At 41.0% G+C, this 215,892-nt stretch overlaps 2 protein-coding genes, 2 long non-coding RNA genes and 1 other non-coding gene across 26 annotated transcripts; 3 read left to right on the top strand and 2 right to left on the bottom strand.

Annotated features, from left to right (window-relative positions):
- The first annotated feature begins 31,158 nt into the window (after nt 1-31,158).
- Nucleotides 31,159-101,570, top strand: TSLIG3B (tRNA splicing ligase complex subunit 3B). Of its 18 annotated transcripts, none has more exons than XR_015133709.1 (12): nt 31,173-31,678; nt 38,375-38,463; nt 68,233-68,398; nt 75,613-75,758; nt 76,861-76,995; nt 79,457-79,522; nt 82,844-83,022; nt 86,346-86,426; nt 88,038-88,154; nt 98,427-98,594; nt 100,750-100,873; nt 100,988-101,570. XR_015133709.1 is itself a non-coding variant. In XM_086318966.1 (12 exons), exons 4-12 carry the CDS (start codon nt 68,328-68,330, stop codon nt 101,125-101,127), a joined length of 1,341 nt encoding a protein of 446 aa, XP_086175092.1. In that variant the 5' UTR covers nt 31,654-31,678; nt 38,375-38,463; nt 67,792-67,844; nt 68,237-68,327; the 3' UTR covers nt 101,128-101,570. The 18 variants fall into 18 exon arrangements, 15 of the variants coding, with proteins under 15 accessions (XP_086175097.1, XP_086175100.1, XP_086175085.1 ...); XM_086318966.1 differs by adding an exon at nt 67,792-67,844 and having other exon boundaries at nt 31,654-31,678; nt 68,237-68,398; nt 100,750-101,570; XM_086318961.1 differs by lacking the exon at nt 68,233-68,398 and having other exon boundaries at nt 31,166-31,678.
- LOC147364786 (U6 spliceosomal RNA) lies at nt 59,042-59,148 on the bottom strand. Its single transcript, XR_015135650.1, has one exon. It is a non-coding gene; the product is annotated as a U6 spliceosomal RNA (small nuclear RNA).
- Nucleotides 100,969-187,990, bottom strand: RASGRP1 (RAS guanyl releasing protein 1). 5 transcript variants are annotated; one of them, XM_086318957.1, is made up of 18 exons: nt 187,511-187,805; nt 184,719-184,889; nt 183,083-183,267; nt 145,179-145,284; nt 136,005-136,067; nt 135,515-135,646; nt 133,516-133,669; nt 132,012-132,185; nt 130,865-130,981; nt 126,390-126,665; nt 124,888-124,968; nt 121,641-121,745; nt 120,539-120,648; nt 119,600-119,744; nt 118,893-118,929; nt 118,026-118,178; nt 116,845-117,230; nt 100,969-109,189 (listed from the first exon to the last, which is right to left on the bottom strand). In XM_086318957.1, the coding sequence occupies exons 3-18, from the start codon at nt 183,156-183,158 to the stop codon at nt 109,055-109,057; spliced, it is 2,250 nt and encodes a 749-aa protein (XP_086175083.1). In that variant the 5' UTR covers nt 183,159-183,267; nt 184,719-184,889; nt 187,511-187,805; the 3' UTR covers nt 100,969-109,054. The 5 variants fall into 5 exon arrangements, with proteins under 5 accessions (XP_086175083.1, XP_086175082.1, XP_086175080.1 ...); XM_086318956.1 differs by lacking the exons at nt 184,719-184,889; nt 187,511-187,805 and adding an exon at nt 187,869-187,990; XM_086318954.1 differs by lacking the exon at nt 184,719-184,889 and having other exon boundaries at nt 187,511-187,804.
- On the top strand, nt 157,640-159,571 carry LOC147364784 (uncharacterized). Its single transcript, XR_015133712.1, has 2 exons — nt 157,640-158,803; nt 159,081-159,571. It is a non-coding gene; the product is annotated as an uncharacterized LOC147364784 (long non-coding RNA).
- On the top strand, nt 176,841-181,551 carry LOC147364783 (uncharacterized). The gene is made up of 2 exons (XR_015133713.1): nt 176,841-176,971; nt 181,097-181,551. It is a non-coding gene; the product is annotated as an uncharacterized LOC147364783 (long non-coding RNA).
- Nucleotides 187,991-215,892: the final 27,902 nt, after the last annotated feature.

Here is a 215,892-nt window from a genome sequence, read left to right as displayed (position 1 = left end):
TAATGAAATAAAGTGATTTTGTATTGTTTTAAAAAATGTTATTTTGAAATATTGTTATTTTATCCTTTCAAAATATGCCATTTAGAATGCACACGATATATAAATATTGCAATATATATAGCTTATAAGTAAACATACATATATTAGGAGCAATGCTCAATACTATTCACTGATGGGTTTGTGAACAAAAAGTTTGGATGCTACTGCTCTAGAGAATATATCAGAGGCTGTGCACATACTAAAAAAATTCAGTGTTTATATTTCAAAGACAAAACAAACTGTTAAAAAGGAAAACAAACAGCTGGGTTAGCATTCCTCTGAATTGCAGAGCCAGGAGGAAGTTGGAGTTTCTGCTTCAAATTACTTTTCTTCTTTGTTTTAGACAAGCAACATGGTTTCCACAGAGCTCTACTGTTGTTGGAGACATTGTCAGCCATTGCTGTGTGGTGGTTAGGAGCACAAATTTTGAGATCTGGTAAAACCACGTAAACTCAAGGAAGTTATAGAAGCTCTGCACACCTCATTTATCTAGCAGGAGCCAATAGCAGTTGTTGTTATTGTTGTTCAGTCATGAAGTCGTGTCCAACTCTTTGAGACCCCATGGACTGTAGCACAGGCTCCTGTCCTTCCACTATCTCCTGGAGTTTGCTCAGACTTATGTCCATTGAGTCAATGATATCATCCAACCATCTCATCCTCTGTCGCCTCCTTCTCCTCCCCTCAATCTTTCCCAGCATCAGAGTGTGTTCCAATGAGTCAGCTCTTCGCATCAGGTGACCAAAGTATTGGAGCTTCAGCTTCAGCATCAGTTCTTCCAATGACCATTCAGGGTTGATGTCCTTTAGGATTGACTGATTGGATCTCCTTGCAATCCAAGGGCCTCTCGAGAGTCTTCAGTGCCACAATTCGAAAGTATCAATTCTTTGGCACTCAGCCTTCTTTATGGTCCAACTCTCATATCTGAACATGACTACTGGAGAAACCATAGCTTTCACTATACTAACCTTTGTTGGCAAATTGATGTCTCTGCTTTTTAATATACTGTCTAAGTTTGTCATAGCTTTCCCTCCAAGGAGCAAGCATCTTTTAATTTTTATTTAATTATTTTTGCCACCTGACATCTGAGCACCACTTCTGTTTACAGTTGTCCCCTTGCCCATCCTGGAAATCTCTGTGGAGCCAAAGAGGCAAGTAGACATGAGTGTCTGTAGCAGAAGTGAACACCCATTGCTACCAGAAGCTGCTATAGTATCACCTTTCCAATCCTAGTTCTTTACCCTTCCTATCAATTCTGGGAGCCAATCAATAGTCTTAAAATTAAACAATTTTCTATCTTAGTTAGCTTGAGTCAATTCTGATATGTCTAAGAAACATGAGATACACTATCTCACTGTGATTTGTTGTTGTCAATTCTGTTTTTAAAATTATCATACAAAATGTGTTTTTTGTGTACAGTGTTACAAATTTTCCTTCTCCAATGCATGAAAGTGAAAAGTGAAAGTGAAGTCGCTCAGTCGTGTCCGACTCTTAGCGACCCCATGGACTGCAGCCCACCAGGCTCCTCCGTCCATGGGATTCTCCAGGCAAGAGTACTGGAGTGGGCTGCCATTGCCTTCTCCGGTTACAAATTTTAGTACCTGCATAAATTTGTGTTACGTGTGTGCATGCTAAGTTGCTTCAGTCATGTCTGACGCTTTGCAACCCTATGAACTGTACCCCGCCAGGCTCCTCTGTCCATGGAATTCTCCAGGCAAGAATGCTGGCATGGATTGCCATGCCCTCCTCTGGGGGAATCTTCCTGACCACCACCACAATCAGAATACAGAACGGTGCTACCCTGTTGAAAACGCTTGCTGTTCATTTAGAGTCAGGCCTATCCTCTCCCTGGCCTGCGCACCAACTAGTGATCTGCCTGCAAACCAGGCAGTACTCTAGTATTAGTTCAGTTCTCCAGGCCTTTGGTATGCCCGTTAGAAATCAGACCCATGTGAGCATAAGAAGGCAAACCCAGTAGTTCACAAAAACTTGATGAATTCACTTTCTGAGCTCATTCCTCTCTGCAATTTTCCAGTAATTTCTGGGCCCCTGAGCTCCCTTCTTTGGTCCTCTGGCCAGAATGCTGTGGCTTTAGTTCCCCAGCTCTGCTGTCCACTGGGTCAAGTGGTGGAAGACTGGAGAGAGAAAAAGACAGGCAGCTGGAGTCAGCCCACTCTCTCGGGATCACAGCTCCACCCACTGAACAGAAGGCTCCCTTCTCTCAAAGTCTGGCTCCCTTTGAATTGTAGCCTCTGTCATGCTGCCACAGGATTGTGGATGCAGGAAATGGAGAGAAGGGAAGCAGAGGGAGGGGGACCTCTGCATCCCCTCTGAGCTTTAGGAGTTCACTTTCAGCTACAGAGCCAGATCTAGAGGTCCCCTCCTGGAACTCTGTTCATACCAGTGTCCACTTCCACGTTCCAGACTGCCTTGAATCCAGGCCCTGGGGATATCAGAGAGGAAAACAATAGTAAACATTGTCAGTTTGGTGGTTCTTTTAATCTAATTTTCTTCCTCCACCCACCTGCTACCACTTACCTTGTGCTGTGCTGTGCCTAGTCTCTCAGTCGTGTCTGACTCTTTAAGATCCTATGGACTGTAGCCTGCCAGGCTCCTCTGTCCATGGGGATTCTCCAGGTAAGGACAATGGGTTGCCAGGCCCTCCTCCAGGGGATCTTCCCTATACAGGGATCGAACCTGGGTCTTCTGCATTGCAGGCAGATTCTTTACTGTCTGAGCCACCAGGGAAGCCCCCACTTACCTTACAGATCCCTCAAATAGCTGTTCCATACATTCTGGGAGACTGGGATTTGCCAGGATTCAACATTACATGTTGTGTCAGAATGCCTGCCAGGAAATTAAGGCTCATGAAATATTAGATATTATTATCTTTTATTGACTTTTTCTTATTTTCATCAATTCATCTACTAACCAAGATTAGTTGGAAACATCAAATTTCTTCTGAACTGTATAAAACCAAAAGACTGACTTAAAAACAATTCTGGGAATTTTTTTTTTTTTTTTTAATCCATGGGATTCCCTGGTGGCTTAGATGGTAAAGAGTCTGCCTGCAATGTGGAGCCCCAGGTTTGATACCTGACTCTGGAAGATTCCCTGGAGAAGGAAATGGCAACCCACTCCAGTATTCTTGCCTGGAAAATACCATGGATCGAGGAGCCTGGCAGGCTACAGTCCATAGGATGGCAAAGAGTCAGACACACTGAGCAACTACCCTTTTTTCCACGAAAGACTGACTTTATATATCCAGAGAAATTATCCATCAAGAAAAAAAAAAAATTAACGTTCAAAAAAAATAAATAAAAATAAAAAATATAAGAAACTAATGAATATACCAAAAAACAAAAACAAACAAACAAACAAAAAAAACACAAAAGGTCAAGTCTGGCCCAGTGAGCATATGCCACACACACGCCACAAAAACAAACTTCAACTCACTAGTGAACAAAGAAAAGCAAATGAAGTCAACAACCAAGGCCTTTATTCCCCATGAAATTTCTAACGGAAAAAGTGATGCTACCAGTGTCAGGAGGGCCCCCAGCCCCCTTCCGTCCACACATCTCCCCTCCCCCTTCCTCCCATAAAAAAAAATAAAAAAAGAAAACCAGTTCTGTCCAGGATCATGTGTGATAATGTCTCCTATTGAAAAGACTTTCTAAGAAACATTTTTCCTCCCTCCCCCACACCGTTTTCAACTTGATTTAGAGGTCATGTGTATTTACAGTGGGGATGAGCTATTTTAATTGTATCTATGTCACAGAACAAAGTTATCTGAAGACACCATGCCCCTGGTCATTTTTAAATTCAGATGGAGATGCGAGGAAAGGGTAGAGCGGACACTCTGGCTCATGGATGGTATGTTTCTTCCTTTTGAATCCTTGTATTTGAGCACAAGCCAATTAGTGTGGAGACTTACAGAGTTCATATTTGGGTTTTTGTTTTTTTTTTTAATCTGTAACTTAGCCCAGAGAACAGAGGACAGGATTTAGAGTCTGGAGAATTGAGTTCTTCTAGACTAGATATTGGCAAACTATAGCTTGTAAGCTGAACGAATCAGGCTGATCCACCACCTATACATACATACATATATATCTAAAGTCATAAAGAATGTAGCAAGTAAATAAAATTTTATTGTAACATAAGTATGCTCATTTTTCTCATCTTATTGAGAAATAATTGATATAGATCACTGTATAAGTTTAAGGTATATAGCATGATGGTTGGATTTGCATGTATTGTGAAATGTAGAGGTTGTCGACTAGGACAGTTTGAGCACTGCACAGTGTCAGAGACCTGGGTGCCTTCTGTTTGTTGCTCCACTGTACATGCCTTCCATTCTCAGTGGTCCTATGGCCCTTTAGTTATCATGGCTAAAACTGTAATCACTACATCTGAATTATGACCAACAGAAAGGAGGAAGAGAAGGAAAGAAGAGCACGACCCCTTTGTTTAAGGATGCACTCAAAAGTTGGGCACACCACTTCCTCTTTGCTTTAGGCAGAATTAGCCACATGACCACACCTAACTGCAACGGACAGTGGGAATGTCTTTATTCCAACCAGCCATGGGCTTAGTTGAAAATCATGGGTTTCCTTATGGAAGGAGGAAAAAAAATAGATAATAGAGCACAAGTAATATCAGTCACACTTGAACATTGTAATAGCAAACAACAAGCAATGTGACAGTCTCCCATGTGTGCTAAGTTGCTTCAGTCGTGTCTGACTCTTTGTGACCCTATAGACCGTAGCGCCCCTAGGCTTCTCTGTCCATGGGATTCTTCAAGCAAGAATACTGGAGTGATTTGCTGTGCCCTCCTCCAGAGGATCTTCCCGGGAATCAAGCTCATGCCTCATACGTCTTCTGCATTGGCAGGCACGTTCTTCACCCCTAGCGCCACCAAGGTACTTTTAAATAGTTCACTCACTAACTCTAAGCTATCATAAGTTATTTTGAATAGAACTGGCTTTGCTTCCTGACATCACACTGAACTGACTATCTCTAATCCTCCTACCAAAAAAGAGACCAATCCTTTCTGGAGCCTTTTTGATATCATTTGAAAGCCCACATTTGAGAAAAACCAAATAACTGTGGCCAGTTGTCTCTATTTCAGAGACTTCCCTTTTTAGGAGGAAAAATTCTAAAATAGTTTCATGTGTATTGTATTTTTAAAATTGGCATAAATGCATGCTCATTGAATCTACTTAGTACTTGGGTTTGTCAGCTTGGGTTTTTTGATTGGTCATGTGGGAGAGGAATTCCTTGAAATCTTTTATTTATTTTCTGCTTCATATAAAGCACACCATGTTCCCAGGCTCAAATGTTGTAAAAGAAATCCTCACTTCCAAAATAACATATTGTCTGAAGTGGTTGCCCTAACTCACTCTTCTGGTTAATGGAGGCTGACTCATTGTGTGCTGGCAAGACTTCCACCTTCCACAGTTTGAAATCTGTAGACATTAGGACAAGCTTCCTGTTCGGTCAGACAGTAGCTGAGCATCGAGTGGAAGTTGTGGTTTATCTCTCTGGTGTTCAAGATGGAACTCACTGTGGGAGACCTTAGGTGTTGTTCTGCTTGTTTGATGAGCATGGCTCCAGGAACCTCTCTTTACTCATCCTCTGAACCTCTTCCCTGGCAAAGATCGAAATTCTTATATTTCCGCCAAAAGTTCTCTCCTGATCCACTTTCAAGTCTGTCTGGTTTGTACCTGGACATTTCACACATGTCATCACAAGGTGAGTGTAACAATTCGTATGCCTGTCCCTCAGGATCTCATCTGTGATCGAAACTCTCCTACATTTTCTTGAGCCGCTCCCTTCCTCTTCAACAGATCAGTCTCTAGACCCCTGCTACATAGTCTCACACATTTTCTCCCCTAGCTTTCCTTCACCTTCTACCTCTATTTTTTAAAAAATCCTTGTTAAATGTGCTCCCTCACCCCACTCTCTGTTCCTGATACTGTAAACAGTGGCTTTTCTTTTATATTTTCTTTGATCTGGAATGTCATGATGATCTCAATCTACTCGATGTCACTCTCCATTTCTACAAGTCTTGCCTCATTCAAAATGCTATTGACTTGAATGAAGGTCAAAAGCCCAAGTCAGAGGAACTCAAGGAGTTGATGATCATTCTTTGCCATAACTCTATTTTAAAGGATACCACACGTAAGATAAAAGTACAACATATGCCAAACTCATTAATTCTGGGGTGGTTTTCTACTCCTTTTTCTCCAGTACTGTTTTAGAGTACCGTGTTGAAGGAATAAGGTAGGAGTTTAAGTCAGTTTTTGAATGTTTCTCTCTTTTTCTGGTCACCAGGTTTTTAAATTTATCTTTTTGTAGACGTGTACTTGATTTACAGTGTTGTGGTTCTTTTTGCTGTACAGCAAAGTGACTCAGTTATACACATATTCTTTTCCATTGTGGCTTATTCTGGGATATTGAATACAGTTCCCTGTGCTATACGGTAGGACCTTGTTGTCTGTCCATCCTATATTCAATAGTTTGCATCTGCTGATCCCCAGACCCCAGTCCTTCCCTCTCCAATCCCCACTCCCCCTTGGCAACCAGTGTCTGTTTTCTATGTTGTTAAGTCTGCTTCTGTTTTGTGGATAAGTTCACTTGTACCATATTTTAGGTTCCACATATAAGTGATATCATATTGTGTTTTTCTTTCTGATGTACTTCGCTTAGTATGAAAGTCTCTAGTTACATCCATGTTATTGCAAATGGCATTATTTTGTTCTTTTTAATGGCTGAATAGTATTCCATTGTATTATGTACCACATCCTCTTTATCTGTTCATATGTCAATGGACATTTAGGTTATTTCCTTATCTTGGCTATTGTGAATAGTGCTGCTGTGAGCATAGAGGGGCATGTATCTTTTTGAATTACAGTTTTGTCTGGATATATGCCCAGAAGTGGAATTGCTGGATCATGTGGCAGCTCTGTTTTTAGTTTTTTGAGGAACCTCCATATTGTTCTGTATAGCAGCTGCACCAGTTTACATTCCCACCAACAGTGTAAGAGGATTCCTTTTTTTCCCACACACTCTCCAGCATTTGTTATTTGTGGACTTTTAATGATGGCCATTTAATGATCGGCATGAGGTGGTACCTCATTGTAGTTTTGATGTGCGTTTCTCTAATAATTAGCAATGTTGAGCATCTTTTCCTGTGCCCGTTGGCCGCCTGTATGTCTTCTTTGGAGAAATGTCTGCTAAGGTCTCCTGCCCATTTTTCAATTGGGTTGTTTATTTTTGTTGTTGTTGTTATTGAGTTGTATGAGCTGTTTGTATATTTTGGAAGTTAAGCCCTTTTGGTCACTTTGCTTGCAAATATTTTCTCCCATTCCATAGGTTGTCTTTTTGTTTTGTTTATGGTTTCCTTTGCTGTGCAAAAACTTGTACATTTGATTAGGTCTCTTTTATTTTTGTTTTCATTTCTATTGCCTTGGAAGACTGACTTAAGAAAACATTGGTATGTTTTATGTCAGAGAATGTTTAACCTATGATCTCTTTCTTCTAGAAGTTTTATGGTGTCTTCTTATATTTAAGTCTTTAAGCAATTTTGAGCTTATTTTTGTGTGTGATGTGAAGGTGTCTTCTAACTCCATTGATTTACCTACAGCAGTCCAACCTCTCCAGTACCAATGATGAAGAGACTGTCTTTTTCCCATTTTATAGCCTTGACTCCCTTGTTGAAGATTAATTTATTGTAGGTGTGCTGGTTTACTTCCAGGCTCTATTCTGTTCCATTGATCCATATGTTTGTTTTTGTGCCGATACCATACTGTTTTTATTACCGTAGCTTTGAGGTATTGTCTGAAGTCTGAGAGAGTTTCACCTCCTGCTTTTTCCTCAGGATTACTTTGGCAATTCTGGGTCTTTTATGATTCCATATACATTTTTTGGATTATTTGTTCAAGTTCTGTGGAAAATGTACTGGGTTGTTTGATAGGGACAGTGTTAAATCTGTAGATTGCTTTGAGTAGTATTGCCATTTTAACAATTTTAATTCTTTCAGTCCCAAGAGCATGGGATATATTTTCTAGTCACCACTTTTAAAGATTATGAGTTTGTGCCCCTATATTTATCACTTGATTTTTACTTATTTTGGGATCATTTTTCTTAGGTTTTGAGGGATAGAATTTAATATTTAGCTTCACCCCGTCACCCTATTCCAGAAGGCTTTATTATCCCTCAGGCTTTGAGCAGGGGTAGGAGGAATGAACTAGTCAACTGATTATTTCTCAGTATCTCAATAAGACCTTACCAGTTCTATATTAACATCAATGCCAAGAAGTAGTGATAATAGCAATTAAGATAAAATGAAAGATCGTGGAATCTATTAGTGTTCTTATCCAATCAAAAGTGATTTCCAAGGGCAAGGACAGAGCAAAATTAAACTTCCCAAGATGGATGCTAATTAGTTGCAAAATAGACTCGTCTGCCACGCTTCACATACTCAGGCTCATCCTATTCCTTTTTTTTTTTTTAAATCATGGTAAAATAGACATAACCATAAAATAAAATTTACCATCATAACCATTTAAAAGGGTATAATTCAGTGGCATTAAGTCCATTCACACTGTTCTGCAATCATCAGCACCATCCATCTCTTTCCATCTTGCAAAACTGAAACTCTGTACTCATTCAAGAATACTTACCCATTCTCCTTCACCTCTAGCCTCTGGAAACCTATTCTACCTTCTGTTTGTATGAATTTTTCTACTCTAGGTACCTCATGTGAATGAAATTAGACAGTAATTGTCCTTTTTGTGGATGGTTTATTTCACCTAGCATAATGTCCTCAAGTTCATCAATGTTACAGCGTATGTCAGGGTTCCCCTCCTTTTAAGGTGTATGTATACCATATTTTGTTTATTCATCTGTCAGTGGACACTTGGGGCTGCTTCCACCATCTGGCTTTTGTGAATAATGCAGCTATAAACATTGACATACAAATATCTTTTCAAGATTCTGTTTATAATTTTTTTATGTATATCCAGAAATAGAATGGCTAGATCACATGGTAATTTCTAGTTTTAATTTCTTAAGGAATTAGCATACTATTTTAATCAGTTTATTCCTCTCAACTTAAGATGAAATCTCGAGACTTTCCTGGTGGTCCAGTGGATAAGATTTTGCACTTTGATGGTCGGGGGCAAAGGTTCGATTGCTGGTCAGAGAACTAAGATCCTACAGACTGTGTGCATGGCCACAAAAGAAGAAGAAGAAGAAAAGAAAAAAAGAAATCTCATGCCAAGGAGCAGTCCACCCTGAACTGAAGTTTACCTTTGAAGGACTGTCGAAAACAAAGTCTAGAAGCTGGTAATTTAATGGTAGCTCCAAGTTGGAAAAACTGTATTGTAGTTGCAACCAATTTGGCAAAGCAAAAGGGAAATAGAGAATATGAAACAAATAATGACAATGGATCTGGATATAATTACTCTTTCCCTATTTGGAACTGTGCTGTGGATAAAGCTCACTGTTTTCTATTGCAGGTGTCCCTGAAGAGGTTCTGGGTGATTAGCACTTGGCAGAGGCTAGTATGCTCTTTTCAGAGAAATACTGCCACAGGAGTGAGATGAAAACAGTTTAGAGTCTGTTCATCATGGTTTGGTATCCTGTGGATTTCACGGGAATGAATCACTAAATTGGGCTTCCAGAATGCTACCCTGAGAAAAGTGGGCCAAGCTCCCTTTAAATTAAAAGCAAGGGTCTGGAATACATCTTGTGTTTCTGCCAGGCAGAGGGCTGTCTGTGGAGTGGTTGAATCTGCAAGATGGTGGGCTTTCTTCCCACAGCTGCTAGGGGACTTTTCTGGGAAATGAGAGAACATATTTGTTTCTTTTCATAGGCAAGGTTAGGCCTGAGATTGCTTGTTTTCAGGTTCTAGACTTAGTTTTTACTGATAAAATTTAACTTCCAGCTTTAGAAATTGGGGCTAGGGGTGGGGAAGAATGCTATTAGAGGTTTATATTTTAAAAAAGAAAGAAGGAGAAGGCACATCAAGCATCTTAGACATCAAATGGCTCTTATAAAACTATATTCTGATGGGTTAGCTATAAATGATCCCAAAACATGTGGATTAAATTTTCCAAGAACCACATACAGATTTAAAAATCAGAAGGGAAGAGATCTTGGCAATTTTAGTTTGGGACCTTCCCAGACTCCCAGTGCTTTCCTGTTCTTGGTGCCTGGTGGGTTTCTAGAATCACACTCATTTTGGGTTTTTTTTTGTTTTTGTTTTTGTTTTTTTTGTGATAGTGACTCACAGGATGGTTGACTGAATAGTTGTCTGAGAAATGAGGCATTGCCAGGGGCTAAATTGAGCAATTCAGACTGAAAACTGTCCTCGAACTCTGAGCATTCAAGTTGTCTCTCTGTATCCCCAGATTCACCAATGACTCAGCCATTCCCATCCTCTTTACCACTTGGCACATCAATGTAAAGAACACCAGTCATTCTGCCACTTATCCTCACCTCCCCACTCAAAATTAGCACCTTTGTAGGAGCACACTCACCTACCTCCTGCTTCACTCAGGTGAAATGGTAAAGGATATGATTGTTGTTGTTCAGTTGCTAAGTCATGTCCGACTTTTTGCAACTCTGTGGATGGTAACCCACCAGGCTTCTCTGTCCATGGACTTCTCCAGGCAAGAATACTGGAGTGGAGAGCCATTTCCTTCTCCAGGGGATCTTCCTGACCCGGGGATCAAACCCCTGTTTCTTACATTGGCAGGCAGATTCTTTACCACTGAGCCACCAGGGAAGCTGAAGGATATCACACAGAAAAGAAAAAGGACACAGCCACTGGGTTCAGATCTCAGTGCCACCACTGCCTTGATCTTCTTCCTCAACTCTGCAGCCTCATTCATACCGTAATGTTGTGAGGATAAAAAGAAGGGATGTAGGTGAAGTGTCTTAAAGCGTGCTGGGCACATAGGAGGTGACTAGTAAATGGTATTAGGTTCTGGGAGACAGTGCATGATTCCATTTGATTTATTTTTTCTTTTTTGTCATGCCATGCCCTGCTTCCAGAGGCTTTCTTAACAACTTTTTCCCCTAGTGGTCTTGAGTTATGCTCCATTCCCCAGACCAGAGTTAGAAAATACAAGAGTACATAAAAATTGCCACGGGTGCTTTTAAAAGTGCAGGTCCCTGGTCCTGTGTCCAGGAGCTCCAGATTCTTTAGAACTGGAGTGGGAATCCATATCTCAAACAAGTTATCTCTGGTGATGCTGGAGCAGCCTCTAGACCATCCCCTCTGTAACCATGGGACACGTGTCTTGTGAGCCACACATGTGGTCATATACAATAATGGCTTAAATTCAGGGTCTCTCTGGTAATGCATTAGCCCTCAATTAATCAATAGGATGTCGATTTGAAAGCACGGTCTATGTGGAAAAGGGGCTAGCTGGCAACCCTAGAAGAGGGAATTCCTGAGCAGGTCCTGCCATAACAGTGACTACTCCCATTCATCGGGCTCTGCTCTTCATTAAATATGCTTGAATGGAGGGATTTACTCTGTGACTTTGATATAATCAATGAGAGCATTGGTTCCTAAATACTGGTCTCAGACCATCAGAATCGGCAACACTAAGAAACTTGTTAAAATGCAAATTCTTGGGCCCTTCCTCAGAACTTACTGAGTCAGAAACTGCGAGTAGCACTCACCAATCTATGTTTTAATAAACTTGGCAAGTGATTCTGATACATGTTAAAGTTTGAAAATCACTGATGTAGAAGGACATAATCATTATTCTTACAAGCAAGTGTCTAACAATAACAATGAGAACACATATATCATTTTTGGAATTGTCTGTTCCAAAATGTGTTAAAATAATATGTATTATATGTAGTGCATACATGCACATGCTGGTCCGTGCAGAAAAGTATTCTGGAAACGTACATGGAACTTACTATAGGGCTTCTGGGAAGATAAACTGGAAATGGGAGTGAAGAGAGAGAGAACTGAACTTTTCATATGACACCTTTCTGAATTGTTTGATACATTTTCTTTAAATATGTGCATATATTATTTTTAAAACTTTAACAACCACAAAAGAAGTTGAAAAAAATAACATAAATATGTGTCTGATTTTGAGAGGGAAAAATAATCACAAAGAAAGAAAAGATAGATTTACATAACAATATAAAATTGTTATAAATCGATATACTACCAATACCAACACACACATGTAAAAGCAAAGTGTTGCAGAAAATGGATAGTCTCCTGGCAAGGCTAATCAAAGGAAAAAGAGATATCACAAGTTACTAACAGTAGGAATGAAAAAGAACATAATACATATAAATTAAAAAGGCAAAAGAGGATATTATAAGTCTTTTTTCTGACAAATAATTTGGAATTTTAGTTGAAGTGCACAAACTGCTAGAAAAACATGATTTAACAAAACTTATTTAAAAAGAATGAGAAGGTCTAAAAACTTATGTCTATTGAAGAAACTGAATTCATAATTATAAACATTCCCAGAGAAAAAACTACAGGCCAATATAACATCGGTGGATTATACCAAACATTTAATAAAGAAATATCTATTACTGATAAAGGATTAAAATGCTTATTAAATAAAGTTCTTTTAATGAAAAAAAGTGCTTTATTAAAAAACTAAGAAGACACAAATAGGTAACTCTTAGGAAAAAAGGAAAACACTTAAATTACCAGTAAACTTACTAAAGTATTCTTTCTCACAAATAATTGCCTCAAAAAAGTTATTTTTGTGCTCTTGAAGATGGTACAAATTGCCAAATGCTGTGAACTTTACAGATGGGCTTCCCTGGTGGCATCTTTACTGGGAGAATCTGCCTGTAATGTAAGAAACCTGAGTTCAATCCCTGGGTCGAGAAGTTCCCCTGGAAAAGGGAATGGCTACCCACTTCAGAAATCTTGCCTAGGGAGTCCCATGGGCAGAGGAGCCTGGCGGGATACAGTCCATAGGCCACAAAAAGTTGGACATGACTAAGCAACTAACATTTTCACTTTCCCTTTTACGGAAGGCAATTTGGCAATATGTAACAAATACATTTGATTTAACACTTCTAGGAATTTATTTAAGAAAATGAACATAGGTAAAGAGGAACTTTTTATTTATTAAAATGTCCATCTCTGTGCTGCTAGTAATAATTTTCAGAATTTTAAATGTCCAATGATAGATCAAATAAAATAAATTTTGACATATTTGTACAGTGGCATTTTACACAGCCATTGGAAAGTAATGTCAAAGAATAGTTAGTATCTTGAAGAATGTTTGTGAAAAACAAAGAAAAATTAGGTTAGAAAATAGTATTACCTTGCTTTTCTTCCACATCTCTGCCCACCACACACTCATAAGAAAAAAATGGAAAAAGCATATAAAATATCCAAGTAGCTCTTCTGAATGGTAGGAGTCTAGGTGATTTTTTTCTTTTTGCTTGATAATAGTTTCCAGGTTTATAAAATGAATACTCACTAATTATATAATAAAAATAAAAATTATTTGATAATACCCATGAGGTTAAAAAAGAAAACTTAATGAAAACCTATTGTATAGCACGGGGTGGGGGGCATAAAGGAAGATGGAATCTGCTTGTAGGACATATACTAAGTTAATCTTAAAAATGCATTCCAGTATGCATTGCTGCTGCTGCTGCTAAGTCACTTCAGTCGTGTCTGACTCTGTGTGACCCCATAGACGGCAACCCACCAGGCTCCCCCGTCCCTGGGATTCTCCAGGCAAGAACACTGGAGTGGGTTGCCATTTCCCTCTCGAATGCATGAAAGTGAAAAGTGAAAGTGAAGTCGCTCAGTCATGTCCAACTCTTAGTGACCCCATGGACTGCAGCCCACCAGGCTCCTCCATCCATGGGATTTTCCAGGCAAGAGTACTGGAGTGGGGTGCCATTGCCTTCTCCGCCAGTATGCATTAGGTACAGTCAAATGCTGTTTGATTCCACTTATATGAGGTATTAATACTTCAGTTCAATTCAGTCGCTCAGTCAGTTCAGTTCACTCACTCAGTTGTGTCCGACTCTTTGCAACCCCATGAATCCCAGCACACCAGGCCTCCCTGTCCATCACCAGCTCCCGGAGTTCACTGAGACTCACGTCCATCAAGTCAGTGATGCCATCCAGCCATCTCATCCTCTGTTGTCCCCCTCTCCTCCTGCCCCCAATCCCTCCCAGCATCAGAGTCTTTTCCAATGAGTCAACTCTTTGCATAAGGTGGCCAGAGTACTGGAGTTTCAGCTTCAGCATCATTCCTTCCAAAGAAATCCCAGGGCTGATCTCCTTCAGAATGGACTGGTTGGATCTCCTTGCAGTCCAAGGGACTCTCAAGAGTCTTCTCCAACACCACAGTTCAAAAGCATCAATTCTTTGGCACTCAGCCTTCTTCACAGTCCAACTCTCACATCCATACATGACCACTGGAAAAACCATAGCCTTGACTAGACGGACCTTTGTTGGCAAAGTAATGTCTCTGCTTTTGAATATGCTATCTAGGTTGGTCATAACTTTCCTCCAAGGAGTAAGTGTCTTTTAATTTCATGGCTGCAGTCACCATCTGCAGTGATTTTGGAGCCCCCAAAAATAAAGTCTGATACTGTTTCCACTGTTTCCTCATCTATTTCCCATGAAGTGATGGGACCAGATGCCATGATCTTCGTTTTCTGAATGTTGAGCTTTAAGCCAACTTTTTCACTCTCTTCTTTCACTTTCATCAAGAGGCTTTTTAGTTCCTCTTCACTTTCTCCCATAAGGGTGGTGTCATCTGCATATCTGAGGTTACTGATAGTTCTCCCGGTAATCTTGATTCCAGCTTGTGCTTCTTCCAGCCCAGCGTTTCTCATGATATACTCTGCAAAGAAGTTAAATAAGCAGGGTGACAATATACAGCCTTGACGTACTCCTTTTCCTATTTGGAACCAGTCTGTTGTTCCATGTCCAGTTCTAACTGTTGCTTCCTGACCTGCATATAGGTTTCTCAAGAGGCAGGTCAGGTGGTCTGGTATTCTCATCTCCTTCAGAATTTTCCACAGTTTGTGGTGATCCACATAGTCAAAGGCTTTGGCATAGTCAATAAAGCAGAAATAGATGTTTTTCTGGAACTCTTTTGCTTTTTCCATGATCCAGCAGATGTTGGCAATTTGATCTCTAGTTCCTCTGCCTTTTCTAAAAGCAGCTTGAACATCGGGAAGTTCACGGTTCACGTATTGCTGAAGCCTGGCTTGGAGAATTTTGAGCATTACTTTACTAGCGTGTGAGATGAGTGCAATTGTGCGGTAGTTTGAGCATTCTTTGGCATTGCCTTTCTTTGGGATTGGGATGAAAACTGACCTTTTCCAGTCCTGTGGCCACTGCTGAGTTTTCCAAATCTGCTGGTATATTGAGTGCAGCACTTTCACAGCATCATATTTCAGGATTTGAAATAGCTCAACTGGAATTCCATCACCTCCACTAGCTTTGTTCATAGTGATGCTTTCTAAGGCCCACTTGACTTCACATTCCAGGATATCTGGCTCTAGGTGAATGATCACACCATTGTGATTATCTGGGTCGTGAAGATCTTTTTTGTACAGTTTTTCTGTGTATTCTTGCCACTTCTTCTTAATATCTTCTGCTTCTGTTAGGTCCATACCATTTTTGTCCTTTATTGAGCCCATCTTTGCATGAAATGTTCCTTTGGTATCTCTAATCTTCTTGAAGAGATCTCTAGTCTTTCCCATTCTGTTGTTTTCCTCTATTTCTTTGCATTGATTGCTGAGGAAGGCTTTCTTATCTCTTCTTGCTATTCTTTGGAAAACTGCATTCAAATGGGAATATCTTTCCTTTTCTCCTTTGCTTTTCACTTCTCTTCTTTTCACAGCTATTTGTAAGGCAGAATAGTCAAATTCCTAGAATCAGAAAGTACATTGGTAAATGCCAGGGGAGTGGGAGGAGTGAATAGGTGAATGGGGAGTTAGTGTTTGATGAAGAAAGAGTTTCAGTTTAGGAAGGTAAAAAATTTGGGAGATGCCAGTCAAAAAATGGGCCAAAGAACTAAACAGACATTTCTCCAAAGAAGACATACAGATGGCTAACAAACACATGAAAAGATGCTCAACATCACTCATTATCAGAGAAATGCAAATCAAAACCACAATGACACACCGGTCAGAATGGCTGCTATCAAAAACTCTACAGACAATAAATATTGGAGAGGATGTAGAGAAAAGAAACCCTCTTACACTGTTGGTAGGAATGCAAACTAGTACAGCCACTATGGAGAACAGTGTGGAGATTCCTTTAAAAACTGGAAATAGAACTGCCATATAACCCAGCAATCCCACTGCTGGGCATACACACCAAGGAAACCAGAATTGAAAGAGATACGTATACCCCAGTGTTCATCGCAGCACTGTTTATAATAGCCAGGACATGGAAGCAACCTAGATGTCCATCAGCAGATGAATGGATAAGAAAGCTGTGGGACATATACACAATGGAGTATTACTCAGCTCTTAAAAAGAATGCATTTGAATCAGTTCTAATGACATGGATAAAACTGGATCCTATTATATAGAGTAAAGTAAGCCAGAAAGAAAAACACCAATACGGTATATTAACACATGTATATGGAATTTAGAAAGATGTTAACAATGACCCTATATGCGAGACAGCAAAAGAAACACAGATGTAAAGAACAGACTTTTGGACTCTGTGGGAGAAGATGAGGGTGGGACGATTTGAGAGAATAGCACTGAAACATGTATATTATCATATGTGAAATAGATTGCAAGTACAGGTTCGATGCATAATACAGGGTGCTCGGGGCTGGTGCACTGGGATGATCCTGAGGGATGGTATGGGGAGGGAGGTGGGAGCGGGGTTCAGGATGGGGAACACATGTACACCCATGGGCTGATTCGTGTGAATGTATGGCAAAAACCACCACAATATTGTGAAGTAATTAGCCTCCAATTAAAATAAATTTAAAAAAATTCGGGGGATGGTGAGAGTTGCAGAACAATGTGAACGTACTTGGCAGTACTGAACTATAGTTAAATACGGTTCAAATAGTATGTTTTATATTATGTGACTTTTACCACAATAAAAAAACCTTGAAAAATGAAAACTTAAAATAGCAATAAAAATATAACTTTACTAGGAGTATCTTCATTTGCTTGATGACAAATGCTTAACCCAATTATTTCAGACAACATATGGATAAAGTACATACTATATCATCCTCATTTTACAGATGAGAAAGCCAGGCTTGGAGACACAAATTAACTTTCCAAAGGTCAAAGAGCTGGTGAGTAGAAGAACTGGGGGCAGAAGGAAGCCTTTCGGAGTCTAGAAGTCTACGTTTGAAAACCATCCCCAAATGCTGGTTGGCCACTAGTTAACCCAGGGCCAGAATCTGAAAACTTTTTATAACAACTGTAAAGTCCAAGAAGCTGATTTGGAAAAAATGATTGGTGATCTATTCTGTGCGGTGCCAACCAGAACAAAGATGGGTTGACTCACCTTTTTGTCTGTCATTCAGAAATCAGAAGATCTGAACCAAATGAAAAAAACAATGTCAGTCTTTCCTGAGTTGGCACTTTCCCTAGAAGCAGCCAGTGTTGTCCTGGTTTCCCATCTGTAGCTCTTTTTTCTCTATTCAGCAGAATAAAACACTTTCAGGAAACAACTGGGCAGGAAGTAAGAGAGGACTGAATTTCATCCTGGGAGGTTTGATTCCCACAAATGAAGTGCTGCGGTGGGAGCAGTCGGGAAGCATTGTCAGGGCATGGGGACCGTTGTGCTTTATGAACTCCATCTGTTTAGAGCATCTGCGAGTCACGCAATGGGGCAAGGAAAGAGTCTATTTCATCCCAGCTTATCCCTATTAGTTGAAAGCCTGCTAGAAATTGAGAACTAGCTGAAAATTATGTGCATCAACTCCTCACGCAAGGACATCAGATCTGAGAAGGTGACTCAAACCATCTCACGTGAAGTGGGGCTAAAAGTGGAAAACGTGTTCTGTGTATGTATTAGCCAATGCAAGAATGAATGGAGCTCACCTCACTTGGTGATAAGAAGAGAAAGGGAAATATGGGGCTCATGGGGAAAAGTATTGGGCTTCCCTGGTGGCTCACACATTAAAGATTCTGCCTGCAGTGCAGGAGACCAGGGTTCAATCCCTGGGTCGGGAAGATGCTCTGGAGAAGGAAATGGCAACCCACTCCAGTATTTTTGCCTGTAAAATCCCATGACTGGAGGAGCCTGGCAAGCTACAATTCATGGGGTCACAAACAGTCAGACACCTCTGAGCAACTTCACTTGCTTTCACTTGGAGATGAGTAGAGAAAGTGAAATGGGGGCTCATGGGGAAAAGTATTGTCGAGTAGAGGAAGAAATCATTCTCGAGACTCAGAGAAAGGACAAACTTCTGAAAAATGGTTTACATTAAGAACCAGGAGAAAACCATTTGGTGTGCCCCTAGACGACAGAAAGGCATGACACTATGAAATGGGAACAAAAAAACTGGGAAGAGGATATAGCTGACATGAAAAAAAATGGCATAAATGAAAAGGGACATAAAAGGAGAAAAGAGAACAAACAAAAACTAAAACTCCCATAGTAATCATGCATTTATTATTTATACAGGAAACTTTTAATGTTCACATATGTGCAAAGCACAGAAATAGAAGCTATAAAAAGCAGAGTCAACATGGTAAAAATTACATCAGAGACATGAAAAACAAACTGGAGAAGACACTCAAAAATGCAGGGAGCACAAAGAGGTGAAAATCAGATGACTGACATCGAGGACAGGAGTGGAGATCTATTTCAGCAGTAGCAGATGCTTCTGGTCACAAAACAAAAATAAACACAAAAGACAAGATGATTGGAGTACAAATTTGATCAAAGACAAATTTTCCTAAGCTTAAAAAAATTACAAAAATTTTAAAAATTACATGGTGTGACATGTAAATGCAACTAGTTTACCACACTCCAGGAAAAATTGATGAAAAAAAATAATTATTTTCAGGCATAACATGAAAATTTTTAAAAAACAAGCAATGATTTTTTTTAAATGATTTTAAAAATATTCATACAAGGGGAAATAATCTATAGAGAAATAGTACTCAGACTGCCCCAGACCTTTGATTTGTAAAACAAAATGCCAGATGAAATGTATCAAAATTGCCAAAATTTTTAAGCTAACTGGTTGTAAATGAGTAAGTTTATATACAGCACAACTGTATATAAAAATGCAAAGATAGTTTAAAATATGTTAGAGTTCAGAAGATATAATGAAAATTCCTGTAGCTTCTAAATTATTGAGTTGTTGTTGTTGTGCTCAGTCATGTCCAGCTCTTTGCAACCCCATGAACTATAGCCTGCTAAGCTCCTCTGTTTGTGGGATTTCCCAGGCAAGAATCCTGGAGTGGGTTGCCATTTCCTCCTCCAGGGGATCTTTCCGACGTAGGGACTGAAACTGAATCTTCCATGTCTCCTGCATTGAGCCACCTGGGAAGCCCTAAATTATTGAGGGTTTGAGGTAAATATCACACATCTTATCTCCCTAAGTTCTGAACTGATTTAGAAATAATCAGAAGTTGGGGAGATGGGCAAAAATATACCTTTATGTTGTTAATAAAGCTCATATTGGAGAATATACCTTATTTCTGTGGACTACTGGCTTTCCTAACTGAACCCTAGAACTAAGCTGTAACCACAAATTTCTCCCCTATGGGGGTGTCTGCCCTGGAAATACTCAACGTGGAGGGGCTGAAAAGAATAGATGCCGAAGCCAGGCTTGGTTCAGAAAGGATGGGGCAATGCCAAACATGACTGGTTTTTAGGCCCAACTTGCTGGACAGGTAAGTCACTGCTCCCCTCACCCAGCAGAGACGAAAGGAACCAGGGATATTCTACCCATGACATGGTGAGTAGGGAAGAGGCATCTCCTCTCCCCATTGCATCAGTCCATATCTCTTCTTCCTGCACCCTCCCCAAATGCAGCTGTCTGAGAAATAAAACAAGAAAACTGAATATTGGGGAAGTTGTGATATAAATGGACTGACATATATGCTCCCTACTGGAATCTATAATAAGGGGAAAAAAAGATAAAATTTGGTTATTCATTACAGCATTGTGTACTGTTTAAAACTAGCTCTGTACTATTTATAATAGTAAAATACTGTAAACAACTTAAATGGTTATCTTTAGTAAATGGAGAAGTTATTCTGCTTTAAAAGCGATGTTTCAAAAAGGTTTTTAACCATCTGGGGAAATGCAGCAGTCATGAGAATAAATAGCACAGAAATTGCATATAGGTTTAGGTTGTGTGTCAACTAGAATCCATTGTGAGTGACTTTTTTTTCCAGACAGATTTTGAGGCCACATCTGGGCTCAGTGGGAAAGAATGGTGTGAACAAAAGTGGACGTGCGATGTTGTTGTTTGGGGTGGGATGAGGGTCAGGGTAGAGAATGGTGTGCTACCCTGCCAAATATTTACCATCCATCTTAGGATATAATTTCAACTAAAATGCAATTATAAAAGAAAAAATGATGAGAGGAAGATAGACCAAAATGTAAGTAGGTGCGGCCTTGGGGAATGATGATTACAAGTGGCATTTTTCCTGCTTCCTCCAAGTGTTGCTGTTGTAGGTCTAGAGCTGGCTTCCCTGGGTTTGAAGCCTGGCTCTGCTAGCATATGTCAGCCTCTCTGTGCCTTGGGTTCCTTTTCCAAAGAAATGATGATAATAAGTACACCTACTTCATAAGGTCAGGACTCAGGCAGATGGGCTAGAATGCAATGCATTGAAATATATAAAGTGTATAGAACATTTTCTGGCTTACAGTCACATACATGGTTTAACCATTATTAATGGTGGTAGTAGTACAGTGAGCAAATGTTATTTTTACAATGAGATAAGAAAAAAACAAGAAAGATTGCATAAGTATGAGAAAAATGTTTGACTTTAAAAACCGTTTCCTTTTATGTCTGCATAAAGTAATTTAAAAAGCAGAGACATTACTTTGCCAACAAAGGTCCGTCTAGTCAAGGCTATGGTTTTTCCAGTGGTCATGTATGGATGTGAGAGTTGGACTATAAAGAAAGCTGAGCACTGAAGAATTGATGCTTTTGAACTGTGGTGTTGGAGAAGACTCTTGAGAGTCCCTTGGATTGCAAGGAGATCCAACCAGTCCATTCTAAAGGAAATCAGTCCTGGGTGTTCATTGGAAGGACTGATGTTGTAGCTGAAACTCCAATACTTTGGCCACCTGATGGAAAGAGCTGACTCATTTGAAAAGACCCTGATGCTGGGAAAGATTGAAGGCAGGAGGAGAAAGGGATGACAGAGGATGAGACGGTTGGATGGCATCACTGACTCAGTGGACATGAGTTTGAGTAAACTCCGGCAGTTGGTGATGGACAGGAAGGCCTGGCGTGCTGTAGTCCGCAGGGTTGCAAAGAGTTGGACATGATTGAGTGACTGAACTGAACTGAACTGAAAGTAATTTAGATATATTGTGTGTGATTAACATACACCCCCCCCCCATAACAAGCAAATGTCTTCATTTGCAGTAGATGCCTATAATTGTGTTTGCTCTGCATCTCTCTGCCCCTGTTCTGAAAAGAACAGCTCCCTTTTGCTGGCATCATCCTTCTTAGCAGGGGTTTGTGCATAAGCTCTTACAGCTGATCGACTCAAGAGAGGGGACTAGACCCAAGCTGAGCCAATTAGAATCCTTCCTTGGAGAATTTGCAAATGAGATTATGAATCCACCTCTCTTTTTGGTACTGAGAGCCATAATTTGAGAGCATTGTCAGTCATGTTGCCCACCAAGGGGAGCTGGTTGGAAAAGGTACTACTGCACAGAGAGGGAAGAAGAGATGAATGGGAGTTTTAATATACATGTATATGTACATATACCATGCTGGTGGCTCAGATGGTAAAGAATCTGCCTGCAATGCAACATATATTTGTTTGTGTGTACATGTACATTCTATCTATCAAGGGTATCCTGATAACAATTAGGTCTTTGGTCCCAGTTATTCCACTGATCCTGCCTTTTCTGTAGTTTCCTTGTTTAACCCTTATTCTGTTTATGAAGAAATCCCAGTACCATACCAATAAATTCCTTTTTTGCCTGAGGGAATATTGAATTGGTTGCAACCAAGAACGATGACTAATTTATATAACAGCTTTACTAGTAATAGAAAAAATAAAATCTTAACAATATAAGGGGATGGTTAAGTAAATTATTCCACAGCCATATTATGAGAAACTATGCAGTCATTAAAATAAAACCTTCAAAGAATATTTGAGAACTCATTTGGGATGTTATTAAATGAAAACAGGAGAGCACCTAACATTGACAGAGGGGTGGAGCCTGAGAGCAGTCCAGGAGGAAGAAGCAGCATGTGCAGAGACCTTGAGGGTTGATGAACTTGGCTTGTGAAGGTAACAACAGGAGGCTAATGTACCTGGAACAGAGAAAGCAAGTAGGGATATGGAATGAGGCAAAGATGGAAGGATTGGTGCTATGGGTCATTGAGAGACGTTGACATTTTATTTCGGAGCAATGAAGAGTCACTGAAGGATTTTTTAAAAGAGGGATAACAGGAACAATTTATATTTTTAGCTTCTGGGAAGAGAACATATTAGAGATGGGCAAGATTGGATGCAGGGGAAATGGTGAGCAAACCCTGGAGAATTACTGGAGAAGCCATATAATTTAGAATCTGGAGAATTTTGAGAGCGAAAGGGAGACTTATTATCATTGTAGCAGGGCCATAGGTTCAAGCCAGGACTTCTCTGGTCAAACCAAGACAGGTGGTTGCCAAGCTATTATATAGTCCAGGCAGCAGACCACGCTGACTTGAGCTGGGGTGGGGAGACTGACGGGGGTTCTGGCCACGTGTACTTAGTTGCTCAGTTGTGTCCGACTTTTTGCAACACCATGCCTGCCAGGTTCCTCTGTCCATGGGGATTCTCCAGGCAAGAATACTGGAATGGGTTGCCATGCCCTCCTCCAGGAGGAGGAGTTCTGGCCATGAAGGGGAACTGAAGGTTGAATATGCCTGCATTTGGCATAATCCTCTTGTGGTATTCCTTGCTTTGTCTTACTGTGTCCGGTAGCTTTTCCCGGTGATTTCAGTGCCTCCAGATCGATAGTTCTCAAAATTTAGTGTGCGTCAGAACATGGTAGACTTTCTAAAGCACAGATTCTTGGCCTTCACTCCTGGAACTTGTGATTCAGTAGGTCTGAGGTGGTGCCTGGGAATTTGCATTTGCAACAAGCTCCTGGGTACTGCAGGTGCTGCTGGGCTGGGTACCATACTGGAGAACCATTGCTTTAGATATACGCTGATTGAGAAGCTGACTCAGGTTCTCTCTGCACTGGCTCTGCCTAGTTTCCATTAGGTTTCTTGTTTTTGTTTTTTAAATCTCTAATGTATCTTTTATTGCTTGCATACAATTATGAATTGCTGTATCCAACTGAATGAGGTATTTCTGTAATCTAGTCAGGAAAGCTGTAGTTATTCTTTTTACTTCTTATACTTGGTTCTGTAATATCACACTGGGCTTAGTGTTTCTTTGATGGTGGTGGTCTTAGAGTTTCTCACCTCTAAATGATTCCTTTTGTGTGTCTTTTTTTTTTTCAGAATGCTGCAGTTTCCCTGTACAGGTCAGTTGGTGACTAAGTTCACATTCTGCTCTTTGCAACTACTCCTTGAAGCTGTTCTTTTTCTTCAACCACATTTCTTGAGGTCATCAGCCCTCTCACATCTCAGGAACCTCATCCTTACCTTCCTGACTGCAAACTCAGCAACCTCTCTGGTCTTGCAGATCCCTGTGGATCACAGGACTGCACTGACCACAGGCAGCTCCCGCTGCAGCACAGTCTGTCGCATCTCTCTGGCCTGGCGTGACTCTCCGCTTTGTCTCAAGTCTCTTCTGGTCTCTGCTTACTTAGGGTCTTATGAATCCTCTGGATTCATCACTCATGAATCCTGATAAGTCCACGTAGGGAGGCATAGCTTCTGAGAACAGTGTTGCCAGGGAGACTTCAGCCTAGAAATAGCAGCCACTTTTCTCAATAGTCTTCCTGTTCCCGCTTTCAAAATCATTCCCCTTTTTCACAGCTTCAGGGGTAGAGACAAAACAGCTGTGCTTTATGTTTGAAAACTGCAACTCACATTCAAAATGCTACAATCCCTGCAGAAAGCCTGTTTTCAGCACTTTTTCTTGCAGGGGGCGGGGGGAGAAGTAGGCACAGTTTATTCTTTTAATATAAATTTGTGTGTATTTTAATTACACAAGTAATACTTTTTCATTGTTGAAAATTTGGAAGATGCAGAAAGCAAAAATAGGAAAATAACCACTAATGGTCTTAAAAAAAAAAAATCCGCCAGATATAACCCTTCAGCACTTTTTAATCCTCTTATCCATGTTTTTTACCCACAAAAACTTTCCTTCAAATACAGTCATATTCAGAAGCCCATTAAGTAAACATATGAGGCTGCTTGGATTGGAAGGGAGGCAGGAGACTTGAGGCCCCACTGCTCAATTTGAGCTTCAATGCCCACGGACAGACCAGCGGGCCCATCTCCTGAACCCTCAGCCTTCCACAGGCCTGGGTGAAGATGCTGTTCTAGGTCGTTCTTATGCAAAGCTTGGACCCTACAGATTGACTGCCAAAGGCATTCTCCGCTTGGCACCCTGGCTGCCTGGGGGCACGAGGAACAGATGCTGTCTGGGGGTTGATGCGCCCTTCAGCTTCCACATGTTTTATCGTTTCTTAGAGTCCATGTCACCTCCAGTCTAAAGCAGAGATTGTTAGCCTGGGGCTCAAACATTCCATGCAAAGTATATATCCATAGCTTTAATTAGTGTAGGGTTTGTGCAAATCCTTTTTTCCTTCATAAGTGATAGTTTTACAGATCTCAACAATTTCCAGTTCAGCAATACAATTGAAATCTTTGCATTTGAACAACTAAATGGTTGAAGTACTAAATATTTAGAAACAAAGGAGAAAACAGTTTGAATAGAAAAAAATTTTTTCCATTGCTTTTAAGCTTGGAAACGTATGATGATGGACAATCCATCATATTTTTTAAGCAACTGATTGGCATTCTTCTTCCTAAATTTAAATTGTCTTACATCTCATATTTGAATATCACAATTATAAGATAATTACATAGTAACTTTAGAATAAAAATGAATGGTAATGGCACTGATTTCTTATGAAGATTATAAGATTAATCTCATAAAGATGATGCTTTTTTTCTGTTACTAGTATAGTTCAGTATGCTGTAAGCTATGTGAAAAGGCATGCTTCTAAAATTTTTGTAATTTTACCTATTTAAAATGCACTGAAGTAGATTTCTTTTAAATGAAATCCCACAACAAGGGCATCGTTTTAAAAGGTGATAGCTGAAGCTCCAATACTTTGGCCACCTGATGTGAAGAGTAGACTCACTGGAAAAGACCCTGATGCTAGGAAAGATTGAGGACAAGAGGAGAAGGGGTCAACAGAAGTTGAGATGGTTGGATGGCATCCCTGACTCAATGGACATGAGTTTGAGCAAACTCTGGGAGATACTGAAGGGCAGGGAAGCCTAGCATGCTGCAGTTTATGGGGTCGCAAAAAGTCAGACACGACTTGGTGACTGAACAGCAACAGCAACGGTGCTTTTGGAATGTTAGCACTTTGGTGATGTGTCTAAAGGTCTGTATTTTGTTGTTTCATAGGTTCCGTCTGATCTCACATTTATTTTGAATTTTCTAAAAGTTAGGTCCATTGTGTATTGGGTGTCCTCAGCTAAGCACTTACCCACACAGGAAGGTAGGTCTCATTCTTGGACTGATGGAGATGCAGCTGATAGAAACCCTTCTCAGCTCTAAACATTCCCTTGGCCAGGCTGAGCACTCTGCTGCACTTAAGGCTTCTGCTCGTGGTGAAACAAGGCTCAGTGACGACTCTGCTTCCACCAGGATCGCGTCACCCTGCCTGAGCGTTTTCACCCCCTCACAACATGCAGAGTAGTCTGTGCCCCATTTATCTCTTACTTCGTGCTCATGACAAAATTATGACAATTAAAAGAACAGATTGAAATGAGACCCTAAACTTCCTTCCCCTTCACGGTGACCTCAGTTTGTTTCTTCTGTTGCTGTTCACTCATTCAGTCATGCCGGACTCTTTGCAACCCCATGGACTGCAGCATGCCAGGCTTCACTGCTCTTCACTGTTCCCTGGAGTTTGCACAAACTCACATCCATTGTGTCGGTGATGCCATCCAACCGTCTCATCCTTTGTCATCCCCTTCTCCTGCCTTCAGTCTTTCCCAGCATCAGGGTCTTTTCCAATGAGTTGGCTCTTTGCATGTCTGAGGTTACTGATATTTCATTTCTTTTAATGTGTTTTTATTTTCAATGATTGTTTCTAGTGTATTCAATGTAAGTGCAGCATTTGGCTCTCTCCTGTTAGTGGATGTGCGAGAAAAGAGAAATCCACGGTTAAGAATTGTAAAGGACAAAATTAAGGAGAGAGGTGGCATTGCTGTGACTTCCTCCAGTGTGCAAGAATGTCCCTCTGCTCCTGGGAGCTGCAGACCCTGCTAGCCACTCCATGGCGATTTCTGCTCCTGGTTCAGCTGGGTTTCACTGCCTGCAAGCTGGTGGCTCCTGAGTGAATTAGAGAATCACAGTCAGTCAGTTCTGCATCTTTTTGAAATCAGTAGCATTCAGGACTTTTTGTTTCATGTTGTATGGCTTTACATGAAAAAAGGTCCTTGAAACATGGAAACAATAGTTAATTGACATTCTTCATTTCCTTTTCTTGTTAGTTGCCTGCTCTCTTTAAGATGAAACCTTTCCATGTTCTGCTCAAGAGAACACAAGTGAGGCCAAATGGACCGAGCCTTTGAAGCTGTGGGTTCAGGGCACATGGTCCATGCCAGTGGTCCACTCCTGAGGGTCCCAGCTCTTTCTGAGCACACCTCTGCTGATCTGTGCTTCAAAGCCCTCATGCTACAAGAACATAAGCAGTTCTTTTCACCTCTTGAAGCAATTTGGACATATCTTAGAGGCCCTGGGGCCCTAGAAATTTCTTTTGTGTTGTAGACTAGCCCATACGTACTAGACTTCTTTGTGCATAAAGTCTTGCACACTATTAGATGCTTAAAACGTGTTGATTGAATAAAATAACAAATAGGTACTTCTGTGTATGACACCCTACTGGTTTCACAGAAAAAATACATTATTTCCCTTGGCATACTCTCCCTTCAGAATCATTCAGTACTTGAAAATCATTCCTGAAGATATAAACACTGTGTCTAATAACAAAGTATTTCTGTTTCACCCCTTCTTTGGGGACAAACTGAAAATCTGCAGGTATAACCACGCCTCTTCCTAGAATGTAACACTGTTTGCCTGTTTCAGTCTAGGGGCAGAGCTGTGATTAGTAGTGATGTGGAGGCATTGAGTCTATCCATTTGGAGCCTTACAGAGAGGCTCCAGCCTGACAATTTGAACTAACAGTGAAAATGTGCTGTTATTTGAGGAATTGGCATCCATGGAGGGGGCATGGAAGCATACGCCAGGGATGGTGTAAAGAAATGTTTAACTCAAGGAGTTAGTGGAGAATAAACAAAGAATAAGTTTCCTGCTATAGGAGTCTATGATTCTTACTCTAAATTTTAAAATACTCTGGTCTTATAAGCCAATCATCTTAGTTTGTGTTTAAAAAAAAACTAAATGTAGGACAATGAATCCGTGCAACTAAGCTGTAGTATCTGGCTCAATCTCCTTCTTGAGCTAGAATATCTCACTCCCGCTCCTACTAATCCACCATCCTCCTACCACCCCTTGGGTTTCTTTCCTCTTCTAGTCCATCTATGGCTCTCAGGTCACTGCCAGGCACTGCTTTTCCTAGACAAGATGTGCCACCGCCCCCCCACCCCCCCAGGTTGGCACAGTTCACCAAGTACCGCCTTCCTGTACCTGCCATCTCTTGCCCTACATTGTCCTGATCTGCTCCACTCTGACTGCTACCTTGCCAAAGTGGGAAGAGAATGGTAAAATAGAAACCAGATCGTTACTACCTAGTAAACGCTTTCACCAGATCATAACACAGCAGCCCCTGTGTCTGTCTTCTGATACAGTTCTTTCATTTGGCCAGATAATGCAGTCAGTTATATGCTTAGTCACTCAGTTGTGTTCGACTCTTTGCAACCCCATGGACTGTAGGCCGCCAGGCTCCTGTGTCCATCGGATTCTCTAGGCCAGAATACTGGAGTGAGTAGCCATTCCCTTCTCTAGGGGATCTTTCCAACCCAGGGATCGGACCCAGGTCTCCCATATTGCAGGCAAATTCTTTACTGTTTGAGCCACCAGGGAAGCCCAATGTAGTCTATTCTTGCTCCTCAAAAACTGGGAAGCAGTCTGAACCAGAAAGCAAAGCCCCAAGAAATAAGGTGGAACAATTGACATAAGGAGATCAGGGTCTCCTGGGGTAGAAGGAACTGATACCATAAATCCTATACACTGAAAGGGTCAAAGTTAGGGAGTCCTGTTGAGAGGAACCTTAAGGGTCCTTTGAAATGAAGTTGCCCTAAAGCAGCAGGGAGATGGAATTACTGGACAAATCTAATGCTAGCTTAGGAATGACATGATGTGGGGCTTTGACATGATCCCAGCTCTCCTGGGAGTGGCTAAGTTGTGATCTGAAAGGATTGGTTTCAGAGAGGCCTATGAGAGTCTGAGCTTGGAGACTCTATGGAGCAGAATGCTGGGAGGATTACCCTTTTTCAAAGAACTCATAAAGTAATCGGGACTGTGGCATGTACTACTGTAGCCAGAGTTTCTGCAGCCTAGCATGTGACTGAGCTAGGATTAAAACAGAGGTCCTTTCCATCAAGCCAAGTTCCTAAATCACTATGAATCCTAGAGCTGAGTGGCATATATGTTAATGACTGACACAGGATGTCTGGTGGGATTCTAGAAAGTAACAGAAGGGTGAGAATGATGTGGGGGGACTAGAATCATGGGGTCTGCCTGGTGCTTCCAAAATCTACATGAGTAGTCAGAAATTTAGGATTCTCTGCTTGTGAAAATTTGAACTTGACAGAGTTTGTATGTAACAAGACTGAAAAATTTTCCCAAAGTTCTTCTGTGATCTCATATCCACGTCCTTACAATGTTTCACCATCTTATTTCTGATTCCAGTTTTGCAGCATACAGCAGCATATGACTTCATAACTCTAAGTAATAGGGCTTACATCTATTTCATCATTTCAAGAAAATATAATCCTTGAAAATATTTCACAAATTGTACAAAAAGAATGGACTAAGGTGATACCTGTGACACACTTAGCTTTTGCTCATTTTAGGTATAAATATACTAATTCCATTGTGAAAGTGCTAAATCTTATCTAATACAATTTTTTTAGCAAGCACTTTAGAATGACATGAAAATTACTTGGTTCTTAAAAAATAGCTTTACATAATAATTTATTAGAGCAAGGAATAATTTGATACTATTTCTTGGAGGAAATAAAAAAAGTATATTTTAAAGATAACACATACAGACTCGAGATAAAATTAAGCTTTCAGAAATCTTTATTATGTTCCTTTCTAGTTTAATGATCATTAGATTTATCTTGCAATCAATTTGAAATAAACCATGAAACAATAGTGAATAGAATTGGCTATAACTTAAGATAAACCTGGCATCCCAAGTTAATAATAATAAGATTTATGATAATGAAAAATGAGTCCTGCTGTCGGCAGTATGATTTACATAAAGCTTGGGCTATAGGGTATTGAAAGTTACAGGTAGGAGCGATAGGACTCATGATAAAGGCATTCTTTCCTTAGAGAAGAGAGTGGCAGTATATGAGATGGATGGCCTCACCAACTCAATGGACATGAGTTTAAACAAACTCCGGGAAATAGTGAAGGACAGGGAAGCCTGTAGTTCATGGGCTCACAAAGAGTCGGACACAACTTAGTGACTGAATGACAGCAAATACTATTCTGTAACATATACTCCTAAATTTAATGTTGATTCTATTATAAATCTAAGTTTCAGATAAATATTTATGGAGTGATTTTCCACTTGTTTTGGTTGGTTGCAAGCAGCAGAAACTAACTTAAACTAAAAATGGATTATTAGAAAATTGGGGTAGCCCCTGGAATTGAAGGAAGAGCTGACATACTATGCTGGAGTTTTGAGAGTTGTGTAACACCCCTTGCTTTCTCTTCAGAGTGTGGGAACAGGTGAGAGATGTATATTTGTTGTTTAGTCGCTAGGTCGTGTCCTTCTGCAACTCCACGAGCTGTAGCCACCAGGTTCCTCTGTCCATGGGATTTTCCAGGCAAGTGTACTAGAGTGGATTGCCATTTCCTTCTCCAGGAGAGGTATATATATATAGGATTTAATAAAAGGAAGACTGAAAAATTACCTTTACTACCTAATAAAGCCAGTTGTGGTTTTAAATCTGTGGCTAATCAAGACCTACTGTTAGTTACACTTTAATCTGATTCATGTGTTAGTTCTAGAGTTTGATTAGTATGCATCTTTATAATTTACTCTAAATTCTATCAGACCTTTCCCATGACTAACACAAGTTCCAAATATCTTCTATCTAGCATGAAACTTTTAAAAAATCCTTACACTTTTCTTCTCTTCCTGAATTCAATGGCTGTTTCAGTTGAGGGAATCAAATTGTATATTTGTTGCTACAATCAGTCTTTCCTTCTGCATCTCACTAACTGGAAGAGAAATGTTTGTTTAGACACCTCAAGCTTCTAAGAACACAAAAATCCCTTTAGTGGTGTCTTTCCAATCCGAAGTTTCACTTTGCTCTAAAAAGTGTCAAAAATTTCTCCTCCCAAAAGGTGTTTTCAGAAGTTACTGCTAGCTCAGCAGAATTTACATTGATCCACGATAGCATTTGCTTGTTTTGTTTTTAAGCAATACTTTGAACTCAGACACTGCCACCTTTACAAAATTTCCAGTTCCAATCCAATCAGATTAGAACTAGCCAATGAAATCTAAGCAAAGTGCTTTAATCAATTTAAATTAAGTTCACATGATTCCTAACTCATGGCAGGGCACCTCACAACTCAAATCCTCTCTCCTAGCAAACTAGCCAGTTCGAAGGTGTTATCACTTCTTTTATGCATGGGGAATAGATTTTAACTGATGCATTTATTCAGGGTTTAGATGTTTGCAGGGCTTCACTGATATCAGCGTGAAGAAATGTGTCTCAGATTATAAGACATTTTGTCTCATTTTTTTTTCAGTCTTCCAAAGGATTAAGATTTATTTTCTTTAATGTCATTTGCCTGGAAGGACACAACACTGTTTAGAAAAGTGAGGTAGGCTGTTGAAAATAGCAGTTCCCAATCTGGCTGATGAGCTGCATTACCTGAGTAGCCTATAAAAGCCGGCCTCCAGTAGGTGGAGTCACTGGCTTGGGGAGCAAGGATGAAGCTTGATGTTGTCTTTGCTGGAACAGTGGCTCTGACTGTAGGAAAACAGAAGAGACTAAAGATTAGAGGTGTGACACACACCTGTGAATGGTGGCTTACAGGAACAGTGTATCTTAGAAGTTCATGGGATGGCCAACTGGTAAGAAGAATTTATATGTGCACATTTTGAGGAGAAATGAAAAACAACTTAAGTAGTAACTTCTGAAAATACCGTTTGGGAGGTATTTTCAGAAGTTACTACTCCTTGTCAGAATTTACAAGGTTACCTCGTTCAATCTCCTTACCTTCCCCCTCCTCCCCTCACACTTTTGAGATATATTTAAAATTTTTATTAATATTTTTAGAAGTACAACTGCATGGGGGAAGTTAGCTGGCTTATACAATTCTTTAAATTCAAAATGCATGTAAATATTTAGTACCAGAGTGGTTTCCAAACCTTTTCACTAGAGTCATCTGAAAAGCTTGAATATGGAGAGATTTCTGGGTCCCATCTCTCTTACTGGGTCAGAATCTCCAAGTCTGAAGTCTGGATATGTCTTTGGAGAGCAAGCCCTGTATGGTGTGGGGTTCTGAGTGGTAGGCATCCCTGCTTCGGGGCCAGCACAGTTGAATTCATTCAAATAATCAGTGTTTTCATCCTTTTAATCAAAGAATACAAAAAAGCTGGGAACCAAAATGCAGCTGAAATGATGCTTCACAGTAGTAGTTTTCAAAAAAATGTTTAAATTAGAATTCTTTGTTTGAAGAAATGTTAGCTTGGTCTTTAAGCTGTGAGAACAAGATAAGCTGGAATTCCTCCAGCTGCAGGTGGTGTGGGAGGAAGAGGTAACTGAGATTAGCTGCATTCTGGGACTGGGAGGAACTCCGCGGCTCTTATGGGAGCATTTACAAATCTGTGTTTCGCTGGGTTCTTTGCGTCTGCCTTGCTCACTGGACATTTCCCAGTAAGTTTTGGCTGTGCCGCGTCTTCCTTGAAGTACACAGGCTTCTCCCTGGTTGCGGTGCCCGGGCTCCAGAGGACGTGGGCTCAGCAGTTGCAGCATGAGGCCTTAGTGGCGCCCCCCCACCTCAACCATAAGCACCTGGGATTTTTAGCTCTCAAACCAAGGACTGAACTCTCAGCCACTGGACCACTAGGGGGAGTTCCCCAGTTTCTGTTAATATTCTCATCATTCTTGCTGTCAGGAATTAGAAGCCCAGAAATCAGGAGGCTGCTTCTTAGGGACCCCTACAGCTTCTACCTTCTCTCCTTCTTTGTTCCTTGGGATATAAAGAAACTCTATACATGTCTGTGACACTCTATACATGGTCTTTATTTCCAGGCAGCATGCCACAGCTTGGAGTTTTACCTGTTGATCTTTCTCTGTGAAAGAAACTGGATAAGCTAGAAAGCAAGTTGATGGTTCAAACTAAGCAGTAGCCCCTAGATCCCTCTCTGTGGGCATCTCCCTCCCCAAATGAGCTTCTGAATGTCTTTTCTTCAAGCAAACTCTCAGAGGGCCCAATCCTACCAGTTCTCAGATATTTATAGTCCCTTCACTTCTCCCATTAAAAAGCTCCACTCCCTAACACCTTGATGATTTTATTTTAGAGACTGGGATGAGTGGTTTGACAGAACTTCGTGCATCCTCCCCTCCTCCCTGGGCTATTATTTTATCTACTTTATCAGCAATCATTATCCACACTGCTCTGCTCTGGGGTCATCTTGGTGTTCTCCATCACTGTCCTATGGAAGTCCTTACTGATCACCCAGAGGAGGTGGGAGCGAGGAGGAGGAGGTGTGAGCAAGGAGGAGGGGCTTGGATTTTATGGCAGCTGCTCAGCTCTGATAGTGACCAAAGTCACATGTCAGACTAGACAAGTCACTCAACTGCTCTGGGACTGAGAATTCATCTGTAAAATGGGTCTAATTAGGTCATGCCTAGGGCTCCTTTAAGAAAATCTTAAGACTTGATCTATGATTCTTTTTTTCTTTTCTTAATATTTTATCAGTGGTAAGAGCATCTTTTTCCCCCTTTCAGTCAGTACACTAGCTGTCCCTGCCCTTCACTCCTCCTGCCCTAAGACTCATTCACAGTTTTATCACCTTATATTAGACAACAGTAAGAGCATCCAGTGTTCCCCATTCCCTCCCCCACAGAGACAAAATGTCTTCCCTTTAAAAGCCTATTCCTTTACCATGAAGTTCAAGGTATCCATCTGTTTATCAAACCAACTCGGCAGCTTAAAATACTTCATCATCCTTGTGGATTTTATGGATCAAGTATTTGGAAAGAATACAGGGGGATAGTTTATCTCTAAATCTGGGGCCTCAGCTTAAGACAACTCAGAAGCTAGAAGCAGTGGTCCTGGGAGCTGATGTTGGCTGCTTGCTGGGACATGTCCTGAGACTTGCATCCCCATAAGGGCTTCTTCAGTTGGACTATGCTCTCTCACAGCAGAGTGGCTTCCCACTTTTTATGTTGCAGACCAGAGCACCAAAGGCCACTTAAAATAGTTGTGCATTGTGTAGCCTTTGACACTCTAGCCTGAATTATAGCATTGCTTCCACTGTGCCCTACTGGTCTGTCCGTCACATGCTCTTCCACATCCCATGGAAAGGTACAGACTCCACCTCTCAGTGGAAGTGGCGTCAACGAATTTGTGGACAAGTTGGTTTTTTCAGGCAAGGTTTTACTGGGGCCTCTGCTGCAAGCAGAGGGGAGCAAGTTTGTTTGCTTGTTTGCTCCCAGAGGAGGGGCGGAGCTTGTTCCCAACGTGGGTTGAGGGTAGAGGTATGTCAAGGGGTTGGGCTGGAGGGGTGGCCTGGGTGGTTTGCCCACCCCTTAGGTTGTGGTGTGTGCAGGGTGCGTGCCCAGTACCCTGCTTTTGCTCCAGGCTCTTCAAAAGTGGCATTTTGGATTTTTGGTCTCTTTGTATCCTTTGTCCAGAATTGGCCCCAACTGCACATAACATGCATTTATTTTAGCCCCATACAGTTTCTTTGTATTTTGTTGCTTAAAGAGAGGTGTGTCCAGGTGCAAGCATTGCAGCCCTTTGGCAAAGGGTTCCAGGTCCCAGTCTGTCTCATTCCCCTGAGAGACTCTACACCATTATTCTTTTTTTTTATAATCTATACAATGCATTATTAGGAAAATTTAGAGAATTTAACACGTAATAAAACAGCATCCCAAATCAGTAAGAATAGACTTCAACAAATAGTTTTTGGACTTTTGAATAAAAGTAGCTCTGTACCTTTCACTCCTCACAGAAATTAACTCCAGATGGAGATCTGGATGCATACATAATCAACTTAGAAGAAAATACAGAATATGCTCTATCTATATTTTGAAATAAGTCATAAAAATATTTATCAATTTAACTATATATAAATATAAAAAAGTGTCTGTTTAAAAAAAGACACCAAAAGTAAACTAAAGACAAGTGACCAACTGGGAGAAGATACTGAAATGGATGTAAAAGACTGATATCTATCCAAACTATATGAAAAACTCCTCCAACTAATCCATGAGATAAAAAGACAAATCATTCACAGAAAAATGAGCAGTGTTGGCAAAAGGCAATTCACATGTCTAAAGTAAATACATGAAAAGATGTCCATCTTTACTAGCGTCAAGTTTTTCCTAAATATAAACAATAAAGATGACAATTTTCACATATTAGATTAATTTTAAAATTTAATCAAAAATCAAATGTCCTTAATTATATGGAGAGCAGATACTCATTCACTGCTGAGAAGGAGAAACTTTAAACTGCCAACAGCCATTTTGGAAGTCAAATGAAGTAATCTCTTTAAAGCTGCCTAACTCTGGCCCAGCAAGTTAAAGCTTAAGCGTGCAATAGAGAAATCGTTATATGCATACAGTCATACAGGATGACACTCTTTTACAATTGTTTGAAAACAAAACAAAAAAAAAAGAAACTACCGTAGTATCCATTATAGGCTAAATAGATTGTGGAACACTATACAAAAGTCAATAGTCTACACCCTTATTTGTAAGGGGTAAGGGGCCAAAGGTCTCTTCTTCTGAAACTTCTTCCTGCTGGACAGGGGGCTCAGACCCTAGCCTATCCTAGAGGTGTAGAAGTCCCTTGCTGACTGTTCCAAGGACCTGTAGGGACCTGGGCCACTTTCTGCTGAAGGGGCTCAATTCCTTGAGCCATCACGAGCCTTACTTCAAACTATTGGAGCCAAACAAGGACTAAAAAGGAGAAGAACAAGGGCCATTAAAGGGCCTAGAAAGGGAAAGAACAAGGTTAAATTTGGGCTTCCCTAACTGTTGACCAGACCAGGAAAGCAGTATTGCCCCTGCCCAAATTATGAAGCCACTCTGTCTTGTTCTGCCTAGAAGTCAATCAAGGGCCAGAAGATTGTCAAGAACCACATCAGCCAAGGCAATGAGAGGTCCCAAGTTCCAGTAAGGCTTCAAATATGAACCAACCCACTACATCATTTTCCTTATCTGTTGATGGTGCTTTTTTTTTTTTTTTAAATCAGCCAAGACTTTTCTGGGGCCCCTGCTGCAGCAGGGGGGAGTGAGAACAAACAAGAGTTTCCCTCCAGTGCTTGTCTTTTGAATAGGTATATCAGATCTTCCACTGGCTCACAGGTATATAATGTTCTTCTATAGCAACCTGTGGGGTTTCTGGAGATAAAATCTTTATCTGGACAAATGTACCCAACTGGATATCCCTTGGAGTTTGACAGCAGTCAGATCAGATCAGCCGCTCAGTTGTGTTCGACTCTTTGGGACCCCATGAATCACAGCATGCCAGGCCTTCCTGTCCATCACCAACTCCCGGAGTTCACTCAGACTCACGTCCATCAAGTCAGTGATGCCATCCAGCCATCTCATCCTCTGTCGTCCCCTTCTCCTCCTGCCCCCAATCCCTCCTAGCATCAGAGTCTTTTCCAATGAGTCAACTCTTCGCATGAGGTGGCCAAAGTACTGGAGTTTCAGCTTTAGCATCAGTCCTTCCAAAGAAATCCCAGGGCTGATCTTCAGAATGGACTGGTTGGATCTCCTTGCAGTCCAAGGGACTCTCAAGAGTCTTCTCCAACACCACAGTTCAAAAGTATCAATTCTTCGGTGCTCAGCCTTCTTCACAGTCCAACTCTCACATCCATACATGACCACAGGAAAAACCATAGCCTTGACTAGATGGACCTTTGTTGGCAAAGTAATGTCTCTGCTTTTGAATATGCTATCTAGGTTGGTAATAACTTTCCTTCCAAGGAGTAAGCGCCTTTTAATTTCATGGCTGCATTCACCATCTGTAGTGATTTTGGAGCCCAGAAAAATAAAGTCTTACACTGTTTCCACTGTTTCCCCAATCTATTTCCCATGAAGTGATGCAGTAGGGAAGTGGTTAAAATTACTTTATACATATCCTTCCATTTTGGTAATAGTTGGTCTTTGGAGGATCCTCTTTCCAGGTTTTAAGAAGAACTTGATCCCAGGGCTTTATCTATGCAGGAACTTCTCCTTCCTCTGTAGTTCTAGTGGGAGCCAGCAGTGAATATGTCCTAGATTAATAATATATCTCAGGGCCTGGTTCATGTCCTTATCCAGTAGAATGTCACTAGTAAGTAAAGGCCTCCCATAGGTCATTTCAAATGGAATGGGCTAAGTCTTAGATCACTCTTGGGGGCTGCATGGACCCTGAAAAGTACAATAGGAAGCACGTTGGTCCAGGGTTCATAAGTTTCTTGGCAGAACTTTGCTAAGGTTTTCTTTAAAGAATGGTTCATCTTCTCTACCTTCCCTAAAGACTGGGGGTGTGTAGCTTGTAGGCTATCCCTAGGGGCATTATGAGCCCCTCTGTGATTTGGGGTATAAAAGAGGACCTATTATCACTCTAGAAGAACCTTGGAAGTCAAGACCGAGGAATTTTTTCTTTTAAAAGGGATTTACAGATGTCCATAGCCTTTTCATATCAGGTGGGGAAGGCTTCAACCCATCCTGTGAAAGTATCAGCAAACACTTAAAGATACTACTATCTTGATCATGGGGACATTCGGGTGAAATCTAACTGCCAGTCCTCGCCTGGATATGTCCCTCAGTATTGGATTGGCCTGAGGAGCAAAGGGTGAATTGAATGGGTCTGTGGGTTATTGTGGGCACATAGGTTGCAGGCAGGCATTACATTTTTTTTTTTTTTTAGCTGTTTTAAGCTTCCTCCCATAGTGCGTTCCTCTCATAGTGGGTGGCATCCTGTAAGCTCTTAGTGAGTTTCCATTGTTGGGCCTCCAGGATTTTTTTTAATACCAGCCTGTGCTTCCTTCTCATAGCCCCATTTCAGATCATTCTCTTGCTCATGTGGGGACTACTAGGGGAGGCACGGAGGCTGGGGTAGGGTGGGGCGATCACTGGAGCCATAACTTGTTCAGGTTCCTGCAGTCGAGCTGCGCTTTTGGCAGTTTGATCAGCTTTGCTCTTCCCTTTCCTCACAAAGATTCCTCCCTCTGATGGCCCCAACAGTGGATTACTGCTACCTGGGTTGGAAGCTGCACTGCTTCTAAAAGAGCCAGAATCAAATCTTTATGTTTTATGGGGGAATTCTTAGCAGTTTAAATTCCCCCATTTTTCGTCTTTCCAAAAGGCAGCATGAGTATGTAGCACATGGAATTCATATTTAGGGATTTTATTCACTGACTGATTTTATTCCCTGACTTATATTTAGAGTCAGTGAAAATGTTTAATTTCTTATATTTCCCTAAGTGTGAAGCTCTCATTAATGCAACTAGTTCAGCTTTCTGGCTGATGTCTGGAGTGGCAGGGCCTTGGATTCTATGACTTCATTTGGCCTAACTATGGCATACCCTGACTTTCAGGTTCCCATTTCTACAAAACTGTTCCCATCAGTAAAACAGTTGACTCCAGGACTGTCAAGAGGCTCAGCTAGAAGATCAGACCTACTGGAGTAAGTTTATTCTATGGTCTGTATACACTGATGAACCAAGTCTCCACTCTCGATTGCTAGAACCAGAGTTGCCGGGTTCAGGGTTTGGCATACCTTTAATGTCAGAGATGTCCATTAAGAGGGACTGGTATCTTGTTGTTGTTTTAATGTTTATTATTTTTGATTGTGCTGCGTCTTTTTGCTTCTCGCTGGTTTCTGTGGTTGCGGCCGGCAGGGACTACTCTTCGTTGCGGCGCGCAGGCTTCTCCTCGTGGTGGCTTCTCTCTTTGCAGAGCGTGGGTTCTGGGCTGTGTGGGCTCAGTAGTTGCGGTGCGTGGACTTAGTTGCCCTGCAGTATGTGGAATCTTCCCAGACCAAGGATCAAATCTGTGTTCCCAGCATTGGCAGGCAGATTCTTAACCACTGGATCTCAAGCGAAGTCTGGGCCTGATATCTTGTTAACCTTCCTCCAGTCAACCAATGATGTCCTTTGACTTCCAGCACACATCGTACCTGATGAGGTGTTAACATATCTAATTGTTGTCCCAGGGTGAGCTTGGAAACCTCATTAACCGACAGGGCTATGACTGCTGCTGCCTGCAGACAGCTTGGCCATCCCAGGGCCACTGAGTGCAGTTGTTTTGAAAAGTAAACCACTGGTCTCTGATACAGTCCCAGCTTTGGGGTCAGGACTCCTAGTACTATCCCTGAGCTCTTGTGAACATGTAGGGTAAAGGGCTTGTCCAAAGTTGGAAGTCCCAGTGCTCTGCTCAACTCAGTGTTTAGAGTATGAAAGTCCTGCTGGTGGTCCTTATTACATTCAAGGAGTTCCCTTTCTCCTCCCTTAAGAGTCTCATAGAGGGGTTTGCTCTAAGGCTATAATTTGAAATCCAGATATGACAGAACTCGGGTTTCACTGGTGGCTCAGTAGTAAAGAATCTGCCTGCCAATGCAGGAGATGAGAGTTTGATCCCTAGAAGATCCCCTGGAGAAGGAAATGGCAACCCACTCCAGTATTCTTGCCTGGAAAACATGGACAGAGGAGCCTGGCGGGCTACAGTCCGTGGGGTCACAAAAGAAGCCACAGGACTTAGCGACTAAACAACAACAACAAAACAGAACCCAACCTTCCTGAGAAAGCCTTAGAGTTGTCTCTCTATGGTTGGAGATGATAATGCACTAGTTGCTATTTTCCTATCTATGGCCAGGGGTCATGCCCCTGGGCTCAAAACAAATCCTAAATATTGAAGCTGTCACTGTGAGATCCGAGCCCTAGTTATATCTCCTTTTTGCCAGAAAATTTAAGACCCTAATAATGTTTTGATCAGAATCTTGTTTGGTGTCATTTCTTACAATAGACCATCAACAGATTGTAGCAGAGTTCCCTTCTCAAGGCCCAGTCCCCTCAGTTCCCTTGCCAAGAAGTTCCCTTGCCTTTCCAAGAAGATGGGAAGTCCTAAAAACCCTGTGGAAACGCTGCCTATGTAGGTTGGGTAGCCTTGAGGGTATCGGGGTCCCTCCATTCAAAGGCAAAAGGATACTGAGAGTCTGGATTTAGGGGAATAAAGAAAAATGCATCTTGGAGGTCCAAAACCGAGAAATACTAAGGATTCCCTGGCACTTGAGTGAGGCTGGTTAATGGGTTTGAAACCAATGGGTGAAAAGGGATGCCTTCCTCATGCATGGCTTGCATTATACAGGCCTATACGCCCCGCTAGGCTCTTGATGAGGCAGGATCTGGGTGTTCCAAGGGGATTGGCGGGGCCTGATGAGTCTGTGTTTTAGGACTTTGTTGAGCAGCAGTTGGATTCTCCTCAGGGCCTCAGGCTTTAAAGGACATTATCTCTTCCAGGATTATTTTCCCCAGGCCTTAACCTTTTTCATTGGTGGCACACACACATTTTTTCCCTTCCGGGCAGCAAGGTATCCCAAACTTCAGGATCTACCTGTTTTCTAATTTCTTGGGGAATGACTTGGGAATATTTTGATGCCCAGCAGATGGGTCATCTGGCATTACTTGTAGATGCATTCTCTGTTTGGGTTCTTTATCTCCTTGGACTTCACTCTGTCCTTAGACTATAGTAGCTTCTGATTTATTTAGTATAACTCTTCCAAGAAGAGGAAAGGACATTCTGGCATATACAAAAAGGAGTAAGTAACAATAATGGACCCGACTCTGCAGGCAACTGCTGCTGCTGATAAGTCGCTTCAGTCATGTCCGACTCTGTGCAACCCCATAGATGGCAGCCCACCAGGCTCCCTCATCCCTGGGATTCTCCAGGCAAGAACACTGGAGTGGGTTACCATTTCCTTCTCCAATGCATGAAAGTGAAAAGTGAAAGTGAAGTTGCTCAGTTGTGTCTGACTCTTCGCGACCATGGACTGAAGCCTACCAGGCTCCTCTGTCCATGGGATTTTCCAGGCAAGAGTACTGGAGTGGGGTGCCATTGCCTTCTCCCTCTGCAGGCAAGGAGAGACGTAAATCTCCTTTCTTTTGGTTGTCTATCAACTCCTGTCTCAGTACAGTCACGGTTGGAGAGGGGGCTGGCTGGCCAAGTCAGAACAGAGCAGGTGGTTCCAGTGTCTACAGAAAATTCAATTCTCCTCTCTGCCACGTTGAGGGTGACTCGATGGAGTAATGAGGATGGGTCGAGTGGGATCTGGAAGTGGGCAGAGAATTGACCCCATCAGTCAGTGCAAGGGAATCTCTCATTTGAGAGAGATTTGCAAGTAATGAGGGCTGGTTGGGGTTGCCCCTCCAGCATCCCACAGAAGGGGCATTCAAGACATTCCCCCTGCCATTGCCCTCCTTTCTGACAAAAGACACACTGATTGGGCCTGGGTGGCTTCTTGGTGGTCTCTCCAGCCTTCATCTTTTTCCTGTGTAACCTCTCAGACCTTATCATAATTTACAGACTTGGGCATACACCTTTTCATTTCTTTTGATAGCCAAGTAATATTTCATCCTAGCCTGGCTTGCATGATCTTTCATAGTCCCAGTGTGGGTCATGTCTTGGAATTGCATCCCCACCCCCCTGATAAATTTAATGGGGTGTGGTTTGGGAGCCAGTATTCTTGCCTGGGAAATCCCATGGACAGAGGAGCCTGGCAGGCCACAGTCCATGGGATCACAAAGAGTTGGACATGATTGAGCATGCACGCAAAACTTACTATACCAAGAAAATATTCTGTCAAAGAGTTGTGTTTAATTTATGTTAATACTAGTTTAACTGGGGATTGACAAAGTTGTGTCCTATAGAGCAGTTTGAGTAATGGCATTGGTTTCTGTTGTGAGAAGGAAAAGGAAAATCTGTCTGTGCTGTTAGGAAAGTACTAATTGAAGAGAAAAAGCTCTTATCTGTCAGTAACTCTGTATATTTGAATCTCTATACCACGGGAGAAGATTATTCAGAGATGGCTTTTGGGCTCTGATCACACAAGAAATAAAACAATAGTAACTAGATTCTGGCACTGATAAATCACGTTAATTCTAATAGTTAAGTATATTTATAATATCAGTAGAATTTCTTTTAAAAAAGAAGCATACAGTGAGCCTACCAGCAAGTTTTCTTCAGGGAGAATCTTCTTTAATGTCAGGAATTTTTATTGGTTTTCATCCAGAACCTTTGAAAGTAAGCAAGGCTTTTGAGTCCTTAACATAAGGCTAAGCAGTTTGATGGAGGAAAAAATGACAGACTTCTGTTTTCACAAAGACAACCAAATCATTTCCTTCTGGGAAAACAGACTTTATCAGATATAATATTTCTGAATTTGTTTTCCTTTCTAATTGTTTGTTAGTGTTTCTCACAAGATACACATCATGATTCCCGAAGTCCCTAAGAGGTATGGCAATCTCATAACACTGTCTATGAAGATTTTCTACAGTTGAACCAACACAGAATAGAATACTAGCCTTCGTAAAGGCAGCATTGAGATTCGGAACTCAAAAAGTTTATGTGCAGCGAGGTAAAAAATATGCTGAAAATGCTTTATATTTCACCATCATGATCAAAATCTTTATCATCATAAATTCTTGAAACTGAAAAAATGAAGTCAAAGCTCAGTTAGCATTTTATAGCTGTAGAACATCATTTCTACCATTTAAAATAAGACTGCATTCCTAGCATTAGGTATGGATCAGGAAAAGAGTGTAGGTTGAACTGGATAAAAATGATTGCCAGTTAATAACTTCCTACTGTGTGGAATAAAACAGGGGAAAGTCTGCTTCTAACTTCATGATGATTTTTTTGTAATACCATTTTTAAAAATATTTACTTCTTTTATTTTTGGCTGCCCTGGGTTTCTGCTGCTGCGCATGAGCTTTGTGTAGTCAAGGAGAGCAGGGGCTGCACTCTTAACTGCAGTGCGCGGGCTTTTTGTTGCGGTGGCTTCTCTCTGTTGTAGAGCGAGGGCTGTAGGTTGCATGGGCTCAGTAGTTGTGGCTCACGGCTTCAGAGTGCAGGCTGAGTAGTTATGGCATGTGGGCTTCGTTGCCCCGCCGCATGTGGGATCTTCCCAGACCAAGGATCAAACTAGTGTCCCCTGCATTGCAACGTGGCTTCTCAACCACTGGACCACCAGGCAAGCCCTGTAATACCATTTTTTATACTTCACGAAATTCAACATAATGTTATTAACAATTGTCTATATTTTCTCTGAAAACTATAAGACATTGATGAAAGAAACTGAACAACATATTGAAATGCATGGAAAGATAGTCTGTACTCATGAATTAGAAGAATTAATATTGTGAGAATGTCCATACCACCTGAAACAATGTACAGATTCAATGCAATATGTATCAAAATACCAATGGCATCTTTTTTTTACAGAAATAGAACAATCCTAAAATTTGTGTGGAACAAAAGACCCCAAGTAGCCAAAGTAATAATGAGGGAAAAAAAAGCAAAGATGGAGGCATCAGGCAGGAAATTCCTGATTTTAAACTTTGCTACAAAGTTATAGTAATAAAAACAGTATTGTTGTTGTTTTTTAGTCACCGAGTTGTGTCCAACTCTGCAACCCCATAGACTGCAGTGCACCAGGCCTCCCTACCAAAAGCCCTATGGTATTGGCATAAAAACAGACACACAGATCAGTAAACTAGAGTAGAAACCTAAGAAATAAACTCATGCATGTATATCAATTAATTATGATAAAATGAATATTGTATATATGTGTTTACATATATAATGGATAATTGCATCTTTATCCATTGATGGACACTTAGGTTGTTTCCATGTGTTGACTATCGTAAATATGCTGGGATGAACATGGCAGTGCAGATATGTTTCAGAGTTAGTGTTTTTCTTTACTTCGGATATATTCCCAGAAGTAGAATTGCTGGATTATGTGGTAGTTCTATTTTTAATATTTTTGAGGAAACTCCATACTGTTTTCTGTAGTGACTGTATGAATTTAAAATTCTACCACTAGTACAGAAAGTGTTCCTTTTTCTCCACATTCATACCAGCATTTGTTATTGCTTATCTTTTTGATGCCTGCCATTTTAAAAGGTATGAGGTGATATCTCATTGTGGTTTTGATTTGCATTTCTTTAGTGATTAGTGATGTTGAACACTTTTTCATGCACCAGTTGACCTTTTGTAAATCCTGTTTGGAAAAATGTCTTTTCAGGCCTGTGGCCTATTTTTGGATTCAGTCCAGTTCAGTTGCTCAGTTGTGTCCGACTCTTTGCGACCCCATGAATCACAGCACACAAGGCCTCCCTATCCATCACCAACTCCCGGAGTTCACCCAGACTCACGTCCATCAAGTCAGTGATGCCATCCAGCCATCTCATCCTCTGTCGTCCCCTTCTCCTCCTGCCCCCAATTCCTCCCAGCATCAGAGTCTTTTCCAATGAGTCAACTCTTCGCATGAGGTGGCCAAAGTACTGGAGTTTCAGCTTCAGCATCATTCCTTCCAAAGAAATCCCAGGGCTGATCTCCTTCAGAATGGACTGGTTGGATCTCCTTGCAGTCCAAGGGACTCTCAAGAGTCTTCTCCAACACCATAGTTCAAAAGCATCAATTCTTTGGCACTCAGCTTTCTTCACAGTCCAACTCTCACATCCATACATGACCACTGGAAAAACCATAGCCTTGACTAAATGGACCTTTGTTGGCAAAGTAGTATCTCTGCTTTTGAATATGCTATCTAGGTTGGTCATAACTTTCCTTCCAAGGAGTAAGCGTCTTTTGATTTCATGGCTGCAATTACTATCTGCAGTGATTTTGGAGCCCCCAGAAATAAAGTCTGACACTGTTTCCACTGTTTCCCCATCTATTTGCCATGAAGTGATGGGACCAAATGCCATTAGTTTTCTGAATGTTGAGCTTTAAGCCAACTTTTTCACTCTCCTTTTTCACTTTCATCAAGAGGCTTTTTAGTTCCTCTTAACTTTCTGCCATAATTTCCTTACAGGTATTTGTTTTTTTTATATTTCTGTGTTGTTTTTTTTTGGATTCGGTTTTGCTGAATTTTTCTAGGTTGTTCAGTTTGTTGGTATACAGTTGTTCATAATAACTTTGAATGTTTCTTGTTTATCTGTATGACTTTTCTCCTCTTTCATTATAATTTTTTTTTCATTATAATTTTATTGATTTAGATCCTCTTTTTTCCTTGACTAGTCTAGCTGAAGATTGGTCTTTTCAAAGAACTCTTTAGTTTTTGTTCATCTTTTCTATTTTCTTGTTCTTCATTTTATTTATTTCTGCTCTAATCTTTGTTTCCTTTCTTATGCTAACTTTTGGCTTGGTTTGTTGTTATTTTTCTAGTTCTTTGAGACACAGAATTGTGTTATTTGGCATATTTCTTGTATCCTAATGTAGAAGTTATTGCTATGAACTCCCCTCTTCTGCTGTATCCCATGAGTTTTAGTATGTTATTTTTCCATTTTCATTTGCCTCAAGACTCTCTCTCCTCAAAGGCTTTTTTAAAAAATTGAAGTATAGTTGATTTATAATGATCTGTTAGTTTCAGGGATTCAGCTATACATATCATACATATATGTATGTGTATGTGTGTGTATATATATATATATATGTATGTATATATATTCTTTTCAGGTTCTTTTCCCTGATAGATTATTATAATATATTGAATATAGTTTACTGTGCTATACAGTAGAACCTTGTCCCCACAGACTCTTAAAGGTATTGCTTTGTTGTCTTAACCTTCAACATTGCTGTAGATATTTAATTCCAAATCATTTGACTGTGACCTTTTTATTTTTAAATTAACTTTTATTGGAGTTATAGTTGATTTACAATATTGTATTTCTGCTGTACAGCAAAGTGAATAAGTTATATGTGAATATACATATATATATACACACACATATATCCACTCTTTTTTTTAGCTTCTTTTCCCATATAAGTCATTATAGAGTATTCACTAGAGTTCCCTGTCTACATAGAGCGTTCTTACTAGTTATCTATTTTATATATAGCAGTATGTATATGTCAGTGCCAATCTCCTGATTTATCCTTTGCCTGGCTTGGTAATCATAAGTTTGTTTTCTCTTTGCACCCGTGACTCTATTTCTGTTTTGTAAATAGGTTCATTTGTACCATTTTTTAAGATCCCACATAAGTTGTATCATGATGTCTGTCTTTGTATTACTTTATTCGGTTTGACAGTCTCTAGGTCCATCCACATTGCTTCAAATGGCATTATTTCGTTCTTTTTATGGCTAAGCAGAATTTCATTGTATATATGTACCACATCTTATTTATCCATTCCTCTGTTGATGAACATTTAGGTTGCTTCTATGTCTTGGCTAATGTAAATACTGCTACAGTGAACTTGGGGTACATGTGTCTTTTCAGATTTCAGTTTCATTCGGATATGTGCCCAGGAGTTGGATTGCTGGATCATATAGTAGCTCTATTTTTAGTTTTTTAAAGGAGCAATCCCCAGCCTTTTTGGCACCAGGGACTGGTTTCCTGGAAAACAGTTTTTCCACAGATCAAGGTGAGGATGTTTTCAGGATGATTCAAATACATTACATTCACATTTATTACATTTACTGAAACATTCCACTTATTACATGCCCTTTATTTCTATCATAATTACATTGTGATATATAATGAAATAATTTTACAACTCACCACAGCTCAGAATCAGTGGGAGCCCTGAACTTGTTTTCCTGAAACTAGATGGTCTTATCTGGAGGTGATGGGAGACAATGACACCCAAAGTATGTTGCTTATATCCAGTCTACTCCTTCATCTCATTTTGGTTGCTATCACTGCAGAGAACCCTGCTTCACAAAGGTATTTTGCTGGAAATGGAAGCAAGATTTTCAGTGATTTGTGTCAATCTCAGGATATTCTGCCTTGACTTTAATCCAGAATGTATGAAGATTTGAAGTTGATAGCTCAGTTGATAAAGAATCTTTCTGCAATGCAGGAGACTCCAGTTCGAATCCTGGGTTGGGAAGAGCCCCTGGAGAAGGGATAGGCTACCCACTCCAGTATACTTGGTCTTCCCTTGTGGCTCAGCTCGTAAAGAATCCGCCTGCAATTTGGGAGACCTGGGTTCGATCACTGGGTTGGGAAGATCTCCTGGAAAAGGGAAAGGCTACCTACTCCTGTGTTGTGGCCTGGAGAATTCCATGCACAGTCCATGGGATCACAGAGAGTCAGACACAACTGAGCGACTTTCACTTTCAAACTTACTTTTAAGGCCGCCGTCATTTGTAGTCTCAAACAGTTGCTCTTCTAGAACAAAGTCAGTTCACCTGGCTTATTCACAAATGGATCTTGGATATATTCCTCCTAGTTTGGAGGTCTTGTGTGGTTGGGAAGTAATGTTCAAACACTCTTGAAATCTGACATAGGTGATCAGGTACCAGCTGGGAGAAAGAAGGCCCTGGCTCACTCTCTTTCAAAATCTGTTAATATTTGAAACATATCAAAAATCCTAATGTTCACTTGTCACCCCCATAATCCCAGTTTGGCTTTAAATGTAGTCACTTTATCTGCCAACTTATACACAGTTGTTATTCTCCCCTAAAGTGACAGATTGAGTTCATTGAGCAGGTTAAATATGCCACACAAGTAAGCAAGTTTTGTGACCTATTCTGTGCCACTGAATTATGCTGCCAGTGGTAACTGTTTTCCTAAAAGAACTCTCTGGAGTTCTCTCATAACTCAAAGACTCTGGCCAGAGATCCACCTTTCGAAAGCCATCTCCCTCTGTGTGCTCTGTGTCCATCGCCTCATAGAGCTGCATGAACAGATGTGAGTTAAGGGCATATACTTTAATGTGGTTGATAATTTTAAATGCATCCTGCAAAATGTTAAGTTCAGGTGACATTTTCAGCTAGCCAACATTTCTCTATGGATGACAAAAAGAATGAACAGACAGAGCCAAAACAAAAACAACACCCAGTTGTGGGTGTGACTGGTGAGGCAAGCAAGGTCTGATGCTGTAAAGAGCAATATTGCATAGGAACCTGGAATGTTAGGTCCATGAATCAAGGCAAATTGGAAGTGGTCAAACAGGAGATGGCAAGAGTGAATGTCAATGTTTTAGGAATCAGTGAACTAAAATGGACTGGGATGGGTGAATTTAACCTAGATGACCATTATATCTACTATTGTGGGCAAGAATCCCTTAGAAGAAATGGAGTAGCCATCATGGTCAACAAAAGAGTCCAAAATGCAGTACCTGGATGCAATCTCAAAAATGACAGAATGATCTCTGTTCGTTTCCAAGCAAACCATTCAATATCACAGTAATCCAAGTCTATGCCCCGACCAGTAATGCTGAAGAAGCTGAAGTTGAATGGTTCTATGAAGACCGACAAGACCTTTTAGAACTAACATCCAAAAAAGATGTCCTTTTCATTATAGGGGACTGGAATGCAAAAGTAGGAAGTCAAAAAACACCTGGAGTAACAGGCAAAGTTTGGCCTTGGAGTACAGAATGAAGCAGGGCAAAGGCTGATAGTTTTGCCAAGAGAACGCACTGGTCACAGCAAGCACTATCTTCCAACAATACAAGAGGAGACTCTACACATGGACATCACCAGATGGTCAATATCAAAATCAGATTGATTATATTCTTTGCAGCCAAAGATGAAGAAACTCTATACAGTCAACAAAAACAAGACTGGGAGCTGACTGTGGCTCAGATCATGAACTCCTTACTGCCAAATTCAGACTTAAATTTAATAAAGTAGAGAAAACCACTAGACCATTCAGATATGACCTAAATGAAATCCCTTACGATTATACAGTGGAAGTGAGAAGTAGATTTAAGGGACTAGATCTGATAGAGTGCCTGATGAGCTATGGATGAAGGTTCATGACATTGTACAGGAGACAGGGATCAAGACCTTCCCAAGAAAAAGAAATGCAAAACAGCAAAATGGCTGTCTGAAGAGGCTTTACAAATAGCTGTGAAAAGAAGAGAAGTAAAAGGCAAAGGAGAAAAGGAAAGATATACCCATTTGAATGTGGAGTTTCAGAGAATAGCAAGGAGAGATAAGAAAGCCTTCCTCAGTGATCAATGCAAAGAAATAGAGGAAAACAATAGAATGGGAAAGACTAGAGATCTCCTCAAGAAAATTAGAGATCCCAAGGGAACATTTCCTGCACTATGGGCACAGTAAAGGACAGAAATGGTATGGACCTAACAAGCAGAAGATACTAAGAAGAGGTGGCAAGAATACACAGAAGAAATGTACAAAAAAGATCTTCACGACCAAGATAATCATGATGGTATGCTCACTCACCTAGAGCCAGACATCCTGGAATGTGAAGTCAAGTGACTGTAGGAAGCATCACTATGAACAAAGCTAGTGGAGGTGATGGAATTCCAGTTGATCTATTTCAAATCCTGAAAGATGATGCTGTGAAAGTGCTGCACTCAATATGCCAGCAAATTTGAAAATCTCAGCAGTGGCCACAGAACTGGAATCAGTTTTCATTCCAGTCCCAAAGAAAGGCAATGCCAAAGAATGTTCAAACTACTGCACAGTTGCACTCATCTCACACGCTAGCAAAGTCAAGCTCAAAATTCTCCAAGCCAGAATTCAACAACATGTGAACCGTGAGTTTCCAGATGTTCAAGCTGGTTTTAGAAAAGGCAGAGGAACCAGAAATCAAATTGCCAACATCTGCTGGATGATCACAAAGGCAAGAGAGTTCCAGAAAAATATCTATTTCTGCTTTATTGACTATGCCAAAGCCTTTGACTGTGTGGATCACAATAAAATGTGGGAAATTCTGAAAGTAATGGGAATACCAGACCACCTGACCTGCCTCTTGAGAAACCTGTATTCAGGTTAGGAAGCAACAGTTAGAGCTAGACATGGAACAACAGACTGGTTCCAAATAGGAAAAGGAGTACGTCAAGGCTGTATATTGTCACCCTGCTTATTTAACTTATATGCAGAGTACATCATGAGAAACACTGGACTGGAAGAAGCACAAGCTGGAATCAAGATTGTCAGGAGAAATATCAATAACCTCAGATATGCAGATGACATCACCCTTATGGCAGAAAGTGAAGAAGAACTAAGGAGTCTCTTGATGAAAGTGAAAGAGGAGAGTGAAAAAGTTGGCTTAAAGCTCAACATTCAGAAAACTAAGATCATGGCATCCAGTCCTATCACATCATGGCAAATGATGGAGAAGCAGTGGGAACAGTGTCAGACTTTATTTTTTGGGGCTCCAAAATCACTGCAGATGGTGATTGCAGCCATGAAATTAAAAGACGCTTAGTCCTTGGAAGGAAAATTATGACCAACCTAGACAGCATATTAAAAAGCAGAGACATTACTTTGCCAACAAAGGTCCATCTAGTCAAGGCTATGGTTTTTCCAGTGGTCATGTATGGATGTGAGAGTTGGACTGTGAAGAAAGCTGAGTGCCAAAGAATTGATGCTTTTGAACTGTGGTGTTGGAGAAGACTCTTGAGAGTCCCTTGGACTGCAAGGAGACCAAACCAGTCCATTCTGAAGGAGATCAGTCCTGGGATTTCTTTGGAAAGAATGATGCTAAAGCTGAAACTCCAGTACTTTGGCCACCTCATGCGAAGAGTTGACTCATTGGAAAAGACTCTGATGCTGGGAGGGATTGGGGGCAGGAGGAGAAGGGGACGACAGAGGATGAGATGGCTGGATGGCATCACTGACTTGATGGACGTGAGTCTGAGTGAACTCCAGGAGTTGGTGATGGACAAGGAGGCCTGGTGTGCTGCGATTCATGGGATCACAAAGAGTCGGACACGACTGAGTGACTGAAGTGAACAGTTGTTGATGTTTTTTTGTAATGTCATTAGGGTTTTCTATATACATTATCAGGTCGTCTGTAAACAGAGACAGTTTTACTTCCTTGTTTCTGATTTGGATGCCATTTATGTCTTTTTCTTGACTAAGTGATCTGACTATGACTTCTAATAGTTTGTTCAAAAAAAAAAAAAATTAGCGGGCAATCTCATCTTCTTCCTGATCTTAGAGAAAAAGCTTTCAGCTTTTCATTATTGAGTATGATGTTAGCTGTGGGTTTGTCTTATACAGCTTTTATTATGTTGAAGTATATTCCAGCTGTACCCACTTTGTTGAGTTTTTTTTATCATAAATAGATGTTGAATTATTATGTCAAATGTTTTCTATGCATCTATTGAAGTGATTATGATTTGTATCCTTCATTTTGTTAATGTGGTGTATCGCACTGATTTGTAGATATAAAACAAGGCCTTGCATTCCTGCAATAAATCCCACTAGATTTGGGTGGATGATCCTTTTAAAGTATTGGTGATTCAGGTTTGCTAATATCTTGTTGAGGATTTTTGCATTTCTGTTCATCAGGAATGTTGGCCTGTTTGCTCTTTCCAGAGTGTCCTTGTCTACTTTTGGTATCAGGGTAATGCTGACCTCATAAAAGTAGTATGGAAGTGTTCTTTTCTCTTCGATATTTTGAAAGAGTTCGGGAAGGATTGGTATTAATTCTTCTTCAAATATTTGGTTAAGTTCACCATTGAAGCCAACTGATCCTGCACTTTTGTTAGTTGGGAAGTTTCTTTTTTTTAAATAGGAAAAAAAAGATATTTGGCCACATCGGGTCTTAGTTGCAGCACACGGGGTCTTCTTTTTGTCATGCGGGGTCTTTTGTGGCAGCACATAGATTCTAGTTATGGCACATGGGCTTCGGTAGTTACAACAGACAGGTTCTCTAGTTGTGGCACATGGGCTTCGGTAGTTACAACAGACAGGTTCTCTAGTTGTGGCACATGGGCTTCGGTAGTTACAACAGACAGGTTCTCTAGTTGTGGCACATGGGCTCCAGAGCGTAGGACTCAGTAGTTGCAGTGCACAGGCTTAGTTGCTCCACAGCATAGGGGATCTTAGTTCCCTGACCAGGGATTGAACCTGTGTCTCCTGCATTGCAAGGTGGATTCTTAATGACTGGACCATCAGAGAAGTCCCTGTTGGGAAGTTTTTGATTGCTGGTGAAGTTTCATTACTAGTAATCAGTATATTCAGATTTTCTGTTTCTTCATAACTCTGTCTTGGTAGCTTGTTTATTTCTAACAGTTTATCCATTTCTTCTAAGTTGTCCAATTTGTTGGCATATAAATGTCCATAGTAGTCTTGCAATCCTTTGTATTTCTGTAGCATCAGTTGCAGTTTCTCTTTCATTTCTGATTCTGAATCCTTTCTATTTTTCTCTTGGTGAGTCACCTAAATATTTGTCAGTTTTTTTATCTTTAAAAAAATACAGCTTTTAGTTTCCTTGATTTTTTTCTGTTGTCTTCTAGTCTCTATTTCATTATCTGATCTACATTATTTCCTTCCTTCTACTGACTTTGAGCTTCATTTGTTCATTTTTAGCTTCTTGAGGTGTCAAATTAAGTTGTTTATTGAGACCTATTTTATTTTTTCATTTAGGCACTTATCACTATGAATTTCCTCTTAGAACTGCTTTTACTGCATCCATTAAATTTTGGTATGTTGCACTTCTGTTTTTATTTCTTTCAAGGTTTTATTTTTCTTTTTGTTCTTTTACCCATTTGTTGTTTGGTAGCATGTTTTATCTCTGCATATTTGTGATTTTTTTAGTTTCCTTCTTATAAGTGATATTTAGCTGCATACCATTGTGATTGAAAAAGATGCTTGATATGATTTCAGTCTTCTAAATTTAATAAGATTTGTTTTAGAGCCTACATTACTTTGCCAACAAATGTCTGTCTGGTCAAAGCTATGGTTTTTCCAATCATCATGTATGGATGTGAGAGTTGGACTATAAATAAAGCTGAGAGCTGAAGAGTTGATGCTTTTGAACTGTGGTGTTGAAGAAAACTCTTGAGAGTCCCTTGGACTGCAAGGAGATCCAACCAGTCAATCCTAAAGGAAATCAGTCCTGAATATTCATTGGAAGGACTGATGCTGAAGCTAAAACTCCAATACTTCGGCCACCTAATGTGAAGAACTGACTCATTGGAAAAGATCCTGATGCTGGGAAGATTGAAGGCAGGAGGAGAAGGGGACGACAGAGGATGAGATGGTTGGATGGCATTACCAACTCAGTGGACATGAATTTGAGCAAGCTCCAGAAGTTGGTGATGGACAGGGAAACCTGGCCTGCTGCCATGGGGTTGCAAAGAGTTGGACAGAACTGAGGGACTGAACTGACTGACTACCTCAGGTGGTTTTGTTGCTGCTTCTCCTTTGATTAGCAACTGTTCTGCCCTTTGGAACTCAGAGAAAGTCATGGAGTCCAGAGTCCTGCTACAAGGAATAGGGAATCGAAGGCCTCCATGCCCAGGAGTCCCACAGGGCCCTGCTCAGCATCAAACCTACATGGCAGGGACTAAAACCCAGCCAAAACCCGGTTTGGAACTTGAACCCACATAGCTGGGACTCAAACCCAGCCCAAAGGCACAGTTTTCTAGCTGAGATCACAGACCTGGTTTCAGGACCAAATGAAGCTGAGGTTCTTGATGTCTCATTGCAGAAAGAATTCAGTAAAAGACAAAGTGATAGGTAAAAATGTGAATTTATTCAGAGAGAAACATACTCCACATACAGAGAGTGGGCCATCACAGAGAGCAAGTGTAGTCTCAAAATGTGGTGTGGTTAGCTTTTAAGGGCTGGGTAATTTCATAGGCTAATGCGTGAGAGGATTATTCTAACTATTTTGGGGGAAGAGATGGAGATTTTCAGGTCTAGTCAGTTGATTTGTCTTGGACCCATTTGATTCTAATCAGTTTGTGTTGTGTCCTCGGGCTGTCTCATTCTTTCAAAGATTGTGCCCTGCCCCCTTACCCTTGTTTCAGTATTTGTCTTTCTCTTTCTGATGTTCATCATTTAGTATAATAATCTCTAGTTGTATCTATATCACTGCAAATGGCATCAAATGGTTTTTTTTTTTTTTTTTTTAATGGCTGAATATTCTTCCCTGGTGGCTCAGAGGGTAAAGCATCTGCTTGTGATGCAGAAGACCCAGGTTTGATCCCAGGGTCGGGAAGATCCCCTGGAGAAGGAAATGGCAACCCACTCCAGTATTCTTGCCTGGAGAATCCCATGGACAGAGGAGCCTGATGGGCTACAGTCCATGGGGTCACAAAGAGTAGGACACAACTGAGCGACTACACTTCCACTTAGTATTCCATTGTATATATGTACAGGAAAGCCTGGTATGCTGCAGGCCATGGGGTTGCAAAGAGTCAGACATGACTGAGTAACTGAACAATGATATGTACCACATCTTCTTCATCCATTCACCTGTTGATGAACATTTAGGTTCTTTCCATGTCTTGGCTTTTGCAAATAGTGCTTCTGTGAACATAAGGATGCATGTGTTTTTTGAATTATGGTTTTCTCTGGATGAATGTCCGGGAGTGGGATTGCTGGATGGTATGGTAGCTCCAATTTGCCTTGATTCATGGACCTGACATTCCAGGTTCCTATGCAATATTGCTCTTAACAGCATCGGACCTTGCTTCTATAACCAGTCACACCCACAGCTGGGTATTCTTTTTGCTTTGGCTCCATCCCTTCATTTTTTCTGGAGTTATTTTTCCACTGATCTCCAGTAGCATATTGGGTACCTACTGACCTGGGGAGTTTCTCTTTCAGTATCCTATCATTTTGCCTTTTCATACTGTTCATGGGGTTCTCAAGGCAAGAATACTGAAGTGGTTTGCCATTCCCTTCTCCAGTGGACCACATTCTGTCAGATCTCTCCACCATGAACCACCCATCTTGGGTTGCCCCACGGGCATGGCTTAGTTTCATTGAGTTAGACAAGGCTGTGGTCCTGGTGTGATTAGATTGATTACTTTTCTATGAGTATGGTTTCAGTGTGTTTGCCCTCTGATGCCCTCTTGCAATACCTACCGTCTTACTCGGGTTTCTCTTACCTTGGGCGTGGGGTATCTCTTCACGGCTGCTCCAGCAAAGTGCAGCCATTGCTCCTTACCTTGGATGAGGGGTATCTCCTCACCACCGCCCTTCCTGACCTTCAACATGGGATAGCTCCTCTACACCCATGGTGACTGCAGCCTTGAAATTAAAAGACACTTACTCCTTGGAAGGAAAGTTATTACCAACCTAGGTAGCATATTCAAAAGCAGAGACATTACTTTGCCAACAAAGGTTCGTCTAGTCAAGGCTATGGTTTTTCCTGTGGTCATGTATGGATGTGAGAGTTGGACTGTGAAGAAGGCTGAGTGCCAAAGAATTGATGCTTTTGAACTGTGGTGTTGGAGAAGACTCTTGAGAGTCCCTTGGACTGCAAGGAGATCCAACCAGTCCATTCTGAAAGAGATCAGCCCTGGGATTTCTTTGGAAGGACTGATGCTAAAGCTGAAACTCCAGTACTTTGGCCACCTCATGCGAAGAGTTGACTCATTGGAAAAGATTCTGATGCTGGGAGGGATTGGGGGCAGGAGGAGAAGGGGACGACAGAGGATAAGATGGCTGGATGGCAGCACTGACTCGATGGATGTGAGTCTGAGTGAACTCCAGGAGTTGGTGATGGACAGGGAGGCCTGGCATGCTGCGATTCATGGGGTTGCAAAGAGTCGGACATGACTGAGCGACTGATCTGATCTGATCGTATGGTAGCTCCATTTTAGTTTTCTGAGGGGCCTCCGTAGTGGCTGCACCTATTTACATCGCTATCCACAGTGTAAGAGGGTTCCCTTTTCGCCACACTCTCTCCAGCATTTGTTATTTGTAAAGTATTTAATGATGGGCATTCTGACTGTCATGAAGTGGTTCTCATTGTAGTTTTGATTTGCAATTTTAAATAATTAGTGATGTTGAGCATCTTTTCATGTGCCTGTTGACCATCTGTATGTCTTCTTTGGAGAAATGTCTATTGGTCTTCTGCCCATTTTTTGATTAAGCTGTTTCTTTTGTTGTTGTTGTATGAAAAATATTTTCTCCTATTCTGTAGACTGTCTTTTTGTTTTGTTTATGGTTTCCTTTGCTGTGCAAAAGCTTGTAAATTTGATTAGGTCCAATTAGTTTATTTATTTATTTATTAGTCCAGCCTTGGGAGACTGACCTAAGAAACCATTGGTATGGTTTATCTTAGAGAATATTTTGCCTATGCTCTCTTCTAAACTTTTATGGTGTCATGTCTTATGTTTAAGTCTTTAAGCGGTTTTGAGTTTATTTTTATGTATGGTGTGAGTGTATGTTCTAACCTCATCGATTACATGCAGCTATCCAACTTTCCCAGAACCTCTTGCTGAAGAGCCTTTTTCCCATTTTATATTCTTGCCTCCTTTGTCAAAGATTAACTTACTGTAGATGTGTGGGGTTATTTCTGGGCTCTTTGTCTTCATGCTATTACCGCACTCTATTGTCTGAAATTTGGGAGAGTTATGTTTTTTTCCCTCAGCATTGCTTTGGCAATTCTGGATCTTTTAGGGTTCCATGTAAAATTTCGGATTATTTGTTCTAGTTCCGTGAAAAACATTATGGGTAATCAATAGGGATTGCATTAAATCTGTTGATTGCTTTGCGTAGCATTGCCATTTTAACAATATGAATTATTCCAAGGGCATGAGATATCTTTCCATTTCTTTGAATCCTCTTTAATTTCCTTTTTTAATGTTTTATAGTTCTCAGCATATATTTTTCACTGCTTTGGTCAGATTTAATCCTAGGGGTCTTCTTGTTTGCTTGCTTGTGACTTTATTTTTGCTTATGGCCGTGTCTGGTCCTCATCGCTGTGCGTGGGCTTTCTATGCACGGGCTTGTCATTGCAGTGGCTTCTCTTGTTGCGGAGCATGGGCTCTAGGGTTCCCAGGCTTCAGTAGTTGTGGTGTGTGGGCTCCATAGTTGCTACTCGAGGACTTTAGAACATGGGCTCAGTAGCTGTGGCTTTGTTGCCCTGTGACACGTGGGATCTTCCTGGACCAGAGGTCACACCCATGTCCCCTGCATTGGCAGGTAGATTCTTAACCACTGGACCACCAGGGAAGTCCAAGATGACACTTAATTTTAAAAGAGAAAACTGAAGTGTAGTTTGTACAGCAGCAATGACAATGACCTGATAATGATGTGGAGCAAGGCCCTGTGGGCCTCCTGGACACGGAGGCCTTTTTGTCCCCCATTTCTTATAAGCAAGACTCCAGCCTCCAAGACCTTCTTGTGAATTCGATTCAAACAGTTGCTAATCAAGGGAGGAGTAGCCACAAAACTGCCAGAGGCAAGATTAAAGGGATCAGAGAAACTCAGAGACCCCCACCACCTAAAACCCTAGTGAAGTGAAGTCACTCAGTCGTGTCTGACTCTTTGCAACCCCATGGACTGTAGCCTACCAGGCTCCTCTGTCCATGGGATTTTCCAGGCAAGAGTACTGGAGTGGGTTGCCATTTCCTTCTCCAAAACCTAAAACCCTACACACACCCTAATCTTGTTAGCAAACCCACCCACCCTATTGAAATTTTGCAGAAGAAAGAAGAATGCAAGACTGTTACTTCTTTGATCCTTATGACATACCCCTGCCTAACTATATGTTAACTGTCGTTCAGTTGGACTCTTTGCAACCCCAAGGGCCACAGCACACCAGGCCTCCCTGTCCCTCACCATCTCTTGGGAGTTTGCCAAGTTCATGTCCATTGCATTGATGCCTTGTTGTGGCGAAGGGGCTTGCATAACTCAATGAAGCTCTGAGCCATGCTGTGCAGGCCCGCCCAAGACAAACGGGTCATAGCAGAGAGTTCTGACAAAACCTGATCCTCTGGAGGAGGGAATGTCAAACCACCCCAGTACACTTGCCATAAGATCCTCATGACCTGTATAAAATGCCTGACTATATAGCCTCTCTCTATTCCAGGGATTGGAAGTGGGGGTTGCACAGTTCTTGAGTTGCTAGCTACTTTGTTCTTCCTTTTCCTGGCAAAGAAAAAAAGCCACTCTTTCCTTCTTCATAACTCTGTCACCGTATTTCTGTACATAGAGAGCCAAGATTTTGGCAGCAATGACATCTCCAGAGATTTTTGTCTGCATCTACTGGGGCAGAGAGGTTGGCGGCAGCAGTAGGTACAGGTGCCATTTTAAAAGGGGCTATTTGTTGACATTCCCCTTCTAATATTTCTTTAGTTGGCGTGCTGCTGCTGCTACTGCTGCTAAGTTGCTTCAGTCGTGTCTGACTCTGTTCGACCCCATATATGGCAGCCTACCAGGCTCCCCCATCCCTGGGATTCTCCAGGCAAGAGTACTGGAGTGGGGTGCCATTGCCTTCTCCACCTTGGTGTAAAGAAATGCAACCAAAAAAAAAAAAAGAAATGCAACCAATTTCTGAATGTTGCTGAATTAATTTATTAGATCTAGTAGTTTGTATGTGGAGTCCTTATGATTTTCTATATATAGTATCATGTCATCTGCCTATAGTGACAGTTTTACTTCTTCTCTTCCAATTTGGATACATTTTATTTCTTTTTTTAATTTATTTTTTTTATTGAAGGATAATTGCTTTATAGAATTTTGTTGTTTTCTGTCAGACCTCAACATGAATCAGCCATAGGTATACATATACCCCCTCTCTTTTGAATCTCCCTCCCCAGCCCACCCCTCTAGGTTGATACAGAGCACCTATTTGAGTTTCCTGAAAGTGAAAGTGAAGTCGCTCAGTTGTGTCTGACTCTTTGCGCCCCCATGGACTGTAGTCTACCACACTCCTCCGTTCATGGGATTTTCCAGGCAAGGGTACTGGAGTGGGTTGCCATTTCCTTCTCCAGAGCATCTTCCAGACCCAGGGATCGAACCCAGGTCTCCCATATTGTAGGCAGACACTTTACCATCTGAGCCACCAGGGAAGTTGAGACATACAGCAAATTCCCGTTGGCTATCTATTTTACATACAGTAATGTAAGTTTCCATGTTTCTCTCTCCATACATCTCATCCTCTCCTCCCCTCTCCCCATGGCTATAAGTCTGTTCTCTATGTTTGTTTCTCCATTGCTGCCCTGTAAATAAATTCTTGAGAACCATTTTTCTAGATTCCGTATATGTGCGTTAGAATACTATATTTATCTTTCTCTTTCTGACTCACTTCACTCTGTATAATAGGTTCTAAGTTCATCCACCTCATCAGAACTGACTCAAATGTGTTCCTTTTTAAAAAATATGGAACGCTTCATGAATTTGCATGTCATTCTTGCACAGGGGCCATACTAATCTTCTCTGTATTGTTCCAATTTTAGTATATGTGCTGCCGAAGCAAGCACCATTTTATTTCTTTTTTATGTCTGATTGCCTTACTATTTTGAATAGAAGTGGTAATAGTGCACATCCTTTGTCCCAGATTTTAGTGGGAAGACTTTTAGCATTGAATATTATATTGGATGTGGGTTTGTCATAAATGGCTTTCATATGTTGAGATATATTCCTTCTATACCCACTTTGGTAGGAGTCTTTATCATGACTGGATGTCGAATTTTGTCGAATGCTTTTTCTGCATCTCCTAAGATGATCATGTGTTTTTGACTTTTATTGCTGTGGTGTGTTACATTGACTGATTTGCCTATGTTGAGCCTTCCTCGTGAACTCGAGATGAATCTTACTTGGTCATGGTGTATGATTTTTTTTATGTGTTGTTGGATTTGGTTTACTAATATTTTGTTGAGAGTTTTTGCATCTATATTCATCAAAAATATAGGCCTATACTGTTTTTACTTGGCAATATCTTTGTCTGGTTTTGGTATCAGGGTGTTGGTGGCTTCATAGAATGTCTTTGGGAGTATTCTCTCTTCTCTAATCTTTTGGACGAGTTTGAGAAGGATCAGTATAGGTTCCTCTTTGTATGTTTGGTAAAATTCACCATGAAGCTATCTGGGTCTGGACTTCTGTTTGTAGGGAGTTTTTCTTTTAAGTTATAGGTTTCATTTTTAGTTATTAGTCTATTCAAATTATCTATTTCTTCTTGTTTTAATTTTGGTGGTTTGTATGATTTTAGAAAGTTGTCTATTTCTTCTATTTTATCAAATCTGTTGTCATGTTTTGGCATACTGTCAGTTGAGATTTATCCTTTTTCATATTTTATTTTATTTATTTGATTTCTGTTTCCTTCTTGCTGAGCCTGGCCAGAGGTTTGTCAATTTTGCTTACCCTTTCAAAGAGCCAGCTCTTAGTTTTATTGATTTTTGTTTTCTATTGTTTTTTAATTTCTATTTCTTTATCTCCTCCCTGATCTTTATTAATTTTTATTTCCTTTTTCTGACTTTAGTTTTGTTTGTTCTTTTTTCTAATTCTTTTAGGTTGTATGTTAAGTTTTTTATTTTTTCTTACTTTCTGAGGAAGGCCTATATTACTATGAACTCCTAAGCTTTAATTCTAAGAACTTCTTTTGATACATCCCATAGATTTTCTATGGTTGTGTTTTCATTGTCATTTGTCTCCAGGTATTTTTTGATTTCTTTTTGATGTCCTTGTTGACCCATTGGTCTTTTAGTAGCATTTTGTTTAGGACCTATGTAATTGGGTTTTTTTCTCATTTCTTTTCCTGTGATTGATTTCTAGTTTCATGCCATTGTGGCCAGAGAAAATGTTTGAAATAATTTCTATCCTCTTACATTTTTTGAGGTTAGTTTTGTGCCCTAGTATGGGGTCAATGGCACCCCACTCCAGTACTCTTGCCTGGAAAATCCCATGGATGGAGGAGCCTGGTAGGCTGCAGTCCATGGGGTCGCGAAGAGTTGGACATGACTAAGCGACTTCACTTTCACTTGTCACTTTCATGCATTGGAGAAGGAAATGGCAACCCACTCCAGTGTTCTTGCCTGGAGAATCCCAGGGACAGGGGAGCCTGGTGGGCTGCCATCTATGAGGTCACATAGAGTCGGACATGACTGAAGTGCCTTAGCAGCAGCAGCATGGGGTCAATCCTAGGGAATATTCCATGTACACTTGAAAGAATGTGTATTATGGGGTTTTTTTTTCGGGGCAGGGGGTGTAGTATCCTGAAAATGTCAACTAAATCAAACTGTTCTATTGTATCATTTAGGATCTGTATTGCCATATTGATTTTCTTTCTAGAAGATCTATCCAGTGGTGTGTTAAAGTCTCCTGCTATATTCCCATCAGTTTCTCCCTTTGTGTATTTAATATTTATTTTTATAAGTTTGCATTCTCCCATATTAGGTACATATATGTTGATGCCAAAGAAACTTTTAAAAAAATGTATTTTCTACTTGGTATACCTTTCACAATATCCAGTGATTATAGCTTCCACTTCACCAGGCAAATCATGAAAGCTTTAACAAAAATCTTGCAAACTTCTTGAAATTATAACTGTTCCTATCACCTTCAATCATCAGACAAGGCCAGTGGAACTAATAAAAAAACTGCACTCAAGCAGAAGAATTAATTACATGAGATGGAATGAATTGATAAATATGGTTATAATTTTTTATGATTTGGTCTAAAATATTACTAATTTTTAATCCTTTTTTTCCCAGATACAAGGAAAATTTTTTTTAAAACTTAAAACAATTTAGTAAATTAAAACCTTGTAAGCAGAATTGAAACATTTTTCTTTTTCTCCCTGATTTCTCCAAAATTCAGAACTCTCAAACTAAGCCCTTTTCCTGAAGCTAAATAACTTGATACAAACTTCAGAGAACTTGCCACAGCTCATATTTAAACAGTCCTTATGAGCCACTTCAGAAAGTTTACTTGAACACCTGATGACATCATTAGCGGCATTTCAAACTGCAAAGGAAGCTTTCACTCTGACATCTAGAAATCTTAATTGACTGTCTCTTGGACCCAGAAACTGGTTTATAAGTTGCTCCAATTATGAACCTTTGTTTTTCTTTTATTTCCAGGAAAGTGCCGCTTGTTAAATACCTGACTGTTTGCACCATGGGCCTAGTTTTGGGAGCCCAGTTATTCATCACCTCCTACAGTGAGATGTAGTCCTTAGTTGTTCAGTCATGTCAGACTTTTTTACAACTCTCTGGACCACCAGGCTCCTCTGTCAGTGAGATTTTCCAGGCAAGAATACTGCAGTGTGGGAGTGTGTTGCCATTTCCTCCTCTAGAAAATGAGAGGTAACTATTTAACTAAACTGACCTATTCTAAGAACTAAAAACTGGTTCAGACAAATGGAGGGCTCTTCTAAACCATTGTTTCTTCACAGTTACCAGCTCAGCTTTTAATATGTCAAACTTTTAGAAATGTTTTAGAAGATGGCGCTATTGTGGACCTAAGTGAAAGTGAAAGTCGCTCAGTTCAGTTCAGTTGCTCAGTTGTGTCTGACTCTTTGTGACCCCATGAACCGTAGAACGCCAGGCCTCCCTGTCCATCACCAACTCCCAGAGTCCACCCAAACCCATGTCCATCGAGTCAATGATGCCATCTAACCATCTCATCCTCTGTTGTCGCCTTCTCCTCCTGCCTTCAATCTTTCCCAGCATCAGGGTCTTTTCCAATGAGTCAGCTCTTTGCATCAGGTGGCAGAAGTATTGGAGTTTCAGCTTCATCAGTCCTTCCAATGAACATCCAGGACTGATTTCCTTTAGGATGGACTGGTTGGATCTCCTTGCACTCCAAGGGACTCTCAAGAGTCTTCTCCAACACCACAGTTCAAAAGCATCAATTCTTCGGCGCTCAGCCTTCTTCACAGTCCAACTCTCACATCCATACATGACCACTGGAAAAACCATAGCCTTGACTAGACGGACCTTTGTTGACAAAGTAATGTCTCTGCTTTTTAATATGCTGTCTAGGTTGGTCATAACTTTCCTTCCAAGGAGTAAGCGTCTTTTAATTTCATGGCTGCAATCACCATCTGCAGTGATTTTGGAGCCCCCAAAAAGAAAGTCAGCCACTGTTTCCCATCCATTTCCCATGAAGTGATGGGACCAGATGCCATGATCTTTGTTTTCTGAGTGTTGAGCTTTAAGCCAACTTTTTCACTCTCCTTTTTCACTTTCATCAAGAGGCTCTTTAGTTCTTTTTCACTTTCTGCCATAAGGGTGGTGTCATCTGCATATCTGAGGTTACTGATATTTCCCCCGGCAATCTTGATTCCAGCTTGTGCTTCTTTCAGCCCAGCGTTTCTCATGATGTACTCTGCATACAAGTTAAATAAGCAGGGTGACAATATAGAGCCTTGACGTACTCCTTTTCCTATTTGGAACCAGTCTGTTGTTCCATGTCCAGTTCTAACTGTTGCTTCCTGACCTGCATATAGGTTTCTCAAGAGGCAGGTCAGGTGGTCTGGTATTCCCATCTCTTTCAGAATTTTCCACAGTTTATTGTGATCCACACAGTCAAAGGCTTTGGCATAGTCAATAAAACAGAAGTAGATGTTTTTCTGGAACTCTCTTGCCTTTGTGATCATCCAGCAGATGTTGGCAATTTGATCTCTGGTTCCTCTGCCTTTTCTAAAACCAGCTTGAACATCTGGAAGTTCATGGTTCATGTATTGTTGAAGCCTGGCTTGGAGAATTTTAAGCATCACTTTACTAGCGTGTGAGAGTTGTGTCCAGCTCTTTGTGATCCCATAGATTGTCCATGGAATTTTCCAGGGCAGAATACTGGAGTGGGTAGCCTTTCCCTTCTCCAGGGGATCTTCCAAACCCAGGGATCAAACCCAGGTCTCTCCCACATTGTAGGTAGATTCTTTACCAGCTGAGCCACAAGGGAAGCCCATAAGTAGGCTACCCCAAAATATGCCTCAATGGCATATTGATTATTTTGAATTAAAATTACTTAACAAACAGCCAATGCAAGAGGGCCACTCTCATCCTCCTTTCTGTCTCCCTGAAAGCAGGAAATAAATCTGCCACGTGAAAGGTACACCCCACATCTGGAAGTAGAAGGACACTCCTATTTCCAGAGAGAGAAAATTCAGGCCGAGAAGCCTATATAAACAAATATTATATCTTTAAATTACTTTCCCAAGCCCAAACTCTGTTAAATGTGATCAGTTGTAATTTTGGTTACTGTAACCAAGTTTCTTTATTGATTATTTTGTAACCAGATGTTTAACCATGCCTTTTAAGCCTTGTAATTTATGGACAGTTATATTGTATTCTGATGCTGTTGCAAAAGTGCTTCATCTTCAAAACAATTCATAGGAAGACTATAGAAGCAGTTACAATAGTTCTGCATAAAAAGGATGTTTATGCAAGGATTCCAGCCCATACAGACTTAACACAAGGAGCTGTTCTGCTCTTGGGGCCTGTAAAGCAGGTATCCAGAGGTTTTTACTCCCTGATAGGTAGGGTAAATGCCCCTGCTTAGCCTTGAAGCAGCTATAGGAGACACCGTCTGTCACCTCTCTGTTTCCCATACAATTATGGGAGTAAAATCTCTGAAGAGGGAACGAGACAAGGGAACAGGGTAGGGCAAAACCATTAAGAGAATGACACAACTATTGAGAATATGACAAAAACTGGTTAAAACCAATTAGGTCCAAGATGGCAGAAGAATCGCCTTCTGTAGACCTTGAGTCTCATCATACACTCACTGTAATATGTTAGCTAAATGACACACCACAGGCACCATGACAGTTCTGAGGCTGACCACGAAAGACCAAGAGGTGAGTGGTGGCCAAATTCCTGGAAATTTCCACCCCTTCCTTCAAATAGTTGGAATAATCCTCCCTCTTATCAGCCTATGAAATTACTCACCCCATAAAAACTAACCACCCTCCACATCCTGGGGCTCCTTGCTTTCTGAGGTGGCCCACACTTACAGAGTGTGGTGTCTCCTAGGGCCGCTCTCACCTTTTGAAAGAGACTTCGCTCTGTCTATGGAATGTGTCTCTCTCTAAATATGCCTGGTTTACCACTTAGAGCAGCCTTGCCTGCCCACTGGTATCCTTCACAAGTGTCCTGTATTAATAAGTCTACTCTTTGTCTAGAACTTTGGCTCTCACAGAATTCCTTCTGTGTTGTAACACAAAAACCCTGAGCTTTATTAAGTCCTGAGACCAGGTGTGTGATTTCAGCTGAGATTGTGGGTTCAAGTCATCTGAAGTGTGACTGTGTTCAAGTCCCAAAATGAGGTGTGTGGTTTCAATTACATCCCCAAGGGATCATCTAACTTTGATGGTAATCAAAACATAACCTGCTTGAGACCATATCCCTGAGATCTGTGTGCTCAAATGGGACCCCAGCCTGGAATGTACTCTTTTTGTCCCTCTTCCTTGCAATGCAAATTTCCTGGACCAAATCCATCCCAGCCCTGAGGAACTCAATGGATCTGGAGCAGGTTATTAGCTATTTTGGCAATGAAAGGACCTAACAAGAATAAAATGGATCATCAGTGCTTCTAAAGGAAAGAATTCAATGACAACATATTTAAGATCAATTAAAAATTAAATGGGGTAACTGGGGTTTTGTCATCCAAAATGGAGCTTGATGGCCATTGTGGATGTGTTTTCAAACATGTTCCTGCATTACTGAGAACTTGAATTTTCTGATCTGTGTCACAGTCAAGGATACCACCAGCCATTTTCAAAGCAGTATCTGCCAGCAGCTGCCAGCTGCAACCTTCTGGTCTCAAAATCTTTCCCTGAAACTGTGCAGCTATTTTGGATACCAACTAACCTTGCTTAACAAGCATTCTTCTTGCCAACTCCAATCCTACTTCCTGAAAAACGACTTCTATAACTTGGTGGTCTTTGCCTATATAAGCCTCCCCTTTTTTGTGGTAGTCAGGTGTGAACACAATTCAAGTGCTTCTTGCATCTGTGTCTCCCAGGCTATGGTCCTCTGCTTGGCTTGAATAAAATGCTCTTCCATTCCTTAAAATAGATCGTTTCTTGATTTTTGTGTTGATGATAGCATGAGGTAGAGGCCATGATTCGGATATCCCATTGGTCCAGCACCATGTATTGAAGAGGCCTGAACTACAGCGGTGGCTTTGTCACACTCAAGTGGCTGTGTAAGTGCAGCCATCTTTTCATGAGAGGAACTGGTCTATAAATTCTTTTTAATAATGTTCGTATTGATTTTTTTAAAGATAATGTTGTCCTCAGAAAAAGCATTGCAAAATACTCCATGTTTTTCTAGTCTCTGGAAAAATTTATATAAGATTGGTGTTATTTCTTTTTTAAGTATTTGGAAAAATCAGGAAAACGCTTTGGGCTTGGAGCATTTTTTGTTGGTGGTTTTTAATTTGTCATTCTTTAACAGATATAAACTATTCATTTAAAAAAATTCCCTTGTATCATTTTTGTTAAACAGTGTTTCTCAAGGAATTTATCAACTTTAAATGTTCAAATTTATTGGCATGAAATTATTCATAACATCCTTTAACTATCTCATAACTGATGATGAAGTACCTGTGTCCTCTTTTTCATTCCTAATAATGGTTGTTTGCTTCTTCTTTTGTATTTATTTATTTTTTCCTGATCAGCTTGGCTAAAGGTTTGTCAATACCTTTAGTCTGCAAAAAGACGCAAATTTATCTTCATTTCTTTATTGTATTTTCTCTCACTTCTGTTTCTTTGGATATAATTGTTTTGCTTTTCACCTTGCAATTGATGCTTAGATAATTAATTTTCAATCTTTTGAAATTGAAAAATCTTCTAATATGTGCATTTAACGTTATATATTTTCTTTTAAGTATGGGTCTATCTGCATCCTTCACATGGTATTTTTATGGTTATTCAGTTCAAAAATATTTTCTCATATCCATTTTTTTCTAGTTTAATTCCTAGTTTAATCTGATTATTCAGAAGTAGTGCATTGTTTAAATTCTGAGCATTAAATGTTGGGGATTTTTAAAAATTTTCTTTTTTTTATTGATTCACTGTTTAATTCTAATGTAAGAGAACATACTTTTTATGATTTCGGTCTTTTATTAAAAAAAGTATTTATGACTGCATCTGGTCTCGATTGACTTCCCTAGTGGCTCAGCAGTAAAGAATCCTCCTGTGATGCAGGAGATGTGAGTTCGATTCTTGGGTCAGGAAGATCACCTGCAGAAGGAAATGGCAGCCCACTCCAGTATTCTTGCCTGGAAAATTCCATGGACAGAGGAGCCTGGTGGGCTACAGTCCATAGGGTTGCAAAGAGTCGGATGCTACTGAGCACGCATGGTGGTCTTGGTTGTGGCACAAGGTCTCTCTCTAGGTGCCAAGGCTCAGTAGTTGTGTGGACTTAGTTACTGGGTGGCATGTGGGATCTTAGTTCCTGACCAGGGATCAAACTGCTTCCCCTGCATTGGAAGGCAGATTCTTAACCACTAACCTGCAAATAATTTTATACTTAAAACTGGGTATATGGTAGAGGAGTCATTATTTTTTAAAATTTATTTTTAATTGAAGGGTAATTATAATACTGTGTTGGTTTCTGCCATACATCAACATGGATCAACCATAGGTACACATATATCCCCTCCCTACTGAGCCTTCCTCCCACCTTCCACCCCATCCCACCCCTTCAGGTTGTCACAGAAGAAGAGTCATTATTATGGGTAAACTTCTCTCTGGGTTTTACAAATTTATTGCCAAGCTCTTTATTAGTAACAATGATTAGGTAGGTGAGAACATAACTGACTTCAGTGGACTAGGGCCAAGGATGTTATACCATTCTGTAAGGCTTGGGATAGTCCTTTAAAAGGATAAATTGTTGTGTGTTTATTTGGATATTTATTTGGGAGATACAGCTGTTAATGATTTTATGCTCTATGCTGACTCTCTCTTATGAGCCTTAAAATATTTTTGTATCCTTTAGATAGACACTGAATTCTCCATAAATAGTATACAGAGGGAATACTGTTTGTTTTTTAGTTGTGACCTATGGGCTCTAGTTCCCTGACCAGGGATTGAACCCGGGCTCCCTGCATTAAGGGCAGGGAGTCTTAGTCACTGGACCACCAGGGAAGTCTCACACTCACCTATATTTTTTCAGCTGTGCAACACATAGTCTGCATGTGTTGAAGAGGATTCTACAGATAGATGCAAGTATCTGATCATTTCTTTGATCTATGTTACATAATGAAACAACATTTTGTCATATATCTCCTTGTTTTTATTTCTTCTTTAAAGTTGGAGCTTTATTGTGTATTTGAATTAAAAATTATTTGTGTAGGCACATGATATTCCGTACAATTTTAGCTCAAGGTAATATTTTATTTCAGAATTTTTTATAAAAAGAGGGCAGGAATCTGATCCGTCAAAAACAACTTGGGTAGAATAACGATGTTTGATAAGACACAACTCAAGCCTTTTTATTACTACTATTTGTTGTTGATATCATTTTAAAAAGCTATTATAGTATGTGTATATAAAGTCGTTTTAGGCAGAACAGCCAACTGTCTGCAGGTCAGGAACGGTTGTATACCCTTCCTAGGCAGTTCAGGTTGAGATCCGGCCGGAACCTTGGGACCGCGGCACCGGTTTCCGGCGGGCTCCTTAGAGTGTGGAACAGCCTCGGGCCGAAGGACCATGAGAGGGCCGGATCCGGGTCCCGAACCTACGATGGAGGGGGACGTGCTGGACACACTAGAGGCGCTGGGGTGAGTAGTCCTGGGATCGCCTTTCCCTGGAAAACGTAAGCTGTCTCTCCCCGTGGACGCCGCAGTCTCCCCTATGTGGGCCTCCCGATGGGCTCCTGAGGCTTTGTGCAGGCCTCCTTCCCTGCCTCACTGCCTCCGGCGCCGACGGAGTTAAGAGGGAGGCGGGAGAGAAATCCGTTTGGGGGGTGGAGCAGGCCTGAAAAGCTAGGGCGCGTGGCCCCCTTTCCCGAACTCCTTGTTTCGAAACTCAGCAACGGGGACCCACGGCGAAGGCGCGGAGGGGCCTGGCTGGCAGCATCCCTTTGGGAGAAAGTGTCGCTGCCCCGCGGGGGGTATTTTTGAGAGGCTCTGGAAGTCTAGAGTGCAGCTGTTGTCTCCTGCCTCGTACAACATGTGGCTTAATTAGGGCCCCGGGGCAAATCACTCCTGCTTCCTTGACCAGAGAAAGAGTTTTAATTCAGTGTGAATCCATCCATCCAACCGTTTCTTCCATTCATTAACAACATATTAATTAATTTGATGTTAACCTGTATTCACTAATGTGTATTTTACGTGCTGGGCCAAGGAAAAAGAGTTTTCTGAAACTCCTAGTAGCTTAACTAGTCGTGGAGTGTATAGTCTACTGGTGTTTGCAATTCAGAGTGGTGAGTGCTGTGAAAGCTCCTGGAATGATGTTAATACTTAAAGGCATGAGAATAAATGCATGCAAGATAGATTCTTCCTCGGCCATAATCCTGTTTTTCTTCACAGCCTTTATCCCTATTCCAGATTATCTTTTCCTGCACATTTGTTATTGTCTCTTGAACATCCACCCTCTCCACCCGCTAATACACAAAAATCAGCTCCAGGAGAACAGGTGCTTTACCTGTTTTGTTCCTCAGACCATCTTACAGTCAGGTCTGGTTCAATAAATAGTGGTTGAATGGATGGGTGAATGAATGAAGAAAGGTTCAAAGCACAGAGTGCACAGAGGTAGGCATAGGGCCAGGCAGTTGAGAGTCAAAAAAGGGAACTTGAAGTAGGCTGATACTGCTGGAGGGCAGAGAGCAAGGACCAGTGTTGAAGACTGGATTGATGAGATTTAGATGAGGAACAGGGCTTGCAGCACCTTTTAGGCCATGTTGTGGATTTTGTTCTTTGTCATAACAGAAGTGCAACATGATTAATAAACTTAAAAAGGGGAGTGTTTAGATGTCTAGTTTAAAAAGTTCTGTCAGCATGGTAGAGAATAGATTGGAGAATTTTTTAGTAGTCTAGTCAAGAAGTGATGGTTACTTAGTGGCAGTAGATATAGAAAGAAGTACATTACTGGTCTTGGGCTCCCCAGGTGGCACCGTGGTAAAGAATCTGCCTGAATGCTGGAAACACAGGTTTGATCCCTGGGTCAGGAAAAAGTAGGAAATGGCAACGCATTCCAGTATTCTTGCCTGGAAAGTTTCATGGACAGAGGAGCCAGACAGGCTACAATCCATGGGGTCTCAAAGAGTCTGTACGCCTGTACACATTACTGGTCTTAGTGATTAATTGGATTAGATACTAGAGCTGAAGGAGATGATGATATTGATGATTCACTGATAAGTATTTATTGAGCAATAAAATAAAATGATACACTTTGGAATCTCAGTTGGACAAGGAAGAAAGTGAAGACAGCCAGGAGCTAGTAAATACAGAGAATACAGAGGAACCATAGAAACAGAAGTAGAGATGGTATCAAGTGTGGTCAAAAGAGCAAGTTGGAAGGTAGAATAAGTAGGCTGTGGTCAGGGAGTGACTTGTTCAGATTAGTGATTTTGGATGTGATTTAGTTCCAAGTGATTGTGTAGTGGCAAAGGTTGGAAAAGAGGCTGAGAACTCAGGGTATTAGAAAGGATATACATATGGATTTTGAAGAAACTCAGTATCACTGAAAAACAATAGGAATGGAGAGGAAACTGAGCACAGGGAATGTTGACGAGTGTCCAAGAGATTGATCAATGAAAACCGTGAGAGAAGAGTGTGGCACGTCTGATGGGCCTGAGCCCAGTGGAGAGAGCAGGAGATATGAGAAAATGGAGTCAATCAGAAAACAGGCAGAAGATCTAAGTAGACATTTCTCCAGAGAAGACATACACATGACCAAAAAGTACGTGAAAAAATGCTCAATGTTGTTAATTATTGGAGAAATGTAAAAGCTACAATGAAGTGTCACCTCACACTGGTCAGAATGGCCATCTTCAAAAAGTCTACAAGTAATAAATGCTGGGGAGGATGTGGAGAAAAGGGAACCCTCATACACTGTTGGTGGGGATGTAAATTGTTAAAGCCATTATGGAGAACAGTATGGAGGTTCCTTAAAAAATAGAACTTCCATATGATCCTGCATTCCCACTCCTGGGCACACATCTGGAGAAAACCATAATTGAAAAGATATATGAATTGCAGTGTTCATTGCAGCACTATTTATAATAGCCACGATAGGGAAGCAACCTAAATGTACATTGACAGAGGAAAGGGATAAAGATGTGGTGTATTTATACAGTGGAATATTACTCTGTATATTCTCTCTGTATATATACTCTGTATGTAAAAGAGTGAAATAATGCCATTTACACAACATGGATGAACCTAGAAATTAAGTGAAATAAGCCAGTCAATGATAAATACCATACAGTATTGCTTATATGTGCAATGATATAAGTGATACAAAAATGAACTTACATACAAAACAGACCCACAGGATATAGAAAACAAACGTATGGTTGCCAAAGGGGAAAGATGTTGGGGGTAGGGATAAATTAGGAATTATATCTATAAACTAAACAGGGACCTACTGTATGGCACAGGGAACTATACTCAATATTTTATAAAAATTTATATGGGAAAAGAATCTGAATAGAAAGATATGTTTGTACATATAGCTGAATCACTTTGTTGTACGTCTAAAACTAACACAACATTGTAAAACAACTTTTCAATTTAAAAAAAGATGATAGGGAGCAGTGAGTGATATGGATGCTGTATTGGGAAGCAAGGAGCACAAAAACCCCACTGTTTGACGTTTGGGCACTTACGAGAGAAATACCCAAAGCTCGGAGTAGTGGTTATAAATCTTTCTGAGAAGACATTGACAGAATAGGAGAGTTGTTCTTTATGGATGGAACATAGCAGAAGAGTTTGGAAAATAGGAAGAAGTGGAGAGCTGAATCAGAGACAAGCCAGGAGGGTGAGTAAATGACGAGGGGAAAAAGGGGTCTCGTATTTTATATGTTGGCTTATGAAAATAGAAAAAAAAGTAATTTAGACCTTGACTCTGTCCTTTTGAAGATCTGCCAGTGGCCCTATTGGACTGAATTTGGTTCACCCAGCTTTAAGTAGTGTCAGATCAGCAACTATGGTTCCACTGTGTATGGCCCTGGGGGAGTCTAGGCATAGGGGAGTTGTCTCCAGTGTTTGGAATTAGAGTGGTACTTTCCTAATTGAACAATTGATAGAACAAACTGGGCATGATAATACGTCTCTTATAGGATATTATTATAATTGTGTTAATATACATACAGCATGTAGCACTGGCCTAAGATTAGTTTATAAATGTTAGTTGCTATTATGAGTATGATAGTTATTAACTATTCATGTTAAATGCATTTATTTTTCTTTTTTACTTTTGCCTGTTTTAATGAGCTGAGGCATTAAGGATTGTGTATTCAAGATTTAGTATTTTGGGTGATTTAGTAAATTTTTGTTGAATTTTACAATTGGCATTTCAGTAAAAGTAACATCACCAATAATTAGTTAATTTTTTTTGAGAGCTCATGATTGTTGCTTTATTGCAGAAATGAAAGCAAGTAGGGAGAAACAAGATGTTTACTATGAAATCTGAATGAGAGGCTCTGTAAGTCATGGTAGAAAGGTAACACCAGGGGAACCGGTCTTGGTTAGAGGAACAGAGAGGTGGTCTAGTGCTAGCCGACTGCACTGCCTGGCCAGGTGATTTACTTTGTTTCCCTATTAGTGTGGACAGAAGTTCGAGTTCACATGGAGCATTTTGGGTCAAATCTGGTTTTAAAACAATGTCATCACTTATCTTCTGATATTACCTTCTGTAGTATAGTGTTAGTTGCTCAGTTGTGTCTGACTTTGTGATCTGATGGATTGTAGCCCACCAGGCTCTTCTGTCCATGGGGATCCTACAGGCAAGAATATTGAAGTGGGTTGCCATTTCCTTCTCCAGAGGATCTTTCCAACCCAGGGAGTGAACCCACGTCTCTTGTTCTGCTTCCTTGGCAGGCAGGTTCTTTACTACTAGAGCCACCTGGGAAGCCAGAATTAAGATAACATTAACTAAAAGCATTACTGTAAAGAGTGGATGATTGTAATATTCTTCTGGCCTGCTGCATAAGGCAGGTATCCTAACTTCATTTAGCCCTAATTTCTTATCTGCAAAATGGGGACTTGAAAAAACCCTTCCTAAGATATGACCAGAGAATTCAGAGAAAAAGAAATGCAAATGGCCTTTAAACGTATGAAAAGAGTACAGTCTTGCCATAAGAGAAATGTAAATTAAAACTATATTGAGATAACCATATGGTCAACTATCCAAATGTTTGGCAACTTGGGTGAGTTATGGGTAATGGATATTCTTGTATTTTAATTGTATAATCTTTGTATAGGAAAACTTTATAGTATCCAGCAAAGTTACATACCCATTTACCCTTTGATCCAACAATTGCACCTCTAGGAATCTATCCCAGATACACAGTGACAAAAATTTGCCCGATTTTTTTTTCTTTGCCTGATTTTTGATAATAGCAGAGCACTACAAAAAAACAAACTATCCTTCAGTGGGGGGATAGCAAATAAAATATGGTACATCCAGACAGTGGAGTACTATACAACCATAAATATGATTGAAGAGTATCTCTGATTTCTAATATATATATAGATATATGTGTACATGTATATATGTTAAAAAAAGGAATCAAGCAGATAGTAGGCTGCCTTTTATCTAAACAAATACATATTTGTGTGGGTGCATGCATGTATGGACTCCCAGGTGGTACAGTGGTAAAGAATCCGCCTGCCAGTGCAGGAGCTGCAGGAGATGTGGGTTTGATCCCTGAGTCAGGAAAATCCCCTGGAGAAGGAAATGGTCACCTTCTTCAGTATTCTTGTCTGGAAATCCCATGGACAGAAGAGCCTGGTGGGCTACAGCCCATGGGGTAGCAAAGAGTCAGATGCAACTGAGTGACTAAGCACTCAGTGTGTGTGTGTGTGTGTGTGTGTGTGTGTGTATATATATATATATATATATATTTTAAAACATGGTTTGACACCCCAAATTAATACATGTGATTTCCTGTGAGGAAGGGAGGAAACAGAGCAGAGGGAAGAGCATTAAGTTTACAAGCTGGATTTGTCTGAACACACCAGGTGTAGTTTTTGACATTGAAGCCATATAAACATTTTACATAATGATAAAGCAAACCTAGGATGAAATCAAAACATAAGACAAATCTCTTTTAAAAAAAGCAAAATGGAAAAAATCTGTCAATATATTGTGTAGGATTTAATCACATGGAAAGAAATTGTTTTTCTATACACCGAAGAATTCTGTGGTGTTGGAGAAGACTCTGGAGAGTCCCTTGGACTGCAAGGAGATCCAACCAGTCCATCCTAAAGGAGATCAGTCCTGGGTGTTCATTGGAAGGACTGATGGTGAAGCTGAAACTCCAATACTTTGGCTACCTCATGCGAAGAGCTGACTCATTTGAAAAGACCCTGATGCTGGGAAAGATTGAGGGCAGGAGGAGAAGGGGATGAGAGAGGATGAGATGGTTGGATGGCATCACTGACTCGATGGACATGAGTTTGGGTAAACTCTGGGAGTTGGTGATGGACAGGGAGGCCTGGAGTGCTCTGGTTCATGGGGTTGCAAAGAGTCAGACACGACTGAGCGACTGAACTGAACTGGAATGGATTCTAGAAATAAAAATATAAATTGTTTTCAGTAATTTTATTAGTAATAATGCTGTTTTTTCTATTCTGAAACTATGTAATTTATATTTATTTTTACATTTGTTGTTGTTTAGTCACTGAGTTGTGTCCGACTCTTTGCAACCCTCATGAACTGTAGTCCACCAGCTCCTTTGTCCATAGCATTTTTCAGGCAACAATGCTGGAGTGAATTGCTATACTAAGATTCTATAAATGTCATAAGAAACCAGAATTTTCATTGTAAGAGAAAAATAGATTAAAATGTAAAGCAAAATAAGTAAAAACCCTGTAATTCTAAATCTGAATTGAAAATAGCAGTGTGAACTCCTGATGTAATTTCTCTTAAAAAGGTACAGTTGCTGTGACTAACCTTTACTGCCAGATTATGTACTCTAAGTAAATACCATTGAAGAGAATCAGGGCTTCTTGGAGAAATGGCTGGTTGCAGGTAAAAGGCAAGAACATATTATCATAGAAATCAAGAAAAATATTCAAAGAATTCTGGGAACTAGTCAGAGAACTCATTGACTAACATGAATGGGCTCCCACTAATCAGAGATAGGACAATTTGATTATCAAATGAGAAATAACTGCAGTGGGTTAAAACCCAGCAGATGTGCTAAAACTTAAAAAGTTTGTAACATGGGAAAAAAAGCTCAGGTACACTAAGAACAATAAAAGAAAACTGATATCAAACTCAATGAAGATAATATGTAAAAGTGCTTTGAAAATTTAAGGTTCTATTCAAATACACTTTGTAGCAATGTTTAAAAGTATAAACTTATAAAAAATGGTTAAGAGTAAAATAATCTCATACGTCCTCTTTGGCTTTAAGTTTTTAAATTTAAAATTTGCATCCGTTCTCCTTTAATGGTTACTTTTTTCTTATTCCTGTAACTAATATAGTTATTACTCTGTTTGACTTTGTTATATGTAATATTTATCTTAAAATAGGTTGATAATTTTACTAAAAAACTTTAAAACAAAAAAATCAAATGTTAATTATGTAGAGCAGAAACAAGCAAACTATTTTTATAACAAACCAGATAGTAAAACTTTTAGGTTTTGCTGGTCATGCTTTCTCTGTCACAAATACAGGGAAACAGTCAGATACATGGATACATTTATTGTCTGTGTTCCAAGAATATTTTATTCACAAAGACAGGCAACAGACTTTGATTAAAAAGTATTACATGTATTAGGGTTTTGCTTATTGTTTTAATCTTTTATATTTTCTTTTTTAGGTATAAGGGACCACTGTTAGAAGAGCAAGCGCTTACAAAGGCAGCAGAGAGTGGACTGTCTTCACCTGAATTTTCAGAGCTCTGTGTTTGGTTAAGCTCTCAAATAAAATCACTGTGCAACTTGGAAGAAAGTATCACTTCAGCTGGTATTGCCATTTAGTTTTGTTTTTCTGTTTACTAGTAAAATTATATGATAGGTTATGATTTACAGTTTTATCTATAATGTGCTCACTGTACACAGAAAAGTCATTAATACAAAGAACTTCAGTATGTGATTTAAATATCTTTGTTTAATTTCATATTGATTAACCCAAAATTATTTCTTAAATTTATACAAAATTATAAATAATTATTGTTTATCTGCTGTCTTGAACTTAGTATTGAATTTGGTTATTATAAAGTTTAGCTTTTGAATACTTCTTTTTTGGAATTAAGATTTTTTTTTTTCCGCGTAAAGTATATGTAATCCCTAATTTAAGTTATATTACCAAACCTATAACTCAGGACATGGATTCACATAGGCATACATTTATAAAAAATTCCTCTGCTAGTTTACAAGTTTTGTTTAATTCATTACTATTGGTAGCTGGAATTCTTGTGGGTCTTTGATAGAAAATAAAAATGTGTTGGGCATTTGCTAGAAGATAAAAGTAGCATTCCCTTCTGATGCTATTCTTACTTTTCAAATTATTTTGTTTTTCCTTGCCAAATCTAATAGAATTCACCTGAAGTAAAGTAAAATAAGCTGCATTCAGAGCTTATGACATAAGTTCCCACGTAATTCGATTATGAAAGAAGGACAAGTGCTGAGGTTTAATTAGATGATTGCATTTATTATCTGAATCCATAGAAATACAATAGAAATGAATCATTTGCTCTGAAGCCAAAAATAATTATAGCCATAATAATGCTATAATATTTCGGTTACTATATAAAATATTTCCATATTATCTGCTTTTATGGAAAGCCCTTTGGAAGATACTTATCAGAGATTTAAATATAAAAAGATTTATAATTTCATGATTAGATACTTATGTTCTTGAATTTAAGTGTCACTTTCTATGTGTAGAAATATGTTTTGATTACTTTAAAGCTTAACTAATGTTATTTTTGGTCACACATTTAAGGATTTAATGTTGAAGTGAAAATTTAGAATTGATATAAAATTAAAATCAACTAGTAGATTTGATAGTATCAGATTATATGGTAAATATTTAGTAAATGTTTTATGCCTCCTCTTTTTTAAAGGGAGAGATGATCTAGAAAGCTTCCAGCTTGAAATAAGTGGCTTTTTAAAAGAAATGGCATGTCCATATTCTGTACTCATATCTGGAGATATTAAAGACCGCTTAAAAAAGAAGGATGATTGTTTGAAACTACTGTGTAAGTTATATTTCTTTGAACAGTTTAAATGCCTGTGTTTGATCTGGTTTGTGTTATTTTCCAGTCAAGATTTATGAACTATAATTAATGAAGCATAGACATTTTGTGTATTAGAAAGGTTTTAATATTTGGCTTAAAATGTGAAACTGACTCAGATATTTGTATAAATGTAGGGTAAATTCTACTGATGTACTCTCTAAGATTTCCATAACACTTAAAATTTATTTGGCCAGTATAGATTACCCTGTGTTTATGACTCGTACTTTAGCAGTTTTTCCTTCACCTAATTCATCCCTTGACATATATGACTAGTTGGCTAAAGTGGTGATCTCCAAAGTCCTGTTTAATGTTAAAACTCTCAGAAATTAGGCTGCTAAGCAAATTATTAGATGATAGGCACTTAGTGATAGTTCAGAAAATTTATTGATCACTTTTTATTGTATTAGAAACTGCTCTAAGCGTTAGGGATATATCAGTTTAAAAGAAAATTGTGCCCTTGTGCCACTTGAATTCTAGTGCATGTGGCCTGTTTTTCATCAGGGATGAATTTGGAGTACAGATTACCTATATCTAAACAATTACTATAAATAACAGATGCATTTGTTTATATTGAGTCCCTTAGATTTTTTTGAAATTTAGTTAGTTTAATTTCATGCTATTTTGAAAGTTCTACTAACAGTGATCTCTTGAAAGAATTTTTCTAACATCTTCTATTATTGAAGATTTCTATTATTTTAGGTTGTACCATTTATAAAAAGATGCACATGATCTATTCCTTTATGCTCTAGTGTTAAGATGTTAGTTTCATTAGAGCAGAAATCATGTTTATAAATTTAGTGGTGATGATCAAAATCTCGACAGTTGAATTATCTTGTGCATTGGGGAGAATAAAAATTGCTGCTGCTGCTAAGTTGCTTCAGTCATGTCTGACTCTGTGCAACCCCATAGATGGCAGCCCACCAGGCTCCCCCGTCCCCGGGATTCTCCAGACAAAAACACTGGAGTGTGTTGCCATTTCCTTCTCCAATGCATGAAAGTGAAAAGTGAAAGTGAAGTCGCTCAGTCGTGTCCGACTCTTAGCGACCCCATGGACTGCAGCCTACCAGGCTCCTCCGTCCATGGGATTTTCCAGGCAAGAATACTGGAGTGGGGTGCCATCGCCTTCTCTGATTATGTGCCCCCATTTCTTAACACTCTTTCCTTGTCTTCCTCCCATTCAGTCTGAGTCACTGATTTAATGAACCATTATTAATGGGAGGGCACAATAACCCATAAGTGTACTGGGACAAAAGGAAGCTAAGAAGCACTGGCCATGAGGAACTTGCATACTCTTTATAATAGTCAATGAGAAATATGTAAATCATGTTTCCCTTTTTGCCTTTGCTTCTAAGAAGCTCAGCAATAATAGTACTGTAAGTTTCTGATCCAAGTAAAGTATAGAGGAACTATAAGAGAGGTTGGTATAGTTTTTTTTTTTTTCTGATTTATAAAAATACATGCTTGAGAGGTAGGGTGAAATGGAGAATTAGTGTAGGGAGAATTAGTGTAAATTAGTACAGAGTTTCAGTTAAGGAAAATGAGAAAGTTCTGGAGATGGATGGTGGTGATGGTTATACAGCTATGTGAATGTACTTAATGCCACTGTATACTTAGAATAGTAAATTTCATGTTACTTGTTGGAAAGTTACATTCTCATCATAGGAATCTTACAAAGTAGATAAATATGTAAAAAAAAAAAAATTATTGTTTCACTCCCCAGAGAGAGTCATGAATAACTTTTCAGTGTATTTCCATTTCCTTCTTTTTCCTTTGTACACACGTTTAAGATTGAGATTTGTTACATGTGTAATTCTTGCTCTTCCTCTTTTTCATTTAACGTATCTATTTTCCAATCACTTAGTATTTTTTGAAGAAATAATTTATGTTGGCTACATAGCTTTCTATACTATGGACATTTTTATTTAATAGATTTCAAATTTAGAGGTTTTTGGATTTTTATATTTTAATTACTTTGTTCATATTTTTGGTTGCTTTTACTTAGACAAAGGTTATGAACATTAAAAAAAAATTATATAGCCATATTTTGTTCCAGAAAGATTATAACCTTTTAGCAATCTTACCAGCATCTATTTCATCTTTTAGTTTTAATACCTTTAAAACATGCTGCTTTAATAAGTGGCATGTTCTTAGAATTGTTGGCATTGTGTGTACCACTAAAAGGGCGAAATTCCTTACTATGTGAAGAGCTTTTATAAAGATAAAAATTCACTGGGAAAATATGTAAAGTACATAAGGCATGAAATGGCATCCTATAGAAAAAAGTTTTTAAAAAATTGCTTCTAAACATTTAAAGATGCACAAAGTTAGAGTTGCAAAAAAAAGAAAACATTTTTCACTTACTAGGCTAGCAAATACCAGGAAAAAAAAGTCGTAAGTAAGCATTCTCATATGCTACTTACAGGTATTGAAGTGTGTTGGGAGAATAATTGGGACCATCTTTTGGAAAGGCAAATTTTCAGTAACACAGGTAAAATTCACCTGTTTTTTAAATTGGCAGTTCAGAGACTACTAGTTCATACTGAGTGTACCAAGATATATGAAAAGAATGTTCATTATGGCATTGTTTATAGTTGTTAAATAGAAATAATACATCTTCGAGTGATACCATGATCAGTTCAGTTCAGTAGCTCAGTCGTGTTCGACTCTGCAACTCCATGGACTGCAGTACACCAGGCTTCCCTGTCTGTCACCAACTCCCAGAGTTTACTCAAACTCATGTCTATCGAGTCAGTGATGCCATCCAACCAACTCATCCTCTGTCATCCCCTTCTCCTCCCGCCTTCAGTCTTTCCCAGCATCAGGGTCTTTTCAAATGAGTCAGCTCTTCGCATCACGTGGCCAAAGTATTGGAGTTTCAGCTTTACCATCAGTCCTTCCAATGAACACCCAGGACTGATTTCCTTTAGGATGGACTGGTTGGATCTCCTTGCAGTCCAAGGGACTCTCAAGAGTCTTCTCCAACACCACAGTTCAAAAGCATCGATTCTGTGGCGCTCAGCTTTCTTTACTGTCCAACTTTCACATCCATACATGACTATTGGATAAACCATAGCCTTGACTAGATGGACCTTTGTTGGCAAAGTAATGTCTCTGCTTTTTAATATACTCAATGGCACCCCACTCCAGTGCTCTTGCCTGGAAAATCCCATGGACGGAGGAGCCTGGTAGGCTGCAGTCCATGGGGTCGCTAAGAGTCAGACACGACTGAGCGACTTCACTTTCACTTTTCACTTTCATGCACTGGAGAAGGAAATGGCAACCCACTCCAGTGTTCTTGTCTGGAGAATCCCAGGGACAGCAGAGCCTGGTGGGCTGCCGTCTATGGGGTCGCACAGAATCGGACATGACTGAAGCAACTTAGGAGGAGGAGGAGGTTGGTCATTACTTTCCTTCCAAGGAGTAAGTGTCTTTTTTTATTTCATGGGTGCAGTCACCATCTAGAGTGATTTTGGAGCCCCCCAAAGTAAAGTCTGCCACTGTTTCCCCATCTATTTCCCATGAAGTGATGGGAGCAGATGCCATAATCTTAGTTTTCTGAATGTTGAGCTTTAAGCCAACTTTTGCACTTTCCTCTTTCACTTTCATCAGGAGGCCCTTTAGTTCTTTTTCACTTTCTGCCATAAGGGTGGTGTCATGCCACCCTGATACCATAATAGAGCCTTTAGAATGAGAGTAGATAAAATGTGTAAATATGGAATGATCTCTAGAATATATTGGTAAAGAAATACACAGAAGATGTATACTCTTGTTTCTGTAATAGAAATAAAAGTGTATAGATGGTAGAAACATATACTAAATATACATATATGCCTAAAAAGATACCCAGAAACTAACATTGGTGATTGCTTTGGGGTGGGGAGTCTGAGAATCTGTATGGGAAGAAGAGTTATCACAGTATTATTGTCCATCTGTGTGGATTAGCACTTTAAATACTAGACTAAACTCTTGTTTGTACTCTTATGTACAACATGTTTCTGTAGAACAAAGACAGACTTCATCTGTGGTTCCAAAATATAAATTTTTGAAGAACGGTGATCTGTTTTAATGAAGTTTTAAAATCAGAGGGACCTTGGCATAGTCGTCATAAGCAAAGTTTGATATGCATTGGTCTTAACTTTTTGTGGATTCCTTAGACTATTATGTGTAGATTACATGGAAAAACCTTAAATTAGTGGCTCTCAGTCCTGTCCGTGAGAATCACCTTGGGTCTAAAACCACAGATTCCCAAATTGTACTTCAGATGTTCTGGTTCAGAATCTCTAAGGGTGGAATCCTTGTACTTGTACTTTTAAACAGTTTCTCAGGTATCTTTTCCTGCTCAACTGAAGTTGAAACTATTGTATTAAATTGTGTGTGTATAAATTTAACTGAAATGAAAACAAATGAACCCCCAATATCTGCCTTTACTGTTCTGAAAGTTAATTTAAAAAAGACTAATGATTTAATTTTTTGCTTTCCAAAATGATGTGGTTTTTTTTTTTTAATTGAAATATAGTTCATATAAATATTATGTTAGTTTCAGGTGTACCACATAGTGATTTGACCTTTGCATATGTTGTGAAATGGTCACTGTGGTAAGTCTAGTAACCATCTGTTTTCCATAAAAAGTTATTACAATATTATTGACTGTATGCTTTATATTTTATATTACATCCCTGAGGCTTATTTCTTTTCTAACTGGAGGTTTGTGCCTTTACCTGTTACACCCCCACCTCCACATGCTGCTCTCTGGCCATTTCTTTTTACTTCTCAGTATGTGAGAGTCTGTTAGCATTTTGTTTTATTTTTTCCATCTAAGATTTTTGAGTAATTTTTAGAAAGATGACTGTTGAAAAGATGAAATGGTGACTGAAAGGACTTGTGAACAGTCTGGAGTGGTCTATCCTAAAGGCAGTTTTACAGATTGCTCTATCTGCTTATAGATCACTTAAAGCTATACATTCTCCCTTGGCTTGAGCTCTGCGTATCAGAGAGAGACTAATTTTTCAGCTTTATACATGCTTGAAGATTTTAATGTTCTTTTACTGATGGGGCCCTCATACTAGACTTTAGATTCTGTGAGTAGGCACTATTTTTTAAATTTCCTTCTGCCCTCTTTATTATTTCTTTGTGATAAGAATACTCAATGTAGGATTTACTGTCTTGGCAAATCTTTAAGTATACAACACAGTATTGTTAACTAAACTGTTACAATGAAACTGTTAACTGAATATAATACAGTATTATTATGCTGTAAAGTAGATCTTTAGGACTTACTCATCTTATGTAACTAATATGTGTCAAACTTTGCTTATGAGGACTGTGCCAAGATCCCTCTGATTTTGAAACTTCAGTAAAATGGATTGCCCGTTGTTCAGAAATTTGTATTTAACAAATATCCTGTTTCTTCCCTAGATTGGTGACCACCATTCTACTTTCTGTGTTAGGAGTTTTAGATTCCCCATAAAGATGGAATCATTAGTATTTGTCTTTCTGCATCTGGCTTGTCTCACTTTGCATTTTCCAGGTTCATCCATGTTGTCACAAATGACTGGGTTCCTTTCTTTTTAAAGCTGGGTAATATTCCTTTGTATACACATTCCACATTGTCTTCATCCATTCAGCTGTTGAAGGACACTTAGGCTGTTTCCATATCTTGGCTATTATGAACAGTGCAGCAGTGAGTGTGGTAGTGAAGACCTCTTTGAGATCCTCACTTCAGCTCCTTTGCATGTGTACCCACAAGTGGGATTTTTAAAGCATTCTTGTGCATTTTAACATTATTTGTTTTTCCCTTTTTTTATTGTAGTATTTTTAAGTACAGAGCTTCAAGCTTTACAGATACTACAGAACAAGAAGTGTAAAAATTCTCAATTAGATAAAAATAGTGAAATTTATCAGGAAGTTCAAGCTATCTGCGATACCCTTGGGATTCCCAAGTCAACAACTTCTGACATTCCGCTTATGCTAAACCAAGTGGAATCAAAGGTATTGTATTTGTTTTATTTTTTATTTCCCCCAAATTCAATTAAATGCTAACATGTAAACTCTGGGAGATGGTGAGGGACAGGGACGCTGGCATGCTGCAGTCCATGGGGTTGCAAAGAGTCAGACATGGCTTGCCGACTGAACAACAACAGCAAATGTATTAAATTTTATTTATTTATTTTTGGCTGTGCTGGGTCTTCATTGCTGTGCAGGCTTTTCTTTGGTCTTGGAGAGCGGGGGTTATTCCCTAGTTGTGGCATGCAGCCTTATTGTGGTACACAGGCTTCTCATTGTGGTGGCCTCTTGTTGTGGAGCATGGGCTCTAGGGTGCATGGGCTCAATAGTTGCGTTGCGTGGGCTTAGTTGTTCCATGGTGTGTGGGATCTTTGTGGATCAGGGATCAAACCTGTGTCTCTTGCATTGACAGGGAAATTATTTACCTCTAAGCCACCAGGAAAGCTCCAGTACATGTATTAAGGATGGAAATACAGTTGACCCTTGAATACTGTGTGGGTTAGGGGTGCTGATCCTCTGTGGAGTCAGTAATTAACATACAACTTCACAGATGGCCTCTGTATCTTCAGTTGGTATTTGTAAATTCAACCACCTATAGATCGGATGGTACTGTAATTGTATTTAGTGAAAAAAATTCATGTAGAGGCAGACCAGCATAATTCAAACCCATGTTGTTCAAGAATCAACTGTATTTCCTTTAAGTACAAGATATACATTCTAATTAGAGAGACAGTTATCTTTGTGTAAAGCTAAATTTTTCACATAAAACGAGATAGTATGCTTTTCGAAATAGTATGACTTTATTTGCCTATTACTAGTATTCATAAGGGAGAAGGCAGTGGCACCCTACTCCAGTACTCTTGCCTGGAAAATCCCGTGGATGAAGGACCCTGGTGGGCTGCAGTCCATGGGTTCTCCAAGAGTCAGACACGACTGAGTGACTTCACTTTCACTTTTCACTTTTCTGCATTGGAGAAGGAAATGGCAACCCACTCCAGTATTCTTGCCTGGAGAATCCCAGGGATGGGGGAGCCTGGTAGTTTGCTGTCTGCGGAGTCGGAGATGACTGAAGCAACTTAGCAGCAGCAGTATTCAGGAATCAGATCTTAATGAGGAAGTGCTAGGCTTTCTGAAAGTTTGCTGTTTGCCCTGATAGAAATCTCTTTGCAAAGTTAAGGGTCTGGTTTCTAACCAAGGTTGAATTACAGTATAATGAAAGAAGTAAGAGTTTTTCTTTAAAGGCAAACTAAATTTCTTTTTAATGGATGCTGTTAATAAAATTTCAATGTGATTGTCTTTGGCAGTGAGCAAAGAAATCTGCAATATCTGATAAGTGTTTAGGAAATGTTTGTTGTATAGTTAATAAATGAATGAGTACCTTGATGGAGTAATTAAGAACAACTAAGAACAACCAATTAACTAACAAGTAATTAACAACAACAAAATGATATCTCTAGCTTTTGAATTTTTTTTTTTCAATTATAAAACTATCCTCATTCCCAGTCAAGGCGTAAATTAGAATACTGCCCCTGCAGACCAAATTCTAGCCTAATTTCTAGGTTTCATAGGAGTCCGCTAGGAGAATAATACAGGATTAATTTTTCAAGGAAAAGAAAATTTTCACCCTCAAGAATAGATACTAAAACTCTGTTTTTAGACTTGCTGTTTTAAACTATATTCTTGAATAAAGTACTCTTTTGTACTGATAATTTATGAGCTGAAAACAAGATTCGTCTTAATGAATGTAAGAGAATTTTAGTATCATTAAGATAAAAACACAGTATTAAAAAGTTTTGTTTTGTTTTTAGAACTAGCAAACCAAAAAATAAGTCTATGAATCCCAGCTCAAGAATATTGTTCTGTAGTTCATAAATTGCTCTTCAGAATTTGTCTCTCTGGATTAAGAATTATCTGGGGTTACCTAATACCTGGGGCTGTTTCAGATTGAGACAGATTTCTAGACTTTTCCTAATCTTCCAGTGCATCCACATACTGATCCAAAAGATACAATTGAAGTGCCATAAAGTATGCCTATTTAAGGTGTACAATTCAGTGGATTTTATTTACAGAGTACATCATCATCAAAATCTAATTTTAGACCATTTCCATCATTCTCAAAAGAAGCCATGTACCCAGCACTTAACAGCCACTTTGCATTACCACCACCAATTTCCAAGCTAATTTTTTGTTCATAATTTTTAATTCTTTTTGAAAAGAGATCCCCCAACATTAAGCTTCATACTCCTCAAATGTGACCTGTTCCTATTTTCTCTATTATAAACTAAGCAACTGTATATATTTCATCCTGTTTGAAAGACTTCTGATATTGCTAAAGCAAAAACAAATGTCTAAATGTTGTTCACCAAAAATAAAAATGTTTCAATTCAAATCAGTGGCTTTGTAAAAGTGATGAAATGTGCTCTATGGTGACTAATTGAGGGCTTACTCTTTCATTGTCTTGGTGAACAATGGAATGTGTACAAAATATTTAATTGAGTAAAACCAACATACTCAGGGCTTCCCTGGTGGCTCAGATGGTGAAGTATCTGCCTGCAGTGCAGGAGATCTGGGTTCGATCCATGGGTCAGGAAGATCCCCTGGAGAAGAGAACAGCAGCCCACTCCAGTATTCTTGCCTGGAGAATCCCATGGACAGAGGAGCCTAGTGGGCTGTAGGCCATGGGGTTGGAGAGAGTCAGACATAACTGAGTGACTAACACATGCAACCTACTCAGCAAAGGTTTTATTTATTTTTTGTCAGGATGTAAGAGTGTGCTGTCCTAAGAATGTGAATTTATTTCACACGAAACTTAGATTCTCATAATAAAGTCTTTTGGTAGTTACTTCAGTTGTCCATGTACGTTATTTCTTACTCTGGAAAAGGTGTGCTATGGCTTGGATTAATGTAACTTGCTTCCTTGAGGAAGATACTTTGCATTGTACTGAAAATCTTTCTTAGTATGTGAAGTGAAGTTGCTCAGTCGTGTCCAACTCTTTGCGACTCTGTGGACTGTAGCCCGCCAGGCTCCTCTGTCCATGGGATTCTCCAGGCAAGAATACTGGAGTGGGTTGCCATTTCCTCCTCCAGGGGATCTTCCCAACCCAGGGATTGAACCCGGATCTCCTGCATTGCAGGCAGACACTTTATCCTCTGAGCCACAAGGGAAGCCCTTAGTATGTGAAGGTATGTTTTAATGATTTCTTGTTAACATTTTATTAATTCTCTGGCATTCACAACATTTTAAGCATGAATAAGATTGTTTTAAATTGGGGATATACATTTTCACAATCTTCTATGTTTAATTTTAGGTGAAAGATATTCTCTCAAAAGTCCAGAAAAATCATGTGGGAAAACCACTGCTGAAAACTGATTTAAATCTGGAACAGGCGGTAAGGCATCCCCCCCTTTTTCATTAGTTTTATGTAATTAGCTATATTAATATTAGCTTAATTTTATGAATGACATCTAGATTTTTACATGCTTTTTAAAAAAATTTTATATATATGTTTTTGCTTTAAAAAAAATTCATTTATTTTCATTGGAGGCTAATTACAATATTGTGGTGGCTTTTGCGCTACATCGACATGAATCAGCCACAGGTGCACATGTGTTCTCCATCCTGAACCCCCTCCCCACTTCACTGCCCCCTCCATCCCTCTGGGTTGTCCCAGAACACCGGCTTTGAGTGCCCCGCTTCCTGCATCGAACCGGCATTGGTCATCTGTTTTACATATGGTAATACACATGTTTCAATGCTTTTCTCTCAAATCATCTTGCCCTCCCTTTCCCATATAGTCCAAAAGTCTGTTCTTTACATCTGTATCTCTTGCTGTCTTGTCAGTTCAGTTCCGTCACTCAGTCGTGTCGGACTCTTTGTGACCCCCATGGACTGCAGCACACCAGGCCTCCCTGTCCATCACCAACTCCTAGAGCCTACCCAAGCTCATGTCCATCGAGTCAGTGATGCCATCCAACCATTCTCATCCTCTGTCGTCCCCTTCTCCTGCTGCCCTCAATCTTTCCCAGCATCAGGGTCTCTTCAAATGAGTCAGCTCTTCGCATGAGGTGGCCAAAGTATTGGAGTTTCAGCTTCAACATTAGTCCTTCCAGTGAACATCCAGGACTGATCTCCCTTAGGATAAACTGGTTGGATCTCCTTGCAGTCCAAGGGACTCTCAAGAGTCTTCTCCAACACCACAGTTCAAAAGCATCAATTCTTGGCACTCAGCTTTCTTTATAGTCCAACTCTCACATCCATACATAACTACTGGAAAAACTATAGCTTTGACTAGATGGACCTTTGTTCGCAAAGTAATGTCTCTGCTTTTTAATATGCAGTCCAGGTTGGTCATAACTTTCCTTCCAAGGAATAAGCGACTTTTAATTTCATGGCTGCAGTCACCATCTAGAGTGATTTTGGAGCCCCAAAAATAAAGTCAGCCACTGTTTCTCCATCTATTTGCCGTGAAGTGATGGAGTTGGATGCCATGATCTTAGTGCCATCTTGTAGATTTTTTATACTGGAGAATTAAAATGGATTGATATTCTAGAACAGTAGGTCCTAATGTTTCTTCATTCAGATTATTAATTAAAAGAAAATTGACCAAAAGTATTTACAGTGCCCAATATGTTAACATAGTGGTAATTTGAAAAGTATAGTAGCTCAGTGTCAATAAGATGGGAAGTTATTATTTTCTATCCTTACTGGTTCAGACTACTTTGCAAATAGACCTTTCACTTAAATTAATATATTTGATTGAAGATCAGGTAAACTAACAGCTGTTGAGTTTAATTTGCATGTTTGATATCTGTTGAATATCATGAATGTTCTATCAAATATCTTTATTATTTAAACAATTTACTGTTAGGTCTTATGGGATCAAAATGACCATCAAGTACCATCTTTTTGAATTAGTAGGAAACATTGACCACAATTTTCAAAATTCTTTTCTGTGCATAATGAGTCTAAAGGTTATGATTTTTGTTTCCAATTTCTTTAGGAAAAACTGGAAAGAATCAACGATGCTCTTTCATGTGAATATGAGTGCCGCCGGCGGATGTTGATGAAGCGATTAGATGTAACAGTGCAGTCCTTTGGATGGTCTGATAGAGCAAAGGTTAGGCTGTTTTCCCACTCGTGTCCTGTAGGTGGTACTCTGTGACAGCTCTTCAGCCTCTCTCGTCTGTTATGTAATGATGCCGCATTTGCACTTTATTGCTCTATCTGAAGCTCCTGCCTAGACCAACTGCTGGTCTTAAATAATCCTGGTCTCTGTTCATAGATATGTTAATTTCTGACCGTATCTTTCACATTTATTTAAAACTCAGTTGTTATGATTTATGCAAGGATACGAGGAAGTCTGGTGTGCTGTAGTCCATGGGATTGCAAAGAATTGGACACGACTGAGCCACTGAATTGAATTGAACTGATACATAAAAGAAGGCATCATATGTGGTAGTGAGATAGGTATAATGAGCAACTGGTCAATTAGGCAGCACTGATGTCTGAACAAATCTTAAAGGTGTCTTAAGGCTGTGAACTGTGTGCCAATTGAAAAGGGTTGCAGGGTGGGAGCATTCCCAAGTGTGAATCTCTTCAGATAGTTTTCTGGAGAGCTATCGTCCATCATTCCGTTTTTATGCCTTTAATCTGTACCCAGGCTTTATCTGGGATCATCCACCCCACCCTGCATTACAGTCTGGAATCACTCCAGACAGTAAGCTGGGACAAATAGAGGAAAACATTTGCTTCTCCTGTTAGAGGGATCATTGTCCTATGCTTCTGGATATCCAGTGTCTGAAAACCACTGGTTCATGTGGATTGTCCAGTTTTATAGTTGTTTCAAGTGATAGGGTAAATCTGTGCCTGTTATTTTGATACTATTATTATATTCTTTGGGTAAGTGGGTGGTTCTTCTGCCCCGTATTGTATCAGCTGAGGTCACTTATGCAGCTTCATTCAGTGGGTACCTGGGCTGGGGTGGGTTGAAACATCTAAGATGGTTGTCTTGCATGTCTGGGTTCTGCTGTTAGCAAGGGGTCCCTCACTTGTCATCTGTGCTCTTAGGTGGTCTTTCTCCATGTGGTGCCCTGTATTGGTTTCCTGTGGTTGCTGTAACAAACTACCACAAATTTAGTGATTTAAACAATACACATGTATTCTCTTACAGATCTCGACATCAGAAGTCGTAAAATGAAGGTATTGGCAGGGTTGCAAGTCCTCCCAGACACTGCAGGGCAGAATCTATTTCCTTGCATTTCCTACTTTCCAGATACCACCTGTGTACCTGAGCTCTGGACCTGATTCTCCATCTTCAAAATTAATAGTGTGGGATCTTCAGTCTTTCTCTTTCTGCTTCCATTGTCATACTCCTTCTCCTGTGTCTCGCTTATCGAGATCCTTGTGATTACACTGGGCTCACCCAGATAATTGATCTCAAGATCCTAACTTAACTTGCATTTGTATCTGCAAGGCAGCATATTCACAGGTTTCAGGGAGGATGGAGACATCTCTGGGGAGCCATTCTATTTACCAGATGTTTTATCTTCCTTTTAATGGATTTTATTTTTTTCCTGCATTGTATTTCTTTACCATATGCTGCTGCTGCTTTTTTCTTCCTTTCCTTTTTTTTTTTGTTTTTAAAAATCAGGTATTCTGATGAGTCCTTTTTTTCTGTATTCTTTCATCCTAATGGCTTGTATCCTCCTATTGCAATTTGGGCCACTTGCATGCCTATCCTTGGCTACTCCACTATTTCCTAGATCCCATGGTCTTCTCTTTCATTGTTTTTTCCCTCAACCTGCTACAGTAAATGCACAAATAACTTCCTAACAAAGGACACATAGCAGTGATTTTTCTGAATCCTTACATTATGAAAATATGTTTATTCTGCTGCCACATTTGATTGATAGTTTAGGTAAATATAAAATTCTAGGTGGAAAGCATTTTCCCTAAGAATATTGAAGGCGTTACTTCATTGTTCTCTAGCATGTAGTGCTGCAGTTGAGAAACCGATGCCGTTCTCCATTCTTTTGGATGAGCTTTTATTTTTCTCTGAGAGCTTTTAGACTCTCTTCTCTATTCTTAGAGTTCTGAAATTTCACAGCATATGTCAGTCAGGGTCTTTTTAAACTCATTGTGCTAAACATTAGGTGGGCCTTTCAATTTATAAACTCAACTTTTATATTTCTTTTGTATTTTCTCTTTCTGAAACGCTTATTCCGATATTAGACTTTCTGAGTAGATCCTCATAAGTTGCTTTATTTTTTTTCTCATTTTCTCTTTTCCTTTTTGATTCACTTTCTTGGAATTTTCCTCAATTTTATTTTGTGCTTGTCATTAAATTTTTGTTTCTGCCATTTTTTCCTTTCTGGGAATTTTTTTTTCTTCTTGAGTTTTCCTTTCCTGTGTGTTTTTTTTTTTTCTTGTTTTATTTTTATGACTCTGCTATCTTCTTAAATGGGGATGAAGACAATTTTTTATAAAAGGTTTTTTGTTTTGTTTTTTCCCCTTCATTATTTCCTGTCTCTTTCAGGGCAATTTTTGATTTGTTTTTCTTGGTCTTGGTCTTATGGAGGCTTTCTTCAAATGGATTATGGTCTTTTGTTGTCCATATTTAAGAGAAGACACTGAAAAACTGTTTGGGAACTAGTCATTGATCAGGATTGTTGATGTCAGGTTTTGGATTTGGCTACTGTGAACTGGAATTCTAATGCTCACTTGTAGAAGTGTGACTGCTCATTTTTTTAAAGAAGGGAAGCCTCGTATTTTCTGTACATTATTCTCATTTGGCCAGGGGAGGAGTGGCAGCATGGCACCAATGGTTGGAAGAATAGATTATTCCACAAATAGACTGAGTTAACCCCTATTTTTGGCTCCTGATCTCATTTTCTGAGATGTTGGTTCTCTTCTTACCTGTATCCCTCTTTCTAGTCTCTTTATTGTAGTATATGTGTATTTTTTTAAATAATTTAGTATGTGTAATCTGACTCATTTACCTAGAAATACTCCCTTATATATATACATAGTTTCCTTCCAAACACCTAGCAGACAGATACAAAAAAAAATTAAAGAGTGATTAGAACAGGATAAATTTTTTTTAGCATAGTAATAGAATAGCTGTAAGGGAGAGTTGAGGACTGTCTTATGTGTATTTTCTTTCAATAAATATTTATTTAGCACCTCACATGTTGTACACATTACAATGTACCTGGTTCTGGATGAGCATCTCATTACCTTGTATGATTAGATGTAGAACACTTTTAGAATATTTCACTGTCTGTAATATCTAATTGGCTTCTCAGAAGGTTAAAACCTGTTTCTCTTCTGCATGTGTACCAGGATAAATTTTAGACATGTGTGTCCATGTGTTTGGAGTAACCATTGTATGCAAGAAACCTAGATGCTCCGAGAGGTCTGAGTTACCAAAGAAGTAGATGACATGATTGCTGACTTAAAGAAAGGAAATAGAATTTAGATGTATGAAAAGTATGAGTTTTACTGACCCCTGGAAGCTTAACAGAGGTTGTATACATATTGGGTATCCAGTTTAATCTGCTAGAATTTTAATGAGAAAAGGAATTTAGGAATATAAAGAATACTGTGAAAGGTAGTGCATTAAAAGTATCTTAACATACTAAATTGGAGGATATTTTCAGTGTTGTCCTTAAGCTTATACAAGAATCCAAAACAAATGAGTTTTGACGTGCTCTTTGAACATTCAGAGTGGCACAGACTTATGATAATGTATACTCTTGACTAGCCTTAAACTTAGAGACTTTGAGAAAATACTTTTAGGAAGTACCTTGATATTTTTATCTTGGTGTTTTTCATCATGTTTTAGGACAAGGAGATTATGTTTTCATTTTTCTTTATTCTGGAAGATTTTTTAAATGTTTTTTTCTTAGATTATGATCAAATTTTGACCTTTCATGTCATCCTTTTCAGTTGTACATACGCATTTATACCCTGAGTTTTCTTTGTTAAAATTTAATGTTAATGTTAAAATTGTTAAATTTAATGTATCTTTATATTATTCTCCCTATTTCATGTGTCTGATATTGTTGAATGATTGATCAACAGTTCTTCTATAGCATTTAAAATCTTTCCACATTTTATCATATGGATATACTCTATTGATTTTGAGGTTTCCGTTAATTTTGTCTTCTTAGAGCCTGTAATGAAGTCCTTGACAACTACATTTTTGTTCATGTACATGATATATTCCTACAAATGGAATTTCTTGATCAAAGAATATGCATTTTAAAAATGCTCTTCATACACCCTGTATAGAGTTGCCCTTCAAGAAGATTATGCACATTTATTTGTATGGTTAATCTGATTTCTCTATGTTGCTAGTATTGAAATAAAAGTATAATTTTATAGTTCGATTTTTTTTTTTTTTTTTTTTTTACTGAATATAGTATGATCATTGTCCCATATCTCTAAAAGTTCTATTTCAATATCCTTTTTATATTAATTTTTAATTGAGATATAATTCACCATCTTAAAGTATATAATTTAGTGGGTTTTAGTATACTCTCTGAATTATGTAACCATGATCTGATTCTAGAACATTTCCCTCAACCCCAACAGAAATATTCCTTTCAGTGGTCATTCACAGTACCCTCACCTTCCTTTCAGTTCAGTTCAGTTGCTCAGTTGTGTCCGACTCTTTGCGACCACATGGATCTCAGCACGCCAGGCTGCCCTGTCCATCACCAACTCCTGGAGTTCACTCAGACTCACGTCCATCAAGTCAGTGATGCCATCCAGCCATCTCATCCTCTGTCGTCCCCTTCTCCTCCTGCCCCCAATCCCTCCCAGCATCAGAGTCTTTTCCAGTGAGTCAGCTCTTCGTACGAGGTGGCCAAAGTACTGGAGTTTCAGCTTTAGCATCAGTCCTTCCAAAGAAACCTTCCTTTACTATAATCTAGTTTGTCTCTCTTTGGATTTGCCTGTTCTGTGTATGTCATATATATAAGGAATTATACAATGTGTGGCTTTTATGTCTGACTTCTTAGCATAATGCTGTCAAGTTTCATTCATGTTTCCCCACATAACTGCACAATCAACCTTTTGTGTCTGCAGATGTGAAACCTGTGGATTCCTAAATGGAAATTCACTGTGTCAAAAGTTATGACTCTTAATGCTCTTGATTCACATGGCCAAATTGTTTTTTAGAAATTTTGTATGAATTTAAACTCGTACAAATAAGGTCAATGCCATTTTGCTCTAACTTTAGCCCCTTTAATATTTAGAATATTGTCAAGTTTATGGCTAACTTGATGGTTAAAAATTACTAAATTGTTTTCGTTTATTTGTCTTGTTAGTAAAGTTGAACTTTTTTTCATAAGCTTATTAGTCATTTAAATTTCCTATTTTTTTGAAATTTCTATTTGTGTCTTATATTTTTTTCCCCTGAGGCCTTCCGGTTTTCCTTCTGATTGAGCTTTTTATATATTAAGGAAGTTAGCTAGTTGCTTTATTTGTTGACAATATTTTCCCCAGTTGTTATGTCTTTTGATGTGCAGAAATTGTAGTCTTTATAACATAGTTAAGTTTTTCAGTTTTAAAACTTTAAAAAAATGAACTCTTTTTAAAAATTTTTACTTTTTTAAATTGGAGTACAGTTGATTTACAATGTTGTGTTTCTGTTGTACAGCAAAGTAAGACCATTATACATATGCCTACATCCAGTCTTCTTTAGATTCTATTCCCATGTAGATCATTATAGAGTACTGGAGAGAGTTCCCTGTGTTATATGTAGGTTCTTACTAGTTGTCTGTTTTATGTACAGTAGTATGTGTATGTCAGTCCCAGTCTTCCAATGTATTCCTCCCTCCCTTCGTCCTTAATAACCCTGTTTGTTTTCTACATCTGTGACTCTATTTCTGTTTTGTAAATAGGTTCATTTGTATGATTTTTTTAGATTTCGCGTATAAGCAGTATCATATGATATTTGTCTTTCTCTGTCTGACTTAACCTCACTTAGTATGATAATCTTTAGGTCCATCCATGTTGCTGCAAATGATACTAGTTTGTTCTTTTCTATGGCTGGGTAATAGTCCATTGTATATATACACCATACCTTCTTTATCCATTCCTTTGTTAATATACATTTAGGTTGCTTCCATGTCCTGGCTATTGCAAATAGTGTTGCAGTGAACATTGGGGTGCATGTGTCCTTTTGAATTACAGTTTTCCAGACATATGCCCTGAAGTGGGATTGCGGGATCATGTGGTAGCTCTACTTTTAGTTTTTTTTAAGGAATCGCCATACTGTTCTCCGTAAAGAAAGTGAAAGTCACTCACTCATGTCTGACTTTTTGCTACCCCATGGCCTGTATAGTCCATGGAATTCTCTAGACCAGAATACTACCCATAGTAATGTTATATTAATTTATATTCCCACCAACATTGAAGAGGGTTCCCTTTTTTCCACACCCTCTTCAGCATTTATTGTTTGTAGACTTTCTGATGATGGCCATTCTCCCAGCGTGAGGTGATAGCTCATTGTAGTTTTGATTTGCAATTGTCTAGTAGTTAGTGATGTTGATCATCTTTTCATGTGCTTTTTAGCCATTTTTATGTCATCTTTAAAGAAATGTCTCTTTAGATCTTCTGGCCATTTTTTTTTTCACGTTGAGCTACATGAGCTGTTTGTATATTTTGGAGATTAATCACTTGTTCACATTGTTTGCAAATATTTTCTCCTATTGTGTGGGTTTTCTTTTAGTTTTGTTGATGATTTCCTTTGCTGTGCAAGCACTTTTATTTGTCATTTGTTAATTTTTATTTTCATTACACTTGCTAAGTCACTTCAGTCGTGTCCAACTCTGTGCGACCCCATAGACGGCAGCCCACCAGGCTCCTTCATCCCTGGGATTCTCCAGGCAAGAACACTGGAGTGGGTTGCCATTTCCTTCTCCAGTGCATCAAAGTGACAAGTGAAAGTGAAGTCGCTCAGTCGTGTTCGACTGTTAGCGACCCCATGGACTGCAGCCTACCAGGCTCCTCCACCCATGTGATTTTCCAGGCAAGAGTACTGGAGTGGGGTGCCATTGCCCTCATTACACTTGGTGGTGGAACAAAAAAGATCTTGCTGTGATTTATATCATAGTGCTCTGCCTGTGTTTTCCTTTAAGAGTTTTACAGTATCCAGTCTTACATTTAGGTCTTCAATTCATTTGAGTTTATTTTTGTGTATGGTGTTAAAGAATGTTTTAATTTTATTCTTGTACACATAGCAGTCCAGTTTTCCCAGCACCACTTCTTGAAGAGACTGTCTTTTCTCCATTGTATATTCTTGCCTTCTTTATCATAGATTAGATGACTATAAGTGCTTTCTATCCTTTTGATTTATATACCCTACTATTTAGCATTGTAGTATAATCTGAAGTCAGGGAGCCTGATTCCTCCAGCTCTGTTTTTCTTTCTCAAGATTGCCTTGACTTTTTGAGGTCTTTTGTGTCTCCATACAAATTGTAAGTTTTCTAATTCTGTGAAAAATGATATTAGTAATTTGTTAGGGATTGCATTGAATCTGTAGATTACTTTGGGTAGTATAGTCATTTTGAATATTGATTGTTCCGATCTGAGAACATGGTATATATCTTTCCATCTGTTTGTGTCATCTTTGATTTCTTTAATCAGTATCTTAGAGTTTTCCAAGTTCAGGTATTTTATGCTTTTTGTGCTCAGTCATGTCTGACTCTCTATGACCCATGGACTGTAGCCCACAAGGCTCTTCTGTCCATGGGATTCTCCCAGCAAGGATACTGGAGTGGGTTGCCATTTCTTCCTCTAGGGGATCTTCCCAACTCAGAGATTGAACCTGCACCTCTTATGTCTCCTGCATTGGCAGGCAGATTCTTTACCACTAGCACCACCTGGGAAGCTCTTAGGCATTTTCATGTGATGGTAAATGAGATTGTTTCCCTAATTTCTTTTTCTAGTCTTTCATTGTTAATGGATAGGAATGCAAGAGATTTCTGTGTTTTAATTGTATATTCTGCAGTTTTGCCAAATTCTTTAAGCTCTAGTAGTTTTCTGGTTGCAGCTTTAGGATTTTCTATGTATAGTATTATGTCATCTTCAAACGTGACAGTTTTACTTCTTTTCCAATTTGGATTTCTTTTATTTCTTTTTCTTCTCTAATTGCCATGAGTAGGACTTCCAAAACTATGTTGAATAAAAGTGGTGAGAGTGAACATCCTTGTCTTGTTCCTGATCTTAGAGGAAATGCTTACGATTTTTCACCATTGAGAATGGTTTTGCTGTGGGTTTGTCATGTATGGCCTTTATTAAGTTGAGGTATGTTCCCTCTGTGTCCACATTCTGGAGAGTTTTATCTGAAATTGGTGTTGAATTTTGTCAAAAGCTTTTTCTGCATCTGTTAAGATAATCATATGGTTTTATTCTTCAGTTTGTTAACGTGATATATCAAATTGATTGATTTTACCTATGTTGAAGAGTCCTTGCATCCCTGGGATAAATCCCACTCAATCATGGTGTCTGATTGTTTTAATGTGTTGTTGGATTTGGTTTGCTAGTATTTTTTTGAGGATTTTTGCATCCATGTTCATCAGTGATATTATCCTGTAATTTTCTTTTTTTATATCTTTGGTTTTGGCATCAAGGTGTGGCCTCATAGAATGAACTTGGGAGTGTTCCTTCCTCTGCCAAGTTTTTGAAATAGTTTGAGAAGGATAGGTGTTAACTCTTCACTACATGCTTGATAGAATTCACCAGTGAAGCTGTCTGGTCCTGGACTTTTGTTAGACGTTTTTATATTACTGATTCAATTTACAAATTCTGATGACTTGTTCATATTTTCTGTTTCTTTCTGGTTCAGTTTTGGAAGGTTGTGTCTTTCTAAGAATTTGTCCTTTTCTCTAGGTTGTCCATTGTATTGGCATATAGTTGCTCTAGTTAAACAATGAACGTTTGTTATATTTGGAATCCCTTGTTATAGGTTATGCATTATTGTTATTATTTTACAAATAGACAATAGTTCATTCCAGCACCATTTAAAAAAATGTTTTCTCATTGATCCTTTTTTATGTTTTAATATTCTTTATTTTTTAGAGCAGTTTTAGGTTCATAGCAATATTGAACAGAGGGTTCTGAGATTTCCATTTGGCCCTTGCTTTCACATATACTTAGCCCCATCATCAACATCCACCACCAGTGTAGTAAATTTTTGCAGTTGATGAACCTACATTGATAAATCATTATTATCCAAAGTCTGTAGCTTACATTAGGTTTCACTCTTGGTGCTGTACATTCTGTGGGTTTGAGAAAATATGCAAAGAGGTATATCCACCATTATAGTATCATACAGAGTATTCTCACTGCCCTAAAAATCTTCTCTTCTTTGCCTATTCTTCCCTCCCTCCCCACAACCTTAGCAACCCATTGATATTTTTTTATTATCTCTCTAGTTTTGCTTTTTTCAGAATTTCATATGGTTGGAATCATACAGATTATTATTTTCAGATTAGCTTCTTTCATTTAATAATAGGCATTTAAGTTTCCTCCATGTCTTTTGTCTCACTGATCTTTGCTGCTTCGTCTTGTATTCATAAATTTTGAGGCCGGGAATCTTAACTGCCCCTTTTGTTTCATCAGTTCATTCCCTCCCCTCAACAAGTTCCATTTAATTAGAGTGAAGTAGGATAGCGTACCTGTACAACCAGTCTAAAAGGATGTTTTGAGGATTAAAGAAATGATATTACATGAAGAATATCATAGCACTTTTAACAAGTAGTCAGTGAATGTAAGTTGTTAAGGCAGTGATGAATAATTTCATATTACCTGTTAATAGATGATAAAACTCTTTCCAAAATTCTTTTAGTCATTTCATACATATTTCATTTCTGAGTTAACTGTAGATATCCCTTACCTTCCTGCTCCACTAAAAATACATCCCAAGAGGACTGCGGTAAATGTATAAATTAATTGCAAGGAAAACTGACAATACTCAATGTCCCCATTCAGAAACATGGTATTTCTCGCCATTTATTCAAGCTCTCCTTTTGTTTTTGTAGATTTACTAATGTTTTCTTCTTAAAGTTTCTGTATGTGTGTTTTCAGTAAAGCTGTTTTTTAGGTATTTTGCTCTTTGGTAATAGGAGTGGAATCTTTTTTGTGTTACTTTTAAAATGAGTTGTTATGGGTAGTTACATGGTCTTTTAGCATTTCTTGGTCTCTTTTTTTTCCCCTTCATTCTACTAACAGATTATCAGATATTTGAATGTTTTGCTGTTTTTTTCTTTGCTTGTGTTTTATCTTTTTTTTTTTTTTTTTCTCTGAAGATCATGATTGCCATTGCTCTTTCACTGAAATGTTCTTTGGTTCCTTTTTCCCCCTGACTTTTGTCATTTAGTTAAAAACAGATGACATAGCAAGAATTTACCAACCTAAGCGTTATGCTTTGTCACCCAAGACAACAATAACCTTGGCACATTTACTTGCTGCCCGTGAAGATCTGTCCAAGATCATCAGGACAAGTAGTGGATCCAGCCGGGAGAAGACAGCATGTGCCATTAATAAGGTTGGTTTTTCTTTTAAATACAGTGGAGAAAGAATTTATAATATCCTTGATTGATGTTTTTACAGATTTTAATCCATTTTTCATCCCAGTGAACTCTTAGAAAAGAGAATCAGTTTAGGCTTACTAATGTTTTCTATGTGCATGTTTATTTGAATTTCTGTATTCATAAATCACAGTTTTATCTGAATTAGAGGAATTAAGAATTATTTTTATCAGTATCATTAGCCAGAATTATTTGCCTTCTTTCCAATAATCTTACCATTTTTTGTCAGTAAAAAATCTGTAGGAGTCATTTTGTATACTCACACATACTTGTGAGATCCGTGGTTTAGAGGAAAGCGTATGTGCTTTAGAGTCATACAGGTTTGGGTTCACATCCGAGCTCTACTATTTACTTAGAGAAATCACTTCTGCAATTTAGAAATTGCAAAATCTCTTGAATGTTCCATTTCCTGATTCAGAGTATGGGTCCATTTCTCTGACAGTGGTCTTAAATCAACTCAGACTGTCTGAATTTTTTACACTACAACAGTGGCAGCAACAATAAGATAATTTAGAATGTTTATATCAGCTTGTCTAGCATATACTCTTCAGTTAGAGCACTCTATGACAAACTTTACTATAAAACAGCCGAAAGAAGTACGGGACTTGGGTAATTTTACAATATCACTTCTCAGTGCAGTGAGAAAGGTGTCCTGTATCAGGAGATGGTTGTATACAGTCAGTTTGCTAATTATCGTTAAGTTAGGCACCAGTGTTTGGGCCTTCCTGCTTCCATTTTAGATCAGCCTCCTCTATTCTGAGGAGAAGGCAATGGCAACCCACTCCAGTGTTCCTGCCTGGAGAATCCCAAGGACGGGGGAGCCTGGTGGGCTGCCGTCTATGGGGTTGCACAGAGTCGAACACGACTGAAGTGACTTAGCAGCCTCTATTCTGAAAGTGTTCTGTTTTTAAATATGTTACTTTATATCTTGCATCAAGGTCTTTCTGGATCAAGAGTTCTCTTAAGTGATATTGCCTGTCTCTTTTCTGAGTTTGTAATTGATAGTCTAATTATTTGAGGGCAGTCTTACTATCAGATCTTGGAACAGCGTCCCTGTATATCTACCGACATTGAATGTTTGGTGGAGACAGCATTGAGGACACCAACCAAGAAAAGCTGGTTTTGGATTTGGTGATTAGGACAGTATTACCAACTTTATAGTGTACTTTGAAGAATATATGTGTACTTTGAAGCTTGTCCAACAGTGAGGAATTTGTACTTTTTTGTCTTCATTTATGATACAAAGTAGTAAAACATGATTTTGATTAGAGGATCAGGAAAGTAGAACACAAATGATAGGTCATTTTGGCTGAGGCACATTTGGTTTATCTTTACTGAAAGACACTAGCAGGAAACGATTTGCTTCCTATTGGTCTCTGTTCATGGACATATAAAATAGTTCCTTTCTACAGAAGTTTGGGTACTTGAAGCAAACTCTTCCTTAGTTTATCCTGTGAAATATTATGAAGCATGGTTAAGGAAGTGTATTAAGTCTTTATTTTTTTTATAATATAGTAACTAGTATCATTGAAAGTTAGTTTCTCATAAAAAAAGGAATAGTTCATGAAAAATCCTTATAGCTCTATGCAGTTGATAACCTTCATCTCTGCCCGTATTACACCCATGTGTTATCATATGTACTTCATACTTTGTTGAAATAAAATGTGCTTAGAAATAGTCTTTTATGACATAGTCTGTTACCAAACCAGTGGCAATAGAAAGTCCAGAGTTGTGTAAGTGAATATGGATAGGAGTTAAGTTGTATAGGGTATGAAGTTTACGTACATTGTAAATGTTTTGCTAAAAAGTTTTCTTAGTGTGATGGGTACTACATTTGTTATAAAATTTACTAAAAAGGTTTAAGCAAGTTCTTAAGTTTCATAAATATTCTCCCACACTGTTTAAAATAACAGCACATTGTGAGGAATTTGTCACACATCACTTTTATATTTTCAATATTAATTCATATTGCCATGTCTGGTACTTTCATGTCCTAAAATATTTGGCTTCTGTTTCTTTATTAGAACAATAACTTCAATATTGCTTGCATCCTTTAAGTAAGTTTTAACTTTTATAATATTGGAAACTGAAAGAAAGTATTTCTTTATACAGGTGCTGATGGGAAGGGTGCCTGACAGGGGAGGACGGCCGAATGAAATTGAACCACCACCCCCTGAGATGCCGCCTTGGCAAAAGAGACAGGAAGGCAGTGGAAGGGGTGGTTGGGGTGGTGGAGGTGGCAGAGGAGGTGGTGGGAGTGGGAGAGGTGGTGGGGGAGGAGGCGGGGGATGGGGAGGGGGAGGGGGAGGAGGCGGGGGATGGGGAGGGGGAGGGGGAGGGGGTGGTAGAGGAGGTTTCCAAGGCAGGGGAGATTATGGTGGGAGGGGAGATTATGGTGGAAGAGGGGGCTATGGAGGAAGAGGAGGCTATGGTGGAAGAGGTTATGGAGATCCGTATGGAGGAGGTGGTGGTGGATATAGAAGATATTAAAAGCCACAAAATTTAGATAGCAGTGCTTACTTCTTGATAGGTACATTAGGCATAGTATTCTAAATAACTACTTGAGTGTCATCTTTGAAGTAAATACCATGTTAGATTCCCTGATGGTATCATTCTTGAATTGGCTTGATTGATATTGGCCTGACTATGTAAAAGAACATCGTTTTATACTACTGTTTGATCTCTTAGACAAAGTGATGATTTTTTCCACTCTGTGTACTCTTGAGCATGTTCTGTCTTTTTAAAAAACAAAAAAATGAGGAAAAAATATTTTTAAAAGTGTAAATATATTATTACCATCAAACTTGGAAAATGGAAAGTATTTTATTGTCATGATTGAATTTAGATTGTTACCTGTATTTTATTCAGGTCTGAGACACATAAATGATCCCACTTGTAGTGGAAAGGAATATAAACTTATTGCCTCATCTGTAGTCCTGTGGCTGTTTTGTATTTGTTAATTCTATTTTACAAAATAGGAAAAGAGACTGATAATTGTGTTCAGTAAGAAGTTCTCGTGACTTGTGTTTTTCTTGTATATGAGCAATTCCTCTGGCCAGGTTTCCGTTAAAATTCCAATAATTGAAGCCCAAATCTATTTTTTGCTGCTGCTGCTGCTAAGTTGCTTCAGTTGTGTCCGACTCTGTGCAACCCCATAGATGGCAGCCCACCAGCCTCTCCGTCCCTGGGACTCTCCAGGCAAGAACACTGGAGTGGGTTGCCATTGCCTTCTCCAATGCATGAAAGTGAAAAGTGAAAGTGAAGTCGCTCAGTCGTGTCCGACTCTTAGCGACCCCATGGACTGCAGCCTACCAGGCTTTTCCGTCCATACATATTTACTTTCCAACTGGATTTGAAATCTGTATGATTTTGTTTCACAGAGCAGAATTAAAGACTGAGGTCAGAATTACTGTAAAGGAACAAAGACATGTACCAATTTTACATGGTATTGTGAGAAAAATTTCTGCAAATTGGTTTATCATTTGTGCCATCGCTTTAGGTATCCAGATATTAAAAGGCAGGCTGCTGTGTGCTATACAGGATTAGGACACTTATATCCAGCTTTATCGATCAAAGGTAGGGCCATGGTATCCTTTGGTAATTCTGATTCACAGCTAGATTTGGGAAACACAGGGTTAGAGAAGGTTTAAATGTGATTTGTTGGTTGGAGCAGTCAAAGGCTTGGGAATCAGGAGTTGTGAATTTAAATCATGGCACTAGTGCAGGGCAGGGGCTGTAGGCTTAAATGGCCAAAGCTCTTAGAGATTAATTTGTCCTCTTTTGTCAAACGAGGAATGCGACACTTGAGCCCTCTCAGGTTGTTTTATAAAGACCTAAGTACAAGTCCAATTTGTTGAGAGTTTATAGAGGCCTGTTGTGAAAGGTATAAAAGGCGGCCCAAGTAATATATTTTTCTTATAGTATATAAAGAGGAAAAGATGTAGTCATATAAATTTTTTCAGTTCCACTTTAAAATCTGTAGACTCCTGGTACATTAACAACTTTCTGTAGTCTAACCAACTCAAAAGATAGAAAGCTGAGTATCTGTGGACAAATGGATTTGGCAGTGTTACTCTTGTTTTACAGTAAACCCCATGGTGAAATCTAAAATGTTAAAACTTTAAATATTGTGTATACCATAGTCTTGGACATGTCTTTTTCAAGCTAACCCTTCAAAGAAATTTGTTCAGGAGAGGAAAACATAAAATTATTTTGTTTATTTGTAAACTTTTAAAAAAATTTATATTTATTAAAGAGAGAATTTATTTTGTGATAGTTGAAGAAAAAGTCTTTCCATATAAGGAAATACTTTTATAAGTAGCTATGAACTCTGAAAAATAAATAACTTAAAAATATATAAGCAAAGACTGCTGCAGTAAAATATTTCAAAAAATTATTAGTTAAAATACTCATTTAAAAGCTTTAGATTTCTGCTTCATTTCTTTTCAGGAGCTTTAGTCACTGATACAGAATGAGTTTACAAGTACTTTCAGCTTTTTTTTAATCACTAATGGTAGAAAGATTAGTTTATTAATTTCTGTAGGATTTCTTGGTACCTGCATAGGCTTGCTGTTGGGTTATCTGCTTCTCACTGTAAATCTTATCCAAGTTTAGCTCTTGCTCCTGGAATCATGCTCAAGCTGGAACCACTCTTATTTACACATTCTTAAAAACTACTTGAATGAAAAGTAAAGTGGTCCAGACCCGAATATCTTTTTCTTTCCTGTGGGGTAGAGTTTTCATGATAATCTTCTCTTAGCAAAAACTTCTTTTGTAGAAAATTACTCAGTAATATCTAGAATAGCAGTAAGGTAATTTGGGGCCTTAATGTCATAGGTCATAATGTGAAAATGCTTTATAAATTGAGTGCAGTCAAATGTAGAGTATGGTGAATGGCACTTCATTGCTTCCTGAAATCTAACACTTTTTTCTGTGCTATCTCATCATCATTCTTTTTGCCTGGTTTTTAATTTTATTTTTTTTCCTGCCACCTCATTTTCCCTCCCCACTTTTTTTCTCCCTGCCTTGGTCTATTCTGTGGTACCTAATAGCACCTATAGACATATTATCGGGAGCGTCTAGATTAAAGAAGTAACGGATGTCCACCCATGCATAACTACCGCACCGTTAACACATAAGCTCTCAAAGATGGAATGAGGTGTTTCCTTTTAACCCGTTCCCTCGTTTTTTGCAGATCAAGGACATCTTGCCTCACTGAACAGAAAATGTTTTAAACCAAAACTATTTGATTACATTTTTGTGTGTCAAAAGAAGGTATGGCTAACACCCAAAATATTTGAGATGGAAAATGTTCTGAGCAGTGATGCCATCTATTCCTTGTCAGGGACACAGGGGTGGAAGGATTTGGAATGGGAATTGGAGACAGAGGAGGGGAGGTAGTTTAATCTCTCCTCTTAAGGGGCAGGTTGTTATTGTAACTTGATTATTTTCTATGAAGTGTTGAAGTATTGAATTATTTTCTATGAAGATTTGAAAAGACACAAAAGGCAAAGGAGAAAAGGAAAGATACTTTGCATTTGAATGTAGAGTTCGAAAGAATAGCAAGGAGAGATAAGAAAGCCTTCCTCAGTGATCGGTGCAAAGATATAGAGGAAAACAATAGAATGGGAAAGACTAGAGATCTCTTCAAGAAAATTAGAGATACCAAGGGAACATTTCATGCAAAGATGGGTACAGTAAAGGATAGAAATGATATGGACCTAACAGAAGCAGAAGATATTAAGACATGGTGAAAGTGAAGTGAAAGTGAAGTCACTCAGTCGTTTCTGACCCTCAGCGACCCCATGGACTGCAGCCTACCAGGCTCCTCCATCCATGGGATTTTCCAGGCAAGAGTAACTGGAATGGGGTGCCATTGCCTTCTCCCTAAGATGTGGTAATAATACACAAAAGAACTATACAAAAAAGATCTTCATGACCCAGATAACCACAATGGTGTGATCACACACCTAGAGCCAGACATCCTGGAATGTGAAGTCAAGTGGGCCTTAGAAAGCATCACTACGAACAAAGCTAGTGGAGGTGATGGAATTCCAGCTGAGCTATTTTAAATCCTAAAACATGATGCTGTGAAAATGCTGCACTCAATATGCCAGCAAATTTGGAAAACTCGGCAGTGGCCACAAGACTGGAAAAGATCAGTTTTCATTCCAATCCCAAAGAAAGGCAATGCCAAAGAATGCTCAAACTACTGCACAATTGCACTCATCCTACACACTAGCAAAGTAATGCTCAAAATTCTCCAAGCCAGGCTTCAACAACACATGAACCACGAACTTCCATATGTTCAAGGTGGATTTAGAAAAGGCAGAGGGACCAGAGGTCAAATTGACAACATCTGTTGGATCATCAAAAAAGCAAGAGAGTTCCAGAAAAACATCTATTTCTGCTTTATTGATTACACCAAAGCCTTTGACTGCATGGAGCACAACAAACTATGGAAAATTCTTCAAGAGATGGGAATACCAGACCACCTGACCTGCCTTCTGAGAAATCCATATGCAGTTCAAGAAACAACAGTTAGAACTGGACATGGAACAACAGACTGGTTCCAAATAGGAAAAGGAGTATGTCAAGACTGTATATTGTCACCCTGCTTATTTAACTTATATGCAGAGTACATCATGAGAAATGCTGGACTGGGTGAAGCACAAGCTGGAATCAAGATTGACAGGAGAAATATCAATAACCACAGATATGCAGATGACACCACCCTTATGGCAGAAAAGTGAAGAACTAAAGAGCTTCTTGATGAATGTGAAAGAGGAGAGTGAAAAAGTTGGCTTAAAGCTCAACATTCAGAAAACTAAGATCATGGCATCTGGTCCCATCACTTCATGGCAAATACATGGGGAAACAATGGAAACGGTGACAGACTTTATTTTCATGTGCTCCAAAATCACTGCAGATGGTGACTGCAGCCATGAAATTAAAAGACGCTTAGTCCTTGGAAGGAAAGTTATGACACCTAGACAGCATATTAAGAAGCAGAGACGTTACTTTGCCGACAAAGGTCCGTCTCGTCAAAGCTATGGTTTTTCCAGTGGTCATGTATGGATGTGAGAGTTGGACTATAAAGAAAGCTGAGTGCCAAAGAATTGATGCTTTTGAACTATGGTGATAGAGAAGACTCTTGAGAGTCCCTTGGACTGCAAGGAGATCCAGCCAGTCCATCCTAAAGGAGACCAGTTCTGGGTGTTCATTGGAGAGACTGATGTTGAAGCTGAAACTCCAATAATTTGGCTACCTGATGCGAAGAACTGACTAATTTGAAAAGACCCTGATGCTGGGAGATTGAAGGCCTGAGGAGAAGGGGACTACAGAAATGGACATGAGTATAAGTAAGCTCTGGGAGTTGGTGATGGACAGGGAAGCCTGGCATGCTATAGTCCATGGGGTCACAAAGAGTTGGACACGACTGAGGGACTCAACTGAACTAAACTGATTGAATGCATTCCACTATGGAATTTGACTAGAATCCATCCCCCTATTCCCCTTCATTGGTCTAGTTAAACAAAAGTTGCCTGGGGATTAAGGAAAAATCATGGCTATCTTTAATTACTCTAAATGATCACTAATCATGAGCACAAATGAATTACTCTGGGTGATCTGTACACTAGATTGAATGATCCTTTACCAATTCCATCCACAGTTTCAAAGTTTATCTTTTCTTGCTAGTTTTCTTAGATAGAACTGTGGATTTAAAGATGAAAGCCATAGAGAAATGACAGCCTCAGACTTGTCTCCTTCAGTGTTAAGTGTTTATAGACAATATTTGGGGATCACTGTCATTATGGAATAAGATGGGAAATGATTGAATATTTCTATATGTTACCACTTCATGTTACATATATAGAAAAACATATACTGAGTAATTAGTTGCTTTGCTTTTCCTTTCAGGACAACTGGTTTGGTTAATAGAATTAGGGAGTGGTCTCAGCTGTTGATAATAGTAAAAATTCAGATAAAGCATCTGCATGTTTATGAACTAGAAGAAACACAGGACATCTTTGTCGTAGGGATTCTACTGTCTTTTATCATATAAATATTACACAAAGAAAACTTACATTAGGTATCAAAAAAAAACACCTTTACAATCTGTACATGTTTTTTTTCCTTGCAGTTCTTTTACATTATACATCTTTAAACAGAAATTCACAAGTGCCCAGTAAAACAGCAAATCAATTACCAAAGAAAAGAAGTGACACTGTTGTTAATGAAACAAGATTTGGCCTTGTTTTGACGGATAAATATATGCGCAAACTTACTTCAAGTTGATACAAGATAACACAGATTTGTACTGTAGGCTTGACAAAAAAATTTGTTCCAGATTATCTCTGTAGATTCCACTAATCCTATATTGCTCAGAGCAAATAATACTGATTTATACACTATACTTCTTTGGCCCTTGCTGGACTGTAAAGACCTGCGGTGAAACTACTGCTTCCTGTCCATTTCAGTAATAAATTCTGGAAGGCCTGAGAGCTTCTAGCCATGTTAATTAGACTAAGGAGATGGTGACCTTTTGAATTCCTCTAGATTACAAATTATTTACATACACTAACCTGGGCTCTGTATTTTGGATGGCATATATAAGAAGAATGAAAAAAATTCAATTGTGTTTTATAACTCCGCATAAAGAGATTGAGCTATACTGTCTTTGGTTTGTATCAGAGGAAATGAATAAGTCATTTTAAGGATGACTGTAAACTTATTTGTTCGATATAAGGTAAGTAGCAAAGTACTTCCTATACGATTATATACCAAGTTGTGGACCTAAACAGCCCTGCCAAGGGGGTTTCTGAGTTTGGATGTAGAAAAAGGTAAATTCGTGTGTACAGTGATTTTTTAAAACACTGAACACTAAGTGAAAGCTAGTCATTTGCTTTTTCACTAAAGCTCAGTACAAGGGGGTATGCAAATGGGAACTGGTCTTTCATGAAAGGAACTTCTTAAATGGTCTGAATCCTCCCAGGAAACTATACAGCATATATAGTTTGTTTCTGACTAAGACTTGGTGTTGCCAGTTTGGAACTTTTGGTTGTTGAGATTATATTCTTGGCAGTTGGTCAGCTTGTATATGAATTTTAAGTCAGCTCGGCATTAGGCATCCAAGCATGGAAGGAAGAAAATGGCTGTGAAAGTTTTTTAGAGAGTTTGACAGAGAAGTTTGTGAACAGTTGCCCAGATAATTAGTTGAGCCCATTTATCATTAACCTTCATTAATAGAAAACTCACAGGACTCTTGTGATTTTGCCAAACAATACAATTTACATTATAAGTAATTTCTTGTAACAAACTGAACTTTGTGAATTTGTATACATGACCAAAAGTCTAAATCACTTCCACATCTGATGGAGGAAACAGAATTCCAAGCCACATGCATGTCTGATGTTGTATCTATAAATATGTACATATGTACATGCTGTCGGCTATTATAGAAACCTCTCATCCAGTTAGCTTATTTGTAAATAGTATTAATAGTGAAGACAGTACCAGCACAAATTCAGTTCAAAAAAGTTACTTCAAAAAAAATGGCACATGTAAGTTAGACTTTTTTTAAAAAAAGCTATAAATTCTTAATTCTATCCATTGTAGATTATGTAAGGGACAAAAATGTTTGTGTTATACTTATTTTAGCCAATTAGCCAGCCATGTATGAGGTGGTAATAGCCACGTTGCCAGGTGCTTAATTTGGCTATTTTATCATGACTGTGAGACTAAAATTGAGTTGACTTGTAATTGGATGATGTCATGTTTAATAGCTCCTTCCTGGCCCCCACCCCCAAATTTATGGCTACATCTCTAGAAGTTGTCTTCTAGGTAGATATCCTTCTTTGTGTAAGAATATAGTGAAGAAGGAGGGGGAAAGGCAAATTGATTAGATCTGAGGTAGTGAAGTGGGAACCAGATTCGTAAAGAATGCTGAAATACAGAGGAGGTGATTTTCCTTTTGGAATGTGGGTATTTTTCCATCATAAGCAAGTTTTGGATGGAACAATGCCTCAGAAAAAGCCAGGGAAGGAAACATGCATTTTCCAGGGATTTTAGGTCTAAGGAAGAAGCAGCTGGACAGGTCATGTAGAAGAAGCTACCTTGTCAGAAAACTATAGTCATGTTTTTACCATGCTTTTGATATTAGTCCCAAGGGGAGAAAAAGTTTGTGGAATGAATGGCAAATATTTTGCATTCTTCAGCTTTCCTCCCTTTGATTCAACTGACTAGAAGAGAAAACCTTACTGCACAGTAAGAATCTTTTAAGTAAAAAAGTAGCTCCTTTTCTTTAAAGTACCCTTTTTAAAGCCAGTCAGTCTAAGGTTCTCCGGGTCTTTGTGTTGAGGTTTAGGAAGTGAGATCTCTGATACACTCTACAGTTTGTGTTTCTTGAGTTTCTGGGCTAAGAACAGTCACCCTGCTCCATTTGAGCCAAGACATGATTGTTTCTTGCAAGTTGGAGGGTTTCTATCTTCTTCTGTGCGTATTTCAGTTGGATCTTTAGAGCATTATTATCTGCTTTCAGGGTATTTATTTCCTAAAAGAAAAGGAGAATGAGGTATGTTAATAAAGCAGGAATAAATGGCAGATTAGTAACATCAGGAGTACTACACTTGACTGGCATCTTTTCACTGTAGCTGCGAAACTGTTTTCAAGGTAGTTATTTTGCCCTGAATAAAAACTAAGTTAAATACTTATCAAATGATCATGTGTATCAGTTAGTTTTCTTATATCACATCTTTGTTATATCAAAGATGTGAGTAGCTAGCAGGCAGAATAAACCATTCATGGGCAATAGATGGATAATAAGAAAATCTTTGAATATTGTGTAGCAGACCTAAATGTGGCAGAAAAAGTCTTGGTCAGGTTTGAGGTATGAAAGCAATGACTTTGGAATATACTATGTGATATTACAGTTCACATGGGAGATTACATACATTATCCATATATTACATATTTTCTTCTCCAAATCATTGAAAACTAACAGACTTGATAAAGGTGAGAATTTTATCCCATCCCCTTAAACTGGGATTTAATTATCTAATTTGCAGTGATTTAGTTATAGAGTCAGCCATTGATTTCCAATGTTACAAATAGAAATTCAGTTTTTATATGGCTGAGTAATATTCCATTGTGCATATGGATTGATATATGTATATGCATTTACACACACATCTTTATCAATTCATCTGTTGATGGACACATAGTTTGCTTCCGTATCTTGACTGTTTAATACTGCAGACACTGGGGTGCATGTATCTTTTTGAATTAGTGTTTTCATTTTCTTAGGATATATACCCAGGGGTGGAATTACTAATCAAATGGTAGTTCTTTTTTAGTCTTTTGAGAAATCGCCATAGTGTTTTCCATAGTGGCTATACCGTTTTTCACTCCTACCAACTGTGTGCAAGGATTCCTGATTTCTGCACATCTTCACCAGCACTTGTTACCTTCTTGATCACAGTCATTCTAACAGGTATGAGATGATATCTCATTGTGGTTTTGATTTGCATTTCTCTGATTAGTGACATGGAACATCTTTTCATGTTCCTATCAGCCATTTGTATGTTTTGGGGAAAAAACCTATTTAGTTCTGGTTTTTAGATTTTGTTGTTGGTATTGAGTTGTATGAGTTATTTACATATTTTAAAGAACCCTTTATTGGATATATCATTTGCAAATACCTTCTCCCATTCAGTAGGTTACCTTTTCATTTTATTGATGGTTTCCTTACTGTGAAAAGCTTAGTTAATGTAGTCCCATTTGTTGATGTTTGCTTTTGGTGTCATGTCCAAAAATTCACTGCCAAAGACCAATGAAAAAGAGCTTCTTCCGTACTTTTTTTTCCCTAGCAGTTTCATAGTATCAGGCCTCATGTTTGTCTCTGATCCATTCTGAGTTAATTTTTATGAGAGGTGTAAGATGGGAGTCAAATTTCATTGCTCTGCATGTGCTGATCCAGTTTTCCCAACACCATTTGTGAAGAGACTATCCTTTTTGCCTTGGGTGTGCTCTGGGCTCTCTAGTATTAGTTCACTGCGTACACGGGTTTAATTCTGGGCTGCTGTCGGTTCCACTGGTCTATGTGTGTCTTTGTGCCAGTACCGTAGTGTGTTTTACTATGGTAGCTTTGTAGTATATAACTTGAAATGAGGGAGTGTGGTATCTCCAGCTTCTTTCATCAGGACTACTTAGGTTATTCATAGTCTTCTGTTGTTCCATACAAATGGTAGGACTTTTTTTCTATTTCTGTGAAGAATTCCATTGGTATTCTGATTCAATCTGTAGATTGCTTTGGGTAGTATGGGCATTTTAACAGTCCTTTAAAAAAATTATTGACTTTATTTACAATGTTTTGTTAGTTTCTGCTATAAGCAAAGTGATTCTTTTTCATATTCTTTTCCATTATGGTTTGTCACTGGATATTAAATATAATGCTCTGTGCTACACAGTAGGACCTTGTTGTTTATCTATTCTATATGTAACAGTTTACACCTGTTAATACCAAACTTCCATCCCATCCTTCCCCCACCCTCTCCCTTGGCAACCACAGGTCTGTTCTCTTACATTTGTAGGTCTTTTCTGTTTCATGGGTAAATTCATTTAGGTCATATTTTAGACGCCACTGCTGCTGCTAAGTCGCTTCAGTCGTGTCCGACTTTGTGTGACCCCATAGATGGCAGCCCACCAGGCTCCCCCGTCCCTGGGATTCTCCAGGCAAGAACACTGGAGTGGGTTGTCATTGCCTTCTCCAGTGCATAAAAGTGAAAGTGAAGTCGCTGTCATGTCTGATTCTTCGCGACCCCATGGACTGCAGCCTACCAGGCTCCTCGGCCCATGGGATTTTCCAGGCAAGAGTACTGGAATGGGTTGCCATTGCCTTCTCCATTAGATGCCACATGGAAGTGAAATTTTTTTTTTTTGTTTTTCTGACTGACTTCACTTAGCTATGATAATCTCTAGGTCCATCTAAATAGCATTATTTTGTTCTTTTTTACACACACACATATACATACATATATATGCACACATACCACTATATCTGTACCTCATCTTTATCCATTTATCTGTCAGTGGATACTTAGGTTGCTTCCATGTCTTGGCTATTATAAGTAGTGCTGCTGTAAGGTGGTACTTAATTGCAGTTTTGATTTTCATCATGAGAAACGCTGGGCTGTATGAAGCACAAGCTGGAATCAAGATTGCCGGGAGAAATATCAATAACCTCAGATATGCAGATGACACCACCCTTATAGCAGAAAGTGAAGAGGAACTAAAAAGCCTCTTGATGAAAGTGAAAGAGGAGAGTGGAAAAGTTGGCTTAAAGCTCAACATTCAGAAAACTTAGATCATGGCATCTGGTCCCATCACTTCATGGCAAATAGATGGGGGGAAACAGTGACAGACTTTATTTTTGGGGGGCTCCAAAATCACTGCAGATGGTGATTGCAGCCATGAAATTAAAAGACGCTTAATCCTTGGAAGGAAAGTTATGACCAACCTAGATAGCATATTCAAAAGCAGAGACATTACTTTGCCAACAACGGTCTGTCTAGTCAAGGCTATGGTTTTTCCAGTGGTCATGTATGGATGTAAGAGTTGGACTATGAAGAAAGCTGAGTGCCGAAGAATTGATGCTTCTGAACTGTGGTGTTGGAGAAGACTCTTGAGAGTCCCTTGGACTGCAAGGAGATCCAACCAGTCCATCCTAAAGGAGATCAGTCCTGAGTGTTCATTGGAAGGAATGATGCTAAAGCTGGAACTCCAGTAATTTGGCCACCTCATGTGAAGAGCTGACTCACTGAAAAAGACTCTGATGCTGGGAGGGATTGGGAGTAGGAGGAAAAGGGGACGACAGAGGATGAGATGGCTGGATGGCATCACCGAATCAATGGACGTGAGTCTGAGTGAACTCCGGGAGTTGATGATGGACAGGGAGCTGGAATTCATGGGGGTCGCAAAGAGTCGGACACGACTGAGCAACTGAACTGAATAATTGTCTCATGATGATGAGCATCTTTTCGTTTGCCTGTTGGGCATCTGTATGTCTTCCTTGAAAGAATTTAGGTCCTCTGCCAGACATTTCAGCAGTCTTAATTCTTCTATCCATGAACACAGCATGTCTTTCCATTTGTGTCTTAGGTTTCTTTCTGCAAAGTCTTGTAGTTTTCCTTGTATAAATCTTTCATTTCCTTGGTTAAATTTATTACTAAATATTTTGTTTCTGATGCTATTGGGAACAGGGAAGTTTTCTTTTTCAGATGTTTCATCCTTAGTGTGTAGAAACACAACTGATTTCTCTAAGCTGGTTTTGTATCCTGCAGTTTAACTGAAAATGTTAGCTGCGACAGTTTTTTTTTTGTTTGTTGATGTTTGATCTTTGGGGTTTTTCTATATATGGACTCATCATCTGCAAGTAGTGACACTCTTGCTGTTACTTTTCTGATTTGGATGCTTTTTATTTTCTTGTCTTGTCTAATTGCTTTAGCTAAGACTTTCAGTACCTGAATAAGTGGTGAGAGTGGGCATCTTCGTCTTGTTCTTAATCTTAGTGGAAAAGCTTTGGAATTTTCTCCACTGAGTATAATGTTAGCTGTCAGTTTGTTATATATGGCCCTTATTATGTTGAGGTATATTCCTTTTATTCAGTCTGAGCAGGGTTTTTATCATGAAATAATGTTGTATTCTGTCAAATGTTTTTTTGCATCTGTTGAGATGACCACATGATTTTTCTTTCATTTTACTAATGTGATATAGTACATTTATTGATTTGCATATGTTGAACTGTCTTTGCATCCTAAGAAGTAAATCCCATTTTTCATAGTTTATCGTATCTTTTTGATGTGTTCTTAAAAAAATCAGGTTGCTAATAACTTGTTGAGAATTTTTGCATGTATACTTGCCAGTAACATAGGTCTATAGTTTGTGTTTCTTGGTGTCCTTATCTGACTTTGGTATTAGGGTAAAACTACCCTGATGGTTTGAAAGTATTCTGTTTTTTAGAAAGCTTTTAAGAAGGACCAGTGTTAATTCTTTGAGTGTTGGGTAGAATTTGCCAATGAAGCCATCTGATCCTGGGTTTTCTGTGTTGGAAGGATTTTGACTACTGAGTCAATGCCTTTGCTTGTTATTGGTCTGTTTAGATTTCCTATTTTTTCTGGGTTCAGTCTTGGTCATTTCTGGAAATTTATACATTTGTTCTAGGTTATCTAATATGTTGGCATATTCATAAGTTTCTCATGGTTCTATGGATTTGTATAGTAACAGCTGTAATGTTGCCTTTTGTTTTTTTAATTTTACATATTGAGGCTTTCATTTTTTCTTAGTGTGAATAAAGGTTTGGCAGTTTCACCTTTGGTTAGTGGGCCTGAAGTTTTGGTTCATGATGGTGCAACTTTTTTTTTTTTTTAAGGCAACAGTCTTGGTTAAATGATTATTCACAGCTACCAATTTTGTTCACCTTTTTTTGTTTTTTTCTGGTCTCTATTTTTCTTCCTGATAGCAGTGAATCAGCATGGAGTAGGCTAACCAACTCCCTTGGCTTCACAGCCCTCTCTGAGGTCCTATGTAGTACTTTCTGAAGGACAGGTGGGTAGAAATCTACTGGGTGTTCTGGTATAAGATGCACAGTCACTTTTGTTTATGAATGACCAATATGGTTGTAAATAAAAGGGGAGATTTACAAAGGAGTAACACACACTACCATGATGCCAACATCCCTGGGTTTTAAGACTTTGAATCTCGTGTTCTTACCTTGCTTATACTGTACTGATTACCGCCCCCCCCCCAAAATATGTGGGTGATTTGAGATACATGAGTTACTTCTCAACGTAAATTACCTAGATAGCTGTCTATTAGCTACTGTGTAGCACTGAGTACTTGCTATGTGCCAGGTAACTGTTGTTTAGTCATGTTCGACTCTCTTGCAACCCCATGGGACTTCAGCCTGCCAGATTCTTCTTGCCTCGGAAAGCCCACAGACAGAGGAGTGGAGTGGATTGCAATTTCCTTCTCGAAGGGATCTTTCTGACCCCACAGATCAAACCTGCATCTCCTGCATTGGCAGGCAGATTTTCACTGAGCCACCAGGGAAGCCCCAGGTACTGTGTTACATGATGATAGAGGTGGGAATAGTATCAGACTGGCGATTTGAATCTAAGAGGCATTGTATTTTCTGCCGTCCTATGCTGGTTTAGAGGTGTAAACATACTTTTGGCAACCCACTCCAGTATTCTTGCCTAGAGAATCCTGTGGACAGAGGAGCCTGGTGGGCTGCTGTCCATAGGGTCACAGAGTCGGACACGACTGAAGTGACTTAGCAGCAGCAACAGCAGCATACTTACACTATTAGTATGTGCTGTACGTTATTTTAATATTACATATTATTTTAAATACTCTAAGACAAGGATAAAAATAGAGTTTACATGCTCTGGTATTACTGGGTGAGAATTAGTTCTGGACCTAACTCACTTTTCTGAAATCTTTCTACCACTCACTCTTTGCAGCAAGAAGTCGTCGTTGCCAACTACATTATTCCTTTTCATGGGCATGTAAAATGTCAGGATCTGAAGCAAGCTGTAGACAGCATGGACAATGTCTGGCTTTATGTACTTTACAGAGGACCAAACAGGTCACAGACTGTAACAGCAGCAGTAAGAAATAGTTTGGATAAGGAACCCAGATGTTTGTCATCAAGACTGAGATTCTTTCTACACTATCAAGTTCACTTTTCAAAGTTTCTTTCATTGTTCTTAAAGGTTGATTCTGGCTATTTTTACCCCTAGGGAGAGCTCTGGGTAGCCCACATTGTGCCACCATCTGTTTCTTAAAGCATGTCCTAAGTATTTCTGAGTGAGAGTACTTTTCATCTGGAAAATCTGTTATTTTATCAGGTGTGTGCTTCCTAATATTATGTTCTTTGTTCTAGGCACCAAACCGAGAGTTTCACATGCCTCATCTAACTTGTTCCTTTGATTCAGTTCCTGGGGGTCTAGCAGGGAAGGTGCAACACTTGAGGACCAGGCAGGGAGTCCTGAAACCCTATAGGGCAGTTTTACTATGTAGTGTGTAGAATTACATAAGGAATTCTAGCCAGTTGTATGTTGGTTTTGTGTTTGTACTGATAGGCCTCCAAAAACACATTGCTGACCTTGATGTTCTGGGGGTAAAAAGCAGACAGGCCTTCTTCCCCTTTAATAAGGTGAATGATAATGTTGGAGCTAATGTGTCTTTGCTCTCTCTAAAATAACTAAGTTACCTATCTTTGATAAGAAACTACCGTCCCATGACAAGAGGTCTGTCTAACCAGCTCTCACTCTGAGCTTTGTACTCTACACAAAAAGAAGTACGTTAGTGATGACCCTACAGAATTATTTGGACAATGACCTGCTGCCTCCAGTTGTCCTAGCTCCTACTTTCCTTTCTTTCTTATAACCTTGTCTTTTCTCATGCCTCCATTACGTACATTATAATTAGGACATTATGAGCCTAATAGGAAAAAAAAAACTCCTGGTACCACAACTGTTAGCAATTAATGGATTATATTGCTATATGTAATAATCAACTGTGCATTTACCAGCTACTGTTGATTTAGCTCTTCTAATGTATAAACATATAAACCAGTACATCTTAAGTTTTAGAGGAAAGCTCCCTCATTTTACATTAAGGAGGAGGCTTTCTGTGCAGTGAGCTAAATAGTCTCTTTTGATAGCATGATGTTCATCTCCCTTGTTTTAAGAAGATGCCCAGGTAACCTTCATGAAGTACTCCCCCCAGTCCCCTCCCCAAACATAACTGAATAATGTAACAAAGACTTCTAGGGAGGGAATATTTAGGCAACTTGCCTTTAAGTCTAGAAAAAGGGCGTGGTGTCACCACAGTAAAGCTGGTCAGTAGAAACTGGTTTTTCTCAAGGAGCCTGCTGTGAAAAGAGCTTTGGACCTTGGTACCAGCACTTTGAGATTGTACCTTTATGGCAACAGGGAGCCCTGTCTGTCCTGTCCTAGATATGTAATGTGAACCAGGGCCCTCACTGGTTTCTTTGAGACAAAGCAGAATCCTTTTCTTACCTCTTTTCCTTTTCTTCCCCTTTATCTTTCTAATAATCAACCTGATCAGAATCTTCAGTTTACATGTTCTTCCCTGGTTAGCCCCACTTTCTCAGAGTCTGCAAAAAAAGAAAAAGGAAGGTACCTGTTCCAGCTCTTGGTATGTTGGAAGCCTGAGGTGACGGAGCTCCTCCTTTGATTTTATGAAGGATTCTTTGTTCTCCCACTTGACGAAAGCCCGCTTCCTGACCAAGACTGGGCTGGGGCACGGAGATGTAGGGCTGGGCAGTACATACAGAGTATCCTGGGCTGTCTTCCTTGGGGATGACAGCACAAAGTGACTGGAAGGGCCCTCACTGCCAGGCCAAGACAGTGCTTCAGTCTGGGTGGCCATGTGGGCGACAGTCCTCTTCAGCCGAACAGAAATCTTCTGTGAGGATACTCCCATGAGCATGATGGTCCGATCCTTACTCTCCTCACTGTGTTCTGCAGCCTCCCCATTAGGGAATGTGAAAGGTCCTTCCTCAGGTGCTGTAGGAAGAAGACATGTTGGTACTTTAGCTTAGAAAAGCAGGCACTCGAAATTCACACATGAGTATCAAACGAGGCTTTTCTTATTGCTACAGGAGTCCACAGGCCCAAAGTAGACTTACTACTTTTAGGCAGCCAGGTTAGGGGGTGAGGCAGCTGAATTCAGAGGCCTTGCTGGGCAAGCTATGGCTGTTGGTGTCGGGCTTCATCCACCATGAGAAAAGGCCATCCTTAAAGGCTCTTTTCCTGTTGGTTGCTTTCTTTTGCTCCCCAAAAGGCAGAGTGCCTAAGATTCCATCCCAAGGTTTTTGTATGTCTAGGAATTTGCTCTAAATCACAGAAGGGGGTTTACTGGGCATCACTGTTACCTACTAACTGGTGGTCAGTTTTTTCATTACAAGCAGACCTTGCCTTATAGCACTTCTACATCAGTGTTCATTTGTTGCCCATAGTACACCCATGTTTAACCTACCCATTCTTCTTCCCGGAAGTTCTAGGAAAGCCTCACTACTGGACAAAGCTTGGGGACAGATGGTCTGCGGGTGCAGCCCCTTCCCAGGCTTCAGTCTGAGTCCCCAGACCTTCATGCTGTTCTCTGCCACCTTTCTCCTAAGAACGTCTGCATTGTGTGTGTCAGAACTGTGGTGCCCACAGGTGACAAGGAACTCTTAATAACACAAGGTGCATAATATAGTTTCCATTATGAGTAGGAAGGATAGAGGTAATCTTTGCTTCCCAAAAACTATATTCTTCTGACTTCATTTTCCAGGATGAATGTTCCCAGTGCCTGCTTACCATGGAGCAGATCTTTGGCTCCCAAGGAGCAAAGGTTGGACGTTGGCCCCACAGAGGTGCTGATCTCTGTGGGAGCTGTTGAGTTCTTGGCTCGCTTCTTGCACTCGAACACAACCAGGTCTTTGCATTGTTTGTGGCAGTTCATCCCACAGTCTGTGGACAAGACACCCTGGTCAGGAAGTCCTTCACTTTCTCCTCCAGCGTCTCAAAGCCACACCTGTGCACTGTTCTTGTCACATATGCCTTTCCTAAGTTTTGGAGCTAGGGCATCTAACATTTCTAATGAACTTAGCATTCTTCTTACTGGGTCAACCCTGGATCTCAGTCTTGTCACAGCCCTTATCATGAGTTTGAGAATCAGAAGTGGCATCCTGTTATCTTGGGAGGAAGAAGGGGTGTCTTTTTTGGTCATCCTGCACATACTGCCCACTCTAATGAGACCTCTAGAGGCTCCCAGCTCTTAGGTCTTAATCTTTCTTCCTTTCAGTTAAATGTCTTTGCTCCTTTACTCTTGAACTTTTCTAGTCACAAGGACAACCATGGTAAAAGGAAAGCTGACAAGGGCCTTTGGTAATCACTTCTCTTCTGTTTCAAAAGTGATTCTGTGCCTGTCTTTGGGGACCCATGACCACATGAGAACATGATCTAGCAGTCACCCCAATTTCCAGGGCAACCCAGGCAAAGAGAGGATCTTGTAACAGAGGCTGCATAACTTGTCACCTAGGGATTCCTCTCTTTGTGGTGGCAGTCACTCTCAGGGGTGCTCTAGGGAAGCCAGTTAGGGGATGAGGCTGTGAGTCAAACATGCCTTACAGGAGAGCCCCTAGGACCAGGGAAGACAACACGCTGGACAAAGCTGAGCCTTACCTTTACACCGATACCCTTGTTTGATCACTCCCCAGAGCTGTGAGACAAAGAGGAGATGGTTAGAATGTGCTGCATGTCCATGATCTTACCTGGTATGAACCTAGACACTGAGATCCATTCTTTTATTTTTCTGCATTCTTCTCTGCCTCAGGTGGGAGGGAAACCTCATTTATCTCTCATGTGTCTTTGTCCCTCCTGGTCTTAAACTGAAAACAGGAAAAGTTTGTGCCAATCAGAGTTAAGTGTTCAAAAAGCTTATACTACAGTGGATTTATGACTCAACGTCTACAGTGGATAGATCACAGGACAAATAGGATTCTTGAGACTCCAAACTAAAGGGCAAGAATATAGAATCCTGGGGTCAGGGATGGGGCAGCTATCCAGGTGACTTCTTTTGAAGGGGGAAGGATGTCTCATATTTCTATTTTCTAACATCTAAAAAAGTATAGCCTCAATTCAACATTTCCTCACCATTTTATTTGAGGCCGCACCTACCAGAGGGAAAAATAAGTCAGGAAGAAATGGGAAAAGATGAGTGAAAAGTAAAACCCATGCATTTAAGGACAAGGTTACCACAGGTGTTTCCTTAGACTCTAGGCTGGGACAATTTGATAAAATGTATGTGAGGGCTGTGCCTGGTTAATCTCTTAAACTATCTCATACTCCTCCCCAAGTTCAACCCTGAAGCACTCTTAAGAACAACTCACAAATCCAGCACAGTTGTCACAGAAAGTAGGTTTCAGGTAGGTGGTCTCTTGGAAGTTGTGAGGAAAACCCAGGCCCAACTTGGAGTAGATGGAGCTGGCCCTCATGAAGTAGGCCGTGATCTCGTCTCTGCTGATGAGGCCTTCCCTGCCAGCAAATGAGAGATGATGTGTGAGTGGAGTTGGGTCACAAGACTCCTTCTAGCCTTAGAAACTCACTCTCTTTGTATCCTTGAGGGGTAGAGGGGTAGTACAGTATGTATTACCTGACAGTTACTTCCAACAGCCCTCCTCTTAATAAGGATGAGTAGGTTGCATGTAATAATTAGGTAAGATGACACTACTTATCTCTGCAGTTACTCTTTGGCTAAACCAAAGAGTAGGTTTGGTTCTAACTAATTTAACCACTATCCATTAAGACTTCAAAAAGAAGTGATGGAAATGTGGGTATAGGGAGACAAATACCTTATGCTGTAGCTTCTGGCTTTAGACAGTATATCTACATAGCTGGAACCCACCAATCAAACTTTTGGTTTCACACAGAGAACCACCAACATAGAACTTACATAATCTTGAGAAAAGTAAATATGCAAAATATTAATAAATATTAGTTTCTCATGATCTGTAAGGAAAGCAAGAAGAGATTTAAACTTTTTCTTAACTTTTTTTTTTTTTTTTGAGTTGGCTGTTCCTAAACCGGCAGTTACGGAATCCTCAACTCAGGCATTTCAAAAAAGCATGCATTTTCTCCTGGTCCATTGTGGTCCAAACTGAAGCCAGACAGGCATTTGCTTCATGATGGCTCTCTTAGATCCAAAATTCATTCAGTGACCACAGTAGCATATGTAAACATATGAGTTTACAGATTCTTCCAGCAGAACCTCCATGAGGCATTCTCATCACCAGACTCATAACCACATATTCCCATGCACCAACTCTCACCTGTCTTTATCCATCACACAGAAGGAAAATGGAAAACTTGCAGCAATCTTTTCAAATTCTTCCTGGGAAATGTATCCATCCTGGTCATGATCATAGTTCTTGAAGACAGACTGTGAAAAAAGTTATTTCTTTGGTGATTACCAAGGGAGAAATCACGCATACCCAAATGACCAAGGGGCTGGAACACCTGTAAAAAGCCTCTCCTCAGTCCTAAGTGACAGGAACAAGGAAACCTGCTCCTTAAGATGCCGCAGAGACTCAGCGGGTCACATCCCAGTCTCTGCAGTCACCAGCATCTGGAGGGTGGCTGCTGCTGCTGCTAAGTCGCTTCAGTCGTGTCCTACTCTGTGCGACCCTATAGATGGCGGCCCACCAGGCTCCCCCGTCCCTGGGATTCTCCAGGCAAGAACACTGGAGTGGGTTGCCATTTCCTCCTCCAATGCATGAAAGTGAAAACTGAAAGTGAAGTTGCTCAGTCGAGGGTAGCTAGGTGCTTTCAGTTCCATTAGCATGTCCATAGGCCGCTCCCCACCCCCCCGGCTCACTGTGCCCATAGTGCCCCTCACTGAGGGACGTCCCCTCCCTCCACTCTGCCGTTCCTCCACTCCACAGCTCAGGCTGCAGTGTAGCTTCTACTAGGAGCCTAGTCCAAAGTGCTCCCGTCATTTGCTGGCTTGTACTTTTGTTACACTGGAAATAGTCCACAGGATAAATACAGAAATATGAAGGCATGTAGCACAGTGAATTGAATCAAGTAGTGCCAAACTTTTTAGATTCTCCTTATCACCTTTAACTTAAAGCTTTTCTAACCCCTCTCTGCCTGCAAATCAACTCACAGCCTTTAAGTGTATGCTGTCTTGCTAGGCTTTTAAGAGGTACACTTCCGTCCATGAGGCCCAAGTGTGTTGGCAAAATGTAACTTCTGAACTGTTTGCAGCCACAAGGTGAGAAGTGGTTCCCCGTGCTCAGGAAGGAAAGTTCAAATTTCTTACCCTTTCTGTTTCTACTGCTGTACTCCCCTAGCCAACCCCCTTTCCCCCGCCCCAAACTAAACCAGGCAGTACCTTGCTTTTTGCCTGCATGGAAACACAGCTGTACTTACATCCACCATCCTCTGGACGTGTTTGCTTATGGTCTTTGGATCAGGCTTGGGAGATACTCCAGAGGCCCAGTCCACTACTACTGGTGGCTTTGAAGGTGTTAGTGGCTAAAATGAAATATTTAGAGAAATCCCAATAACTATAATGCAGTCTTATAACCTACAGCTCTTTGTTTTCCCATTACCTGGTAGTTGCATCTATGGATAACCGTCAACTACACAGTGGCAGGGAGCAGAGGGCCCACATGTAATCGTAATCTAGAACAGTTCTCTCTCCATTAAACTTTTTGTTGAAGCTACTGACAGAGTAAAGCAGTAGTTCATTTAGATTTCCTCCCTGTAAAGCAACTAGAGAAAGAATAAAAAAATAAAATTGATAAACCTCTAACCTTTAGCCAGACTCATCAAGGAAAAAAGAAGAGAGGGCTCAAATCAATAAAGTTAGAAATGGAAAAGGAGAAGTTACAGCTAACACCATAGAAATACAAAGGATGATAAGAGACTACTACTACAAACAACTATATGTCAATTAAACTACCTAAAAGAAATAGACAAATTCTTCGATACAATCTTCCAAGACTGAACTAGGAAGAAATAGGAAATATGAGCAGACCAATCACAAGTAGTAAAACTGAAATGGTGATGTAAAAAACTTCCAACAGACAAAAGTCCAGGACCAGATGTCTTCACAGGTGAATTCTATCAAAAATTTAGAAAAGAGGTAACACCTATCCTTCTGAGGCTCTTCCCAAAAAATTATAGAGAAAGGTAGACTCCCAAGCTCAATCTATGAGGCCACCATCGCCCTGATACCAAAACCAAACAGAGATACCACACACACACATAAATATTACAGGTTCATATCGAATACAGAAGCAAAAATCCTAGATGAAATACTGAGTTGGCCAAAAAGTTCATTTCCTTAACATTTTACGGAAAAACACAAACTTTTTGGCCAACCCAATACTAGCAAACCAGATCCAACGATGTATTAAAAAGGATCATACAGCATGATCAAGTAGGATTTATAGCAGCAATACAAAGATTCTTAAGTATCCACAAATCACTCAATGTGATACATCACATTAACAAACTGAAGAATAAAAACCATATGATCATCTCAATAGATGCAGAAAAGGCTTTCAATAAAATTCAACACCCATTTCTCATAGTGGGCGTAGGGACTTACCTCAACATAATAAAGGTTATATATGACAAATGCATAGCTAACATCATTTTCACTCATAGGTGAAAAGCTGAAAGCATTCCCTCTAAGATCAGGAACAAGACAAAGATGTTCACTGTCACCACATTTATTCAACACAGTTATGGAAGTCCTTGCCATGGCAATCAGAGAAGAAAAAGAGAAAAAATCCAAATTGGAAAATCAGTAAAACTATCATTGCAGAGGACATGATACTATACATAGAACATCCTAAAGATTCTACCAGAAAACTAGAGGTTGTCAATGAATTTGGTAAAGTTTCAGACTACAAAAATCTCTTGCATTCCTATACACTAACAATGAAATATCAGAAAGAGAAATTAGGGAAACAATACCATTTACCATTGCATCAAAAAGAGTAAAATACCTAAGCATAGACCCTACCTAAGGAGACAAAAGACCTGTATGCCAAAAACTAAGATGCTGATGAAAGAAACTGAAGATGACACAAACAGATGGGAAGATATGCCATATTCTTAGATTGGAAGAATCAGTATTCTTCCAAGGACTACCCAAGGCAACCTACAGATTCAACACAATCCCTACCAAGTTACCCATGGCATTTTTCACAGAACTAGAACAAACAGCTTTAAAATTTGTATGAAAATACAAAAGATCCCAAATAGCCAAAGCAATCCTGAGAAAGAAAACCAACTGCAGGAATTGGACTCCTTGACTTTAGGCTATACCACAAAGCGACAGTAATCAAAACAGTATGGTACTGGTGCACAAACAGAACTATAGATCAGTGAAACAGAACAGAAAGCCCAGGAATAAACCCACACAAAGGAGGCAAGAATATACAATGGAGAAAAGTCTTTTCAGTATGTAGTGCTGGGAAAACTGGATAGCTACATGTAAGAGAATGAAATTAGAACATTCTCTAACACCATACACAAAAATAAACTCAAAATGGATCAAGAACCTACATGTAAGTCCAGATTCTATAGAACTCCTAGAGGGAAAACATAGGCAGAATATTAACATAAATCACAGCAATATCTTTTTTTGATCCACCTCCAACAGTAATGAAAATAAAAACAAATGAGACCTAATTAAACTTAAAAACTTCTTCACAGCAAGGAAACCACAAACAACCAAAGACAACTGAGAAAATGGAGAAAATATTTGCAAAAAAAGTGACAAGGGATTAATCTCCAAATATACAAAAAACTCATGCAGCTCTCCTTAAAACCAAACCCTATATATATATTATAAAAAAGGCAGAAGATCTAAATAGATAGTTCTCCAAAGAAGACACAGAGATAACCAAAAAGCACATGAAAAGATATTCAACATCACTTATCAGAGAAGTTCGAATCAAAAGTACTTTGAGGTATCACCTCACAATGGTCAGAATGGCCATCTTCAAAAAGTCTACCAATGATAAATGCTGAAGAAGGTGGGGAGAAAAGGATGCCCTCCTACACTGCTGGTGGGAATGTAAGTTGGTACAGACATTATAGACAATAGTACAGATACTCCTTAAAAAACTATAAAGAGAACTACTATATGATCCAGCCATCCCACTCCTGGGCATATATCTGGAGAAAATCGTACTTTGAAATGATATATGCACCCCAGTGCTGATTGCAGCACTATTTACAATAGCCAAGACATGGAGGCAACCTAAATATCCACGAACAGATGAATGGATACAGAGAAACAACTGATGTGAAGATGCTTTATAATCAACAGGAGGGCAAGGTCACTCCAGCCCACCATATCCCCTCTCTAACTAGTAAACCACTGACTGATTCTCCCACTTCTGACACTCATGGCATGTTGTTATTTACTGTTCACATAGGAGTCTTATCCCCTTGAGTACTGTGCAGGCTCTCTCTGGTCAGGAACTATTCCTCATATGTACTCAGGTCTTCCTTATTCCTAGCACAATGTTAGGCACATAATAGAAACATAATATGCTTCTTAAACTGAACTAAAGTCTATTACAAGATCAATGACCTTGATGAGCAACTTGTAAAGCACCTGTTAAATATGGGAGGCTTAGTATGAAAAACTCACTGGGGCTTTGTGATTCCTGGGTTCCCGGGCATAGGAAAGTTCGTAGATTTCATCTTCAGTGTAGTAGAGATCTAGGGATAACTGCCAAGCAAAGTAGAACAGAGTTAATTGCTAGGATGCTGTTTGCCAGTGTTTCTTTCCTGGTGTTCCCTCTTCCAGGCTGTAAGTTACTTGTTAAAAATTCACGAAGTTTTGGGGATATAACATCTACTACTGGAGTAGGGCAAGCATTAGTTCTTCAGAATGTTTCTAAATTTGGAGAAGATCCTTTTGAACTACAGTTAAATAGCTAAGCTTCTATGTAGAACCTAGACCAAAGGCCCTATCTGGTCAGACAGTCCACACCTCAGGTGTTCTCTCCCAAAGCAGACTGAAAGGACAGTTCATGGCCAGATACTATTGAAATTTGATTCCAGCAACAGAATTCCATTTAGGTGACAATTATCAAATGATATTAAGAGTTTTATGTATTTTAGAACTTTAAAATTTTAGAGGACAGCAGTCTTAGAAATAATCTTGTTCTTAACCTAATTCTATGGAAGGACTTCAGGGGTTTAAGAACTCAAAAACATGCATATTTTTTTGAGTGCGGCTTATGTATGTTTTGGGTAGAAGAATGTTTACTGCTTTCCTCACAAAATTTGTAATCCAAGAAAATTAAGTTTCGGTGCCTCTTTTCTCAGATGTTACTGTCTTAAGGATGAGACCAGCCACAGTCACCTGGCCAATTAGTAAAAAGGCTGGGATTAGATACCAGCTAAATGCAAAGCCTGAGGAACTATCAGAATAGTCCCCTGAGGTACAAAGAGGCTACAGTGATTATTCCATGCTGCAAAAAGAAAAAGCGCAGATTAAAAATTGTACAATTTTAGTACTGAAAGAGAAGTGAGAAGTCATCACAGAGATGAACCCCTCTGATTTTACAGAGAAGGAAACAGAGTTCTGTGTCCACAGTCACACAGCTGGTGAACTACAAAACCACAGTCTGGAAGGGAGTTCATTTGCTCTCATGCTGCACCCAAAGGGCACATCCTCGTCTCCCACACCACGACAAGTGCTCACCTGCCCTGGGCTTGAATGTCTCTGGAATCTAAGCCAGTGGTGGCAGGACCCAAATAATGAACCTGTTTTTGTTTTTTTTTTAACTCACTGCCATGTCCCCCCCAACCCCCACCGTTGTTTTTTTTTTTAATGAAAACCCACTGTCTCCATCTCTTACCAAGTCTCGTATCATGATTTGCTATCAGCTCCTCCCAGACAGCTTAGGACTGGCTTTTCTAGAAGTTCAAGGTGCACAGCCCTGGAGTCCCACCACCTGGGTCTAAGACCAGGCTCTGCTACTTAATAACGTGCAGCCTCTGCCAAGTGACGTATTTTTGCCTCAGAATCCCCATCCGTAAAATGGACATAATGATAGTATCTACTTCACAGAGTTTTGTGAGGCTTCACTGAGCTGATATTTGATAAGGAAGTGCTAGTAATTTGTCTTCACGGAGCCTCACCGTCAGCAGGTGCACCAGGTCCTTATTGGCCTCCAGGGGCGGGGGCACCTCCTGTAGCTGGACTAACTCATTGATGTGGTTGTACAGGGCCAGCAGCTTATGGACGTTCACCTTCCCCTCCTCCAGGTAGTCAGGCATGGCTTCGTACAGGGAGATGAGGTCCTTGAGGTGCACCCCCAGGATGGGGATCTTGAAGTCGGTGCACTCCCCATAAGCACGCCGGTAGTTGTCGTAGTTTCTACAGGAGGACAGCAGCTCAGTCATCTCACCTAGAACCTACGGAACAGAAGAGGAGAGCTGGTCACAGGCACCCTCCAGGCGGGCTCTGCTGTCTGCAGCAGCCTCCTGTTTACTCTTAGCCCCTACCGTGATCGCACCTGGTGCCTGACGAGTCAGGCGTGGGGTGATCCATCTCAAGGTGCAGCTTCTGACTCTCCAATGACAGCTCCAACTTAATGTCACATGTCACAGAGCAGACTTACCAAGTGCAAGGTGTACTCTATTTCACAGCTGGAAAATTCTAAGTAAGGTTTTAATATTTTTATGTTAAAGTTGTTCTTTTAAAAAATAAGTGATACAAGCACATGATAAATTTTTTTTAAAGGTACAAGATTATACAGCACATGGCAAGTGTGCCTCTGAACTGTGTCCGCAGTCCCCTTCCCTTGTGTCTTCCAGAGACAAAGTGAAGTGTGCTGCCCACAGCTGGCGTAGGGAAGGGTGTGTTTCCAGTGTGGCACTTCAGTCCTCTGTCGAGTGTTCATATTTCTTATGCTGGGCTCTGTGGGCCTTCACTCATCGAGTCTCAGGATGCGCCTATGTCTAGGAAGCAGGTGACAGTCCACTCACAGACTGAAACCCTGGACAGAGAGACTGAACAGGATAGACCGATTCCTGGCATAGGACCGGACAGGGATGAGGCGGAGGCCTGGGGACTCTGCATTAGAGGCTGTGCTCTGCTATGGCCTAAGGGTGCTAGGCAAGGGTGCAGCCACATCTCCTGCTCCTTCCAGCACACCTGCTTCAAGTCAGCATGCGGTTCACAGAACCCCATCCCCATGTGTGGTGACCAGCTTTCTCAGAAGCAAAGACAGGAAGAAGAGACTCCCTGCCAATCATGTCACAACACAAAACAACAATTTTAAACGCTGTGCCGGAAATTTGTAATTCATAAAATTGTGGCCTGGGAAGCACCATTTCTCCCTGATAAAGTTACTTGAGATCTGAGGGTCAGCCTCCCACAGTCACAAGGCTGCAAGAGAGCACGGTTCAATTCAGTTCTGTCGCTCAGTCGTGTCCGACTCTTTCCGACCCCATGAATCTCAGCACGCCGGGCCTCCCTGTCCATCACCAACTCCTGGAGTTCACTCAGACTCACGTCCACCAAGTCAGTGATGCCATCCAGCCATCTCATCTTCTGTCGTCCCCTTCTCCTCCTGCCCCCAATCCCTCCCAGCATCAGAGTCTTTTCCAATGAGTCAACTCTTCACATGAGGTGGCCAAAGTACTGGAGTTTCAGCTTTAGCATCATTCCTTCCAAAGTATTCCCAGGGCTGATCTCCTTCAGAATGGACTGGTTGGATCTCCTTGCAGTCCAAGGGACTCTCAAGAGTCTTCTCCAACACCACAGTTCAAAAGCATCAATTCTTCGGCACTTAGCCTTCTTCACAGTCCAACTCTCACATCCATACATGACCACAGGAAAACCCATAACCTTGACTAGACAGACCTTTGTTGGCAAAGTAATATCTCTGCTTTTCAATATGCTATCTAGGTTGGTCATAACTTTCTTTCCAAGGAGTAAGCATCTTTTAATTTCATGGCTGAAATCACCATCTGCAGTGATTTTGGAGCCCAAAAAAATAAAGTCTGACACTGTTTCCACTGTTTCTCCATCTATTTCCCATGAAGTGATGGGACCAGATGCCATGATCTTAGTTTTCTGAATGTTGAGCTTTAAGCCAACTTTTTCACTCTACACTTTCACTTTCATCAAGAGGCTTTTGAGTTCCTCTTCACTTTCTGCCATAAGGGTGGTATCATCTGCGTATCTGAGGATATTGATATTTCTCCCAGCAATTGATTCCAGCTTGTGCTTCTTCCAGTCCAGTGTTTCTCATGATGTACTCTGCATATAAGTTAAATAAGCAGGGTGGCAATATACAGCCTTGACGTACTCCTTTTCCTATTTGGAACCAGTCTATTGTTCCATGTCCAGTTCTAACTGTTACTTCCTGACCTGCATACCAATTTCTCAAGAGGGAGATCAGGTGGTCTGGGATTCCCATCTCTTTCAGAATTTTCCACAGTTCATTGTGATCCACAATCAAAGGCTTTGGCATAGTCATTAAAGCAGAAATAGATGTTTTTCTGGAACTCTCTTGCTTTTTCCATGATCCAGCGGATGTTGGCAATTTGATCTCTGGTTCCTCTGCCTTTTCTAAAACCAGCTTGAACATCTGGAAGTTCATGGTTCACGTATTGCTGAAGCCTGGCTTGGAGAATTTTGAGCATTACTTTACTAGCATGTGAGATGAATGCAATTGTGCGGTAGTTTGAGCATTCTTTGGCATTGCCTTTCTTTGGGATTGGAATGAAAACTGACCTTTTCCAGTCCTGTGGCCACTGCTGAGTTTTCCAAATTAGCTGGCATATTGAGTGTAGAACTTTCACAGCATCATCTTTCAGGATTTGAAATAGCTCAACTGGAATTCCATCACCTCCACTAGCTTTGTTCGTAGTGATGCTTTCTAAGGCCCACTTGACTTCACATTCCAGGATGTCTGGCTCTAGGTCAGTGATCACACCATCATGATTATCTGGGTTGTGAAGATCTTTTTTTCTGTGTATTCCTGCCACCTCTTCTTAATATCTTCTGCTTCTGTTAGGTCCATACCATTTCTGTCCTTTATCAAGCCCACCTTTGCATGAAATGTTCCCTTGGTATCTCTAATTTTCTTGAAAAGATCTCTAGTCTTTCCCATTCTGTTGTTTTCCTCTTATTTCTTTGCATTGATTGCTGAGGAAAGCTTATCTCTTCTTGCTATTCTTTGGAACTCTGCATTCAGATGCTTATATCTTTCCTTTTCTCCTTTGCTTTTCGCTTCTCTTCTTTTCACAGCTATTTGTAAGGTCTCCCCAGACAGCCATTTTGCTTTTTTGCATTTCTTTTCCATGGGGATGGTCTCGATCCCTGTTTCCTGTACAATGTCACAAACCTCATTCCATAGTTCATCAGGCACCCAAGAGAGCACACACCTGAGCAAATAGGGCTGGGGAGTGTGGAGTCAGGGAAAGGCTCACAAGATGAGAGATGAGCAGCAGAGACGCTAGAGAACTTTCTGTTCCCCATAGGAAGTGAAATAAACTACTGGGGGACACTAGCTTTAACCCTGGTCTTAGGAATTCACTCTGCAGACCACCCCGAAGGTCCAGCAGCTTTGCAGAGGAGCATGCTTGTCAATATGACATGAAGGCACATTCGTGTCTGTGATTCTCTCCCTGCGTCACCTCTGATTTGGAACAGTATGTGCCTCTTCAGTTGTTCTGCCTGGTCTCAGCCAGCATGATCCAAAAATTAGAAGGTTATCAGACCACTGGAAGGTAGGGGTGGGGCAGCACCCTCCAACCCCAGTGTTGTGAGAGCAGGGATGGCTAATAAGAGACTTCCTGAAAGGGTGAACATCTGGGAAAAGCAGATGGGACACTGAGGCTAAGATATCTCTTCCCTAAGAAGAGAGTCTCCTTCTGTGTCAGCTTGGAGGTGGGGGCTTGGGTTTGAGTTCAGTAAGAAAGGCCAGATGAGATGAAATACTCAGGGCAGTCATCATCAAACCTATATTATACATAGCTGCATTTATATCTGCACTATATCATAATGGTTTATATGTATAATAATAGTCCTGTATCATAAAGGATTAAAGTCTCTGTAAAATCTAATGTAGGAAAGTACATAGGACACTTAATAAATACCAATAAAATACCACCTATTACAAAATCGTACCTGAAAAGCTTATTTCCAACTATCTGGGAAAATTCAACTTTCCAGAATGGCACTCTCCAAGGTTTGTGGCTAGTTAGATTTCTAACATGTCACTATATAACCTCACTTGACATGCAAACTGAACTACGGTCACTGAGCCACCACTGTTCCTTGCTCAGCAAGGGAGTCAGTACTAAAGATGGTGGCTCTGGACACTCAGTGGCCAATGAGCATGGAAAAGAGGCACATGTTCCAAATCACCAGCGGGAATGAGGGCAGTAACACTGTGGCCAGACTGACTCAGTCACCTGCAAATCTGTGACGTCCCCACCCTGTGGGTTTACTTAAGGGGTTCTCTCCTGGGTATTCTGCCTTGTTAAAAAAGGGATGGCGTGGCTTGGAAATGCTCTCTGGGTTGCCCCTCAAGGAGGAAATGCTGACACTGGTCCTAGGAATGCTGCTGAAGGGCCCTAGAGGAGACAGGAGCACTGACCTTATTGATTTCATGCGGGACATGTGAACTTGTCTCCTTGAGCCTGGAAATAGAGCTGTGACATAACCCTCCGATCACGGCCATCAACGTATTGAAGTTCTGCAGCTGATGGAGCTTCTGTGACACAGAAAACAGATGTTAGCAGAGTCACTGTACATGTCAGTTATGTGGGAGCTTGAGTCTGTCTCTTGTCTCTGTGCTGTGAGTATTCTTAATTCTGGCCAAAGGCTAGTGATCAGGTATTGCAGTTTTCCAAACATTTCTTTTCTCAGGCTTAGTTCTAGATCAGCAGATCCCAAATCTAGCAAAGCATCCCATCTTCTTCCTTTCATTTCAGCTGGTCTGCAGACAACTCTCTACATCAGTCGTTTCTAAGAAACACCCCAAGTACTTGTTTAACACAAAGATTCTGGACCCAAGTCCTGATGTTTAGATTCCCTGGAGCTGGGGCTGAGCTTTAGGGATCTGTGATTTTAACATACCTCTAGTTAATATCAGAGCAAGTGGTCCATGTACCACACTTTAAGAAACACTGGTTTAGAACATTAAAGCTAGAAAAATATATTATTCAGTGTAATCTTTTATATACTTTACCCCAAAGTAACCAAACTGTTTTATTTTTGAGGGCAACACCATGGTTTAAACAGGACTGTAACTAACTGGGATACAGTGCTAGAATCTCTGTGAAATTTCAGATATGTGTTCATAGTATCTGCTTTTTTCTTATCAAATGCTTAAAACATACTCCTCAAACACTAAACCCAGCCATTCAACATAACTTGGGCTCACAGACCTAAATCAAGCTGGCCCAGCTATACTGAAATCTGAATTACCCTTTCCTTTGCTAAGTGGACCACATTAGGTAAAACAAAGTTGGCTGGTAAGCATCTTCTGAAACGTGTTAAAGATTTAAACAGAACTAAAGATGTACCCTGACTCTGAAGATGGACTACATGGCCCTCTCCATACTGATCTCATGTGGAATGTAGAAAAGTCATCATATCGAGATCTGAGGACAGGTGAAGGTGCACAAACCCCACCAGGAGATTCATGAGGGGAAAGCAGCTCTCAGGGACAGACTAGGCTGAGGGGAGAGGGAGTAATTTACCCGGTAGCCCAGGCCTCAAGTCTTCATCCAGTCACTCACCTGAGCCACCTGGATGAACTTGATGAAGACTTCAGCTCGGAGCTGGGGGGTGGGGCGGCTGAGAACCATCAGCTGCACCCACTGGGAGATGCCGTTGCACAGAGCAATGGACCGCTCCATGGTGGGGTTCTCCTTCACGCAGCTGTTCACGAGGTAATTCTGATAATCAGAGAACTGGGGAAAAAGAAACTCATCACGACTGCGCTCCTGCACTCCTGGAGACCCGAGGGGCATGCTGCCTCTGCTAAGCTGATGGCCAGCATCTGCTAAGGGACAGAGGAGCTCCTGGGCCTCCTCTCCTTTCCTGCCAGCAAGGACAGCAGGAAGGACATCTTTCTTATTCCACGCACAGCATGCCCCTCTACATCAGAAGTCATTAGGCATAAATGGATGTGTACATATACTGCTGCTGCTGCTGCTGCTAAGTCGCTTCAGTCGTATCCAACTCTGTGCGACCCCATAGACGGCAGCCCACCAGGCTCTCCGTCCCTGGGATTCTCCAGGCAAGAACACTGGAGTGGGTTGCCATTTCCTTCTCCAATGCATGAAAGTGAAAAGTGAAAGTGAAGTCGCTCAGTTGTGTCCGACTCCTAGCGACCCCATGGACTGCAGCCTACCAGGACCCTCTGTCCATGGGATTTTCCAGGCAAGAGTACTGGAGTGGGTTGCCATTGCCTTCTCTGTACATATACTAGTTAACCCAAATATTATGCTGAGCAGATATGGATAGGATCTTGTTTAAACTCTTAACGAGTACAGTATAAAAGAAAAATCTCAATACTAGTTCCAGCTCTGCTGCTGAAGGGGAAAAACAAAGATAATCCAAAATTTATTATGTCATTCTCTTTCTCTCTCTCCAACGAAGCTCTGTTGGCTTCAGTGGAAGCAAGTTCTCTTGCATAGAGGTGTTCTTTGGTATCACATATAGAGTTTCAAGGAGCAAGGTCTCGGTCAGCAGAGTTTATCTCTAGGATCAGGGGTGACTGTGGGGCCATGTCAGCAGCACTTCAAGAGTTTAGGTAAATTCTGAACTAGACCAGTAGCCACTGATTTATTTTGAAATTTCCCCCAGCCATCCAAAGCCTCTTCTAGAATGAATTCAAACTCTTACAGGACTTATCCTCATTTTGGGAGAGGAAAATTTTAAAGAAAATTTCTGAAAGACTGATGATTATAAGGGGAAAAATGTGTGTGTGTGTGTGTGCACGTGTGTACATGTCTTGTGTGTACACTCATGTGCACAAGGCATCGTGTGTGCATAGTACTACCACCTGAATGAGGGGTGGGGAGGGGGACCTGGGCTTGGAGGGTGGAGCGGGGAGCAGAGCAGGAGGAACACAGCCCAGCAGTGTGCCCTGACTTGCCCACCTACACACAGCCTGACGGGAAAGCCCACCAGCCCAGAGGGGTCTTCAGGGGGAGGAGGTGGGCAGCCTGTTGAATTCCTCTGCTTACTCTCAGAGCTGTCGCAGGGCAGCTTTTCTCCAGCCCCTTGGGTACATACCGATATCCTCCGGAAGGACTTGAATTCTAGGAAAGTCAGGTGCTCAGACAGTTCTTCTGGCTCCAGATGGTCAAAGAGCAGGGAGACTTTCCGCTTCTTGCTGGTGTTCGATTTTATCCTTTGGGTCAGTTTCCTGGACCAGTCACGGGCATTGCTTTTGTGAGTAAAAGTGAAAAGGGAGAAGACGGGGGAAAAGAATAAATCAAAATTGCTTTTCTAATGCAAGTAAATCCATGAACGTTTCTCACAAGAATATGCAAAGCACCATTAGCTAACTTTCCAGGGCCAAAACAATGTATTAACAGTGTCCTTTAGTCAGCTTTTCCTGTGGTGACAGCTAGGGAGCCTTGATGGTTCCCATGAGCCTTCTGAATGTGCCATGGGAACTGGGTAAAATGTGCTGATCTTAAGGAAGTGGGAACAATGCACTGGTCATGGTGCCCTGGCCTTCAAGTCCTGGCCCCCTCACATATGTTCTCTCCATGTCCACTGTGTGTTCCTTCATCTCATGAGGGTGATGGGGACTCTATCTGGTCGAAATCGCAAGGTTTGGGGGCAGTTTCCATGCCAGAAGAGCACAGAGAGGAGGTGCCATGCTGGGGAATCATGTGTAGGAACACACAGTCCCTCTGGGCAGACTTGTGACATTTTCCTCAAATGTCCCCAGGAAATGAAATGACCAAGGAAGCCTAGCTAGCTCTAGAGTTGGCCCCACACACATTTTCTTGTAATCAATCCACATATTTCTTATTCAGTTTCCTTCACTAAGGAAGCAAAGAGAAAGGTAGCAGGTTGCAGGCTGTGTTTCCCAAACGGGGATTCCTGAGAACCTTGTCTCCTGACAAAAGGGTTGTATGGTCGGACAAGTTTGGGAAATGCTACAAATTCTGCAGCCCCTTTAGCCAAAGAGCACATTATAGGCTCGGAGATGCATCGCAAAAGGGAAGTTCAGTTCACTATTTCTCAAGTGTATCTGGTCAGGCAACATCCCACTGACTAATTCCTAAAGAACATACTGTGGAAAATATTGGTAGAGGAAAGTCAGCTAGGGGTGTGTCGGGACAAGGAAGTCAGGGTACTGTCCCAGGCCCTGTGTGCTGCATTTTAAAAATGAAGATGCTGCTATTGCAAAACCTTTTATCTTTCACGTTGTTACAATTCTAAGGAAAGAAGTTCAGAGAGTCCAACCTGCGAAGGAGATTTAAGTGGGACTCTGGTACATGATTTGGAGATCATTTCTATCTGGCCATGGCACAAGGCACTAGGGGCTCTCACAGTCCAGCTTCTGCTCTGTCATTAACTCAACTAGCTCTGTATCCCCAGACGAGCCAGTCTTGCTGAGCCTCAGTTTCCCAAGATAAAAGCATCTTTAAAATACATTTCAGCACTAGAATTCTATATCCTCGGGATCTGTATTATTCTAAAATAAAGCAATCACATTATGAAAACCTTAGCAGACAATGAGTGTACTCTCCTCCCCCCAAATTAGGCATTCATTTTTTCAGACTGGGACCATCTCATAAATATGAAATCCCAAGGAACAATATGAAATATTCCTGAGTACTTTTCCACCTCTGCACAGATTGGAGTGTCTCTCGCAGATGTACCATGTATGTTATAAACCCTCTGCAGGATCCATTTTCTAGCAGTGCCTTCTGTATTTGTAAGTTCAGGGTGCCTCCAGGCATTGGCTGCTGAAGAAGCACCAATTTAGTCACTGTACTTTCAGTTTCTTAGGATTTGTATAAATTTTAATCAGCGTCTTGCTACCTGATTTCTTTTTCACTGAGACTTTTTTTTCCTGCTGTCAGATATAAGCCACATACAGCATTATCACCAGGGACTTCTCTGCTTTCCTGGTACCTGGCAGGCTTTTCTCTTTGGTAAAGCCACTGAACCTGCCTGAAGCCTTCTTGGGTCACAGCAGGACACAGAGCCTTGCTGAGCAGCCTGGGTTATATCACAGGAGGGAGGTGGTTTCGAAAGATAGGATACTCACATTTGCGTTGTGTCAATCAGGCGGCAGTGGAGCTCCTCTCCATTTGCTTTCACCAGTTCCTGAAACTCCTCCATGGTGCTTGCCAGGCTGGTATCCATCTTAAACATGATCCAGAATTCTGTTATCCAGTACCTACATGGTGGGAATCACAAAACATAAGCCAAAACTGAAGCCAAGGACTCACATTTTGGTAGGTTCTTCCCACAAGAAGGACTCAGAAAAAGACGGGCTGATTTGTCCTATATCCCTGGAAATAAAGACTGTATATTTCTCTGTACAGAATATAAGGAGCTGGAGTTGGGGTAGGGGGAAGAGAAGAAAACCACCCACTGACAATCATCTGTGGGCCCCCACACCTGCCCATATCAAATGCTATGCTATGCTAAAGTGAATCATAATCTGAGAAGCCATGACAAAAGATTTAGGCACAACATGTGGCTCTTTCATTTCACCCACCCCACAAAGTCCCAAATGTATGCAGAAATGTTACCTTACAAAATAGCAGATCTTCAGGCAAAGCCCTGGTGAATTCTTTGCCAAGGCATCCTTATAGGTAGGGCTGTGGTTAAGGGAAATGGAAGCCTCTGTTATAAAAACCAAGCAACTTCTTATCTTTGGAAGATTTGCTAAAACTGCCCTCCCCCAGCCCTCCTAAAATTTTCTTTTAATTAAAATGTTTTCTTACGTCTCTGGACCTAGGATAAAACCAACTTGATGTGTGTAGCTGTATGCTTATCATCACCTAGAAGGGCAAAGGTTGTGACTTTATCTAGCCCATGCTGAAGTGGCTTATGGAAGAATGCCACAGCATCTCCTCTACAGAAGGAGGAAGTCACCAGCACAGCAAGGCCCCAGCAAAATGATCTGTAAGAAGTGAAGAGGTGCCTCTGCCCACATCCAAGACTAGGAGTCTAGTCTGCCAGAGAAAACAAGCTAAAAAGAAGAGCCCCTTCTTTTCTTTCCAGCAACTGATTTAAAACAAAAAAGACCCTATGCAGTGAATAAGAAAAAAAAGAAGGAATAAATATTCAGATATAATGAAAATTCAAGCAATAATAGGAAAATGATAATATATGCATAGTGGGTGTCAGTAGACTGATCTTACAGGTTGTAATGGCAAGTCAGAAAAAGTTATGTGAATGACCGAAATACAGTTGGAGAGCATGTGAAGGATTAATATCACTGGGAATATTCTATGAGAATGATGCCATCCTAAGAACATGAAAGAACAGCAACAGTCCACCAAGTTCACATGTCTCTAGCGATATATGGAAAGAATATACATTTATTGCAAAGGTCAAAGAAATGCAAAATCCAGTCCAGTGATGAAGCTGTGTGGTTGTACTCTGTTCTATCAACATACTGAGGAATACTATGCAGGCTGTGTGCTATACACGCCACTGCCCTCTTTCTCTTAAAAACCACCCAGAACTCTGTGAATTCCAGCAGGTCCCTGAGAGGACTCTACTGAGCAGCCAGCAGATGTCTCAATTAACCAGGGCTGAGCAGTCTTCATTCACTGGGTATGCATGTTTTAACCCTTGGAAAACACAGATGTAGATACAGTAAAGTAAAACAGTCCAAAGCTTATTACTTTTTTTTTTTTAATTAGGAAGGAGTCTGTGTATTTTGAAATCTTACATACCTGTAGTATTTAAGAGCATATTAGAATGATAGCTGTGAAACTTCAATTTGGAATATACAATTAAGGCTTTACCCTTAAATTTTAAATTCAAACCTTACTAAGTTTATGCATAGCTTTGAAACACCTAAGATGTCAGCTTTACTGTTTATAATTTTAATCTATTGAAGTTACAAGCCTATTTAGAATTCAAAAAGGTCCTTGAAATAGTTTTAAAACTATAAAATATAAAATTCATAGTTATATAAGTATATACCTATCAATAATTACTTTAAATGTAAATGGAATAAATGTTTCAAACAAAAGACACAGAGTGGCTGAATGAATACAAAAGCAAGATCCACATATATGCTGCCTACAAGAGATGCACTTCAGAATCAGACTGAAAGTAAGGGGATGAAAAAAGGTATTCCATGCAAATGGAAATTAAAAGAAAGCCATGGCAGTGATTCTTATATCAGACTTTAAAACAAAGACTGTAACAAGATACAGGAGGACATTACAGAGTAACCAAGGGGTCAATCCAAGAAGAGGATATAACTGTAAACATATATGCACCAAACATAAGAGCACCTAAACATACACAGAAAATGTTAACAGACATAAAGCAAGAAATTGACAATAAAACAATAGTAATAGGGGATTTTAACACCCTTATTTCAATGAACATCATCCAACAAAAAAATCAGTAAGGAAACACTGGCCTTAAGTGAAACATTAGCCTAGATGTGCTAAGATATATAGAGAACATTCCATCCAAAAGCAGCAGAATACATACATTTTTCAAATGCAAACGGAACATTCTCCAGGATGCATCACAGGCTAGGCCACAAAATGAATCTCAGTAAATTTAAGAAAACTGAAATCATAACCCAGTATTTTTTCTGACCACAATACTGTAAGATTAGAAATCAGCTATAAAAAAAAGACTCAAAAATCACAAATGTGTGGAGACTAAATAATATGCTACTATACAACCAATGGATCACTGAAGAAATCAAGGAACAAATAAAAAAATACCTGGAGACAAATGGAAACAAAACCACAAAATCTATGGGATGCAGCAAAAGCAGTTCCCAGAAGGAAGTTTATAGTGACACAAGCTCATCTTAGGAAACAAACAAAAATCTCAAATAAATTACCTAACCTTAAATCTAAAGGAACAAGAGAAAAACAAACACAACCCAGTTAGTAGAAGGAAAGAAATTATAAAGATCAGCAGAAATAAATGAAATAGAGACTAAAAACAATAGGAAAGATCAATGAAACTAAGAGCTGTTTTTTTTTTTTCAAAGATAAAACTGGTAAACCTTTCTAGACTTAAAAAAAATGGAGAGGGCCCAAATCAATAAAATCGGAGATGAAAAAGAAGTTACAACAAGTACCAGTAAAATGCAAAAGATCATAAGAGATTACAACTATATGACAATAAGTTTGACAACTTAGAAGAAATGTACAAATTCCTAGAAATATACAATTTCCCAGGACAGAATCAAGAAGAAATAGAAAATATGAGCAGACCAATTACCAATAACAAAACTGAATCAGCAATTTAAAACAATACAATGAACAAAAGTTCAGAACCAGATGGCTTTACAGGTGAATTCTACCAAATATTTAGAAAAGAGTGAACACCTATCCTTCTCAAATATTCTAAAAAGTTCCAGAGGAAGGAATACTTCCTAACTCATTCTATGAGACCAGCACCACCCTGATACCAAAATCAGACAAAAAGTTGACATAAAAAGAAAATTACAGGCCAACATCACTGATAAAAATATGAACACAGATGAAAAAATCCTCAACATTAGAAAATAAAATTCAACCATATATTAAAAGAATTATATATGATGATTAATTTGAATTTATCCAGTGGGTGCAAGGACAATTCAGTCTCCACAAGTCAGTCAGTTGACAAATTGAAGAATAAAAATCATATGATCATTTCAATAGATGCAGAAAAAATATTTGAGAAAATTCAACATCCTTTTATGATAAAACTCTCCACAGTGTGAGTAATGGAGGAACATACCTCAACATATATGCCATATATGGCAAGTCCATGGCTAATATCATACTCAATGGCTTTAAAGCACTTCCTCTAAGGTCAGGAACAAGACAAAAGATGCTCACTCTCACCACTTTTATTTAACATGGTATTAGAATCCAGCCACAGCAATCAGACAGTAAGAAGAAATTAAAGAAATCCAACTTGGAAAGGAAGAATTTAAAACTGTCACTGTTTGAAGATGGCATAATACTATACATAGAAAAGCCTAAAGATGCCACCAAAAACTACTAAAGCTCATCAATAAATTTGGTAAAGGTGCAGGGTACAAAAGTATTGAAATCTGTTGAATTTCTATATACTAACAAGGAACTATCAGAAAGAGAAATTAAGAAAACTATCATTTACAATCACATCAAAAATGAATAAAATATATAGGAATAAATCTAACTATAGAGGTAAAAGACTCATATTCAGAAAACTTTAAGACACTGATGAAAAAAATTGAAGATGACAGAACAGATGGAAAGGGATACTTATGTTCACGGATTAGAAGAATGTTGTTATCATGACCATACTACCCATCAGTCTATAGATTCAATGTAATCCTTATCAAAATACAAATGGCATTTTTCACAGAATTAAAACGATTCTAAAATTTCTATGGAAACACAAAAGATCCTGAACAACCCGAACAATCTTGAGAAAGAACAGCACAGGTGGAGTTACCACGCTCCCTGACTTCAGACAAACTACAAAGCTACAGTCATCAAAACGGTGTAGTATTGGTATAAAAACAAACGTCTGGATCAATGGAACAGAAGAGAGAACCCAGAAAACAACTTTGAAACTTACAGTCAATTAATCTAAAACAAAGGAGGCAGGAATATACAATGGAGAAAAGACAGTCTCTTCAATAGATGTTACTGGGGAAACTGGACAGCTCCATGCAAAAGAATCAAACCACTATGCAGTCACACCACGCACAAAAATAAATTCAAAACTGATTAAGAACGTAAAGGCCCCAAAACGATAGAACCTATAGAGGAAAACATAGGAAGTATGCTCTTTGGATATGTCTCCTCAGGCAAGGAAAACAAAAGCAAAAATAAACAAGTGGGATTATATCAAACTAAAAAGCTTTTGCAAAATGAAGGAAACTATCAACAAAAAAGAAAAGGCCACCTACTAAATGATGGAAATATTTGCAAACAGTATGTCCAATAAAGGCTTAATACCCAAAATATACAAATAACTCATACAACATAAAAAAAAAAAAAAACTGGTTAAAAAACAGGCAGAGGATCTGAATAGACATTTTTCTAAGAAGACATACAAATGACCAACAAGCACATGAAAAGATGCTCAACATCATTAATTATCAGGAAAATGCAAATCAAAACCACAAAGAGGTCAACTCATACCTGTTAGAATGGCTATTATAAAACAGACAACAAATGACAAGTGTTGGTGAAGATGTGGAGAAAACGAAACCCTTGTGCACTGCTAGTAAGAATATAAATTGGTGCAGCCACTATGGAAAATAGTAAATAGGTTCCTTAAAAAATTAAAAATAGAACTCCTGGGTATTTATCTGAAGAGAACAAAAACATTAATGAGAAGAGATCTATGGAGCGTGATGTTCAGTGAAGCATTGTTTACAATAGCAAAGGTGTGGAAGTAAACTAAGTGTTCATCAAGAGACGAATGAATAAAGACTTGGTGTACACAAACACACAGTGGAATATTACCCAGCCATAAAAAAGAACAAAATTTTGCCATTTGCAACAACATGGATGGACCCAGAGGGTACACACTAAGTGAAAACAGTCAGAGAAAGAAAAATACTGTACTTCATTTATACATGGATCTAAAAACACTAAACAAATGAATATAATGAAAAAAGAGTTATTTGTACAGAGAACAAACGGGTGTTTGCCAGAGAGGAGGAAAAAAATAAGTGAAGGAGATTAAGAGGTACAAACTTTCGTTTGTGAAAATAAATGAGTCATGGGTATGAAATGCACTGTATGGGGAATACGGTCGATAATTATATAGTATCTTTGTATGATGACATGTCATAACTAGACTCATTGTGGTGATCATTTTGAAATGCACGTGTGTGTGTTAGTTGCATCGTATCCGACTCTTTGACTCCAGGGACTATAGCCTGCAAGGCTCCTCTGTCCATGGAATTCTCAAGGCAAGAATACTGGAGTAGGTTGCCATTCTCTTCTCCAGGGGATCTTCCTGACCCGGGAATCAAACTCGCATCTCCTGCATTGCAGGTGGGCGCTTCACCATCTGAGCCATATCAAATCACTGTTACATGACAGGAACTAACATAACGTCATAGGTCAATGATACTTCAAAAACAAATAAACAAAAAGAAATCAGATTTGTGGTTACCAGAGGTAGGCGGTGGAAAAAGAGGGGAATGTATGAAAGCACTCAAAAGATACAAACTTCCAGTTATAAGACAAATAAGTACTAGAGATGTAATGTACAACATGATAAACATAATTAACACTGCTCTATAGTATATGTGAAAGTTGCTAAGAGGATAAACTCTTAAGTTATCATCACAATAAAACTTTCATCTATTTTCAATTTTTTATCTATATAAGATGATAAATATTCACTAAACTTATGAATCATGCTTTAAACCTTAAAGTTTTATAGTGCTTTAAGTCAACTTTATCTCAAAAAAAAACCTGGAATAAAAAATAAAATCCAACTTGCAGTTTAAAACCATTGCAAGTATTTAATTAATTGGCATTATTTTAATTAAACAAACATTTTTAAAGGTCCCTTACAAGTGCTTAGAGGGACACTCTAGACCTATGGAAAGAACAAGATTTGCAAGCTAAACTTGAACCCCTAAAGAAAAACTATGACTGTGAAATTTGTACTTTTCATAAAAGGAGTTTAACTTAAAAAACCTAACTTTTGATAGACTTACTGTTTATAAAATCTATCCTTAAGGGCATGAAAACCAAACAGAAACACGAAACATAAAACCACACACACATACACACATCAACAAAGGTAATCAATATAAAAAATAAGCCCAGGTAAATTTCCTGAAGTGAATGGTTCCAATCCTTGCCTTTCTTTGGGCACAAAAGGGAGGAATGAGAAAGAGATGATTTTATATTTCTTTATGACACATGTTATCCCTTCAGTGCAAAGAGAGTCAAGCATAAGGCATATTCAAGCAAAAAATGTTCTAGAGTCTGTATTTTTATTATTTGATCTAGTAGTTGAAATTTTTAACTTCTTCCTTATGAATGAGTAAGGCACACAAAAGACCCACTTTTCTTCTAAAACAATCGGGTGGACACACAAATCAACGCAGTGCCTCTTATCGTGGAGTCTGTCTTCCTCCTGGTTGCCCCCATCCTTCTCTTCACCCGTCTGTTCCCCTGTGCTCAGTGCCGGCTACACTGCAGCAGGATCTGTGAACCCCGTCGGTCTTCATCTGAAGGCCAAGCCTGTGGGCACACAGAACATCACTCAGGAGGGCAGAGCCCCCAAGGTCACAAAGAGCGTGCCACAGTGGGGCCACCTGAGCGAGGCAGGCACTGCTTCTCACTTGAGGAGAGGAAGCAAGCAGCAGCATCTGCAGGCCAGGACTGAGGCTCAGGCGTCTGCGGGGGCAACCGTCATTGTTCGCTGGAAGCTTCAGGTGCCACATCTTCACGGGCAGTGCTGTGGCAAGAAAGTACCAGGACAGTTCCGACTGTACCTTACAGGCATCCAAACTATTCAAAGCATGTTGTTAAATTTTTCTGTCTCAACCGTGGAAAAACAGGAAACAACAGGAAATGATCCAAGCTTTCTTAACGAACAATAAAAAGGACCCACTCAAGTCTGGGGTATTGAGAAGTTTGGCATGGAAGAGAGAGGGTTTCTGAGAGAGCTGAGGACGGAGCAGGCAGGGCACACTGGGTAGGCTGAGGGTCTACCATCCCCCTCTATCTGCAGAGGCTCCGAAGCAAGATCTCATTTGCTTCCTAGGAAAGTAACTGCAGGGCTGGATGATAAAGGAGGAGGTGGCTGTGCAGATGAGCGGCCCCGCATGGGACAGAGGCCGAGGAGAGAGACTCTGGGGCCCAAAGGAAGGTGGAGGCATGGGAATGGAGAGGAGAAAAGAGCTAAGAGTCATTTCTGAAGCAGGAACCCTGGGATTGGGTGACTGGCTCCGTGGGAGGTGAAAGGCAGAGAGGATTGTGAGGGCTTTGATGTTGCTGCTTCAGGACATCAGAGGGGCAACGGCACCATGGACTGAAATTGAAAATGAAAATCCAGGTGTCAAAGCAGAACTAACGGGGTAGTAGTGGAGGTGGCGAGTTAAGTTTTGAGTATATTAAGACTGAAGTGTCATAGGACAAAGCAGTCCCAACATTTTTTTTAAAAAATGGTTTGAGTTAGTTAGAGAAATATGGACTTGAAGGTCATCAGAAGAATGGTGGTGGAAATCCTGGTGATAAATCACCCAGGGAAAGTATAGAGAGAAGAAAACCAGAATGCTATCTCATTTTGAAGAGGTTCTCAAAGAAAAGGCTGGATGGAGAGCTGGAGGCGGGTGTCCCAGGAGAAGGGAGACCCAGGAAGGTGCAGTCCAGAGCCCTGGAAGGAGTTTGGAGAGGTGGGGTGCTGTCAACAATGTCTCTACAGGGAGGTCGCTATAAACAAGGATGGAAAATAAGCTACTGGGCTTGACAACCAGGAGGTCACTGGTGACATCAGAGGAAAGTCTGAGTACAGGGGTGGAGGCCACAGTCGGGTGAAGGAGTAAGTGGGAGTTGAGAGATGGGAGATAGTGAGCGTGGACTATTTTAAGAAGTTTGTGCATCACATTTCTGACCCTAACAATGGAATGAAGGGGAGGCAGGGTTGAGAGTTTATTTTTAGGTTAGGGAGATGTGAATGAGTTTTAGACTGAGGGGCAGGTGCCACTGAAGATGCAGGGTTTAAAAGGACAGGAAAGAGGGAAGATAAAATATAGAGAAAGAATCTGCGAAAGTGGAAGGGAGAATAGCAGGGAGGAGGACTCTGGGTCCACAGAGGGGGCCACAAATTAGTCCTTGGAGAACAGTTTTTTCTTTGAGTATTTAATTACTGACACTATTGAGAACTGCTGGTACATGGAGTTCTAGTATGGTTTTAGAACGCTCTGTAGATTAGACATCCATCTATTACCTGTACCTCTCATTATATGGACTCCTTTGAAGGCCACTGAAATGCCACTGAAAACACCTTCTCTGAGAGGTTTATAAGCAGGCTTAGGGAATAGATTCAGTCCTGATGGCTTTTATGCTTTTGCTGAGTGCCATGAGATGAAAAGGGAAGGCTGGGGAGAGTGCTAAAGGATTAGAAGAGCTCTATAGCATGACTCAGTGCCCAGAACCTGGGCTTCAAGGTGCTAAACAGTCTCACCTCACCTACAGCCCACGGTGTCATCAGGCATCAGAGAGAGAGAAAGCAGTCGTTTTCCCCACCCCACTCCATTTACAGCCCAAAGAAGGTCAGAATCCAGCAGGGTTTGCTTGGCGCAGCCAGTGCCTCAGTCTAAAGCAGAAAGGCACCAGCTGCCCTGGGGTCAGGAAGCTCTCTTCAAAACCTGGGAAGGTTGAAGAATTAGACAGGAAAGCCAGAATGCAGCACCCTTGTCAATTTGCATGCGATGAATATGAATTTTGATTAATCTTCAGGAAAAGTATTTTTCACTAGCAAGAGCGAATGAAGAAGACCGTGTCTGCATGTTAATCTCTTTGACCTCTTCCCAGAAAAATCAGCATCAATAACACTGCCTTTTCCAACAGAAGACACATATACACACACAACACATATCCCCAGACACGCATGCCATTCCCTGAAAGGACGCATGAACCCATTAACCACTCAGGGTTATGCCAAAACAACCAAAATGAAAGCATCATTCACATTTCAAGATGCTTCTGAATCAATCCTATTTGTGGATTGCCGCCAGGCACTGGGCTAAAGGATATAGAGTGATAACTTTTTGGAGCAGTTCAGCAGAGGAAATGAGAATTCGGTGCATGGTCAGCATGACTTGCAACAGTTGGTTACTTCGACACAGGTTTCCGTCTGCATCTGAAAACACAAAGAGCAGCATCTGAGCAAGGCCCCAGGGAGGAATTAGTTACCTGACAGGACACCTGCCAACTCCCATCACTCATGGGGGAGACCAGAGTGCAGGCTCTGCAGCGCCTCCTCCGTGGCCTTCGGCACTGCACATCCCTCCCTTCTTGGCTTTTCTTATCCTCCTGCTGCATACTCCCCTTCCCCAAATGCCTGTTTTGATGCTCATTAATCACCCCGCCAGAAGGTGGTAGAATCGTGGGGAAGTGGTACCATTTGCATAGGTACACGTGAGTCTGCTGAAAGCAGAAGCAGATCCAGGTTTTGTGGCTCCCAAAGGGCATATGGTGGGGGGAGGGATCCCAGTGAAACGAGTTACAGTCTTAATAGATCACAGTTAAAATACCTTGCTTTTATAAGCTGCACAAAAATATATGAGCATGTGAATACATTTCTAGGGCTGGCCCATGATCTTGGAAGGGCTCATGCCAGTGAGGGGACCTAAAATGCAAGTCTCCCTAGTTTCACGGGCAACGCGTCTCTGGATGGGCATAAAGGAGGAAGACTATGGGCAAATGTGACCTTGGGAGATTATGGGTGGGTTTACAAGTACCTATGATGATTTGTATCAAAGAGCATGGTTAGCTTCTTAATTGGGTTTCCAAATCCCACTGGTACCAGATAACAAGATTTTTTCCATACACTGGCACTGGGTATAAAGATTCCCCCTAGAGTGGTTTTCAAAATCTTTAACACCTGTGGCAGGAAGTGTTAGGCGCTGGTTGTTCACAGCCATCTATTCTCTGTCCTTCACCATGGATTGCATCACCAGGTTCCCTTGCCAGTTAATTTATAGTTGGGTTCAGCCATTGGGAACCATCAGGAGGAGCCAATGGGAAGCCATTGGGAGATGGGAGGAGAGGGAAGTCAGGATATTTTTCTCCTTCCCTCTCTGCTTTGGTACCACTTTCCTGACAGCTGCTACAGGTCTCTTCGATAAATGATTATACTGTTTGGCCCCTCTTTCAGGGCTCCAGCTCTCACTGGGATCTAAAACTGTATTCTCCCTTGACTTTAGTTATAAGGATGGTAGCAACCTTTGGCTGTTGACAGTCTCTGGGTATCTGGGCACAGTATCTCAACTCTACTCTCTGTAAGTAGTGGCCCTTCATTAAAGTGTCTTCACTTAAACCATGTGAATTCTGTTTGCTCTTGGGAACTTTAATGATTCAGTGGAAAATATCAAATTAAAGAATATACATGAATTGTTTTTTTTTAATCATTTTTTGCTCTTTAAAGCACATTATACAAAAGGGGTTGACACTTTCTTTCTTTCTAAGTGTACCAAATTGTAAATGAAGGACACAGTCCATCTGGGCTCAGAATTCAGAAGTCCTGGCTCATCCTCAAATGATGATCTAAAGTCATAGTTCATTGACTACAATGACTACATAGTTCATTAACTACTTGCGAAAACGTAAGGAACCCTGACGAGATCACTCCCCTCCCCCTCACCAAATGCACCAGTTCACCTGAATTCTGTTACTCTTACTTCTTGCCTTCCTCTGTTACCATGGAAAGCACTTCAGAAGCCAATGCCTCCACTGAGCTCTGAGGATCTTTTTCTTAAGGACAGTGACACCATCTTTGTCCACTTTCTCTCCTCCAATATCAACTTTTCTCTCTCCTGGTTTACTTCCATTGGCATTTAAATATGCACCAGAACCTCCTATTTAAAACAAAATGAAATAAAGCAAAACCTGAAACCCTTGTCCTCTCTAGCTGTCTCTCAATTTTGCTCCCCCTTTCAGTAAAACTTCACTGTCATCTATTTCTCATCTCCCATCCCCTTTCAACCATTCCATTTTTGACTTCTACTTCCATTATCCCACTAAATCTTTTATTTTCAGGGTCACTGATCAGGTCTATATTGCTAGATCCAAGAGTTCATTCCTCTGTCCTCATCTTACTTTATGACTCAAGTTGCATTCAATCCAACCTAACCCAAGCTGACAACTCTGTCCTCCTTCCTGGAACACTTTCTCCTCTTGGCTTCCTCAGCATCACACTCTCTCAGCTTCTCTCTGTGGCTCTTGTTCTGTCTCCTGTTCCTTTGCTGAGCTCTTAAATGTCACCATGCTGTGGCTCAGTCCTCCCACTTCTTTTTCTTTTCTAACAATTTTTAAAGTTAAAACTTAAGTTTTAACTTAAAAAAAATTAATTTATTTCTTCTAGGCAGGGAAATTCATCTATAGTCCTTTGGGATAAAATACCACTGATATGCTTGTGACTGCCCAACAGACATCTTCAGCCTTACTTGGTGAATCCATATAGATGTCTAATTTCAGACTTAACTCATCCAAGCAAAATTCTTGACCTCTCCCTTCCCCAGTTCACTTCTCCTCCATTCTTCCTCATCTCAAGAAATGGCACCACAACCATCCTTTCACTTACCCAAACAGAAAACCGAGGGGTCACCCTTTATTTCTCATTTTCCCTCATATCCAATCCATTAGTGAGCCTTGATTCTACTTTCAAAATAGGTCTCAAACCTCTCCATGTTCCCCCATCCTTGCCACCATTCTAGTTGTAATCATCACCATAGAGACCTACTTGACCTCCCTGTTTTCACTCTTATCCACCTACCTGCCATCTGTTTTCCACGAAGCAGCCAGGAGTGAGCTCCTAAAACCCACAAATGTACTTAATATGCTTCAATGGAGCCCATTACCCTTGCAATAAAGCACCGACTCCCAACTGCAGCTCACAGAGCTCTCCCCATTCTGGTTCCTTTTAGTCTTCCATTTCATTTCACATCATATTACTCTTCTCCATACTCCTGTCTATACCTCAAACGCTCCAAGCTTATTCCTACTTTGCATGTGTTCTTTCCTTGAATGTGGCCTTTCTTCCCTTGGCCCATTCACGTCATTTATGTCTCAGTTTCAATGTCACATCCTCAGAATGGTGATCCTTAAACTACCTCTGTAGCCATGATCCTGCCTGAGTTTCTTCATAGCACTTACCAATGATCTGAAGTTATCTTTTTTATGTGTTTAATTTTCATTTTCTGAGTCTCCACTAGAATATAAGCTTCGTGAGATCTGACCTTGTCTGTTTTTTTCACAACCATATCTCTAGGGTCCAGAACAGTGCTGATACATGCAGTTACTCATTAAACATTTACAGAGTAAATGAGTGAACTATACCAAGTAGGCGGAGAAGGCAATGGCACCCCACTCCAGTACTCTTGCCTGGAAAATCCCATGGACGGAGGAGCCTGGTGGGCTGCAGTCCATGGGATCACTAAGAGTCGGACATGACTGAGCGACTTCCCTTTCACTTTTCACTTTCACGCATTGGAGAAGGAAATGGCAACCGACTCCAGTGTTCTTGCCTGGAAAATCCCAGGGACGGGGGAATCTGGTGGGCTTCCATCTATGGGGTCGCACAGAGTCGGACACGACTGAAGCGACTTAGCAGCAGCAGCATACCAAATAGAAGACCCCTTAACTTTTCATGTTTCTTTGGATATTGTGTTTGCTTGTTTCATTAGCTATTTCATTAATATTTAATTGTTGTTGTTATTCAATTGCTAAGTTGTGTTCAACTTTTTTGCAAACCAAAGGACTGTAGTCTGCTGCCAGGCTCCTCTGTCCATGGGATTTCCCAGGCAAGAATACTGGAGTGGGTTGCCATTTCCTTCTTCAGGGAATACACCAAACCCAGAGATCTAGCCTGCTTCTCCTGCTTAGCAGGCAGAATTCTTTACCACTGAGCCACCTGGGAATCCCCAATGATATATAATATACACACTTATTTTCTTCTTGGCCACAACTTATAAAGTTACAATTAACAAAGTTATAATTTGATAAATCATTTTTAAGAAGTATTTAATCTAGCCTGTTACAGTTTTGTAAATCTTTCATTACTTGTTCTAAACTTACCCTCTGGTGAGAGAGGGCTAGTACCGCTAACTCTCTGTTTTCTGGCCCACATAATTTCTGTAATATATATCTCCTGCCACAAAAATTCTGTAAAACAAAACATCCCAAAATTCAGTGACTGAAAACAGTGATCTTTTATTTTCTCAAGCGTCTGTAAGCTGGCTAGGGGCTGGCTGATATTGGCTGGGCTTCGCTGGGGCTCCTCCCCTACAGGCCCCCGGCTTCCCTGGACCAGTGGGCTAGCCATGGTGTGTTTTCATGGTGATGGCAGGGCGCTGTAGGGTAACTGGAACTGTCCAAGGCCTCTTATCCTAGCCTTGGAACGGGCATGCTGTCACTTCCCCTTTATTCTTTTGGTCAAAGAAAGTCACGGCTGAACCTCAAGGCAAAGGGCAGGAACCTCAAAGTCAGGTGGAAAAGATCACTGATATGGAGAAGGCAAAAAACTGGAGGAGGGGACAACAATCCACTCTGCCACAATTATGGGATGCAAGTTTTCAATTCGGCATCTGACAACAGAGCTGTTACAATGCACCTCTCCTCACAGAAGCAGGGGTGTTCCTATCCCCATACGTCATGGCACAGAGCGGGAGGATCTGAAATGTATTTGTAGGGCGTGTGTCAGAATGTTCACAGGAGGCACGGGCACAATCGCAGACGCACTCAGTGTGGACGGAACCTAAAACCGGTTCTCTCAACTGTTCTTTGTGGCCGCCAAGCATCTTTCCGAGGACTCTCACGTATTAGGGAAAGGGGCTTAGACGTGTCCTGAGTGAGATCAAAACCAAGTCACACATAGAAAGATTCAGGGACCCAGATAGGCTTACTATGGAGAAGATTCAGGAGCGATATTAAAATTATCTTCAAATGTTTGTAATGCTATGTGTAGGAGGAGGTTTAGACTTCTTCTGTAGGGCCACAAACCGTGGAACCAGAGAGGATGAATAGAGAAAAATGACAGGAAAGAGACCTGGGCACAACACACGGTAGAAAAAATCCTAATCCTGAAGCCCGCCCAACAGCGGAGCCATTCCCATCACAGACACGTTCAAGAGGAGGCGGGCCAGGACATTCAACCACATCATTGTATCTGGCTTAGCAGCTGCTATTTACTGAAATGAAAGTAAAAGTGTTAGTCACTCACTTGTGTCCAGCTCTTTGCGACACCATGGACTGTATGCACTGTAGCCTGCCAGGCTTCTCTGTTTATGGAATTCTCCAGACAAGAATACCGGAGTGAGTTGCTATTTCCTTCTCCAGGGGATCTTCCTGACCCAGAGATCGATCCTGGGTCTCCTGCATCACAGGCAGATACTTTACTGTTTGAGCCCTGAAGTCCTACTCAATACTGGAGACTCTGCTAAGTACTTTAACAATTTTACTTCTAATTCACACAACACTTCTAATGGTGTCGGTCCTGCTTATAATTTATAGCTGAGAAAATCAACACACAGAGAGATGAGTTCCTTTGTTCTGTCTGGGTCAAAGAGACAATGGGTGGAGGAGCTAGGATCTGGCTGCTGGTTGGTTTGATTCCAGATCCCCAGCTCTCCATGACACTGCATAGCCATTTGTCAGAAGAGGGAATTCAAGTATGAAAAAGGGGAAACGGCTAAAGTAGATAAGCTTTATGATCTCTTCCAGTCCTGAGGGCTACAAGACTAACAGATGCCACTGGCATATTGGATTGGAACCAATTAATGCACATTTGAAAGGACAGCTTTTTGCATCTGATGATTTCTGAAAAACTCTCCTATATGCCTTGGTGGATGGACTCTGATCATTCAAGTTGCCTTTAAAATAAGAAGGGTGCTGTGCCTAAGACTCACAGTCACAGTCACTCTCCACTTACCTTGCACTCCCCTCTTCCCCAGGGTTCTGTGATGCCCCCGCCCTCCACACTTTGGGCATGTTAATCCTCACATGTTCTGGGGGAGGGCGGCTGGCAAATGGTAAGGCTGGGAGGGAGTGACTCACCCAGCAAAGGGAGGCAGAGACAGAGGAGGGCAGGTGCATCTCGGCATCTCAGTCCACACCCCGCTCCTCGGTGCCCCCTTTTCCACAGGAGAACGTCCTGGTGTGTGCATTTGCCCTCGTTCCCACCACTGCCTCTCCCTGATGCGACCTTCAGCATCTGTATGACTGCATCAAGGAGGCACTCGTCTCCTGCCCTCATCTCAGAGAGCAGCGCTTCTTCCTTCTCGAGGGGAAGCGCCTCCCTCTGAAAGGCAGATCTCAAAGTGGGTGATCCAGGGGATCACCTTCCAGTCTTCTGGATTTTATTTTGATAGTTTGGTATAACTTCTGTAAGCTGATTTAAATATTTCAGCAAATAATTTAATTTTGTTTGCAGCTTTAGGCTTTTGAAAAACACAGGGTGTCATACTAAAAATTCTAATAAGTGAAATGTGCAATATGCAATGTGCATAATGTGCATATTTTCTCATTACCATCTGCTTCTCCTTCTACTTCAGTGGAAGCCTGCTTTAAAAGGTTAAAACCTCAGTGGGACATAAAATGTCAACCTTACGTACTCCATCACGTGACCTGAGGAGCAGTGTGTGCTGCTAGTCGAAGGCCCACCCGACCTGTGGTCCATCTGCTCCACAGAACAAGCAGGAAAGCCATGTGGCTTCTAGAGAGTCATCTCTCTGTGAACCAACAACGGGGTTTCCATCCCTCGATTCAGTGCTGGCAGCAGCCACGCTTCATGGGATCAAAGCATCTCAGGGTGGAAATGACTTCAGCTACCTTCCACCTCAACCTTCTAACTGATGCATGACCCCCTCCCCTAAAGGCATCACAGGTAACAGGCCCTGCCTGTGCCCTTCCAATAACAGGACACAACTCTCTAACTACTCTACTGAGCAACTTTTCACTCTATTTCAATTAAAAACATTTTATCATTAATTGACTCAGTGCAAGGTACGGTCCTAGGTACCAAAGGAGGTATGAAGAGCTACAAGAAAACCCTTGTCCCCGAGGAGCCCACAATCTAGTGGGGGATAAGACACACACTCAAGATACTTGAACATCATCTCAGGTGGTCAATGCTAGAGGTGAAACCTGTGGAGACCATGCTGAATGGTGATAAAGTTCTGGGGAAGAAGAAACCCTATCTAGTCGTGATGACTCGGGAAGCATCTCTTGATATATGAAGTGAGGTGACCCAACATTTCAAGAGGCCATCTGGTCCAGCCCTCTGCCTCTTGGTTGGCCTGCGGACGCCGTTCTTCCTTTCTGTGGTTTAATCTTAAATAAGCTGTTTGCCTCCCAGGGTGACTATCTTCTCCCTGGTGATGAGACTTCTGTGAGAACAAAAAACCTGCAAAGGGCTGCATTCTAGGCCCCACTTCTTGCTGACGAGGGGTGGGGGCGACTTTCCTTACGCGAAGGCTTATCTGGGGGGTGAGGTGGGAATGACTCATTGCAAGACGGACATAGAACGTGTCCACACCACAGAAACTCCAGAGCAGAGTCTCTTCTTCCCCTCTGTTTTGGTTACCATGGAAATCTCTTTTGAGTGTGAAAGGATTTGGTAGCTCAGTTGGTAAAAAATCTGCCTGCAATGCAGGAAACCCTGGTTCGATTCCTGGGTGGAGAAGATCCCATGGAGAAGGAATAGGCTACCCACTCTAATATTCTTGGCCTTCCCTGGTGGTTCAGTTGGTAAGAATCTGCCTGCAATGCAGGAGACCTGGGTTTCATCCCTGGGTTGGGAAAATCCCCTGGAGAAGGGAACGGCTACCCATTCCAGTATTCTGGCCTGGAGAATTCCATCAACTGAGGAACTTGGCAGGCTACAGTTCAAGGGGTCGCAGAGAGTCAGACTGAGCGACGTTCACTTTCAAAGGCAGAAAGTCAGAAATTGGTATCCTGAGGGTAAGAAAGCTGTCAACACTGGGTGGGGGCAGGGTGCTGGGCTTAGTCGCTCAGTCATATCTGACCCTTTGCGACCCCGTGGACTATATCCCGCCAGTCTCCTCTGTCCATGGAGATTCTTCAGGCAAGAATATTGGAGTGGGCTTCCATGCCCTCCTCCAGGGGATCTTCCCAACCCAGTGATCAAACCCAGGTCTCCCGCATTGCAGGTGGATTCTTTACCAGCTGAGCTACCAGGGAAGCCAACACCAGGTGTGCTGAAACCAGAGGCCAGAAGATGGTAATGGGAAAGCTTGTATCAGAAAGCTGGGGGGCAGAGTTGGATCTAGAGCTAGAGCAGGACTGCTTCTGCTAATGCAGATCAGAAAGTCTGGAAACAGAAGAGGCTGTTCCACATAGAACCTGCCAGGCACACCCAGAGTTCTGAATGGACTACAAGGCGATAAACGTTCCAAAGAAACGAACCCTACTTGACAGCAAGACTGTTATACTCATCAGATCCTGCCTGGAGAGTGTAGAGAAACTGGCAAGCTGAAAGCAGGTTTACTGGTGTGTTGTGTGCTTGGGGGATTGATGTTTTAGAGCCTACAGCTGCAGCTGGGCAGGAAGTGCACGTGAAGAAGAACGTGGTGTCACGCACATGGTTTGAGCTCAGAGCTTCTACCACCTGAGCAGCTTACGACACATATCAGTACCACCTTCATCTTTGTTTATTTCTGGTCCTCAGCCCCTCCAGATTTGGGGGAAGACTACAATTAAGAGAAAGTAAGTGATTTGCTAAGAACGGAGTCTCACTTCACAGGGCAGGTGTGCTAACCAGCGTGGCTGCTGCTGGGATGCGCTGTTTAAACAGCAGCTCTCCTTGGAGGGTGAGGGGGACTCTGATTTGCAGTGTTTGCACATTTCTGTGGTGTTAATGCTCCCACTATGGCCAATTCCAAGCCACCAGTATGAAGTCAGAGTGGGGAGCTGGGAGGAGATGCTGGCAGTTGGCTCTCAGGCCGGATGCGGCTGCTCCTAGATGCCATGGCTGCCACTCGCACCCACGGACCTGGGTTCCTTCCTACCTGGGTATCTCATTCCCAGTGCTCCCAAATTCACTGTCCCCCTCAATCCTGATCTCGTGCCCTCTGGGCTTGCCTGGTGTAACTGACCAGCTAATCTCTATCATTGCAGGCCCTGGGAGGAGAGCAAGACATACGGGAGCACCCTTTTAGATGTCTTCATTGTAACAGTGACTTCTTGGGAGTTCTTACAGCTCGCACCCAAGGATGAGCATTTTAACGTAGAGTGGGAATTTGGGACAAGGGAAGTGCCCAGCTGCCCATGCCTTGTTCTGGGTCCCTCTGGGGTAACGTGGTACATCATACCCAGACCCAGGGTGAGTACCCTGACCACATGACTGAGAAAATCTAGGTCTAGTTGGAATATTTTCTATTCCTTGGCCCAATACACTGTCCAGCAGCTCTGAAGACCTTCGTTACAAGTAGCTTTTAATTACTTATTTGCACTGGCTGGAGGACACCATGATGTAGGACAATACAAGGCCTCCATTTAACCATGACCTGCAATTTCACACTTTTGCAACAAGCCTTCAAGCAGCATCCCACCCAAGTGGGAAAGGGCCAGGCAGGCTCATGTCTTCTCAGTGGGGCTGCTGACAGTCAAAGCCAGGGATACAGAGGACAGGAAAACCTGGCTCATTGACCCTTGACTTCATCTAATCAGGCTTCTCTCAACTACTGTCCCAGACAGGCTGACCTGGAGGCATGTTGTAAAGGAAAGGGACTGTATTTGCTTCCCATGAGTTTTGGATTTATTCACTGTCCTGCTGGGTCAGGGTTGGGGAGCAGGAGGTTGAGAGGGCGTTCGAATTGCCTAGCATCTGGATATGGCGATGGCACCCCACTGCAGTACTCTTGCCTGGAGAATCCCAGGGACGGGGGAGCCTGGTGGGCTGCAGTCCATGGGGTCACCAAGAGTCGGACATGACTGAGCGACTTGACTTTCACTTTTCACTTTCATGCATTGGAGAAGGAAATGGCAACCCACTCCAGTGTTCTTGCCTGGAGAATCCCAGGGACGGGGGAGCCTGGTGGGCTGCCGTCTATGGGGTCGCACAGAGTCGGACACGACTGAAGCGACTTAGCAGCAGCAGCAGCAGCAGCAGCATCTGGATATCCACACCCATCCGTGTACAAGCACAACACACGTACATGCACAACACGTGCATACACAGCTGCCCCTGACACCCCCAGAAGCTGGAGAACTCTCCCTCAATGCAACACCTGAGAGCAAGGCTATGTTTTCACAGCACTGATGTTCAATAAACAGAATCACCTCTGCTGAGCACGTGAGCTGTACAACTCTGTGAGGAGGAGGCACCAAGGACACGATTTTAAAGATGAAGACGCAGGTATCACATGTTGGCTGTGGTCTCAGGGCTGGTGAGTGGAGGCAGACAGGATCGGCCCTCTGGCCCCCCAGCCTAGGGCTCTATCCTTGAAACCTGCCTCTCCTTGAGGGATTGTTGGAAGGTGAGCAGGGTGAAGACTGGGTATACTGCGAAGGGCTATGACGTTCAGCCATCCAAGCTACAAAGCTAAATCAGCCTCTCACTCACACCCACTTCTCTTTTTCTCCCTGAGAAGCCCTGCGTCTGCAGCCCAGCCTTGTCCTTCTCACTGCAGCCGCAGTACAGACATCTCCCTGGAGACCCCAACCCGTAAACCCACCACTTGTCCTGACAACACGAGGGCTATCATGGGCACCATCTGGCTAGGATGACCAGACCCTGGAGAGCCTGTGGCCAGTGGTCGCATGGGTGAAAATGCCCAGTCCCCTGAGAGCTCACGGCCCCCATATGGCCCACCTGTCCCTCCTCTTGCAACAGACTCTCCACTCCCTCAGCCAAACCAGTCAGCCCCAGGGACGGTCCTCCCTGGGCATGGCTCTTCTTCGAAGCATGAAGCTCTATGTAAAGGATGACCTAGATTTCTTGGATGAGCGACTGCAATCTATAAATGTCTAACCATGTGCACAAAATTGCCTGAAGTGGAAAAGAGCTTTTAGCTCTATTGCCTCGACTGAGCCAGCCAATGGCCTTCCTTGGGGACTGCAGCCTCCATCCGGACCGTCAGGTCTCAAGAATGAGGGGTCTGAGAAAAGTGAGGGAAGCTGTCCTCGTCGCTTCTGCAAACTGAACACAGTCTTGGGTGTGGGCGTGAGGAGGCTGCACCGGCACTAACAGATAAGCAGTGGAAAGATTCGCGGTGGGCGCTGGGTGGGCCCGTGATGGGACTCTGGGACGAAGCTGTGACCGCACATTCTAGAGCCACTTTGGAAGACAGTGCCAACTGAATACCCTGGGTGGGTGGCTGTTCCTCCAGGGAGCTTCCAAGTCCCTGGGGAAAATCGGATTATCTGGCTAGGTAGAGACGCTGGCATTTGAGTCCTTGGTGAGCTGCTGTCAATGCAGCCTACTTGGCTCACGGGGTGACTGTCCCCCCACAGGAATGTGCCTGGTGGGGAGTGGATGGCAGTAGGGCCCCAGCTCAGCTTCCCAAGGAGGATGCAGAGAGCTGCCCACAGATGGCTGGAGGCAGCCAGCCCGGGAGGGGATGGACCCAAGACAAAGACACGACACAGAGGAATCTGGGGCAGGGCGCACTATGCGCTCCTCTTGCTTACTGGAGCGCACTTGTGTTGCTTCAGTCTTGCCTGGGCCTTTTTGGGGGCATGCTTGTTGACAGGCTGAATAGGTATTAAGAAGCAACTTGGGAATGTTCCAAACATTGACTCAGTGAAATAACACAGGCCTGAGACTTACTGGATAGCCATGAACTCAGCCTTCTTCAGAAAGTTTTTCTCAATATTGACTTGATCCTAACAGCCACCTAGATAACCTCATTCCAGTGTACCACAACAGGGCTGACAACACAGCTCACCGCAAACTCTGCTTTCACCACAGAAACTGTCCCTGGCTCATAATTCTCTGCAGTGAACAGTCCCAGACAAAAACCATCATCGCACCACCGTGTACAGTCAAGAGAACTGAGCAAAGCCTTTTGTAATCAGATAGAAGTTATTCTGAAAGCCTCTTCGCCCCTTTGTTGTTTGTAGTTAGGATTAGATTACCTTTGATTAAATATAGAAAAATGCTTAGTAATCCATTAACCACTGTAACAGCGGTGAACTATTCTCACTTCTCTTGCTGGATTTGGAACAATATTTTGTTTTTCTCTTTGCTCCTGTTGCTGCTAAATCGCTTCAGTCGTGTCCGACTCTGTGCGACCCCATAGACAGCAGCCCACCAGGCTCCCTGTCCCTGGGATTCTCCAGGCAAGAACACTGGAGTGGGGTGCCATTTCCTTCTCCAATGCATGAAAGTGAAAAGTGAAAGTGAAGTCGCTCAGTCGTGTCTAACTCTTAGCGACCCCATGGACTGCAGCCTACCAGGCTCCTCCATCCATGGGCTTTTCCAGGCAAGAGTACTGGAGTGGGGTGCCATTGCTCCTGTTAGGCTTTGGTTATTCCAGAGTGGGACAATGATTTTTCATGAAATACTTCTTTATAACCAAACCTGAAAGAGGGATCCACAGTGGTAGGTCATACTGTCCGTGCCCGTGAGATGGGGCATGGTTTCCTCTAAGCATGGTCCCCATCCATGGCAGAGGGAGCAGGGGCATCCGAATTTCTTTTCAGTTCTAGGTTCTAAATGCAACCCATCCCTCAGGCCCTCAAGGCAGAAGGATTTCTCAGGGTTTACTGAGGTACTGGAGGGAAATCTGCATGAGGACCCAGGAATGACTTTGAAACAGAGAACTTCACAGGTGGGTAAGGAATCTCTTAGTACAACTGAAGCAAAGGAAAACAACAAACAGCCCTTCACTCAGGTGCCAAGAGCCAAAGAAGAAAACGTTTCACACATCCCCAGTCAAGAAGCAGGGCTGTGTCACCGACTTACAGACAGCAAAAACGCCAACACTGAAACTCTCAGGGCTGGTGTCAGTTGGAACACGCAAGAGCCAGGAGCAGTGTTTGGTACTGCTGGAGGAAAAACAACATCTAATGGGAACTGATGAACTACATTCTAAGTCTTACCTGACTCTCTCTCCCTTGCTCACTGTCTCTCTGTTTCTCTTTTTGTTAAACATACATGGAGTGTTTCCTGGGTACCAGGCACTGTCCCGAGTCTTCACATGCGTCAACTCTATGAGATAGGTGGTACTGTCATCTGACAGATGAAGAAACCGGGGTAAGGTAACTTGCTGGAGTTCAGCTCCTAAACAGCAGTCCTGGGATCTGCACCCAGATCCCGGCCCTGGGAGAGCTCTGTCATCTCCGAGCCTCCACGTGCTCACTTGCAGAGGAAGAGCTTGATAGCATCTTGCTTCCATCCCTCTCGGCAGAGAGATAATCAGGAGCTCCGTCGAGATAAGGAAAACGCTTTGACATCTTTTGGGGAAAACCAAGGTCCTGAACTAAGTCCAAACCACTATGATATCTGGGTGACTGGAAGGTCACAGATACCTAGGCTGCCTGACAGTCGTCACGTAGCGCCCAAGCCTTCACTGCACTGTTGAAGCCCTAACAGTGCACATTTATGAGCGCTTTCTCTCCTCACAGGTTCGCTCATCTCACACCAACTCTGCGGGATGAGTATTACCTTTATTACTTGATAGATAAAGAAACAGAGAAAGGTGAGGCGAGCTGCTGGAAGGCACACAGTGACTTCAGAAGCGGTGAGGGCCTGGCCTGAGCCCAGGTCTTCGACTCAGCCCCACCCCTGCCACTGTGTCCTCCCGTCACTCTCTCTGGGTCGTGCAGATTAAAGGCACCTCCTTTCTGTCTCAGCTCTGGAGGGTTTCTGGTGCCAGGCTGCCTGGGAAAGTAGCTGAGCCTCCCTTATGCCTGTGGGTGGGCCAGGCTACTGTGGTGTAAGCTCTGATAGTTGTTTTGTTTTTTTCTTTTTTGTAGTACAAGTGCCTGACCTAAGCTTTGATTGTCGAGGCGTCCATTTCAAAGAGGTGACCTTCAAAGATGGCTATCTTGCAAATAAACGCACTGCCAGCCATAAGACAGATAAAAGCCAGGCTGCCGACTGGCTCTCCACCCCAGGCTCCTTGGTTTTAGAGACTGCGGTTGATTTCAGTAACTGACCATTGAGCTACTTGTTTTTTTCTTTCATCATGCTTTAAACCCCAGCCCTTATGTTTAAAGTTCACCAGAACTTTATGAAGAGAAAGATCTTCATGAACTTCATAAAGACAGAGATCTGCCCCCACCCTCAGCCCCAATAAATGTAGAACCCCTGGCCTGTGTGCCCTTTCTCTTGCTCCTCTTTTTCTTTCCTTCCTTCCCTCCCTCTTCCCCTCCTCTCTCCCTCCCCCAACCTTGCTGTGTGGACTGCCTCTGGTATGCTGTGTAATTTCCAGGTCTTGTAAGCAATAAACTTTTATTTTTTCAAAGTTTCCTGATGGCTATTACTGAACGGTATCTTGTAATCATCATAAGAACCACAAAGGCTGGTCCAACCACAACACTGGTAACTGACAGGCTGAGACATGCACAAAACAGCTGTGACACAAGCATTCTAATTTTCGCCACACTCACGCTGCTCTGCTTCACACGTGAAAGAAACAGACTCAAGGAAGGTAAAAATAATCCATCGGTGGTCTCACAGTTAGGAAGTGGCAGGAAGGGGCTACAAATGACTGTTCTGGTTACTTTCTCCAGTAATACAATGGTACTATTATATTTATAATATAAAATATAATATTATATCAATATAAATATAGGACTCAGCCCTGTGTTCTGAGTCCAGGGCTGTAGTCTCTGGCAGACCTGCACTGCCTTCTAAATGAGGATCCTCTGAGGATAAGGACAAGGGTTTCTTGACTTCCTGTCAGTTCCCTGCAGTCTCCAGTCTCCTGCTGTGCCTAGAACTGGGCCATTTCTTTCACCCAAATCACAGGGCAGTAGTCTTACCTACATCCACGGGAGACATGTCCCAACACCCCCCAGTGGATGCCTGCAAGCAAAGATAGTACAAAACCCTAAATACACCATGTATGCTTTTTCCTATTCCAACAACTGGGTAGAGTCTACAGTGTGGATCTGCTGGATGATTCATGTCCCGGGCAGGACAAAGCAGGACAAAGTGTGAGATTTCATTACCATACTCAGAATGGCATGCAATTAAAAAACTAAAAATAGAGTTACCACATGATCCTGCAATCCCACTCGTGGGCATATATCTGGAGAAAGCTCTAATTTGAAAAGATACATGCACCTCAGTGTTCATAGCACTATTTACAACAGCCAGCACATGCAAGCAACCTAGATGTTCACTGATGGATGAATGGATAAAGAAGACGTAGTGTGTACACACACACACACACACACAATGGAATATTGCTTGGCCATAAAAAGAATGAAGTAACACCATCTACAACAACATAAATAAACCTTGAGATTATCATACTAAATGAAATTAAGTCAGAGAAAGAAAATATCCTATGATATCACTTATATATGAAACCTAAAAAATAGATATAAAATGAACTTACTTATAAAACAGAAATAGTCTCACAGATAGAAAACAAATTTATGGTTACCAAAGGTGAAACAGGAGGAGGGATAAATTAGGAATTTGGGATTAACAGATACATACCACCATACATAAAATAGATAAACAACAAGAATTTACTGTATAGCACAGGGAACTGTATTCAGTCTTTTGTAATAACCTATAAGGGAAAAGAATGTGACAAAGAATATATATATATATACATATGTAAGTAGATATATAAATAACTCACTGTGCTGTATATCTGAAACTAAAAAGATATTGTAAATCAACTATATGTAAATAAAAAATTAAAAAGCACATATAAAAAATATCACATAAAAATAAGAAAATAAAACCTACAAATTGCTTATTTCTGGAATTTTCCATTTAATATTTTCAGACTGTGGTTGACTGTGGGTAACTGAAACTTCAAAAAGCAAAGTCTTGGATAAGGGGGCACCGCTCTGTGTAAGAACAGATGTTGACTAGTAGCAGCCAATGATAAACACGAACAGTAGCTGTGCACTTACAGGAAGAGTTAAATGTCTTTGGAAGAAAGATGTAGTGAGGGTTTGTGTCCTAGAGACGTGAGAGAATGCAGGGAGGTGATGGTAAGGGAATGACCACAGTTTTTAGAAGAAAGGGTCAAAAGAAATCAAGGAACTATAAGGACAAAGCAGGACCTAAGATTCAGGCTCTTCGTTCAACCTGTGTTAATGCCACTGGAACTTAACTCCATTTACAGATCTAAACACAGCAACCCCTTGACTTGGTGACAATCAAGAGATTCCCAGGTATCTTTACGGGTTCTGAACTTTAAAGTCACTGTTCAACAGAACAAGCTTCCTCGAGTGAGAAAAGCTTAGACTACAGTTTAAAAAGGCTTCCTGGGCTTGCAATCTTGAAAAGAATTCCCAAATCATCCACTGAAAAATTGACATTTTCGGGAGTGAAATGGCAAAGTAAGATGCCTAAAGAAGCTGATATCCTAAGTGTCTGTGAGATCTAACAGGCTGATGCCAAGGTTTCTTTGGCTTGTGTCTAATCAGCAGCTTGTGGTCAGCTCTGAGGCCTGCTCTGAGCAGAGCAGAGCAGGAGGGAATGCCAAGGGCAGGGTCACCAAACCCATATGGCCCTGAAAACGCCATCAAACAGCCAAATACACCTGAACACAGCACTTCCCATCACACAATTCTTCCACATGCTCGGTCACGTCTGACCATCACATCCACTGACGTGGTAGGGACATAGCCACTTGGCAGATGAGAAAGGCGCAAAGACAGGGCTGATGCTCAGTCTGTCTCAGTGGTATCTATGCGGACAGATGGGCCTGTGCTGTACCAGTGAGTAAGCATTTTGAATATCACCTTGGATGAACAACTGGCCCATGGATAACATCACCAGCAGTGACAGGGCTGGTGCTCCAAGCTCAGATGTTCTCATCACAAGTCCAGGATCTTTGTTCTAAGAGAATTGTGCCTGGTACTGAGGCGGGTGCAGATAACCAAGGTCCTATTCTAGCAACCGTCCAGAAGCTTCCAGCTATAACATGGTACAAAACACAAGGGCCTGGAGGGAGGTATGAACGAAACATTAAGGCAGTGTGGGGGAAGGGGAAGGCTAGATCTGACTACAAGAAATGACTTAACTTTCATGGAGAGGTGGCATGTGAGGTGGGTCTTGAAGGAGGGGGTCAAACCTTGACAAACTAAGATGGAGGTAAAGACATTCTGGGTGAGGGAAGAAATGGTTTCTGCTCTTGGAGATGAGAGAGTTGAAGGTATATCCAGGAAAGGATTGTGAAGCCAGTTGGGTTGAATCAGAAAGTACCTGTAGATAGGAGGTATGGAAACATGGGTCAGGGTCAAAGTGTTGGGGACCTAATATACCAAACTGGGGAGGGGCCCTTACTCTGATCTTTAAAATTCTGCAAAATCAGATGGTCTATCCACACAAAGAAGAAGGCAGCAACCTCTCACCCAGTAATCTTTTAAAACTGCAGGTGGTCGTGTCTTACAACCTGAGCCTTAAAGGCTCGTTTCAAGGTGAATCATTTCTAAAGAGCCTAGAACCTTAGTTTCTTCTTGCATCTTTTCCCTAATTACATTGCTACCAAGGGAATGCTAGACAGTGTGTGAGTGGGTGTGTGAGTGTGTATGTGGGCATGTATGTATGCTTGCTGCTACAGTGAGGTCATATCAGAGCATGAAATAAAGGCTGGTTTTGCCTAATTTTGCTGTAATTCAGGAAGCTCAGTTACTTGAAGTTAATTTTCCTCCCACACTTAGCCAGCATGAGCATCTTAACTCTCAATTTCCTTCCTTGTCATCAACCTTCCCAGACTACTTTAGAAGCCAAGGAACCATATGGAAGGCCATCTATGATTACAAGAGAGCCATGACTCTAGGGCTTCCCAGATCTGTCACAGGGATGCTGGCTCATCCACTTTCAAACAAATTCAGGCCCCAAAATGTACAAGACATCAGCAAAGATGGGACTGAAAGTTGGCAAGGCTTTGGCTTCAGATGCTTGATTAAGAGTTTGGTCACAGCAGGGTCAATATCATTATTTCATCTTTGTTCCCTCCTAGGCACCAGCTGGCAACTGTGCCCCTGATTCGTGCTCGTGAGTGAGGTAAAATTATGATCCCATAGCCATTCTGGATAAGTCTAGAGCAGACGGATAAGCAGGAAGCACTTTAAGGCTTTCCTCACTTGGTGTGTATTTCCCCTTTACCTCCCACCTTTCCACACACCTGGTCACCTGTGGAAACCATAGGAAAGATCTGTGTTAAGGTATTGAAGACTTCAATTTTCCTTCACTCGTATTTGCATAATAATTTGTCATTCTGAGAGAGGATAACATAATGAAAAAAATCCACACCAGATCAAATTTTCGGCTTTAGTGGGTGACTTTGTCTTGTTTTTCTAGTGAGGTGGCCTTAATGTTAACAAAGAGTTTCAGGGCAAAAAAAAAAAAAAACAAAATCAAAGGTTTTCTATCCTAGGATGAGTATGTTCAGACTTATCCAGAAGCAAGTGAATATATTAAATCTGACTCACATTTCAAGTGAAAATAGCTTAAAAATAAGACAAAACAAAAAAATAAACCAAACTACCTCCCTCAAAATAAATCCCAAGGTCTTATCTCTTATCTGTTCCATCAAAATATTCAGGGATGGACATAGAATTTGTATTTTAAAAAATCTCTCCAAAGGTATGATGGTCGCTCAAGTTTGCTTAGATTGCTTTAGACCACTTAGTTTATTCCTTGCTAAGGAAAGGGCAGGTCTGCAAGCTACTAAATAACCCTTGAAAACATTTCCAATTTCAGCAGTCAATGGTGAGGTCTTCCAGGTGTTATCAGGGCTACACATGGGAAGTTCTTAACAAATAGGTGATCTGGTGCCAACATTTACAGACTCCTCAGTGAGGACTAGTTAGTTCTAATTCATAAAGCACAATCAGAGCAGATCAGAAATCAATCTGGGGGACTTCCCTGGTGAATCAGTGGTTAAGACTCTGCGCTCCCAATGCTGGGGACCTGGATTTCATCCTTAGTGAAGGAACACGCCACATGTGGGATTCCACTAAAGATTCCACATGGTGCAAAAAGATCAAAGATCCCATGTGACAGAACTAAGACTCGCCACGGCCAAATAAATAGATATATATTTTTTAATGAAAGAAATCAATCTGGGGTAAACCAGAGGACCACAAAACTGTTCTGACCCAAGGGAGTTCCTACTGTTTAGCAAACCCCTCTCTTCCTTGGGCTTGCACAACCATACTCTAAGGGGATATTTTATCTCTGAAGCCAGAGAGCAGGGCCCTGCACATACTCCAACATAAAGATGTCCATTCTCCCAGGCTCTTCACAGGCTTTGTTGATTAAGGGTCTTTGCCTATCTGGGACATCTCTCTCCCCTCCGCCCTGGAACCCTGGCAAGTGTCCACTAGGGTCTGTCACTTTTCGGGCATCAGTGTCGGGATGACCCTGCTCTTTGGTGTTGAGTCAGGGGCATTTTATCCACAGTAGGAAAACATGTTTTTTTTCTTCCTTTTCCACCATCCAATTCTTGGGCCTTTTACCACTCATAATATTTCTGCCAGAGAGAGGACCCATGAGGAATTGAACACCAGTCATTTTATACTATTTCAGCCACTCCAGTAAAACAACTGGAACAGACTCAAAAGTATGATTAAAATGAAATGTGTGGGTTCTTGGTCAGTTTCAATGAACCTCTCTTCTGCACCAGCATTGTTTCACGAATTAACTTTCAAGGAGTTTGCTATTTCACCTCTTTGGTTCTCGTGGTGCTTCATAGAGCATTTCACTAGCACCAGATCACCTGATTAAATAAGGACGTTCTTGGTAGAGTTTTATTTATCTCCCCAACCCTGCCAGTATTCATCAGAAGGGCAGGGGGTGGGGGGGCTCTGGTTTCTGAGTCACTAGACATTTCGTTCCTCAGATCTTGGCCCTCACTTATTTGATCAACACACAATCACAGAGGAACCCAAAGAATTAAACCCGAGGTGAAAGAGAAGTTAGTCATTGCTATCTGGTAGGCACTGAAAAGTCTTGGCTTTGCCTTCTAGCAAGCTCTACCACATGGGATTGGGTTGTGAAAACATTTCCTCTCACTTGAAGTCCTTACAGAAGGAACTTTTTATGCTAGCCAGTTTGTGTGTTTGTTTTTTTTTTAATAACTTTTTCTATCTTATTAAGGTACAGTGAAAGGCATATGTTTTAACATATAGTTTGATGTCTTCTGACAAATACTTACATCCTTATAACCCAAACCCCTCTCAAAAGTTAGCATGTTTCTATGACCCAGTAAGTTCCCTTATTTTCCTGGTCAGTTCCTCCTACTCACCCAACCATAAAACCATTTTTCTTTTTTTCTTTAAATCATAAGTTAGTTTTACGTATTTTAGAACTTCATATATTGGAATCATACAGTATTTATTTTTGTGTGCAATGTTTCGTTCACAAAGCAAAACATTTTTGCAATTAACCAGTGCTGACTCTTTCAGTGGTTCAAGCCTTCTTATTGATACAACAGAATACATGGCATATTGTTTCTGATGTTGCGTGATATCTGGGTTGTTTCCAATTTTGGATTTTCATGGAAAAAGCAATTAATATAACGATTTAAAATTCACAGTCTGAAACCGCAATTACTTTTTCATCAACCTAATATTATGGACATTCTTGTATAAGTCATATCATATCTTGTATAAGTTATAAGTCCATGATATGACTTATACTTTTCCTTTCTCTTGCATGAATGCCTAGGGGTGGAATTAAAGGGTCAAAGGGTAGGTGTATATTTATTAGAAATGGCTAAACAGTTCTCCAAAGTGATTATATCACTTTATAATCTCATTCATAATGTTTAAGGCTTCTAGATGCTCCACATGCTCACCAACACCTAATGCTGTCAGTCTTCTGATTTCACTGTTTCCATTTATCTATCGACTTACTCTGTTTACCTTACTTTAAATCCTTCAACATATTTATAACAGCTATTTTAAATTCCCTACTTATTAATTTCAACATTTGCATCAATTCTGAGTCTAGTTCTATTAACCCTTTTTTTTCTTTTGGTTATGGTTCACATTTCCCTGCTTTTTAAATTTTCCTGTAATTTTATATTATATGCTGGGCACTGTGGATACAGTGTTGAGAATCTGTATCATGTTAATTTATAGCCACATTTAATTTACTGGGGCTTTAAAACTGACCCTGTCAAGGCTTGGATTTAGGCTTTGTTAGGGTGGCTCACGAGTAGCACCTATCCCAGGGCTCTAGGACTCCTGGTGGTGTGATCTTTTTCATGTCTCAATTGAATGACTCAGGTGTTATCTCCTACTTTCTGGCTGGTTCCAAACTGCAATATTTCACAGACTATAAGACCTCCTTTGACTTACAGAACCCCAGTAACTATTTGGTAGTATGGAGTCTTACCACATTTGTACACAATTTAACATTTTGCAAAAGTCTAAAGGAGATCCCTTTTTTCCAGTACCCTACTCCATAAATTTCAACCACCCCAGAAGCCCTGAACATAAACTCTACTTCCTCTGCCAGGCAAGACGCTGAGTTCCAGTCTTCTGTGTAATAATTTTTAAAGTGCTTCCAGGAGAATGTCAAGATGAGTTTCGAGGTTTCTGCATATCTTTCCATTTTATCCATAATCACAAGTCTGTCCTGTTTTCTAATACCTAAAAACAGTTGTTTCACATGTTATATCCAGTTTTATAGTTGTTCACAGCAGAAAAATACTTCTAATACTCAATAATCCATTAGAGCCAGAACTGTTTTGATATTTAATACTTCTATAAATGGGAAGCTGCAGCTCTTTGGTGTAATTTTGGTTCATTGACTCTGTATCTGTTCTCCTGGAGGTAAACAACTCATACTACCTCTTCTAAGCATAACATCATCAAGACAAACACATGCTTAACACTGTTAAGATTAAGAAGAAGAAAAAACAGTAATTTGTTTTCTTTTCAGCTGCTGTCATCTTATATCCCCATAGAATTTATTTCTATATCATTCATTAACTATTTATATTCTCTGTACTCTTTCTAGCCTTCCATTCTTATCTTAAAACCCAGAGACTAAACCTAAATTTAATAATACCCTACACTCTATACTGTTTGGCCAGATCTTGCTGTAATAGACAGATACTGTTTTAATGTGCCCAGAACATCAGGAAACATGTAGCAAAAATTTCTTCCTCAAATTCAATCATGTTCTACTCTTAAATTACTCCACCCCTGTGGCCATAATTGATTGGTTTAGGTAGTAGCCATCTACCCCAATTTGAACAAATTAAAGTTCTTCACTGACAATTTTTTCACTGAACTTGAGGAAAAAAATATTAAATCTCTAATGGTTAAAGATACAGGATTTGTTAAGTGCCACATTACCTGACTTGGGAGGAAACAAATCTTCAGTGAAAGAAAATGATAAGCTGATAAGCAGAGAAGCAAGTCAGAGAAAGAAGAAAGAGACAGAAAATACATTCTGGTATCTCATGATAGTGTTCTAGTCCCTAATTCTAGAGGTTTCCAAGGCCTACAGGTATCCTCTACTCCTTTTCTTCAGTTACATCAAATACCTGTATTCCTTCAATAAATTCCATAAGAGTTCATATTGGATTTATCACTGCCCTAATATTTTGAAAAAAATGAGAAAATCACTTTTTTGGGTCTTATTGACTAAATACCTATTAATATAGCTCATATTCATGTACAATGTAAAATTATAGTCCTGCCTGCTAGGTTCACACTTATATGTTCATACTTGGATGTGTCTACTATGACAACATCTGTAAGTTTTTCTGACCCAGCCATTTTGACCAGATATCTCCATCTTGTATCTCCATGATGCGATTATGGATCCTTTGATAGTCTGCATTATTAATCTAGGAAGATGCACACTAACATTCAAGTCTATAAACTAACCCTAAACCCTAACCCCAACATTTTGCTTATCTACTATTTTTGATTATCTACTATAACAACAGTGTTAATTGCTCAGTCATGTTGGACTCTTTCCAACTCCGTGGGCTGTAGACCACCCAGCTCCTCTGTCCATGGAATTCTCCAGGCAAGAGTACTGAAGATTCCCTTCCCCAGGGGATCTTCCCAACCCAGGGATCGAACCCAGGTCTCCTGCATTGTGGGCACATTATTTACCATCTGAGCCACCAGGGGGGCCCTGTCTACTAACAGTTTCTGATAATATTTTACATAAATGATTTCTTTCTACTTAAGATATGCACTTCACAACAAAACAGAGGTTATGTATTAAATTTCATGTTAATAGAAACTGAGTCTCAGAAATGTTAAGAAACTTGCTAAGGGCAAAAATGTTCCTATGTGTGAGCATTAGGACTAGAACTCATAATTCAATCAGGGTATTAGTCCCTTAACCGGAAAAGTCTATTTCTATTAATGCAATTTCAGATTATGTTAACTTTTTGAGAAGTCACATGGCATTACTGGCTCATACTGAATTAATAATCTACTAAAATCCTTTGATATTTTTCATAAGATGACAATCTGTTTTTTTCCATCCAGAATATATACAAAGCAATATTACTAAATGTAAGTGCAAGACATTTATTCTTACTGAAGTGTCGTCCAAATTCTTTGTTCTTCCTTATTGATCTTCCTGAACTTTGCTTTTTATTTAATCCATAAATCCATCTAATCCATAGTATTTCCATCAGTGTGTCTAACAAAACCACTGATTGTGTTTAAAGTTGATGAAATGTCCAGAGCCGCTCATAAGTGTTTAGATCTGCAGAATGACATCCATCCATACCCATGTTTGTATGTACACACTTCGATTTTAATTACTAACCAGCTCTGAATCTATCTGGATCTATACGCAGCCTGTATTTGCCCATCCAACATTTACTGAGCATTTAGTTTTGACTGCAGCAGAGCCATCAGAGCCTCACCCATATACTCTTAGGCCTTCCCATTATAGTATATGCCCACCCAACTTCCACCTGCCTGAGGGCTTCCTTGGGAGGCCCCTTCCATCCTCACCTGTGTGCAAGGCAGCCCAGACATGGTGGAGAACTAACATCCCCTAGAAGCAGTGCTTAACCATGTAAGTACCCCTGTTCCTTTGCCTTAAGTAAGATAGTTCTGAAACCTCCTACCCTGACTCCAGAGTAATAACCCACTTGACAATGCACCCTTCATAAACCGCCTTCCCAGTTTTTTCCTAGAATTATCTTTGAAGTAAACTATTTGTATTCAAACTCTTGTCTCAGGATCTGCTTTTGAGAAAACCAAGCTAAGACATTTGATCTTCACCTAAACAAAAATGACCTTTAAAAGCCTTCACCATTATTATCTGTTTTGCAGATGAGAAAACTGCAGTAAAATAAGTTGCCTAAGGCTCACAATTGGTAAACAGAAGAGTTAGGAATGGATTCCAAAGATCACGATGTAGTGTGGTCTCACGTGGCCTCTTCTGTAATCTGTTCACTGCCTTCTTGGGATCAAGTTCTACCATGACCATGGCATTCCTGTGATTAAAGCTGTGTGTGTGTGTGTGTGTGTGTGTGTGTGTGTGTGTGTGTGTGTGTGTGGTGGGGTGTTGTGGGGTGGGGAGGAGAATAATACATTCTCTCAGTCACTTAAGTCCAAGTCCTGCCTCTGACAGTACGATTGAAGATTAAAGTTTGCAGTTCTGTTTTTGGTCTTTCTGGATACTAGGAAATCAGCATCTCAGTGTTGAACAGGGAATGGGCTGAGTGTAGGACATCATGTGAAGGACATGAATAAGTATTTCAGTGCTATGTAACCAAAATTGTTGTTTAGTCAAAAAGTTGTGTCTGACTCTTTGGGATCCCATGGACTGTAGCCCACCAGGCTCCTCTGTCCATGGGATTTCCCAGGCAATAATAGTTGAGTGGGTTGCCATTTCCTTCTCCAGGGAATCTTTCCAACCCAGTGATAGAACCCATGTCTCCTATACTGGCAGGTGGATTCTTTACTCTGAGCCACCAGGGAAGCCTGTGTAACCAAAGTATCTTATTCTGGACTCTCTTCTTTTCCTTCTTTAAGACAGACATAGCACTCTAATTCATCACCCAAGAAATTAGACTAGATTCCTTTGAATTTTCTGGAACTTAATCATCTGTTTTTTAAAAAAAAAAAATCACCTGTTTTTCTTAGCTCTGAGAATACTTTTCTCTTTAAGATGTCAATATGGAAAATTATAGGCATATATCACAGTAGGCAAAAACAACGTAAGGGACCTCTATGGACTTACCCAGCTTCAACGATCAGTACATGGCCCCGACTCTATACCCCGACTCACGTCTCCCTCTCGTGTTTTTCAAAAGCAAATCCCAAACACGATATGTCATTAGTAACTATTTCAGTATGTATTTTAAAAAAGAACTTCTAAGGAAAAAAAACAACAATGAATCAACCTGCCTAAAATAAAATCAATAGTAATTACTTACTATCATCAAACATCCAGTCACTAGCATATAAATTTACAAGTACATATAATTATAAAATAATTATGAATATATGTGTGTATATATTTAGAAAAATGGTTCACAGATTATGACTGGTTGACATATCCTTGAATCTCTTTTAGTCCAGAGAATCCTCCTCTGTCTTTCTTACAAGTTTCAGGGTACACTTTCTCAGTTAACTGAAGCTAAGTCTATCTCAGGCAGACTTGGTGCTTGCTGGCTAGGTAACGACTCTGGGTCATGGGGACAGAGAGGCTGGGGGAGTCATGGGCACAGTAATTGCAGGGAGGGGGTCCTTCCAGGTTTATTTAAAGCAGTACCAGTCAGGTGAACTCCAGTCACCAAGCACTTGGCTCATCCTTGGCAATAGCAGAGGACAAAGTCCAGCAGCCAGGAATGTGGGAGCTACAGCTCTCTTCTGGGAAGCAACAATTAGAAGCTAGAGTGACTCACTGTGGCCTGACACCGAGGAGTGGGGGTCAATGAGGAATCCACCAAAGCAGATTTGGATGGGGTAAATATGGAGCCCAGGATGCTAGTGAGCTAGGGAGAATGAGGGAAGGAAGCATGAAAACATCTCTATGCATCTGGCATTAAATAAGTGAATGAGGAATTAACCAAAATAATTAACTGCTCATCAGATTTAAGGATGCTCTGCAGGCTGTAACTACGTTCTAACAAGATAGACTCATAAATCATAATGCTGGGACATTTCCTGGCTTCTTAAATGTCGTGAACCCCCCCCTTAAAATGGGGCTGTTCACAAGATTACAAAAACAAGTCCTGGAGGACAGAGGTTAAGAGACATCAGTGAAGGGAAGCCAGACATAGTGACCTTTGCTCCTTCACCCAAGAAATTCCCAAGTGATTTCAGCCCAGGCTGCCTTACTGCTCTGGCTATTCCACTCTCACCTTCACTCTGCCAATCTCTGCTTCCTCTTCCCCCTGAAGAGCAGTGCCTCCGGTCCCCATTCTCTTTGTTCATGTCAATTAACCACTGTTGTCTCTACAGTGGAAGCTCCATCCTGGCAGCATCTTCTGCCTGAAGGCTTTTGATAAGAACCTCAACAGTTTCCCTAGGGCCCTGGACCACTCTCTGGAAAAACCAAAGCCGACAACATGGCCTCCCCCACACCACTGCCAACCATCTCTTCTACTCCCCAGAAGATTCACAGATGTACCAAATTGTAGCATCTTTGAGTTTCTACTAGGTATCTTTCCCAGTTGTTATTTCTTAAAAGTCAGAAAGTTAACAGGGCCCAAAGACTTTTCCTGGTTTCTGAAAGGAAAGCTTCCCTTCAGCAAAAGCGATCTGACTTTTCCTATTCATAAGAGGGAAAAAACCTCACTCACCTCAAGACTTTTAAGTTAATGGGAGCATTTGTTTCCTTCATTTATTATAAGTATAATCAGTCATAGTTATCATAACTTAATTAGCATTTAGCATTGAAAAGGAATGAGTAACTACTCTTCTTTTCTTGCAATGTCTTTAATTCCTCATTAGAATCATTTTAGTTGCCAAGCAACCTTCACTTTTATGTCTCATACATGAAGAGATTATGCCAGAATTATTTTTTAAAATCAATTTTAGGATGGAGTAGCAACTCTGTATGCTAGTACACCTCTTTATAAATATTGATTTTAAGATCATAATTGTTTACAATGTAGATTATGAAAAGCAAAGAGTTAATTATAGTCAACCTACCAGAAAAAGTTATATGCTTGCAGAACATAAATATGCATAGAATAGAATCTAGGAAGACACACCCAACTGTGTCAATAGTGTTTATCTTGCTTTTGGTGGTAGAATGGGTGAATGCAATTTTCTTCTTTTTGCAAGTCTGTTTTTTGTAAGCTTTCTATAGTGAATGCAATTTAAAAAGCTATTAAAATTTTTAAAGTAAGACATGAGAACTGAGTTACAATTAGATCTTTGTAAATACAAGAAAATAGATGTTAGCTAAACTTACTGTGGTAATGATTTCACAGTATATATCAATCAAGCCATCATGCTGTACACCTTGACCTTACACAGTGATGTATGCATATTTCTCAAAAAAGCTAGAAAAATGGAAGTATGTGAGTTGAGTTAGTCAGATCTTTGTAAATACAAGACCTTATACAGTGGCAAATTTTATGTTATGTACACTTTACCACAATAAAAGTGCCTATGCAAGTACAATACAGATTCAGTCTAATTAATAATTTAGAGAAAAATGGATTTAAATCTGGTTGGCCTTCTAATTCCTCACCCCAAGGATACTGGACTCTTCTAATAATCAGAAGTACTTTCTTTAAAAATATACAAGTTCCCAAAGGACTTTCAAGTTCACATTCAACATCATAATTGAAACCTGATTATGGCATTTTCAGTCTCAGAAATCGTTTCAGGAATATGACAACAGGGGAAACTGAGGCTCTGAGTTACAAAATGACAAGTCTAAGTGCTCTGGACTTAAAGCCAATGCCAACCTCAAAAACAAAACTCAAAGTTTCTTATTGTTTCACTGAAAACCATCAACAAACTTTTACCAAACATCCACAACAGAGAAATATGAAATTATATCATAAAAAGTGAAGTGAAGTGAAATCGCTCAGTTGTGTCCAACTCTTTGCAACCCTGTGGACTGTAGCCTACCAGGCTCCTCCGTCCATGGGATTCTCCAGGCAAGAATACTGGAGCGGATTGCCATTTCCTTCTCCAGGGGATCTTCCCGACCCAGAGATTGAACCTGGGTCTCCCTCATTGGAGGCAGACACTTTACCCTCTGACCCACCAGAAAGCCCTCATCATACAATGGATTTAATAAAACTTTGATTAAAATGACAATGGAGGGACTTCCTTGGTGGTCCAGTGGTTAAGAACCTGCTTGCAAGGCAGGGGACAGGCTTTCAACCCCAGGAGGGGAACTAAGGTCCCACATGATGCAGAGCAACTAAGCCCGTGCACCCCAACTACTAAGCCCTTGCGCCACATCCAGAGAGACCGCACGCCGCGACAAAAGGAGGATCCCGTATGCCGCAACCAAGGCCACAGCAGCCAAATAAATGAACAAATAACAAAAACGACAATGGAATAGTCACCAAATCTTTAGAACAGGGACTTTTTGTTTTTTCAAGTTTAGAGTTAATAATACAGGAAAAGATAAAAGAAAACATCAACAATTTACATAAAAATGTAAAATTTCACTTCATTAATACCCCAAAACCAACATAAAAATGGAAAGGAGTGAGGAAAACAAATGCCAGTAACAAATACCCATCAAGCAGTTAACAGGCTTACAAAATAAAATAAAAAGCTTTTGCAAACCTCTAATAAGAAAATCATTAAGCAAATGATAAATAGGCCAAGGATATAAACAGTTCACAAAATTAGAAATATAGTAAGCAGTAAACTTATGAAAACACATTCAACAAAAGCTTGCTTTTATGTATCTATAGTGCCTGTTACCACATGGAGAGATACGAAGGCAAATGATTAAACAGATGGAATCAGAAACAGAGTGACAGTGTATAATATACAAACACATGAAGAACAGAGTCACAGAACTGAGGTTTAGCTGACCAGAAATAAGGGAAAATTTAATCACAGAGAATTTTTAGAGGAGGCAAATTGAGAACAAAAACACAGAGTGATAACTTTGACTCTAGAATGAGAATCTCTCAGTATTAAAGTTCCACTGTGACACCTTTTTAATGTTATATAGGTTTCAGGTATACACACTGTAATTCAGTGTTTGTATACACTACACAGTGACCACCCCCAAAAGTCCATTTACCGCCTGTTACCATAATGTCCTTCTAGTCAAGGCTATGGTTTTTCCAGCGGTCACGTATGGATGTCAGAGTTGGACTGTGAAGAAAGCTGAGTACCGAAGAATTGATGCTTTTGAACTGTGGTGTTGGAGAAGACTCTTGAGAGTCCCTGGGACTGCAAGGAGATCCAACCAGTCCATCCTAAAGGAGATCAGTCCTGGGTGTTCATTGGAAGGACTGATGCTGAGGCTGAAACTCCAATACTTTGGCCACCTCATGCAAAGTAACTCAATGGAAAAGACCCTGATGCTGGGAGGGATTGGGGGCAGGAGGAGAAGGGGACGGCAGAGGATGAGATGGCTGGATGGCATCACCAACTCAATGGACATGAGTTTGGGTAAACTCCGGGAGTTGGTGATGGACAGGGAGGCCTGGCATGCTGTGATTCATGAGGTCGCAAAGAGTCGGACAGGACTGAGCTGAACTGAACTGAACCATACAACTGACCCCCTGCACCTCAACCCCCAGTCCCCTTCCTCTCTCGTGACCACAGAACTGTCACTTCTTTAAGAAAATTTCTCAACTTCACTGATACGTAACTCTTTATCTCTAAGGTATATTGTTCCTTTTCTTTGAAGAACACATGGAGAGTTGTTTTATAAGATACTTAGATGAAAGAAAGAAGTAAAACAAAGGCAAATAATAGTTCTCCTAACCAGGTAACACAAAGTAAGATTTCCAGTTTTCAGCTTCCTACCTTGGCCCTTTGCCATGTAAGCATCTTCTGTAGCTGGGGGAAAGTGCTAGTAAATGTTTAGCAATGTTCTCTTCAGGGGTGGGTTGAGAAGAAGCCCTGATTAGTAGTGTTGGCCCATTTCCTTGGTGTAAATACTCCCAAAGCAGGCAACATCAAGCTCCTGGCATGACTTCATGACCATGGAGCTGGGAAGAGACACAGGCGTGTCTACCCACTATATGTATTAATACATGTATGACATGTATGTGCTATTCATGAATATCATACTGCTACAAAGCATTCATGGGCTTCCCTGATGGCTCAGACAGTAAAGAATCTGCCTGCAACGCAAGAGACCTGGGTTTGATCCCTGGGTTGGGAAGATCCCCTGGAGAAGGGAACGGCTACCCACACCAGTATTCCTGCTTGGTGGACTCCATGAACTGAGGAGCCTGGCAGGCTACAGTACGTGGGTTGCAGAGTCAGACGTGACTGAGTAACAGCACAGCACACATACAGCATACAGCATTCGTACCATACAGACACAGTGAGCATCATCTCAAGATAATGGATGACAGTAAAATGTGATGACATATTAGGAAATGATGAGTTTTGAGGGTTTATTTTTAATATAATTGTAAGTTTATATAATTTAATTTTTATTGATGGTTGTGTTTAGCAACTGGCTGGTCAAACTCCTGAAGAGGTAACAACCTGCTCTCACAGAGTAAGGCTTTCAAGATTGTGACAGCATCCAATCGAGTGTGGTGCCCCGTGTATCTGCAGAGACTGTGTGAGGCTCACCTGCTTCCACTCTCGCTCTTTCCCTGCTGTCTTCCTCCTAACCACTTTAGGACAACCACATCCAGCTGGCAGCTCAAACTATCTGCAGACCAAGGCACTAAGTCCAGCAGCCGTAACCACTCCAGGAAGAAACAGGTGGGTCCTACCCTCAGGAGCTGGGCCAGAGATGAGGCCTGCACTTCAGATGACCTTCCCTGGTGGTCTCACCGTCCATCACTGCTGGTTCAGCCAACAACTGAACATAACATATTGTTTTTTTTTTTTTTTTGGCCATATTGTGTGGTATGTAGCATCTTAGTTCCCTGACCCGGGATCCAAACCCGAGCCCCCTACATTGGAAGCACAGTCTTAACCATTGGACTATCGGGAAGTCCCCTGAACACACTGCTTTTGCTTTCACATTACTTCCTAACGTGTTTCCATCATGAATTTAATAACCTTCATGTCAACAGAGGGCCTTAAAAAGCCTGCTGGAAAAGCGGCACTGCTCCAGCTCCCCCAGCTAAGCCACTACTTCCAAGTCTTGACCTGTGGGGAACAGGCCCTCCAGCACCACAGTGAACTGGGCTGAGTGTGGCTTACAGGTGGAAATGCAGGTTGGGAATGCTGCCTTCGCGGGCCAGGAACCAAACTACAGTAATGGCAGACACCCATTTCTGTTTATTCCATGGCCAAAAGACTGACAGGTGGGAGTTTTCAAGAGAGTTCCTACAGCTGAGAAGGGATAGAAATGCAGGTAAATCTGACGGAAGTGGGCACAGTGTTACACACCTCCTCAGGGGCAGGGGCCTTTCTCTTGTTAGATCTGGACGGACTGCTTCAGACATGCCCAGGAGGCTGGCTCCACCTTATGACTGTCCAGTTCACAGAGCTGAAAAGCTATTTGCTCTCTCATTTTTCAGAGGATTTGTATGCTGCAAGCTTTCCACATGTCTTTGGAAAGCCTGAGAAAATGCTCTGATGTGTCCAAGAAGCAGGTATGTGTGCTGTAGGATGGTATTTCTCAAAATCAGTTTGTGGGTCACCTCCTCAAAGCCACAGTGACTGCAGGCTTAATGAAAAATCCTGGAGTTGACCCCCAGGAATCTGAATGCTGAACACACCCCACAATGATGACTATTCCTGTTAAAGTTGGAGAACCTCCGGTAGAGTGGAGAGCACAGGAATCTGAGACCAGAGTCCAGACCTCAGCAGCTCTCCCACTCATGAGGGAGGCCACTTTCCACAGGTTAATAACGTTCCTGAGCTTCAAATGTCTGTTAATTAAAGAAGCAAAAATAATATCCACCTCACAGGGTTGTTGTGAACATGGATGAGACCAGTTCAGGTAAGGGTCCAGCGCCCTGCTGAACAGGCAGTTAAATAGGTATCCAACCACCGTCAGTCTCCTGTCTACTGTCTCTTATTTTCTCTCAGTAATCTCACTTCTCTGACTGGAGTTTCTGAACTAAAATGCTCAGCCTTCCTGAACACTGTCAACCTTATGCGTGTACACTATAAGGACCACCTCTGTTCTCTGCTGCAGATGGAGGTCTGCTCTAAACACCATCGCACAACAGAGCACAGATGTGAGTGGAGGGGACTTCCCATCTCCTCCTTTCTCAGGCCTGGCAGTCACTGTGTCTCACACCCAGGAGAGGGCAGACATGCCAGCCTGGCAAAATGCAGCAAAGAGGCTCCTTGGAGTACACAGCATCCCCATCACACAATACGAGTTCACTCCAGGGGGCTAAGAATGGTCATACCTGGGAGCTGCTCTAATGCCGAGAAGCTTCAGGACGTGGGTGCCTTAGGACCATCCTCTACAGTGAAATCTTGCAGCTATGACTCCCAGAGATGGGACTGCCACTGAGGAGGCTCCTGGTACCGCTGTGGTCTTCACAAAGGGCCTGTGCTCATGACGGCCAGCCTTCCTGACCCTACACTTGGTTTCGTGCCTTGGAGTTGCTGGTTCTTGGGTCTGAGTGCCTTTCAGTGTCATGGCCCTTGGCTTCTGGCCTTGTGCCTCTGTTGCCTCTGGACACCTGGCTTTGGTATAGACTAAAGCCGCAGAATGCAGAGGAACCCTGAATCTTGCCTCTGCCATGAAGAGAACTGTAGTCCCAACAGGAGTGTGTGTGCTTTTTTGGTTCTAACTTTAAAAACAGATGTAGTGCTTTATCTTTAATTAGCTGAGGTCTATAAAATGCTTTTAACAACCAACTGCAGGAAATATACCTGTTAGTGGTATGGGAAATAAACCTACCAGTCTTGGGGTTTTCTTCTTTGGGAGACACAATGCATACACTAATTTTAATTAACTCAGAATTTATTTGAGAGAGAATTTCAGGCAGATACCTGGTATATAGATAGGGCTCACTAACTATTTCCTGCATTGAATGGAATTTAATTTCTAATCCGGGGGACACCAAGCCTGCAGATTGTGGGCACAGAGAGCAGATGTGTTCTGTGTAGCCTGAAGGGCTCCCCTGAGTAAGGGGTGGCCTGCCCTAGGAGAAGAACTCAAGCATGGCCCAGCTCAGGTTGCAAGAGGCTTCTGGGAGGGGAGACATGAAGGAAGTTGTTTTAATTCTCATAGGTTTTATTTATTTTCTTGTTTGTCCATGGAGATAGTAATACCAGACCTATTTCATAGTTGTTTTTAGTTTAAAAGAAAATCAATACATATAGCCTTCAAACACACACACACACACACACACACACACAATAAATAAGATACCACTTTGTTTCCTCTCTCAATGTAAGACAAAGACGCTGAGGTTCCTCCCATGCCCCACCGGGGAGCAGGAGGACTGCTTGCTGAGGGTCCCTTACTGGGACGTGCCTGGAGTTTTCTTTCTGATGCTGTCACAGTTGTCTTACGTTCAGAGGGGGGCAGAATTGGGATAGCTGAAACCTTCCATTTGGCTCTCAAAGCTGGCAGCCCTCTTACAAAGTGAAAACATTATGAAGAGCTCAGATGATCTCACAGGTCTTTCCTAGTTCTGAAACAGATGGTGTGATTCACATACATTTGACATAAACGTACCAGGTTGTGATGATCTGCCTCATTATGCTCAGTGGAAGAGTGGATTCACCAGCAATAATACGGTGAGGATGTAAAAGCATGACCTCTGCTTAAAACAGAAGGTGGGAGTGGGTTGTTTCATGGTGAAAGCAACACACGATGACTCAAGGCTCTGAAGTTCTAATCACAGATCTGTAACCTTGTGTGTGACACTGGGAGGCTTACTAGTACCTTCAAGAGTACCCTTAATTTGCACGTGCTGGTCATCCACCCTCAAAGGCCTTGTAATAAGTCCTTCCTCTGAGAACAGTGTGGGAGGTAATTATTGGTTAATAATACTAAAGGGGAAGCTATCTGTATAGACTGCCAAATGCCCAGGATGCCTTAGAGTCTAGTAGCTGGAGCTGCTAGAAGAATGTAAATCCCACACTGCTTTTCCCCTTTGAGTCAACCGTCCACCCAGGCTGGCACCATTGAACAGACTTTCTGCAAAGAAGGAAATATTTTCTATTTACTCTGTCCAGTAGCAGGTGCCACTCATGACTCTTGAGCATTTGAAATATGGCTGCTGAGGCTTAGGAACTGAATTTTACATTTGATTTAATTTTAATTAAAATGTCTACATAGTCACATGTGGGTAGTGGCTACCATATTGGACTGCAAAGCTATAGCCAATTCAAAACATCTACACCAAGGTGCGGAGAAGGCAATGGCACCCCACGCCAGTACTCTTGCCTGGAAAATCCCATGGACAGAGGAGCCTGGTGGGCTGCAGTCCATGGGGTCGCTAAGAGTCAGACATGACTGAGCAACTTCACTTTCACTTTCATGCACTGGAGAAGGAAATGGCTACCCACTCCAGTGTTCTTGCCTGGAGAATCCCAGGGATGGGGGAGACTGGTGGGCTGCCATCCATTGGGTCGCACAGAGTCGGACACGACTGAAGTGACTTAGCAGCAGCAGCAACACCAAGGTGAGGTTGAGAAAGTAGTAAAAAATAAATTAACTAATAAATTAACTAATCAGTCTTTATGTTCAAAAGAGTGTTTTTTCCCTCCATCTTTTTTTCCAAGTTGGTGGGAGGAGTGGCTGAAACCTGAGTCTAAAGGGAGAGATTACAAAAAAAAAAAAAAAACGTTTCCCCACATTTCAACAGTGCTATTTCCCTCTTTTCATGGGTATTCAAATGAGAAGACTTTTAAACTCACGAAGAAAAACTAAGCCAGGCTGTTTTACTCTAAAGCAAAACTCTTCTACACTAATCAGAGAAAATAACCAGTAAGATGTCTCAAACAATTTTTTAAAAATTAACCTCGCTCATTACTATTCTCTGATCATCTCCGAGGAGACCTACAAAGGCAGAAGTGACACGGCTGGCTGCCTGTCACTGTCGTGCTTGAATCCCCAGCCCCACCCCCTCCAGCTCCACACCCCTCCTCCACTGGACAACTCAACAGATAACCAGAGTCAAAATCACAGATGAAAGTGCTGGCTCCCATTCTCTCCAGACATAGGGTGTCTTTTCTTTTCTGTCTGTTTCATGTAAATTCTGTGGCAGGAAGCCCTTCAGGACATCACGTGCAAAGCCTTGCCTTGAGATGGCACCTTGCTGCCTCCCGCAGCATTCTCACAGTCCTGCTCAGAGATGTGAACAGAGTGGCTGCTCTCCCCAATATGCGTCCTCAACCCCAGAGTGAACTTACTCCAAGTCTTCATGGTTTAACGAATTTATTCTTCCTGCATGCCTTAGCTTATCACTGCCCTGTCTTTTGCATGTTTCCCCCCCTAAATAGTGCATTTCTCAGTAATTCTAAGCTTGAATAATTGAAGAGGGGTTCGGTCACTGTAATTCTCATGGAACAGCCAGTCAGGTGCAATTAGGGGCTTAATTAGGGACTATCTATGCTTCATGATAATGGTTAAAAGACCATTAGACTCAATGGGATTTTTATACCTTTGGGATTTTAAGGTATTTTTCAGTCAATATAATCCAGGAAATAAAGTATCTTTAGCCCTCTTAGGATTCATTCATTGAGGGGAGTGGGTTAGGCTTGCTTATTCTGCAGGGGTTCAGAATCCCTCCTGTATTTTTCAGGTTGATGGCTGGACGATTTGAAGGTTAGAAAAACAGCCCTGAACCCGGAGGGCAACTTGCATGACTGGCACTGGAGGAAGAAAGATGGCAGGATTGTTGGGTCCTGTTTCCTCAACAGGGAAATGGAAAGAGGATCAAAATGCTTATTTATGAAATAGTCACAGTGCCCTGCCAAAGACCGATAAATAAGACGACCATGACTGTGTGAGAAGCTTTGCAGCGTACGAGCTGGGAACCAGGTGAAAGTCAAGTGCCTGATGAACAACGGCTCATCACCGCCATGCTTCCCCCCATCCCCCTGGCTTCTAGTTTATCTCCTTGTATGGTTATTTTCCAAAGAGGTTAAATAGAAAACCATTTATTTTGCTCCTGAATTCATTCTTAGCTGAAAGACTAAAGTATAAATAAATAACAATTCAATTAAAATTTAATGCTGAATTAGTAAAAAAAAAAAATCTGCTCATTCTTTTCCAAGTTAAAAAATCTAAAACAAAAAAGCAGTGATTCTCGAAGTGAGGTTCTTGGATCAACTGCAGCAGCATCACCTGGGAAACTGACAGAACAGTAGATTTTTGGGCCCCCCTTGGACCTTTGAGAACAGCCAGTCTGGGGGTGGGGCCCAGCAATCTGGGTTACCACAGAAACCACCACATGATTTCACAGGAATTTGAGAACCACTACTTTAAATCAATGTTGGAATCATGGAGACTATTCAATGCTTTGCTAAATCCAATTAAAGGAGAATCCCCAAAATGTCCAGTTTTCCTAAGTCTACAAATAAGGTCTGACCAAGCACCACACAGATTCAGTGAAAGTCGCTGAGTCATGTCTGACTCTTTGTGACCCAATGGACTATACAGTCCATGGAATTCTCCAGGCCAGAATACTGGAGGGGGTAGCCTTTTCCTCCTCCAGGGGATCTTCCCAACCCAGGGATCGAACCCAGGTGTCCCGCATTGCAGGTGGATTCTTTACCAGCTGAGCCACAAGGGAACACAGGTCCAGCCAGTGAATAAATCCCTCATTCTGAGTTCTAACAATCCCACAGTCACGCTACCTGGGATCCTATCAAGCACCTGGAATCTGATCAAGTCTTCCAAGGCACCTGGAAGCTGCCAGGGTGGGTGGTCTGGGGCTTCTGAGCTGAGCCACACAAGCTCATCAGCTTCCCAGTGGGAGACAGAGAGGTCCCAAAGGAGCAGAGTGGGTACCAGTGACAACGGAACTCTACGAATTTTCCATCATTCCTTTTTCAGGGAGGGGAACAAATGTTTAGTACTTTTCCATCACTATATCACATATAACAATCAAAAGAGCATGCCCACAATTTTTTTTTTTTTTAAATAGGGCATCTTTGCCGAAAACCCTTGTCAGCTGTGCTAAGCTGCTCGCCCCTCATGGTGTGTTGGGTGATGACAGAGTGCGGCATCTAGATAACTCCCTGCCAACACGTCTGGCTGCTCCTTTCACAGACCCGCAGTCTTCGATCACGCCGCTCATTTGGCACTATCTCCCAGGCCGGGCAGTTTGGCCTTGCTCAGTCCTTCCCTACTCCACCACAATCACCCCTCGAGATTGTCAGGGGAATTATTCAGACTTTGCCATCCAATGATCCAAACTGCTGTCTGGTAACAGCGTTTGCTAGTCTTTGTGTGCCCCAAGAACACAAGAACAGAAAAGCGCCAGATGCATCACTGCATTTTATGATATTTTTTCATCACGAGAAAAACCTCCATCCTGAGAAAATTGGAAACACAAACTCTCCTCAGTAACTTTTCTCGCTTTAAATCGCACCTCTCATCACGACCTATTACACCCACACAGTCATGTGCCATAGGCACTGCACACTGTCTCCAACATTTCAAAGGCTCGAAAGCTATTTTTAAACCCCAAATGCAATGTAGGTTGCTATTCTATACAGCACTTTTTAAGGAAGAACAAAGTAAAAGAGCCCCATTTATGCATGTGGGCAGTTCGCCAACTCACCAAAAGATTGAACACAGCTGTCGATGAGATCGTCCAGGCTGGCTCCTTTGGCGAAATGTCCCAGAGGCACCATCATTCGGAACTGGGTGATCTGGGCCAGGCCGGGATGGCAGGGGAGGGGGCTGCTGGCGGGCTTCGCCTCTAGTCTCGCTTTAGGGACTGCTCTGCAGCCATGAGTTGGTTTCCTAGGGAAAGAGAAGAGGCAGGGAATGAGATCAGAGCAGCCAGGGGACAGACCACACTGACAGCTCTGCACTCTGTAGGCAGACAGGGCAGAAAAGGAGATAAAACAATTAATCCCAGGAGCTGGGCTGATAAGACATACCCCTCCCACTTGGTAAAGGCACCAAGAGGACTGGTTGGCTGTTAAAGGGATATCTCTCAAGTAAATAGCAAGGTGAGATTTCAGGGTTGCAAGCAGGGCTCTTCAGCCTGAGACGGGTTGCTTTGGCCTGTTTTCTCCAGTTCTTGAAGGGGAGAGGCAGACGCAAGACCATCCTGGCAGGTTTTAGCTCCGAGCAATAAATTTTTTATTTTAGCCCAGAGACCACTGACTTGGGTCTTAAGAATTGTTTCAGTTTGGTCCCCTCTTCAGCTAAATTCATCCATCTTGAGCAATACCAGAGTTATTGTCTCAAGTCAGGTGGCCTCAAAAACATGTTTAAGGATGTGGGGAGGAGAAGACAAACATTGAGGACCTGAGGGTTATGGAGGTGGTGTTTAGATAATAAGCTAAATCTTGGTGGGTTCTAAGATTCTGTTTTTCATTATTGATGGTCATTGAGTCATTTTTATCATTAAACCTCATTCTATCAAGTCCTTACTGATTATGAGAGCTTTATTCTAGATGTGAATGCAAAAGGACAAGTCTGAATCTGGAAATGGCTTAGTAGCCCAATAGGTCAGCTTCACCCACTTTCACTTAGCTTTATCTTTGGTCATGACCTCAAGAGTAAAAGTCAAGTTGTTGCAAAATATCAGTAGGTTAACTGAGCATTTTATTTTTTCTTCCATTAAAAAAATAAACATAACATACACAGAGACATATCTATCATCTCTGTAGGTTTACGAGCGATGGGTATTGTTGCTGGTAACTCCTTTGAGCATATTCTCCCCTTCTTACTGTGCCTCTGTCTATTATGTTTATTACCAAAGAAATGCACCTCAGATCCATAACTTTAATTACACATATTTGATAAACATATGATGGCATCAATTAATCAATAAGTACTCATTCTAGGAGTAACACATGTGTGCCAGACCAGAGCAGACCCGTGAGACAGTCTGTGAAGGTACTCTGCAAACTATAAAACACACTCATTACATGTTGTTGTTGTAGTATGAAGGTCATCTGCAAGTTCCTTAATACAAAAATCTAGCTGGAGAATGAGAACCAGACCAAGAAAAGATAACTCTGCAAATCTTAAATAACTGGCCTGTGAATGTCAAGGGCAAGAAGTGTGATGTTCTCAGAGGAGGGAGAACCAGTTCCAGGTGGAATGTTGGGGAAAGCTGTAACTGACAAGATGTAATGTCACCCAGAAGGGGCTGAAGAAGTTCTTGGATCAAAATAAAATATTGACGTACATGTGGATTTGGTGAAACCACCCTGTTAAAAGACAATGGGACCACTTACTGCACAGCCAGACTTGTGGAGGGAACACCAGGCCCTTCGAATTCCTTTTCAAAGTAGCTTCAGAATGCTGGTCTGGCATTGGCTGCTGCCACCTGTTCTGACCTAGGATGGGCTCAGTGAAGTCCAATCAGAAACTGGCTCTTAGGATCTGCTAGCTCAAGGCAGTGATTTCTGAAAGATCAAATTGGTATTATAGGACTTGATCAAGTTTCTGGCCACTACTGATTTTCACCCAGGCCCTGAGATGGCCCCAAGATCAGATCAGTATCTGAAAATGAAAGGAAACGGTAATGGCCACCGGAACTAGTACCTCTGATGACAGCAGGCTCTGTGATGGAGATTTACATAGTCTTTAAAGCTTACAGCCAAGATGTTATCTCCATTTCACGATTTGAAACTGAGTCTAAAAGAGGCTAAGTGACATAGACAAGGCTGTATAACTCATATGTACTAGATCTGGGACTTGTACGTGGCACCTCTCTGGTTCTGTTTAATAAATATTTACTGTGCCTGGAACTGTGCATCTTTCAATATTTCAGAATTAGCAAAAAGCTGGATAGCCCCTCCGAGGTCATTCTCCCAGCCCTTCAACCAGGCCTGTGGAAGTCCAGGCTTGGAAAGACAGTGGGATGGGGCACCAGTGCTGAGCCAGGTGGAAGCCAGGCCTCCTCTGCCCATGTCATGCTCTCTTCCCACTGCAGAAGCAGTGACGATCCTAAACCTGGCACTGGTTATCCACTGTTGGGATCAGTCAGCTTTCAGCCTTAGCTGCTGTCTGTTCACCTTTAAGACCTCCTCCTGAGGCAGAGTTGGAAAGATGAAAAGAAAGTCCTTCTGGTTAGAAGTCTTTTTTTTTTTCTCATACGCCTTCCACATTCTCTTAAGCTTGGAGAGATGAGGCCACAGCAATGAGGCTGTCTCCATATGCAGCTCTTCCCACTAGGACTGGGAGGCGGGTGTCCACCTCTGTCTCCCGACTGGCCAATCCAAGGAAAATTCCATTTTCTCCCTCAGTTGATAGCATCAACCATTCAGGACTCCGAAGACTGCCCTGACTCTAATCCGAGTAATGTTTCCCAGTGTCACCTGAAGGGGAAACCACTTTGGTCCAGGAGGTGATTCTCAAAGGTAGATGCTTTTACCAGAACTAGGAGGGGCTGGTAACGTTTACCCAAAACAAATGGACTCGAAGGGAGTATTTAGAGAGGAGGAAGGTAAAAGGAAGGTGAGAGATGCAGTTGGCAGAGAGGCTGCTGAGACTCAGAGGGCTTGGGCAGGAGAAACCAGGGAGAAGAGAAACTGCTAAAACCCAGACAGCATTCAGAGAGGTCAGGAAGATGAGAAGTATGTGCACCATAATTAGGAAACTGGGCAATTTTGTTGTGCTGTCTCTTGATTGGCTGCTTTGCGACAGACCTTCAAATTGTTCTGTCTTTTCTGGTGAAATGGCTATACATAAGAATTCATAAACCACTTTCTTTTAGGCAGGTCTAAGGGTGTTTTTCCAATCCATAGAACCAACAGCCCCTAAGTCTGCAAATGCTTATGTCTTTTTAAAGGATGGTAGGCAAATGTTTCCTCACCAGCTTAAAAAAAAAAAAAAAAAGCCGAAGAGAAACAACTTGTAAGTTGTTCCCTGAGGCTACAGCTGGTTAAGGCCCTATCTAGTTTGCTGAAGGAGATTTTCAAAACTCTGAACTGATTCAGGTGCAATCCTCTCCAGCCTCAGGTACCTCAGTGGAGGTCAAAATTTCGGGTTGAACTTTTTATGAAATTCAGCCCAGGACAGTGAGGGGAGAAATGGACAGAGAGAACGAAGGGAAACTCCCACAGTTTTCTTTGCAGTGAAAGATGGCTTTTATCGGCTTCTAGTGAGGATTTCTTTCAGTCCTGTCCTCTCCCTCCTCCCATAATACAGGCTGAATTTAATTTACCGGACCCCCTCATCTCAATCCCATGCAGAGAACAGCGCGGGACCTTCAAGGGCAGGGCAGGGGAGGGCATAAGGGGCCAAGAGCTTTTAGTGAGGAGGTCCAGCAGGGCAACGCTTCCTGCTGGACGGGGCATGTCAGGCGCAACAGAGTCTGCGTGGATGGAGGTGGGAAGAGCCCAGCTCGCCCGGCCCTATGCTGAGCTCAGGCAGTTGTCCGGTTCTGGCCCTTTGGGGAACAAACTCAAAGTTGCCCGGCCCCTCCGGGCCTCTTTACCCTGCCAACAGATTTTTGACTCACGGTCACTTTTCCGTCATTTTCTGTCACCCCAAGTCCTTCCTGAAACATGTCCCTAGGATCACGGTGGGTGAGGGGAATGTAGATTTCCCCCCAAACGGTTGCGTGGCTCGCCGACCCCTGCGCGCTGGCGGCAAACGCAGTTGTCCTTCCAGACATCCGCGGGGCTGGACGCACCGCCAGGTGGCGCTGCCGGGGCCGCTGCAGGTGCGCGGGGCGCGGAAAGTCCACGAGTGGGAGTCCCATGGGCCCAGCGCCGAAGGACCCGGGGTCCAGTCGCTTAGCGCGATTCCGGGTCTCGCCGGATCAACTCAGGGCGCGCGGCCGCACAACCGGGCTCCCTCCCCAGCCCGTCGGGCGAGATGAGGTGGGCGACCCGGGCGCGTCCGTCCCTCCAGCCCGTCGCCCTGGACTAACCCGAGACCCCGGGAGGCCGCCGCCCTCCGCACATCGGGCCCGCAGCTTCCCATAGGAGGTGGAGCCGTGCCAGCCACCCGGCGAGGTCCAGGGGTCGTGGGCGCCGTGTCCCCCGCCCCAAGAAAGGAAACAGGCGCGCCTACTCACCGTGGAGCTTCTCTCGCTTTGCCCAGGGTGCCCATGGCCGCAGCCGCGCTCCCCGAGCCACCTCACCCAGCGCGGCGGGACTGGCTCGGCGGGGCGCGGCGCATCGCCGCCGTCACCGCCGCCGCCGCCTGCCGAGCTCCTCCGCCCCGGGTCTTCTCGTCCGGGCCGCCCACCTGCCGCTCTCCGAGCTGGGTGAGCCCGACCGCGGCGCACCGCAGCACAAACTTTGTGTGAGCGCGCCCCCTCGCCCTCCTCCCTGCGCACGCGCGCACACTCTGCCGCACCACCACCTGACAAGCGCTGATGGTTATCGCCCGAGGAAATGTGTGGCGCTCTTCAGCTCTTCCCCGAAACCTACCCTCGCTACTCCGTAGTCTCCGGAGGCCTGCGCCTCCCTCCGCTCTCGCCTTTTGCTCCCGGTGCCTACATCGGCCCGGGGCTGAAGTCGGAAGCGGAGCTGGAGGGGCGGGAAGGCTCCAGGTGCCCTGGATCCCACCCAGCCCGCGGCAGGAGTTCGGGTGGGAGCCGGAGGAAACTGGCCTCGCTCGGTGGCTCTCAGGGCAATCCCCACCTCCTTCGCCTTCCCGAATTTCAGTCCAGGCTCCCGAAGACCCCTTATCCCCTTGCCAGCCTCTCTTGTATACATCGGAGCGCAGAGTCGAGGGTGGGGTAAGAAACGAAAACAAAGTTGTGGGTCCGCGTTTGCCTGTGCTTGTGAGTATCATCTTGTTAGTAATTAGCAACTGGGCCGGAGATACTTGTTCTGCACCCCTAGGTACACTCCAGATAGGATCCATATCAGGGGAGACACAGCTGCGCGGCCTCTGTTGGGTATGGGAGTGAGGGGCGCAGAGCTGGGGAGGAGTGGGAGAACTTTCTGACGGCAGATCTGATCACGAATGGTGAAAAGACAGTGATGACAATAGCAAATGTTGACTGAGTACCTTGTGCTAAGTGCTTTCCTCATTTACACCGTCTCCCCCAAATACCAAGAGGTCACTGTTTTAAAGATGGAAAATATTAAGGTTTAGAGCATAATATGCTTCCCATCATACAAGTAGTACACACCAGAGAGAACCACGACCTGTGCTGAGATCTGGCTTGCTCCCTGTAATGGCTGCAGGACTGTCCTAATAACATACCTATTATCACCGTCACATGCCTTAACTCCAGCCACGTTAGTAAGTTCCTTCCCAGCCATGATGTTCTGGACCTTAAAGCCTTATAAGTATATGCCACCTTATCCTAAAAAGGAAATTAAAGATAGCTTACAAAGTTGCATAATTCACCAAAAGAAGTGGATGAAATGAAATGTGAAATTAAAGTACATAAAACAGAGACAGAAATGAAAGGTTGCTGGTCTTTTGTTTTTTTTTAAATGCAACCCATAGAACAAGTGGGACCAAAGATTTTTCTCCTGGATTTCGAGTAGTCATTTTCGAAAAGGAGGCCTTGTCTAAAGTTCAATTTCTGTCACATGCAAGACAAAAAAAAAAAAACAATTGCTCATGAGATCAGCTCTTCTGATACTGAGACCAGAAAGAAGTTTGAGAATGCTCATGAACATATGCAAGTTCTCAGTCACAGCTGTATACACAGCTGAAGGAATATTTGGATGTTTAATATTAAACTATGACACTCTTCCAGACTTACACTGAATATGCATATGTATATATGCCAAGATGATAAACACATACCTTTATATAAATGCATAATTATATGTAAATGTGTTTAGATAGATAGACTACTGGGTGTATACACATAATACTGAGCACAGTTTCAGGCAGTTGCATACATCTATACACCTGCAGTTCATTATGTAATAAGTACAGAAATGATTAGCTATTAGTTCACTTGAGAAACGAGTCTTGCTGAGTTTTCTAAAGAAAGAGGCCTGCATCTGCCTAGGAAGCTGCTTTTTCTTAGGCTTCCTGAGAGCTGTGCATTCCGCCTGCACCTGACTAGGTTTCTGGGCCCAGCTGAACTCTTTGAAGAGGCTTTCTGGTTGTTGCTACTTGAGCAATTTGTCTTTTCCAAACACCTTAAAAATCAGATGTTAGCTCCATCTCTTTATTCATTTTCAGCCATGTGGTTAGTCTCCCTGGTCCTGTCTGAGGCGCCTCTGACCTCAGGAACAAAGCACTCCTTCTTCACTTATGTTCTCTTATCCTTTCTTCTGCTTCTCCAAACAACCCTCTGAAGGGCAGTAGTCAGTGTCTCTGTGACAGCTGAGAAAGGCTGGGGACCACTGTCGTCTTCGCTTACCCTTTGGGTAAGGTCATTCCTTGGGATCCTCTCTCTGATATTCTTTCTTCTCTCACCAGAGGCTCTTCAGTGATATCCCTGGACCTTTTGCTCAGCTTTTTGTGAGTATCTGAGAAACCTCTGCAACTAAAAATGCCTGCTTTTGTCAGATTTTCCAAATGACCCACTACTCAAATTCGGTGTTCTTAATTTCTTCTATGACTTCAACAGGACCCAAATGACTCCTGAGTCTGGATATCCAACCTTGATATCTAACGTCCCAAAACACGCCTCCAACTGGTCTCCTCCTTGAATTGTCCCTCAGGGCTTCCTCTCCATCTCCATCCCCACATGTCTTGGCCCCAGTTATCTCTAAACCTGAACATGTGTCATAGCTTCATAAATGGCCTTCCTAGTTCTCTAATCCTTTTTTCCTGTTGTTTTCAGAATTACCTGATCATGTCATTTCTTTGTTTCCAAACTGCCGAGGAATTCTCCTGTTGTCTACAGAATAAAAAACAAAGTTCTTAACATTACTCACCTTCAGTTCAGTTCAGTTCAGTCGCTCAGTCGTGTCCGACTCTTTCCGACCCCGTGAATCGCAGCACGCCAGGCCTCCCTGTCCATCACCAACTCCCGGAGTTCACTCAGACTCACGTCCATCGAGTCAGTGATGCCATCCAGCCATCTCATCCTCTGTTGTCCCCTTCTCCTCCTGCCCCCAATCCCTCCCAGCATCAGAGTCTTTTCCAATGAGTCGACTCTTCGCATGAGGTGGCCAAAGTACTGGAGTTTCAGCTTTAGCATCATTCCTTCCAAAGTATTCCCAGGGCTGATCTCCTTCAGAATGGACTGGTTGGATCTCCTTGCAGTCCAAGGGACTCTCAAGAGTCTTCTCCAACACCACAGCTCAAAAGCATCAGTTCTTCGGTGCTCAGCTTTCTTCACAGTCCAACTCTCACATCCATACATGACCATTGGAAAAACCATAGCCTTGACTAGACGGACCCTTGTTGGGAAAGTAATGTCTCTGCTTTTGAATATGCTATCTAGGTTGGTCATAACTTTTCTTCCAAGGAGTAAGCGTCTTTTAATTTAATGGCTGCAGTCACCATCTGCAGTGATTTTGGAGCCCCAAAAAATAAAGTCTGACACTCAGCTTCACAACTAACCAAACCTGTTCTGCCTGGCCTCCAGCCATGCCCTCCAGGCACCTGACCTCTTAGGTCATGACCTGGTGACTGCTGGTAATTGCTGTGCCCTTGCAAGCCTCAATGCTTTTGCTCGTGTACTTGCTCCCACCTGTCATCTCTTTTCACCTAGATGCACAAAGGCACAGTTATACTGAACTCATGTCAAACTGGCAATTCGCCCTGTAAAACACACACAGGGCTGCTTCCCAGGGGCAGAGGGATAAAAACCCACCTTGCAGAATCTGCCTGATGACTGGTTAGGCTTGGAGAAACTATTGTCTGCCAGAGCTTCCACTACGTGGTCTAACATTTTTTTCATCCATTTGAGATATGTTCACTGGGTCCCTACTTAAGTGTCAATGCTTGGCATTGAGAATCTGAAGGAGACCAGGACAGACAAGAGCCTTGTTCACATGAGCTTACATGTCTAATAAATAGTATCCAAGTCTAAATATGCCATGATGTTACATCCTGATTTCTAGAAGCTGCCCCTGCAGTCGGGTTACCCCTGCCCTCATGGGACACCATGGGCTATTCTGGTTGAGGTACCCACTTGCATCAGTGAAGACAGAACTGCCACATTTAGGGATACATAGCACTACAGGAGAGTGAAGAGATGGAGACAGAAAAGGAGGGAGGGGATGTGGCACCGTCATTTCCTCCTTTGCTGAGTTCTGCTCCAGTTTCTGAGATGGGAGAATTGGCCTCAGTATTTTATTATTGTGACTGGCTGCCCCACAGTGAACACTGCATTCCTGTTGCTGCTCACCTTGACTAAAGCTAGAGAAACTGCCCATGTGAGAAGCCGCTTCATTTGCTATGGGCCTGTAGTTTGGCGCCTTGTGGTTGGACTCCTACATGATCCTTTGTCCTCAGCATCTTCTTGTGGATGCAGCCCACGCTTTTCTGAGAGTCTCTCCATCTGCTGGCCAGCTCTTCTGGAGAGCATGCTGTCTTCCTCAGGTATCCCCAGGATTCTCCATAGGGAGTTTGATGAATGTCATGTAAATGATATTTTAAGATAAATCACCCTATACCTAGACTCTGTGCATATGCACTTTTGTTTTCAGCTGAAGGATGCTGCTTGTCTTTGTTGAAGTCCCTTCCCAGAGGCCCAATCTCCCTTACAAGTCATATTTCTTTACATCATGGAGCCCATATTTTTCATTTGATTTCGGAATTGTTTCAGGATATTAACAAACAAATAGAGATATATGTTGTCTCATGGATTTTGCTCTTAGGGAGATGGGGGGTCCCTGGAAAACTTTGAACAGAGGAGGGAAGGGATCCAAATTGTGCTTTACTGAGTCTGGCTGCTGAATTCCAAAGTAACTCATGGGAAGTAAGGGCAGGAGGTTCTCCATGGAAGGGACCTTCATAATTTTCAGCTTCTGAGTCTGCCCAGTTGGTGGCTGTCAAACAGTTTTTAGTATTACTCCATGGTGAGAAGTGTAATATCACATTTTACACTCTGTGACTCAGATGTACATTTGTGCTATGCGTCAAACTGAAACACAAGTTGTGTGAAACACTATCCTTTCAAAAATTTTTAAAATGGTATTAAAAAACTAATGCAGATCAGGACCCCTAAAATTGATCCATCAGTTGGATGGGATCATATTATACAAAATGCAGTTCCAAGGCTTCCTCTCATGATAATAATACATCTCAATAGTTATCTCTGGGAATGGGGAACTAGGTGACTCTGAGTAGGGGGACTGTTGCTTTCCATTGTTTCCCCTTCTGTAACTTTTATTTTTGTATTGTGTGCAAGCATCTAGTCCATCAATAAATCCTATTTTGAGTCATTCTGACATAGAATTTCTTGCTTTCTGATGCTGGCCCAAATGGCTTAAAAAAAAAAAAAAAAAAACAACAGAGGCTGAGACCAGGAAAGGTAACTTGTCAGTGAAACTGATTTGTTCAAGTTCATATATAAATCAAACAGTATGTTTTCCACAAATACTTGGGAGGCAGAATAGCACAGCAGTTCAAAGTGTGAGCTTTGGAGTTAGACTGATTTTGAATTTCAGTCCTCATGCTTCCTTTGCAAGTTAACTTTTCTAGCCTCAGTTTCTGTATCTGTAAAAATGGGTACAAACAAGCCCTACTTATGCAGTTTTGCTAATGATTACGTGACGTGGTTTATGCCTGGCATGGACTGACCACTGTGGACACACTGATGTTTTTAGTGCCTGGTTACAGGGACATGAGGTGAATGTTTTGCCACATTGAAGGGATACCTGCCCTCGTCTTGGTTGATGGGGAGCTGACTTCTCAAAGGAAGTGAGGTATGGGTTAAGATATAAAGGATGAGATGAACTGTGAACCACAGAGAAGTGAGGGACGAGAAGAGGTGAGGCGAGGCCAGTGTCTCAGAGACAAGGGAGATGCAGAGGTAAGGAAAAAGCAGAGCCAAGGGCTTTGCGTTAACTAAACACGGGAACTTACTCCAATTCTCCCCCACTCCCTGCCGATACATAAATAAGGCTCTCAAGTCTGACAATCTCACTGCCTTTGCAGAAACTGAGAGGTTTCTCATCTTGAAGAATCCCCTGTGAGCTCCTTGAATCCCTTGCTCCACTTTAGATGTGATTCAATTAAGGCTACTTCCCAAGTTTGCCTTTGGGTGCTTGAGCTGAGCACCACTGCAGAGGGCTGAGTTAATTACCATTCAATACTGAGCTTCTTTTCAAATGGCTGCCCTGCAATCAGAACAGCAACAGTTGTAAAGCTAAAACTAGTTTAGTAATGCAACTGCTATTTTTAAAACCCCTATTGTGCACCCAGCACCACTCTAGCACTAATACTACTTAATCACTTAACACCTACAAAGACACAGGTAAAAGCTTGAAAAAAAAAAATACAAAAAAACCCAGTTAATAGAAAGATTCAAATGGCCTGGACCAACCAAAGGATGTGGTTTTCTGAGTACAAAAACTGTTTAATATGTATTCAAAAAAGTGCTGTGATAAGCATAGTATTGAAATGAAAACTCCCGAGTATTAATAAAGACACTTGCATGTGAGCAATGGAGAAAATAATTGTAAATTACATGCTTAGTCCTTAAGGGTCTAGAAGACTTTTTTTTTTCCCCCTTTAAAAGGGGTCATATTTAAGAAATACTAAAGTAGGCTGCTTCATACACAACTTACAAACATTTTTACCAATTGATCTGCCAGTGTTGGTTACCCCAGCACACTCCCCTATGCCAAAGCCTAGTTTTCCATCCCACATGGGGTGTTGTGTCTTTTTATTCAGTAGGATTCTCTGTTGTGGGAACAGAGAGTGAAACTCTCAAAGGCAGATAACACGCCTAGGAAAGTTATATTGGGATGGAATAGTCTGACTTGCCTGACTCTGACATTGCCTCTGGATGTAGAGGTAGAAGTGAGCCCAACTAAAGAGGAGTGTGACTTAATCTTGTAGGCAGACTTAACCCCTGTGTCCCCTGGCTAAAGAGATGGTGTTTCACAAATAATCAAGTCACACCCAAGAGCGCAACTTAAAAATTAGAAATGCATTGATTAAAAAACAAAGGTGAAGGCTTACATTTCCTCCAAGTATTGATCAAGATTGATCTGCCACCATATCTAATTGGCAACAGACTCAAACACTTTGATTGAAGTAATTTCTTGGCATTCATTCAAATGATAGCTAAAATTTACTGTAACAGAAAACTATCTTTTTATTTTGTGTTGTTTTGTTTCTGCACCTTGCATCAAACTAGAAAACTTCCCTCTAAACTGTGTGTGCAGCTGGGGGAGTCAGCCTGGTGGCTTCATAAGTATAAATAGAGACCTAACTGTCAACCAAGGCAGTCAACCAAGTGTTCAGCTTAATTGATTTTTAAATTAAATCAATCAGTGAAAAAGATTGCCATATGTTGTGATAAATGCAATCAGTGCCCATTTATGTGTGATTTTCAAGTCCCCAGAAATGAGGTTTTGCTTCCTGAGGAAGGTTACCTCATGCTGGCTCTCAATTTGGCTCATGCAGGTGCATTCCCAAGGCAGTGTTATTGCTCTGACATTGCCTGTCTTTGGATGGAAGTGTGAAGAAGTCTGGGTTAGACTTGTTATGGAAATAGACAAGTTCTATATTATCAATGTTGCAATTGTTTAAAAATTCCTCTTTTCTAAAAATCTGAAGTATAATTGATTTACAATGTTGTGTTAGTTTCAGATATACAGCACAGAGATTCAGTTACACCTATATATATATATATATATATATCTGTTTTTCAGATTCTTTTCCCTTATAGGTTATTGCAAAATAGTATAGTTCCTTGTGCTATATAATAAAACCCTATTAAAAATCTAAATTGCGGTGACTTTTGTTCTGTACCAGCCAGAGGAAGCACATGGATCATGCAGGAGGTGGGGTCCAGGTGGGTGAGTTTGCCCCAGGTTGCTCCAGCTTGGACCACTTTAAACTAAGCAGGAGTGGTAGGGCCACAGTGTGATATCTGGGGGCTCCTTCCTCCGTACAAATATATTTTAAAATAAATTTTATGATTGCATTGACATAAAGCTGAATAGACTCCAGATCAGATTCATTATTACACATACAATCTTTGGTTTTTAAAACTAATGAAAACCTTTCTGTGGGTGCCTCTGAGTATTACAATCTCTCAGCCCCGAACCTCCTGGATGAGTCGGCCCTGGGAGTGAGCCTGGTTCCTTCATGAGAGAGAGAGTGCTCTTTCCTGGCTCTGAGAGAGCAGTGGTTTCTGGCTCTAGGGAGATGTTGGTATAAAATAAGGGGAAAAGTGAGTTTCAAGGAGGAGCCCCCTCTGTCCCTTTTGAACATACAGTAGGCAGGCATATGAAAGGTGACCTGTAGGACAGTGAGGTGAGAAATGGCAAGGAAAGTGGAGGTTTGCCTGGGGCTGAGAAACAAAACTAGGGGCTTTGCAGGGCCATTCAAGGACACAGGGCCTAGCTTGGAGGAACCAAAAACATAGTATTTACTGACCAAGTGGCTGCTGGTGTAGGGGAAAATCAAATTCGACCTGGACTTGATACTAGAGTACTCAGAGACCCAGCCAGAAAGGATCTGGCAGTCCTTGGTCTATTGCAGAAAGCAGGTTAGACTACCGGGAACAATGGGTCAGCAGTGAAAACAACCAACAAAGTAAACCAAAAGGGGCCGACTTACATCTTAAGCTACGCTGAGCTGGATTCTACGATCAAACAGAATGTTTTTTTATTTTTTTCTGTTTATCCTAGATTTCTCATGCTGATTCTATGAGCTGACATATTGAGCACTTCCTACATGTCAAGCACTGAGCCAAGAAATAAGTACACATTATTTCACATCATCCTTGCAAAAAGACTTTATGATGATTTACCATGGTTGTTCTCACTTTATATAGCTGCTGGGGTCGTGGGAGGTTTCAGGCTGAAAAAGGTTAAGTGACTCACCCAAACACACAACTAGTAAAATGTGAAGCTGGATTTCAATTCAGTGTGATTTTGGAGCCCAAGCTTATCACCATTTTGTTACACCTCCCACTCATGATATATTAGATTTGGCACCCAAAACAGTTGAGTTCGTTGGCTATAACCTATTAGAAAATTCTAGGTGCAGTAAAGAGGATCAGTAACCAGAACTAACCATATTGTTCATGGCCTTAATGAAGTGTTGAGCTTTTAGCAGTCTTATCAACCACAAGTTGTAAAACAGAGCATCAAAGGATCAAAATTTTGGTCAAGTGACACTGCTCCTCTAGAGCTCAAACTAGAACTGCCTCTGAAAAGATTTGGCCATTGGTTAGGGGAGGGAAAGCCACTGAATTAAGACTTCTTCAGGCTCATGTTTTCACTTTGAGCTATATGAAAAGTGAAAGTATAACTATTGTCAATGTGCTATTAATGCATTGGTCAGGACCTTGTTACCTTATTATGTCACTTCTCAGATAACATGTACCTCATCTCTTGTGTACGTGTGTGCCTGCATCTGTGAATGTTTCCTTAGCAGACTGGGCTAAAAATGCAGTTCCTACTATGACTTCTTCCCCATGATTCCTTGTCTGGAGACTTTGGTCTTCTCTTGGGGAAAAAACAGGAAATTGTTGTATCAAGTGATTCAAGCATTATTCCTTCAGGCTTTCTTACTACAACCCGAGAGCTCTGATTTGTTTGCTTGTTTGTTCATTTGTGCAAATAGAGTTTTAGCTCATCATTATACTCCAAATAAAAATCTCATAACTGAGTTACTAATGGAACTGTACTCCAGTCTTAAAATTACCCTCAACAGGTGTGGATATCTTTCTGAGGTGCTAATATGAGTTTAGTCGTTTGGTCTAACCTGTCAGCTTGGGAGTGAAGACTGATTCTGACTTCTGGTGTTTAGATTATTCTGTCTAGTTCCTCAGTTTCCCTCCTTTCCTGGAACATCCCAGAAAGCCAGGGTTCCCAGGATCCCCCCTCCTTGTTGTCCCACATAGTATGCCTACAGCTTCTGATGCAGATTTGGACACTGAAGAAGAAGGGACTCTTGCCTACCTTGTTCTCAACATAGAGCAATTGCATGCTGCAAAGTTCTTGACTCAATGGTGCTGCTTCTTTTCCTGTTTCTCAGCCTTTCTGGAAGACTCACAGGTGACACATCGATTTCCCTTCCTTGCTATTTCCATCAGTGTCTCACCTTTCCTTTTACTCTTCCAAGGCATCTGAGGACCCCTTCTTATTTTACCCTTCTGTCTAATGTGATGTCTAGGATCTCCGCCAGCCCCAAGTACATGTGTGTGTGTTAAATCGCTTTAGTCGTGCTTATCTCTGTGGCCTGCCAGACTCCTCCGTCCATGGAATTCTCTAAGCAAGAATACTGGAGTGGGTTGCCATGCCCTTCTACAGGGAATCTTCCTGATCCAGAAATTGAACCCTGGTCTCCTGCTTTGCAGGTGGATTCTTTACCATCTGAGCCACAAAGGAAGCCTACCAGCCCCAAGAGTGCATGCTAAATCCTGCCCTTACACTGGAACCCACACAGGAAGGGTTAGATGGCCAACCATCCAAGATGCCTATAAAATGGGGGCTGGAGATAAGGAACTATGTGGAGACACATCAAGTAGGAAGCCTTGCCTACTTTCCAGCTTCTGTTACAAAGAATCATGATAGGTTCAGTTTCTTGAAAGCTTAGCTATGCCCCATCCTATTTCATCCTCCAGGGAAAGAGTTTTTCCTCTGAACAGTCTTGTGTTTTTTCTCTTGTCACTTGGAGGCAGGGGGTTGAGCTGCCTGAGGTTGACAGCAGTCTTAATATTTGTTACACCATGACTTTACTAAGGTTGGTAGGAATCTGAGAGTCAGGGCTTGGCTTTTGATTTAGACTCTCTAGACCCAGTGTTTTTGGCAGATGGAGCTCTTTCTGAACAGCAAGTCATTGTTGAGTGACATGGATAGGATAAGGGCTAAAGGAAATTAGGATTTCAAAAGATTGTCTAAAACAAAAGTCCTTTCTGTCCTTGGTATTCAGGATTTCATCCCTCTCTGAACCAAGGTTGCCCATTTTGCCGGGAGAAAGCACACAAAACTCTGCTGTCTGGAATCCAAGCACACTCTGATTTGCAGGTCAGCCACCATAGGATAGGTGCCAAAAAGTTGCTTGCCATAAAGTTTATCTGGAAAAGAAAGAAATCAATAACCCTTTCCTGTCTTATCTGCACTTCCTCTCACCTTGTATTTCATGAAGGGCATGGCTGTTGCTACAGGTACTAATCAAATAAAAAATAACATCATTCCAATATCTCTGATGAATATAGATGCAAAAATCCTCAACAAAATATTAGCAAAGAGAATTCAACAACACATTAGAAAAATCATACACCACACCCAAGTTGGATTCATCCCAAGGACACAAGCATGGTTCAACATACGCAAATCAATTAGTGTGATATTCTACATCAATAAAAGATGAAAACCGCATGATCAACTCAACAGATGCAGGAAAAGCATTCAATAAAATTCAAATACATTCATGATAAAAACTCTTACCAAAATGAGCACAAGGAAAATGTTTCAACATAATAAAAGCTATTTATGGCAATCTCACAGCCAATATAATACTCAATGATGAAAAGCTAAAAGCCTTCTGGCTAAAATCTGGAATAAGACAAGGATGTTCACTTCTCTTTAACATACTATTGGAAGTCCTAGTCATAGCAATCAGATAAGAAAAAGAAATAAAAGGTATTCGAATTGGTAGAAAAGAGGTAAAGTCATCATTTCATGCAGAGGACATGATACTATATATAAAAAACACGAAAATTACTAGAACCGATAAACGAATTCAGTGAGGAAGCAGGATGCAAGATTAACATACAGAAATTAGTTGCATTTCTTTATATTAACAATAAAATAACAGAAAGGGGATGTAAAAAAACAATTCCTTTTAAAATCACATCAAAAAATACTTACAAATAAACCTCATCAAGGAGGTGAATGACTTATATGCTGAGAACTACAAAGTATTAGTAAAGAAAATTGAAGATGACTCAAAGAAATGGAAAGATATCCCATGTTCTTGGACTTCAAGAATTAACTAGAGTCTTTTTGTGTTTTTTTGGTTGCACCTCGTGGCATGCGAGATCCTAGCTCCCCAATCAGAGATCAAACCCATGTTCCCAGCAATTGAAGCATGGAGTCTTAACCATGGACCATCAGGGAAGTTTGGATTGGAAGAATTAATATTGTTAAAATGACCATATTATTCAAAGCAATCTACAAATTTAATGTGATCTCTAACAAATTATCCATGACATTTTTCACAGAACTAGAAATAATAATCCTAAAATTTTTACACAGGGCCACAAAAGATCCAGAATTGCAAAAGTAATCCTTAGAAAAAAGAAGAAAGCAGGAGGCATAACCCTCCAAGACTTCAGACAATACTACAAAGCTATAGTAATCAAAATACAATGATATTTGTAAAATATATGTATAGATCAATGGGACATAATAGAGAGCCCAGAAATAAATCCACACATTTATGGTCAGTTAATCTGATGCTGGGAAGGACTGGGGGCAGGAGGAGAAGGGGACGACAGAGGATGAGATGGCTGGATGGCATCACTGACTCAACGGACGTGAGTCTGAGTGAACTCTGGGAATTGGTGATGGACAGGGAGGCCTGGCGTGCCACGATTCATGGGGTTGCAAAGAATCAGACACGACTGAGCAACTGAACTGACTGAATCTTTGACAAAGGAGGCAAGAATATGCAATGGGGAAAAGACAGTCTCTTCAGCAAGTGGTGTTGAAAAAGTTGGACAGCCAACTTTAAATCAATGAAGTTAGCACACACCCTCACACCATACACAAAAATAAACTCAAAATGACTTAAAAACTTAAATAAAAGACATGTCACCATAAAAATCCTAGAAGAGAATATAGGCAAAACATTCTTTAACATAAATTGTACCAATGTTTTCTTAGGTCAGTCTCCCAAGGCAGTAGAAATAAAATAAAAATAAACAAATGGGATTTATTCAAACTTACAAGCTTTTGTACAGCAAAGGAAACCATAAACAAAAGGACAACCTATGGACTGGAAGAAAATATTTGCAAATGATGTGACCAACAAGGGCTTAATTTCCAAAATATACAAATAGCTCATGTGACTCAATATCAAAAAAAACAGAAAACTCAATCAAAAATGGGCAGAAGACCCAAATAGATATTTCTTCAAAGAAGACATACAGATGACCAATAGGTACATGAAAAGATACTCATCATCATTAATTATTAGAGAAATACACATCAAAAATACAGTGAGGTACCACCTCACACTGATCATAATGGCCATCCTTAAAAACTCTACAAGTAGTAAATGTTGAAGAGGGTATGGCAAACCCCTCTTACCCTGTTTTTGGGAATGTAAATTGGTGCAGCCATTATGGAAAACAGTATGGTGGTTCCTCAAAAAACTGAAAACAGAGTTGCCATATGATCCAGCAATCCTACTCCTGGAAATATACCCAGAGAAAACTATAATTCAAAAAGATTCACATGTCCTTATGTTTATAGCAGCACTGTTTACAATAGCCAAGACATGGAAACAACCTAAACGTCCATCAACATATAATGGATAAAGAAGATGTGGTAAAAATATATAATGGGATAATAAGTTAAGTATAAGTTGCTCAGTCGTGTCCAACTCTGTGATCCCATGGGCTGTAGCCCATTAGGCTCTTCTGTCCATGAAATTCTCCAGGAAAGAACACTGGAATGGGTAGCCATTCCCTTCTCCACAGGATCTTCCTGACCCAGGGATCAAACCCAGGTCTCCCGCATTGCAGGCAAATTCTTTACCACTGAGCTACTAGGGAAGGGGATATTACTCAGCTATAAAAAAGAATGAAATAATGCCATTTGCACCAACATGAATGCAACTAGAGATTATTATACCAAGCAAAGTAAATTAGAAAGACAAATACCATATGATATTACTTATATGTGGGATCTAAAATATGACACAACTGAATTTATCTACAAAACAGAAATAGTCTCATAGATATAGAGAACAAACTTGTGGTTGCCAAGTGGGAGGAGGTGGGGAAAGGGAAGGATTGGGAGTTCATGGTTAGTAAATGCAAATTACTGTACCTAGAATGGGTAAAAAACAAGGTCCTATTGCAGGGCACAAGGAATTATATTCAATATCCTGTGGTAAACCATAATGTAAAAGAATATAACTAAAGAATATATATGGATACTGAGTCACCCTGCTGTACAGCAGAAATTAACACAACATTGTAAATCAACTATCAGTTCAGTTCAGTTCAGTTCAGTCGCTCAGTCCTGTCCAACTCTTTGAGACCCCATGAATTGCAGCACGCCAGGCCTCCCTGTCCATCACCAACTCCTGGAATTCACTCAAACTCACGTCTATCGAGTTGGTGATGCCATCCAGCCATCTCATCCTCTGTCGTCCCCTTCTCCTCCTGCCCCCAATCCCTCCCAGCATCAGAGTCTTTTCCAATGAGTCAACTCTTCGCATGAGGTGGCCAAAGTACTGGAGTTTCAGCTTTAGCATCAGTCCTTCCAATGAACACAGGACTGATCTCCTTTAGGATGGACTGGTTGGATCTCCTTGCAGTCCAAGAGACTCTCAAGAGTCTTCTCCAACATCACAGTTCAAAAGCATCAATTCTTCTGCGCTCAGCTTTCTTCACAGTCCAACTCTCACGTCCATACATGACCACTGGGAAAACCACAGCCTTGACTAGACGGCCCTTTGTTGGCAAAGTAATGTTTATGCTTTTGAATATGCTATCTAGGTTGGTCATAACTTTCCTTCCAAATCAACTATATTTTAATAATATTTTGAAAATTTTCCTTGAGAAAAAAGAGAATGAAAACAAAATAAATGAATTTTTAAATCCAAAAAAAAAAAAAAGACTGAAAGGAGCTCCAAAGGAGCCCTATGGAGCTAAAATCAAGATGCTGATAGAACTACTTTCCTTATGGAGGCTCCAGGGGAAGATCAGGTTTTCTTTCCTTTCCAGCTTCTAGAAGCTGCCAGAACTCCTTGGCTGTGGTCCCTTCCTCTACCTTCAAAGTTCAGCACTCCAATCTCTACTTCCACCATCATATCCACTTCCTCTGACTTTGTCCCTCTTGCCCGCTCTTAAAAAAACCCTTGTGATTACACTGGGCCAACCAGGATAATCTCCCCATCTCAAGACCCTTTATCTCCATCTGCAAAGTCCCTTTTGCCATGTAAAGTAGCAGATTCACAGATTCCAGCAGTCACATTTTAAGGGGGGCAATATTCTGTCCGTCACACATTCCCAATCCCTAAACACATTCCACTACCTGTTTTCCTTGATTTTGTTGTTCAGTCACTCAGTCATGTCTGACTCTTTGGGACCCCCATGGACTGCAGCATGCTAGGCTTCCTTGTCCTTCACTATCTCCTGGAGCCTACTCAAACCCATATCCACCGAATCAGTGATGCCATCCAACCATCTCAGCCTCTGTTGTCCCCTTCTTCTCCTGCCTTCAATCTTTCCCAGCATCAAGGTCTTTTCTAATGAGTCAGCTCATCACATCAGTATTGGAGCTTCAGCTTCAGCATCAGTTCTTCCAAGGAATATGCAGGGTTAATTTTCTTTAGGATTGTCTGGTTTGATCTCCCTGAAGTCCAAGGGACTCTCAAGAATCTTTTCCAACACCACAGTTCAAAAGCATCAGTGCTCAGCCTTCTTTATGGTCCAACTCTCACATCCATAAATGACTACTGGAAAAACCATAGCTTTGACTAGATGGACCTTTGTTGGCAAAGTAATGTCTCTGCTCTTTAATATGCTGTCTAGGTTGGTTATAGCTTTTCTTCCAAGGAGCAAGCATCTTTTAATTTCATGGCTGCAATCACCATCTGCAGTAATTTTGTAACCCAGGGAAATAAAGTCTGTCACTGACCCCATCTATTTGCCATGAAGTGATGGGACCAGATGCCATTATGTTAGTTTTTTTAAAATTGAGGTTTAAGCCAGCTTTTTCACTCTCCTCTTTCACCTTCATCAAGACGCTCTTTAGTTCCTCTTCACTTTCTACCATTAGGGTGGTGTCATCTGCATATCTAAAGTTATTGATATTTCTCGTGGTAATCTTGATTCCAGCTTGTGCTTCATCCAGCTGGCATTTTGCATGATGTACTCTGCATATAAATTAAATAAGCAGGGTGACAATATACAGACTTGACGTATTCCTTTTGCAATTTCCTTGATTTCTGTACATGCAAATACTTACTGTTATAAATTGAGAGACAGTGAGGAGCTCGGTTTTTCTTTTTTCTTCTTTTAATGAGAGGCAGAATAAGTAAAAGCAGAAAGAGAAGACGGAAGGTTCTGGAGTGTCCATTCTAGTACTGGCTGAAGAACTGAACTTGAGAGCTGCTGGATAGACAGTGATGGTCAGAAATGGATGGAATCATTTAAGAAAGACTGTGTAGCTCTGGACACACAGAGGGCTGCTTTAGGATCGGGGGAAATGTGACTTAGAGTTATCTGTTTTAGCCAAGGACCCAGCAGACTTCCTATGTACAGCAAATGTCAGTCTACAGTGAGAAGGGACAGCTGAATGTGCACAGCAACTGAACACCACCACAAGCAAAACAAGGCCCCATTTAGAGGCTCCCAGAAAGTCTTCCTATGACATGGAGGCAGAGGCAGAACAACAAATGTGTGTGTGTGCACGCGCGTGCTGCACTTATCAATATATTATGAGCACATTTTCCATATAAGGAATTTCTTTCTATGATATATGGGATATCCCAATATTATGTGTTTGAAACTGTACCAGTACTTGTCCAATTACCCCTCTCTTGCTGTTGCTTCCAATTTTTTCCCCTATTTTAAACCGTAGTAGGATGAACATTCTTGAAACTCAGAAATTCACAATTACTTTCTTAGGATAACTTCCCTGAAAGTGCAAGATCTGGATATGAAGGGGATGGGACTCATTCTGAGGTTTTTGAAATATGAATTATAGTTCCTTATCTATACAATAAAAGGGTAAGATGAAATTGATGACTTTCAAGAATTTCTTTCCTTTTTCGCCACTAGATTCTTCTTCCAGAAGAAACATCTGCTGAAAATTGGGAAGTGAATGAATTGGAGGTGAACCCACTCTGGTTTGAAAGGCCCATTTGTTACTGTCTCCCTGTCCTCTCAGCTTCCAGGGGCACTGAGGAACCTCCAGGTCCCTGAGGTACACAGTTTGCAAACCACAGGGTGAGGTGACTTCACATTCCTTTCCCCTGACATCTTGCTATCAAGTGCCTTGCTGTCAATGTCTAGACGGGTCTGAGATCACCATTGCTGGGGCCTGCCATGCCCTATCCCTAAGTGGGCAGTAGGTACTTGTTAGTCTTTGATAATAGCCAGTTCACAACTGATATGAGGCAGGAAGGATCCTGCAGGCCAAGTTGAAAGGAAAGAAACTGGGGCACACCCAGTTGGGGAAGATGAGTCTGGAATCGAGATGAGACAGATGAATTAGGGGAATTCCTGTGACTCTGCACTTGGGGAATGCAGATTAATATATAATAAAAATATCATCTCGAAAAATATCATCTTCAACCTTCTCTTTTTGTAGATGAGAAAATGGAACCAGAGAAGGTAAACATCTCACCCCAGGGCATATCCAGCAACTTGGTGGTATAATCAGGTATCCTGAAAACGACATACAGGCTCTTTTGCTTTTACTCCTTTGATCATTCCTCCCACCCCCTATAAAGGGAAAAGGACAGAGGCGAATAAAAAACTAACATTTACAACACCAATTATAGCCAGACAATGATCTAGACACCTTCCTTATACTTTGCTCATTGTCAGGATAGGGTATCGTGCTATTGTGCATGCGTGGTCTTTGCCTCAGAAGCTCATTCTGTGCTCCAGAGGCACCCAGGGGTAAATGACCTTGCTGCAATTTGAACTCAATCACTCACTCCAAAGACCATTCTGTCCCAACTTGAATCTATTTTATTAAGCTAGAAAGTTACCTGTTGCCTACATATCAGATTACAGAGGAATTTGGGAAGTAATCTGAAGACTAAATAAGGTAAAAGGCAATAAATAAGAAACTGATAATCAAAGCTATGGCTTCTCCTGTAGTCATATACAGATGTGAGAGCTGGACCATGAAGAAGGCTGAGTGCCAAAGAATTGATGCTTTTGAACTGTGGTGCTGGAGAAGACTCTTGAGAGTCCCCTGGACTGCAAGGAGATCAAACCAGTCAGTCCTAGAGGAAATCAACCCTGAAGATTCCTTGGAAGGACTGAAGCTGAAGCTCCAATACTTTGGCCACATGATGCGAAGAGCCAACTCGTTGGAAAAGACCCTGATGCTGGGAAAGATTAAAGGCAGGAGAGGAAGAGGGCAAGAGAGAATGAGATGGTTGGATGAAATTATTGACTCAGTGGACATGAGTTTAAGCAAACTCCAGAAGTTGACGAAGGACAGGGAAGCCTGGTGTGCTACAGTCCATGGGGTCACAGAGTCAGACACAACTTAGTGACTGAACAATTAGCAACAAGACTCTAAGTAGGATGTAGACACAGTGATTTGATTCAAAAACATCAATTTTTGAGTATGTGACCAGACACCCTGCCCAGAACATGATCTTAGGAGGTCCTTCTTGGCATGAAAGTTGGTGCTGCAGCAAGTGGTGTAAGAAATAGAGAGAAATCCTCTCCCTCAAGTCAGATTCCTCTTGGAAATTCCATTCAGAGGATGGCATTCCATCAACATACTAATGTCCTCTCTGCTCTGGAACCTACAGTACACTTCATGAGAATGTGAGGTTTAGGTATGGGTCTCCAGTCATTCAGAAGGCTTGGGTACCCAAAGTGCAGGCACAGGGATGTGATTCTTGGGGAGAGGAGGGATTGTGGAGGCCAGGATAGGTGCACTGCTACCTTGAGTTTGAACTCTAGCACCACCTTTGATGCAGCCCAAATCTATAGCAGATATTGTGGCCAGAGCCCTGCTCTGCTTCTCCATTCCTCCACAGAGTGGATTCACTCTGGAGTCCACTGTCCTTTGCTTAGGTCATATAAGAGTAGCCTTTTATTCTTGAAAGCTCCAAGCTGCTACGTCAGTCTGGAATGCTCTCCATTGCCTCCCAAACTCACGCCTCCATAGAGGCCTGTCTTCTGCTGCCTTCCTGGCAGCGTCACCCTCTGCTGTTTTCTCTGTGTGAACCAGTTACATCCTTCCTCTCTTAAACCTCAGAGATTGTCACTAGCTGCTATATTATATTGCTCTCTAATTTTTTTACGTGTGTGAATCCCACTGAACTCAGAGTGTACACATATCTGGAGATTAAGGCAGAGATGTGGTGATGAATTTGACTTTCGTTTCAGTGCAGTAAATCTTAGAGAATGGAGAGCAGGACTTAAAGTCAGAGTGCTCAGGTTTAAATGCAGATTCTGTCTGCCTTGATCAAGTTACTTAACTCATCTGGGCTCCAGTCTCCATATCTGTAAAATGGGCACAATAATGGCTCCTACCTCACAGGGCACGGATTAAATCAGAGAATTCATATAAAGTGCCTGGCACATTTTAAGTCCTCAGAAATGTCAGCTGCTATTATTTCCATGTGCCAAGCACCAAGTAGGCCATTTTCATCCATCATCTCATCTGTTTATCCCAAGAACTTTGTGGGGTGATGTAATAAACACCACTGGTTGCCACACCATCCAGCTACTGCTTCTTCCTCATCCATATAAACCTTTAGGTTTTTGTCCTCTGATTACCCTATCTTTGGGGAGGGTGAGTCTGCCCTCAGCCCAGGGGTAGCTGCTGAGTACTTTAAACCATTCATGACATCTGTCACCAGTGCCTGGGTCATAGATGGTCATGTGATCACATTCAAGGGAGTGAGAGGTTTGGGAAGACTTCCTCAGTAAAGAAAAAGAGATTTTTTGACAAAGATTTGATCTCTGGGTTAGAAAGATCCCCTGGAGAAGGAAACGCCAACCCACTCCAGTATTCTTGCCTAGGAAATCCCATGGACCGAGAAGCCTGGTGGGCTACAGTCCATAGGGTCGCACAGAGTTGGATACAACTGAAGTGACTTAGCACGCATGCACGGAAAGAGATATTCCTTCTCCCTGCTCTGGATGCTGTGGTGTCTGGATGTTTGCCTGGTACTTCTATGTAAAGGAAACCAACACAGATGGAGGAGGCCAGAGCCAAGTGAAGCAGAGACAGGCCCCAGGTCATGGCGTATCTGTGCACTTGGTGACAGGTGAGATGATTGTTAAAGCATTTGAGTCATGCTTTTTCTGTAACTTGTGCCACCAAAAATAATACACTAATAATAATACACGAATACACATACGTATTTTGCTCCCAGGACTTCCCTGGTGGCCCAGTGGTTAAGAATTTGTGTGCCAATGCAGGGTACTCAGGTTCAATCTTTGGTCCAGGAACCAAGATCCCATATGCTGTAGAACAACTAAGCCTGTGTGTCATGACTACTGAGGCTGAGTGCTCTAGAGCCCATGCTCCTCAACGAGAGAAGCCCCAGCAATGAGAAGGCCACACACTGCAACTAGAGAGTAGTTCTGCTGGCCACAACTGGAGAAAGCCCATGCACAGCAGTGAAGATCCAGTGTAGCCAATAAATAAGTGAATCAATAAACTAATAAAAAATTATTTTACTTGCTATGTCCCAGACAAGGAAACAGAAGTTCAAAGGGATTTGCATTATTTACTCCAGGTCAGACAGATAGCAAGTGGCCCCACAGAGCAATGTCCTACATCCTTTATGGCCTCCAGGGCCTAGGACATCACAGGACCAATAACTGTTGTTTAATGAGTAGGCAGCATCTCAGAGACTCCTGATGCTTGCCAGTCTGCCTTACCTGCAGGTGGTCCAAGACTTCTGTGGCCAGGAGCAGGGAATGTGACATTCGTGGGAGGTTTTAATGACATATCACCACAGTGTGCATGGCTAGTCTCATGAGTTCTCTAAAAAGCAAGAAGAGTCATTATCTAAAGTGATTCTTGCTTCCAGGGCATACTTCAATACACTCAGCTTTGTCATAAGTAATGATTGCTCTTTACTTAAATGATAGACTTTGGTTTGGTAGTTAGCACTTCTTAATGTCATCTTCTTTTAAAAAGATGAGATTCATACTACAAAGGCTTATGAAGTCTAGGTCTCCTTTTATGCTGTAAATTGATCTTGATGTTTATCTCCACTCTGGAGTCCTCCACCTGCGGGTCTAGTAGGAAAGCTTGGGGTGGGGTAATAGAAAAACAAGATCCAATCGCAATGGGAAGGGGATGTCTCAGGTTTTTCTTATCTGAGGAGTCTGTGTCATGTCTTAATAGATGCCACGCTGATTTTCGTCAGGAGATAGAATACCAAAATACACCTTTAATTCTTTTGGAAGCTCACCAAGGGAAAGTAACTACCAATGACGTACTACACAGTCTCAGAGGCATGACTGGGATCCGCTTTGTGTGTCTGCCTCTTGCCAAGCTCTAACCAAGCTCAGTCCCCACTGAACATGCACCTGGGTAGAACTTCAAGGACGGTGACCTTGACTGATAGGGCCAAATGAGGAAGTTAGGGGCCAGTGGGCTAAGGTTGTAGCTGGGGAAATGCCTCAGTATCATACCCATGACTGCCAAATTCATTGTTAAACTCTCCTCCTATGTTAAGAAATAATCATAGGCAAGAAACCAGTAATAATAAGGGTGACAGTTAATACTTACTGAGCATGTAACACACATCAAGCTCTGTTTTAAACTCTATACATATACTGTTTTTTTTAAACAACAGAAATTTGTTATCTTACAGTTCTGGAGGTCAGAAGTCCAAGATCAACATGGCAGCACAGTTTCGATGACGTTCTCTTCCTGGCTTGTAGATGGGCACCTACTCCATGGGTCCTCACATGGCCTTTTCTCTGCTTGTGCTGTGGGGGTAGTCATATATATATATATATATACAAATTGTAATTTTAAAAATATTTATTTTATACTATATATAATTATAATATATAATAATAATATATAAATAATAAATATAAGTAATAAATATAATATAATTTTAAAATATTTATATTTAAAAATATTTATTTATTTTATAATTATATAATTATATAAATATTATTTATATAAAATAAATAAAATATTTATTTTAACTATATATTATATAGTTGGTTAACAATGTTCTGTTAGTTTCAGCAAATATATTCAGTTATGCATATGTGTGTACATCTATATATATCTATACTTTTTCTAATTATTTCCCATTTACATTATTATAGAATACTGAGCAGTGTTCCCTGTGCTATATAGTAGGTCCTTGTTGATTACCTATTTTAAATATAGCAGTGTGTACATGTCAATTCCAAAGTCCCAATCTATCCCTTTCCTGCACCCTTCCTCACTGGTTATCATAAGTTCACTCTCTAAGTCTGTGGGTCTATTTTGTAAGTAAGTTCATTAATAATTTTTTTTTTAGATTCTGCATATATAAGTGATATATGATATTTGTCTTTCTATGTCTGGCTTACTTCATTTAGTAATCTTCAGGTCCACCTATGGCACTGCAAATGGCATTATCTAATTCTTTTAGTGGTTGAGTAATATTTCATTGGCCATATATATATATATATATATACACCACATCCTTTTTTATCCATTTCTCTGTTTATGGACATTTAGGGTGCTTCCACATGTTGGCTATTTGTAAGCAATGCTGCAATGAACATTGGGGTGCATGTATCCTTCCAAGCCATACTTTTCTCTGGATATACACCCAAGAGTGGGATTGCAGGATCATATGGTAGCTCTACTTTCAGTTTTCTAAGGAATCTCCATACTGTTTTTCACAATGGCTGTACTAATTTACATTCCCACCAATAGTGTAGGAGAGTTCCCTTTTCTCTACACCCTATCCAATATTTATTGTTTGTAGATTTTTTGATGATGGCCATTTTGACTGGTGTGAGGGTATCTCTCATTGTAGTTTTGATTTGCATTTCTCTAGTAATTAGTAATGTTGTGCATCTTGTCATGTGCCTCTTGGTCATCTGTGTTTTTTCTCTGGAGAAGTATCTATTTAGGTCTTCTGCCCACTTTTTAATTGGGCTTTTTTTTTTTTTTTAATATTGAACCACATGAGCTGTTTATAAATTGTGGAGACTAATCCCTTGTCAGTCACACCTTTTGCAAACATTTTCTCCCATTCTGAGGGTTGTCTTTTCATTTTTCTTATGTTTTCTCTTGCTGTACAGAAGTTTTAGAGTTTAATTAGGTCCCATTTGTTTATTTTCATTTCCATTGCTGTAGGAGATGGCTAGGAAAAGACATTGCTGTGATTTATTCAGAGTGTTCTACCTACGTTTCCCTCAGAGTTTTATACTATCAGATCTTACATTTAGGTATGCAATCCATTTTGAGTTTATTTTTGTGTATGGTGTTAAAGAAGGTTCTAATTTCAGTTTTTTTTACCTGCAGCTGTTCAGCACCATTTGTTGAAATGACTGTCTTTCCTCCACTGTATAGCCTTGCCTTCTTTGTCATAGATTAATTGACCATAGCTGCATGGGTTTGTTTCTAGGCTTTCTATCCGGTCCCACTGGTCTGTCTCTGTGCTAGTACCATACGGTTTTGATGACTGTAGCTTTGCAGTATAGTCTGAAGTCAGGAAACCTGATTCTGCCAGCTCCATTTTTCTTTATCAAGATTGCTTTGGTTATTTGGAGTTTTTTGTGTCTCCATACAAATTTTCAGATTTTTTTGGTTCTAGTTCTGTGAAATATGCCACTGGTAATTTGATGGAGATTGTATCAAATTTATAGAATGCTTTGGGTAGTATAATTGTTTTGACAATATTGATTCTTTCAATGTAAGAACATGGCATATCATTCCATCTGTTTTTGTCATCTTCAATTTCTTTCATTAGTGTCTTACAGTATTTGGAGTACAGGTCTTTTGTATCCTTATGAAGGTTTATTCCTAGTTATTTTATACTTTTTGATGTGATGGTAAGTAGGACTGTTTCTCTAGTTTCTCTTTCTGATCTTTTGTTGTTAGTAGGTAGAAATGCAACACATTTCTGTGTATTAATTTTGTATCCTGCAACTTTATCAAAATCATTGATGAACTCTCTGTATATTGTAATTTGAATTCACACAAGCTGTGTTAGTTAAACTGTCACAGTTTGTATTAATTAGAATATCTCTCACAATAATAATAGTTCAGTTCAGTTCAGTCGCTCAGTCGTGTCCAACTCTTTGCGACCCCATGAATCACAGCGTGCCAGGCCTCCCTGTCCATCACCATCTTGCGGAGTTCACTCAAACTCATGTCCATCGAGTCGGTGACGCCATCCAGCCATCTCATCCTCTGTCGTCCCCTTCTCCTCCTGCCCCCAATCCCTCCCAGCATCAGAGTCTTTTCCAATGAGTCAACTTTTCGCATGAGGTGGCCAAAGTACTGGAGTTTCAGCTTTAGCATCATTCCTTCCGAAGAACACCATAGATATCATTATTATAGATGAGAAAACTGAGGCACTGAGATACAAAGCAACTTACCCAGGGTTTCAAAGCTAGGAAATTTCAAAGCTATTTCAGAATTTAAATCCTGGTTGAGAATCCAGCTCTACTCAGCACTCTCTAGTGCCTTAATAGCCAAGATTGTTCGTGATGAAGAACAGATGGTTTGAAAATGGTGAGCAGATGGTGAAGAGCAAAACACTTTGATCAAGCTCATTTCATTTCTCCATCTTAACTGTGCCTGAGAGGCAGTGGGGCAGTGGGGAGGGCCCACATGTCGAGATACCTGGAGCCCAGTTTGGATCTGTCCTGACTTGTGTTTAAGACCCATAAAGGATAAGCACCATCCTCCCCTCTTTTTGCTATTTGGGCTGAAATGTAATGACCTACAAACTTTGAAGTATATTTGAATCACCACTGGTTCACAACCTTTAGGAGAAAATGAATCTACATTTCTAGTAAGTTCTCCAGGTGACTCAGAGGCAAGTGGACTTTAGATTGGCCGGTTGATCCTTGGGGTTCCTTTCAGCCACTTAGTGACAGCAGATTAGTTACCCTGGTGGTTATATTTCTGGTCTGCTTTTGTCTGTAGAAAAGATCAGGGGCAGTGGGAAAAGCAAGGCTGACAGTCAGCAGTTTGTGAGTCTAGCCACTGTTCACTGCCTCCAATCTTTTTTTCATGTAAAGTAGGATAATGGAGAAGGTAATAGCAAGCCACTCTAGTACTCTTGCCTAGAAAAATCCCATGGATGGAGGAGCCTGGTGGGCTGCCGTCTATGGGGTCGCACAGAGTTGGACACGACTGAAGCGACTTAGCAGCGGCAGCAGGATAAAGGAGACCAAAAATCAAAGGCATGAAATGAAACAGCTGCTCGGTAATGTCAGCAGCCACCCCCTCATCATTACAGCCACGTTCTGGTCTATGTTGCCATGCTTGAATTAAGAACAGAGAAAAGTTGGAATCTAAAGAGTCCCTAATTCTTTTTCTTTTAAAGTTTGTTACTTTTATTGATTGTGGTAAGCACATTTAACATGAGATCTATCCTCTTATCAAAAATTTGTACGTGTACAATACAGTATTGCTGACTCTAGACACAATGGTATACAGCAGATCTCTAGTAACTGAAACTTTACACCCACTGTATGATAACGATATTTTCCCTTCCCCTTAGCCTCTGGCAACCATTTTATCCCCATTTCTATGATGATTTTAGATACTTCATATAAGTGAAATCACGCTGTATTTGTCCTGCTGTGACTGACTTTTTTCACTTAGTATAACGTCCTCTAGGTTTATCCATGTTGTCACTGTATGGCAGGATTTCCTTCTTCAAAAAAACCGAATGATATTCTACAGATCTTGACAATGATTTCTTATATATGACACGAAAAGTGCAAGCAAAAAAAAAAAAAGCAAGAATAGGTAAATGGGACTGTAAAAGTACACTAAAAAGAATCTCAGTTCTTAAGTATCTTAATAGAATTTAGAACTCTCTCCATATTAGTTTTCTCCACCCCTCTCTTAAAAGATTTTGTCCAAACTCCACTAGTGTGGATCTAACATACACACGGTGTGCTTGCAGACATACCTTTCATGTCCTGTATTTGGACTTACGCTGCTAATTGATATTTTCCTGTTGGTTCAGCTACATCTTAATGCTCCAGGAAGTCTCTACCCATGAATAAAAGGTGCTTTGTAAGTCCTAGTCCCATGGTTAGGGAGGGATGAACTGGGAGTCTGGGGTTAGTAGATGCAAACTATTACATTTAGAATGGATAAACAACAAGGCCCTACTGTATAGCACAGGGAACTATATTCAATATTCTGAGATAAACCATAATGGAAAAGAATATAAACAGGAATATGGCAACATTGACTCAATGGACCTGAGTCTGAGTAAACTCCGGAAGATAGTTAAGGATAGGAAAAAAAAAAAAAAGATAATTAAGGACAGGGAAGCCTGGTGTGCTGCAGTCCATGGGGTTGCAAAGAGTCAGACATGACTGAGTGACTGAACAACAACAATAATAGATGTATAACTGAGTCACTTTGCTATACAGCAGAAATTAACACAACATTATAAATCAACTGTACTTCAATAAAATAAATAAGGAAATAAATAAACAAATCCCTAGTCCCCTTGCAAGGAATCTTTTAAGAGTTCATTTACTTTTAAAGCTTGCTCTTTTTGAGAGTCAGCATGATCTGGCATCTGGTCTAATCTTAATATTATACTCTAGAACAGAAGAGTAAGAAATGATTTTTATTATCAGCTATCTATTGTCAGAGACAGCACTGGCTACCCACTCCAGTACTCTTGCCTGGAAACTCCCATGGACAGAGGAGCCTGGTAGGCTGCAGTCCGTGGGGTCGCTAAGAGTCAGACACGACTGAGTGACTTCACTTTGAGTTTTCACTTTCATGCATTGGAGAAGGAAATGGCAACCCACTCCAGTGTTCTTGCCTGGAGAATCCCAGAGACGGGGGAGCCTGGTGGGCTGCCGTCTGTGGGGTTGCACAGAGTTGAACACGACTGACGTGACTTAGCAGCTTAGCAGCAGCATTGTCAGAGAATAATTTTTTAAAAAGGTAAAACTATGACTCTCACACAAACTGAATACACATCAAACACTTTATTCATGAATATTGAGAGAACTAGTAAGATATTGGACTTCCCTGGTAGCTCAGTGGTAAAGAACCTGCCTGTCAAGCAGGAGATGTGGGCTTGATCCCTGAGTCGGGAAGATCCCCTGGAGAAGGAAATGGTAAACTTCTCCAGTATTCTTGCCTGGGAAATCCCATGGACAGAGGAGCCTGGTGGGCTACAGTCCATGGAGTCACAAAAGAGCTGGACATGACTTGGACATAACAACAAAAAATAAGATATTATAACTAGTTCAAAGGCAAAGCCAAAGTCCAGTTATGCATATAGGTAATCAGAAATGCTGATTTAAATTTGCTACTAGATACAAAAACAGCCTTTTCCACAGGATGAATATCAGTGCCCGCCCCCTCAGCCCGACACACACAGGAAAAAATTCGTTTGCTTTTTTATGGACAGGAATCATTTGCATCGTTCTCAGCTTTCCATGAGTTAAAGTGTGTCTCTGCAGAGTTGTAAAATCTTTGAAGACCAAGAAAGGACAGGCCTCTAATGAATCAGACAAACTAGGAGGGTCTTCAAGACAGTATCTTGCATGAGTATTGAGAGAATACTCAATAATCTTGCACATTCAGAGTTTTTCCATTTTTCTTGACCCTGCTATATGCTTAGATCTATAGGGATGCTGAACATTCTTTGAAATCATGGCGGAAAATCCTCGGTGGCACTGATTTCCTCTCTGCCACATTGTTATGCAGTTGAAAACAAGTTAAAATGAACATTAAGTTCTCCTTAAAACTGGTACTTGTTCTACATTTCCTGCTTCTTGTACACCTGTCCCGGCCACTGAGACCTAATTCTAGTGACCGGAACCCAGGAGATGGTTCTCTCTTGCTTTCCCCAACCAGCAAGCACCTTCTCAGGCAGTCCACGAGAAAGAGCTCAAGGATGAAAAGGGAGAACAAGGGGCAACTCAAGTCTTGATTAGAACTCAAGTCTTCTGATCACTAACTTGCCCCAATTTCTTAGAAAAGAAGTAATGCTAGAAGGAATGCAGGGAGGCAAGCCTGCTGTGTGTGTGTGTGTTGACCAAGACTCTCTCTTTGACCAAACTTTGGCCAGGTTTCTCTCTCTCCAAACCCCTTTCTCTAGGAAGCGTTGACCTTGTCCTGTCTTGGGCCTATTTGGTGTGATTTTAGCAAGAATCCTGATGAGTCAGTTGAGCAGAAACCCCTGACACCCTTGCTATCTGGTGTGCCTCGTCCCCCATCTTTGATGTCTAAGTGACTGGCCTGCCTTCCCAGCTAAAAA

The sequence above is a fragment of the Bos grunniens genome, chromosome 10 (assembly GCF_055505025.1).
Source record: "Bos grunniens cultivar Pamir isolate PY7600 chromosome 10, Bosgru_T2T1.0, whole genome shotgun sequence".
In the NCBI taxonomy this organism is placed as follows: domain Eukaryota; kingdom Metazoa; phylum Chordata; class Mammalia; order Artiodactyla; family Bovidae; genus Bos; species Bos grunniens.
Note: the sequence above shows the minus strand (reverse complement) of the source record. Positions and strands in the feature narration are given on the sequence as shown.

Coding starts and splice junctions, on each gene's coding strand:
- TSLIG3B (XM_086318959.1), top strand. CDS start 31,535: ATGAAGCTTGATGTTGTCTTTGCTGGAACAGTGGCTCTGACTGTAGGA. Junction 31,679..38,374: donor GTTCATGGGATGGCCAACTG/GTAAGAAGAATT, acceptor CCTGACTTTCAG/GTTCCCATTTCTACAAAACT. Junction 38,464..75,612: donor AGAAGATCAGACCTACTGGA/GTAAGTTTATTC, acceptor TTTCTTTTTTAG/GTATAAGGGACCACTGTTAG.
- RASGRP1 (XM_086318954.1), bottom strand. CDS start 187,545: ATGGGCACCCTGGGCAAAGCGAGAGAAGCTCCACG. Junction 132,186..133,515: donor AGTCCTTCCGGAGGATATCG/GTATGTACCCAA, acceptor CTTTTTCCCCAG/TTCTCTGATTATCAGAATTA. Junction 118,930..119,599: donor GTGACAACTGTGCTGGATTT/GTGAGTTGTTCT, acceptor TTTGTCTCACAG/CTCTGGGGAGTGATCAAACA.